A 288,358-nucleotide genomic window follows, 5' to 3' on the forward strand; every position below is an offset into this window, starting at 1 on the left:
CGCTGAATCAGAAACGTGGGATTTCTACATCCTTTATGACATCATCGTCGCTGTGCCCGTTGCTGATTGGTCGAGGCCTGGCGGCCTCGACCAATCACAGACGCGGGATGTCTACGTCCTTTATGACATCATCATTGCTGTGCCGGTCGCTGATTGGTCGAGGCCTGGCGGCCTCGACCAATCAGAGACGCGGGATTTCTACGTCGATGCTGTGCCCGTTGCTGATTGGTCGAGGCCTGGCAGCCTCGACCAATCAGAGACGCGGGATTTCCAGGACAGACAGACAGACAGACAGAAAGACAGACAGACGGAAAACCCCTTAGACAATTATATATATAGATTAGTAGTGATGGTCATCATGGGGTAACGTTCACGTCAGTCAATATTAACAATGACAATTCCTTGGGCCTCCAATTCTACCCGCCCCACCTTAATAGTGACCTCTTTATATCCCACTTGCGGCAGTGGCTGACCATTGCTAGCTATTATGGTGAAATCATCATCAGGGGCACAGGTGATGTCAGTGTCCTCCCAATAACGCCTATAAAAAATGTAGGGTATAGTTATCACCTGGGAAACGGTGTCCAGCAAAGCGTTCATGGGGATACCGTCGATCACGATGGGGAGAACAGGACGCCCCCTGACGTATTTGGCTCTCCAATTTTGCGGGCCTGGGCGTTCTACTCCTGGGGGTTGGCCCTTGGCCCCAGGGGTTGCTCGTTTAACTGACAGTACCTTGCAAGATGGCCCACCTGGTGGCAGCGGCGGCAGATAGGTTGTCCATCCTGATGAAAACGATCGTCGTCTCTGCCTCTGGTCGATGGAATCCTCCTTGGTCGATGCCAGGGGACATCCACCAGTCTGGAAGCCAGCTGGATCTTCTCCTTGGGGGACTCCTGCAGATTAAGGGCATAGTCCCGTAAGCTATCCTGCGGCCGCTGCTTGCACCCATAGAACGTCATTTTAATTTCAGTAGCGGTGCGGGTGTCAAAGGTTGGCAAATACTTGTTGCGCAGATTTCTTGTCCGCAGCGGGCCAGGACTTTACTTCCCTCAATGCCGCTCCAAAGAGTTGGCCGATTATCATATGAACCTTCTGAGGCTCTGTCAAGGGATAAAACTCGAGCAGGCTACAAATCCCTTCTTTAAAGTCAGTTAACGTATGAGCTTCTCCAAAGTATCGCGGGAGCCAGGCAGCCCCTGGTAGGTATGACATAGAGAAGGGCATTATGGCTGCTGTAGCGGCGGCAGTATCCGGCTGGTTGGTGGGAGCGATAAGCCCCGCGGCCTCTAACGGTGATACCGGGTTTGGGGCTGTGCTTACCGCGGAATCTGGACGTGCTCCCGAGTCTGCAGCTGTGGCCGCCGCCTCCGCTCCTCCGGAATCCGACATGGCCGTTCCTCCTCCCTTGCTAATCTGTCGGGGTTCTCCTTCCAGGGTCGGCGCCTCACCGCATCTTCCGCTCCGCGCGTTTTTCCAGCCGGCTCCACCCACGAAGCTATGGCTCCTCCCTTCGCGCTCCACATGGCGCGGCAATGGCGGATTTTTGGCAGCATATAGCAATACACAGTCTTTGCAATAAGTCACAGTTCAATCACAGTTCCAAGGCACACATGACCTGATTCCTCAGGCTTAAGTAGATCCTGTTCGTGACGCCAAGTTGGATCGCCCCCAGACGCAGGGCCACGGGTTACTCAGTACCGGTCCTCTGCTGGCTCAGTTCTGGGGATGTCACGGTGGCTGGACCTGGTCCGTGACCCTGCTAAGGGGCGTCCAATAAAGGGTGATGGTGCATAGTGTGTTGTATGGTAGACAGCCAACCTGTAATTAACTGTCCTGCCGCTGTTTGAACTAATGCGTGGAGACTGTTACTTCCTCGGTGCTCCGGCCACCGGCTATGCGCCTCAGTAGGATGTTGCCGTTCTCGGGGCACGACGCCTACTGGATCTCCTTTGTGCTGATCTCGTTTCTCACTGTTCCACAATATCCTTTGCTTCGTGTGTCTTTCTTAGGATACCGCCGCAAGGTAGTGCAGGCGCGGTTCCGTAACAATCTGTCCTTTCGCTAGGTACCTGCCAGATTTCCCAGTTCTGACAGGTCCTCCCTGGAGCTCTCCCAGGCTTCGTTCTGCCTAACTTCCTGTCCAACCCCTAGTTTTACCAATGTGAGGAGTGGCCCAATAAATAAAGCCTTTTACTCCCCCTAGTGGCCGGATTGTGAAGTGTAGTGTGTGCTTGGTGATACCTGGTCAGTAGAACTCCTTTTGTGCCATCAGACGTACCATCACTCCCCTTAGTGGCAGAGCGATGTTACTGCAACGACCAGATCTCTGGGGCACTGCATTAGTCTTAGGTCATTTGTAGAATGGAGAGCACATGTAGGGCGATAGACAGAGAGGAGATAGAAGATAGAAGGCGGTGCAGAACTGTGGAGAGCTTTGTGGGTGAGAGAGATGAGTTTATACTGGACCCTGTAGCAAATGGGTAGCCAGTGTAATGACTGGCACAAGATGGAGGCATCGGTGAAGCGGCTGGACAGAAATATGACTCTGGCTGCAGCATTCAAGATAGATTGGAGAGGAGAAAGTTTGGTAAGAGGGAGACCGATCAAAAGAGAGTTGCAGTAGTCCAGACGGGAATGAATAAGAGCGACAGTAAGAGTCTTAGCAGTTTCAACGGTGAGAAAAGGTGGGATTCTGGAGATTTTTTTAAGATGCAGGTGACAAGAACGAGTGAGCGATCGGATATACGGAGTAAAGGAAAGTTTGGTGTCGAATATGACCCCAAGACAGCGGGCATGCTGCTTGGGAGTTATGGTTGAACCCTCCAGGTTAATTTCGATGTTGGGTAGAGTGAGATTAGTAGAAGGGAGAAACACAAGAAGTTCCATATTGGAGAGATTTAGTTTTAGGTAGAGGGAGGACATGATTTTAGAGACAGCAGACAGACAATCCTTGGTATTTTGAATAAGGGTAGGCGTGATGTCGGGGGAAGAAGTGTATAATTGGGTGTCATCAGCATAGAGATGTTACTGGAACCCAAATCTGCTGATTATTTGTCCAATAGGGGCCGTGTGAAGAGAGAAGAGGAGGGGGCCTAGGACTGAGCCTTGCGGAACCCCGATAGTAAGGGGACGAGGAGAGGAAGAGGAGCCAGCAAAAGATACAGTGATGGAGCGGTCAGAGAGGTAGGAGGAGAACCAGGAGAGGGCTGTGTCCTTGAGGCCTATAGAGCGGAGCACAGTGAGGAGGAGCTGGTGATCCAGTGTCAAATGCGGCAGAGAGATCCAGGAAAATCAGCAGAGAGCAATGACCTTTGGATTTAGCTGTTATTAGATCATTAGAGACTTTAGTGAGGGCAGTTTCAGTGGAGTGTAAAGAGCGGAAACCAGATTGTAAGGGGTCAAGAAGAGAGTTATCCTAGATATAGCGGATTAGACGGGAGTGGACCAAGCGTTCCAGGAGTTAGAGATGAAGGAAAGGTTAGAGACAGGTCTGTAGTTAGCAATGCAGTTCTGGTCCAGGGATGGCTTTTTAAGTAAAGGGGTTATGATGGCATGTTTAAATGAGGAGGGCTCATGTTTAAATGAGCAGCTCATCCAGAGTGATCATGGGCCTCTTGGCTGCATCTCTAATCAGTCTTCTCCTTGTTTGAGATGAAAGTTTAGAGGGACGGCTGGGTCTTGGTAGATTTGCAGTGGTATAATTCTCCTTCCATTTCAATATGATCAGTTGCACAGTGCTCCTTGGAATGTTTAAATAATTTTGAATCCTAATCCGGCTTTAAACTTCTCCACCACGGTATCACGGACCTGCCTGTTGTGTTCCTCTTCATGATGCTCTCTGTTCTTCAAACAGAACCCTGAGACTATCACAGAGCAGGTGCATTTATACGGAGACTTGATTACACACAGGTGGATTATATTTATCATCATTAGGCATTTAGGACAACATTGGATCATTCAGAGATCCACAATGAACTTCTGGAGTGAGTTTGCTGCACTGAAAGTAAAGGGAACGAATAATATTGCACGACCCACTTTTCAGTTTTTGAATTTTCACAAAAATCTATAATAACCAATAAATTTCGTTCAACTTCACAATTGTGTTCCACTTGTTGATTCTTTACCAAAAATGTACATTTGGTATGTTTGAAGCATGGGAAAAGGTTGAAAAGTTCCAGGGGGGCGCATACTTTCACAAGGCACTGTATCTGTGCTTTTATGTCTCAAAGAGATCCCAGGTGCTGGGTGATACTGTTGCTTTTAGGAATGGGCTGCTATGGGGTGCCATTCTTTGGGCAGTTAGTGCTCTAGTGGCATGCAAAATTTAGTTTTTGCTTAAAGTGAAGACACTGTTTTTATTTGGAAGCCTGACATACTGTAGACAGGTGTGCCCTGTGTTGGACTTTACAAGCTGTCACTGTGTCTGTTGGCCTCAGTACCGGCTGAGCTCACATCCATTTGCAGATGGCACATGAGTCATCATCACTGCTAATTTGAGCTAAACCCCTTTCTGGAAAGTTTTCAGATGCTAGGGCAAACGCCTTTTTGTACATAAACACAGTCAAAATATCAAAGCTGTGTGATACTGTATTTGGATATTTTTCCTTGCATTGTTCGCAAAAATATACATTATGTAATAAAAAAAAACTTACTGCTGCATCACACTTTGAGTTTTCAGGAACTTTCAAAGTTTTGTTGGGTCATGGCATCTTGGGCATACAGTGGACACCTTTTAGAAAAAATGCACATGACAAAACAATTTTTGGACTTAATATATTTGACTGTAGATGATGATATACAAAAATGTATCATTATAATTTTATCCAGCATTTTTACCAATATCATGAAATCCTTTGGTAGAACTTTGTCATCCATCATCCATACTGTTAATTAGCAACATATTTGATGAGACGTTATCAGTGTACATGAAGTATAACACTTAAAGAAACGATGGTATAACACATCAACTTTTCTACTTTTTGGGACAAAGCACCCTTTCTCTGCTTGAGAAAGTTTCATCAAATATACTGCCAATTAGCAGTATGGACAATGAAGTTCTACCTAGCAACTGTGACGCTGAATCACTTCTCATGTCCAAGTTGTGAGTCAGAGTAGTCCAGGAGTCTGAGGTCAGAAGCCAGGAGGGCATGTCATACACAGAAGGAAGAGATAAAGGCATAGTCAGGTAATGTTCCAAGTTCAGAATACCAGGAGGATAGCAGATCAGATCAGAAAGGGTTAAACAGATGGATGGTGAGAACGAGGTCTAAGGTTAAGCAGCGAAAGATCTATAAACAGAACACAAGGCACAGAGAGACAAACCAAACCACACAGTAGCTGAATGTAAGTCTTGCAGAGGTCTGTGAGAAGTAGCTCAGTTACAGTAAGTAGCCTGGCAATCACCTAGGATAATGAACACCTGGAGACAGACAGTACCTCCTAGTCTGAGATTGGATGGTCAAGCTGTCAATCAACACACTGACAGCTCAGCACACCCATGCACCAGACTGGATAACAGAGCTGTCAAAGTACTGACAGCTCTAGCACATCCCTGTACCAAATTGGACAGCTGAGCTGTCAGTAAGTGCATCCCAGACACACTGAGGGGTGGAACTGTGACATTACCCCATCTCCTAGGGTGCCACCGGACCCCCTGGGTTCTCAGGAATTTTTAGATGGAAGGTACTGACTAACTGATCAGTCTTCACATCTCGAGCTGGGACCCAGGATCTCTCCTCTGGTCCATATCCCCTTCAGAGAATGCCTTACCGTGGTTTCCAGGTACACATGAATTGGCCAATTTATGCCCTAAACTTTCTCAATTTTTCATATTTTTAGTGCAATAATGCAATTCAATTTTCATATTTCATATTTGCATGCTATAGCGCTACAGAGTGCTGCCTTTTTTGTTTGTATGTATATGAGTTAGTAACTCTAGGTTCAGCACCTGTTCACACTTATTCTATGTTTGGATGTGATGGTCAGTTTTTTTAGATTTGTATTCATTAGCCTTCTGACTGAGCACTCCGCCTTTTAGCCACAGGTGTTTTAATTACAGCAGGACCACTACCCCTCCACAGAGAGATAGATTTTAGTCTAAGAGAGGACTCACATTAGGTTCCCATTCAGATGAAGACTTTATTCTAAGAGAGGAATGGCAGTGTTAAGTGCTGGAAAAGAGTAACGCCTTACCGTGGCTTCCAGGTACACACGAATTGGCCAATTTATACGCTAAGCTTTCTCAATTTTTCATATTTCTAATGCAGCTATGGAATTCAATTTTCATATTTCATATTTGCATGCTATGGCGCTACAGAGTACTGCCTTTTTTGTTTGTATGCATATGAGTTGGGGACTCTAGGTTCAGCACCTGCTCACACTTAGTCTATGTTTGGATGTGACCGTCAGTTTTTTAAAATTTGTATTCATTAGCGTTCTGACTGAGCACTCCTCCTTTAAGCCACAGATGTTATAATTACAGCAGGGCCACTACCCCTCCGCACAGAGATAGATTTTAGTGTGAAAGTCAGTTTTTTTAAATTTATAACCTAAACTGGTCTTTCTCTCCCGAAAATTTTTCAGGGAGGGCCATTACAGGTTCGGGAGAGACCAATTGTAACATCACAGCCCATTTCCAGTAGTGGAGGGCTATAGGGGGCCTTTATCAAATTAATTATCTACCCCTGCAACCTTGATCGTGAGAGCAGAGGCCCAGTTGGAGAAACGGAACCTCGATCATGTGAGTGGAGGCCCAGTTGGGGAAATGGAACCTCGATTGTGTGACAGGAGGCCCAGTTGGAGAAACAGAACCTTGATCGTGTGAGCGGAGGCCCAGTTGAAAAAAACGGAACCTTAATCATGTGAGCGGAGATGAAGATGAGTCTTCTTTCCAAGACTGAAAGCATGAAAAACTAAACACACGTGATGAATATATTCATCTGTCAAGAAGAGATCCCATTTTGAAATAAAAATATATTATTTTAATTGAAACATAATATTAAAATAATTTAAAACAGTGGGGAAAAAGAATGGGGAATGTGACCTCCAAAAAGGGAGGGAAAACTGCGCTTAGCCAATTATAAACCTGATAATAGGGGGAGGTAAATACTGAAAAATCAAAGAAAAACAGGGGGGGTGGGATTCTAAGTAAATGCTGGTAGGTGGCAGACAGTCAAGTGTCCTGGTTATATGTCAAGTAGTCCTTTGTGAGGCTCTGCTGGATGTACATCAACCAGATACATGCAATAACAAAAAGCACCTACTGTATGTATCAGCTATGTGTATAAACCCAACCCTTACTGAGAAATGGCAAAAGTGTATAGTTATGAAATGGAATGCATTATTACCTCCACAAAGATGATAGTACTAGTCAGGATGGCATGCGGTGTTTCCCTCATACCTGACAGACGCCGTTTCGCTTTTGCTTCTTCTGGGGGCGTGTCTATGAAGGGCAATTCAGATGTTTAAATATCCTGTAGCAGTGAGACGTGTGGCGGTGGTAGGTTCAAAAGGACTTGCCGCTCGTGCTCCGCCTCCCAAGCCAATCAATCTTTGAGGCCAATTCATTAAAGATTTTACTCCACAAAAGTGAATAAAATTGGCAACTTATTGCCTTTTTTTTATTTCCGTTGCTCCTCTTAGAATTTCAATTTTTATTAAGTAAGAGATATGAGTCTTTTTATTTATGCTAATTTTTATGTTCTATTAAGCTGGACTCCTCAGGGGCGTGTATTTAAGAATATCTGTATAATTACACTGTAAACCGTGCCCCTTTGGTAAAACCATAAATATTAGCACTAATAAAGAAGGCCCTTATCTCTAGAACTGTATGATGGATTTAAATACAACAAAAAACAGAATACTTAGGGGAGCAGCAGGAATAAAACGAGAGCAAAAACTGGACACTTTTACTCTTGACAGGTCCTCTTTACAAATCTGATGTTTAACCTTACTAGATGCCTCGTTTGAGTATGAACAACAAATTATATATATATATATATATATATACATACAGTAAATTTATACATTGTAGGATATATACAGTAGTGACTTTTTATGCCTTTTATACATAATAAACAAGTAAATAAAGTAAATGGCTGATCATTTATCATATTGCAGAACCATGTATAGCAGCTATAAAAAAAAATAAAAGGAAAAAGTGACTGACTTGGTGGGACGAGGTGTCCACGGTCAGCATATTAGGCCTGTGCGATTGGCTGACAGCCCAGAAAAAGCCTTTGTAATCAAAACATGATCTTGTACGCTATGCAACCAGTGCAGAGTTGCCGTCTGATACCTCCACCGCCTCAGCTCTGCTTGGAATAGACCCAGCTTCACCGCTGATGTCCAAAATGCAGTAAAGTGTGAGTGTTGCCTTTGTGTGGTCTTTGCGTTAGGATAGCAGCTTTTTGTCATGTATCACTGACCCTATATGAGCGTTGGATGTAACACATAGTACAGTATAGTCATTTTTGGTGCATCTTCATTAGTTCTTGCTTTTCTTTTATCCTGACCGTTAGTCTACTGTGCTTCTAGTATAGCTTTTTTCCCCATAGGCTTTAATCTCTTGAGTTGCCCTTTAAATCTAAGTCCGGAAATGCTAAGTATGAAGTTATGCTCCGCAGCACCGCATATGGCGTTACTATTCCTGAAGAGAGCATTACAGCAGAGGGGACACTCATCGCAGGGTGAAGAAGCAGCGTCGGCATGTAATGAGAGAGGCGTACAGTGCCTGACATTACATAATGTCTGCTCTTTTCATTTCATGGCACAATCATAGGTTACTGCACTAATGATCGAGCTCCTACAACCCAACTTATAACACAGTCACCGCCTCCTGTTCTCTCTTTATGTTCATCTGCTATAATAGATGTTCTATTCGTTTCATCCGTCTCATCGTACGTTGAATGGTATCATGGAATATGCCGAGGACAGACATATTGATAGATTACTTGTCAGCAATATTTCTGCTACTTTTTACTGCTTTAAGGAGCTGTCCGGTGACCGATAGACAGAGCGGGACACTTTTATACCTGATCTATGGAGCAACAGCGCACAAGATCGACCACCGCTCCATTCATTCCCTGTTGAGCGCTGTGCCATAGAAAATGAATGGAGTGGGAGTTGGGCATCTCACCTGCCATGCCATTTTGGAACTGGATTAAACGTTCTGCTTTGGGGATAAAAATTCCCAGATCACCTATCCTATGCATCGTTTATAATTTGCTTATAGCACCTTTAAAGTGGAACTGTCATTTACCATCAATATGTACATTTTTTTTACCTGGTGCAAATGCCGCTGTTTTCCTGAATTTGGTATTGATTACACTGGGGAACAATTTGAAAAAAATTTTCTGTTGAGTTAGGTTTTTGAGCTGATTTATACTAAAATTGGCATGCTGATTCCAAAAATGTAGTCAGTTTTCTAGCACGTCAAGTTTTTCCTCCACAACTTACCTGCCAGAGAAGCACAATTGCACTGATATCTGTAATAAGACTTGTTATCTGATTACAATTCGACTCATATAGAGCTACGTGGCAACTTGTAAGAGTAGTCACAACTGAGACAGTGTGGTGAGAGGTGTGTGCAGCTCCCAATACGTCAAAATTATCAATATCTTTACACAAAAAATTTATCATAGTAGGAATAAATAGGATTTGTGATAGCTTTTCTCTTTACATTGGGCGCTTAGATGTAATTTATATATCTTTTATGATTTTTTTCTTTGTTAGTTTTCTAAGCTTGTAACTTTCCATCTCAGTGTTTTATTTATATATGTACATATTTCCTTTGTTTCAGATCATGTCTGCTCCTTCTTCCTCTCCTTGTAAATGCCTATTTGTACTATTTAAAAAAAAAAACACTTTTTAGGTACAGTAGTTTACATATTTTTGAGAAGACAAAAATCCTATAGTTCAAAAACTTGATGTGATAGAGAAAAACTGAGATCATTTCTGGACTCAGCATCCAAAAATTAGTTAAGAACAGTTGTCTGACCTAACTCCTAAAAAATTGTGTTCCCCAGTGTTATTTTTCATTCCTGATATATGGCATCCTCTTCTCTGTATATAATCTGTTTAGTCCACTGGGTGTGGCTCTCAAGAAGACACCTACAAAGGAGTTGATGAACACATCCTCTTGTCAGGAAGAGGGGGTCATATTCAGGAGAGGAAAGGCACAGAAGCAAAAGAAAAGCAAGGACAGATTCAGGAGATCACATATTCAGATTTACTGGCTATATTGTGTTCTCAATATACGTAATAAAGGGTTCTTCCCAAAAAATGAAGTTATCCCTTATCCATTGGCAGGGCTGCAACCAGAAATTTCGGGGCCCCATACTGAAAATTTTTTTGGTCCTCCCTTTTCTATTTTCTATTGTTGCAGGGTACCATCCGGCAGATCTCGGCGGGCGCATGCCATTTTTTTCCACAGGAAGATGACGCCAGGCCGAGGGACAGATCAGAAGGGTACTGGGATGGCAGAGGTATCGGGTGGTTTCGGTGGGCATCATTTCTCTCTCCTCTGACATATACAGCTCTGGCAAAAATTAAGAGACCACCACATCAAAATCCTGTCATGGGCAGCTCATCTCCAGACCTGAACCCCATTGAAAGCCTCTGGAATGTAAACAAGAGGATGATGAATAGTCACAAGTCATCAAAGAACTGCTTAAATTTTTGTGCCAGAAGCAGTGTGAAAGACTGGTGGAAAGCATGCCAAGACGCATGAAAGCTGTGATTAAAAATCATGGTTATTCCACAAAATATTGATTTCTGAACTCTTCCTGAGTTAACCCCTTCGCGCCATGCGCCGTACTAGTACTGCGCTGCCGGCACTGCATAAGTGCCAGCCGCAGTACTAGTACGGCGCCGCCATTTTCCGGTCACCGCGCGGCATCGCGCGGTGATCGGGTTCCGGTGTCTGCTGTTCCTGACAGCAGACAATCCCTGCACGCAGCCCCGGGTGCCTGCACCGCCCCCCCGCATCAGCGATCGCTGTGATTGGCTGGTCAATTCTGACTAGCCAATCACAGCGATGTGACAATAAAGTTTCAAAAAAAAAAAAAAAAAAAGCATGTGACAGGCTGTGATTGATGCTGTGTGACGTCGCACCAATCACAGCCGTCACAGTAGGTGGGGTGATCGCCACGTCACCTCACCTGATTAACCCCTATGGCGCTGATTGGCTGAACAATAGCTTCTAGCCAATCAGCGCCAAAGGGGTTAATTTAAAATACCGATCACCGCCCTGCACGCCATCTTTCTCTCAGATTTGGCGTGCAGAGCGGTGGTCTAAGCCCCTCTGTGTCACCTTAGTGAAGGAATCCATTGGTGGCCAGTGCGATCCTCCCTGCGATCTCCTGCCTCCAGCTTGTGCTCCTGCTCCAGCTTGTGCTCCGTGCTGTGTGCTCTCTGCTGCCATCTGCCTGCTGTGTGACTCCTGTGATCACAGCAGCAGCAGCACCTCCCCCACCCCTTTCCCATCCCCCTATCCCTGTTCCAGTACCCCCTCCCTCCAATTGAAATTTTTTGCGCACTTTTTTTGCGCTTTTTTTCCTGTGCGCGGCGTCCCGCGCAGAGCATTCGTGCTCTTTCTGTGTCCGCAGCGCTCTGATCAGTATCGCTGCTGATCAGAGACTGCGCCACAGGACTTTTTTTTTTAGGTTAGTTAGTGTAGCGGACATTGCAGTCTAAGCGACGTCCGTTTTTTTTTTTTTTTTAGAAAAAAAATTGTAGTTAGTACAGTGTAGTTTTAGACGTAACAAGGTAGCGTAGCCGGCGTCAGTGTTTGGTGACATCCCTCCATCCCTGTTCAAGTACCCCCCTCCAATTCAATTTTTTGCGCACTTTTTGTGCTTTTTTTCCTGTGCGCGGCATCCCGCGCAGAGCATTCGTGCTCTTCCTGTGTCTGCAGCGCTCTGATCAGTATCGCTGCTGATCAGAGACTGCGCCACAGGACTTTTTTTTTTTAGTTAGTGTAGCGGACATTGCAGTCTAAGCGACATCCGTTTTTTTTTTTTTTTTTAGAAAAAAAATTGTAGTTAGTACAGTGTAGTTTTAGACGTAACAAGGTAGCGTAGCCGGCGTCAGTGTTTGGTGACGTCCCTCCATCCCTGTTCAAGTACCCCCCTCCAATTCAATTTTTTGCGCACTTTTTTGCGCTTTTTTTCCTGTGCGCGGCGTCCCGCGCAGAGCATTCGTGCTCTTCCTGTGTCCGCAGCTCTTTGATCAGTATCGCTGCTGATCAGAGACTGCGCTACAGGACTTTTTTTTTTTATTTAGTGTAGCGGACATTGCAGTCTAAGCAACGTCCGATTTTTTTTTTTCTTTTACAAAAATATAATAGTAGTTAGTACAGTGTAGTCTTAGACGTAGATTAGCTGGTGTCACAGCATTCGTGACGACCGGTCTTTTTTTTTTTTTAGAGAAAAAAAAAATTGTACAGAGTAGTTTAGTGGTAGCGTGTTAGTGTAGCCAGCGTCACAGCGTTAGTGACGACCGATCATCTTTTAGAAAAAAAAAAAATCGTACTGAGTTTTATAGGTAGGGAGGTAGCGTCTTGTGCATAAAAAAAATCTGCTATCGCCGGATAATCTCTAGTGCATTAGGGGAGCGTACGTCACACTGTTAGTGGCGTTCGCTTTTCTTTTGTAAAAAAAATATTTAGTTGCGTAGGGTAAATTTATACTTTTTTTTTTATACAAACTTATTTTTACACATTGATTTTTCTTTTCATCTTTTTTTCTTGTTTCTTCTACATTTTTTCTCACTACTTGTTTTTTCTCTCTGATTGGTTTTAATAAAGAGTACCCTATACACAAGCCCCACACATTACACGTGTAAAAGCACCACTTACACACACATACCCAGGGTTTGGGAAAAAAAAATGGCCCATTCGTCAACAAGGCGCTATTCACCAGAGGAGGCTTACGCCATCCTTGCGTCCGACACGGATTCAGCCAGTGAGGAAGATCCCACATTCCTCTATTCCTCCTCTTCCTCCTCCTCCTCCTCATCTGGTGAGGAAAGACCCCTAACAAGGCGCCGTAGGACCCAGGCAACTCCTGCAGCAATCGATCCCGTATGGATTGCACCCCCGGAAAATTTTCAGCCCGTCATTCCGGATTTCAGCAGCAGCTCAGGAATCCAGTTTGACACGACTGGCCTCACTGAAATTGACTTCTTCAAATTCTTTTTCAGTGATGAAATAATAAATATTATGGTGGCCCAGACGAACCTGTATGCCCAACAATTTTTTACCCAAAATCCCACGTCATCTTATGCCAGATGGACCCCCGTAAATGCAGCAGAGATGATGACATTTTGGGGAATTGTGCTGCATATGGGCCTAATCAAAAAGCCAAAGCTTCGGCAATACTGGAGTACTGACATTCTCTACAGTACACCGGTATTCCGCATGGCCATGAAAAGGACACGATTAGAAGCGATCCAAAAATTTTTGCATTTCAGTGATAATGCGCAGTGTCCTCCCCGAGACGATCCAAACTTTGATCGTCTATATAAAATTCGTCCAGTGGTTGAACACTTCAGCAGAAAATTTGCTGAGGCGTACACACCCCAGAGGGACATCGCTATTGATGAATCTCTCGTTCATTTCAAAGGGAGGCTAAAATTCCGACAGTACCTGCCCAGTAAGAGGTCCAGGTACGGAATAAAGCTGTACAAACTGTGCGAGAGTACCTCAGGGTACACCCACAGATTTAGGGTCTACGAGGGTAAGGACACCCAGATTAACCCCCCTGAATGCCCCCCCATCCTGGGGGTGAGTGGGAAAATTGTGTGGGAATTGCTGCACCCACTGCTGGATAAGGGTTATCACCTTTATATTGACAACTTTTACACCAGCATCCCACTCTTCAAGGCCCTCTCTGCCAGAGGTACAGCTGCATATGGCACCGTGCGAAAAAAATCAGCGAGGCCTCCCTAAGCCGCTAATTGGGCAAACGCTGAGAAAAGGGGAAAGCAGAGCCAAATGCAGCGACAACATGCTGGTGGTCAAGTATAAGGACAAAAGGGATGTCCTTATCCTGACCACCATACACCGTGACAACAGCACCCTTGTCACTGTTCGTGGGACCACAACACAAGTCCCAAAGCCAGATTGTATCCTGGATTACAATCGGTACATGGGGGGTGTGGATCTCTCAGATCAGGTCCTCCAACCATACAGTGCCATGCGAAAAGCTTACGCATGGTACAAAAAATTGGCCGTGCACATTGTACAGATGGCACTGTACAATGCTTTTGTGCTGTCCCGATCTGCAGGCAATACGGGGACCTTCCTTCAGTTTCAGGAGGTAGTCATCAAGGCCCTAATGTTTGGCACTCAGGGAGGTGAGGGTCCCAGTACTTCTGAATCTGATAGTGCCCGTATTGTCCAAGGTCAACATTTCCCAGGACAGGTTCCCCAAACAGCGAGGACAGGACGATCACAAAAACGGTGCAGAGTATGTTCCAAGAGGGGAATCCGAAAGGACACAATTTACCATTGTGAAACCTGCCCTGAGAAACCTGGCCTTTGCATTAAGGATTGCTTCAAAGCATACCACACGTCCACAAATTAATAAAAATTAGTTTATACCCTGTTGACACAACACACTGTGTAGTTTCCAACATGGGGTCACTTGTGGAGTGAGGCACTTGGAGGTTTACGGTGCTCACCACATATCTAAATAAATTCCTTGGTAGGTCCAGTTTTCAAAATGGTGTCACTTGTGGAGTGAGGCACTTGGAGGTTTACGGTGCTCACCACATATCTAAATAAATTCCTTGGTAGGTCCAGTTTTCAAAATGGGGTCACTTGTGGAGTGAGGCACTTGGAGGTTTACGGTGCTCACCCCATATCTAAATAAATTCCTTGGGAGGTCCAGTTTTCAAAATGGTGTCACTTGTGGAGTGAGGCACTTGGAGGTTTACGGTGCTCACCACATATCTAAATAAATTCCTTGGGAGGTCCAGTTTTCAAAATGGTGTCACTTGTGGAGTGAGGCACTTGGAGGTTTATGGTGCTCACCACATATCTAAATAAATTCCTTGGTAGGTCCAGTTTTCAAAATGGGGTCACTTGTGGAGTGAGGCACTTGGAGGTTTACGGTGCTCACCACATATCTAAATAAATTCCTTGGGAGGTCCAGTTTTCAAAATGGTGTCACTTGTGGAGTGAGGCACTTGGAGGTTTATGGTGCTCACCACATATCTAAATAAATTCCTTGGAAGGTCCAGTTTTCAAAATGGTGTCACTTGTGGAGTGAGGCACTTGGAGGTTTACAGTGCTCACCACATATCTAAATAAATTCCTTGGTAGGTCCAGTTTTCAAAATGGGGTCACTTGTGGAGTGAGGCACTTGGAGGTTTACGGTGCTCACCACATATCTAAATAAATTCCTTGGGAGGTCCAGTTTTCAAAATGGTGTCACTTGTGGAGTGAGGCACTTGGAGGTTTACGGTGCTCACCACATATCTAAATAAATTCCTTGGGAGGTCCAGTTTTCAAAATGGGGTCACTTGTGGAGGATTTCCACTGTTTAGGTACATTCAGGGGCTCTGCAAATGCAACGTGACGCCTGCAGACCAATCCATCTAAGTCTGCATTCCAAATGGTGCTCCTTCCCTTCCGAGCTCTGCCATGCGCACAAACAGTGGTTTTTCCCCACATATGGGGTATCGGCGTACTCGTGAAAAATTGCACAACATTTTTTTCTTTCTATTTTGTCCTATAACCCTTGGGAAAACAAAAAAACCTTGCTAAAGATCATTCTTGTGGAAAAAATGTGTTCTATTTTTTTTTACGACTCATCATTATAATTTTTGGTGAGGCACTTGGAGGTTCACGGTGCTCATCACATAGCTAGATAAGTTCCTTGAAGGGTCTAGTTTCCAAAATGGGGTCACTTGTGGCGGTTTTCCACTGTTTAGGCACATCAGGGGCTCTCCAAACGGGAAATGGTGTCCGATCTCAATTCCAGCCAATTTTGGTTTGTAAAAGTCAAAAGGCGCTCCTTCCCTTCCGAGCCCTGCCGTGTGCCCAAACAGTGGTTTTCCCCCACATATGGGGTATCAGTGTATTCAGGATGAATTGGTCAACAACTTTAGTGGTCCATTTTCTCCTTTTACACTTGTGAAGATAAAAAAATTGTTGTTAAAAGATAATTTTTGGGGAAAAAATGTGAATTTTTATTTTCACGCCTCTACGTTCTAAACTTCTGTGAAGCACCTGGGGGTTCAAAGTGCTCACCACATAGCTAGATAAGTTCCTTGAAGGGTCTAGTTTCCAAAATAGGGTCACTTGTGGCGGTTTTCCACTGTTTAGGCACATCAGGGGCTCTCCAAACGGGACATGGTGTCCGATCTCAATTCCAGCCAATTTTGGTTTGTAAAAGTCAAAAGGTGCTCCTTCCCTTCCGAGCCCTGCCGTGTGCCCAAACAGTGGTTTTCACCCACATATGGGGTATCAGTGTATTCAGGATAAATTGGTCAACAACTTTAGTGGTCCATTTTCTCCTTTTACACTTGTGAAGATAAAAAAATTGTTGTTAAAAATCATTTTTGGGGAAAAAATGTGAATTTTTATTTTCACGCCTCTACGTTCTAAACTTCTGTGAAGCACCTGGGGGTTCAAAGTGCTCACCACATAGCTAGATAAGTTCCTTGAAGGGTCTAGTTTCCAAAATGGGGTCACTTATGGCGGTTTTCCACTGTTTAGGCACATCAGGGGCTCTCCAAACGGGACATGGTGTCCGATCTCAATTCCAGCCAATTTTGGTTTGTAAAAGTCAAAAGGCGCTCCTTCCCTTCCAAGCCCTGCCGTGTGCCCAAACAGTGGTTTTCCCCCACATATGGGGTATCAGTGTATTCAGGATGAATTGGTCAACAACTTTAGTGGTCCATTTTCTCCTTTTACACTTGTGAAGATAAAAAAATTGTTGTTAAAATATAATTTTTGGGGAAAAAAATGTGAATTTTTGTTTTGACCATTTTTCTTTGTCAGAAAAAAAATACAAAATTTATTGCTTGGAAATTCGGAGACATATTGTCAGAAGTTTATAGAATAAAAGAACAATTTACATTTAACTCAGAAATATACCTATAAAGAGAAAATTCAGACAAACTGAACATTTTGCAGTGGTCTCTTAATTTTTGCCAGAGCTGTATATCATGTCAAAAGAGAGAGAAATGATTGAAACAGCAGGCACGCTTTTTTTCATGATTACTGTTGTTCATTGAATAATGGAGATCACATGACCGAACACTGGAAAATCCAGCCCTGATCATGTTCTTCGGGGTCTCAGCTATCCCCAGTGACCGAGACCCCAGAAATTTTCTGAATATGGGGTTTTTAATGAGTGTTGGTAGTCGCTAAGAGGTTAAACTTTGATTAACAGAATTGGCCATTTTCTGGTTATTGTTGACCCATGTGTTTGAGATTATAAGGCACTCACTAATACGGCATTTCTTGAATTTCCGAACTAAATATACTGGAAATAGAAATATAGGCGATGCTGAATTTCTGCACTAAGCGCCTTTTAATCATCTCACAAACACATTGGTTAGCAATAACCAGAAGGTGGTCAATGCCCTTCACATAAAAGCTTCATAACACATTCCCAATAAACATCTATTTTTCATAAGAGTAATTTAGTTAATTCTTTCGTTCAATTATGTAAAGTGAAAAATTATAGTGTCAGTAACAAATGGAAAACAAACAAAAAAACAAAGACAACATGTATAACCAATTAATACAATGGAAATAAGGTCATTTTGGGTGGTCGGAAAAACAGTATTGCACATGGAGCGCCCCCAGACACAGGGCCACGCGTTTCAGTACCGGGCCTCTCTGGTTCGGTTCTGAGGCAGTCACGGTGGCTAGACCCGGTCCGCGACCCTGCTAAGGGGCGTCCAATGAAAGTAGTGGAACAGTCTGTCAGGGGTTCGTGACGCCACCTGTGGTGTTCGGTCAGGATGACCGACGCTGCTGTGGGGTACGCTGGGGTGATGGAATGGCAGCTGGGTGGTATAACTTCCCACAGGTGAAGTATGTCCCCAGGGCTTCCCAGTAAGGGGGATGGTGATGGTGTGAGGTGCAGGCAATAACGAGGACACAAGGTTGCAGTCTCTACCTTTTTACTGAAGGCTTCAATATACTCAGTCCAGAGCACGTTCAACCGGGCTATCAGAGACCGGCCGGTCCGATGGGCACATCCAGAGTTTCCCTCACAGATGGAAATCGTTGCCTACCAATAGCGCCTGTGTGTTGTAGTCCTACCCTGCTGAGCATTCGGAATAGTCATCACAACTGCTGCTCTCGTTCGTTCGTTCTCTACAGCTTTCTCTCTCTCGTTCTTTGGTTCCAGATGTTGCTAGTTTCTAACGTCCCCCAGATATGTTTTGGCTAGGACGCCACCCGTTTGACGGGAAGGCTTGGAGGTCTTCCGGGACCCTAGAGACGCCCCTCTCCCAATGTTGCCCCTATGTCTTCGTAGGTGTAGAAGGTAGACAGCCAACCTATGATTATCTGTCCAGCGGAATTTGAAGTAAGGCCTGAAGTCAGTTACTCCTACGGTGATCTGGCCACCGACTACGTGCCTCAGTAAGATGTTGCCTTCCTCTCTCGGCACGACTCTTACAGGCTCTCCTTTGTGCTGATCTCGTTTACACTGTTCCACAATATTCTTCCCTTCTTGTTTCTCTCTTAGGATACCGCCGCAAGGTGTGCAGGCGCGGTTCCGTTACGTTCTGTTCTGTTCGCTAGGCACCTGCCAGGTTCCCACGCCTGACAGGGACGCCCCTGTGTCTTCTCCCTGCAACACCCCTGCCACGGGATGTTGCCTGGTTCCAACCCAGTCAGCTTCTGACTAACTTCCTCCCCAGCCCCTAGTTTTACCAGTGTGAGGAGTGGCCCAATAAATAAAGCCTTTTTCTCCCCCTAGTGGCCGGAGTGTGAAGTGTAATGTGTTCTGGTGATACCTGGTCAGGAGAAGTCTTTAGTGCCATCAGATGTACCGCTGCTCCCCTTAGTGGCAGAGCGCTATACTGCAACGACCAGGTCTCTGGGGCGCTGCACTCCCCCCCGGTTAAATCCAGTACTCCTGGACTGGGAAGAACAACAATATAATGCAGTGAAAGACATACAAAATTTTTGAATGCTAAGAATAAGTGAATAGAAAAGGTGCTTCCCTTTATGGGAGGTGAGGACGCTTAAACGTTGCAAACAATAACAAGATTAAATAGTTTTAAATAACATTTAGATTATAAATAACCTTTAGTACCCAGCCGGGTATTCTACTTAAGTGCAAATTTTGAACAAATAACTAACTCTTCCTTTAAGGGCGTATTCGCTGAACCCACTAAAGGCCTACCATAAAATACTATTACAACATCTCAACTTTCTTTCCGTTCCAACCTTACCAATGCAGGACCGCCTAGCTCCTTGGCTGAGCCTACTGCCATTGTGCCGACCATCTTTCTACGTTTCTCAGGAGGACTCTCTCTCTAACCCCTACGGGTTCATTTCAAACTTTCCTGTCCTCAATCTTTATTAACATTATTTAACTATCTAAATTCTTCAACATTATTAACGTTTCAACCTTTATCAAAGTAGTCATCAAACATTCCCTTTAAGAGGGACCCAAGTCTCTGGTGCAGATTCTCTTTCAGCAAGCAAGTTCACAGCAAGCAAGTCCTTCTGCATCATGTCTTCGCAAAGTCTTCTTTGGCTTATAAAACCAGTAGGGAGCACCTTTAAGAAGGTGCAAACTATTTACAAGGCAGTTCTGAATCATTCACCGTCCATCATCCGACAGTCTTTAAAATAATGATGAACGTTGGTTAACAACAGTAGAAAAGAAAACAATAGAAAACAATAGGGATCCCGGGTAAACAAAGGGATCCCTAGGAGTTAACCCTGGACGGGTTGACGGTAACAGCAGGAACACAATGAACTATGTACATATTTCGGATCTTCGAGGTTTAGTGCTGCGGAGGTTGGGGTCTTACCTCACAGACCACACTTTTCCGTTGGGCACGGGTGGAATCCGCAGTTGCTCATGGGGCCGAGCTCGCTTGGTGGTCCACCACAGGGACCCCTTCCTCTGGAGCTCCAGCTTCCACCTGTAGGGCCGCGCATAACAGGACACCTCTGGCCACCCAGCCGGCCTCTCTCCACCATCGGGTATATGTCACTGCGTCGCCTGGCCTCAGTTCACGGGTCTCCTCCCTCGTCCCATAGCGGGGCTCCACTTCACTCCGGTCGACACAGACCTGCAGGGGTTCTCCGATCTCCTGGATAACCCCCCTCTCCTGCCTGGGGTTGTAGAAGACTACCACTCCCCAGTGCGATGGCGGGACCTTCTCCTCTCCGGTGAGATCTATCACTTCTACAGGTCGTGGCTGTTTCCTCCAAGCCGCCACTAGACGTCGCTGGTGCTCCGTCACTGACAGGATTCTTAAGTCCCGCTCCTGCGGGGCACAGCTTCCTGGCCGGGTGCAAAGTCCTGGCGCAGCCGGAGTGGGCAGAGAAGGGGACACAGGGGACAGACGGATCTAGCCGCCGAGCCTCGGCGGCGGCCACCCAGCCATCGGGCATCCGCCCTCCAGGTTTTCCCTCAGGTGGCTTTGCAGCAGTCAAGTCCTGCAGCGGCGGTGACTCTGGGATTGCCGCGGGCTATACAGGCCTGTGCCTGGCTAGGTCGTCTCCATGCGGTGGCCTGGGAGTCGCCATCTTTATCCCCTTCTCCAGATCTTCTTCTCGGGCTCTCTTTCGGGGGCGGCTCCGTCCCCACTGTCCTCACCCTCCGTAGAGGATGAGAAGGCGGACCTCGGCGGCTGACGGGCCCGCCCTCAAGATACAGCAATGCTTAGACTGGGCGGCCATTATCGTTCCCGCTCTTCGGTTCTTCTACACCCACTTCCACGCCCTTCTTCTTCTCCTGCGCTCCTCGTGGCGCGACAATGGCGGCAGTTTTGGTGGGAATCTTGCGTCAATAGCAATGCACAGTCCTTGCAGTAAATCACAATTCCAACACGTCTCAATCACAGTTCCAAGGCACACATTACCCAATTCTTCAGGTTTAAGTACGATCCTGTTCGTGATGCCAAGTTGGAGCGCCCCCAGACACAGGGCCACGCGTTTCGGTACCGGGCCTCTCTGGTTGGGTTCTGAGGCAGTCACGGTGGCTAGACCCGGTCCGCGACCCTGCTAAGGGGTGTCCAATGAAAGTAGTGGAACAGTCTGTCAGGGGTTCGTGACGCCACCTGTGGTGTTCGGTCAGGATGACCGACGCTGCTGTGGGGTAGTTTCTAACGTCCCCCAGATATGTTTTGGCTAGGACGCCACCCGTTTGACGGGAAGGCTTGGAGGTCTTCCGGGACCCTAGAGATGCCCCTCTCCCAATGTTGCCCCCTATGTCTTCGTAGGTGTAGAAGGTAGACAGCCAACCTATGATTAACTGTCCAGCGGAATTTGAAGTAAGGCCTGAAGTCAGTTACTCCTACGGTGATCCGGCCACCGACTACGCGCCTCAGTAAGATGTTGCCTTCCTCTCTCGGCACGACTCTTACAGGCTCTCCTTTGTGCTGATCTCGTTTACACTGTTCCACAATATTCTTCCCTTCTTGTCTCTCTCTTAGGATACCGCCGCCGTTCTGTTCTGTTCGCTAGGCACCTGCCAGGTTCCCACGCCTGACAGGGACCCCCTGTGTCTTCTCCCTGCAACACCCCCTGCCACGGGATGTTGCCTGGTTTCAACCCAGTCAGCTTCTGACAAACTTCCTCCCCAGCCCCTAGTTTTACCAGTGAAAGGAGAGGCCCAATAAATAAAAGCTTTTTCTCCCCCTAGTGGCCGGAGTGTGAAGTGTAATGTGTTCTGGTGATACCTGGTCAGGAGAACTCTTTAGTGCCATCAGACGTACCGCTGCTCCCCTTAGTGGCAGAGCGCTATACTGCAACGACCAGGTCTCTGGGGCGCTGCACACACGATCTAAGGAAATGAACCATAAAAATAAAGACATACTGTATTTCCATAAATTTAAGAATAGCAAACAATAGTGCAAACTGTCCTCCGAACTGAGCTCTAATACTAGAGGGATATTCCCCTGTTACATGTCCCTAATGCTATGACTTTGGGTCAGTAAACCTGCAGTCAGGCTAGGGCGCTCATCCATGATACAGGGGACCATACCTGGCAATAATACAATAATGTAAAACTGTCTACATTGTAGAAGATGTGAAGTGCAAATTTACACGGAGATATATCTAGATTGTAGTATTTTGTTTCTATTCTCAGAACTGGTAAGAACTTTTACCCAAAATGTAACTAAAACCCTGAATGATGAAAAATAGTCAGAGAGTCCTTCAGCTCCTGAATGTGCATCATTTGTAAGTTTACCGGAAGAAATGACTTTATCAAGAGCTTTCAAAATGCTTTGCAGCTTTTGAGCAATGGGACGCACAGCCTCTATTCTTGTCACAATGTGACTATGGGATAGCTAATGTGCTGCTATACTGACCATCAGGCTTGGGGTCCCTAGCTATCCCTGTCTCCACAATTACCCCTGAGGATGGGGATGCCTTGGCCAGACAGAGAGGGCAAAACAGAAGCACAAACACTCAGCACTCTCCCGGGAAAATACACTAACAAATTAAAGTGTAAATCGAAAGTGGCAACAAAGTATTATAAAGATACGTAGGAAAAAAGGAGTTAACTAAACACAGCTCGCAATAACTGAGGGGATAACCACTAGTAGCCATGATGTGTCCACCTCTCCAGACCAGGATAGAGAAACTATATCTGGCATTACCTGAATAGCAGAGCCAGCTGAAAGAGGGAAAGAGTAGATATGACCGGTTCTCCCACAGCATGGGACCAAAGGCAATCAACCTCAAAATTTAACTCTTGCTAACCTGCCTAGGAGCTGCAGCTCTAAGAGTTGATGCCCCAGTCACTCTGGACTGATCATAGCTAGCAATGGAGTTACAAGGAGGAGTGTAAGAATCTGTGGAATTCACAGACCCTGACATATCATGACAGTTGGTGATGATTGAGAAAACCTCCTTGTGACAATACTTTAGCTCCACCAGGTGTCATTTAGACCATACAAAGACCTTCCAACTACATCAAGCTAGGTGCTCAATCTCTCAGCGCTGTTGTTAAACATAATGTATAGCTTATGCTTCCAAAATAGTCTTCAATTTAGGGCAGCATGCAGCAGCATGAACACCCATGAGGTTTAAAGTATAGGGAGCACAAGGACTAAGGAGAGCTCTTGGAAACTTCTCTTTGGTCCTTACACCTTACTCCTACCAGACATGTTTGCTCCATTAACATATCCCTGGCCTGTGCTGTCTTTGAGGTCAATGGCATGCTCCTTCAGTCTTGATATAATCATGTCTACAATTTGTTCTCCCATGTTAAGAATAAAAACTGAAGAATTTTCTTTGTTGTTCCCCTGAAAGCCATGTTCTGTGATTCTAAATGCAGTGTCACATCCAAAAGTCTTTCTAGAAGAATCACAAGCTTCTCTGCTTCCTTCTCTAAACTAGTTTGCTTCTCAAAGTCAACATCATGGCCACCTAGGGCCTTTTAGATTGTCCCCCAACTCCAGTAGTGCTTCCTGTGCTGGGCACTATGTTCATGCTCTGGTAACTTGAGGTGCAGACGATGCCATTTGGAAACCAAAGGATTAAAACAGTCTTTCCATCAAAGGATGCTCCCTGTCTTGATTCTCTGATCAGCAGAAAATGCTATGCACGTTACACAATACATTACCTTCCTACTTAGGCTCCATCTTAGCCAATCCCTTAAAAAATGTTCATACCCATTAGATGACTTAGCATATTGGAGAAAGTCACCAAAGAAACAGTCATCAACATCCTTAGGCAGAGATTGTACCATCTGCTACAATTCTTCATTAGAAAGCCCTGAAAGAATAATCTTCTGCTGTTCCTTATCCATGAGGACACCTGGCCACAGTGCTTGGTCTTTCCAATTGATTCCTTCTTCTTGTAATTTTAAATGAGCGCACTCCTCTGGAGAAAAAGACTCTGCACTCTGATCACAAGATGGTTCTTCATACATATGTTCTAAAATGGAACTTGAACATGAAGGCATTGGCTCTTCTTCCATCTCTATAAAAAGTGGGAGGGAACATTTTTTGAGAAGGACTCTTTGGTGACATGGTATTGGACCATGTTTCCGCAGATGATTTGGTTACCACACTAGTTGTCATAGCTGCATCCTCTTCTTTCATTACTGAAGAAATGCTTGAAGGGACTCACTGGATGAAGCAGTATGCTCAAGCATTTGATGAGAAGCTTGCATCTGAAGGGGTTCACAAGTGTCAACATCACCTCCCTTGGTGCTTTGTCGCTTTTGAAAGTACTAACATACTGTAGAACTTGTTTTTATGCCTTTGCTCTTCTTTATCACGTTCCTTTTTCTCCTTTTGTTTTTGAAGGCCAGATTTATAATGGTGCATATTTCTGGGACTAGGTGCACAATTTTTGCTTACAAGGTAATCTGTAAATGAGTATTACCCACAACTTGAAATGGCAACACTAAATCATACTGGCAGTGTATAGGGCAGCTAAAACAATATAAAGCATACAGGTAAGGCTAGTTTCACACATCAGTTTTTTGTTTTCAGGCTAAATCCGGCCAATTTGTAAAAAAAACGGATCCGGCGCAAATTGTGAAAAACTGATGCGCCGGATCCGTTATTTAGCTGGATCCGTCTTTCTTTAATGTGCATGGATTTTTTACTTCCTGTTTCGGAGAGAGCGAGAGAGAGAGAGAACCCAGAACGGAAAAACTGCATGATTTGTATGGGAAATGCTTTGAAAACCGGATCCGGGCGCCGGATTCATTGTTTCACACCTCCGTTTCATGTGTTTTTGGACGATTCCATCACTGTGCGGTTTTTTCCGCCGGACAAAAAAAGTTGCAGTGGACGTTTTCTCCATCCGCCGGAAACGACTATTTGGACGGATCCCGAAAAAAACGGATGAAACGTCTGGTCATCAGGCACAATCAGGCGCTAATACAACTCTATGGGAAAAAACGGATCCGGCGTAAAAAAAAAATGGATCCGTTTTTTCCAAAAATTGCCGGATTGTGCCTGAAACAAAAAGCCTGATATGTGAAAGTAGCCTAAGGCTGATTTCACACAAGCTCTCTTTTTACATCCGTGCGGTGAAGTAAAAAAAAGAGAAAGAACAGTCTAACAGACTCTGACACTTTTGTTCTTATCACCATTGATTCTAAGCTATTTCCATGGCAAAAAGTTATAGCTATTGAGATACTGTATATGTGCGGCCACTTCATTTATTTCAATGACAGTTCCATCTATTTCCGAAACTCCCAGTCAAATGAATCGAGCGGCTGCACGTATGTCTGACAAGGCGCTCCATTCATTTGAGGGGGTGTTTGGATTTATAGGGCCCCTGTTCTCGGGATCAGTGGGAGTTCTACTTCTAGGACCCCCCACTGATCACAAGGACAAAGTCCCTATAAATCTCATCACCCCCTAAAATGAGCCGAGCAGCTGATTGGGCATGCATGCAGCCACCTGATTGTAAGGAACAGTTCACACGGCAGAATTTCTAGAAGAATTTTGAAGCGGACAGGTCCTTTAACGGCATGGCTGTAGCTAAAACTCGCTCTTATCTGTCTCCCATAGCGATGAAAGGGAGGCATGAAAGAAGTCGCAGCCGTGGATATTCAGCAAAATGTCGGTGTGGCTGTGCGCACCAAATTTCTGCTTGAAAATCTGCCATGTGAAGTGTCCCTAATAATTATCCCATATGTTGTGTATAGGGGTTAAGTATTAGGATACTAAAATATCCCCTTTAAGACAGGCCACTGTACCTTATTGCAAGCAGTCAGGCAACAGTCAGTAGGGCTGAAGTTAGTAGTATTTAGTAGTTTGAAGGCAGGCAGTAGACAGTGACGACCTCCTACTTCACACTGCACTGTGTCCCATGCAGTCTGTCAGGATGTTTATACCATGGCTCGGCTGTGCAACCTCAGTGCAGGCTGCGAATCGTGTCTCACCCAGTCTGGCCCCCCTCTTTGCTTCTGCTCACTGGGCCCCATACACCAGTAATGTCATTAATACCCTGATGGTGGCTTAGTCCATTGGATGGTTAGTAACTCGCAGATTACTGGGGTGTCCAACCGTTGGGTCCCGCAGATTAACATTAGGGTGCTTTCACATTGCATTTAGGCATCTGGGTGTCCACCTTAAGTAGGCATAAATGCCGAAAATGATGCATGGCAGAGTGCACATTTGCTCTGTCAGCACCATTATAGTCTATGTTGTTTTGCGGGCGGTTCGGACGTAAGCCTCAATGGGGCCACTGAACAGGTGCCTAAACACAATGTGAAAGAACTCAGCCTGAACCAGCTGTTTTAGATGTTCCTCCATGTCTGTCATTTAAATGCAATGTTTCTTTAAAAATACTGTTTCTTTAAACATCTTTATGCCCGCATCCTCCACCATATGGGGGAGTTTAGCTCCCTGGTTAGACTGATAGAGACATTTTCAGGCTTCAAATGTCCAAATTTCTGGTGCTTTCTGATTTTTATTAGTAAGTTATTTTAAGTATAGGCAATAAACATGCAGGTTGTACTAATCATACTAACCAAAAGAAAAGTTTAACAAAATCCTGGTAATCTGAGCACTTTCTGAACAATATAACTTTCCTGTCTGTCTTACACACAAAACAGTAGCAACATATATATTGGGTAAACTATACCAGTCCACTGTACACTATAGAGTCATTATACTGTATTTTCTACTGCCCAGTACATATCCTCCCATACATGGATCCATTCACTGACTAGTGTGCACGTAGAACATTAGTATACCACGCAGGCTCCACGCTGTGCCCATTCTCTATTACATAGACACACAGATTAGGGCATGTGCTTATGTCACTTGACCATCTCTGACCCCGTTATGTGCACCATACTGAGTTGTCACCCCTTCATATATCACTGTCCCGTCCTATTTACGCATATACGCATGCGCCGGTATTTCCAGCGCTCCCTTCACTTGCCAGAACGTCATCCTGTCCTGCAACCCGATATGCGCACGCGCCAACTCTCTAAGCGCCTTTTCTTTCTGCTGGAACGCCAATCCGTCCTATTGCGCATGCGCCGGCGTCCACGGCGCTTCCGGTCACATGCCCCACTAGCGCACTACATCTGAGCGCTTGTCATGGAGGGGCTCATTCCCTACTACGCCGGCCACAGCTCAGGACACGGGAGTGTCAGCACCGGACTCACCTGGGAGCCCCGACGCCAGCACCCACCTAGACACGGCTGTGTCAGGATCCCCACACATTGCCAAAACGCCAGGCGCAACTCAGAGGGCCATATTGCACTTCGGAGCGCTTTCTTTTACTCCTGACACCACTGTGTCAGTTGTTTATGGACACGCCATTCCTTGGACGTATGTCTGATTTACCAGATAAGTATTCCCACAGTTTCTTTACTCTTTATCCATTATCTAATGCCGTATATCTCATATCAATTTACTCTCTGTTAGTGGCATACACATGGGCATCATACCCTAAGGAGCGCATATGAAATTAGCTTGCCCTTGGACCCCATATCATATTTCTTTTGCCTAACATTTCCACAGGTCAGGTGCCTTTCTTTTCTTTTAGTGATAATAGCACCTTACTATTATGACACACCCTCATTACTATACCTCCCAACAGGCTTCTGGCACACGACCTTGATAGCCATCTACTCCATTTGCTCCAAAGAGAAATCACTCAGCCCTAATTATATGAGCTCCTACGGAAATTACATGGTAGGTCTCTATTCCCATCTATATATTTCTCTATACCTCAACATATATCCAGTGAGCAGTTACACTTATTTCATTTTCCACCAGGACATAACCTGTCGTCAGTGCCACACTTGTAAAACCCTGAACTGAAACTTAACTCTGCGTACTAGGTGGGCCACTCTCTTTTGCCTTGTGTTTTCACTTAGAAATGAATGTGATCCATTTAGATGATCAGACTTTAGGGGCCACCTTCTGCCCTATGTATGGATCTCTAATACATCCTTGTTTTGAGCTGCATGCACTATTCTATGTACATCCATCCGCGCTAAAGATGGAATCCTTTTTTTGATCTTCTTGTTTTATATACAACCCTTGGTAATGATTCACCACAATTTAGCATACTTCGCTACTTAGTCTCACAGAGTCATTTCTCTGTACATGATTATCATCCATACCCTTTAGTTTTTATCTTGTATATAGTGTACAGAACATGTTTTCATTGTCTTTTGTATATATTATATTGTAAATAGTTGTATCTTTATGTTTTTTGCAGCGACGTTGTGACCAAGGCTATGTATTGGCCGAAACTTCAAAATTTACCAGTCGCTTGACCTCATAACCACTATAAACTTCCACTTGCAAGCATACCTTTCTCTTGTACGTGTGCAGTGATCTTTATATTCATTAGCTCCCTGGTTAGACTGATAGAGACATTTTCAGGCTTCAAATCTCCAAATTTCTGGTGCTTTCTGATTTTTATTAGTAAGTTATTTTAAGTATAGGCAATAAACATGCAGGTTGTACTAATCATACTAACCAAAAGAAAAGTTTAACAAAATCCTGGTAATCTGAGCACTTTCTGAACAATATAACTTTCCTGTCTGTCTTACACACAAAACAGTAGCAACTAGTACCCGGAATTTGTATGCAGCTTACGAACAATCACCCTGCTCTGTCCAGAGAACGACCACATTGTGTTTCACCAGACATCTCCCTAGGTATCAGTACAAATGCTTTTAATAATGAGACCTTAGCAAAAGTAGTGGACAATTTGGAATATCCTGAAAGAGAAGAAAACACGCTATTTAAGCGTAGTAAGTTTATGTCTAGTTGTAAAAGGTGAGTTGTATAAGGAAACTTGCTCACCTGATGTAGTTCTGTTGCCTGAGGCACAACTCTTTTTTTGGTTTGATAGACTGCAGCTATTCCCGGAGAGACAGGGGACACCACTTCCAGAAGTTTCCCACAGTGGAAGAATCAAAAATGGAGACCAGGATCAGTGCTGCCTTCAAGGGCTACGATTGAATCAAGGATGGTGTCTTTTTCATTCCTTCAATGAGCATTTATTTAAAAATAAAAGATTATTAAAACACTTGTTTACCCAACTCGTTTCGCTGCTTACAGCCTTCACCAGGTGTAGCTTTCCACAATGTAACAGTGAAAATCTAAGATGAAAGATACACGTTATCTAACATTTTTCCAGTCATTGTAACATAGTAACATAATTAGCAAGGCTGAAAAAAGACACTTGTCCTTCCAGTTCAGCCTATATTCCCTCAGAATAAATCCCCAGATCTACGTCCTTCTAAGGAACCTAATAACTGTAAGACACAATATTGTTACGCTCCAGGAAGACATCCAGGCCTCTCTTGAACCCCTCAACTGAGTTTGCCATCACCACCTCCTGAGGCAAGGAATTCCAAACTCTCACCACCCTAACAGTAAAGAATACTCTTCTTTATTGGTTAGAGGCATAGCTAGGGTTTTGGTTCAGGGGGGACAAAGCTTCTGAGTGGGCCCCTAACCAGGTAACCTTTATTACAACTCGATGACGCCCCCTAATAGTGGAGGAGAACCTCAGCAGATGACAGATGTTACTGAAAATAATCTCTATATAAAGACCAAGATTGATATTACCGCCATATGGTCAATGGTAGATACTGTCCTACAGAACATATAAGTTGCAGATAATGGCTTACTGCTGACGTTCTTTCTGATGGAATCGTTCATTTTTCCCGCCTTTTCCATCTGGCCCAGACCGACATGACAACTTCTTCCAGCCACGATTCGGTGCAGAGAATACAACAAAGACACATTTCACTTCTCATATTCCAGCCCCATCACCATCTATTTCCAACCTGCACAACCTCCTCATCCAGCTGATATCCCAATACTGAGCCGCTGCTGCCGTATGTGTCCCTATTACTGCACCTGATACCCCAATACTGAGCCGCTGCTGCCGTATGTGTCCCTATTACTGCACCTACTGTGTGGTTCAGTGTGCCCTCCAAATTCTAAAGCACCCCTCTATAATATAGTAATGCCAGGTGCAAGTGCCCTAGAAAACAGTGTCCATATTTTGCCCCCTAGAAAGTAATATTGCCATGTGTGCCCCTTTGATAGTTACAGTAACCTGAGTTCCCCTATAACAATAAGTGCCCACTTTACATTTAATAATGTCCCGAGTCTCCCCCTCTACAGCTCCCTTATGCACAGCATGATGCTCTCTTATACACAGTATACTGACCCCTCAGTAGCCTCCAAACTGTTTGATGGCTCCAACACTGTATGATGGCCCTTTCACTGTAATCTCCACACAGTATGATGGCCCCCTAACTGTAATCTCCACACTGTATGATGGCCCCCTAGATGGCCTCCATATAGTATAATGCACCAGATCATCCTCAATATAGTATAATGCACGAGATAGTTCTCAATATAGTATAATGCACTCCCCATAGGCCTACTCTATATTGTATAATGCACCCCCCATAGGCAGACTCTATAGCACAAGGCAGCACCCCATAGGCAGACCCTGTAGTATAAGGCAGCACCCCATAGGCAGACCCTCTAGTATAAAGCAGCACCCCTAGAGGCAGACCGTGTAGTATAAAGCAGCACCCCTATAGGCAGACCCTGTAGTATAAGGCAGCACCCCAATAGGCAGACCCTGTAGTATAAGACAGCACCCCCATAGGCAGACCCTGTAGTATAAGGCAGACCCCCCATAGGCAGACCCTGTAGTATAAGACAGACCACCCATAGGCAGACCCTGTAGTATAAGACAGACCCCCCATAGGCAGACCCTGTAGTATTAGGCATACCCCCCATAGGCAGACCCTGTAGTATAAGACAGACTCCCCCATAGGCAGACCCTGTAATTTAAGACAGACCCCCCATAGGCAGATTCTGTAGTATTAGGCAGACCCCCCCATAGGCAGATCCTGTAGTGTAAGGCAGACTCCCCCATAGGCAGACCATGTAGTATTAGGCAGCACCTCATAAAAAATAAATATTCACCTTTCTTTTTCCTGGTTCCTGCGCTGCTTTGAGCGCCCGCTCATCTCCTGACAGTGGGAGCCAGGCAGTGACATCATTGCGCCCACTGTCAGCGGCGATGATGTCTTACGCTGACAGGGGGATGATGGGGGAAGGAGCGCAGCGCTCCTTCCCTCATCTTTGCGGTTAGCTGTATCAGCTAAATGCGGTACAGCTGACCTTGTGATGACAGGCGGGGCCCCCGCCTGCTCAGGGTCCCCATAGCGGCTGGCGACAGAGCAGGGAGATTGATTCTCCCTGCTCTGTCGCAGAAGGTAACTGTATCGGCCGTGCACCGATACAGTTGCAGTAGAGTAGCTCTGGGTGGGCCCCCTCTGAGCACTGCTCCCGAGGCGCCCACACCCTCTGCCCCCCCAGTAGCTACACTACTGGTGATGGTGGAAAAACTTTCTCTCCTCCAGATGCAAAGAATGCCCCCTTGGTATAAACAGATCCTCAGAGAGATATTTCTATTGTTCCCTTATATACTTATACATGGTTATTAGATCGCCTCTCAGTCGTCTTTTCTGTATACTAAATAAACCTAATTTTGCTAATCTCTGTGTATTGTAGTTCCCCCATCCCCTTTATTAATTTTGTTGCCCTCCTTTGTACTCGCTCTAGTTCCATTATATCCTTCCTGAGCACCGGTGCCCAAAACTGTACACAGTACTCCATGTGCGGTCTAACCAGGGATTTGTACAGAGGCAGTATAATGTTCTCATCATGTGTATCCAGACCTCTTTTAATGCATCCCATGATCCTGTTTGCCTTGGCAGCTGCTGCTTGGCACTGACTGCTCCAGGTAAGTTTATCATTAACTAGGATCACCAAGTCCTTCTCCATGTCAGATTTACCCAGTGGTTTCCCGTTCAGTGTGTAATGGTGATATTGATTCCTTCTTCCCATGTGTATAACCTTACATTTATCATTGCTAAACCGCATCAGCCACCTCTCGGCCCAAGTTTCCTACTTATCCAGATACATCTGTAGCAAAATATTATCTTCTCTTGTATTGACGTTGTACATTGTCTTGTCTCATCTGGAAATATCGATATCTTGCTGTGTAAACATTCTACCAGATCTTTAATAACGAAGACCCCTGCGGTACCCCACAGGTCACAGTGACCCAGTTAGAGAATATACCATATATAACCACCCTCTGCTTTCTATCACTAAGTCAGTTACTTACCCATTTACACACATTTTCCTCCAGACCCAGCATTCTCATTTTGTGTACCAACCTCTTGTGTGGCACAGTATCAAACGCTTTGGAAAAATCGAGATATACCACGTCCAATGACTCACCGTGGTCCAGCCTATAGCTTACCTCTTCATAAAAACTGATTAGATTGGTTTGACAGGAGCGATTCCTCATAAACCCATGCTGATATGGAGTTAAACAGTTATTCTCATGGAGATAATCCAGAATAACATCCCTCAGAAACCCTTCACATTTTATATAAATAAATATAAATATATACCGTATGTACTATGCCATCAACTATTGCACACAAAGTTTTGTCAGTAAGTTGTATACACCTGCATGGATTACATATTGTGAATTGTGTACTCTTAACATAAAACTCCTTAGTGGTTTTGGAAAACCTCTGTTCCCAGACCAGAACCCAATCGAGATGGTTTGGGGTGATCTGGACGACAGATTGAAAGCAAAAGGGCCAACAAGTGCTAAGCATCTCTGGGAACTCCTTCAAAATTGTTGGAAGACCATTCCCGGTGACTACCTCTTGAAGCTCATCAAGAGAATGCCAAGAGTGTGCAAAGCAGTCATCAAAGCAAAAGGTGGCTACTTTGAAGAACCTAGAATATAAGACATATTTTCAGTTGTTTCACACTTTTTTGTTACGTATATAATTCCGCATGTGTTAATTCATAGTTTTGATGCCTTCAGTGTGAATCTACAATTTTCATAGTCATGAAAATACAGAAAAATCTTTAAATGAGAAGACGTGTCCAAACTTTTGGTCTGAACTGTATATCTATATGTGTGTAGTGACATATGTCTAGGGTTATATGTGTGACTAGTGATAATGTAACATCTGTCCTGAAGGCAAGTCGCACCTAGGTGTTAATAGGTACTTCCTTGGGACTAGTAGAAATTCTGTCTCCATATCTCACCAGGGGGTCTAGCTAGGGCCGAGAAGAAAAGCAACATTTGGCACCTTCTAGGTCTTGGAGGGGAGACGCTAATTGCGGCCAGAGGGAATCTATCCCTGAGAACCTTTTCACAAGAGAAAATAATATATTCATTAGTAGAGCGGCCGTGCCCAATCAAACAGACCGCAATTATGATATTAACCTGGGAGGCTGGTCTAGAAACCTGACCTCAGACGAAAGTTATAAATTTAGGCTGCAGACAGAGAATTGTGTTCACATGTGAGGGCAGCCTGAGAAGCTGATGTGTTCCACCAACTCCATTCACCCCTCCTCAGGGAGCAGAAAGCAAACTACCAGTTAGATGATTTCTGTAAGTTTTTCTCCTGTTTATTTTGACACTGTTTTGCATAAGTTGTATGTCTTATTATCATATCTTTATATTTTTTTCTTATTGTAAGCATTGAACTTTTTGCTATTAAAGTATAAAACTTTAACAAGTTGAACCTTGAATGTTCTAAAAGAATCCATAGCCTAAAGGTGTGTGAGCCTTATGAGTGATAGACATAATTTTATTAGTATTATTGTTAGTTCTGGGACTCATCGCCCGTGTATTCGATGAGTGTTGGCATCGCGTATGAGCGGGTGTGTGGCCTGGGTCAGTGTGTGATTTATGCTCCCATTACAGCATAGGACAGAGGTTGAATGCTGGACTGAGCGTAGGGAGATAGATTAACCCTTGCAGGCACAACCCCAAGTCACGTGTGAGAGCAGGTACGTGACGAATAAGTGACCCCACGGAGTAGGGATCCGTGACAGGGTTGTCCAGGTTTATGATACTTATGACCTAGGGCCTGACACCCTGTGGACAGTGCACCCAACCAAAACTATAAAGACATAGAGGTTAATTAGTTCTGCAGTCCATCTGCCATTAATTCACTCTCTTAATACTTTCTTATGTTAACATTTTTATAGTGTGAAATCAGAATATCTTTCAATGGAGGATGGACAGGAAAAGGTAAGTGACACATTGAAAAAACATTTCAGAACGTCCTTTTCCATTTGAATTATCGCTCCACCTTAGAGCTGCATATTTCATTAACTGTGTCATAACTTTAAGATATTCTCCAAGTCAGGAGCTGCAGGAATAAAGAATTTTAAAGACTGCAATTACTGTAACCAGAGCATGATATAAGGAAAAATTTAAACAATGTAGAATTTAAAAAAGAGATACAAAATAATTATGGTATATGTAAATGTAAGTACATAGGATCAATAGTCACCATTATATCTAGGATAAAACCCCTGTTCTGTACTAAAACTATGGGGCAAGAAGCTCTTCTAGTTTAAAGGTACGTCCAACAGACACCACAATTGCCCCCTCATCACCTCCTCCCTTGTTTGACTTTACACCCACCACGTAGCCCTCAACAAACTTTTCTCACCTGTGCTAGGATCCACCCTTACCCCTTAAAGGATTATTCCCATCGTCATAGGTAAGTGTCGTTGGATAGATCTTGTAAAAACAAGCACTTTTGCAATTTACTGCTTTTTAAAATTTACAAGTGTTCTTGAGATATTAAGACTTTTCCTCTAGTTACAGCTCGTTGCCTTGGAGACCGACCATCGCTGCTGTCTAGCTTGTAATCGCTGCACTGAAGCTGCGATTAGGAGGTAACAGTACGCTCCTGGGCTCTAGGCCAGGTCCAAAACAGTGCTTACAAGCTCAATAGAAAAAAAAGCTTGTAAGCACTGTGCATGTTGTTCTGTCTAACAGAAGTGGTCGGTTTCCATGGCAACAAGCCATAAACAAAGAAAACTGTTAATATCTGAAGATCGGCTGACAATTTTAATGATCAGTAAATTGCAGACCTGCTTGTGTTTACAAGCTCTATCTGACAATAACAATATGTGAAGAATGAAAATAATCCTTTAAAGAAATATTCCAGTGACTAAAAATGATCACCTATCTACTGTTCGGGGCCTTCTATTCCATTCAGTTACTGAGTTATCACTCCCCTAACCCCACATTCATGTAGCTATTCGGAGCCTCAATAAAAGTACAAAATAAGTTCAGACCCAAGACCAGACCCCCTAGGTATCAGAACATTCACCAGACCACTAAATTTTCAAACCCTAGAAGCACCCATCAACAATCAAAAACCTGATCCCGAAATTCACAGATACCAGGCTCCAGACCTGATCCCTAAATTATCAGAGGTCAGACCCCTAAACCTTATACAAATGAATTCCAGCATTGCTACACATGTTTAATTCTGACATATTTTGTAGACATTTGATCAATGCACCCTATGCACGCATCTTTCCAAAATTCTTATGAATTAGCGCAAAGTATAGCTGGATCTTATTCTACCCCATGGTCTAGACACAGAGTGGTGAAATAAGATAAACTCTGATACAAACCTCAAAATAGCAATATGTAGCCTTTCTGCTCAGCATCTCGTTAAGCGGAGTGCAAAGTCAAAGGCGGAGAGGAATCTACTTGCTATTGTTAGGCTCAACTAGTGAGGTGGATCCACTAAGCCTCAGGCTCGGGTCGGCACACAGACCCCGGGCATTGGTGCAGCAAGCAGGAAGGCACGTGTGAAGTGAGGACTTGGAACACTGGAGTGTTGTGAATTCTGTGGCAGAGCTCCCTCCTGTGGTCACAAGTGGTACTTCGGCTGGTTCTCTCTGTGAGCTTCCGTTGGTGGAGGAAAGTGGTACTGCGGCTTCTGAGTTTCCTTCCTCAGGTGATGTGGTGAAGTCGTTAGGTGCTTCTCTATTTAACTCCACCTAGTGCTTTGATCCTGGCTTCCAGTCAATGTTCTAGTATTGGACCTGTTTCCTCCTGGATCGTTCCTGTGGCCTGCTGCTCTGCATAGCTAAGTTCCTCTTTGCTATTTGTTTGCGGTTTTTTTCTGTCCAGCTTGTCAATTTGTTTTTTTTCTGCTTGCTGGAAGCTCTGGGACGCAGAGGGTGTACCTCCGTGCCGTTAGTCCGGTACGGAGGGTCTTTTTGCCCCCTTTGTGTGGTTTTTGTAGGGTTTTGTGTTGACCGCAAAGTTACCTTTCCTATCCTCGCTCTATTCAGAAAGTTGGGCCTCACTTTGCTAAATCTATTTCATCTCTACGTTTGTCTTTTCATCTTAACTCACAGTCATTATATGTGGGGGCTGCCTTTTCCTTTGGGGTATTTCTCTGAGGCAAGGTAGGCTTATTTTCTATCTTCAGGCTAGCTAGTTTCTCAGGCCGTGCCGAGTTGCATAGGCAGCGTTAGGCGCAATCCACGGCTGCCTTTAGTGTGGTTGGAGAGGATTAGGGATTGCGGTCAACAGAGTTCCCACGTCTCAGAGCTCGTTCTTGTTTTTTGGGTTATTGCCAGGTCACTGTATGTGCGCTGACCTCTATGTCCATTGTGGTACTGAATTACCAGCCACAACAGTACTGGAAGCCAAAGTACTAATGATTCTCAATAGAGGGAAAAAAGAAGTTCTGAGACCATTTTTTTTTCTCTGCACTGTGTTTAGCCTTTTTTTCCCCCTAGACATTTGGGTGGTTCAGGACACAGGTGTAGCAATGGACATTAAAGGTCTGTCTTCATGTGTGGATCAGCTCACGGCAAGAGTGCAAAGTATTCAAGACTTTGTGGTTCAGAATTCTATGTTAGAACCGAGAATCCCTATTCCTGATTTGTTTTTTGGAGATAGAACTAAATTTCTGAGTTTCAAAAATAATTGTAAACTATTTCTGGCTTTGAAACCTCGCTCCTCTGGTGACCCAGTTCAACAAGTTAGGATCGTTATTTCTTTTTTGCGTGGCGATCCTCAGGACTGGGCATTTCCCCTTGCGCCAGGGGATCCTGCATTAAGTAATATCGATGCATTTTTCCTGGCGCTCGGATTGCTGTACGATGAGCCTAATTCTGTGGATCAGGCAGAGAAGAATTTGCTGGCTCTGTGTCAGGGTCAGGATGAAATAGAGGTATATTGTCAGAAATTTAGAAAGTGGTCCGTGCTCACTCAGTGGAATGAAGGTGCGCTCGCAGCTATTTTCAGAAAAGGTCTCTCTGAAGCCCTTAAAGATGTCATGGTGGGATTTCCTATGCCTGCTGGTCTGAATGAGTCTATATCTTTGGCCATTCAGATCGGTCGACGCTTGCGCGAGCGTAAATCTGTGCACCATTTGGCGGTATTACCTGAGCTTAAACCTGAGCCTATGCAGTGCGATAGGACTTTGACCAGAGTTGAACGGCAAGAACACAGACGTCTGAATGGGCTGTGTTTCTACTGTGGTGATTCCACTCATGCTATCTCTGATTGTCCTAAGCGCACTAAGCGGTTCGCTAGGTCTGCCACCATTGGTACGGTACAGTCAAAATTTCTTCTGTCCATTACCTTGATCTGCTCTTTGTCATCGTATTCTGTCATGGCATTTGTGGACTCAGGCGCTGCTCTGAATTTGATGGACTTGGAGTATGCTAGGCGTTGTGGGTTTTTCTTGGAGTCCTTGCAGTGTCCTATTCCAATGAGAGGAATTGATGCTACGCCTTTGGCCAAGAATAAGCCTCAGTACTGGACCCAGCTGACCATGTGCATGGCTCCTGCACATCAGGAGGTTATTCGCTTTCTGGTGTAGCATAATCTGCATGATGTGGTCGTGTTGGGGTTGCCATGGCTACAAGTCCATAATCCAGTTTTAGATTGGAAATCCATGTCTGTGTCCAGCTGGGGTTGTCAGGGGGTACATGGTGATGTCCCATTTCTGTCTATTTCGTCATCCACCCCTTCTGAGGTTCCTGAGTTCTTGTCTGATTACCGGGATTTATTTGATGAGCCCAAGTCCGATACCCTACCTCCGCATAGGGATTGTGATTGTGCTATCGATTTGATTCCTGGTAGTAAATTCCCAAAAGGTCGACTGTTTAATTTATCTGTGCCTGAGCACGCCGCTATGCGGAGTTATGTGAAGGAGTCTTTGGAGAAGGGGCATATTCGCCCGTCATCGTCGCCATTGGGAGCAGGGTTCTTTTTTGTAGCCAAGAAGGATGGTTCACTGAGACCTTGTATAGATTACTGCCTTCTAAATAAGATCACGGTTAAATTTCAGTACCCCTTGCCATTGTTATCTGATTTGTTTGCTCGGATTAAGGGGGCTAGTTGGTTCACCAAGATAGATTTTCGTGGTGCGTATATTCTTGTGCGTATTAAGCGAGGCGATGAGTGGAAAACTGCATTTAATACGCCCGAGGGCCATTTTTAGTATCTAGTAATGCCATTTGGACTTGCCAATGCTCCATGAGGGTTTCAGTCCTTTGTGCATGACATCTTCCGAGAGTACCTGGATAAATTCCTGATTGTGTACTTAGATGACATTTTGATCTTCTCGGATGATTGGGAGTCTCATGTGAAGCAGGTCAGAACGGTGTTTCAGGTCCTGCGTGCTAATTCTTTGTTTGTGAAGGGATCAAAGTGTCTCTTTGGTGTTCAGAAGGTTTCATTTTTGGGGTTCATCTTTTCCCCTTCTAATATCGAGATGGATCCTGTTAAGGTCCAAGCCATCCATAATTGGACTCAGCCGACATCTCTGAAAAGTCTGCAAAAGTTCCTGGGCTTTGCTAATTTTTATCGTCACTTCATCTGCAATTTTTCTAGTATTGCTAAACCATTGACCGATTTGACCAATAAAGGTGCTGATTTGGTCAATTGGTCTTCTGCTGCTGTGGAAGCTTTTCAAGAGTTGAAGCGTCGTTTTTCTTCTGCCCCTGTGTTGTGTCAACCAGATGTTTCGCTTCCGTTCCAGGTCGAGGTTGATGCTTCTGAGATTGGAGCAGGGGCTGTTTTGTCGCAGAGAAGTTCTGATTGCTCGGTGATGAAACCATGCGCCTTCTTTTCCAGGAAGTTTTCGCCTGCTGAGCGAAATTATGATGTTGGCAATCGAGAGTTGCTGGCCATGAAGTGGGCATTCGAGGAGTGGCGTCATTGGCTTGAAGGAGCTAAGCATCGCGTGGTGGTCTTGACTGATCATAAGAACTTGACTTATCTCGAGTCCGCCAAGCGGTTGAATCCTAGACAAGCTCGTTAGTCGTTGTTTTTTGCCCGTTTTGACTTTGTGATTTCATACCTTCCGGGCTCTAAAAATGTGAAGGCGGATGCTCTGTCTAGGAGTTTTGTGCCCGACTCTCCGGGTGTATCTGAGCCGGCGGGTATCCTCAAAGAGGGAGTAATTGTGTCTGCCATCTCCCCTGATTTGCGGCGGGTGCTGCAAAAATTTCAGGCTAATAAACCTGATCGTTGCCCAGCGGAGAAACTGTTTGTCCCTGATAGGTGGACGAATAAAGTTATCTCTGAGGTTCATTGTTCGGTGTTGGCTGGTCATCCTGGAATCTTTGGTACCAGAGAGTTGGTGGCTAGGTCCTTTTGGTGGCCATCTCTGTCGCGGGATGTGCGTACTTTTGTGCAGTCCTGTGGGATTTGTGCTCGGGCTAAGCCCTGCTGTTCTCGTGCCAGTGGGTTGCTTTTGCCCTTGCCGGTCCCGAAGAGGCCTTGGACACATGTCCCTATGGATTTTATTTCGGATCTTCCCGTCTCTCAAAAGATGTCAGTCATTTGGGTGGTCTGTGATCGCTTCTCTAAGATGGTCCATTTGGTACCCTTGTCTAAATTGCCTTCCTCCTCTGATTTGGTGCCATTGTTTTTCCAGCATGTGGTTCGTTTGCATGGCATTCCGGAGAATATCGTTTCTGACAGAGGTTCCCAGTTTGTTTCGAGGTTTTGGCGAGCCTTTTGTGGTAGGATGGGCATTGACTTGTCTTTTTCCTCGGCTTTCCATCCTCAGACTAATGGCCAGACCGAACGAACCAATCAGACCTTGGAAACATATCTGAGATGCTTTGTTTCTGCTGATCAGGATGACTGGGTGTCCTTTTTGCCTTTGGCTGAGTTCGCCCTTAATAATCGGGCCAGCTCGGATACCTTGGTTTCACCGTTTTTCTGCAACTCTGGGTTCCATCCTCGTTTCTCTTCAGGGCAGGTTGAGTCTTCGGACTGTCCTGGTGTGGATACTGTGGTGGACAGGTTGCAGCAGATTTGGACTCATGTGGTGGACAATTTGACTTTGTCCCAGGAGAAGGCTCAACGTTTCGCTAATCGCAGACGCTGTGTGGGTCCCCGACTTCGGGTTGGGGACTTGGTTTGGTTATCTTCTCGTCATATTCCTATGAAGGTTTCCTCTCCTAAGTTTAAACCTCGTTTCATTGGTCCGTATAGGATTTCTGAGGTTCTTAATCCTGTGTCTTTTCGTCTGACCCTTCCAGATTCATTTTCCATACATAACGTATTCCATAGGTCATTGTTGCGGAGATACGTGGCACCTATGGTTCCATCTGTTGATCCTCCTGCCCCGGTTTTGGTGGAGGGGGAGTTGGAGTATATTGTGGAGAAGATTTTGGATTCTCGTGTTTCAAGGCGGAAACTCCAGTATCTGATTAAGTGGAAGGGTTATGCTCAGGAAGATAATTCCTGGGTCTTTGCCTCTGATGTCCATGCTCCCGATCTTGTTCGTGCCTTTCATATGGCTCATCCTGGTCGTCCTGGGAGCTCTGGTGAGGGTTCGGTGACCCCTCCTCAAGGGGGGGGTACTGTTGTGAATTCTGTGGCAGAGCTCCCTCCTGTGGTCACAAGTGGTACTTCGGCTGGTTCTCTCTGTGAGCTTCCGTTGGTGGAGGAAAGTGGTACTGCGGCTTCTGAGTTTCCTTCCTCAGGTGATGTGGTGAAGTCGTTAGGTGCTTCTCTATTTAACTCCACCTAGTGCTTTGATCCTGGCTTCCAGTCAATGTTCTAGTATTGGACCTGTTTCCTCCTGGATCGTTCCTGTGGCCTGCTGCTCTGCATAGCTAAGTTCCTCTTTGCTATTTGTTTGCGGTTTTTTTCTGTCCAGCTTGTCAATTTGTTTTTTTCTGCTTGCTGGAAGCTCTGGGACGCAGAGGGTGTACCTCCGTGCCGTTAGTTCGGTACGGAGGGTCTTTTTGCCCCCTTTGCGTGGTTTTTGTAGGGTTTTGTGTTGACCGCAAGGTTACCTTTCCTATCCTCTCTCTGTTCAGAAAGTTGGGCCTCACTTTGCTAAATCTATTTCATCTCTACGTTTGTCTTTTCATCTTAACTCACAGTCATTATATGTGGGGGCTGCCTTTTCCTTTGGGGTATTTCTCTGAGGCAAGGTAGGCTTATTTTCTATCTTCAGGCTAGCTAGTTTCTCAGGCCGTGCCGAGTTGCATAGGCAGCGTTAGGCGCAATCCACGGCTGCCTTTAGTGTGGTTGGAGAGGATTAGGGATTGCGGTCAACAGAGTTCCCACGTCTCAGAGCTCGTTCTTGTTTTTTGGGTTATTGCCAGGTCACTGTATGTGCGCTGACCTCTATGTCCATTGTGGTACTGAATTACCAGCCATAACACTGGAGACCACAAAAGAACAGGTGCGGAGTGGATGCAGGAAAGTCCAAAGCAACGAAGGCAGCAAGTATGCATATGCAGACAAAGAGCTGATGGAGGAGCACAGTGAACTAACAGAACCCAGGACTAGGAGTCTCAATCCCAAGACACAGGTGTATGTCTTAATGGGCCTTAAATATGTCTAGGGAGATGACAGAGGTGTATATAGGTGTTACAAATCCTGACAGTGAATATATTACACACTGTTAAGATTGGCCATACTGTTTCTGCACCCACCTCCTCCACTCACTATACTGTGTCTGCACCCATTCCCCCACACTGTTTCCTCATACATGCCCCTATCTGCCCCCCTTGCTCCTCATACTGTGACTTCAAATTTCTCCTGCTCCTTATATTGTGTCTACACCTGTCCCTTCCTTGCTCCCCAAAGTGTGTTCTCAAATCTTCCCCGTTACACGAAATCTTCCCCACCTCTGTTACACTAAATCCCCCCATCTCTCGCCCCCACACTAAATCTTTCCACACACTATATCCTCCCCGTTGCACTTAATCTTCGGTGTCTTTGGCTCCACTGGTCTGGAGCACTTACCACCAATGTTCTTTGAGCCTCTTCACACCACATTGCATAATCACACTGCTGACATTGCGTTGACCCAGAGGTCAGAGCTTCTTGGGAGATGACAGAGGTGTATATAGGTTTTGCAAATCCTGACAGTGAATATATTACATGCCTTTAGGATTGGCATGCTACAGGGCTTCATTTTATAATTAAAGGGCTTGTCCAGGTTTAAGATGAAAGTCTGCAGTCACTATAGGTCACTATAGATCACAGAGGTGTATATAGATTTTGAATATCCTGACAGTGAGTATATTACATGCCTATGTACAGTACTTGCAGGAGCTGGCACGCTGCACCTCAAGCTGATAGCAGGCTCAGATAATAGGCTGGCTCCCAGTTCAGGGAACGTCAAAATGCAGCCTCCGGGGTAGATTGCTTGGACCACCACATTAGGCGGCCCTACTGCACCCCCCTGCTGCGCAAATGTCTTGACAGAATTCCAGAGAAAATTAAAAAGACTATACATTTACAAGCAGACCTATGAAAAAAGCTATAATAGGGGTTGCAGGGGTTGCTAATTTGTATTGAAGGAATAAGAAAAAAAGAATATATTTTGAAAGTTATCTGGAAAGCTGTCCCTTCTTACAAAGAGAGGTGAGTATAGGGCCCTAAATTTTTGAACCCAAACCCCTGATAATTTATTGGTTTTGGGACTTGTTATTTAGAATTCTGGGCTGATAATTCTGTTTGGGGGTCTGATACATTTTCGGACCCCAGACCACAAAATTTTACCCCTGAGTGTGGGCCGTGTAGCTGCTATGGCAGTAATTACGCCCCTGCTCCTAGCAACCTTTGTGGACTTGGTATATGCAAGGAATTGGGAGGCCGTTATCAGAAATATACAGCTTTGACCTCTACTAAAGATATCATCATAAATGAATTCACTCATAATTCCCATAAATTGACATACCATAATGTAGTTCCTGAGGTTATTTAACAGTATAGGATATAATTGTACATTCTGTTCTCTATCCTATAGAGTGCCTCTGGAGTTTTATGCAAATTGCCTCTTCAAAGGGGAAGAAGACTTGAACTCTAGTGCCACCTATGGAAAGTAGCACTTTTAAAATTTTTAAAGTTCTCTTCCTTTAACTCTAGGGATTACAAAGGGAAAGAGCAATTTAAGATAGCAGTTTATATGTAAGTCAATTTCACTTAGCGTGACTCGGGTGCCTCTCTCATCCTATGGGTTGAATGCTGGCTGCCGGCTGAGGCCAGTGCTGAGTTCTTCCAACTTCCCTGCCTAACAAGTCGGTCTTCTCTCTTCAACTTCATCTTGGCTGGCTATCAAAAATAGAGGGGTCCCCACGCAGTTTTATTTAATTATCTAAATAAATTATTTAAAAAAAGCCCCCCCATTTTTGATAACGATCCAATCAAAGCCGACGACTGGGGGCTGGTACTCTCAGACTGGGAAGGGCATGGCCCTCCCCAGCTTAAAAATAGCAGTCTGCAGCTGTCGATTTTGCCTGCGCTGGTTAACAAAAATAGATGAGACCCCACATGTTTTTTTATTATTTATTTTTTTAATTTTGTTTTAATTTATTTTATTTATTTATTATTATTATTTTTTTTTTTTACACACTACGCCGGCCAATCACAGCTATGCCAATACTTAACATGGCTGTAATTGAGCCGGATGTGCCCACACAGTAAAGCTTGTTGATTGGCTGCGCTGCAGCCTTTCAACAAGCTTTGTTTGGGCTGCCGAACCCGAACAGTAACACAGACTTCCAGGAGAAGTCTGTGTTCGGGGGCCTTGTACGAATACTAGGTGTTTGGTATGAACCCCAAACCTTACCGTTCAGTTTCGCCCATCTCTAAACCTATCCTAAGTATAAAACATCAATATCACAGTAGTGAACAACCCCTTTAATTCTATATGTATGATACAATTGTGCAGTGCATTTATTTTTTACTATGTGTACATCAATATTATATGTTTTTTTAAAACAGGTTTTACCATATGAAGGAGAAGTCAGGGAAAAGGAGCAGAAAGATGCTGAGCTGGACAAAAAGATCAAAGCCTTAAAGAAAAAGAATGAAGCTCTTGTGCAAAGACATCGGGTAGACAAAACACTGCAGAAAAATTCTATGAACACATATGGGGTTCATTAGAAACTCTTGCAAAGTTTCTTTAATTTAAATAATTACTGGTAGGGTTGAGCGACCTGGACCTTTTTAGAGTCGAGTCGGGTTTCGCAAAACCCGACTATCTCAAAAGTCGAGTCGAGTGGAATCGGCCGATTATCGCGAAAAGTCGGGGATCGACCGAAACACGAAACCCAATGCAAGTCAATGGGGGAGCATAGTCGGCAGTGAGTAGAGGCCAGGAAAACATGTACAGAGCCCATGTTAATGGCAAAAACATCCATTCTTGTTACTGAAGCTTGTCAATCTTAATTTAGCTTATAATAATTGTAAGGCATTTGAAATTGGGGGTCATTTGGCTAAAGTTGTGGGGGTAGGGCTGGTTCAAGTAATTAGTGGGCTGTTATGACCTGGTGGTCAGGACAATAATGGACCTGGTGGTTAAGAGCACACGGAATGACCTGATAGTTACTGATAATAAGGACGAGCTCTGGGACGTGGGAACTCTGCTGACCGCAATCCCTAAACCTATCAAACACACTAGAAATAGCCGTGGATTGCGCCTAACGCTCCCTATGCAACTCGGCACAGCCTAAGAAACTAGCTAGCCCTGAAGATAGAAAAATAAAGCCTACCTTGCCTCAGAGAAATTCCCCAAAGGAAAAGGCAGCCCCCCACATATAATGACTGTGAGTAAAGATGAAAATACAAACACAGAGATGAAATAGATTTAGCAAAGTGAGGCCCGACTTACTGAACAGACTGAGGATAGGAAAGCATTAAGCTACTTACTGGTAGCAGCATTTTTCGGAGGCCCATGACAGCACTACGAGAGAGGGGATCCGCCCTTCAGGAACAGGAAACCTACAGATACAAAAGGGCGGCACCTCTCCCCCTGCATCAGTTGTATATTAGAGCCTGAGAGGACTACCGCGGTTAGTAGCACACAAACATACATTATATACAGTTTATGTACAAAAATAATCCATCATATTGAACTATATACCACACGTGAGATCTATCTATCTCATTATATACATTATAGGAAGTGCAACCCCCACGTGAATAGGGAGGGAACTAAGGGTGCTGTCATGGGCCTCCGAAAAATGCTGCTACCAGTAAGTAGCTTAATGCTTTATTCGGACTCCCATGACAGCACTACGAGAGAATTACAGAGATGTAAACTACCTTAGGGAGGGACTATAGCCTGTAGCACCCTTAACCCGAAGGTGAGATCAGAAGAGAACCCCAAGTCCAACCTATAGTGCTTGAAAAAGGTGGAAGGGGATGACCACGTAGCCGCCTTACATATCTGGTCGATGGAAACTCCAGATCTTTCAGCCCAGGATGTAGCCATGGCCCGGGTGGAATGTGCCCTCAGATTCTGCGGAACAGGACCTCCACCTGCAGTATAAGCCAGAGAGATAGCCTCCCTAATCCACTTCGCTAACGTGCACTTTGACACTCTAAGACCTTTCCTGGGACCTTGGAAGGATAGAAACAAAGCCTCCTCTCTCTTCCAAGCATCAGTGACTGAAATATATTCTAAGAGACATCTCCTAACATCTAACGTATGGAGTAACTGTTCTTTGGAATTAGAAGGATTAGGGAGAAATGATGGTAGAACTATCTCCTGAGATCTATGAAAATCTGAGACCACTTTAGGTAAATAAGCTGGATCTGGTCTGAGGACTACTCTGTCCTGTAGAAACTCTGTATAGGGGGACAGCCTAGAAAGAGCCTGTATGTCTCCTACCCTACGAGCAGATGTAATTGCCACCAAAAATGCTGTTTTGAGGGATAGTAATTTAAGTGAGGCTTAATGTAAAGGCTCAAACGGTTCTTTAGTCAAAGCAGAGAGGACTAGATTGAGATCCCAAGGCATTGACCTATTCCTGTGTATAGGTCTGGACCTACTAGCTGCTTTGATGAACCTTGATACCCAATAATTACCAGCAATGTTACAAGAAAATAGGGCCCCTAGGGCTGAGACTTGTACTTTTAGCGTACTCGTGGATAGATTTAGCTCTAGCCCTCTCTGCAGGAATTCTAGAATCTGGTTAATTGGTAAACCCTCTTCGATATTAAAATTTGAAGAGGCCAGAAACTTCCTCCAAGTTCTAGAGTAGATCTTAGTTGTTATGAGTTTTCTACTCTTCATAAGGGTATCAATGAGATTTGGAGAAAATCCTCTGTTTTTTAACAGTGACCTCTCAAAGACCATGCCGTCAAATGGAGACCCTTCACTTGTGGATGGTTGATCGGACCTTGATGAAGTAGGTCCGGGATGTCCGGCAGTACCCAGGGGTCTTCCACCGACATGGTCCTGAGCCAGGAGAACCAAGCTCTTCGGGGCCAGAACGGAGCGATCAGTATGATTCTCGCTTGATCCTCCCTTATCTTTCTGACCACCAGAGGCAACAGGTTTAGCGGGGGGAACGCATATGCCAATCGGAAATCCCATCTGATCAGGAAGGCATCCACTGCCAGCGGATATTCCCTGGGATTCAAGGAACAGAATATTTTCGTTTTTCTGTTGTCCTTGCTGGCAAATAAGTCCACCTCTGGATGACCCCACCTGCGGACAATTTGGTTGAAGATTTTTGAGTTCAGAGACCATTCTCCTTGTCTTAAGGTGTTTCGACTTAGAAAGTCCGCCCTTATATTTTCCTTCCCTTTTATATGCACTGCTGTTAAAGATAGAAAATGGTCTTCCGCTATCCGGAGCAGGCGGTCCGCTATTTCCATCAGGAACTCGGAGCGTGTTCCACCTTGGTGATTCACGTAGGCCACTGCCACCTGGTTGTCGGAGAGGATTTTGACATGGTGACCCTGTAGATACACGAGGAGTTCCTTAATTGAGAATTCAATTGCCATCAACTCCTTCTGATTGGAAGAGGCTGACATTTGGGGGTCCCATAGACCCTGGACTACCACGTCACCCATGTGTGCCCCCCACCCCGTGGGGCTGGCGTCTGTTGTGATTACCCGAGTCACCTGAGTCACCCAGGGAACTCCTGCTGACAGATTGTCTTCCTCTAGCCACCATCTAAGAGATGTAAGAACCCCTGGACTCAATGTCATCTGACCCTGCAAGGAACCCTGTAAGACCCTATCATAATGTAGTACGTCAAACTGTAAAGGCCTGGAGTGGAACTGGGCCCAACGGACGGCGGGGATACAGGAAGTTAGGGAACCTAACAAAGACATAGCCTGTCTAAGGGTCATGGATGGTTTATTAATTGCTTTTAACACCTGTTGTTGGATATGAAGCAATTTATCAGGCGGAAGACAGCATTGTTGGGACTCGGAATTTAACAGCAGCCCTAGGAACCTCTGGGTCTTTAGGGGTTGCAATCGGGATTTATCATAATTTATGATCCAGCCCAGATTTTCCAGTTTAAATATAGCTGTTTTAACCTGAGCCAGGCAATGGTCTACTGAGTTCCCCACTATTAGGAAATCATCCAGATAAGGAACAATGAGAATATCGGATTCACGTAAGTGCGCCATAACCTCCGCAACTACTTTAGTAAATACCCGGGGAGACGTTGAGAGGCCGAAGGGAAGGGCTCTAAATTGAAAATGGCGAACAATACCTCCCATAGACACCGCCACACGTAGAAACTTCTGGAAGTTTTCGTGGATAGGAACATGATAGTATGCATCCTTTAAGTCCACAACTACCATGAAGCAGTGTTTAAACAACATCTTTATTGCAGAACTGATTGACTCCATTTTAAACGTGTTATTAACCAGGTATTCATTAAGGGATTTAAGATTGATAATAGTCCTGAACGACTTGTCTGGTTTTTGAATCAAAAAAAGAGGAGAGTAGAATCCTCTTCCTCTCTCTGACTCCGGAACCTCAATCAGTACATTTTTACGGCATAAAGTCATGACCTCTGACTCTAAGGCCGTCTGCTCAATAGTGGAGGAACGCAAGGGGGTTAACATAAACTTATCACGAGGCCAATGAACAAATTCCAATTTTAGGCCTTCCGATACAATACCTCGGACCCAGACACTATTCGTGATGTTAGTCCAAGCGGAAGAGAAGGTTGACAATCTCCCTCCCACAGGGATTGCTAGTCATTGGTCTGGTTTCTTACGTTCTTTTGAGGAACGGCGAAACATGTAACCCGTACCTCTCCTGCGTCTATCCTCCCATCTAAAATTTTCTCTAGAGGGTGAGGATGCGCGCTTCCTTCCACGACCAAATCTCCTTCTGTTAAATGGACGCCGGTAAGAAGCTGATGACAAATTAGGAAATTTCTTCTTATCATCTCCAGCCTTTTCGAGCAGCTCATCCAAGGTTGGCCCAAAGAGATATTCCCCTTTACATGGGATAGCGCATAATTTGGATCTTGACTGGATATCCCCCGACCAACACTTCAACCATAAGGCTCTACGAGCCGCGTTGGAGAGTCCTGCTGCTCTGGCCGCCATTCTGACCGAGTCCACAGACGCGTCCGACAAGAAAGCCGCAGCATCCTGAATCACTGGAAGCGCACCTAGAATAGAATTCCTGGAGGCGCCTTCTTTAAGCTGGGATTCCAACTGTTCCAACCAGACCATTAGGGATCTGGCTGTACAAGTCGCAGCCACTGCTGGCCTCAAGGATCCGGCTGCCATCTCCCACGTACCCTTAAGGAAGATCTCCGCCTTCCTGTCAAGAGGGTCTTTAAGGGACCCCATGTCCTCGAAAGGTAAAGCTGCTTTCTTAGATGCCTTCGCCACCGCCGCATCTAATTTAGGGGCCTTGTCCCAGGTATCCACATCCGTATCTTCAAAGGGATACCTGCGCTTTAAAGCCGGTGGCAAAGAACCTTTCTTCTCCGGTTTTTTCCATTCCCGGAGAATCAGGTCTTGAATCTTATCAATCACTGGGAAGGATCTGCGTTTCTTGTGTTCCAAGCCGCTGAACATTAGCTCCTGACGGGAAAGCTGAGTCTTAGGCTCTTCTAGGCCCATCGTACCTCTGACCGACTTGACTAACTTATCCACCCGGTCCAGAGGCAGACAGAATCGGCCAGATTCCTCTTCTGATGACGAGGAAGAGAGATTTGAGCGATAAGAACCTTCCTCTTTATCTTCCTCTGACGAATCAGAGATCACCGAGGCTCTCTGTTTTGAACTTCCCGCCTGGGACATAGACCGCAGGGATTCCCTTACTTCTGTACGGATCATCTCACGCAGATTAGCCGTAGAAGCAGATTCTTCCGCTACCTAGGGGAGGACAATAAGGGAGATACCATCTATCTAGCCTGATGTCACTCAACCCTTCCACTCCTGTAAACCTCACCGTCTGTTGTATACAGGAGGCACACAATTTTTTAGGGTAGGAATCTGGTAAGGGAACTTCACATAGGGCACACTCCTTATGTTTCGACTTTGCACTTCTCTTCCCCTAGAATGACAAAGTATAAGGGGCCCGCGTCACTGAGTGAACATTCACGTAGATCACTTACCAGTGTACGTGAAAGAGAAAGGTACCGGAACACGAGGGGGCTCCTTGCCAGTCGAAGCTCTAGATCCTTGCCTGGACGAGCTTTTACGGCTGGACTGGTCACTTCTGATATCCTTTCCCACGGCTTCCTGCCGTACTTTATCCAGAAGTTGAGGCTGCTGCTCACCATCATCTGCCATGATGAAGCTGTGGCCAAAAGCAGGGTTCTATCGCCAACACCTGCTTATATCCCCCTGTATTCCGGTCAGCAGGCCATCTGGCGTGTCCCCATTGGTTCCTGATGATCAGGCTGCAGCTGGGAGGTTAGCGGTGGTAGTACAGAAGAACCGGCGACCGGACCATGGGCGCCGCCATCTTGGAAAGACCGCGCATGCGCAGTCAACCCGCAAACCGGAAGCGCCTGCCGGCTCCACCCCCGGCGCCCCAGCGTTCCGGAAACGCTCAGTGAGCGATGCAGGACGCCAGGAATGCCCAGCAGTGCTCCGGACGGCGCCCACCTCCGACGCCGCAACCACACCACCGCACCTCACTGCCGCCGTCTGCTCAGGGGGGGGAAATGAAACTTACCAACGCCGGCTTCCGGAGACAAGGAATCCTCCGGACCCTGCTCCCTGCTGCCAACGCCACTGACGTGCAGTCCAGCCTGGACCACCGTGGCGTCTCCAGGACTTTCCGCACCGGTCGAGGTAGGAGACCCCCCCGCTACCAGATTCGACCGGCCGGCCTGGGCTCCTTACGAGATGAAATCTGTAGGATCCTGTCCCTCCAGGAACAGGAAACCAACTGATGCAGGGGGAGAGGTGCCGCCCTTTTGTATCTGTAGGTTTCCTGTTCCTGAAGGGCGGATCCCCTCTCTCGTAGTGCTGTCATGGGAGTCCGAATAAAGGTTACTTTGCGGTCAGCAGAAAAACCTACAAAAGACCACGCAGAGGGCGCAAAAAGACCCTCCGCACCGACTCACGGTGCGGAGGCGCTCCCTCTGCGTCCCAGAGCTTCCAGCAAGCAAGACAACAAATTAAATAGCAAGCTGGACTGAAAAATAGCAAACCAAAGAAATACAAGCTGGAACTTAGCTTCTGATGGGAAGACAGGTCACAAGAACGATCCAGGAGTGAACAGACCAATACTGGAACATTGACAGGTGGCATGGAGCAAAGATCTAAGTGGAGTTAAATAGAGCAGCAGCTAACGAATTAACCTCGTCACCTGTGAAACTCAGAAACACCCACCAGAGGAAGTCCATGGACAGAACCAGCCGAAGTACCATTCATGACCACAGGAGGGAGCCCGACAACAGAATTCACAACAGTATCCCCCCCTTGAGGAGGGGTCACCGAACCCTCACCAGAGCCCCCAGGCCGACCAGGATGAGCCAAATGAAAGGCACGAACCAGATCGGCAGCATGAACATCAGAGGCAAAAACCCAGGAATTATCTTCCTGACCATAACCCTTCCAGTTGACCAGGTACTGGAGTTTCCGTCTCGAAACACGAGAATCCAAAATCTTCTCCACCACATACTCCAACCCCCCTCAGCTAACACTGGGGCAGGAGGATCAACGGATGGAACCACAGGCGCCACGTATCTCCGCAATAACGACCTATGGAACACATTATGGATGGCAAAAGAAGCAGGAAGGGCCAAACGAAATGACACAGGATTGATAACCTCAGAAATCTTATACGGACCAATGAAACGAGGCTTAAACGTAGGAGAGGAAACCTTCATAGGAACATAACGAGACGACAACCAAACCAAATCCCCAACACGAAGTCGGGGTCCCACACAGCGCCGGCGGTTAGCGAAACGTTGAGCCTTCTCCTGGGACAATGTCATATTGTCCACCACATGAGTCCAAATCTGCTGCAACCTATCCACCACAGTATCTACACCAGGACAGTCTGAAGACTCAACCTGAAGAGAAACGAGGATGGAAACCAGAATTGCAGAAAAACGGCGAAACCAAAGTAGAAGAGCTGGCCCGATTATTAAGGGCGAACTCAGCCAACGGCAAAAAGGACACCCAATCATCCTGATCAGCAGAAACAAAGCATCTCAGATATGTTTCCAAAGTTTGATTAGTTCGTTCGGTTTGGCCATTTGTCTGAGGATGGAAAGCCGAGGAAAAAGACAAATCAATGCCCATCCTAGCACAGAAGGATCGCCAAAACCTTAAAACAAACTGGGAACCTCTGTCAGAAACGATGTTCTCCGGGATACCATGTAAACGAACCACATGCTGGAAAAATAATGGCACCAAATCAGAGGAGGAAGGCAATTTAGACAAAGGTACCAAATGGACCATCTTAGAAAAGCGATCACAAACCACCCAAATGACCGACATCTTTTGAGAGACGGGGAGATCCGAAATAAAATCCATAGAAATATGCGTCCAGGGCCTCTTCGGGACCGGCAAGGGCAAAAGCAACCCACTGGCACGAGAACAGCAGGGCTTAGCCCGAGCACAAGTCCCACAGGACTGCACAAAAGAACGCACATCCAGCGACAAAGACGGCCACCAGAAGGATCTAGCCACCAAATCTCTGGTACCAAAGATTCCAGGATGCCCATCCAACACTGAACAATGAATCTCAGAGATAACTCTTAGTCCATCTATCAGGAACAAACAGTTTCTCCGCTGGGCAACGGTCAGGTCTATCAGCTTGAAATTTTTGCAGCACCCGCCGCAAATCAAGGGAGATGGCAGACAAAATTACCCCCTCTTTGAGAATACCCGCCGGCTCAGGAACACCCGGAGAGTCAGGCACAAAACTCCTTGACAGGGCATCAGCCTTCACATTCTTAGAGCCCGGAAGGTACGAAACCACAAAATCAAAACGGGAGAAAAATAATGACCATCGAGCCTGTCTCGGATTCAACCGTTTGGCAGACTCAAGATAAGTCAAATTCTTGTGATCTGTCAAGACCACCACGCGATGCTTGGCTCCTTCCAGCCAATGACGCCACTCCTCGAATGCCCACTTCATGGCCAACAATTCACGATTACCAACATCATAGTTACGCTCAGCAGGCGAAAACTTTCTAGAAAAGAAAGCACATGGCTTCATCACCGAGCCCTCAGAACTTCTTTGCGACAAAACAGCCCCTGCTCCAATCTCAGAAGCATCAACCTCAACCTGAAACGGAAGCGAAACATCTGGCTGGCACAACACAGGGGCAGAAGAAAAACGACGCTTCAACTCCTGAAAAGCCTCTACAGCCGCAGAAGACCAATTGACCACATCAGCACCCTTCTTGGTCTAATCAGTCAACGCTTTAGCAACACTAGAAAAATTAGCGATGAAGCGCCGATAAAAATTAGCAAAGCCCAGGAACTTTTGCAGGCTCTTCACAGATGTCGGCTGAGTCCAATCGTAAATGGCCTGGACTTTAACAGGGTCCATCTCGATAGTAGAAGGGGAAAAAATGAACCCCAAAAATGAAACCTTCTGAACTCCAAAGAGACACTTTGACCCCTTCACAAACAAGGAGTTTGCACGAAGGACCTGGAACACCATTCTGACCTGCTTCACATGAGACTCCCAATCATCCGAAAAGACCAAAATATCATCCAAATACACAATCAGGAATTTATCCAGGTACTCTCGGAAGATGTCATGCATAAAGGACTGAAATACTGATGGAGCATTGGAAAGCCCGAATGGCATAACCACGTACTCAAAATGGCCCTCGGGCGTATTAAATGCTGTTTTCCATTCATCGCCTTGTTTAATACGCACAAGATTATACGCCCCTCGAAGATCTATCTTGGTGAACCAACTAGCCCCTTTAATACGAGCAAACAAATCAGATAGCAACGGCAAAGGATACTGAAATTTGACTGTAATTTTACTAAGAAAGCGGTAATCAATACAAGGTCTCAAAGAACCATCCTTCTTGGCCACAAAAAAGAACCCTGCTCCTAACGGTGATGACGACGGGCGAATATGGCCTTTCTCCAAGGATTCCTTTATATAACTCCGCATAGCGGCGTGTTCTGGCACAGATAAATTGAACAATCGGCCCTTAGGAAACTTACTACCAGGAATCAAATTAATTGCACAATCGCAATCCCTATGAGGAGGTAGGGCACTGGCTTTGGGCTCATCAAATACATCCCGATAATCCGACAAAAACTCTGGAACTTCAGAAGGAGTGGAAGACGAAACACAAAAATGGAACATCACCATGTACCCCCTGGCAACCCCAGCTGGACACAGACATAGATTTCCAGTCCAATACTGGATTATGAACCTGTAGCCATGGCAACCCCAAAACGACCACATCATGCAGATTATGCAACACCAGAAAGCGGATATCCTCCTGATGTGCAGGAGCCATGCACATGGTCAATTGGGTCCAGTACTGAGGCTTATTCTTGGCCAAAGGCGTAGCATCAATTCCTCTCAATGGAATAGGATACTGCAAGGGCTCCAAGAAAAAACCACAGCGCCTAGCATACTCCAAGTCCATCAAATTCAGGGCAGCGCCTGAATCCACAAATGCCATAACAGAATAGGATAACAAAGAGCAAATCAGAGTAACGGACAATAGAAATTTAGACTGTACCGTACCAATGGTGGCAGACCTAGCGAACCGCTTAGTGCGCTTAGGACAATCGGAGATAGCATGAGTGGAATCACCACAGTAAAAACATAGCCCATTCCGACGTCTGTGTTCTTGCTGTTCAGCTCTGGTCAAAGTCCTACCACATTGCATAGGCTCAGGCCCATGCTCAGATAGTACCGCCAAATGGTGCACAGCTTTACGCTCACGCAAGCGTTGATCGATCTGAATGGCCAAGGACATAGACTCATTCAGACCAGCAGGCATGGGAAACCCCACCATGACATCCTTAAGGGCTTCAGAGAGACCCTTTCTGAAGATTGCTGCCAGGGCACATTCATTCCACTGAGTGAGCACAGACCACTTTCTAAACTTCTGACAATATATCTCCGCTTCATCCTGACCCTGACACAGAGCCAGCAAGATTTTCTCTGCCTGATCCACTGAATTAGGTTTGTCATAAAGCAATCCAAGCGCCAGGAAAAACGCATCAACATCACGCAATGCCGGATCTCCTGGCGCAAGGGAAAATGCCCAGTCTTGAGGGTCACCACGTAACAAAGAAATAATGATCTTTACTTGTTGAACAGGGTCACCTGAGGAGCGAGGTTTCAAGGCAAGAAACAATTTACAATTATTTTTGAAATTCAAGAACTTAGATCTATCACCAAAAAACAAATCAGGAATTGGAATCCTAGGCTCTAACATCGGATTCTGAACCACAAAATCTTGAATGTTTTGTACCCTTGTAGTGAGATTATCCATCCAAGAGGACAGACCTTGAATGTCCATGTTTACTCCAGTGTCCTGAACCACCCAGAGGTAAAGGGGAAAATAGAGACAAAACACACTGCAAAGAAAAAAAAATGGTCTCAGAACTTCTCTTATCCATCTATTGAGATGCATTAGTACTTTGGGCCACCTGTACTGTTACGACCTGGTGGTCAGGACAATAATGGACCTGGTGGTTAAGAGCACACGGAATGACCTGATAGTTACTGATAATAAGGACGAGCTCTGGGACGTGGGAACTCTGCTGACCGCAATCCCTAAACCTATCAAACACACTAGAAATAGCCGTGGATTGCGCCTAACGCTCCCTATGCAACTCGGCACAGCCTAAGAAACTAGCTAGCCCTGAAGATAGAAAAATAAAGCCTACCTTGCCTCAGAGAAATTCCCCAAAGGAAAAGGCAGCCCCCCACATATAATGACTGTGAGTAAAGATGAAAATACAAACACAGAGATGAAATAGATTTAGCAAAGTGAGGCCCGACTTACTGAACAGACCGAGGATAGGAAAGGTTACTTTGCGGTCAGCACAAAAACCTACAAAAGACCACGCAGAGGGCGCAAAAAGACCCTCCGCACCGACTCACAGTGCGGAGGCGCTCCCTCTGCGTCCCAGAGCTTCCAGCAAGCAAGACAACAAATTAAATAGCAAGCTGGACAGAAAAATAGCAAACCAAAGAAATACAAGCTGGAACTTAGCTTCTGATGGGAAGACAGGTCACAAGAACGATCCAGGAGTGAACAGACCAATACTGGAACATTGACAGGTGGCATGGAGCAAAGATCTAAGTGGAGTTAAATAGAGCAGCAGCTAACGAATTAACCTCGTCAGCTGTGAAACTCAGAAACACCCACCAGAGGAAGTCCATGGACAGAACCAGCCGAAGTGTTATGGCTGGTAATTCAGTACCACAATGGACATAGAAGTCAGAGCACATACAGTGATCTGACTATAACCCAAAAACATAGAACGAGCTCTGAGACGTGGGAACTCTGCTGACCGCAATCCTTAATCCTCTCCAACCACACTAGAGGCAGCCGTGGATTGCGCCTAACGCTCCCTATGCAACTCGGCACAGTCTGAGAAACTAGCTAGCCTGAAGATAGAAAATAAGCCTACCTTGCCTCAGAGAAATACCCCAAAGGAAAAGGCAGCCCCCCACATATAATGACTGTGAATTAAGATGAAAAGACAAACGTAGAGATGAAATAGATTTAGCAAAGTGAGGCCCGACTTTCTGAACAGAGCGAGGATAGGAAAGGTAACTTTGCGGTCAACACAAAACTTTACAAACAACCACGCAAAGGGGGCAAAAAGACCCTCCGTACCGACCAATGGCACGGAGGTACACCCTCTGCATCCCAGAGCTTCCAGCAAGCAAGAAAAACCAAATAAACAAGCTGGACAGAAAAAACAGCAAACAAAAATAACACAAGAGCAACTTAGCTACGCAGAGCAGCAGGCCACAGGAACGATCCAGGAGGAAGCAAGTCCAATACTAGAACATTGACTGGAGGCCAGGATCAAAGCACTAGGTGGAGTTAAATAGAGCAGCACCTAACGACTTCACCACATCACCTGAGGAAGGAAACTCAGAAGCCGCAGTACCACTCTCCTCCACCAACGGAAGCTCATAGAGAGAATCAGCCGAAGTACCACTTGTGACCACAGGAGGGAGCTCTGCCACAGAATTCACAACAGTACCCCCCCCTTGAGGAGGGGTCACCGAACCCTCACCAGAGCCCCCAGGACGACCAGGATGAGCCATATGAAAGGCGCGAACAAGATCGGGAGCATGGACATCAGAGGCAAAGACCCAGGAATTATCTTCCTGAGCATAACCCTTCCACTTAACCAGATACTGGAGTTTCCGCTTTGAAACACGAGAATCCAAAATCTTCTCCACAATATACTCCAACTCCCCCTCCACCAAAACCGGGGCAGGAGGATCAACAGATGGAACCATAGGTGCCACGTATCTCCGCAACAATGACCTATAGAATACGTTATGGATGGAAAAAGAATCTGGAAGGGTCAAACGAAAAGACACAGGATTAAGAACCTCAGAAATCCTATACGGACCAATGAAACGAGGTTTAAACTTAGGAGAGGAAACCTTCATAGGAATATGACGAGAAGACAACCAAACCAAATCCCCAACACGAAGTCGGGGACCCACACAGCGTCTGCGATTAGCGAAACGTTGAGCCTTCTCCTGGGACAAGGTCAAATTGTCCACTACATGAGTCCAAATCTGCTGCAACCTGTCCACCACCGTTTCCACACCAGGACAGTCCGAAGACTCAACCTGCCCTGAAGAGAAACGAGGATGGAACCCAGAGTTGCAGAAAAACGGCGAAACCAAGGTAGCCGAGCTGGCCCGATTATTAAGGGCGAACTCAGCCAAAGGCAAAAAGGACACCCAGTCATCCTGATCAGCAGAAACAAAGCATCTCAGATATGTTTCCAAGGTCTGATTGGTTCGTTCGGTCTGGCCATTAGTCTGAGGATGGAAAGCCGAGGAAAAAGACAAGTCAATGCCCATCCTAGCACAAAAGGCTCGCCAAAACCTCGAAACAAACTGGGAACCTCTGTCAGAAACGATATTCTCTGGAATGCCATGTAAACGAACCACATGCTGGAAGAACAATGGCACCAAATCAGAGGAGGAAGGAAATTTGGACAAGGGTACCAAATGGACCATCTTAGAGAAGCGATCACAAACCACCCAAATGACTGACATTTTTTGAGAGACGGGAAGATCTGAAATAAAATCCATAGAGATATGTGTCCAAGGCCTCTTCGGGATCGGCAAGGGCAAAAGCAACCCACTGGCACGAGAACAGCAGGGCTTAGCCCGAGCACAAATCCCACAGGACTGCACAAAAGAATGCACATCCCGCGACAGAGATGGCCACCAAAAGGATCTAGCCACTAACTCTCTGGTACCAAAGATTCCAGGATGACCAGCCAACACCGAACAATGAACCTCAGAGATAACTTTATTCGTCCACCTATCAGGGACAAACAGTTTCTCCGCTGGGCAACGATCAGGTTTATTAGCCTGAAATTTTTGCAGCACCCGCCGCAAATCAGGGGAGATGGCAGACACAATTACTCCCTCTTTGAGAATACCCGCTGGCTCAGATAAACCCGGAGAGTCGGGCACAAAACTCCTAGACAGGGCATCCGCCTTCACATTTTTAGAGCCCGGAAGGTACGAAACCACAAAGTCAAAACGGGCAAAAAACAGCGACCAACGAGCCTGTCTAGGATTCAACCGCTTGGCAGACTCGAGATAAGTCAAGTTCTTATGATCAGTCAAGACCACCACACGATGCTTAGCTCCTTCAAGCCAATGACACCACTCCTCGAATGCCCACTTCATGGCCAGCAACTCTCGATTGCCAACATCATAATTTCGCTCAGCAGGCGAAGACTTCCTGGAAAAGAAGGCGCATGGTTTCATCACCGAGCAATCAGAACTTCTCTGCGACAAAACAGCCCCTGCTCCAATCTCAGAAGCATCAACCTCGACCTGGAATGGAAGCGAAACATCTGGTTGACACAACACAGGGGCAGAAGAAAACCGACGCTTCAACTCTTGAAAAGCTTCCACAGCAGCAGAAGACCAATTGACCACATCAGCACCCTTCTTGGTCAAATCGGTCAATGGTTTAGCAATACTAGAAAAATTGCAGATGAAGCGACGATAAAAATTAGCAAAGCCCAGGAACTTTTGCAGACTTTTCAGAGATATCGGCTGAGTCCAATCATGGATGGCTTGGACCTTAACAGGGTCCATCTCGATAGTAGAAGGGGAAAAAATGAACCCCAAAAAGGAAACCTTCTGAACACCAAAGAGACACTTAGATCCCTTCACAAACAAAGAATTAGCACGCAGGACCTGAAACACCGTTCTGACCTGCTTCACATGAGATTCCCAATCATCCGAGAAGATCAAAATATCATCCAAGTATACAATCAGGAATTTATCCAGGTACTCTCGGAAGATGTCATGCATAAAGGACTGAAACACTGATGGAGCATTGGAAAGTCCGAATGGCATTACTAGATACTCAAAATGGCCCTCGGGCGTATTAAATGCAGTTTTCCATTCATCGCCTCTCTTAATACGCACAAGATTATACGCACCACGAAGATCTATCTTGGTGAACCAACTAGCCCCCTTAATCCGAGCAAACAAATCAGATAACAGCAGCAAGGGGTACTGAAATTTAACCGTGATCTTATTTAGAAGGCGGTAATCTATACAAGGTCTCAGCGAACCATCCTTCTTGGCCACAAAAAGAACCCTGCTCCTAATGGCGACGATGACGGGCGAATATGGCCTTTCTCCAAGGACTCCTTCACGTAACTCCGCATAGCGGTGTGCTCAGGCACAGATAAATTAAACAGTCGACCTTTTGGGAATTTACTACCAGGAATCAAATCGATAGCACAATCACAATCCCTATGCGGAGGTAGGGTATCGGACTTGGGCTCATCAAATACATCCCGGTAATCAGACAAGAACTCTGGAACCTCAGAAGGGGTGGATGATGAAATAGACAGAAATGGGACATCACCATGTACCCCCTGACAACCCCAGCTGGACACAGACATGGATTTCCAATCTAATACTGGATTATGGACTTGTAGCCATGGCAACCCCAACACGACCACATCATGCAGATTATGCAACACCAGAAAGCGAATAACCTCCTGATGTGCAGGAGCCAAGCACATGGTCAGCTGGGTCCAGTATTGAGGCTTATTCTTGGCCAAAGGCGTAGCATCAATTCCTCTCAAAGGAATAGGACACTGCAAGGGCTCCAAGAAAAACCCACAACGCCTAGCATACTCCAAGTCCATCAAATTCAGGGCAGCGCCTGAATCCACAAATGCCATGACAGAATAAGATGACAAAGAGCAGATCAAGGTAATGAACAAAAGAAATTTTGACTGTACCGTACCAATGGTGGCAGACCTAGCGAACCGCTTAGTGCGCTTAGGACAATCAGAGATAGCATGAGTGGAATCACCACAGTAGAAACACAGCCCATTCTGACGTCTGTGTTCTTGCCGTTCAACTCTGGTCAAAGTCCTATCGCACTGCATAGGCTCAGGTTTATGCTCAGATAATACCGCCAAATGGTGCACAGATTTACGCTCACGCAAGCGTCGACCGATCTGAATGGCCAAAGACATAGACTCATTCAGACCAGCAGGCATAGGAAATCCCACCATGACATCCTTAAGGGCTTCAGAGAGACCCTTTCTGAAAATAGCTGCGAGCGCACCTTCATTCCATTGAGTGAGTACGGACCACTTTCTAAATTTCTGACAATATACCTCTATCTCATCCTGACCCTGACACAGAGCCAGCAAATTTTTCTCTGCCTGATCCACTGAATTAGGTTCATCGTACAGCAATCCGAGCGCAAGAGAAAATGCCCAGTCCTGAGGGTCGCCACGTAAAAAAGAAATAATGATCCTAACTTGTTGAACTGGGTCACCAGAGGAGCGAGGTTTCAAAGCCAGAAATAGTTTACAATTATTTTTGAAACTCAGAAATTTAGTTCTATCTCCAAAAAACAAATCAGGAATAGGAATTCTTGGTTCTAACATAGAATTCTGAACCACAAAGTCTTGAATATTTTGTACTCTTGCCGTGAGCTGATCCACACATGAAGACAGACCTTTAATGTCCATCGCTACACCTGTGTCCTGAACCACCCAAATGTCTAGGGGAAAAAAAAGGCAAAACACAGTGCAGAGAAAAAAAAATGGTCTCAGAACTTCTTTTTTCCCTCTATTGGGAATCATTAGTACTTTTGGCCTCCAGTACTGTTATGGCTGGTAATTCAGTACCACAATGGACATAGAAGTCAGAGCACATACAGTGATCTGACAATAACCCAAAAACATAGAACGAGCTCTGAGACGTGGGAACTCTGCTGACCGCAATCCCTAATCCTCTCCAACCACACTAGAGGCAGCCGTGGATTGCGCCTAACGCTCCCTATGCAACTCGGCACAGCCTGAGAAACTAGCTAGCCTGAAGATAGAAAATAAGCCTACCTTGCCTCAGAGAAATACCCCAAAGGAAAAGGCAGCCCCCCACATATAATGACTGAGTTAAGATGAAAAGACAAACGTAGAGATGAAATAGATTTAGCAAAGTGAGGCCCGACTTTCTGAACAGAGTGAGGATAGGAAAGGTAACTTTGCGGTCAACACAAAACCCTACAAACAACCACGCAAAGGGGGCAAAAAGACCCTCCGTACCGACCAACGGCACGGAGGTACACCCTCTGCGTCCCAGAGCTTCCAGCGAGCAAGAAAAACCAAATAAACAAGCTGGACAGAAAAAACAGCAAACAAAAATAACACAAGAGCAACTTAGCTATGCAGAGCAGCAGGCCACAGGAACGATCCAGGAGGAAGCAAGTCCAATACTAGAACATTGACTGGAGGCCAGGATCAAAGCACTAGGTGGAGTTAAATAGAGCAGCACCTAACGACTTCACCACATCACCTGAGGAAGGAAACTCAGAAGCCGCAGTACCACTCTCCTCCACCAACGGAAGCTCATAGAGAGAATCAGCCGAAGTACCACTTGTGACCACAGGAGGGAGCTCTGCCACAGAATTCACAACACCGAAGTACCATTCATGACCACAGGAGGGAGCCCGACAACAGAATTCACAACAGTGGGCCCAGTAAATCTGGACCACGTCACGGCAGTGGAGCAGGGAGAGGTAAGTATTTCAACTTTGCCCACTCGTTGGCATTGGCACTGGCACAGGGCCCCTCAAAGTACAGCGGTGTGTTTGCACGGCGGGGGCGCCTCCCACCGGCAGCAACACTTTTGCGTACTATGAGGGGCCCTGTGCCAGTGACGTCGCCAACGAGTATTCCTCCCCCCACCTGATGAAGGAACCTGCACCTTCATCTGCACCTTCCTCTTTGTCCCCGTGTAAGGTGGTATGGTATGCGGGAAGGGGGACCTGACTTTCAGCAGGGTCACAATCTTGCAGTGTAGCGTGCATGGGGAATGTTGCATTATGGGTCAATGTACCAGCAGACTCATCTATCACTGGCTGGGCAATGGGCAGGATGAGGGGGAAACAGATATGGGCCCAAAGAATAAAGTGGGCTAAATGCAGTTCAAAATTGGTAACAGGACTAACCAGGGGGCATTGTTTTGTTCAGTGGAGGACAACTGGAATGAGAGGCTGACACAGAGAGTAGGCCCAAATCAGTAAGTATTCTAAATGCAGTTCAAAATTGGCAACAGTAGTAAACCGGCGGCACAGCTTTGTTCACTGTAGGAGAACAGCAAGGAGCGGCAGACACAGATAGAAGGCCTCAACCCAACTAGTAGGCCTAATGCAGTGTTGTTTTCAACAACTACTAAACGAGAGCCAGAAGATTGAAGCAATGGAGAGGAAACCTGGGGAACACCTTGGAGTGGAAGACACCGTCTCTACACCCCAGACCCAACTTGTAGGCCGAATGCAGTGTTGTTTTCAACAACTACTAAACGAGAGCCAGAAGATTGAAGCAATGGAGAGGAAACCTGGAGAACACCTTGGAGCGGAAGACACCGTCTCTACAACCCAGACCCAACTTGTAGGCCGAATGCAGTGTTGTTTTCAACAACTACTTAAGAAGAGCTTTAAGATTGAAGCAATGGAGAGGAAACCTGGTGAACACCTTGGAGCGGAAGACACCGTCTCTACAACCCAGACCCAACTTGTAGGCCGAATGCAGTGTTGTTTTCAACAACTACTAAACAAGAGCTTTAAGATTGAAGCAATGGAGAGGAAACCTGGAGAACACCTTGGAGTGGAAGACACCGTCTCTACAACCCAGACCCAACTTGTAGGCCGAATGCAGTGTTTTCAACAACTACTAAACGAGAGCTAGAAGCTCTAAGCTATGGAGAGGAAACCTGGGGAACACCTTGGAGCGGCAGACACCGTTAGTAGGCCCTACCGAAGTAGTAGTAGTAGCCCCAATGCAGTTTTCAAATTCCTATAGGCTGAAAACCAGACTATTGACGCTCAGCTTTTTTAAAAGGAGGACAGCTGTATTGAGTGGCGCAGACAGACACAGGTAGTAGGCCTTAAACACAACATTTGGCTCAATGCAGTTTAAAAAAGGTTACAGGGGTACACAGGCAGCATTGGTCTGTTCAGTGGAGGACAATTTCAATTATGGGCCACAGACAGAGTTTGTATGCCTACTATTAAAAAAAGGATGCTCTATGCAATTTAAAATAGGTTCCAGGGGTACACGGGCAGCAGTGGTCTGGTCAGTGGAGGACTAGTGGAAGGAGGGACCGCAGACAGGCGTAGTAGGCCTAACATAACAAAATTTGGCTGTAGGCACTTTTAAATTGGTTCCAGGGGTACACGGGCAGCAGTAGACAGGTCACTGGAGGACTAGTGGAAGGAGGGACCGCAGACAGGCGTAGTAGGCCTAACATAACAAAATTTGGCTGTAGGCACTTTTAAATTGGTTCCAGGGGTACACGGGCAGCAGTAGACAGGTCACTTGAGGACTAGTGGCAGGAGGGACCGCAGACAGGCGTAGTAGGCCTAACATAACAAAATTTGGCTGTAGGCACTTTTAAATTGGTTCCAGGGGTACACGGGCAGCAGTAGACAGGTCACTCGAGGACTAGTGGCAGGAGGGACCACAGACAGGCGTAGTAGGCCTAACATAACAAAATTTGGCTGTAGGCACTTGCAATTCTCTTGCAGGGGTACGCAGGCAGCATTGGTGTTGTCAGCGGAGGCCGATTGTAATGAGTGTCTGCCAGTTAGTACTCCAAAAAAGTAAATAGATGTTAATGTCTCGCATTACAACAAAACCAAAACACAAAAGGGTGGAATACTTAGGTACAGGGGTGGGCTCCTCTACTGAGTTTTAGACCTAGTAATTTGGCGCTAATTATTTACTGGTGTAAATATAGGACACTGCCCCTGACTATGTTAAGTACCATCATACATGTCAACACATTGGTATTGTCAGTGCCAGGCATTGAATGATGTCAGCGCATAGACTAAACATCGGTGGAACTGTGAGAGATAATTGTGCAAGTGGTAGAGCAATGTTTGAGCTGGGGGGGGGGGAACTCTCTTGTGGCCGGCGGTACAGGCCCATGGCCCCTCATGCTACAACAGTGTGTCTGACGTTGGGTGCGCACCACCACCGCCAGAGACACTTTATTGTACTATGAGGGACCCAGTGGCAGTGCCGTCGACCAAAAGCAGGCACACCCACCTCTTCAGACAAACGGCACTCTCACGGGTGCTTGTGCCAAGTGGCGAGCCCACGGCCTCATGGGGGGGATTTTGGCCATTTAGGGAGGTGTAAACGTGTCGTATGCTGGACAATCAGCTGCTGCAAATTACGCAATTGGAAAAGTCAGTCAGAGTAGTCCACAAGCAAGACCTTTTCATAGGAAAGCTAGGTGTCAGCCGGGCAAGGTGGGGCAAAAGAATTCGAAATCCAGTTGTGGTTTATTTTAATGAAGGTTAGATCATCCACATTTTGGGTAGCCAGACGAGTCCTTTTTTCGGTTAACCCCTTTACCCCCAAGGGTGGTTTGCACGTTAATGACCAGGCCAATTTTTACAATTCTGACCACTGTCCCTTTATGAGGTTATAACTCCGAAACGCTTCAACGGATCCTGGTGATTCTGACATTGTTTTCTCGTGACATATTGTACTTCATGATAGTGGTAAAATTTCTTTGATAGTACCTGCGTTTATTTGTGAAAAAAACGGAAATTTGGCGAAAATTTTGAAAATTTCGCAATTTTCAAACTTTGAATTTTTATGCAATTAAATCACAGAGATATGTCACACAAAATACTTAATAAGTAACATTTCCCACATGTCTCCTTTACATCAGCATAATTTTGGAACCAATTTTTTTTTTTGTTAGGGAGTTATAAGGGTTAAAAGTTGACCAGCAATTTCTCATTTTTACAACACCATTTTTTTTTAGGGACCACGTCTCATTTGAAGTCATTTTGAGGGGTCTATATGATAGAAAATGCCCAAGTGTGACACCATTCTAAAAACTGCACCCCTCAAGGTGCTCAAAACCACATTCAAGAAGTTTATTAACCCTTCAGGTGTTTAATAGGAATTTTTGGAATGTTTAAATAAAAATGAACATTTAACTTTTTTACACAAAAAATTTACTTCAGCTCCAATTTGTTTTATTTTACCAAGGGTAACAGGAGAAATTGGACCCAAAAAGTTGTTGTCCAATTTGTCCTGAGTACGCTGATACCCCATATGTGGCAGTAAACCACTGTTTGGGCGCATGGGAGAGCTCGGAAGGGAAGGAGCGCTATTTGACTTTTCAATGCAAACTTGACAGGAATTGAGATGGGACGCCATGTTGCGTTTGGAGAGCCACTGATGTGCCTAAACATTGAAACCCCCCACAAGTGACACCATTTTGGAAAGTAGACCCCCTAAGGAACTTATCTGGATGTGTGGTGAGCACTTTGACCCACCAAGTGCTTCACAGAAGTTTATAATGCAGAACCGTAAAAATAAAAAATCATATTTTTTCACAAAAATTATATTTTTGCCCCCAATTTTTTATTTTTCCAAGGGTAAGAGAAGAAATTGGACCTCAAAAGTTGTTGTCCAATTTGTCCTGAGTACGCTGATACCCCATATGTGGCAGTAAACCACTGTTTGGGCGCATGGGAGAGCTCGGAAGGGAAGGAGCGCAGTTTGACTTTTCAATGCAAAATTGACAGAAATTGAGATGGGACGCCATGTTGCGTTTGGAGAGCCACTGATGTGCCTAAACATTGAAACCCCCCACAAGTGACACCATTTTGGAAAGTAGACCCCCTAAGGAACTTATCTAGAGGTGTGGTGAGCACTTTGACCCACCAAGTGCTTCACAGAAGTTTATAATGCAGAACCGTAAAAATAAAAAATCATATTTTTTCACAAAAATTATATTTTTGCCCCCAATTTTTTATTTTTCCAAGGGTAAGAGAAGAAATTGGACCTCAAAAGTTGTTGTCCAATTTGTCCCGAGTACGCTGATACCCCATATGTGGCAGTAAACCACTGTTTGGGCGCATGGGAGAGCTCGGAAGGGAAGGAGCGCCGTTTGACTTTTCAATGCAAAATTGACAGGAATTGAGATGGGACGCCATGTTGCGTTTGGAGAGCCACTGATGTGCCTAAACATTGAAACCCCCCACAAGTGACACCATTTTGGAAAGTAGACCCCCTAAGGAACTTATCTGGATGTGTGGTGAGCACTTTGACCCACCAAGGGCTTCACAGAAGTTTATAATGCAGAGCCATAAAAATAAAACAAAATTTTTTTCCCACAAAAATTATTTTTTAGCCCCCAGTTTTGTATTTTCCCTAGGGTAAGAGGAGAAATTGGACCACAAAAGTTGTTGTCCAATTTGTCCTGAGTACGCTGATACCCCATATGTGGGGGGGAACCACCGTTTGGGCGCATGGGAGGGTTCGGAAGGGAAGGAGCGCCATTTGGAATGCAGACTTAGATGGAATGGTCTGCAGGCGTCACATTGCGTTTGCAGAGCCCCTAATGTACCTAAACAGTAGAAACCCCCCACAAGTGACACCATTTTGGAAAGTAGACCCCCTAAGGAACTCATCTTGATGTGTTGTGAGAGCTTTGAACCCCCAAGTATTTCACTACAGTTTATAACGCAGAGCCATGCAAATAAAAAATATTTTTTTTTCCACAAAAATTATATTTTAGCCCCCAGTTTTGTATTTTTCCAAGGTTAGCAGGAGAAATTGGACCCTAAATGTTGTTGTCCAATTTGTCCTGAGTACGCTGATACCCGATATGTGGGGGGGAACCACCGTTTGGGCGCATGGGAGGGCTCGGAAGGGAAGGAGCATCATTTGGAATGCAGACTTAGATGGATTGGTCTGCAGGCGTCACATTGCGTTTGCAGAGCCCCTAATGTACCTAAACAGTAGAAACCCCCCACAAGTGACCCCATATTGGAAACTAGACCCCTCAATGAACTTATCTAGATGTGTTGTGAGAACTTTGAACCCCCAAGTGTTTCACTACAGTTTATAACGCAGAGCCGTGAAAATAAAAAATCTTTTTGTTTTCCCACAAAAATTATTTTTTAGCCCCCAGTTTTGTATTTTCCCAAGGGTAACAGGAGAAATTGGTCCACAAAAGTTGTTGTCCAATTTGTCCTGAGTACGCTGATACCCCATATGTTGGGGTAAACCCCTGTTTGGGCACACAGGAGAGCTCGGAAGGGAAGGAGCACTGTTTTACTTTTTCAACGCAGAATTGGCTGGAATTGAGATCGGACGCCATGTCGTGTTTGGAGAGCCCCTGATGTGCCGAAACAGTGGAAACCCCCCAATTATAACTGAAACCCTAATCTAAACACACCCCTAACCCTAATTCCAACGGTAACCCTAACCACACCTCTAACCCTGACACACCCCTAACCCTAATCCCAACCCTATTCCCAACTGTAAATGTAATCTAAACCCTAACCCTAACTTTAGCCCCAACCCTAACTGTAGCCCCAACCCTAACCCTAACCCTAATCCTAGCCCTAGCCCTAGCCCTAACCCTAGCCCTAACCCTAGCCCTAACCCTAGCCCTAACCCTAGCCCTAACCCTAGCCCTAGCCCTAGCCCTAACCCTAGCCCTAACCCTAGCCCTAACCCTAACCCTAGCCCTAACCCTAGCCCTAACCCTAGCCCTAACCCTAGCCCTAGCCCTAACCCTAGCCCTAACCCTAATGGGAAAATGGAAATAAATACATTTTTTTTTATTTTTCCCTAACTAAGGGGGTGATGAAGGGGGGTTTGATTTACTTTTATAGCGAGTTTTTTAGCGGATTTTTATGATTGGCAGCCGTCACACACTGAAAGACCCTTTTTATTGCAAAAAATATTTTTTGCAATACCACATTTTGAGAGCTATAATTTTTCCATATTTTGGTCCACAGAGTCATGTGAGGTCTTGTTTTTTGCGGGACGAGTTGACGTTTTTATTGAAAACATTTTTGGGCACGTGACTTTTTTTATCGCTTTTTATTCCGATTTTTGTGAGGAAGAATGACCAAAAGCCAGCTATTCATGAATTTCTATTGGGGGAGGCGTTTATACCGTTCCGCGTTTGGTAAAATTGATAAATCAGTTTTATTCTTCGGGTCAGTACGATTACAGCGATACCTCATTTATATCATTTTTTTATGGTTTGGTGCTTTTATACGATAAAAACTATTTTACAGAAAAAATAATTATTTTTGCATCGCTTTATTCTCAGGACTATAACTTTTTTATTTTTTTGCTGATGATGCTGTATGGCGGCTCTTTTTTTGCGGGACAATATGACGCTTTCAGCGGTACCATGGTTATTTATATCTGTCCTTTTGATCGCGTGTTATTCCACTTTTTGTTCGGCGGTATGATAATAAAGCGTTGTTTTTTGCCTCGTTTTTTTTTTTTTTTTCTTACGGTGTTTACTGAAGGGGTTAACTAGTGGGCCAGTTTTATAGGTCGGGCCGTTACGGACGCGGCGATACTAAATATGTGTACTTTTATTGGTTTTTTTTTTTTATTTAGATGAAGAAATGTATTTATGGGAATAATATTTTTTTTTTTTTTTCATTATTTTGGAATATTTTTTTTTATTTTTTTTACACATTTGGAAATTTTTTTTTTTACTTTTTTACTTTGTCCCAGGGGGGGACATCACAGATCAGTGATCTGACAGTTTGCACAGCACTCTGTCAGATCACTGATCTGATAGGAGTGCAGGCTGCTTCACAGTGCCTGCTCTGAGCAGGCTCTGTGAAGCCACCTCCCTCCCTGCAGGACCCGGATCCGCGGCCATCTTGGATCCGGGGCTCGAGCAGGGAGGGAGGTGAGGAGACCCTCGCAGCAACGCGATCACATCGCGTTGCTGCGGGGGGCTCAGGGAAGCCCGCAGGGAGCCCCCTCCCTGCGCGGTGCTTCCCTGTACCGCCGGCACATCGCGATCATCTTTGATCGCGGTGTGCCAGGGGTTAATGTGCCGGGGGCGGTCCGTGACCGCTCCTGGCACATAGTGCCGGATGTCAGCTGCGATAAGCAGCTGACACCCGGCCGCGATCGGCCGCGCTCCCCCCGTGAGCGCGGCCGATCGGCTATGACGTACTATCCCGTCCAGGGTCAGATAAGCCCAGGGCACCTCGACGGGATAGTACGTCTAAGGTCACAGAGGGGTTAATATTGAACCTGCAGCACTGAATACTCTTTCTGATAGGACACTAGCTGCCGGGCAAGCAAGCTCCTGCAATGCATATTCTGCCAATTCTGGCCAGGTGTCTAATTTGGATGCCCAGTAATCAAATGGGAATGACGGTTGAGGGAGAACATCGATAAGGGATGAAAAATAGTTAGTAACCATACTGGACAAATGTTGTCTCCTGTCACTTTGAATTGATGCTGCAGTACCTGTCCTGTCTGCGGTCATAGCAAAATCACTCCACAACCTGGTCAGAAAACCCCTCTGTCCAACGCCACTTCTGATTTCTGCACCTCTAACACCTCTGGTCTGCTGGCCCCTGCAGCTCGTGTGAGAACGATCACAGGCGCTGTGTGCTGGGAATGCCTGAAGCAAACGGTCAACAAGAGTTGATTGTTTGGTTGCTAATATTAGTTCCAAGTTCTCATGTGGCATAATATTTTGCAATTTGCCTTTATAGCGAGGATCAAGGAGGCAGGCCAACCAATAATCGTCATCATTCATCATTTTAGTAATGCGTGTGTCCCTTTTGAGGATACGTAAGGCATAATCCGCCATGTGGGCCAAAGTTCCAGTTGTCAAATCTGCGGTTGTGTTGGGTTGAGGGGCTGTTTCAGGCAAATCTACGTCACTTGTGTCCCTCAAAAAACCAGAACCCGGCCTTGCCACGCCACCAATTTCCCGTGGCCCCGGAAAAGCTTCCTCATTAAAAAAATACTCATCCCCATCATCCTTCTCCTCCTGTTCGCCCGCTACCTCGTCTTGTACACTGCCCTGACCAGACAATGGCTGACTGTCATCAAGGCTTTCCTCTTCCTCTGCTGCAGACGCCTGCTCCTTTATGTGCATCAAACTTTGCATCAGCAGACGCATTAGGGGGATGCTCATGCTTATTATGGCATTGTCTGCACTAACCAGCCGTGTGCATTCCTCAAAACACTGAAGGACTTGACACATGTCTTGTATCTTCGACCACTGCACACCTGACAACTCCATGTCTGCCATCCTACTGCCTGCCCGTGTATGTGTATCCTCCCACAAATACATAACAGCACGCCTCTGTTCGCACAGTCTCTGAAGCATGTGCAGTGTTGAGTTCCACCTTGTTGCAACGTCTATGATTAGGCGATGCTGGGGAAGGTTCAAAGACCGCTGATAGGTCTGCATACGGCTGGAGTGTACGGGCGAACGGCGGATATGCGAGCAAAGTCCGCGCACTTTGAGTAGCAGGTCGGATAACCCCGGATAATTTTTCAGGAAGCACTGCACCACCAGGTTTAAGATTCCTTCCGTTATCACTCACTACCTTGCCTGCCTCAAGATCTACAGTGCCCAGCCACGACTGCGTTTCTTTCTGCAAGAACTCGGACAGAACTTCCGCGGTGTGTCTGTTGTCGCCCAAACACTTCATAGCCAATACAGCCTGCTGACGCTTGCCAGTAGCTGCCCCATAATGGGACAACTGGTGTGCAACTGTGGCAGCTGCGGATGGAGTGGTTGGGCGACTGCGGTCTGTGGACGAGCTCTCGCTTCTGCAGGAGGACGAGGAGGAGGAGGAGGGGGTGCGAACGGCTACAGCCAACTGTTTCCTAGACTGTGGGCTAGGCAGAACTGTCCCAAAATTGCTGTCCCCTGTGGACCCTGCATCCACCACATTCACCCAGTGTGCCGTGATGGACACGTAACGTCCCTGGCCATGCCTACTGGTCCATGCATCTGTTGTCAGGTGCACCTTTGTACTCACAGATTGCCTGAGTGCATGGACGATGCGCTCTTTAACATGCTGGTGGAGGGCTGGAATGGCTTTTCTCGAAAAGAAGTGTCGACTGGGTAGCTCGTAGCGTGGTACAGCGCAGTCCATCAGGGCTTTGAAAGCTTCGCTTTCAACTAACCGGTAGGGCATCATCTCTAACGAGATTAGTCTAGCTATGTGGGCGTTCAAACCCTGTGTACGCGGACGCGAGGCTAAGTACTTCCTTTTTCTAACCAGAGTCTCATGTAGGGTGAGCTGGACTGGAGAGCTGGAGATCGTGGAACTAGCGGGGGTGCCGGTGGACATGGCAGACTGAGAGACGGTTGGAGACGGTATTGTTGCCGCCGGTGCCCTAGATGCCGTGTTTCCTACTACGAAACTGGTGATTCCCTGACCCTGACTGCTTTGGCCTGGCAAAGAAACCTGCACAGATTCTGCAGGTGGTGCGGAAAATGGTGGCCTTACACTGACGGAAGGGATGTAGCGTTGCTGACTAGCTTCATTGGCCGAGGGTGCTACAACCTTAAGGGACGTTTGGTAGTTAGTCCAGGCTTGCAAATGCATGGTGGTTAAATGTCTATGCATGCAACTTGTATTTAGACGTTTCAGATTCTGACCTCTGCTTAAGATAGTTGAACATTTTTGACAGATGGCTTTGCGCTGATCAATTGGATGTTGTTTAAAAAAATGCCAGACTGCACTCTTTCTAGCATCGGATCCCTTTTCAGGCATTGCAGACTGAGCTTTAACCGGATGGCCATGCTGTCCTCCAACAGGTTTTGGCTTTGCCATGCGTTTTGTGCCATCTACGGGCCCGGCAGATGGAACCTGTTGCGATGTTGATGCCTGCTGCGGCCCCTCCTCCTCCGCTTCAGAACTACTGCCGCCTGCACCCTGTTCCCCCAATGGCTGCCAATCGGGGTCAACAACTGGGTCATCTATAACCTCCTCTTCTAGCTCGTGTGCAACTTCGTCTGTATCACCGTGTAAGTCGGTGGTATAGCGTTCGTGACGGGGCAACATAGTCTCATCAGGGTCTGATTCTGGATCAGTACCCTGCGAGGGCAATGTTGTGGTCTGAGTCAAAGGACCAGCATAGTAGTCTGGCTGTGGCTGTGCATCAGTGCACTCTATGTCAGATTCAACTTGTAATGGGCATGGCCTGTTAACTGTTTCACTTTCTAAGCCAGGGACGGTATGTGTAAAGAGCTCCATGGAGTAACCCGTTGTGTCGCCTGCTGCATCCTTCTCTGTTGCTGTTTTTGCTGAAGAGGACAAGGAAGCGACTTGTCCCTGACCGTGAACATCCACTAACGACGCACTGCTTTTACATTTACCAGTTTCAGAAGAGGAGGCAAAAGAGCTAGAGGCTGAGTCAGCAAGGTAAGCCAAAACTTGCTCTTGCTGCTCCAGCTTTAAAAGCGGTTTTGCTACTCCCAGAAAAGGGAGCGTTCGAGGCCTTGTGTAGCCAGACGACGAACCTGGCTCCACAGCTCGAGACTTAGGTGCTATATTGTTTTTCCCACAACCACCCGATGCTCCACTACCACTACCATCATTACCAGCTGGCAATGAACGCCTACGGCCACGACCTCTTCCACCAGACTTCCTCATTGTTTTAAAAACGTCACCAAACTAACGGTATTTGTTACTGTCAAACAACTCAACAAGGTGAACTCTAACTTCTGTATGATTTAGATATCAAACAAAAAGAGAGAAGCCAGCGCTGCTTGTGGTCAGAACGCAATTTGAAAAGCGCAAATGCGCATATTAAATTCTGACAGTAAATCAAAATGAGATATTTAGCAAACAATTGATCAATTCTTTGAGCCACCCGCCACGTCACGGCAATCTCTTGGGGCAGTCCTGCTCTACGATTTTTATATTCGCTGTGCAATTACGGCCTCCTTAATATGCTGGGAGAAAGACCACATTAGTCCCGCTGTAAGTTTTTTTATGTTTTACTCACTGTGCCATTACGGCCTCCTAAATGTGTTAAAAGCGGGACCATATTGAATGCAAACCGTACCTGTAGCTTTTCCGAATCACTCCCATGGCGCCAGAAAGGGTATGCGACAATAACGGTCGACCAGGTCCAAGCATGGACATGTCAGATCTGACCTCCACAATGCCTGACCAGCACCATGGCTTAAAGAGAGAGACAGGCCCAGGCACAGGTGCACTAATTAAAACACAGCCCGGGCAGGGCAGGGCTGCTGTAAGTGTGTACAGCAGCCTAGATCAATCACAATGAAAACAGAAAGAATGGCGTAAATGACCCAAGCGCGCACGGCAACAGTGATGGTCAGCCACAAACCAATACAAAACAAAAAGAGAGAAGCCAGCGCTGCTTGTGGTCAGAATGCAATTTGAAAAGCGCAAATGCGCATATTAAATTCTGACTGTATATCAAAATGAGATATTTAGCAAACAATTGATCAATTCTTTGAGCCACCCCGCCACGTCACGGCAATCTTTTGGGGCAGTCCTGCTCTACGATTTTTATATTCGCTGTGCCATTACGGCCTCCTTAATATGCTGGGAGAAAGACTACATTAGTCCCGCTGTAAGTTTTTTTATGTTTTACTCACTGTGCCATTACGGCCTCCTAAATGTGTTAAAAGCGGGACCATATTGAATGCAAACCGTACCTGTAGCTTTTCCGAATCACTCCCATGGCGCCAGAAAGGGTATGCGACAATAACGGTCGACCAGGTCCAAGCATGGACATGTCAGATCTGACCTCCACAATGCCTGACCAGCACCATGGCTTAAAGAGAGAGACAGGCCCAGGCACAGGTGCACTAATTAAAACACAGCCCGGGCAGGGCAGGGCTGCTGTAAGTGTGTACAGCAGCCTAGATCAATCACAATGAAAACAGAAAGAATGGCGTAAATGACCCAAGCGCGCACGGCAACAGTGGTGGTCAGCCACAAACCAATACAAAACAAAAAGAGAGAAGCCAGCGCTGCTTGTGGTCAGAACGCAATTTGAAAAGCGCAAATGTGCATATTAAATTCTGACTGTATATCAAAATGAGATATTTAGCAAACAATTGATCAATTCTTTGAGCCACCCCGCCACGTCACGGCAATCTCTTGGGGCAGTCGTGCGTAATGGCACAGCGAATATAAAAATCGTAGAGCAGGACTGCCCCAAGAGATTGCCGTGACGTGGCGGGGTGGCTCAAAGAATTGATCAATTGTTTGCTAAATATCTCAATTTGATATACAGTCAGAATTTAATATGCGCATTTGCGCTTTTCAAATTGCGTTCTGACCACAAGCAGCGCTGGCTTCTCTCTTTTTGTTATGATTTAGATATCCCTTTATAGGTGGGTGAGACCGCAAGGAAAATCAGGCACGATGTTACACACTGTTTTCTGTGGCACCAAATGAGAGAGATGCCACACACGCAGGACTGTCACTCAAGCACAAAGGCCAATATTAACCCCTTCACCCCAAAGCCTGTTTTCACCTAAGTGACAGGGCCAATTTTTACAATTCTGACCACTGTCACTTTATGAGGTCATAACTCTGAAACGCTTCAACGGATCCTGGTGATTCTGACACTGTTTTCTCGTGACATATTGTACTTCATGATAGTGGTAAAACTTCTTCGATATGACTTGCATTTATTTGTGAAAAAAACTAAAATTTGTCGGAAATTATGAAAATTTAGCAATTTTCAAACTCTTAGTTTTTATGCCCTTAAATTAGAGAGTTATATCACATAATATAGTTAATAAACAACATTTCCCACATGTCTGCTTTACATCAACATAATTTTTTTTTGTTAGGACGTTATAAGGGTTAAAAGTTGACCAGCAATTTCTCATTTTTGCAACAAAATTTGCAAAACCATTTTTTTACGGACCACCTCACACTTGAAGTGACTTTGAGGGGTCTATATGACAGAAAATGCCCAAAAGTGACACCATTCTAAAAACTGCACCCCTCAAGGTACTCAAAACCACATTCAAAAAGTTTATTAACCCTTCAGGTGCTTCACAGGAATTTTTTGAATGTTTAAAAAAATTGAACATTTAACTTTTTTTTCACAAAATGTTTACTTCAGGTCCAATTTGTTTCATTTTACCAAGGGTAACAGGAGAAATTGGACCACAAAAGTCGTTGTATAATTTGTCCTGAGTACGCCGATACCCCATATGTGGGGGTATACCACTGTTTGGGCACATGGCAGAGCTCGGAAGGGAAGGAGCGCCATTTGACTTTTCAATGCAAGATTTGCTGGAATTGAGATCGGAGCCCATGTCACGACTGGAGAGCCACTGATGTGCCTAAACAGTGGAAACCCCCACAAGTGACACCATTTTGGAAAGTAGACCCCCTAAGGAACTAATCTAGATGTGTGGTGAGCACTTTGAACCTCCAAGTGCTTCACAGAAGTTTATAATGTAGAGCCATAAAAAAAATTTTATATTAATTTTCACAAAAAATGATCTTTTTGCCCCCAATTTTTTGTTTTCCCAAGGGTAACAGGATAAATTGGACCCCAAAAGTTGTTGTGCAATTTGTCCTGAGTACGCCGATACTTCATATATGGGGATAAACCACTGTTTGAGCGCATGGCAGAGCTCGGAAGGGAAGGAGTGCCATTTGACTTTTCAATGCAAAATTGGCTGGAATTGAGATCGGACGCCATGTCGCATTTGGAGAGCCCCTGACGTGCCTTAACAGTGGAAACCCCCCACAAGTGACCCCATTTTGGAAAGAAGACCCTCTAAGGAACTTATCTAGATGTGTGGTGAGCACTTTTAACCCCCAATTGTTTCACTAAAGTTTAGAATGTAGCATTGTGAAAATTAAAAAATCATTTTTTCTTTCCACAAAATGATGTCTTAGCCCACAATTTTTTTTTCCCAACAGTAACAGGAGAAATTGGACCACAAATGTTATTGTCCAATTTGTCCTGAGTACGCTGATACCCCACATGTGGGGGGGAATCACCGTTTGAGTGCATGACAGAGCTCGGAAGGGAAGGAGCGCCGTTTGAAATGCAGACTTAGATGGAATGGACTGCAGGTGTCATGTTGCATTTGCAGAGCCCCTGATGTACCTAAACAGTAGAACCCCACCACAAGTGACCCCATATTGGAAACTAGACCCCCCAAGGAACTTATCTAGATGTGTTGTGAGAGCTTTGAACCAACAAGTGTTTCACTACAGTTTATAACGCAGAGCCGTGAAAATAAAAAATATTTTTTTCCACGAAAATGATATTTTAGCCCCCACGTTTTTATTTTCCCAAGGGTAACAGGACAAATTAGACCCCAAAAGTTGTTGTCCAACTTGTCCTGAGAACGCTGATACCCCATATGTTGGGGGGAACCACTGTTTGGGTGCACGGCAGAGCTCGGAAGGGAAGGAGCGCCATTTGAAATGCAGACTTAGATGGATTGGTCTGCAGGCGTCATGTTGCATTTGCAGAACCCCTGATGTACCTAAACAGTAGAAACCCCCCACAAGTGACCCCATATTGGAAACTAGACCCCCCAGGGAACTCATCTAGATGTGTTGTGAGAGCTTTGAACCAACAAGTGTTTCACTACAGTTTATAACGCAGAGCCGTGAAAATAAAAAATATTTTTTTCCCACGAAAATGATATTTTATCCCCTATGTTTTTATTTTCCCAAGGGTAACAGGACAAGTTGGACCCCAAAAGTTGTTGTCCAACTTGTCCTGAGAACGCTGATACCCCATATGTTGGGGGGAACCACTGTTTGGGCACACAGGAGAACTCGGAAAAGAAGGAGCACTGTTTTACTTTTTCAAAGCAGAATTGGCTGGAATTGAGATCGGACGCCATGTCGCGTTTGGAGAGCCCCTGATGTGCCTAAACAGTGGAAACCCCCAATTATAACTGAAACCCTAGCCCTAACCCTAGCCCTAGCCCTAACCCTAGCCCCAGAGGCGTAGCTAGAGCTTTTGCCGCCTGGGGCTGATCCCGAGTTTGGCGCCCCCCCCCCATCCCCCCCCCCCAGCTCAATACACACAAAGGTTACCAATAATGGTTTTCCTGTTTTGTAGAACTTAAACTGGGCCTAATGGTGTCACCCCCACATGCCACACCTGTGACTTAATACCACCACACCATGACCAGGCCACATAGTGACCGAATAATACTACATACAAGGGACAAATACCACCGCACCATTTCCAGACCACATATTACCACCACATAGTGACTGAATACTACAATACTGATCAGTAATAAAAAAAAAACCACAATACTATCACCATAAGTGCCAGTATTCACAGGAGATCTGTACTTAGTATGCAGTGTCTGTGTAGAGGTAATACAGAGATCACTGGTGACATTATACACAGGACCTCTATATAGTATACAGTGTATAGTGTCAGTGTATAGGTAACACTGACTCACCAGTGACGTCTCTAGGTGAAGTCCTTCATCTTTCATCCAGCACAGACCGCCATCATTCCTTCCAGCCAGGACTCGTTTCTGCAGGAAATAACACAGTTATCTCGAGCTCCGCTTGCAGAACACATTACTTAATTTTTCACAACTTCTACATTACACCACATGAAGAAAATAAGGTGATATAGTGTCACTCTGCACAGTAACAGGACCGCCCCCCCATTTAAAACAGTATACTCAAAAAATAAAATAAATACATCACTGCAGTAATAATATCCCTTAATTATCCCCTATGGTAATAATATTCCCCACCCTGGCCCCGTTTATCTCATTCCTGGCTCCAGCCATATGTTGTCGTATCCTGCCCTCATGAGTATCCATTCTACCCCATATGATCTCCCCATCCTGCCCCACCAGCCTCCATCGTATCCGTCCTGCCCCATGATCCAATCCTGCCCCGTGTCTCCAATCATGCCCCGTATCTACATTCTGCCCATGCCTCAAGTCCTGCCCCCAGTGTGTCCAGCATATTACCCCCATGTTGTCCAGCAATCTGCCCCAGTGTGTCCAGCATATTACCCCCATGTTGTCCAGCAATCTGCCCCAGTGTGTCCAGCATATTACCCCCAGTGTGTCCAGCAATCTGCCCCAGTATGTCCAGCATATTACCCCCAGTGTGTCCAGCAATCTGCCCTCAGTGTGTCCAGCAATCTGCCCCAGTGTCCAGCCTTTCCCCAGTGTGTCCAGCAGTCTGCCCCAGTGTGTCCAGCATATTACCCCCAGTGTCCAGCATTGCCCCAGTGTGTCCAGTATATTACCCCCAGTGTGTCCAGCAATCTGCCCCAGTGTCCAGCATTGCCCCAGTGTGTCCAGAAGTCTGCCCCAGGGTCTCCAGTATTGCCCCAGTGTGTCCAGCAATCTGCCCTAGGGTCTCCAGTATTGCCCCAGTGTGTCCAGCAATCTGCCCCATGGTCTCCTGTATTGCCCCAGTGTGTCCAGCATTCTGCCCCATGGTCTCCAGTATTGCCCCGGTGTGTCCAGCAATCTGCCCCATGGTCTCCAGTATTGCCCCAGTATGTCCAGAAATCTGCCCCAGGGTCTCCAGTATTGCCCCAGTGTGTCCAGCAATCTGCCCCAGGGTCTCCAGTATTGCCCCAGTGTGACCAGCAATCTGCCCCATAGTCTCCTGTATTGCCCCAGTGTGTCCAGCAATCTGCCCCAGGGTCTCCAGTATTGCCCCAGTGTGTCCAGCAATCTGCCCCATGGTCTCCAGTATTGCCCCAGTGTGTCCAGCAATCTGCCCCATGGTCTCCTGTATTGCCCCAGTGTGTCCAGCAATCTGCCCCATAGTCTCCTGTATTGCCCCAGTGTGTCCAGCAATCTGCCCCATGGTCTCCTGTATTGCCCCAGTGTGTCCAGCATTCTGCCCCATGGTCTCCAGTACTGCCCCAGTGTGTCCAGCAATCTGCCCCATGGTCTCCAGTATTGCCCCAGTGTGTCCAGCATTGCCCCAGCCCCAGACATAAAGAAAAAAAAAAAAAAGTAAAATCCTCACCTCTCCCGTTCCCAGCGCAGGTCCGGTGCAGTCAGCGTCTCTCCGGCTCTGCGACGCTCAGGACAGAGAGGCAGAGCGGCGCGCACAGTAGTGACGTCATCGCGCCCTCTGCTCTGCTTCCTACGCCACTGCCTAGCCCTAACCCTAGGCCTAACCCTAGCCCTAACCCTAACCCTAACATTTTATTATTTTTCCCTAACTAAGGGGGTGATGAAGGGGGGTTTGATTTACTTTTATAGCGTTTTTTTGGCGGATTTTTAGGGTTGGCAGCTGTCACACACTAAAAGACGCTTTTTATTGCAAAAAATAGTTTTTGCATCACCACATTTTGAGAGCTATAATTTATCCATATTTTGGCCCACAGAGTCATGTGAGATCTTGTTTTTTGTGGGACTTGTTGACGTTTTTATTGGTAACATTTTCGGGCAGATGACATTTTTTGATCGCTTTTTATTCCGATTTTTGGGAGGCGGAATGAACAAAAACCAGCAATTCCTGAATTTCTTTTAGGGGGGGGCGTTTATACCGTTCCACGTGTGGTAAAATGGATAAAGCAGTTTTATTCTTCAGGTCAGTACGATTACAGCAATACCTCATTTATGTAATTTTTTTTATGTTTTGGCGCTTTTACACAATAAAAACTATTTTATATAAAAAAATAATTGTTTTTGCATCGCATTATTCTGAGAGCTATAACTTTTTTATTTTTCTGCTGATGATGCTGTATGGTGGCTTTTTTTTTGCGGGACAAGATGACGTTTTCAGCGGTACCATGGTTATTTATATCCGTCATTTTGATCGCGTGTTATTCCACTTTTTGTTCGCCTGTATGATAATGAAGCAATGTTTTTTGCCTTGTTTTTTATTTTTTTTTTTGCGGTGTTCACTGAAGGGGTTCACTAGTGGGATAGTTTTATAGAGCGGGTCGTTATGGACGCGGCGATACCAAATATGTGTACATTTATTGTTTTTTTTTAATTTACAGAAATAAATGGATTTATTGAGAAATGTTTTTTTTTTTTTTATTTGGGGATTTTTTTTTAATTTTTTTTACACATTCTATTTTTTTTTTTTACTTTCTACCATTGTCCCAGGGTGGGACATCTTTGTATTAGATCAGATCGTTGATCTGACACTGTGCATAGCACACTGTCAGATCAACGATCTGACAGTCAGTTTAGCTGGCTTTCCAGCGCCTGCTCTCAGCAGGCGCCGGCTAGCCAGGTCATTTCATGACCCGGAAGGAGTCCGGCGGCCATCTTGGATCTGGGGACTCCTTCCGGGTCACCGGAGCAACGCGATCTCATTGCGTTGCTCCGGTGGGAGAGCGCAGGGAGCCCCCGTCCCTGCGCGATCCCCCTCTATGCCGCTGTCACTACTGACAGCGGCATCAGAGGGGTTAAATGCCCGCGATCGGTGATAGCGCCGATCGTGGGCATTGCTGCGGGGTGTCAGCTGTCATATACAGCTGACACCCGCACCCGATCACCGCGGCGCTCAGCGCGAGACCGCTCGCGGTGATCGGTGCGCCGTACTAGTACTGCTGCTGGCACAAATGCAGTGCCGGCAGCGCAGTACTAGTGCGGCGCGTGGCGCGAAGGGGTTAATCTCCCACTGGTTTTTTTTTTTTCAGGGAGAATTTAGATACCAAATTTTTTTAACAAAAAAACTAGGCTTTCTATGGCCCACTATTTAAGAGAGATGGCACACTCAGGACTGGCAGACAAGCAGAAAGTTAAATATTAATCTCCCACGTTTTTTTTTATTTTTTCTGGGAGAATTTAGATACCAAATTTTTTTAACAAAACAACTAGGCTTTCTAGGGCCCACTATTTAAGAGAGATGGCACACTCAGGACTGGCAGACAAGCAGAAAGGCCAATATTAATCTCCCACAGTTTTTTTTTTATTTTTTCAGGGAGAATTTAGCTACCAAATTTAAAAAAAAAACACTAGGCTTTCTATGGCCCACTATTTAAGACAGATGGCACACTCAGGACTGGCAGACAAGCAGAAAGGCCAATATTAATCTCCCACAGGTTTTTTTTTTTTCAGGGAGAATTTAGATACCAATTTAAAAAAAAAAAAAAACTAGGCTTTCTATGGCCCACTATTTAAGAGAGATGGCACAATCAGGACTGGCAGACAAGCAGAAAGGCCAATATTAATCTCCCACAGGTTTTTTTTTTTCACGGAGAATTTAGATACCAAATTGTTTTTTTTTAAAAACTAGGCTTTCTATGGCCCACTATTTAAGAGAGATGGCACAATCAGGACTGGCAGACAAGCAGAAAGGCCAATATTAATCTCCCACAGGTTTTTTTTTTTTTTTTCAGGGAGAATTTAGATACCAAATTTAAAAAAAAAAAAACTAGGCTTTCTATGGCCCACTATTTAAGAGAGATGGCACAATCAGGACTGGCAGACAAGCAGAAAGGCCAATATTAATCTCCCACAGGTTTTTTTTTTATTTTTTCAGGGAGAATTTAGATGCCAAATTTAAAAAAAAAACCTAGGCTTTCTATGGCCCACTATTTAAGAGAGATGGCACAATCAGGACTGGCAGACAAGCAGAAAGGCCAATATTAATCTCCCACAGGTTTTCTTTTTTTCAGGGAGAATTTAGATACCAATTTAAAAAAAAAAAACACTAGGCTTTCTATGGCCCACTATTTAAGACAGATGGCACACTCAGGACTGGCAGACAAGCAGAAAGGCCAATATTAATCTCCCACAGGTTTTTTTTTCAGGGAGAATTTAGATACCAAATTTAAAAAAAAAAAAAAAAAACTAGGCTTTCTATGGCCCACTATTTAAGAGAGATGGCACAATCAGGACTGGCAGACAAGCAGAAAGGCCAATATTAATCTCCCACAGGTTTGTTTTTATTTTTTCAGGGAGAATTTAGATACCAAATTAAAAAAAAAACTAGGCTTTCCATGGCCCACTATTTAAGAGAGATGGCACAATCAGGACTGGCAGACAAGCAGAAAGGCCAATATTAATCTCCCACAGGGTTTTTTTTTATTTTTTCAAGGAGAATTTAGATACCAAATTAAAAAACAAACAAACTAGGCTTTCTATGGCCCACTATCTAAGAGAGATGGCACAATCAGGACTGGCAGACAAGCAGAAAGGCCAATATTAATCTCCCACAGGGTTTTTTTTTATTTTTTCAAGGAGAATTTAGATACCAAATTTTTTTTTTTTTTTTAAACTAGGCTTTCTATGGCCCACTATTTAAGAGAGATGGCACAATCAGGACTGGCAGACAAGCAGAAAGGCCAATATTAATCTCCCACAGGTTTGTTTTTATGTTTTCAGGGAGAATTTAGATACCAAATTTAAAAAACAAACAAACTAGGCTTTCTAGGGCCCACTATTTAAGAGAGATGGCACAATCAGGACTGGCAGACAAGCAGAAAGGCCAATATTAATCTCCCACAGGTTTTTTTTAATTTTTTCAGGGAGAATTTAGATACCAAATTTAAAAGAAAACTAGGCTTTCTATGGCCCACTATTTAAGAGAGATGGCACAATCAGGACTGGCAAACAAGCAGAAAGGCCAATATTAATCTCCCACAGGTTTTTTTCTATTTTTTCAGGGAGAATTTAGATACCAAATTTTTTTTTTAAAAAAACTAGGCTTTCTATGGCCCACTATTTAAGAGAGATGGCACACTCAGGACTGGCAGACAAGCAGAAAGGCAAATATTAATCTCCCACGTTTTTTTAAATTTTTTCATGGAGAATTTTACCAAATTAAAAAATAAATAAATAAAAGGCTTTCTATGGCCCACTATTTAAGAGAGATGGCACGCACAGGACTGGCACTCTAGCAGAAATGCCAATCTTAATCTCCCACAACTTATTTTTTTAGGGAGAATTAAAAAAAAAAAAAAAAAAAAAAAAAAAAAGGGACTGTCCTACAATTACTATCTCCCTGCAGTAATCTCAGCCAGGTATGGCAGGCAGCAATAAGAAGTAGTGGACTGCTGCACAAATTACATCAAATGTGTGGACAAACAAAAAAGATAGCTGTGCAGAAAGGAAGGAACAGCAGGATTTGTGCTTTGAAAAAAGCAGTTGGTTTGCACAGCGGCGTACAAACAGCAATGCAGCTATCAGGGAGCCTTCTAGGGCAGCCCAATGAGCTACAGCGCTGAGAAAAAAAAATGTAGTTTCCACTGTCCCTGCAAACAAAAGGTGGTGTTGGACAGTGGAAATCGCTACAGCACAAGCGGTTTGGTGGTTAATGGACCCTGCCTAACGCTATCCCTGCTTCTGACGAAGCGGCAGCAACCTCTCCCTAGGCTCAGATCAGCAGCAGTAAGATGGCGGTCGGCGGGAACGCCCCTTTATAGCCCCTGTGACGCCGCAGACAGCAAGCCAATCACTGCAATGCCCTTCTCTAAGATGGTGGGGACCAGGACCTATGTCATCACGCTGCCCACACTCTGCGTCCACCTTCATTGGCTGAGAAATGGCGCTTTTCGCGTCATTGAAACGCGACTTTGGCGCGAAAATCGCGTACCGCATGGCCGACCCCACACAGGGATCGGGTCGGGTTTCGTGAAACCCGACTGTGCCAAAAGTCGGCGACTTTTGAAAATGAATGATCCGTTTCGCTCAACCCTAATTACTGGTAATTAGCAGAACGTTGTCCCTATTTTGGTTTGGTATGTTTATGGCCGCTGTCTTTCAAGTATGTTCAGGGGTTATACGACAGTGGGCACAGTCAGGATGGATGCCTAGGCATCTGTTTTACCAAAGAGACCTATTTTAAAAGTATACAGTGGGGCAAAAAAGTATTTAGTCAGTCAGCAATAGTGCAAGTTCCACCACTTAAAAAGATGAGAGGCGTCTGTAATTTACATCATAGGTAGACCACAACTATGGGAGACAAACTGAGAAAAAAAAATCCAGAAAATCACATTGTCTGTTTTTTTATAATTTTTTTTGCATATTATGGTGGAAAATAAGTATTTGGTCAGAAACAAACAATCAAGATTTCTGGCTCTCACAGACCTGTAACTTCTTCTTTAAGAGTCTCCTCTTTCCTCCACTCATTACCTGTAGTAATGGCACCTGTTTAAACTTGTTATCAGTATAAAAAGACACCTGTGCACACCCTCAAACAGTCTGACTCCAAACTCCACTATGGTGAAGACCAAAGAGCTGTCAAAGGACACCAGAAACAAAATTGTAGCCCTGCACCAGGCTGGGAAGACTGAATTTGCAATAGCCAACCAGCTTGGAGGGAAGAAATCAACAGTGGGAGCAATAGTTAGAAAATGGAAGACATACAAGACCACTGATAATCTCCCTCGATCTGGTGCTCCACGCAAAATCCCACCCCGTGGGGTCAGAATGATCACAAGAACGGTGAGCAAAAATCCCAGAACCACGCGGGGGGACCTAGTGAATGAACTGCAGAGAGCTGGGACCAATGTAACAAGGCCTACCATAAGTAACACACTACGCCACCATGGACTCAGATCCTGCAGTGCCAGACGTGTCCCACTGCTTAAGCCAGTACATGTCCGGGCCCGTCTGAAGTTTGCTAGAGAGCATTTGGATGATCCAGAGGAGTTTTGGGATAATGTCCTATGGTCTGATGAAACCAAACTGGAACTGTTTGGTAGAAACACAACTTGTCGTGTTTGGAGGAAAAAGAATACCGAGTTGCATCCATCAAACACCATACCTACTGTAAAGCATGGTGGTGGAAACATCATGTTTTACTGCTGTTTCTCTGCAAAGGGGCCAGGACGACTGATCCGGGTACATGAAAGACTGAATGGGGCCATGTATCGTGAGATTTTGAGTGCAAACCTCCTTCCATCAGCAAGGGCATTGAAGATGAAACGTGGCTGGGTCTTTCAACATGACAATGATCCAAAGCACACCACCAGGGCAACGATGGAGTGGCTTCGTAAGAAGCATTTCAAGGTCCTGGAGTGGCCTAGCCAGTCTCCAGATCTCAACCCTATAGAAAACCTTTGGAGGGAGTTGAAAGTCCGTGTTGCCAAGCGAAAAGCCAAAAGCATCACTGCTCTAGAGGAGATCTGCATGGAGGAAAGGGCCAACATACCAACAACAGTGTGTGGCAACCTTGTGAAGACTTACAGAAAACGTTTGACCTCTGTCATTGCCAACAAAGGATATATTACAAAGTATTGAGATGAAATTTTGTTTCTGACCAAATACTTATTTTCCACCATAATATGCAAATAAAATGTTAAAAAAACAGACAATGTGATTTTCTGGATTTTTTTTTCTCAGTTTGTCTCCCATAGTTGAGGTCTACCTATGATGTAAATTACAGACGCCTCTCATCTTTTTAAGTGGTGGAACTTGCACTATTGCTGACTGACTAAATACTTTTTTGCCCCACTGTATATATATTCGTAACATGAATGTGTAAATGTATGGCGGTAGACTTTCCTTAAAGGGGTTGTCCACTTTCCAACTTTCTGCTTTACCCTAAATACTACGTTGCATTTTCGATTTCTGCTTTATCCTTGACTTCACTTCTTTGATTCATGTTAGCCGCATTTTCTGTATAAAGGTGTTTGTTTCTGTAGGTTGTGATCAGTTTATCAGTTTTACAATTGGAGCATTATATGGGAGTGATAAATGAATATTTGCTAAGTATTTATTTAACTGAAAAAGCTACATTTACTTGTCACAGGAAATAGAGGAGGATCGGATACGCGCGGAGAAAGATGGCATGGCAGTCACATTTCGCAAACCTAAGCAAGACAGCCTCACCATTACAATCACAAAGACCCCCAACGTAAGGCGCATACTTCTCTATGTATGAATATAGCACATCTATCATTTTATTGGCATGACGGCAGACTTACCATGTGTTACACAGTGCGGCTTTCAGACCAGACAGATTGTCATGCTGCTAGGATGAAAGAAAAGCAATTCATTCCATTGCCATAGGCTACAGCACATGGTACAAGGGGAATCTCATCACATTCTCTGCTTAAGACCCCACCACGAAGAGCCCGGGCAGAGACAGGTCTCTGACTGATAGATGTCTGCCAGACGTGTTAGGGCTTTTTAACAAGTCCTGATATTTCCGGTACTGGAAAAATCAGTACCGGAGATACGCATGTTTAATACTTGTGATGTATGTGTGGCAACCGTGTGCCGCATCAGTATCACACATACCGGTGACTGGGAATCAGTGGCAATGCTCCCGCTGTTCCCCGGCGCTGGGTGCTGAAGACCGCTCTCATCATTCTCCCCTGCTTGGTCAGCGATCAGTGCTAGTAGGGAAGAATGCTGAGAGTTGTATTTAACTGATAACAGCGAGAACAGGCGGTGGCTGATGGGAGTATTCATCAGCCGCCGCCTGCACTGTAAATAAATTAATAAAAACACAAAAAATGACATGTGGTTCCCTTGTAAATACTGGACTTTGCATTTGCTCTTTGTTTATTTACCATATAATTATAGGATTAGTAAGGGATAAGTGCCTTATAGACGTCTCTCCATTATTAAGCTGTTGCTTGATGTCACTGGACAATACAAAGATGACATCAACCACACAAATATGGACCCCACTTGCCACCGCTACAGGGCAAGTGGGAAGAGTGGGCAAAGCACCAGAATTGGCAAATCTAATAGATGTGCCTTTCCTGGGTGGATGCAGGCTGCTATTTTTAGGCTAGAGGGGGGGGTCAATATCCATGGCCCCTTACCAGCTTGAGAATACCAGCCCCCAGCCTTCTGCTTTAACAAGGCAGGTTGTCAAAAATGAAGAGACCCCACGCCGTTTTTTATATTATTTATATAGATAATTAAAAAATACAGTATGGAGATCCTTCTATTCTTGATAACCAGCCTTCCTGAAGCTGACAGCTGAGGGTTGCACCCCCCCCAGCTGTCAGATTTGCCAGGCTGGTTATCGAAAATACAGGTGAACCCACATAATTTTTTTTATAAAATGTATTTATTTATAGCACACTAGATGGCAGCCCGATTCTAAAGAATCGGGAGTCTAGAATCCATATATACTTTATTTATTCAAATGTAAGAATAATACAATTAATAAATAATAGTAAGAAAGAACAAAAATAATAGGCAGTATATGGAGAAAGCACCAAACAAAAGTTCAAAATTGGTGTGAAAATGTCACTGAACCACTTCACAACTAAATATATATAGTTTTGGTAAATGGTATTATCATTTTTTTGACGAAATTCGGCAGGAGCTTGAAGAGCAACGTCACTGGGCCCGCCTCCACGCAGTAGAAACTTGCTGTGAGGTAAAAATTCAAAAATCACACCAAAATGGCGGGCGGAGTGTGTCACAGTACGGCACGTTTCTGATTGGTCGCTCGCAGCAGGCGGCAACCAATCAGACACTGGACACTGTTGACGTCACTTATCTCCGGACATTAGCTCCGGACATTAGCTCCGGACATTAGCTCCGGACAAAGCCACGGAAGTTGGCACAAATTGCAGGAAGTAGTATTCTAGGCAATTATATATTAGATGTGACGGCTGATGAATACTCCCATAAGCTGCTGCTGCTTGCGCTGTTATCAGCTGAATACAACTCTCATCATTCTCCCCTGCTCACGCTGATTGCAGACAGAGCAGGGGACAGTGATGAGAGCTGGGGAACAGTGCTACCAGTACCGCTGCTTCCCAGGCACTGGTACATATCACCAGAGGCGTAGCTAGGGTTTTGGTTCAGGGGGGGGGGGGCGAAGCTTCTGAGTGGGCCCCTAACCAGGTAGCCTTGATTACAACTCGGTGATGCGCCCTAATACTGGAGGAGAACCTCAGCGGATGACCGCGCTGTTACTGAAAATAATCTACTATATAATTGTCTAAGGGTCACTTCCGTCTTTCTGTCTGTCTGTCTTTCTGTCTGTCACGGAAATCCGAAGTCGCTGATTGGCCACGACTAATAAGCGACGGGCACAGTCCGGCCGTGAAATGGCCGCTCTCTACTCCCCAGCCGTCAGTGCCCGCTCCATACTCCCCTCCAGTCAGCGCTCACACAGGGTTAATGGCAGTGTTAATGGATCGCGTTATGCCGCGGTGTAACGCACTCCGTTAACGCTGCTATTAACCCTGTGTGACCAACTTTTTACTATTGATGCTACCTATGCAGCATCAATAGTAAAAAGATCTAATGTTAAAAATAATAAAAAAATAAAAAATCATTATATACTCACCTTCTGTCGGCCCCCGGATAGAGCCCAGGCCTTTCCCGCTCCTCGCGATGCTCTGGTCCATGCTACTTCACCATCTCTCGAGAACGGAATGCACTCTTCGGACCGGAGCATCGCGAGGAGCATCGATAAATGCCTGTGCTGGATCCCGGGGCCGACGAGTATATAACTATTTTTTTATTTTAATTCTTTTTTTAACAGGGATATGGTGCCCACATTGCTATATACTACATGGGCTGTGTTAGACACTGCATGGGCTGTGTTATATACTACATCTCTGTGCTATATACTATGTGGGCTGTGCTATATACTACGTGGCTGTGGTATATATTACGTGCCTGGGCAATATACTACATTGCTGTGCTCTATACTAAGTGGCCTGGGTTATATACTGCATGGGCAGTGCTATATACTATATCTCTGTGCTATATACTACGTGGCTGTGCAATATACTACGTGGCTGTGCAATATATTACGTGGCTGGGCAATATACTACGTGGGTGTGCAATATATTACGTGGCTGGGCAATATACTACGTGTCTGTGCTATATACTATGTGTCTGTGCTATATACTATGTGGCTGGGCAATATACTACTTGGCTGGGCAATATACTACATGGCTGGGCAATATACTATGTGGCTGTGTTATATTCTGCATGGGCAGTGTTATATACTACGTCTCTGTGCTATATACTACATGGCTGTGCAATATACTACGTGGCTGTGCAATATATTACGTGGCTGGGCAATATACTACGTGTCTGTGCTATATACTAAGTGTCTGCTATTTACTACGTGTCTGTGCTATATACTACATGGCTGGGCAATATACTACGTGGCTGGGCAATATTCTACGTGGCTGGGCAATATTCTACGTGGCTGGGCAATATACTACGTGTCTGTGCTATTTACTACTTGGGCTGTATTATATACTACATGGGCTCTGTTATATACTACATGGGCTGTGTTATACGCTACTTGGCTGTGCTATATTTCTCTGCTGTTTCTGTGAATCCTGAATTGTGGTATGTGTTAGGGGCCCACTGAGACTCTTTTGCCCGGGGCCCTCAAAAACCTGGAGCCGGCCCTGGCTTCACTGATTGGTCACGCCCGACCGTGAACAATCAGCGACAGTCACAGTCCGCCCGCGAATTGGCGCAGAATTTGAACCACGCTTCGCTAATTGGTCGCGGCCGGCCGAATCCTTTGCATAAATTGCATTATTCTGAAAACTTCATAAATAAACTACATACATTTTCTAGAATACCCGATGCGTTAGAATCGGGCCACCATCTAGTCTCTATATAAAGACCAATATGGATATTACCGCCATATGATCAGTGGTAGATACCAGCCCTACAGCACATATAAGAGATCACTGCACAGTTAAAGATAATGAATTAACGCTGACGTCCTTTCTGATGGAATCGTTCATTTTTCCCATCTTTTCCATCTGGCACAGACCGACATGACAACTTCTTCCAGCTACAACTCACCTGCAGAGATTACAGCAAAGACACATTTCACTTCTCATATTCCAGCCCCATCACCATCTATTCCCAACCTGCACAAACTAGTCATCCTGCTGATACCCCAATACTGAGCCGCTGCCGCCATATGTGTCCCTATTACTGCACCTGATACCCCAATACTGAGCCGCTGCTGCTGTATGTGTCCCTATTACTGCACCTAATACCCCAATACTGAGCCGCTGTTGCCATATGTGTCCCTATTACTGCACCTGATACCCCAATACTGAGCCGCTGCTGCCGTATGTGTCCCTATTACTACACCTGATACCCCAATACTGAGCCGCTGCTGCCGTATGTATCCTTATTACTGCACCTGATACCCCAATACTGAGCCGCTGCTGTCATATGTGTCCCTATTACTGCTCCTGATACCCCAATGCTGAGCCACTGCTGCCGTATGTGTCCCTATTACTGCACCTGATACCCCAATACTGAGCCGCTGCTGCTGTATGCATCCTTATTACTGCACCTGATACCCCAATACTGAGCCGCTGCTGCCATATGTGTCCCTATTACTGCCCCTGATACCCCAATACTGAGCCGCTGCTGCCGTATGTGACCCTATTACTGCACCTGATGCCCCAATGCTGAGCCACTGCTGCCGTATGTGTCCCTATTACTGCACCTGATACCCAAATACTGAGCCGCTGCTGCCATATGTGTCCCTATTACTGCCCCTGATATCCCAATACTGAGCCGCTGATGCCGTATGTGTCCCTATTACTGCACCTGATACCCCAATACTGAGCCGCTGCTGCCGTATGTGTCCCTATTACTGCCCCTGATACCCCAATACTGAGCCGCTGCTGCCGTATGTGACCCTATTACTGCACCTGATGCCCCAATGCTGAGCCACTGCTGCCGTATGTGTCCCTATTACTGCACCTGATACCCAAATACTGAGCCGCTGCTGCCATATGTGTCCCTATTACTGCCCCTGATACCCCAATACTGAGCCGCTGATGCCGTATGTGTCCCTATTACTGCACCTGATGCCCCAATACTGAGCCGCTGCTGCTGTGTGTCCCTATTACTGCACCTGCTGTGTGATTCTCTGTGCCCTCTAAATTCTAAAGCACCCCTCTATAATATAGTAATGCCGGGTGCAAGTGCCCTAGAAAACAGTACACATATTTTGCCTCCTAGAAAGTAATAATGCCCTGTGTGCCCCTTTAATAGTCACAGTAACCTGAGTTCCCCTATAACAATAAGTGCCCACTTTACATTTATTATTATTATTATTATTATTATTATTATTATTATTATTATTATTATTTATTTATATAGCACCATTGATTCCATGGTGCTGTACATGAGAAGGGGTTACATACAAGTTACAAATATCACATACAGTAAACAAACTAACAATGACGGACTGATACAGAGGGGCGAGGACCATTTAATAAAGTCCTGAGTCTCCCCTTGTACAGCATGATGCTCTTATACATTGTATAATGCCCCCTCACGGTATAGTACCAGCCACACAGTATACTGACTCCTTAGTAGCCTCCAAACACAGTAGCCAATTACAGTCCCTGTAATAAGGCAGCACCCCCATAGTCAGACCCTGTAATGAGGCAGCACCCCTATAGTCAGACCCTGTAATAAGGCAGCCCCCATAGTCAGACCCTGTAATAAGGCAGCACCCCCATAGGCAGACCCTGTAATAAAGCAGCACCCCCATAGGCAGACCCTGTAATAAGGCAGCAGCACCCATAAAAAAGAAATAAATACTCACCTCTCTACTTCCTGGTTCCTGCACTGCACCCGCTGATCTCCTGACAGCGGGCGCCGGGCAGTGACGTCATCGCACCCGCTGTCAGTGTCGGCGACGTCAGACGCCGACACTGACAGGGATGATGGAAGGAGGAGCGTAGCGCTCCTTCTCCCATCAATGCGATCAGCTGTATCAGCTTAATGCCGGTACAGCTGATCATCCAATAATGGTGGGGGGCCCACTGCTGGCACCGGGCCCCCCCCGGCCTGCTCAGAGGCCCCATAGCGGCAGAGCAGGGAGATCGATTCTCCCTGCTCTGCCACAGAATGTAACTGTATCGGCGCGCTGCAGTAGCTCCGGGTGGGCCCCCTCAGAGCATCAGGCCCGGGGAGCCCGCACCCTCTGCCCCCCGGTTAGCTACGCTACTGTGTATCACACTTACGATATCCCTATGTGTCATGCATGTGTCATCAGTGTGCAGGACATTTTGTGGCCCATGCTGCTGTAAAAAATGGACATGTCAGTGTATTTTGCCCATGGACACATGTTCCATGGAAATACACTGACAAGTGCACAGATCCATTCACTAGAATCGGTTTACATGTGTAAATGTCTCCAGTACTTGTGAAAACTGTCACCACAAGTCCCGGACACACTGATGTGTGAAGGAGGCCTTATGCTTAGGAAACTTCCTACAACTGACTTCTCCTAGGAATAAAAACTTTGCATTTGTCCCAGACCACAGTAATAATAGACCCTCAACCCTTGTGAGCTCATAGTTTGCTGGTGACACCTTGCTGACTGCTCACCCCTAGAATGCTATAGGTGACCCAATATAATGTATTTTCCCAGATTCATTGTCACTGCCTTTGTAGTCTCCAGGCCACCAACACTTCCACAATGGCATGCTGGTCAAGATACAAATTCTGCCTGCCTGCCTGCAAACAGACTGCAAAAGGAGTTGAATTTAGCAGCAGGACAACTGCCAAAAAAGTGTGTTTTTTGGGGGGATAATTGGCAGTAGGGTTACATGTCTAGAATTCATAATATTTTATTTCAATATTCTGATCTGTTTTGAAAAGAAAATGTTGAAAGTTTCACATTGGCCACTGGGGCTTTATTAGACTCTAAATTCCCGTTGTTTCAGGAAACAACATATGTACATAGCCACAATGAACAGACCCTAAAGGTCATTGTAAAGGGAAAGAGAGCTGTGATATTGCTTACTTTAACTGGTGGATCCTGTGTTATCAGCTGTGTATAGAGGTGTTATCAGTCATTGAAATCCTGCCTCTGCTGATAATGAGACTGCTGATAACTCTACCTAAAAGAAAAATAGCCTCAGTGGCCAATGTGAAACTGACAAGATTTCCAAGTTTTCTTTCTAATACAGATAGAAAAGAATGCTAAAACATAGACAATATTTAAGAAATAAAAAGACATTTAATGCAAAAACATTAATAAAACATAGGTCATTTTCTCATGACTCCTTTAGGGTAAGATATAGCAGGATGTTAACTTGAATGCTCACATGGCTAGTCTATTTCTGCTAATGTGTTATTTGGGCTAGTATGGTGAAAAAAAATACAAAATAAAAAAATTGGGCTAAATCTTCACTTATGACATACACTGTATCACAAAAGTGATACACAAATAAAAAAAATCACATTTTTGAAGGGGTTTGAAGCTCTAATGAATTCCATGTTCAAGAGAGCCAAGGCTGTGCTTGAAAATAATGGTGGCCTCACAAAATATTGACACTTTGGGCACAATTTGACCACAATTTTCACTTAGGGGTGTACTCATTTTTGTTGCCAGTGGTTTAGACACTAATGGCTGTGTTAGTTATTTAGAGGACACATCAAATTTACACTGTTATACAAGCTGTACACTGACTACTTTACATTGTATCAAAGTGTCAGATCTTCAGTGTTGTCCAATGAAAAGATAGAATAAAATATTTACAATAATGTGAAGTGTGTACTCACTTTTGTGATATACTGTATTTGTGCTACAGGAGAAAAGAATTGTAAGAAAAGGCCGGAGGAGCTCAAGCAGCGCTGAACAGAAATTCACTTTACTCATGGGGAATGAGATGAAGCTATCGGTCTCTGTGGACAGTAACGTAGAGGTCAGTGGTAACGACTGGAGGCAGCGGACACGAGGAAAGAGCGGGTGTAGCGCCAGTATTACATTATTTCCTCCTTTCACTGCTGTCATGGACATTAATGTGAAGACTATGCGAGACCTCAGCTGCCCTTACCCCATTCTGAAGTGACAAGTTCTACTTCTGATAATTTCTTATACAACCCCTTGCAGAAATTATGGAATCACCGGCCTTGGAGGATGTTAATTCAGTTGTTTAATTTTGTAGAAAAAAAGCAGATCACAGACATGGCACAAAACTAAAGTCATTTCAAATGACAACTTTCTGACTTTAAGAAACACTAAAAGAAATCAAGAACAAAAAATGTGGTAGTCAGTAATGGTTACTTTTTTTTAACCAAGCATAGGGAAAAATTATGGAATCACTCAATTTTGAGGAAAAAATTATGGAATCATGAAAAACAAACAAACAAAAAACCACTCCAACACATCACTAGTATTTTGTTGCACCACCTCTGGCTTTTATAACAGCTTGCAGTCTCTGAGGCATGGCCTTAATGAGTGTCACACAGTAGTCTTCATCAATCTGGCCCCAACTTTCTCTGATTGCTGTTGCCAGATCAGCTTTGCAGCTTGGAGCCTTGTCATGGACCATTTTCTTCAACTTCCACCAAAGATTTTCAATTGGATTGAGATCCGGACTATTTGCAGGCCATGACATTGACCTTAAGTGTCTTTTTTCAATTAATATTATCACAGTTTATGCTCTATGGCAGGATGCATTATCATCTTGAAAAAATATTTCATCATCCCCAAACAGCCTTTCAATTGATGGGATAAGAAAAGTGTCCAAAATATCAACATAAACTTGTGCATTTATTGAAGACTATTTGAAGAGCCCAGCGTTACCTGGGCATAGTAAATATCTGTGGTTAGTTATAGCACCTCACTTCTTTTATTTTCCCATCACGCCTCTCATTTTCCCAATCACATCTTTCATTTTCCCCCTCACATCTCTCATTTTCTCCCTCACACCTCTCATTTTCTCCCTCACTCCTCTCATTCCCCCCTAACACTTGTCATTTCAACCTCACATCTGTCATTTTCTGATCACTCCACTATTTTTCCTCACTCCTCTCATTTTGCACTCACACCTTTTCATTTTCACCTCACACCTCTCATTTTCACATCATCACCTCAGTATATACATGTTTGTCATCTCCCTTATACAGACCAAAAGTTTGGACACATCTTCTCATTTCAAGATTTTTCTGTATTTTCATGACTAGGAAAATTGTACATTCACACTGAAGGCTTCAAAACTATGAATTAACACATGTGGAATTATATACTTAACAAAAAAGTGTGAAACAACTGAAATTATGTCTTTTATTCTAGGTTCTTCAAAGTAGCCACCTTTTGCTTTGATGATTGCTTTGCACACTCTTGGCATTCTCTTGATGAGCTTCAAGAGGTAGTCACCGGGAATGGTCTTCCAACAATCTTGAAGGAGTTCCCAGAGAAGCTTAGCACTTGTTGGCCCTTTTGCCTTTACTCTGCGGTCCAGCTCACCCCAAACCATCTCGATTGGGTTCAGGTCTGGTGACTGTGGAGGCCAGGTCATCTCGTGTAGCACCCATCACTCTCCTTCTTGGTCAAATAGCCCTTACGCAGCCTGGAGGTGTGTTTGGGGTCTTTGTCCTGTTGAAAAATAAATGATGGTCCAACTAAACGCAAACCGGATGGAATAGCATGCCGCTGCAAAATGCTGTGGTAGCCATGCTGGTTCAGCATGCCTTATAAATCCCCAACAGTGTCACGAGCAAAGCACCCCCACACCATCACACCTCCTCCTCCATGTTTCACGGTGGGAACCAGGCATGTAGAGTCCATCCGTTCACCTTTTCTGTGTCGCACAAAGACACGGTGGTTGGAAAAAAAGATCTCAAATTTGGACTCATCAGACCAAAGCACAGATTTCCACTGGTCTAATGTCCATTCCTTGCTTTCTTTAGCCCAAACAAGTCTCTTCTGCTTGTTGCCTGTCCTTAGCAGTGGTTTCCTAGCAGCTAATTTACCATGAAGGCTTGCTGCACAAAGTCTCCTCTTAGCAGTTGTTGTGGCGATGTGTCTGCTGCTAGAACACTGTGTAGCATTGACCTGGTTTCTAATCTGAGCTGCTGTTAACCTGCGATTTCTGAGGCTGGTGACTTGGATAAACTTATCCTCAGAAGCAGAGGTGACTCTTGGTCTTCCTTTCCTGGGGTGGTCCTCATGTGAGCCAGTTTCTTTGTAGCGCTTGATGGTTTTTGCCACTGCACTTGGGGACACTTTCAAAGTTTTCCTAATTTTTCAGACTAACTGACCTTCATTTCTTAAAGTAATGATGGCCACTCGTTTTTCTTTACTTAGCTGCTTTTTTCTTGCCATAATACAAATTATAACAGTCTATTCAGTAGGACTATCAGCTGTGTATCCACCAGACTTCTGCACAACACAACTGATGGTCCCAACCCCATTTATAAGGCAAAAAATCCCACTTATTAAACCTGACAGGGCACACCCTTGAAGGGAAAACCATTCCCGGTGACTACCTCTTGAAGCTCATCAAGAGAATGCCAAGAGTGTGCAAAGCAGTCATCAAAGCAAAAGGTGGCTACTTTGAAGAACCTAGAATATAAGACATATTTTCAGTTGTTTCACACTTTTTTGTTAAGTATATTATTCCACATGTGTTAATTCATAGTTTTGATGCCTTCAGTGTGAATGTACAATTTTCATACTCATGAAAATACAGAAAAATCTTGAAATGAGAAGGTGTGTCCAAACTTTTGGTCTGTACTGTATATAGTATACATCTGTATGTCATCTCCTGTATATAGTATATACCTGTATGTCATCTCCCCTGTATATAGTATATACCTGCTGTGTGCCATCTCCCCTATATATAGTATATACCTGAATGTCATCTCCTTCTACATATAGTATATACCTGTATGTCATCTCCTCCTGTATATAGTATATACCTATGTGTCATCTCCCCTGTATATAGTATATATCTGTGTGTCATCTCCTCCTGTATATAGTATATACCTGCATGTCATCTTCTATATATAGCCTATACCTGTATGTCATCTCCTCCTGTATATAGTATATACCTGTAGGTCATCTGCTCCTGTATATAGTATATACCTGTGTGTCATCTCCTCCTGTATATAGTATATACCTGTATGTCATCTCCTCCTGTATATATATGTACCTGTATGTCATCTCCTCAAGTTGTGTGTGTTGAGTTGCGTGTGGCGACATGCATGTAGCGACTTTTGTGAGATGAGTTTTGTGTGGCAACATGCGTGTAGAAACTTTTTGTGTGTCGAGTTGCATGTGACAGGTTAGTGTAGCAAGTTGTGTGCAGCAAGTTTTGCGCATGGTGAGTTTTGCGCGTGGCGAGTTTTATGCGTGGTGCCTTTTGAGTATGTGCAAGTTTTGTGTGAGGCAACTTTTGCATGTGTTGCAACTTTTGTGCATGTGGCAATTTTTCCGCATGTGCAAGTTTTGCGTGTGGCGAGTTTTCCATGAGGTGAGTTTTGCACTTGTGGCGAGTTTTGCAAGAGCCTAGTTTTTGCATGTGGCGAGTTCTGCGCGTGGTGAGTTTTGAGCGGCGACTTTTGTGTTTCGACTTTTATGTGGCGAGGTTGGTGTATTTGTGGTGAAATGTGTGCTGAGGGTAATATGTGTTCAAGCACGTGGTAGTGTGTGGCGCATTTTGTGTGTGTGTTCATATCCCCGTGTGTGGTGAGTATCCCATGTCGGGGCCCCACCTTAGCAACTGTACGGTATATATTCTTTGGCGCCATCGCTCTCATTCTTTAAGTCCCCCTTGTTCACATCTGGCAGCTGTCAATTTGCCTCCTACACTTTTCCTTTCATTTTTTCCCATTATGTAGATAGGGGCAAAATTGTTTGGTGAATTGGAAAGCGCGGGGTTAAAATTTCACCTCACAACATAGCCTATGACGCTCTCGGGGTCCAGACGTGTGACTGTGCAAAATTTTGTGGCTGTAGCTGCGACGCCTCCAACACTTTTCCTTTCACTTTTTCCCCATTATGTAGATAGGTGCAAAATTGTTTGGTGAATTGGAAAGCACAGGGTTAAAATTTCACCTCACAACATAGCCTATGACGCTCTCAGGGTCCAGACGTGTGACTGTGCAAAATTTTGTGGCTGTAGCTGCGACGGTGCAGATGCCAATCCCGGACATACATACACACACACACACACACACATACACACACACATTCAGCTTTATATATTAGATGTAATGACAGCCATCTCCCCAGTGCCTTTACCTGACATGCAGCCCCATATCATCAATGACGGTGAAAATTTGCATGTTCTCTTCAGGCAGTCATCTTTATAAATCTCATTGGAACGGCACCAAACAAAAGTTCCAGCATTATCACCTTGCCCAATGCAGATTCATGATTCATCACTAATATGACTTTCATCCAGTCATCCACAGTCCACGATTGCTTTTCCTTAGCCCATTGTAACCTTGTTTTTATCTTTTTAGGTGTTAATGATGGCTTTCGTTTAGGTTTTCTGTATGTAAATCCCATTTCCTTTAGGTGGTTTCTTACAGTTCGGTCACAGACGTTGGCTCCAGTTTCCCCTCATTCATTCCTCATTTGTTTTGTTGTGCATTTCTTGTTTTGGAGACCTATTGCTTTAAGTTTCCGATCTTGATGCTTTGATGTCTTCCTTGCTCTACCAGTATGTTTGCCTTTAACACTAGGACTACTGGTATAGTCATTTTGACTACTTAATTGCAGTAGTTCTAGTCAGGGTTCACGAGTCCAGTAGTCCTAGTGTTAACAACCTTCCCATGTTGTTTGTATTTTGTTCTGATGTTAGACACAGCTGACTGTGAACAACCAACATCTTTTGCAACATTGCGTGATGATTTACCATCTTTTAAGAGTTTGATAATCCTCTCCTTTGTTTCAATTGACATCTCTCGTGTTGGAGCCATGATTCATGTCTGTCCACTTGGTGCAACAGCTCTCCAAGATGTGATCCCTCCTTTTTAGATGCAGACTAACGAGTAGATCTAATTTTATGCAGGTGTTAGTTTTGGTTAGGAAAATTTACAGGGTGATTCCATAATATTTTCCTCATAATTGATTGACTCCATAATTTTTTCCCTATGCTTGGTTAAAAAAGTAACCATTACTAACTACAACATTTTTTATTCTTGATTTCTTTTAGTGTTTCTTAAAGCCAGAAAGTTGCCATTTGAAATGACTTTAGTTTTGTGCCATGTCGGTGATCTGCTTTTTTTCTACAAACTTAAACAACTGAATGAACATCCTCCAAGGCCGGTAATTCCATAATTTTTGCCATGGGTTGTAATCTACATTCATCAACTGAATAAATTGTTCTTTACAAGGAAAGAGAACTACTGTACATTTCCAATGTGTGGAACCAAACTGCAGTACTAAATCTAACCAACTGACCTGAGGGTGCTATTTTTAGAGAAAAGATTTCATTTTTTTTAATGCTATACAGCCCTTTAAAGGGCCATTCTCAGCCTGTACTTTTATAGCAAATCCATAAATATGGTAAATCACAGAACAAACATAGAAGCGCTGTTTCAAGCGCGAAACGGCCGTCGTCTCCTCCTGCACACTCCTCTCACTGCCCTTTTCCCCCGAGCCGTGAAGATGTTTGTCTATATTTGAATAAAGGAACTTCTGACTACAGGATCGGTGAGTGCTGCCGCATTTGTTCTATGATTTACCATGATTTGATCTCTCATTTTCACGCGATCACCTCCGTTTACCTATTGGATTACCACTTACTGAAAGTCTCCATTCAGCGTCTCTTTGGATTCTGTAGCTGTGCAGCTCACTTTTTTCTTTTCTTTTTTTTCTTTTTGTTTCATATCCATAAATATATCGTAGATGTTACCTGCATCTATCACTGTTAGTGAAGAGGTGGTCAGAATGTCTATTCATTTGCATGGGATCTCCTCTCTGCCACTGAAAGCAGAGCGCTGCAGGAGCCCTGTTCTCCAGACAGACACAGATCCTTCAGATTTACCATAAGTACATGAAATGGAAAGTTAAAGAATTTTAACTTTAAAATGTTTTTTTAAGGCTCTTGTTGTTCAGAACCCACTGATAGGTAATAATAAATTCCACATTTTCAAAATTATAGAAGTTTTCTGCTTTAGAAAAACCCCTCTCCAGCGGCTGTAATTTATATACCCCCCAAAATAAAAGATTCACTACTCCCTCTCCCCGGGTCCAGCATTGAGTCTCTGCTCATGCTGTCTGTTATCATCTGCAGCACTGACATAATTGCAGCAAATCAGTGAGCTCAACGATCCGTGCCATCAACTCGGGCAAAAACACTGAGCTCACTTAGGCTAGTTTCACATTTGCGTTAGAATCCTCAGCGTTTAATCCGCATCCGCAAGTACAGGAAAAAACGCATATAAACACATACAAACTCTGCGTTTTTTAGACGCATGCGGGAACGCATGTGGTTAAAAAAAGCTGCGTTTGCATGCTTCTCAATGCGTTTTTTCCTGCGTTTGCGTTTTTGGTGCGCATGGTGACAAATTTTACAGGAGAAAAATCTAGATAACCAGACATCGCCAATGTGACTACAGAGGGCGTGTATTATGGGATATCTTTATATAGACCCTTGAACAGCTGAAATCTTCAGATTTTGCTCCTGTATCCTGTGTCATAATGGATCTTTGCATGGAGAGCTTTTATTTCAACCTGGATTTAAGCATCAAGCTGTTTCTTGCCTGTGCATTTGCTTGGGAGCAATACAGAAATCGAGAAAGACGGAGAAGGAGACGTTGTAGGTATCTTTGGAGACACCCCATTATCGAACTACGTGAGAGCCGTGGAGCATATCACACGCTGTATGGCGAGCTTAATGCCAACCTCGACAAATTCCCGGAATATACAAGGATGTCGCAAGACTCGTTCCGGGATTTGCTTGCTCGTGTCCAAGGAACCATACGGAGACAGGACACCCAGCTCCGTAGAGCGATTCCACCAGAGGAACGTCTGCTGGTTACATTAAGGTACGTAACAAATCTAAACCAATGGCAGTGCAAATTTTGGGTGTTCTGACATGTATTTTTTTGGTATTTTCCTTTATGTCTTTAGCATAACAACACCATAAATAGAATTGATTGTAATTTCTTTTTTCTTCCAGATTTCTGGCAACCGGAGAGAGTTTATCATCCCTTCACTTCCAATACCGGCTTGGAATATCCACCCTGTCCGGAATAGTTGCGGACATCTGCCGGGCTTTGTGGAATGTACTTCGGGATGAGTTTATACCCGTACCCACCATGGACATGTGGATTGGAATTGAGGAAAAATTCTGGAGTGTGTGTGATTTCCCCAACTGTTTGGGAGCGATTGATGGAAAGCACATCCGCATAATCAAACCAGCCAGAACAGGATCGGAGTACTTCAATTATAAAAAAGATTTTTCTGTTGTGCTCATGGCAATAGCCGATGCGGACTGTCGCTTCATCGCCGTGGACATTGGAGCTTTTGGCCATGGAAACGATTCCCAGACTATTAAGAACTCTGATATGGGCCGCCGTGTGTATGGCAAAAATTTTTTTACTTTCCACGGCCACGACCGCTCCCCAACACTCAAGGTCCACCAATGCCATTTGTTATGGTTGGTGATGAGGCCTTTCAGATGTGTGAAAACCTACTGAAGCCATATTCCAGTCGGGACTTGAACCACACTAAAAGGATTTTTAACTACAGACTGACCAGGGCCCGAAGAACAGCAGAGTATACCTTTGGGATTCTAGTATCAAAATGGCGCATTCTTGCATCAGCCATTAATCTAAAAATGGATACAGTCGTCGAGGTGGTCAAAGCCTGTGTGGTTCTGCACAATTACATAATGGCTAAGGAGCGGCCCAACATTGAACTGGATGAACCAGTTGCAAACCCACTGCCCGATTACCAGCATCACCCGCTGCGGTCAACAACTGAAGTTGGCCACATGTGGGACCAATTTGCTGCCTTTTTTGATTCGGATATTGGACGTGTGTCATGGCAGGACAATGTTGTGTAAATGTCCTGTTTTATCTGTACCAGTTATTTTCTTACATGTTACTAATGTTTCTCGTTAATAAATTTTATTTTTTGGTGTCTTAACCGTGTCTTATATGTATTTCCTCTACAAACCGAGGTTGTCCTCACACTAGCAGTATTTGGTCTGTATTTATTATCAGTATTTGTAATCCAAAACCAGGAGTGGGTGATAAAGGCTGAGGTGCTAGATATGTTAATATTATAATTTTCCTCTAATTGTTCCACTTGTTTTGTCTTACAAATACTGATATAAAATACTGACCGCATACTGCTAGTGTGACGGCAGCCATGTTGTTTTAGTGGTAAGGTTGTTGACGTCATTGCGTCCTGATTCTGTTCTGCTATGCAGTATCCATTGGACACAGACTGAAGTGACAATGGCTGTCATACATACAGATCTATGCTCATCAAGTCAGTTGTCAGAAATAATGAATTCATGATGCACATATAACAGCCTCATGAATTCACTATTTCTGACACATGTCCAGGTGAGCATAGATACGCCGTGTATGACCGCCATCGTCCCTTTACTTTGTGTGAAATAGATTATGTACACAGAAGAGAAAAAGGAGGTTATACAATGCACTTCTCTTCTCACCAGGTCAGGCGTCCTAACTAATGAGTTTTTGGACACCTGACCTGTTGAGTATAGTTTTGCATTGTATTGCCGCCATTTTCTCTTCAGTCTGCAACACTAGTCACAGACTAATGAAGGACTGAGATCCGAAACGCGCGTCGGGGTGCGCCTTTCCGAGACCTGGCTGACCCATTATTTACAGGTATACTAAATATTACGTACACTCCCTTCTCATTGTGCTATATTGGCCATATTGGCATTTGGCTCTTGCTGTGGCATTTGGGCTGAATTGAAGCCGGACTGTGGCAGCCTCCTCCTGTCTTCTGACAGCATTAACATCTCATGCAATACAACTGCACAAACGCCCAGTTAATCACATATGACCACTCTTGGCCCTTCCTGCATATTTTAGCTTAGTTGTACATTGCCACTAATTCTGTGTGTGGTAGGTTTATGCACTTTTTTGTGGCAGTTATAATTCAGATGGTCCTTGTATAATATTGCACATTGCACTTTTTTTGCACTATACACCTTATGGCATATTACAATATGCCATATTAATATACGGTATATATTTTTTCACATTAATTCCTTCCCCCTTTTTTTGCACCTTATATTGCAGTATTGCACGTAATTGTGATCAAGTAAAAATTCTTTGCACGCATTGATAGGTATATGTAAAATTTTGGGCCATATGGTTAATTATATTATATTTTAATATGCTAGATCAATATAAATTTTAGATATACAAAAAACTTTTATTTATTATTTTTTTGCACAATTATATCTTTGCACTTTATATTGTAGCCTTGCAGGTGCATCTGGTAAATGTGATTAAGTATTCTTTGTTATATTTTGCACATATTACAACACGTCCATGATAGGTATATGCAATTTCTGGGCCATATGATCTTAGCTATTGACATTATTTTTAGGGGTGTATGAACCTGTTACTCTATATTTATATACTTTTTGTGGGTCAGCCTATACCATTCTTTTATTTTGTTTTAATAATTAATAATATTGTCCTCTTGTGCGCACATGTTTTGATTTTTTATTATTGTTAATATTTGCCAAACTATATATAATAAAGACATCCTTATATTTATATCCCTGCCTGGTGGCTTTTTCTTGGATTGTTCCATATATCGGTTGTGGTTGTTCTCCTCTGGTACGTTGGTGTCTCTCACACTTCTTTCTCCACAGGACACTAGCCACTGACACTAGTATATATATTCTATCTTATATTGATACTATCATTTATTGGTATTCAGTGATTGGTATACCTGTGGTTGTTACTTAGTCACAGACTAAGCAGAATGAAGAGATTATGGAGAAAATACAAGTATAAATTTTTGGTCCACCTCATAGCTCTATACTAAAGACACACAAAGTGTTGTACTTGCTAACTATTGGAGCTATGATGTGGCCAAAAAATAAAGTGTGCGGCGCAGTGTTTTATTTGGCGCGCGGTGTGTGTTGCTGGCGGTGAAAGACACAATTAACCAAACATAATTGGGGGCAAAAAACTTGTATTTATTTTAGAACAACAAAAATATTTATTTAACTGCGCCTGCTTGGGGTAGAGTGATGGAAACGGGGGGTGTGAAGCTGTGAGGCCTGGCTAATCGTGGACAACGCAGGGGTGGCAGGAGAAGGGGCAATGAAACTTGTGGGGTCTGGTAGTTCGGGGATAGGGCTTGACACATGAGAGGCCTGAGACGCACTGGAAGGGTGAGACAAACCTAACATTACAGACACACTAGGAGGTGAGGGGGGAGGAATACTAAGTGTACGCTGTTTTTTATTTTTTCTCCCTTTCTGGGATCGCCGGGTTCTGGTAAGCCTCGGTGGGCTCATATGTCGTGGCATGGTCATGGTTGATAACCTGTCAGGGTCTGGCTGCACTGTGCCAGAGTCCATAGTGCTCGTAGAGCGTGCAGCCATGCCAGAATCCATAGTGCTCGTTGCAGCGTGCAGCCATGCCAGAGTCCATAGTGCTCGTAGAGCGTGCAGCCATGCCAGAGTCCATAGTGCTCATAGAGCGTGCAGCCATGCCAGAGTCCATAGTGCTCGTAGAGCGTGCAGCCATGCCAGAGTCCATAGTGCTCGTAGAGCGGAAGGCCATGCCAGAGTCCATAGCGTTTGTAGAGCAGAAGGCCATGCCTCGGTCCTGCTGCATCATGGTGGTGGTGGTATGGAAGGCCACACCAGGGTCCTGCTGCATCGTGGTGTCAGTGGAGGAGGTCCAAGCAGGAGCAGCAGTTGTCATGGTGGTGGCGGTGGGCTGTCCAACAGCACTCGGCATGGTGGTGGTGCTGTACTGGTGTCCGACAGTGCTAGGAATAGAGGTGGCCGTGCAGTGGTATGCAGCAGAGGTCGACATTGATGTTAATCGTGACAGTGAAGGCACAGGTGGATATGCCGCCACTGTCTGCTGAAAATACCGACTCTGCTGCATAGCCTGCACGTAAGCAGCATTGTAGGCCTGCATGACACTAAGCTGGAGATCAGGAGTAAGGTGTTCCAACATGCCCTTCTCAATTTGGTTAAAAAAAATGATGTGCTGGCCTCTTGCTTTTACTTGGTCAAGGCTTTTGGTGACCTCTTGGATACGTGTATTCATGTGGCTAAGGGAAATATCCATTCGGTCACCCAAAGCCTTGAGTCCTTCGTGAAAAACCGAGCTCAAGTGCAAAAACTCAGGCATGAGGGACCTGTCCGATGCCCTCTGCCGCTGCCGGGAGGAGCCCCCAAAAAAAGGGGCAGAGGCAGAAAACTGGGAAAGGGGAAGACCTGATGGACCAGCTTCCTGGTCTCCAGTTTGTGTGGCAGGCCCACTTGCTGCAGCGCTGCTGGATGGCTGGGATGGGTCCGTGGCTGTCTGATGAAGGACCGCTCCAGAACCTGGGCCAACAGTACTGCTCCATGTGCTGTGAAAAAAGGAAAAAAAAAATAATAACAAAAATTAACCAGACACCAACTCCTGTGGAATAGAAACATACAGATTATGGCAATACAACACAACTTAATGCACAGGAGAAATACTTACGTTCTCTGGGCAAGGACCGGTCTTAAAAATGCCAGAACACGATTGTATTTGTACTTTCGGATCCTTGCTCCTGAACCACTGGGAACACGGCTCTCTTGACGCAGGTCCTTGTTGAAGCGGTCCTTCATCGAACGCCAACCTGTTTTGACTTTGAGCACTGTTGAAAAAACAAAAAATTATGGTTAGACAATGTACTTTTGGCGGTGCTCACACAACTGTGTGTGATGAGAGAAACTCCTGAGAGTTTCTCTCATCATACAAAGTTGTGTGAGCACGGCCAAGGTCTCTGCTGCTTCACACTGCATTCTAATACTTACAAAATGCAGCTCGGACCCGAGTAGGGGCGTTGTCCCAGCCATCCCACATCGCTTTGGCCACCTCATTCCATAGGAGCCGGATCGTCACGTTGTCTTAGTGCTGTGGAACCCCGGTGTCCCACAACGGGACTCACTCCTGGACCAGGGCGATGAGGAGGTCATTTTCTATGAGATCTTCATCCCGTTCTGGAACCTAAAAATTAAATACAGACATTAATGTTGGATACATTAACATAAGGAAAAGAAAGAAAACAGAGGCTGAGAAATGGCATGAATAAGGAAAGTCAAGATACAAAAGGAGTCCAGAAGAAAATTGTAAAGAAAGAGAAAGGAAGATTAAAGAATACTAAAGCGAGGGTACAGTAAACAGTCAGCCTTGTATACGTACACGCTGCCGCCTTGCCACCCGACCGTGACTCCGCTGCTCCTGCCCAGCCTCTGCCGCAGTAGAAGAAGTGCTCTAAAAAAATGGGGGGAAAAATTGTCATATGTGTAGATGTGACAGTGAATACTTACCAATCTGAGGAGGGGAGTACTCACTTCACTGACATGTTTGTCTTCAGGAGGCCCAGGACGTTGCTCCTCATCAGAAGAAGATATTCTGATACATGCATGCAGAAAAAAATGGAAGAAATTAGGACATGTAGAGACAGAAAATAGAAAATAAAGACATTGGCTAGGATATACTCACATTGTTCTGAGTGTAGATTCCTTCCTGTGTCTGGTCTGCTGCGTCTGGAAAGCTTCTCTGTCTACTGCGTAGTGACCTGCAACTGCCCACTCCCTCCCTTTATCTCCTGGGGGGTGGCTTATTAGTGTCTAGACATGTTTTTCTCTGGTGCAACGCATGCGTTCACGAACGCAAGCAAACGCAAGCAACGCACGTGCTTGTGAACGCATGCATTCACATAGACAGCAATGCGTTTTTTTTGGCACATTCCTTACGGAATCGACCTTATACGTTACTAGGCGGCAAATTGAAGCCTCTAAAATTACTACATGTAGAGTTTACCACGCCAACCCGCAGACGACGAAACGACGCATGCGTCGTCAAACGCGGGCCAAAAGCAACCGATCGCAGACGCATGCGTCCCTAATGTTAAATATAGGAATACACAACGCATACGGATATTTGTGGAAGAAACGCTGTGGACACAACTGCAAATGTGAAACCGGCCTTACTGCTTACAGCACCGTAGAGAGTAGCAGACACCAGGAGCAGCGGCAAAGACTCAGACCAGGGGAGGGTGAGTAAAGCGTATGGGGTTAATAAACGGCAGCCGTTTAGACAGAGGTTTTACGAAACCTGGAGAACCAATAGCTAACATGATCAAAAATCCTCACACAATAAATATTAACCTTTATTAATAACAATTAATAACAATTAAAAGAGAACTCTGAACAATTCAGCTAGGGCAACATGATAGTAAGTGGGCGTGCCAAACTTGTGTACTTTGTATAGGGAGCCAACCTCTGTAGTCAGATAGGGCTCATGTAGTATATAAAAAAAGTACTGTATTTGGGCCTTTCTCTGCCTTCTACAGTCCTGTTTTTTGTGTGATGTAGTAGTAAATAAATATCCAAACTTCTCGGGCCACTATATACAGTGGGTATAGAAAGCATTCAGACCCCTTTCCATTTTTCACTCTTTGTTTCATTGCAGCCATTTGGTAAATTCAAAAAAGTTCATTTTTTTTCTCATTAATGTACATTCTGCACCCCATCTTGACGGAAAAAAACAGAAATGTAGTAATTTTTGCAAATTTATTAAAAAAGAAAAACTGAACTATCACATGGTTATAAGTATTCAGACCCTTTGCTCAGAATTGAGTAGAAGCACCCTTTTGAGCTAGTACAGCCATGAGTCTTCTTGGGAATGATGCAACAAGTTTTTCACACCTGGAATTGGGGATCCTCTGCTATTCTTCCCTGCAGATCCTCTCCAGTTCCATCAGGTTGGATGCTGAACGTTGGTGGACAGCCATTTCTGGTCTCTCCAGAGATGATCAATTGGGTTTAGGTCAGGGCTCTGCCTGGGCCAGGGAAGAATGGTCACAGAGTTGTTCTGAAGCCACCCCTTTGTTATTTTAGCTGTGTGCTTAGGGTCATTGTCTTGTTGGAAGGTGAACCTTCGGCCAAGACGCACTCTGGAAGAGGTTTTCATCCAGGATACCTCTGTACTTGGCTGCATTCATGTTTCCTTCAATGACAATCAGTCGTCCTGTCCCTGCAGCTAAAAAAACACCCCCATAGCATGATGCTGCCACCACCATGTTTCACTGTTGGGATTGTATCGGGCAGGTGATGAGCAGTGCCTGGTTTTCTCCACAGAAACCGCTTAGAATTATCACCAAAAAGGTCTATCTTCATCTTATCAGACCAGAGAATCTTATTTCTCATAGTCTGGGAGTCCTTCATGTGTTTTTTAGCAAACTCTATGCAGGCTTTCATATGTCTTGCACTGAGGAGAGGTTTCCGTCGGGACACTCTGCCAGAAAGGTCTGACTGGTGGAGGGCTGCAGTGATAGTTGACTTTGTGGAACTTTCTCCCATTTCCCTACTGCATCTCTGGAGACCAGCCACATTGATCTCGGGGTTCTTCTTTACCTCTCTCACCAATGCTCTTCTCCCGTGATTGCTCAGTTTGGCTGGGCAGCCAGGTCTAGGGAAACTTCTGGTGGTCCCAAACTTCTTCCATTTAAGGATTATGGAGGTAACTGTGCTCTTTGGAACCTTGAGCACTAGAAATTCTGTTGTAACCTTGGCCAGATCTGTGCCTTGCCAAAAGTCTGTCTCTGAGCTCCTTGGCCAGTTCCAGTTAACAACGGATACTGGAAGCCTGTGCTAGCATGTCTTCTGCGGTGTTGCTATCAGTGTATCAAGAGTGGAAGAAGATGGTTGCATTGACAATCCAACACAATGGGCAGGATTTTGAACACATTTTATAAGTGGTCATAAACTTGTAAATAACTCATGACCAAATACAGTTAAAACCAAGCACACCTTTAATTTTCTAGTGAAATTCTCAATAAGTTTGCTGTGTCACATGACCCTTTTCCCTTTGGAAAAAATAAAGTTGGATCCAAAATGGCCAACTTAAAAAGGCCGCCATGGTCACCGCCCATCTTGCAAAGTTTTCTCCTTCCCATACACTGATGTGCCACAATCAGGAAGTTGATATCACAAACCATTCACATTTTATTTAGCTCTATCCATATACATGGCTCACCCTGTATATATATATATATATATATATATATATATATATATACATATATATATGTATATATATATATATATATATATACATATATATATGTATATATATATATATATATATATATATATATATATACAGTTAGGTCCATGTATATTTGGACAGAGACAACATTTTTCTAATTTTGGTTATAGACATTACCACAATGAATTTTAAGCAAAACAATTCAGATGCAGTTGAAGTTCAGACTTTCAGCTTTCATTTGAGGGTATCCACATTAAAATTGGATGAAGGGTTTAGGAGTTTCAGCTCCTTAACATGTGCCACCCTGTTTTTAAAGGGACCAAAAGTAATTGGACAGATTCAATAATTTTAAATAAAATGTTCATTTTTAGTACTTCGTTGAAAACCCTTTGTGGGCAATGACTGCCTGAAGTCTTGGACTCATGGACATCACCAGACGCTGTGCTTCCTCCTTTTTGATGCTCTGCCAGGCCTTCAATGCTGTGGTTTTCAGTTGCTGTTTGTTTGTGGGCCTTTCTGTCTGAAGTTTAGTCTTTAACAAGTGAAATGCATGCTCAATTGGGTTAAGATCCAGTGACTGACTTGGCCATTCAAGAATATTCCACTTCTTTGCTTTAATAAACTCCTGGGTTGCTTTGACTTTATGTTTTGGGTCATGGTACATCTGTAGTATGAAACGACGACCAATCAGTTTGGCTGCATTTGGCTGGATCTGAGCACACAGTATGTCTCTGAATACCTCAGAATTCATTCGGCTGCTTCTGTCCTGTGTCACATCATCAATAAACACTAGTGACCCAGTGCCACTGGCAGCCATGCATGCCTAAGCCATCACACTGCCTCCGCCGTGTTTTACAGATGATGTGGTATGCTTTGTGATCATGAGGTGTACCACGCCTTCGCCATACTTTTCTCTTTCCATCATTCTGGTAGAGGTTGATCTTGGCTTCATCTGTCCAAAAATTGTTCTTCCAGAACTTTGCTGGCTTTTTTAGATGTTTTTTAGCAAAGTCTAGTCTAGCCTTTTTATTCTTGATGCTTATGAGTGGCTTGCCCCGTGCAGTGAACCCTCTGTATTTACTTTCATGCAGTCTTCTCTTTATGGTAGATTTGGATATTGATACGCCGACCTCCTGGAGAGTGTTGGTCACTTGGTTGGCTGTTGTGAAGGGGTTTCTCTTCACCATGGAGATTATTCTGCGATCATCCATCACTGTCACTGTTGTCTTCCGTGGGCACCCAGGTCTTTTTGCATTGATGAGTTCACCAGGCTTTCTTTCTTTCTCAGGATGTACCAAACTGTAGATTTTGCCACTCCTAATATTGTAGCAATTTCTCGGATGGGTTTTTTCTGTTTTCGCAGCTTTAGGATGGCTTGTTTCACCTGCATGGAGAGCTCCTTTGACCGCATGTTTACTTCACAGCAAAACCTTCCAAATGTAAGCACCACACCTCAAATCAACTCCAGGCCTTTTATCTGCTTAATTGAGAATGACGTAATGAAGGGATTGCCCACACCTGTCCATGAAATAGCCTTGGAGTCAATTGTCCAATTACTTTTGGTCCCTTTAAAAACAGGGTGGCACATGTTAAGGAGCTGAAACTCCTAAACCCTTCATCCAATTTTAATGTGGATACCCTCAAATGAAAGCTGAAAGTCTGAACTTCAACTGCATCTGAATTGTTTTGTTTAAAATTCATTGTGGTAATGTCTATAACCAAAATTAGAAAAATGTTGTCTCTGTCCAAGTATATATGGACCTAACTGTATATATATATATATATATATATATATATATATATATATATATATATATATATATATATTCCAGTTGTAAATCTTTATTCATTACATAGTGGAATGTGTTGAGAACAATAAAACATAAAAATTATCAACATAAATTACAACTAATATCCCACGGAGGTCTGTAGTTGGAATGATGCTCAAAATCAAAGTGGAAAGTGAAGTTACAGGCTGATCCAACTTCAGTGGAAATGCCTCAAGACAAGGAAATGATGCTCAGTATTGTGTGTGGCCTCCACGTGCCTGTATGACCTCCCTACAACGCCTGGGCATGCTCCTGATGAAACGGTGGATGGTTTCCTAAGGGATCTCCTCCCAGACCTGGACTAAAGCATCTGCCAACTCCTGGACAGTCTGTGGTGCAACGTGATGTTGGAGGATGGTGCGAGACATGATGTCCCAGATGTGTTCAATCAGATTCAGGTCTGGGGAACAGGCAGGTCAGTCCATAGCTTCAATACCTTCATCTTACAGGAACTGCTGACACACTCCAGCTACATGAGGTCTGGCATTGTCCTGCATTAGGAGGAACCCAGGGCCAACCGCACCAGCATATGGTCTCACAAGGGATCTGAGGATCTCATCTCGGTTCCCTAATGGCAATCAGGCTACCACTGGCGAGCACATGGAGGGCTGCGTGGCCCTCCAAAGAAATGCCACCCCATACCATTACTGACCCACTGCCAAACCGGTCATGCTGAAGGATGTTGCAGGCAGCAGATCGCTCTCCACGGCGTCTCCAGACTCTGTCACGTCTGTCACATGTGCTCAGTGCTCTGCTTTCATCTGTGAAAGCACAGGTTGCCAGTGGCGAATTTGCCAATCCTGGTGTTCTGTCACAAATGCCAAGTGTCCTGCACGATGTTAGGCTGTGAGCACAACCCCCATCTGTGGACGTCGGGCACTCAGACCATCCTCATGGAGTCAGTTTCTAACTGTTTGTGCAGACACATGCACATTTGTGGCCTGCTGGAGGTCATTTTGCAGAGGTCTGGCAGTGCTCCTCCTGTTCCTCCTTGCACAAACGCGAAGGTAGCGGTCCTGCTGCTGGGTTGTTGCCCTCCTACGGCCCCCTCCACGTCCCTGGTGTACTGACCTGTCTCCTGGTAGCACCTAAAGCCTCTGGACACTACGCTGACAAAAACAGCAAACCTTCTTGCCACAGCTCACATTGATGTGCCTTCCTGGATGAACTGTAATACCTGAGCCACTTGTGTGGGTTGTAGAATCCGTCTCATGCTACCATGAGTGTGAAAGCACAACCAACATTCAAAAGTGACCAAAACATCAGCCAGAAAGCATTGGTACTGAGATATGTTCTGTGGCCCCCACCTGCAGAACAACTCCTTTATTGAGGGTGTCTTGATAATTGCCAATAATTTCCATCTGTTGTGTATTCCATTTGCACAACAGCATGTGAAATTGATTGTCAAACAGTGCTGCTTCCTAAGTGGACAGTTTAATTTCACATAAGTTTGATTTACTTGGAGTTATATTCTGTTGTTTAAGTGTTCCCTTTATTTTTTTGAGCAGTGTATACTATATATATATATATATATATATATATATATATATATATATATATATATATATATATATCAAAAAATGCAAAGGAAATAGGTTTGCTTTAATTTTAGGCATTTTAGAGATCATTTCATCTTTAACTTGCTTAACTGTTTACAATAACAATGATTTTAACCAAACTTTTGCATGACACTGTCCATACATGTATATGTGAGAATATTTGATCATGTTAGATATTTGCTTTGTCCCTCACATTATTAGTAGTTTTGTTAGTCTGAAAACCAGAGAATCCCCTTAATTTTCAAGCTAAATTATTATAATTTGATGCTATATCCATAGTAATATACCCCATGTTGTCTGCAGGACATGAGGAACATTAGTAAAAAGATCGACCAAGATGTTTTATTTCTAACAAGAAAAACGTCCAAACTCTCTGTGGGGGCGGCTGACGACGTCTTTACCTTTGGCCAAGGTCCTCATATGCAGATTGCAATTTCCAGACAAAAGGTGAGTGCTATCTGCTGTACCCCTCACTGCACTGATCCACAGTTATTTTTTGCTGCTTCATTTATTCTGTATGGGGCTGCGGGTCAAAGCCAAATGCAGCGCTCAGCAGCCGCATAGGGAATAAATGGAGCGGTGGTCCAGCATACGCACTGCCGCTCTATTGTAACGGGGGATAAAAATGCCCTATTCTGCCGATCGGTGCAGGTGTCACCAGTCAGAACCCCACCCCACTCAACAATTTATCACCTATCCTGTGCACAATCCCTTTAAAGAATATACAAGTTAGTGATTGGCCATCTTTCCCCCATATATCACATTTTTGTGCACAGAACCAGAGTGGCCCCCAATAAACAAAGCCAAATCTTACTGTTGCCACTAATTCTATTAGGCCATATTCACACGATCAGTATTTGCTCAGTATTTTGCAACCCAAAACCAGGAGTGGAGCAATCAGAGGAAAAGTATAACAGAAACTCGTCACCACTTCTGTATTTATCACCCACTCCTGATTTTGGCTTACAGATACAGACGTGGATCCAAGAAGTATCGTTTCTCCTTGCGGAGAGTGACATGATAAGCATGTCGAGGTGAGGAGACTTAAAGCCGCAATGCTCCTCTGGGAAATATGCAAATTGTCTCTTCAGAGAGGAAGAGGACTAGCTACTTCCAATAGGTGGCACTAGAGTTCTAGTCCTCTTCCTCTCTGAAGAGACAATTAGAATATTTCCCAGAGGAGGATTGCGGCTTTAAGTCTCCTCACCTCGACATGCTTATCATGTTACTCTCCGCAAGGAGAAACGATACTTCTTGGATCCCGGTCAGACGCCTCTCACACTGCCAAACCAGATCTCCACTTTGCACTGATGAGGGGCAGTAGCCTGAAACACAGTGTCTGCAAATTGAGATTCTGGTTTGGCTATTATCTTAAGTCATGTGACAAGGCTCGTTAAAGGGTCAACATTGACTGTTAGGGTCGCTACTTCCAATAGGTGGCACTAGAGTTCTAGTCCTCTTCCTCTCTAAAGATACAATTTGCAAATACCGAACGTGTGAACATAGCCTTAGAGAAAATCTGGCCCTTTAACTTGTGCATTTTGAATAACATATTTACTGTTAGGGGCGAGGTATGTTTGTGGGTAGCAGTTTGTCCCGTCCTTACAGGAGAGACCCTCACCCCAGGTAAGGCTATCCTACAATTTACCACTCACAGCACGCCTGACAATAATACCCTCACCAGGTTAACAGAACCTAGACTTCCCCGTTTAGAGATTCAGCATTTTTGGTAGCAGAGCCATAGTGCTCCCATTTACAGAAGTAGAGGGTGAGTTTTTGCTGCCCTATCTCAGAGCAGCATGAATCCAACAATGTAATAACAAAAGACTGGCACATCCAAGCTAGTGTGAATAGATGTTTCAAAGAGAGATTTTTTTTCAATATGTTCCTATCCAACTGGCCGGGTTTCTTTATGAAAAGGTCAACGATAAATGCAGAATTTCTTGAGAGTAGTTAATAAATGCACTTCCATGTGAGCCGTGAAGATGGTCATCTAGATAAAGACATTCCTACGAGATGCTGTTAGTGCAGACGTGCAGAGCGCAATGCAGACAAGAATCTGATTAGAGATGATGATCTGCTGTAGACCATGATTTATGGTAGGTATTCACCGATTCACATGGAGAGGCATGAAGAGGTTCTGCAGCAGTACAAGTGCATGTAAAAAAGAATAAATTACTAAAGTGAAGCTGTAAGTAACATTATAGTCCAGTATGGGGCAACAATACCCATATATCCCATCCATTTGTCTCTTCATCCATGCAAATACATATATCGGGTGTATGGGTGCACTTGCACTTCTCCCTGCTTGCTCCACCCTTGACAGTGCAGACAGAGTCTCTGCTGCGTGACGTCACTTCTGCTCCAGGCTGAAATCTTGCGCATGCGCTGCTCTTTTGGTCAGCAGAGCAGCTTATACAGCACCATGGAATTAAGAGAGGAAGAGAACTCAATTTTTAGCACAGCCTATTGGATGAAGCAGTTGGATCGCCCCCAGACACAGGGCCACGCGTTTCTGGTTCGGTTCTGAGGCTGTCACGGTGGCTAGACCCGGTCCGTGACCCTGCTAAGCCCCTTAAAGGTCCAATAAAGGTGATACAGTTTGTCAGGAGTTCGTGACGCCACCTTTGGTGTTTGGTCAGGGAGACCGACGCTGCTGTGGGGTCCACTGGGGTGATGGAACGGCAGCTAGATGGTATACCTTCCCACAGGTGAAGTGTGTCCCCAGAGCTTCCCAGTAAGGTAGATGGTGATGTTGTGAGTTGCAGGCAATAACGAGGACACAAGGTTGCAGTCTCTTTACCTCTTTACTGAAGACTTCAGGATCCTCAATCCAGAGCACGTTTAACAGGGCTATCAGAGACCGGCCGGTCTGATGGGCACTTCCAGAGTTTCCCTCGCAGATGGAAATCGTTGCCCACCACTAGCGCCTGTGTGTTGTAGTCCTACCCTGCTGAGCATTCGGATTAGTCCTCACAGCTGCTGTTCTCGTTCGTTCGTTCTCTACAGTTCTCTCTCTCTCTTTAGTTCCAGACGTTACTAGTTTCTCGTCCCCCAGGTATATTTTGGCTAGGACGCACCCGTATGACGGGAAGGCTTGGAGGTCTTCCGGGACCCTAGAGACGCCCCTCTCCCAATGTTGCCCCCTATGTCTTCTTAGGAAATTTAAGGTAGACAGCCAACCTATAATTAACTGTCCTGCGGAGTTTGAAGTAAGGCCTGAAGTCAGTTACTCCCGCGGTGTTCCGGCCACCGCCTACACGCCTCAGTAGGATGTTGCCTCGGTCTCACGGCACAACTCCTACTGGTACTCCTTTTTGCTTGATCTCGTTTACACTGTTCCACAATATCCTTCCTTTCTTATCTCTTTCTTAGGATACCACCGCAAGGTAGTGCAGGCGTGGTCCCGTAACGTTCTGTTCGCTAGGCACCTGCCAGGTTCCCACGCCTGACAGGGACCCCCCTGTGTCTTCTCCCTGCAACACCCCCTGCCACGGGATGTTGCCTGAATCCAACCCAGTCAGCTTCTGACTAACTTCCTCCCCAGCCCCTAGTTTTACCAGTGTGAGGAGTGGCCCAATAAATAAAGCCTTTTTCTCCCCCTAGTGGCCGGAGTGTGAAGTGTAATGTGTTCTGGTGATACCTGGTCAGGAGAATTCCTTCAGTGCCATCAGACGTACTATCACTCCCCTTAGTGGCAGATTGTCATACTGCAACGACCAGATCTCTGGGGCGCTGCACTCCCCCCCCCCGTTAAATCCAGTACTCCTGGACTGGGAAGAAGAACAACTATATAATACAGCAAGAGACATACAAAATTTTTGAAATGCAAAACAAGTAAATAGACCAATGCTTCCCTTTATGCGAGGTGAGGACACTTGAACGTTACAAACAAAATTACATATTTTTAAATAACATGTTGACTATAAATAAATCTCACTACCCAGCCGGGTATTCTACCAAGTGCAAACTTTGAACAATAATTTAACCTTTTCCATCAAGGGCGTATAAGCTGAACCCACTAAAGGCCTACTATAACATACTAAATAACTCAACTTTTCTTTCCGTTCTAACTTCCCCAATGCAGGACCGCCTAGCTCCTTGGCTGGGCCTACTGTCATTGTACCGACCATCTTTCTACAGTTCTCAGGAGGACTCTCTCTCTATCCCCTACGGGTTCACTTTCAAGCTTTCCTGTCCTCAGTCTCTATCAACATTATCAAACTTTCTAAATTTCAACATTATTAACGTTTCAACTTTTATGAAAGCAATCATGTAAACATTCCCTTTAAGAGGGACCCAAGTCTCTAGGAGATAGTGCAGATTTTCTCTCTGTCTGCAAGTCCACTGAAAGCAAGACCTTTTGCGTCATGTCCAGAAGCATTATCTTCGCAAACTCTTCTTCCGCTTGTAAAACCAGTAGGGAGCACCTTTAAGAAGGTGCAAACTATATACAAAAACAGTTTTGAATCATTCACTGTTCATGATCCGGCAGTCTTTGGAAACAATGATGAACAAACAAAAAGAAGAGGGATCCCGGGTAAACAAAGGGATCCCTAGGAGTTAACCCTGGACGGGTTTAAAGCAGCAAACAGGAAACAGTTAACTATGTACAATTGCGGGCTTCCGAAGTTTATTTCCTCGGCGTTAGATTGCAAGGCATCCGTTGGTAGCGAACACTTCCCGGCCTGGAAAGATCTGTGTTCGACCTCTCATCCGATGCAGTGTCAATGTCACTAATCAGTTTTTCAGGTATCGTCTGGGTTCGAATGTCAATTTTGGTAGTAGGTTCAGTAGCGGCAATAATGCCCACTGTGGTAGTAGTATTAGGATTTGTCAGTTCAGAGTTAGTCTTAGTCATGGCAGCAGGTGGCGCTGCTACGGAGCTTATCAGTAGGTCTTCTGTCACTGGGGCAGGGTCGTTCTTCATACCTGCTTGAGATGCGGTCCCTCCGGTGCCGGCCTGCTCCATGTCCGCTGGGATCTGGAACGCTGACTGCGGGGCCTTGCGCTGTGGCGTCGTCATCTCTGTTTGCAGTATCTCGCTTTTCGGCACGGCCTTGCTTTCTGGCTTTGGAGCGCTGGAACTTCTTTCTTGCTCCGGACCAGACGAGGCTGCTGACAGACGTCTGGTGAGGCCCCCGGTGACGATCTCCTTCCACCCGGCCTCAGTGCTCAGCTGCGTCCGCCGGAGTCGATCGCTGAGCTCGTCCACTCCAGCCTGCAGGAAGTCGGGGCCAACAAGTAACGCCTGGCTGCTGTATCTCTCTGGGTAGCTGGGGGAGTCCTCGGCTCCGACCCCACGCTCCGGTCCCCGGCGGCTTGTCATGGCGTCCTCCACGTGGGTCACTTCTTCTCCCTCCTTGTCCTTTTCCCGCTCTCTCCTTCGTGGGTGGTTTCATTTTCTTTGTCTCCGCCCTCCACTGAGGATCAGGAGGCGGATCTCGGCTGCTGACGGACACGTCCTCAAAGTACAGAAATATTTAGACTGGGCGGCCATTACTTTTCGCGCTCTTCAGCTTGCTCACGCCCACTTCCACACCCTTCTTCTTCTCCTGCGCTCCTCGTGGCACGGCAATGGCAGCGGATTTGGCGGGAATCTTGCGGCATATAGCAATACACAGTCTTTGCAATAAATCACAGTTCATACACGTTTCAATCACAGTTCCAAGGCACACATGACCTGCTTCTCAGGCTTAAGTAGGATACTGTTCGGGGACGCCAAGTTGGATCGCCCCCAGACACAGGGCCACGCGTTTCGGTACTGGGCTTCTCTGGTTCGGTTCTGAGGCTGTCACGGTGGCTAGACCGGGTCCGCGACCCTGCTAAGGGATGTCCAATAAAGGTGGTACAGTTTGTCAGGAGTTCGTGACGCCACCTGTGGTGTTCGGTCAGGGTGACCGATGCTGCTGTGGGGTCCACTGGGGTGATGGAACGGCAGCTAGATGGTATACCTTCTCACAGGTGAAGTGTGTCCCCAGGGCTTCCCAGTAAGGTAGATGGTGATGGTGTGAGGTGCAGGCAATAACGAGGACACAAGATTGCAGTCTCTTTACCTCTTTACTGAAGACTTCAGGATCCTCAATCCAGAGCACGTTTAACAGGGCTATCAGAGACCGGCCGGTCTGATGGGCACTTCCAGAGTTTCCCTCGCAGATGGAAATCGTTGCCCACCACTAGCGCCTGTGTGTTGTAGTCCTACCCTGCTGAGCATTCGGAATAGTCCTCACAACTGCTGTTCTCGTTCGTTCGTTCTCTACAGCTCTCTCTCTCTCTTTAGTTCCAGATGTTACTAGTTTCTCGTCCCCCAGGTATATTTTGGCTAGGACGCACACGTATGACGGGAAGGCTTGGACGTCTTCCAGGACCCTAGAGACGCCCCTCTCCCAATGTTGCCCCCTATGTCTTCTTAGGAAATTTAAGGTAGACAGCCAACCTATAATTAAGTGTCCTGCGGAGTTTGAAGTAAGGCCTGAAGTCAGTTACTCCCGCGGTGTTCCGGCCACCGGCTACACGCCTCAGTAGGATGTTGCCTCGGTCTCACGGCACGACTCCTGCTGGTACTCCTTTTTGCTTGATCTCGTTTACACTGTTCCACAATAACCTTCCTTTCTTATCTCTTTCTTAGAATACCGCCGCAAGGTAGTGCAGGCGCGGTTCCGTAACGTTCTGTTCTGTTCGCTAGGCACCTGCCAGGTTCCCACGCCTGACAGGGACCCCCCTGTGTCTTCTCCCTGCAACACCCCCTGCCACGGGATGTTGCCTGAATCCAACCCAGTCAGCTTCTGACTAACTTCCTCCCCAGCCCCTAGTTTTACCAGTGTGAGGAGTGGCCCAATAAATAAAGCCTTTTTCTCCCCCTAGTGGCTGGAGTGTGAAGTGTAATGTGTTCTGGTGATACCTGGTCAGGAGAATTCCTTCAGTGCCATCAGACGTACCATCACTCCCCTTAGTGGCAGAGTGTCATACTGCAACGACCAGATCTCTGGGGCGCTGCACTATCCTAAAAGTCAATAGCAACCCTTTAATGAGCCTTGCCACACGAGTTAGAATAAGAAGCCCAAACTTGATGGAATGAATTGTATAAAGGATGTCAATCAAGCCCCTACTTCCTGATAGAACAGGGAATAAGTGAGATGAGTCGCCTGCCAGGGCCGTGGGGTACCCGGTTCCAGGTCCGGAGTTCACAGGGGGATGTCACGGTGGCAACCCGGTCCGTGGCCCTGGGCGCCCATGTAAAAGGGGAATTGAGTAAAGTTTATGTTCATGATGCCACCTGTGGTATTCGGTCAGTGGGGACCAACGCTACTTTAAGGGATCCTGCTTCCCCCCCCCCCCCCCCGTTAAATCCTGTACTCCCGGACTGGGAAAAGAAGAACAATACAAATTAGCAAAAAGGCATACAAATTTTTAAATGCTGTAAACAAATAGAACAAGTTAATAGTGTAAACTGGAGCTTCCCTTTATGGGAGGAATTGATGCTTGAACGTTACTGGAACATATATACATAGTACGAGTACTTTCCGAAAATAGAAAACAGTGTGATAACTAACTATGAAAGGCAATTACCCTCAACGGGTGTACTAACTCTTAAGGCTTCAAAGTGCAAAACAAACGTTATCTTTATTTTCTTCAAAGTGCAGAACTTTTCTTTCAAACGGCGACTACCCCTACGCGTATACTTCATCGGGTCCGCTTAATACAAAAGTGCAACATTAGACATCAATACTTTCTGCACATACACTATCTGGCTTATAAAATACAGTTCTAACTAACTTTTCTGACACTATCAAATACTATCATTTCATTAAAGTGCAACACATCAACATTCCCTTTAAGGGTGCAAATATTTTTCAAGTCATTGGTATTTTTCTCACTTTCTCCAACTAGAGTAAACATTACTGCTACCCTAAAGTGCAACACATTTAACTTTCTATACTGAGGTAGCATATTTAAAGGTGCAACTAAAATTCAAATTAATATTAAAGTCCATTAATAACTTTATACAGCAGCAACGTTGCGAGGGACCCGTCATGAACTCCCAACGTAGGCTTGGGTGGGCTCCAAGGCGTGTATCCAGACCCGGAATCCTGCCACTCCAAATGGGTTTTTCTTCAGGTCTCTGTAAAACAAGACAACTTTCACAGCAATATTAGAAACAGTCTCTTTAAAGCTTCTTTGTAAAACCAGTAGGAAGCACCTAAATAGGTGCCAACTATATACAATGGAAAGTTTTTGATCATGCGCAGTTCATGATTCGACAGTTCTTAGAAACAGTTAAAATTCTTAGTGCAAAAACCTTGGTCAGGTAAAACGGACTTTTAAACAGTCGACTTATTCACAGTCGTGTTCAAAGTTGCAAGCAAAACTGTTTATCTCCTTTGCCTGGGTAGCTCTGGATGGTGGCTAGTGGCTACTGTTTCCTGACTGGGAAAAGCTTTCTGAAAATGTCTCAACAGGTAACGCAAATGGTTTTAGTTCAGTGGTCTGATGGCTCTGCATATCTCTTTCTCATACTTTGCTTGCTGGGCCAGGCGTTGCTGTTTCTCCATACCAGAGTCATGGTCCCAGGGAACGTTGTAATGGCCCCAACCAGGTCAGAGGTCTGATAGTGCTGGGAGCAGGCCTACTAGTGACTCGTCAGCCTGCAGCGTGGCACAGTCACTGGCCATGGTAAGGTCAGTCACTGGAGCGGGGTTAGTAGCTGGGGCAGGAGCAGTCGCTGGAGCGGGGTCGGTCACCAGGGCAGGGTCGTTCTTCATACTTGCTTCAGATGCGCGCCCTCCGGTGCCGGTCTGCTCTTCTGCTGAAGCTGCAGTCACTGGTCGCTGGACAGGCCACGGTGTTGTTGTCTTCTTCAATGGCATCTCACTTTCCGGCTCTGCTGGGGTCAAAGGTGCGGGCTGAAGGTCTTTCATCGGCGGCGCCATCTTTTTCAGCAGTGCCGCTCTTTCTGGATCCGGAGGGCCGGATCTTCCTTCTCACTCCGGACCAGATGATGCTACCAACGGACGTCCGGTAAGGCTCGCGATGAAGGCCTCCTTCCACTCGGCCACGGTGCTCAGCTACGTCCGCAGGAGTTAGACGCTGAGCTCTTCCACCTCCGCTTGCAGGAACTCTAGGACTTTGGTAGACTGCTTGCCGCGGCTTCCATCTTGGTGGCTGGGGGAGTCCTCGGCTTCCACCCCACGCTTCGGGTCCCGGCTGCTCTCCATGTTGTCCTCTACGTTCCTTGCTGCGTCCTCGCCTGGTTCCCGCTCTCTCCTGTGGGGGCGGAGCTTCTTTTTCCTCTTTCTCCCGCCATTCAGGATCAGGAGGACTGTTAGTTCCCGCCCACGATGGAGCACCCTTCTTTTCCAGCGTTTCTCGTGGTGCTACAATGGCGGCAGTTTTGGCAGCAATTCACAATTAACAGTCTCTCAGCACAACACAGTCTTTTAGGTGCACATGACCCAATTCTCAGGGTTGGTCCATCCTGTTCGTGACGCCAAGATGAGTCGCTTGCCAGGGCTGTGGGGTACCCGGTACCGGGTCCGGTGTTCACAGAGGGATGTCACGTTGGCTACAACCCGGTCCATGGTCCTGGGCACCCATGTAAAAGGGGAATTGAATAAAGTTTATGTTCGTGATGCAACCTGTGGTATTCGGTCAGTGGGGACCGACGCTGCTTTAAGGGGTCCTCTGGGGTGATGTTATGGCAGCTAGATGGTATAACTTACCACAGGGGAAGTTTATCCCCAAGGCTCCTGGTGTGTAGATGGTGAATGGTGCAGTAAAGAACGAAGACATAGGTTTGCAGTCTCTTTACCTCGTTTACTGAAGACTTCAGGCAGCCATAGTCCAGGGTACCAGATCACAGGGCAGGCAGGGTCCAGCCGGCTTGGAAGCAAATCCAGAGTCCCCTTTACCAGGTGGAGTTAAAAGCCTTCCTCTAGCACGGTGGTGTTGTAGTCCCTTAAGGTACCGTCACACTAGACGATATCGCTAGCGATCCGTGACGTTGCAGCGTCCTGGCTAGCGATATCGTCCAGTGTGACAGGCAGCAGCGATCAGGCCCCTGCTGTGATATCGCTGGTCGGGGAAGAAAGTCCAGAACTTTGTTTCGTCGCTGGATCTCCCGCTGACATCACTGAATCGGCGTGTGTGACGCCGATTCAGCGATGTCTTCGCTGGTAACCAGGGTAAACATCGGGTTACTAAGCGCAGGGCCGCGCTTAGTAACCCGATGTTTACCCTGGTTACCATCGTTACCATCGCGGCTTTCCGGCCGTTGTGCTCACAGCCAGTGCAGGAGGAGTGCAGAGAAGCACAGCGCCGGGGACAGACAGCGGTAGGTAAGTATGTAGTGGTTGTTTTTTTTACTTTAACGATGGTAACCAGGGTAAACATCAGGTTACTAAGCGCGGCCCTGCGCTTAGTAACCCAATGTTTACCCTGGTTACCGGCATCGTTGGTCGCTGGAGAGCTGTCTGTGTGACAGCTCTCCAGCGACCAAACAGCGACGCTGCAGCGATCCGGATCGTTGTCGGTATCGCTGCAGCGTCGCTTAGTGTGATGGTACCTTTACTGCCTATGGCTTCAGATAAGGTCCTCACAGTTCTTATCTCTGTCCCCCATATAGGATAGGACAATACCTATATGACAGGTAACTCGAGCCTTTTTCCAGGGACTCTATCACGCCCCGGGCTATCACGCCCCGGTGTTACTGTGTTTCCAGAGGTGTGTGGCGGACAGGTAACTTGCAGTTCAGCCGGTCTCTGCTGTAAGTCGTAGAGTCCCTTACAACCTCGATGTTCCGGCTACCAGTTATCTGCTCTTCAGAGGGAGGCAGCCTGCTGGCAACTGGTCTCCCCTGATATCACTCTCCTGTGCTTTGCGCTTCTGCACGCTCACTGAACGATGTTCTGTCTTTCTGTATGTCTCTTTCTTTAGGAGCTGTAGTGACTCTGGCTACACAGCTCATTCAGTTCTTCTGACACTTCATTTCTGTCTGCTCTCTCCTCTGTCCTCTGACAGAATCTCCCTAACTTCCCTCCAAACCACAATATATATGCATATGCAGGAGAGTCACCTAGGAATAGGATCAAAAGCTCCCCCTTGTGGCCTGTAGTGTGAACATGTTGTGTGCATTGTGATTACCTGATGAGAGTTATCCTTCATCGATTCCAGGCGTAACATCACTCTCCCCGTGAGGAAAGCAATGTTACTGTGACGACCATAACCCTGGGGCGCCACAGAAATCTCCGGCAGTCAATAATCTGTGGCCACTGGATGTGAACCATGAAAACCGCCTCCGAACTCCCTGCATCTGTGGATCTTCCTTTGAGTAGCTAGCCTTTTGCAACATCACATGTCCATCACGCGGCCATGATGACATCACTTTAGGCTGGCTAATAAAAAGAAGAGTTGAAGATCCTGGGGGTAGGAGGTGATTCTCAGGCCTCCCGTGCAGAAACCACAGTTTATAGATGTGGCTGATGAACCAGGTCCTGCAAAAACAATTTGCACCAACTCTGGGTGACAACTAATGTTATTATTAATAATAAATCTAGGATCTGGCTTTATTCGCTTTTATAGAGGAGCTGATATATAGACCAGAACTTGCTCCCATTACATTTATTTGCATGATTTATTTCCTCGGAATGAATGTTATATCGCAGTGTGAACGTCGGAGCTGAACTGTTTCCTTTTATGGTTTGGAGCGATGGACAAAAAGAATGCTATGTCAGTTGGCAGGAGCTTTCTACAATAACATGGAACAAGAAGCTTTACAGGATTAGCAGCACACCGAATTGCAAGCCTGGCATAAATATTCCAAATACAATGAAAACCGTGAATGCTGGAAGTTACACTCTTCTGAAAGACACAATGCTGGAAGATACTCACTTGTGAAGAGGAAGTTTGCAGATCCCAAACTAGGCTTCAATATCTTAACACTTCCAAATGTCACCTGATATAGGTTTTCATTTTCTTGTCTGTCCCTGTATGTGGGACATGTCATCAAATTGTTCTCGTATCATTAAAGTCTGCTCCACATTTGCTAAGTTTAGAATACATTTTAGCCTGCATTCACAACACATCTATGGTTTCAGGCTGTGTTCACACAATAAATGTGGTCTTAGGCAGTGTTCACATCACACCTGTGGTTTTAGGCTGTGTAGATGTACAGTGGCACGGGGAGGTAGTTGTGGGTGAGGGAGTGACTACCAACGTCTTGGCACACTACATGGAACACACGGTCCTGGCTGGGTGTGTGGACTTTGGTAGCGTGGAATGTGTGTTTGTGCAGGCTGTATACTGCCGCTGTTCTCCAGACCATAACACAACTGGATGAACAGGTCTTCTTAAACATTAATTCTGAACGTAACAGTCCCAACATTTCCTCAGTTACACCTTCACTCAGAAGATAGCGGACACATAATTTCCAATATGTTTCAGTTTCATGACACATCACCAGACACAGTTTCAATTCCCGCTAGGTTGTTCCTGATGTTACTAGTCCTATGAATTCCAGCACAACCTAGACCAACACAACAGTACAGGTTTTGATGATCACCTTCCCTACAAGCGGTTGCACATCTAGTCTCCTTAACGGTCCCATCATGGTCAGAGTAATGTCTTGTGCTCCCAAAATGCTTGGGGACAACCCGCTTGGGAAGTTGACTACACTCACCCGCAAGTGAAGATAATCCAGTACCTTGATGATTTAGGGGCCTGGCCTAACGTCTTTTCTTCAGCTTCTTCAGATTAGGGCCACATATTCGAGGCTCAGTCTCCATCCCTCCATCCCTCTCAGTGTTCTCATCTGATACTTAAATCACAGCTTGAGTATCATGCTATCTATAGACTGGCGTGCTTTTTCTCCTGCCACAAGTCACCCAATGCGTATGGCCTCATCAGTCTGCGGACTAGATGTCTGTCCTCATCACATGCAAGATGTACTACTACTCCAACTCCAACTAAAATTAAAATGAAAGAGATTAAAATATATGATATGCTCATAAAAGACAGATCTCTCAAAATATAAAATTACTTAAATGTTATAACAAGAGAAGGAGATCAAAGTGCCAGAACTGTGATTTTTATCCTCCTGAAAATAAAAATGATTTTTAAAAAATTGAAACATTGTACACCATATTTGTATCAATAAAACCATCATCTCGTCATGCAAAAAAAAAATCCTTCACTAAGCGGAAAAATAAAACTGTCACAGATCTCAGAAAGTGGAGACACAAACCTCCCAATTGTTTTTTTAACGACTTTGCCGTACGCTCACATGAACTCACCAAACAAATCCAAGTTCTACAGATATGGAGTGTTACGTACTAGCACCTACCTGCCACTCAATAAAACTCCAAAAATTCAGAAGACAAGATATGCTAACAAACCCACCACCCCGTCATCCCTGTGTACTTTTATCTAATCCAGATTTTTGGATTGAGTACCTGTCCTGCTTCAAGTTCTGGTAACCTCTTTAAGAAAAATTTAAAAATTGAGGGGGAGAACATTGCTTTGTATAATCAAACAACTGATACATAACGTTCATTTCTATTTGAGATCTGCTGCTACTTTAACAGAACCTATCGCTTACTCAAAAAATTGGGTCAAATACCTTGTAAAAATCCCTGATTTGCCCTTGATTCTGCTGCTCTTTTCCATTTTGTGCTGCATCACTCCATTTCAGAGATCTTCACATTTGTTTCTTGTGGAGCGCAGTATGTGAAATCTCTACTTGTAGCGCAACTGAGCGTTTCTTCAGTCTTCTCTGTTGTCCAACTGCTTTCACCTCTCCCAGACGCTGCCAATTACAGCTCGACATCACAGTCACAGTCTGCTAAAGTGCTAGATGAGCTGCCAAGCTGTGTTTGGTGAGGAAGTGGTGAAAGCTTGCGCTCCCAGAAAATTCGAATACAAATGATCACCCCCCAAAAAAAGATATACAGTCAGCAAGGAAAATGTTGCTAAAAATAATTTTTTATTGATTAAGTATTAAAAAACGGGGGACACACAAACAAAGAGAGACTGGTGCAACAATAAAATCGGTAAATAAAAAACGACATGTGTCAAGAATAAAACAAGGGGAGGCACGGTAATATAAATATGGTATAAGTATGGTATAAAATACAGAGATATAATCTGCCCCATATATTTTATTTGATCAATACAAAATAGTTTTTGGCAACATTTGACTTACTGACTATATAGCGCAGGCTGGAGCGAGCCCCCAAACGGGTGGCTACGTGGAAGCCGTCATGACAGAGGGTTTGGAGCCAGGTTAGGTGAGGTGGGGGTTAATTCTATAAGGGGGAGGGTTTTCCAGTCTGAGAAGGGAGCTATGGTGGTGGTGGTGGGGTGGAGCCTCTGGGGTATCTTTGGTGCTCTCGAGCCAGTGGGGTAACGGCTGAGAGTAAACTATGGTTGTTTTCTGTCCACTAGTTATTTTATGGCTAACACCAAATTTTTTTAGCTTCAAGGACCCCTTCCCAGCTTATTTTACTGTTATATGTTTCTTTGTTTATAATAAAGGCCGCTGTGGCCATTTATATCCAATTCAGGAGTCATGTCGTTAATTTGGGTTGGGGAGAGGGTCAGAGACCCATGGGAGGATGCTCATTACCTGGGTATCGACAATACCAATGTCATGTTTTTTTTTGGTGATCATTTGAATTTGATTTGCCAATTTGTCTTTTGGCCATAATCACTTTGACACATGCACATATCTTTATTATTCCTCATATACAGTTATTTCTACATGAATAACCTCATATTTATGTGCATGAATATTCTGCCAACTCCTTGTTGCATATTTCTTCCCAGAAAATTCTGAAGAAACGCGCAATTGCACACAAGAGGAGATTTCACATACTGCGCTCCAAAAGCAACAAATATGAATATCTCTGTAATGGAATCTGCAGCAGAAAACAAAAGGCAGAATCAGGGGCATGAAGGGAGTTTTACAAGGCATTTAACTCATTTTTTTGAGCAAGTAAAAGGTCCGCTTTAAAATCCATTCTTCTTCTAGGAGTCTGCCATGCCAAAAGTAGAAAGAAAGAAAGAGAAATCCAGGAAAAAATGCAAAATGGAACAAGACAAAGAGGTAGGTAATACAAACAAAGCTACAGTTAGGGCCAGACATATTTGGACAGTGACACAAGTTTTGTTATTTTAGCTGTTTACAAAAACATGTTCAGAAATACAATTATATATATAATATGGGCTGAAAGTGCACACTCCCAGCTGCAATATGATAGTTTCCACATCCAAATCGGAGAAAGGGTTTAGGAATCATAGCTCTGTAATGCATAGCGTCCTCTTTTTAAAGGGACCAAAAGTAATTGGACAATGGACTCTAAGGGCTGCAATTAACTCTGAAGGCGTCTCCCTCGTTAACCTGTAATCAATGAAGTAGTTAAAAGGTCAGGGGTGGATTCCAGGTGTGTGGTTTTGCATTTGGAAGCTGTTGCTGTGAGCAGACAACATGCGGTCAAAGGAACTCTCAATTGAGGTGAAGCAGAACATCCTGAGGCTGAAAAAAAAGAAAAAAATCCATCAGAGAGATAGCAGACATGCTTGGAGTAGCAAAATCAACAGTTGGGTACATTCTGAGAAAAAAGGAATTGACTGGTGAGCTTGGGAACTCAAAAAGGCCTGGGCGTCCACGGATGACAACAGTGGTGGATGATCGCAGCATACTTAATTTGGTGAAGAAGAACCCGTTCACAACATCAACTGAAGTCCAGAACACTCTCAGTGAAGTAGGTGTATCTGTCTCTAAGTCAACAGTAAAGAGAAAACTCCATGACAGTAAATACAAAGGGTTCACATCTAGATGCAAACCATTCATCAATAACAAAAATAGACAGGCCAGAGTTAAATTTGCAGAAAAACACCTCAAGAAGCCAGCTCAGTTCTGGAAAAGTATTCTATGGACAGATGAGACAAAGATCAACCTGTACCAGAATGATGGGAAGAAAAAAGTTTGGAGAAGAAAGGGAACGGCACATGATCCAGGGCACACCACATCCTCTGTAAAACATGGTGGAGGCAACGTGATGGCATGGGCATGCATGGCTTTCAATGGCACTGGGTCACTTGTGTTTATTGATGACATAAGAGCAGACAAGAGTAGCCGGATGAATTCTGAAGTGTACCGGGATATACTTTCAGCCCAGATTCAGCCAAATGCTGCAAAGTTGATTGGACGGCGCTTCATAGTACAGATGGACAATGACCCCAAGCATACAGCCAAAGCTACCCAGGAGTTCATGAGTGCCAAAAAGTGGAACATTCTGCAATGGCCAAGTCAATCTCCAGATCTAAACCCAATTGAGCATGCATTTCACTTGCTCAAATCCAGACTTAAGACGGAAAGACCCACAAACAAGCAAGACCTGAAGGCTGCGGCTGTAAAGGCCTGGCAAAGCATTAAGAAGGAGGAAACCCAGCGTTTGGTGATGTCCATGGGTTCCAGACTCAAGGCAGTGATTGCCTCCAAAGGATTTGCAACAAAATATTGAAAATAAAAATATTTTGTTTGGGTTATGTTTATTTGTCCAATTACTTTTGACCTTCTAAAATGTGGAGTGTTTATAAAGAAATGTGTACAATTCCTACATTTTCTATCAGATATTTTTGTTCAACCCTTCAAATTAAACGTTACAATCTGCACTTGAATTCTGTTGTAGAGGTTTCATTTCAAATCCAATGTGGTGGCATGCAGAGCCCAACTCGCGAAAATTGTGTCACTGTCTAAATATTTCTGGCCCTAACTGTATTTTCTGTCACCCTTGACAAACTTGTTGTCACCACAAGGTCTGTACAGGGCAAAGTTCAGCATAATTTCTGCCATTTCATAGCATATTTAGGATATATACCTAATAAGAAAATATCCTTATGAACAGTTATGGACAATAAAATCCAAATGACCTGACATTAGTTGTCCCGATAACTTTCCCCCATCGCCAATGCATTGTTGCTCTTATAAGACTATTCCCATCTTCATAGACAGATATTGTCAGTGCCTACAAGCTACACAGCAGCAGTGGTCGGTCTCCTGGGCAACAAGCTGTAAATGGAAGAAAAGTGTTATTTTCTCAAGAACGTCTGCAAATTTTCATACACAGTTAACTGGAAAAGTGCTTGATTTTACACGCTCTATCTAAAATACCATATATGAAGATGGGAAAACAATCTTAAAATGATGCTGGAGATGGAGAGAATGAGGTTGGGCAGTAGTGAGTTATATTAAAAAAAAACACATTGTACTCTTGTTTTCCTATTACTAATTAGTTCTGCTATATGTGAGCTATCTATAGCAGTCCCATAGGCAAAGAATGGAGCGATGGTGTGGATGGTTGACCACCGCTCCATTCAGGGGGCCTGTTCTCGGATTGGTAGAGGTCCCAGTGGCCATAAACTACATTAGCTAAGCCGTACTGCTCCTACGCACACATATCTTCACTCTCATCATTTGAATCTTTTACCATTGCTAAAGTTTTGCAATTTTAATGTTTTTCTTTTTGCAAGCCGGGTGAAAAATATGAGAGGAGTTTCTCTGACCATCCCATGACAATGTCAGCGATGGAGCACGGTGAGTACTTACAATGGAAGAAGGAGCGCCAGGAAGTCGACACTGAGCGACTCGCCCGACAAAAGAATTCCAAAGGAGAGTGGCGGCGTACCTGGGATAAAGGGAAAACCAACGAAATGTAAGTTACTGCAGTCATATAAAAATGATAAACGATGTGTGAAGCCGGAAAAGGATGGAGCTGGTCCAAACAAATGTAATCACATACAGTACATGTCACATTCATAACCCATTCTTGAGGAAAAAAGGAAAAGAAGAAAAAATAATTAGGAGAATAAAAATCCATCCATTCAATATCTATTATTATCTATACATCATCTATCATCTACGGTATTTATCTATTTATCGATTTATGTGTCTATCTTCTATCTATCTATTATCTATTTATCTATTTTCTATCTATCCATCTATCCATCCATCCATCTATCTCTTGCATATGTATATGCAGCACCCCAGGGTCCTGGTCGTTGCAGTAATATCACTCTCCTCTAGGGGGGAGTGATGTTACGTTTGAAGGCAATAAAGGAGATCTCTTTACCAAGTATCACAAACATGCAACACACTTCACACTCCAGTCCACCAGGGGGAGCTATGCTCCTATTTATTAGGGCACTCTTCACAATTAGGTAAAACTGGTGGTCTGGATAGAAAGTTAGACAGAAGCTGGCTGGGCTTCACCCAGTGAGCTGCTATTTGAGCTCCGCTCAGGTAGTTGGTCCCTGACAGGGGTGGGATCCTGTCAGAGGCCTAGACAGAAGGCCACGGAGCTGCGCCTGCGCGACGTGTGGCAGCTCCCAAGAAAGAGACACAAACAGAGAACTGTATTGTAGAGGGTAAGAAACAAAGTCATAGCAAAAGGAGAGGAAACCAGAAGGAGTTCTGCCCTGCACAGGCTGCCTCCTTCTGAGGCGCAGGATCTGGTAGCCGGAACACCGAGAGAGCAACAGTCCATTATGCCTTGCTCCAGAGACCGGCAGGACAGCTAATTTCAAGTTACTGATCCGCCCTATACCCAGGAGGCACGGTGGCAACTTGTGGGGGCCTGGGCGTGCTAGAGTCCCTGTAAAAAGCCTCAGGCCATCAGTCATACGGGTTTTTCTTATCCTTTCCATCAGGGAGGCAGAGAAAGAGACATAACATCTAGAACATCTACAACAGTTGTGAGGACCTTATGAGAGGCTCATCAGTAAGGTACTACAACACCCAGGTGCTAGAGGAAGGTTACTGATTTCCACCTGGATAAGGGGACTCTGGATTTGCCTCCAAACTGGCCGGACTCTGCCTGCCCTGTGATCTGGTGCTCTGGACTGTGGATGCTGAAGCCTTCAGTAAAAAGGTAAAGAGACTGCACTCTTGTGTCCTCATTCTTCACTGCGCCTCACACCATCCACCATCTTCACACTGTGAAGCTCTGGGGATACACTTCACCGGTGTGAAGGTATACCATCTAGCTGCCATAACAGTACCCCAGCGGACTCCTAAGCAGCGTCGGTCACCCTGACCGAATATCACAGGTGGCGTCACGAACATTTCCCCTTTAAGGACCTTTCCCCCCTTTTAATACGGACGTCCCTAGTGTAACGGACCGGGTCAGCCACCGTGACATCCCCCTTGAGAACCGAAGGACCTGGTACCGAGTACCCCACTGCCCTGACGGGGCGATCCATATATATACTACTAGCTCTTTATACATCTATCACAAATATCTATCGCTCTTCTCTCCATCTTTTGCTATCCATTAAAGAAGTGACCAGAATAAAATCCCTAAATAGTACCAGATTTGCATATTTGAAAACATGAATTAGCTTGGCCACTCGATTATACAATTACAAACCAGGAGAAAAAGGAATCCTGAAAAGTTCAATAAAATTACAATCTTTTATTTAAATAACTTGAAAACAAACAAGGAGGTTTAAAATTTTGTCACTGGTGAAAAACAGTGGTGACGGGGTGCTACACAGTAATATCTCTTAATTTGATATAGTTGTATGCATGGGCCATTTACTCTAATAGGAATTATTTACCATACATTAATTTTTACAATCTTACATTCAAATGGTATATCTCAAAATTTTACATCAGCCAAAAATAGTGCATTAGCTTTTTCAGACTTCCAGTGGCAAGTTAATATAAACAGTATATATATATATATATATATATATACTGTATATATATATATATATATATATATATATATATATATATATATGCAGCGCCCCAGAGACCTGGTCGTTGTAGTATGGCCCCAAGGCGAGTAGCGGTACGTCCGATGGCACTAAAGAGTTCTCCTGACCAGGTATCACCAGAACACATTACACTTCACACTCCGGCCACTAGGGGGAGAAAAAGGCTTTATTTATTGGGCCACTCCTCACACTGGTAAAACTAGGGGCTGGGGAGGAAGTTAGTCAGAAGCTGACTGGGTTGGAACCAGGCAACATCCCGTGGCAGGGGGTGTTACAAGGAGAAGACACAGGGGGGTCCCTGTCAGGCGTGGGAACCTGGCAGGTGCCTAGCGAACAGAACGTAACGGAACCGCGCCTGCACACCTTGCGGCGGTATCCTAAGAGAGAGACAAGAGGGGAAGAATATTGTGGAACAGTGTAAACGAGATCAGCACAAAGGAGAGCCAGTAAGAGTCGTGCCGAGAGAGGAAGGCAACATCTTACTGAGGCGCGTAGTCGGTAGCCGGATCACCGTAGGAGTAACTGACTTCAGGCCTTACTTCAAATTCCGCTGGACAGTTGATTATAGGTTGGCTGTCTACCTTTTACACCTACGAAGACATAGGGGGCAACATTGGGAGAGGGGCGTCTCTAGGGTCCCGGAAGACCTCCAAGCCTTCCCGTCAAACGGGTGGCGTCCTAGCCATAACATATCTGGGGGACGTTAGAAACTAGCAACATCTGGAACCAAAGAACGAGAGAGAGAGAGAAAGCTGTAGAGAACGAACGAAGGAGAACAGCAGTTGTGAGGACTATTCCGAATGTTCAGCAGGGTAGGACTACAACACACAGGCGCTATTGGTAGGCAACGATTTCCATCTGCGAGGGAAACTCTGGATGTGCCCATCGGACCGGCTGGTCTCTGATAACCTGGTTGAACGTGCTCTGGACTGAGTGTATTGAAGCCTTCAGTAAAAAGGTAAAGAGACTGCAACCCTGTGTCCTCGTTATTGCCTGCACCTCACACCATCACCATCCACCTTACTAGGAAGCCCTGGGGATTTACTTCACCTGTGGGAAGGTATACCATCCAGCTGCTATTCCATCACCCCAGCGGACCCCACAGCAGCGTTGGTCACCCTGACCGAACACCACAGGTGGCGTCACGAACCCCTGACAGACTGTACTACCACTTTAATTGGACGCCCCTTAGCAGGGTCACGACCGGGTCCAGCCACCGTGACAACCGCATAACTGAGCAGAAAGGACTGGTACCAAGTGACTAGTGGCCCTGTGTCTGGGGGCGCTCCAACTTGGCGTCACGAACAGGATCGTACTAAAGCCTGAGAAGCAGGTCATGTGTGCCTTGGGACTGTGACTGAAACGTGTTGGACTGTGATTTATTGCAAGGACTGTGTGTTGCTATCTGCCGCAAGCTTCCCGCCAAAACTGCCGCCATTATAGCGCCACGAGGAGCGTAAAGGAGAAAGAAGGGCGTGGAAGTGGGTGTGAAAGAACTGAAGAGCGCAAAAGATAATGGCCGCCCAGTCTAAGTACTGTTGTATCCTGAGGGCGGGCCCGTCAGCCGCTGAGGTCCGCCTTCTCATCCTCTATGGAGGGTGGGGACAGTGGGGACGGAGCTGCCCCCGAAAGAGAGCCCGACAAGAAGATCTGGAGAAGGGGACAAAGATGGCGACTCCCAGGCCACCGCATGGAGACGACCCGGCCAGGCACAGGCCTGTATCGCCCACAGCGATCCCAGAGTCATCGCCGTTGCAAGACGTGACTGCTGTAAAGCCGCCTGAGGGAAAACCTGGAGGGTGGATGCCTGGTGGCTGGGTGGCCACCGCCGAGGCTCGGCGGCTGGCACGTTACCTGGAAGCCCGTGCCCAAGTGAGTTCCCGGTTGGGCCACCCGATGGAGATCCGTTTGTCCCCTGTGTCCGCTCCTCTGCCCACTCCGGCTGCGTCAAGACTTTGCAACCGGCCAGGGAGTTGCGCCCCGCAAGACCGGGACTTAAGAATCCTGCCGGTGACGGAACACCAGCGACGCCTAGTGGCGGCTTGGAGGAAACAGCCACGACCTGCGGACGTGATAGACCTCACTGGAGAAGAGAAGGTTCCGCCATCGCACTGGGGAGTGGTGGTCTTCTACAACCCCAGGCAGGAGAGGGGGGTTATCCAGGAGATCGGAGAACCCCTGCAGGTCTATGTCGACCGGAGCGAGGTGGAGCCCCGCTACGGGACAAGTGAGGAGACCCGTGATCTGAGGCCAGGTGATGCTGTAACCTATACCCGGTGGCGGAGGGAGGCCGGCTGGGTGGCCAGGGGTGTCCAGCGATGTGCAGCCCTACAGGTTGAAGCTGGAGCTCCTGATGAAGGGGTCCCTGTTGCGGACCACCAAGAGAGCCAGGCCCCCCGTGTGACTGTGGATCCCACCCGTGCTCAACGGAGAGGAGTGGTCTGTGAGGTGAGACCACAACCTTCCCAGAACTAAACCTCGAAAACCTGAACAATGTAAATAGTTCACTGTTTCCTGCTGCTACCTTAAACCCGACCAGGGTTAACTCCTAGGGGTCCCTTTGTTTACCCGGGATCCCTATTGTTTCTCCTGTTTTGCTACTGTTGCACAAGTTCATCATTGTTTAAAGACTGCCGAATCATGGACGGTGAATGATTCACAAACTGGCTTTGTAAATAGTTGCATCTTCTTAAAGGTGCTCCCTACTGGTTTTATAAGCCAAAGAAGACTTTGCGAAGACATGATGCAGAAGGACTTGCTTGCTGTGAACTTGCTCGCTGAGAGAGAGTCTGCACCAGAGACTTGGGTCCCTCTTAAAGGGAATGTTTGATGATAACTTTGATAAAGGTTGAAACGTTAATAATGTTGAAGAATTTAGATAGTTTAATAATGTTAATAAAGAATGAGGACAGGAAAGCTTAAAGTGAACCCGTAGGGGTTAGCGAGAGAGTCCTCCTGAGAACTGTAGGAAGATGGTCGGCACAATGACAGTAGGCCCAGCCAAGGAGCTAGGCGGTCCTGCATTGGTGAAGTGAGAACGGAAAAGAAAGTTGAGTTGTTGTAGTACTTGATAGTAGGCCTTTAGTGGGTTCAGCTTATACGCCCTTAAAGGAAGAGTTAGTTATTTGTTCCAAAAATTTGCACTTAGTAGCATACCCGGCTGGGTACTGAGAGTTATTTATAGTCATAATGTTATTTAAAAATATTTAACTGTTATTTTTGTTTGAAACGTTCAAGTGTCCTTACCTCCCATAAAAGGAAGCACCTTTTCTATTTATTTGTTCTTAGCATCCCAAAATTGTGTATGTCTTTCACTGCATTATATTGTTGTTCTTCTTCCCAGTCCAGGAGTACTGGATTTAACCGGGGGGGAGTGCAGCGCCCCAGAGACCTGGTCGTTGCAGTATGGCCCCAAGGCGAGTAGCGGTACGTCCGATGGCACTAAAGAGTTCTCCTGACCAGGTATCACCAGAACACATTACACTTCACACTCCGGCCACTAGGGTGAGAAAAAGGCTTTATTTATTGGGCCACTCCTCACACTGGTAAAACTAGGGGCTGGGGAGGAAGTTAGTCAGAAGCTGACTGGGTTGGAACCAGGCAACATCCCGTGGCAGGGGGTGTTGCAGGGAGAAGACACAGGGGGGTCCCTGTCAGGCGTGGGAACCTGGCAGGTGCCTAGCGAACAGAACAGAACGTAACGGAACCGCGCCTGCACACCTTGTGGCGGTATCCTAAGAGAGAGACAAGAGGGGAAGAATATTGTGGAACAGTGTAAACGAGATCAGCACAAAGGAGAGCCAGTAAGAGTCGTGCCGAGAGAGGAAGGCAACATCTTACTGAGGCGCGTAGTTGGTGGCCGGATCACCGTAGGAGTAACTGACTTCAGGCCTTACTTCAAATTCCGCTGGACAGTTGATTAAAGGTTGGCTGTCTACCTTTTACACCTACGAAGACATAGGGGGCAACATTGGGAGAGGGGCGTCTCTAGGGTCCCGGAAGACCTCCAAGCCTTCCCGTCAAACAGGTGGCGTCCTAGCCATAACATATCTGGGGGACGTTAGAAACTAGCAACATCTGGAACCAAAGAACGAGAGAGAGAGAGAAAGCTGGAGAGAACGAACAAAGGAGAACAGCAGTTGTGAGGACTATTCCGAATGTTCAGCAGGGTAGGACTACAACACACAGGCGCTATTGGTAGGCAACGATTTCCATCTGCGAGGGAAACTCTGGATGTGCCCATCGGACCGGCCGGTCTCTGATAGCCTGGTTGAACGTGTTCTGGACTGAGTGTATTGAAGCCTTCAGTAAAAAGGTAAAGAGACTGCAACCCTGTGTCCTCGTTATTGCCTGCACCTCACACCATCACCATCCACCTTACTGGGAAGCCTGTTATGACCTGGTGGTTAGGAGCACCCGGAATGACCTGATTGTTAAACCTCATACAGGATGAGCTCTTGGATGTGGGAGCTCTGCTGACCGCAAGCCCTAATCCTATCACACACACTAGAAATAGCCGTGGAGCGCTCCTGACCAGACCTAGGCGCCTCGTCACAGCCTAAGAACTATCTAGCCCTAGAGATAGAAAATAAAGCCTACCTTGCCTCAGAGAAATTCCCCAAAGGTAAAGGAAGCCCCCCACATATATTGACTGTGAATAAAGATGAAAGTCACAAACGCAGAAATGAAACAGGTTTCAGCAAAGGGAGGCCAGACTTACTAAATAGACAGAGGATAGGAAAGGTAACTTTGCGATCAGCACAAAAATCTACAAAAGACCACGCAGAGTGTGCAAAAAGGACCTCCGCACCGACTCACGGTGCGGAGGGGCCACTCTGCATCCCAGAGCTTCCAGCTAGCAAGACAAAATCATGATAACCAGCTGGACAAGAAAACAGTGAACAAATAATGACTATCAGGAACTTAGCTTCTGCAGGAGAAGGCAGGTCACCAGAGAGATCCAGGAGCGAACTGAACCAATGCAAAAACATTGACAGCTGGCATGGAGTAACGATCTGAGAGGAGTTAAACAGAGCAGCCAACCAAAGGATAAATTACGTCACCTGTGTAAGGAACCTCAGAAGCAGCAGCTTCACTCATAGCCACCAGAGGGAGCCCATAGACAGAACTCGCCGAAGTACCATTCACGACCACAGGAGGGAGTTCGACAACAGAATTCACAACAGAAGCCCTGGGGATTTACTTCACCTGTGGGAAGGTATACCATCCAGCTGCTATTCCATCACCCCAGCGGACCCCACAGCAGCGTCGGTCACCCTGACCGAACACCACAGGTGGCGTCACGAACCCCTGACAGACTGCACTACCACTTTCATTGGACGCCCCTTAGCAGGGTCACGACCGGGTCCAGCCACCGTGACAACCGCATAACTGAGCAGAAATGACCGGTACCGAGTGACTAGTGGCCCTGTGTCTGGGGGCGCTCCAACTATATATATATATATATATATATATATAAATATATATAATTTTATAGTGCCTGAACAGGCAAACACTGAATGGATAAGGTGCCTGTGTGAGGGAGAGCCAGGGCTCTAGTTGTGGCTGAGGTTAGAGGTTAGAGGCCTTTATGCACATGCAAAGAACGTACTTCTATGAGGGTTCTTGCCTCTCTGTTAGGCCTCTTTCACACTTCAGTTATTTGGCGTCAGTCTAAAACCGCCATTTTCCTCAAATAACGGATCCGTCATTTTTTTTTACGGATCCGTTATTTTCCCATAGACTTGCATTAGTGACGGATTGTGACGGATGGTCGTCCGTTCCATCCGCCATGCGACGGATCCGTCGACATTTGGCGGACGTTTTCTGAAAATAGACGGACATTGGAACGTTTTTTGTCAACGCCGAAATGGCGGATCGCGACAAATCCGTCGCGTCCGCCATTCCATAGAATGGGCGCCTATGGGCGACGGATCCGCCGCAACCGTTTTTTCGGCGGATCCGTCGCCCCAATCCGTTTTTTCAATTGCGCATGCTCCAAAAAGTAGATACTTCTCCCAGACAACCCCCAAGTAACGGATCCGTCAAAAAAACGGATCCGTTAGAACCGTTTTCGCAACAATTGTGACGGATCCGTCAATCCGTCACTATGTCGGTAGTGACTGACGCCAAAAGACTGAAGTGTGAAAGAGGCCTAATCCGTCTCTTCTGAGCTGCTGCAGACCCTATTCGTACGATTGCACATAAATTGAGACACAGTCTTGTTTTAACTTCAAGCACAAAACTTTACTTGCTTTTGTTCGCAGCACATCCTTCTCAGTTACATCTACAGCATCGGGTTCCATACAGTTCACATCCTCCACTTTCCCTGCTTCTCCTCTTACGGCCTTCAGTACATGCCCGGGTCGTACCGCAGCGTTCTCCCTGTCCTAACTCACTGCGCTTTGGAGTTCCCTCAGCCATTTTGCCCTGAATATGAGGGCATCAGCCCATGCGTCACGTTGCCACAATATGGAGCCACCTGCGTCCCCGTACTGTCCTGGCCCTGGCGTATCACACGATCCCTGTCCAGCCCTTACACCTGAACGGGCAAACACTGAATGGATAAGGTGTCTGAATGGGCAAACACTTGGCAAAGGAGATTTAATGTAGATAAATGTAAAGTAATGCACCTAGGATGGAGTAATCCTATTGCTGAATATGCATTAAAGGGAACCTGTCACCCCCCTCAGGCGTTTGTAACTAAAAGAGCCATCTTGTGCAGCACAAATGCTGCATTCTGACAAGGTGGCTCTTTTAGTTATGATGCCTGCACACGCTGAAATAAACATTTATAAAATGTGCCCCCTCATACCGTGAAACCGTCCGGGAGGCGGGACTTTCCTTCCTTATCAGACGCAGCACAGCCGTCACTCCGGAGCCTGTGCGCTCCGGGTGCCGCCTCCTCTTGCAGCATTATCGTCCCCGGCGCCTGCGCTGTAAGTACGAAGGGCAGTGCAACTGCGCATGCCTGAAAAAAAACATAATGCGCTGGCGCCAGGGATGCTAATGAAGTAAGAGGAGGCGGCGCTCGGCGCGCACAGAGTCGGAGTGATGGCTGTGCTGCGTCTGATTAGGAGGGAAAGACCCGCCTCCGGGATGGTTTCACGGTATGAGGGGGCACATTTTATAAACGTTTATTTCAGCGTGTGCAGGCATCATAACTAAAAGAGCCACCTTGTCAGAATGCAGCATTTGTGCTGCACAAGGTGGCTCTTTTAGTTACAAACGCCTGAGGGGGGTGACAGGTTCCCTTTAAATGGGATTATACTCAGGGCTACAGAACAGGAGAAGGACTTGGGTATACTCTTTACATGTAAGCTGAGAAGCAGTACTCAATGTCAAGCAGCAGCTGCGAAAGAAAACAAGATTTTATTTAGGGTGTATAAAAGATTTTAGTTGCATCCAGTAATTTAATTGAACGATATAAAGAGCAGTATCGCACCTATGCTAATCAAAACTGACACATGAGAGAAGGTACTTACCCATATTAATATCCAGGAACACACTGCACCACTTCCCCAACGTGCGTTTCGCGTCACTCGCTTCCTCAGTGAATGAGTGCAAGCTGCTATTACTGCATAATATACAAACAAGAGAATACAGCAGCCTGTGTGAGGGCCGATTCACGGGAGCCCACCATACCGCAGTAATGCAGTTCAGATTGCATATATTATGCGTTTGCCTATTTCTAAGCGCTAAGGCTACTTTCACACTTGCGTTTTTAGCAATCCATCGCAATCCGTTGTTTTGGGCAAAAAAACGGATCCTGCAAATGTGCCCGCAGGATGCGTTTTTTTCCCATAGACATGTATTAGCGACGGATGGCCACACGTCGCGTCCGTCGTGCAACGGATCTGTCGTGTTTTGGCGGACCATCACAAAAAAACGTTCAAGGGAACGTTTTTTCGTACGTCGCATCCGCCATTTTCTACTGCGCATGCCGAAACTCCGCCCCCTCCTCCCCAGACTTCAGAATGGGCAGCGGATGCGTTGAAAAACTGCATCCGCTGCCCACGTCGTGCACAAATCAGTATCTCAATTCGCAGACATGGTTATCGGGCTGTTGGCCCTCGTCAGTGCGAAGCATGAGAACAGATCTGATGTAGTTTGTTTTGACACCCCTGATTTACAGGGAGGAAGAGAAGAGGGACATGCCTGACATTTCTGTATACTACCTTGTCTCTATTCATTTCTTAGGTTTGCCGTTGATACATGCTGTGCCAACACCGTTCCAAGCTTGCTAAGTGGCAGGAAAGGTGAGCATCGTAACAGATAAAGTATTTATTTGATAGCTAAATTAACATGCCTCAGCTGTCTTTTTAGTCAACACGTTCATATCATGAAGTTGTTATAATATGGCTACTGAGACGCTAGTCATTACTCACGGACAAGCCACTAGAGTGGGTAATCATAAGGTCCCAGGTCAGAAGCCAAGAGGGTACATCATAGACAGAGGGGTGAGACAAAACACTAGTGAGATCACGATCCAGTTGTCAAAAGCCAGGAGGGTACGTCATAGACAGAGGGGTGAGACAAAAGAATAGTCAGGTCAGGTTCCAGGGGTCAGAATACGATGAAGATAGTAGATAAAGCAAAAAGGGTCAAAGCAAATGGATGGTCAGAGTGCGGTCCTAGGTCAGACAGCAGTAGATCAGAGCACAGAACAACAAGGAAACATACACCAGTGATAAAGAAGCTAGAATTGGCACTAGTCAGGGGCAGAGAGCTGGCTAAATAGCCAGGTAATACCTCAGCAAGAGACACATTGATGAAGCTCAGGCAACACCCAAACTCCGATTGGACGGCTAAACTGTCAATCAAGACACTGATAGCTCAGGATGCCCTTCCTCTTGATTGGACAGCAGACAGTTATTTACTGCATCCAGACACACAGCAAGGTGGAATTGTGACAGCTCCATTACTTCATGTTTTTGGGTATGCACTGAACATGTCCATAGAGCCCTATGCACCCAGCGTATGCCGACTGGGTATCCTGTGGCATCCAAAAACATATGCCACATAATATATTTATACCATAGATAGATAGGGCTGGTCATGCCAATGATGCAAAACGGGGCTCAAAAGATTAATTAGCTACTTCCATCTCCAAAGCAGGAGGAATTTTGCATTATGATGTGTATATGGGTCTTTGAACAAAGGACCCATGTACTTTTCTTGCACAGGAGCCCCTGTGTATTGTAAGAAAACAGGAGGTAAGGTTCTGGATGGCAGATATGTGTCAATGAGGTGGTTGGCCTCGGTAATGTAAAGTTTGGCCCAGTAACACTAGGTTATTAAGAATTTTAATTTGACTTGATTTGGAGTCTGGGATTTAGGTGCAACCAAATAAGCCTGGGTGGGAATGGTTGTTCCCATAATCCAACTCTGAGAGCTGAAACCCTACAATTGTTGCTTGAATGCAGACATGAAGTCCCAAAGAGGACATGCGATTACAGTTTAAAGTCCGAATGTCCTGGATAAAGGCAGCTAGCTACAGCATTGCAAACATGATCTGAAAGCATGGAGCAGCTTATTAAGCAAATTGTTTATGGCCAATCTGCAGTTGCAACAACAGCAGTAGGCCCAACAGGAAACCAACAAACTTCTGATCCAGCAGTTTCAACAGCAGCAGCAGCAGCAGCAGATGGCTCTCTTGGCAGAAACTATCTGGGTCAGGGAGATGGCATCTCCCACCAGTCAAAGTGACGGTACCTATATGAGACAAACAGTATTGGAAGCCTTGCAGAAAATTACTTTGAAGGACAATGTTTAAGTTTCCTGACTGTCTTTGAGAGGGTGGCAGACATGGAGAAACTGCCCCAAGAGCAATGGGCAGAGGTACTAGCTCTATACCATACTGTGGATCCACAAAAATAATACTACCACCTTGCCAAGTAATCTGGCATTTTCACCTTCCAGGTCTGCGCCGTTCCCATGGTGTGAGCACTCACTCTTTCCTGGGCTCCCGTGCTGTTGTTGTGACATGTGACCAATCAGTGCTGGTGTTGCTGCCTCCGCCTTCATAAGAATTCAACATGAAGAGAAAGTCAGAGATCAGCTGCAGCCTGGACTTTCTCTCCATGTTCATGCAGCGCCCCAGGGTCCTGGTTGTTGCAGTAATATCATTCTCCTCTAGGGGGGAGTGATGTTACATTTGGAGGCAATAAAGGAGATCTCTTTACCAGGTACCACAAACATACAACACATTTCATACTCCAGTCCACTAGGAGGAGCTATCCTATTTATTAGGGCACTCTTCACAATTAGGTAAAACTGGTGGTCTGGATAGGAAGTCAGGCAGATGCTGACTGGGCTTTGCTCAGGCAGTTGCTGGCTGAGCTTTGGCTCAGATAGTTGGTGGGGATAGGGGTGGGATCCTGTCAGAGGCCTAGACAGAAGGACACGGAGCTGCGCCTGCCCCACGTGTGGCAGTTCCTAAGAAAGGACACAAACAGAGAACTGTATTGTAGAAAGCGAGAAGAAGTCATAGCAAAAGGAGTGGAAACCAGAAGGAGTTCTGCCCTGCATAGGCTGCCTCCTTCTGAGGCGCAGGATCCAGTAGCCGGAACACCGAGGGAGCAACAGTCCTTTATGCCTTGCTCCAGAGACCGGCAGGACAGCTAACTGCAAGTTACTGATCCGCCCTATAGGGCATGGTGGCACCCCTCAGAGGCCGGGGCATGCTAGAGTCCCTGTAAAAGCCGCAAGCCACCAGTCATATGGGTTGTCCTATACATCTGGGGGACAGAAAGAGACATAACATCTAGAACATCTACAACAGTTGTGAGGACCTTACGAGAGGCTCAGTAATAAGGTACTATAACACCCAGGCGCTAGAGGAGGGCTACTGATTTCCACCTAGAAAAGGGGACTCTGGATTTGCCTCCAAACCGGCCGGACTCTGCCTGCCCTGTGATCTGTGCTCTGGACTGTGGATGCTGAAGTCTTCAGTAAAAAGGTAAAGAGACTGCAACCTTGTGTCCTAGTTCTTCACTGCGCCTTACACCGTTCACCATCCACCATCTACACACTGAGAAGCCCTGGGGACATACTTCACCTGTGGGAAGGTATACCATCTAGCTGCCATAACATCACCCCAGCGGACTCCTTAAAGCAGCGTCGGTCACCCTGACTGAATACCACAGGTGGAGTCACAAACATAAACTCTATCCCTTTAAAGACCTTCCCCTTTTACAATGGACGTCCCGAGGGCCATGGACCGGGTCAGCCACCGTGACATCCCCCTTGAGAGCCGAAGGGCCCGGTACCGAGTTCCCCTAGCCCTTGGGGGCGATCCATTCAAGTTTGATTTGTCCAAAGGTGGGGACAATGACACCAGCGCTCATTGGGCGCTGAGTTGCGTGTCACTACACCGAACTAGAGCCCCGGGGAGAGCGACTGCAGACACCGCGGGAATGGCGTCGGCACAGGAGGTGAGTAAAAGCTTTTTTATTTTATCTAGAACAAGCTTGGGGTATGAGAAGGGGAAGCCTCGGAATCGGGTACTTGTGCTAGTGCCCACAGTGGAGAGCAAATTCTATACCACGTGGCAGGGTCTCTATGAGGTGGGAAAAAAGGTGGAAGAGGTCAATTATAAAATATACCAACCAGGCAATAGAAACCATTTCTCGATATATCATGGCACCCTACTAAAACCCTGGAAGTATAGGGACTTTTTCGAAATCCCTTGCTGGTTGGCCCAACCAGAAGCCAACATTGTGTTTGCCACCAGGAAGTAATCTCAGAGGAGGCGATACAGAACTGGTCACTTCCCCTCACTAAAAAGCAGGTCAGAACATTCCTGGAAATTGTAGGCTATTACAGGAGGTTTGTCCCTAATTTTGCCTTAAAGCAGCGCCTTTAAATGTGATATCCTTGAAGTAGTAACCTACAAGAAAATATATAACCAAAGAGATTTTTTGGAATCTCATAAATAACCTTTATTAATTGCAAAATAAAACATTACAAGGGGAAAATACTGCAAAAATTTTTTTAAAAAATGTATGTAAACAAATGGTGAGAGGAATAGATGTTAAGAGTGTAGATAGACATTGCATTATTCATATATCGTATTGTGCCATAAAAGCACACAAGGAATAAATATTTTTCTGTTAAGCATTGTACGATGTATCTGTGCACTATACCTGTTATGTAATGTCCCAAAGAGATGTAGCAGAAATTACTGAGTAAAGTGCACCATAAACATACATTTATACAGTATATGTGCATATATAGATAGATATAAATATATACATACTGTATACAGTCATGACTAAAAGTATTGTCACCCTTGAAAGTCTTTCAGAAAATGAAGTATTTCTCCCAGAAAATTATTGCGAATACACGTTTTGTTATACACATGTTTATTTCCTTTGTGTGTTTTAGAATAATGCAAAATAAGACTTTACACGTGCTGCGCCGATTCTTTGGAATGCACTACCTAGGTTAATACGATTAATCCCCAATCCCCACAGTTTTAAGCGTACCCTAAAAACTCACTTGTTCAGACTGGCCTACCGCCTCAATGCATTAACCTAACGATCCCTGTGTGGCCTATTTTATATAAAAAAATAAAATAAAAAAAAATAAAACAGGTTCCTCGCATCATGTTCTCTATCACTTTATGCAGTTAATATCCCTCTGTGTCTGTACTGCTACATACTTAGGCAGTTAACTGGTTCATGCAGCTTTACATGAACACCCGAGCCTTACACTATGGCCGGTCCGAATAACTAAAGCAATTGTTACCACCAGCACCACCCTATATCTCCTCTCTGGTCTCGGTCTACCACCCTACCCGTGCCCTCCGCTCCGCTAGTGACCTCAGGTTAGCATCCTCAATAATCAGAACCTCCCACTCCCGTCTCCAAGACTTTACACGTGCTGCGCCGATTCTTTGGAATGCACTACCTAGGTTAATGCGATTAATCCCCAATCCCCACAGTTTTAAGCGTGCCCTAAAAACTCATTTGTTCAGACTGGCCTACCGCCTCAATGCATTAATGTAAGGATCCCTGTGTGGCCTATTTAAAAAAAAAAAAAAAAAAAAAAAATTGTTCTCATTCACTTTATGCAGTTAATAGCCCTCTGTGTCTGTACTGCTACATATTTAGGCAGTTAACTGGTTCATGCAGCTTTACATGAACACCCGATCCTTACACTATAGCCGGTCCGAATAACTAAAGCAATTGTTACCATCCACCTCTCGTGTCTCCCCTTTTCCTCATAGTTTGTAAGCTTGCGAGCAGCAGGGCCCTCATTCCTCCTGGTATCTGTTTTGAACTGTATTCCTGTTATGCTGTAATGTCTATTGTCTGTGCAAGTCCCCTCTATAATTTGTAAAGCGCTGCGGAATATGTTGGCGCTATATAAATAAAAATTATTATTATTATTATTATCCACCTCTCGTGTCTCCCCTTTTCCTCATAGTTTGTAAGCTTGCGAGCAGGGCCCTCATTCCTCCTGGTATCTGTTTTGAACTGTATTTCTGTTATGCTGTAATGTCTGTTGTCTGTACAAGTCCCCTCTATAATTTGTAAAGCGCTGCGGAATATGTTGGCGCTATATAAATAAAAATTATTATTATTATATTATAAAAAAATGCGTGTAACCTGCGCTGTCTATTATATATACAAAAATCAAACAATCACAGTGCGAAATTACCTGTCAGGTGAAGAACATTGATCGAATTTGGAGTGTATATATATACTCAAACAGGTGCAATAAGCAGCTATAGGGGAAAAAGGAACAAGAAAAAGAAGATCAATAAATAATTCCTGTTTAAAAATATATAGTGAGGATACCGCAATACTATATACTAATCTTATCAAAATGGTAAAAAATATATATATAAAAAATATATATATATATATATATTATGATAAAGTAATACGCTCCTGTAGTTTGAGCGCTGTTAGTAAAACACCTGTAGCTGACTGAAGATAGAATCAGTATAGTGGCAGACAAGTGCTCGTATGTAGTTCAATACAAAAGTAGCAGCTACACGTGTAGACCCAGTGCAGTACCTGTAATATAGATAGCTGTCCGAAAGATCTCCGTAGTTGCTGCAAATGGATGCTGCTGAATGCTCAGCTTGTGGACACGAGAATGGTAATCTTCCGAGCGGCTTATGCAGGCGCTGTCCCGGCCGGTGACAGACGCTTGCGCGGCCGCGGCTTGAAAGTCCTGGTGAGATGCTTCGCTGGACCTGCAGTGACGTTCGGGTCACGTGTTCTTGAGTCACGTGGTGCCCCTGGAGACACTACGGATCGCAGTGGGAGCCAAAAACCAACGCGTTTCGGAATGACCTGATGAAGGAATCCGCGTCATTCCGAAACGCGTTGGTTTTTGGCTCCCACTGCGATCCGTAGTGTCTCCAGGGGCACCACGTGACTCAAGAACACGTGACCCGAACGTCACTGCAGGTCCTGCGAAGCATCTCACCAGGACTTTCAAGCCGCGGCCGCGCAAGCGTCTGTCACCGGCCGGGACAGCGCCTGCATAAGCCGCTCGGAAGATTACCATTCTCGTGTCCACAAGCTGAGCATTCAGCAGCATCCATTTGCAGCAACTACGGAGATCTTTCGGACAGCTATCTATATTACAGGTACTGCACTGGGTCTACACGTGTAGCTGCTACGTTTGTATTGAACTACATACGAGCACTTGTCTGCCACTATACTGATTCTATCTTCAGTCAGCTACAGGTGTTTTACTAACAGCGCTCAAACTACAGGAGCGTATTATTTTATCATAATATATACAGTGGGGCAAAAAAGTATTTAGTCAGTCAGCAATAGTGCAAGTTCCACCACTTAAAAAGATGAGAGGCGTCTGTAATTTACATCATAGGTAGACCTCAACTATGGGAGACAAACTGAGAAAAAAAAATCCAGAAAATCACATTGTCTGTTTTTTTAACATTTTATTTGCATATTATGGTGGAAAATAAGTATTTGGTCAGAAACAAAATTTAATCTCAATACTTTGTAATATATCCTTTGTTGGCAATGACAGAGGTCAAACGTTTTCTGTAAGTCTTCACAAGGTTGCCACACACTGTTGTTGGTATATTGGCCCATTCCTCCATGCAGATCTCCTCTAGAGCAGTGATGTTTTTGGCTTTTCGCTTGGCAACACGGACTTTCAACTCCCTCCAAAGGTTTTCTATAGGGTTGAGATCTGGAGACTGGCTAGGCCACTCCAGGAGCTTGAAATGCTTCTTACGAAGCCACTCCTTTGTTGCCCTGACGGTGTGCTTTGGATAATTGTCATGTTGAAAGACCCAGCCACGTTTCATCTTCAATGCCCTTGCTGATGGAAGGAGGTTTGCACTCAAAATCTCACGATACATGGCCCCATTCATTCTTTCATGTACCCGGATCAGTCGTCCTGGCCCCTTTGCAGAGAAACAGCCCCAAAGCATGATGTTTCCACCACCATGCTTTACAGTAGGTATGGTGTTTGATGGATGCAACTCAGTATTCTTTTTCCTCCAAACACGACAAGTTGTGTTTCTACCAAACAGTTCCAGTTTGGTTTCATCAGACCATAGGACATTCTCCCAAAACTCCTCTGGATCATCCAAATGCTCTCTAACAAACTTCAGACGGGCCCGGACATGTACTGGCTTAAGCAGTGGGACACGTCTGGCACTGCAGGATCTGAGTCCATGGTGGCGTAGTGTGTTACTTATGGTAGGCCTTGTTACATTGGTCCCAGCTCTCTGCAGTTCATTCACTAGGTCCCCCCGCGTGGTTCTGGGATTTTTGCTCACCGTTCTTGTGATCATTCTGACCCCACGGGGTGGGATTTTGCGTGGAGCCCCAGATCGAGGGAGATTATCAGTGGTCTTGTATGTCTTCCATTTTCTAACTATTGCTCCCACTGTTGATTTCTTCACTCCAAGCTGGTTGGCTATTGCAGATTCAGTCTTCCCAGCCTGGTGCAGGGCTACAATTTTGTTTCTGGTGTCCTTTGACAGCTTTTTGGTCTTCACCGTAGTGGAGTTTGGAGTGTGACTGTTTGAGGTTGTGGACAGGTGTCTTTTTATACTGATAACAAGTTTAAACAGGTGCCATTACTACAGGTAATGAGTGGAGGAAAGAGGAGACTCTTAAAGAAGAAGTTACAGGTCTGTGAGAGCCAGAAATCTTGATTGTTTGTTTCTGACCAAATACTTATTTTCCACCATAATATGCAAATAAAATGTTAAAAAAACAGACAATGTGATTTTCTGGATTTTTTTTCTCAGTTTGTCTCCCATAGTTGAGGTCTACCTATGATGTAAATTACAGACGCCTCTCATCTTTTTAAGTGATGGAACTTGCACTATTGCTGACTGACTAAATACTTTTTTGCCCCACTGTATATATATATATATATATTTTTTTTTTTTTATATATATATTTTTTACCATTTTGATAAGATTAGTATATAGTATTGCGGTATCCTCACTATATATTTTTAAACAGGAATTATTTATTGATCTTCTTTTTCTTGTTCCTTTTTCCCCTATAGTTGCTTATTGCACCTGTTTGAGTATATATATACACTCCAAATTCGATCAATGTTCTTCACCTGACAGGTAATTTCGCACTGTGATTGTTTGATTTTTGTATATATAATAGACAGCGCAGGTTACACGCATTTTTTTATATATTTTATTCATTTTTCTGTGTGTGGTACAGAATATTACCTGCTGCATCTCACTTCCATCTGCACTAGCGCCGCTATTTTTACTTATTTTGCTTATTATTATATTATAAAATAAATTGGCCGGACAAAATTGTTGGTTTCTTTCCAAAATTGTGGCAAAGTATCAAGCAAGTAATCAAGCAAGTAATGCTCATTCAAACTCACTCATGGCAAGTAACAGGTGTGGGCAATACAAAAATCACTCCCGAAACCAGATGAAAAAGGCAGAAGTTGACTCAGTCTTTCATTGTGGGTCTGTGTGCCACACTAAGCATGAAGAACAGGAAGAGGAGAAGAGAACTGTCTGAAGACTTCAGTACCAAAATTGTTGAAAAATATCAACAATCTCAAGGTCACAAGTCCATCTACGGAGATTTTGATGTTCCTTTGTCCACGGCGTGCAACATAATAAATGTAGTCCCTGGTGTCAGAAAGCTGGGTTTGGCTCCTAGGTCATGGGTCTTCTTGCAGGATAATTACCCCAAACACACTTCAAGAAGCAACCAAAAATGGATGGAAACAAAGCGTTGAAGAGTTCTAGAGTGGCCAACAATGAGTCCAGATCTATATCCCATTGAACACCTGTGGAGAGATCTTCAAATTGATGTTGGGAGAAGGTGCCTTCATATATGAAAGACCTGGAGCAGTTTGCCAATCAAGAGTGGTCCAAAATTCCAGTTGAGAGGTGTAGGAGGCCTGTTGATGGTTATTGGAAGCAATTGATTGCAGTAATTTATTCCAAAGGGTGTGCAACCAAATATTAAGTTGAGGGTGCCAACAATTGTCTGTCCCATGTTGGGGGTTTTGTTTGAAATTATGTCCAATTTGCCTTTTTTCCTAATTTTTTTTGTCTTGTTCCAATACACACAAAGGAGATAAACCTGTGTATAGCAAAACATGTGTAATGGCAATAATTTGCTAGGAGAAATACTGCATTTTCTGAAACTATTTCAAGGATGCCAACACTTTTGGCCATGACTGTATAAGATTGTCTTAGGGTTCTTTCAATATCACCTAACAAATATCTAGCACTTATGGTCATTCCTTTCCCTAGAGAATGTGGTACCTTTGTTGCAAAATGTTAATAAAATTTGTAAGTTACATTGATTTTTCAAGCTTTGGTGGCATCTGTACTGAAGAGAACCTTGTGGCTCTCCTTATAAAGATCAATATGTGAGGGCACTCAGTAAGTTTTGTAAAAATAGGCAAAACTTTGTGTTTCACTTTTTAGGAGAGGAAAACCCAGAAAGTTCAAATGCTTTTATCGAGATGGCATATGTCAAACAGTAAAGGCAGTGCTAAGATGTTCAGATGTGGTCATCAAAGGGTTGACTGAATACAATTTATAAAGAGATCAATCATCTGCAATAAAAGAGGGTCTGACAGGGAGAGAGGTTGGATAATGACACTACCCTGTGCATGATTTGAGGGTGTCAGATTCTAAAAAACCATACAGATCTCTTAATTTAAGGGGAGTGTGGCAAGTCAGTATCGGTAAATGCGTAGTACTAAATGGTGTTATGGACCTAGTGCAGAAGAAAAATTATGTGAGCCAAGGTGCTGATGGTTTGGTAGGTTGGATCTCCCAATAATCTATTCTGAGGAAGTAAGAATTTTAGATAACTTACGACAAAATAGAAAAACATATATTTTTTTTTCCTGTAGACAAAAAAGTACTTAATCTGAGAAAATTTACTGTATGATGAAAGGACTGAACTGTTGTTTTTTTGCCTTTTAGGAGAGTGGGGAAGAAAGATGCAAAGTGTGATTGAAAATAAAGGTGATCATCTTGACTGATAGCAGTGATGTCCTTGGATATAAAATTGTGTAAAAATCTAAACATCCCAATTTTCCTTTTCCAAACTATATTGAAACAGCTATACAAAAATGTAAATGTGTGAAAATCCTCCCCACATATTTTACACAAAAGGTGGACTGGCAAACGATTGTCGGTCAGAAGAATGGTCATTTGTTGGCACTAAAAAAATATCAAACTGTATGAGGAGCAGGCTTGGACTGGCCCATGGGAGAACAGGAGAATCCTCCGGTGGGCCACCACCCTCTAATATGAGCAGTTCTTGGCACTATATACATGAATCATTGTGTACAGACAAAGGCGGCATCTTATTCATTAACAATCTACCCAGATCATTGTTATTGAAATCTGTGACTGAGGATAATGTCACATTTGCATGGAGCTGAAAAGTGAGTCCTGGAGTTGGTTACTGGTGGGCCCTTTCACTCCAGTCCAACATTGATCAGGAGTGTTGGCTTTTTCAGCCCATAATACATCCAGTACTTACTGTGTATCTGATCGGTTTTAATAGTACATTTTCCTTGGTTGGTTATTGGTCAAAACAAATAATCTTTTGTTTCGCCGAGGTTAGTCTGTGATCGTTCATTATGGCTGAAAATGTCCGTAACAGGGCAAATTTTAAAGCATGTGAATATGGAGCCTTAGACCTTGTTAGCACATGTGCCACACTACTTCAGTAATAATTGTGTCTTTCCTTCTGTCCCGTCAAAAGGGAATATGTTCAGATTGCTCTACTGTTTAGCATGCAACCTCTCATGTAGATTATTTTATGAGAACTGATGAGTATCTTAATTTGGGACAATTCCTCTAAATTATATACTTGAAGATCAAACAATGGCTAGATGATTATCAGATATATTTTATATCAGTGGCTTGATCTGTATTTATCTAAGTTGCATCAATTCTCCTAGGTGATGAAAAAGAGATCCGTAATGAAAAGACCCTCACATTGATGAATACCATGAGCAGCAGAGCAAAGGGAAAAGACCGTCTTACTGGGAGAGCCCAAAGGTAGGCTCTATACAATATATACTGGGAAGAAATGACAGCTCACACATCCTACCCTCCCTGCGCAATGGCTACTGCACATGACATAGAGCATGCCAAGAGCATAATCTCAGAATGATCTAGAAAGTTGAAACAGAGCTTGCCTGTTCATCACCCAGTTTTAAACCTCCTTCACAGCTGTTTCTGTTTCATCAGTTAAAGGGAACTTGTCAGCTGATACATGCTTCAAAAACCTTGGAGAGCATGTATGAGCTCATGGCCGTGTGATCATAGCCATGTATGTTTTATTCTGAAACATGCTTTTAATCACCACCGGGGACTGAGCCGTGTGACTAGTCGGGCAGGTGGGTCCCTGGCGACTTCCCCCTGCCCGCTGATAGTAACTGACAAGTCGATGCCTATGTGAGTTTTTGGCAGAGGCTTGTCAGTCCGTGCCAGCGGGTGGGGGGAAGCCGCCAGGGACCCACTTGTCTAATTAGTCACCTCATTCCCCAACACTGATTAAAAGTATATTTTTCTCTTAAATGCTGCAGCATTTCAGAGTGAAAGATATGTGGCTGTGATCTCACATCCAGTAGCTGATACATGCTGTCTATGATTTGGTAGGAATGTATCAGCTGGCAAGTTCCCTTCATTGACAGTATTTCAAGCTATAGCAGGGCTGGCCAGTTAATTTTCCCGAGTGGCCACATGAGAGACCATAATTGTCATGGAGGGCGAACCAATAGGTCAAAATTATTTCTTCTCAATATTAACATATTAATTAGAATTATTTTATATCAACATTAATTGTATCACTTAAAGGGACACTGTCACCTGAATTTGGAGGGAACAATCTTCAGCCATGGAGGCGGGGTTTTGGGGTTTTTGATTCACCTTTTCCTTACCCGCTGGCTGCATGCTGGCTGCAATATTGGATTGAAGTTCATTCTCTGTCCTCCGTAGTACATGCCTGCACAAGGCAATCTTGCCTTGCACAGGTGTGTACTTCGGGGGACACAGCATGAACTTCAATCCAATATTGCAGCCAGCATGCAGCCAGCGGGTAACGAAAGGGTGAATCAAACACCCGAAAACCCCGCCTCCATGGCTGAAGATTGTTCCCTCCAAATTCAGGTGACAGTGTCCCTTTAATATTAAGCAGAATTAAGTATGTTAACACCTCCCTATATACAGCATAAGCCCACACACAGCCCCCTATATGCGATTTGAGCCCACACACAGCCCTCTACATACAGTATGAGCCCCACATAGCACTCTATATACAATATGAGTCTCCAGATAGTCCCCTATATACAAAATTATGTTATAGATAACCTCTCTATGTATAATATGAGACATCACACAGCTCGCTGTATTCAGTGTGAGCTCCCACATAGGCTCCTATGTACAGTATGAGCTCCACGTAGCCTCCTATATACAGTATGAGCCCCATAGAGCCTTCTGTATACAGTATGATCCCGCACATAGCTCCCAATATACTGTAAGAGCCACAACATAGCCTCCTATATACAGTGTGAGCCCCCACATAGCTCCTCTATATACAATGTGAGCTCCCACATAGCCTTTCTATAAAGTATAAGCACCCATATAGCCTCCTATACACAGTATGAGTTCCCACATAACCTCTCTAAATACATTATGAGCATGCACAGAGCCCCCTATATGCTGTAAGAGTACCCACACAGCCGCCTATATGCTGGAAGAGCCCACAAATAGCCCCTTACATCCAGTATGAGCCCCTATATAGTCCCTCTATATGCAATATGAGCCCCCACATATCTCCTTGTTTGCAGTGTGAACCCCCACATAGCCTCCTATATACAGTATGAGCCTCCATATAGCCTCCTATATACAGTATGAGCCCCCATATAGACGCTCTATATGCAATATGAGCCCCCACATAGCCTCCAATATAAGCATGAACCCTCACATAGCCTCCTATTTACAGTATGAGCCCCATATAGCCTCCTATATACAGTATGAGCCTGCACATAGCCTCCTATATACAGTATGAGCCCCATATAGCCTCCTATATACAGTATGAGCCTGCATATAGCCTCCTATATACAGTATGATCCTCCACATAGCCTCTCTACATACAGTATGAGCCCCCACATAGCCCCAATATACAGTGTGAGCCCACATAGCGTCCAATATACAGTATGAGCCCCCATATAGCCTCAAATATACAGTACTAGATTGTGGCCCGATTCTAACACATCGGGTATTCTAGAATATGCATGTCCCCGTAGTATATGGACAATGATGATTCCACAATTCGCGGCAGACTGTGCCCATCGCTGATTGGTCGAGGCAACCTTTATGACATCATCGTCGCCATGGCAACCATTATGACATCTACGTCGATACTGTGCCCGTCGCTGAATCAGAAACGTGGGATTTCTACGTCCTTTATGACATCATCGTCGCTGTGCTCGTCGCTGATTGGTCGAGGCCTGGCGGCCTCGACCAATCAGAGACGCGGGATTTCTACGTCGATGCTGTGCCCGTCGCTGATTGGTCGAGGCCTGGTGGCCTCGACCAATCAGAGAGGCGGGATTTCCAGGACAGACAGACAGACAGACAGAAAGACAGACAGACGGAAAAACCCTTAGACAATTATATATATAGACTAGACTGTGGCCCGATTCTAACGCATCGGGTATTCTAGAATATGCATGTCTCCGTAGTATATGGACAATGATGATTCCAGAATTCGCGGCAGACTGTGCCCGTCGCTGATTGGTCGAGGCAACCTTTATGACATCATCGTCGCCATGGCAACCATTATGACATCATCGTCGCTGTGCCCGTCTCTGATTGGTCGAGGCCTGGTGGCCTCGACCAATCAGAGACGCGGGATGTCTACGTCCTTTATGACATCATCGTCGCTGTGCCCATCGCTGATTGGTCGAGGCCTGGCGGCCTCGACCAATCAGAGGCGCGGGATTTCTACGTCGATACTGTGCCCGTCGCTGATTGGTCGAGGCCAATCAGAGACGTGGGATTTCCAGGACAGACAGACAGACAGACAGAAAGACAGACAGACAGACAGACAGACAGATGGAAAAACCCTTAGACAATTATATATATAGATGAGCCCCCACATAGCCTCTCTATGTAAAGTGCGAGTCCCCACATAGCATCCTATATACAATATAAGTCTGCACATAGCCTCCTATATACAGTATGAGCCCCCACATAGCCTCTCTGTATACAGTATGAGCCCCACACATAGCTTCCAAAATACATTATGAGCCTGCACATAGCATCCTATATGCAGTATGAGACAATATAGCCTCTCAATATACAGTATGTGCCCCCCACATAGCCTCCAATATACATTATGAGCCCAACATAGCCTCCAATATACAGTATGAGCCCCATATAGCCTCTTTATATACAGTATGAGCTCCCATATAGCCTCCTATATACAGTAGGAGCCTGCACATAGCCTCCTATATACAGTATGAGCCCCCATATAGCCTCTCTATATACAGTATGAGCCCGCACATAGCCTCCAATATACAGTATGAGCTCCCACATAGCCTCTCTATATAAAGTATGAGGCCCCACATAGCCTCCTATATACAACTAGACTGTGGCCCGATTCTAACGCATCGGGTATTCTAGAATATGCATGTCTCCGTAGTATATGGACAATGATGATTCCAGAATTCGCGGCAGACTGTGCCCGTCGCTGATTGGTCGAGGCAACCTTTATGACATCATCGTCGCCATGGCAACCATTATGACATCATCGTCGCTGTGCCCGTCTCTGATTGGTCGAGGCCTGGCGGCCTCGACCAATCAGAGGCGCGGGATTTCCAGGACAGACAGACAGACAGAAAGACAGACAGACAGAAAGACAGACAGACGGAAAAACCCTTAGACAATTATATATATAGATATGAGTCTGCACATAGCCTCCTATATACAGTATGAACCCCATATAGCCTCCTACATACAGTATCAGCCCCCACATAGCCTCTATGTATGCAGTATGAGCCCCACACATAGCTTCCAATATACAGTATGAGCCTGCACATAGCCTCCTATATACAGTATGAGCCCAATATAGCCTCTCTATATACAGTATGAGCCCCCACATAGCCTCCAATATACAGTATGAGCCCCCACATAGCCTCTCTATATAAAGTATGAGGCCCCTCCTATATACAATATGAGTCTGCACATAGCCTCCTATATACAGTATGAACCGCATATAGCCTCCTACATACAGTATGAGCCCCCACATAGCCTCTATGTATGCAGTATGAGCCCCACACATAGCTTCCAATATACAGTATGAGCCTGCACAATAGCCTCCTATATACAGTACTAGATTGTGGCCCGATTCTAACGCATCGGGTATTCTAGACTATGCATGTCCCTGTAGTATATGGACAATATGGACTGATTGGTCGAGGCAACCTTTATGACATCATCGTCGCCATGGCAAACATTATGACATCTACGTCGATACTGTGCCCGTCGCTGAATCAGAAACGTGGGATTTCTATGTCCTTTATTACATCATCGTCGCTGTGCCCGTTGCTGATTGGTCGAGGTCTTGCGGCCTTGCGGACGCGGGATGTCTACGTCCTTTATGACATCATCGTCGCTGTGACCGTCTCTAATTGGTCAAGGCCGCCAGATGATTTCTGGCGGCCTCGACCAATCAGAGACTCGGGATTTCCAGGACAGACAGACAGACAGACGGAAAAACCCTTAGGCAATTATATATATAGATGAGCCCAATATAGCCTCTCTATATACAGTATGAGCCCCCCACATAGCCTCCTATATACAGTATGAGCCCCCATATAGCCTTTCTAGATACAGTATGAGCTGCCACATAGCCTCCAATACACAGTCTCTGATATACAGTATGAGGCCCCACATAGCCTTCTAAATACAGTATGATCCCTTCCACCACCAACGTATTCACCACTGTCTGCATTCTGAGGATGTGGATAGCGGTGACAGTGGGCGATGGCGGATGGACAGCAGGCGAGGGCATGGTGAGGCCTGTAGTCCAGTGTTTCAACTCTTCAGCTGTTTCGGTCTGCATGCCGGATTGGAACAGCCAATGGATCAGATGTGGCCTGCGGGCCACTGTTTGCCCAGCTCTGACCCAGAGTATGTGTGTGCACAGGACTGTTTTGTTTAACTGTTTGTGTGGTTAAATAGTTTGTTTGCTATTGATATGAAGCCAACTTCTGAGTTGGAATGTGCAGAAATTTTACGCCTCTCTAGTGGTGTTCTGAAGATATTTCAATTAATTTTTTTTAAATATAATTTTATATTTATGTTTTTTTGCGATTATGTAGAGAATGGTAGGTCTTAATACGCCAAAACCTGAATGCTTTTGTATTCCATTTTTGTCAAACTCCTAAAAAAATAATCAAAAAACACATTAAAAAATTAAACATTTTTCATATCCTCCTCCACTCTCTCATTTCACTGCCATGTGCCGCCCTTAACGCCTATGCTGACATTAACTTCTGGCCTCTGATTGGCCGGCGGCGTTTATTCTAGTGCATTGAGCCAGCAGGTCTCTGCACTGCAATACGTAATACACTGATGTTCTAGGACACACAACCAGCTGAAATAAGCTGTGTCGTCAGTGGCCCCCATCCTTCACGGGCCCTGATCATTACACCCCTGTGAAGAGGTGCAATTAACTGCTTAGTCATACCAAGGGTGCACTGAGCAACTAACAGATTTCCTTGAATTCTGTTTGGCATGCAATTGAATCCGATTTTTGAAAATGACCATCAGCAATGTGAAAACATTAACATTTTTGCATGCAGACTACAGGTTGTCAAGTGGCTTTAAGAAAGTAACATGTTAATTCTAAAACTGACATTTATTTCAGCATAGAACTGTACAATTCAATTACATTTAGAATAACGTGCAGTTCTCTGTGCTCTCTTGCCAGATAATTAGCAATATGTTTTGTGCCGCTCACAGCCTGGTGGAGCTAACAATAGAAGTCTTTGGATCTCAGTGGGACATTTGTGCGTTCCTCAGGGTGTAAATGCTAGGAACATAACAAACAAGTGGCATTCAGCGCTCTTCTATTGAATGAGCAATTTTCTAAACTTGGCGCTTATCATCACTTAAATCTTTCTTTTCTTGAGCTCAGTGAATGCTCAAAAATTTGATGTCCTACTGAAATAAAGGTGATAGTTTTCTTTCACATGGGCTAAAAATAAAGCCTATATTTTTTTTTTAGCCAGACATGCTGCAGCTTGTGGAATAATCATTCTAAAAATCTCTGAAAACACAAATTTTATAAAGCCAGTTTGCAAAAATAAGATTTTTACATGGCCCACAGCCTCTCTAATTCTTGTTAAATACATACAGCTTAATACACTTTTTCATGAATGCCAATCTATAACCATGGTATTGAAAGGCTCTACTGAATTCCGATCTGCCTATGCAGAGCGCAGCAGTTGAGATGAATTTTTCATTGGCTACTGTGTTCTGCATAGATTACAACATTCTTGATATGATGAAATGAGCTTTGTTATCTCATTTGGCCACCCATAAACAGCTGAATAGATAATGACAAACTCATCTAGACTGCTGCACTCTGCATAGGCAGATCGGAATTTAGTAAACCCTTTAAATCTATGACCATAAGGAAAGAGGCAGTAGATGTAGGAGCTTGCCATTAGGATTACCTTGTGTTGGAAGATGCAGAGTTGGCGGTAGGGGCTAGGTACTAGCCAGAGACCACAGCACCTATGACAGTCAAGAGAAAACAATTCCATCTGAGACAGATTGTGGAATCAATTGCTTTGTTCTGCCTATTAATGTGCAGAAAGTTAATTCACAATGTAGTACCAGTTGTCACCATTAGAGGTCATTAGGTACACATTTATCCTGCTCCTGTATTCAGGAGCATTTCACTTTAAGCCCTGTGTTCTGACTAGAACCGCCCCCTGGTTTCCCAGGCAAGAGTAGCCATTTTCCTCCCGACCTTTGAGTTTTACACACATGTCCCTGGCTCTCTCTTCCTGCAGATCATTGCTCTTGATAAGTGGATTGCGGTGAGGCACAAATGTACTTACATGTGTGTGTTATGTAAGAATCTGTATATGCAGCCACCGTGCAATGTACTGTGTAGTTAGGTATATTGTGCAATGTATCCTGCACTTTATTATAATGATTTGCACTGCTTACAGATAGATTGCATTTCTGTATAGTGCAGAACAGTGTTGCAGGATGTATTTACCTTAGATAGATATTATAACTGCATTCCTGTGTTGTAATGTTACTGTGCAGCCTCTGTAATGGGAGGTACTGATATAATCATGCTTTTGTCTGTGTTATCTGCCAGTACTGATACACTGTTTATTCCCTTTGTAGTTTTTATCCATTATCATCCATTGTTCGTCAACTCAATAAATATAGACTTAAGAATCCATACAGTCTGTTTACTGGGAAGTGGATGAGGGTTAGCCGTATGCTGAAATCCACACAGCACCATGCGTGGAGGAAGGCAGAACATGCTTACTATCCCTTAGGTCCAACATTTGGATGATCTCTAGATTGATCTATGCAATGGAAAAGTTCAAGAATAACACTACTAATGGTGGAATTATTTCCTTGTAGATGGTATAGCATAGAACATGAAGACATTTCCTATTTGCCAAAGGAAGCTCCTTTACAGGTAAGTCACAATGTGATTGGGTTCTTTAGATGCATAATGATTTTGGAGAATGAAAGTTGAAGGTAAATTTTAAAAAATTCACAGATTTTTCTTTGACAAGAGGCCCAAGCAGTATTCCCAAAACCAGTGACTCTCAGGCTTCTCTAGTGTTTTCGCAAAAGCAAATACTACTAGAATTTGGCACCAAATCCATATACATTCTCTGTCAGAACTATGGAAATATAGTAATTGTTTCACTGCAGTCACACGTAAAAAGCAGAGCTTACAGCCCAGATGCCCGTCCGTACACGTTACAAAGATGTTGGCCAAACGAGCTGGCAGCTATCTCTGCTGACTCCATTGTTCACCACTCCGAGTTCTCAATTCGTCTTCAGAATAAGCGGCTTTGGGACATCTTATTTCCTTGGAGAAGAAAAGAATGATTTCAAACTGACCAATTGTAATCCACTTTTGCCCTGACATCACTTGATGAACCCAGTTCTGACTTTTATTGCAGCCTTGGTGTCTCTATTGCTTCCTGAGTCACATAACTTCAGGAAGTCTCGTGAGGCCTCGGAAGCGACAGAGTTGTCCAGCAGAGCTCTTAGCTCATCTCAACCTTACATTGATTGGAAATTAGCAAAAAATATTTTCATTTGTTGATGACATACAGAATCTGGAATAGAAGACCTCTGTATTTAATCAATGGACTCTATAGACGTTATCGGTGCAAGATTATGGCACCATGGTATGGCCACATGAATGAGGCCTTACGGTAAAATCCGTTCTTTCTTACAGGGTAAATATTGGTAACAGCTCCATTTTCCAGATCTCTATTGGAATTATTAACGCGAGTCTTCAATTTTGGAAAACCCCCGCTCACCGGCTTAAATAATATGCAAACCGAGCATTACTCATCCTTCCCTGGGTCCAGTGTTGAGTCTTTGAGTCTCCGCAACTGGTCCTGTTGTGTATTATTGCCCGATGCAGCCAATCAGTAAGCTCAAATGCTCTGCTCAAATAGATGGCATGAGCCAATCAGAAGCTCTGAGTTCAACGATTGGCTGCAGTTATTTTTTACGTGACGTGAGCACCGTAGGCAATAACAGCTACATGGAGCAGCTGCTAAGGCTTGCTGGACCTGGTAATGGTGAGTAAAGCGTACTAAAAAAAAACCTGCGCCTGGGGATAGGGGTTTTTTAAAACCCTTCAACCGAGCTAAAGTGTATGTTATCTTTTTACATTATCCTTTTATTTCCTTTTATTTTTTTTTCTCTCTGTGTTCCACAGAAAAGTCTCCATGATGAAATTACCGTTAAACATTCAGAAGAGAATTTCAAAGAAGATGGATTTTTGAACACGAAAAAACTAAAAGTTCCCATCCAAAATACTTTATTGGGAAATGAAGAAAAAATAGTTTTTGCTAATGAGAAATTACTGCTGGAAAGTAAACAGGATGTTCCATTTCATGGGAAGAAATTGGAAGTAACAAGCAATGATCTAATCTCAGAGGGTCGAGAAATGCTAGAATATCTGTCTGTGCTGGGCAGCGACAGCGATCCTGGTGAGAACTCTGCAAGAACGTGAACAAAGAAGCTCACCATCTCAGTGATAAAAGATGCACGGTGCTCTTTTTGAGGGGTCGTCAGCTTAGAAAAATAAAAATGTTTATATACAGTAGAAGAAATGTCTGAAAAACTCATAATGTGTTCATCAACATCCACTGAGGGATAAAGGTCTGGCCAGAGATGATTACCAACTTGTCACAGGAAAAATAAAAAATGGCTTCTTTCAGTATCACAAAATTACAATCCAAGCTTTCCATTTTCAGCATAAACAAAGAAGATCCGCAGCTCTCCAAAATTGATCCAAAAAAATAAAAGTTTATATCCTTGTACTGTTTATTCTTTCATTACATTTTGGAGTTTGGATGTTCATTGGACGAGCACATAATACGGTTTAGCGCCCATACATTGTCCTGCTGTGTTATGAAAAATTACTTTTTTATTATACAATCCAGATTTAATTTTAAAGGTAGTTTTAATGATATCTAAAAAAAATTACTTTGACACACGAATGACGAATAGGCCGTCAGCTTGTAGGAAAACCTGCTTAGTAGAATTCCTAATGAATATTCAGCTTATCTGCCTCAGTATATAAACATTCACACATTCAGTATTTGGTCAGTATTTTACATCAGTACTTGTAAGTAGTGTTGAGCATTCCAATACTGCAAATATCGGGTATCGGCTTTCAGTATATCGGATACTGGAATCGGAAGTTCCCATAGTGCAATGAGCCAGTTTGATTTAATTCAGCCAATGAGGAATCCTAAGAAGTGTGGGCATATCCTGTCATGCATGTTAGGCATGTAAGTAAGGGCATGGCTGTGATTGGCTGCTGAAATGATGTCATGATGCACTATAAAAGCCGCTGCCGCCATTTTGGGTTCACTCTGCTGTGAATTCAGTTAGGGACAGGACGCTGTGTTCTGACTGAAGGATAGTTTGAGACAGTGATTTGCTTCATTGTGCTTTACCCAGGCTAATTTAGCAACCGCTGTGTGAGAACCTTGTTTTTGCCTTGCAGCGCTGTTCACTGTTGTCTGCAAGGTGAGTGCAGCTCACTCTGTAGTCTGCTGGTTGTAGTCAGCTCAGAGTGCGTCATTGCCTCATACTGTTCCATTGTCCATTTTTCAATTAGTGAAGCCTGCTGCACATTTTTTCTGATTTATCCTATTAGTGGGTATCCATCCGTCTCCTGCTAGATTGTGGAAAAACACTATATAGGAGTGCATAGAGGAGCTTTTTTTGGCCTTGCAGTGCTGTTCATGGCTGTCTGCAAGGTCTCTGTGTGAGTGCAGCTCACGCTGTAGCCTGTTCTGCCGCCACAGCTGGTTGTAGTTAGCTCAGCGTGCGTCACTGCCTCATACTGTTCCATTGTCCTTTATTCAATTAGTGCTGCCTGCTGCACATTTTTTCTGATTTATCCTATTAGTGGATTTCCATCCGTATCCTGCTAGATTGTGGAAAAACACTATATAGGAGTACATAGAGGAGCTTTTTTTGGCCTTGCAGCGCAGTTCACGGCTGTCTGCAAGGTCTCTGTGTGAGTGCAGCTCATGCTGTAGTCTGTTCTGCAGCTACAGCTGGTTGTAGTAGGCTCAGCGTGCGTCACTGCCTCATACTGTTCCATTGTCCTTTTTTCAATTAGAGCTGCCTGCTGCACATTTTTCCAGATTTATTCTATTAGTGGGCTTCCATCTGTATCCTGCTAGATTGTGGAAAAACACTATATAGGAGTACATAGAGGAGCCTTTCTGCAGCCTTGTGCCCTGCAGCCCCAGCCACATTAGTATTAGCCTATTTTTTAGAACCTCATCTATTGCATTGTAGGTTACCTTCCTGCATTGTAATCGCTACAAAAAGTTGGTGATACTATCGGTTTTACATCTTTGGGCACATCCAGTGTCTTTTTGTGAAAAAAAACAAAAAGTTAATAAAGTTCACCAAACACTCCACTTTACAGTTGTGTAGGCCACATCAGCTCATATTAAAGTCTAGTCCACTCTTTATAAAATTAGTGTTTCTTATACCTGTTAGCAGCTGTTCAGGAATAAGCACACTAAGCCCGTAGTACTTTTCTGCCTATCTTTATCAGTCTACCAAGATGAAGAAGGCAGGGAGTAAGGCACGTAGTCATGGGCGTGGAGTTTCTGCAGGGAGAGGACGTGGGGATTCTGCTGCGGGCACCGGTGACTCATCCCCCAGTTTTAGCAGGGAAAAGTCCTTCATGCGCAGCTTTGTAGGAGCTCGCCGTACCCCACTGCTGCGGGACGAACAAATTGAAGCCGTTGTCGGATGGATGGCAGCTAACGCATCGACTTCAATTAGTGCCACATCCTCTCAGGCACAGTGCACTGAAGAGCACCCATCTGTCTCTTCACCAGCTGCCAAATTGCCCAGGCAGTCAGAGAGCACAGGACAGGAGCTATCTCTACTTCTGTTCTCTGAATCTCTTGGCTTGGAAAGAGGGGGCCAGCCAAGCAGCATTCAAGAAACTGAAGAAGAGGCAGTATGCAGTGATGCACAACTGCTTTGTCTGAATCCGAAGAGGCGGGTGGGCCAGTGCCTACGTAGTACGCATCTGATGATGAGACTCAGGTGCCACTTTCTGGTGCATACTGTGCTGCCGAGACTACCCAGGAGAAGCAGCTGTTGGAAGAGGGTAGTGTAGATAATGAGGTCCATGACTCATCATGGCGTGAGGTACAGGAAGGTGGTGGGAGCAGCTCTGAGGAAGAGATTCCCCGAAGAGCCCAAAAAGGAGGGAGAGGGAGGGTGAAGACTGCGTTGCTTGTAGCCTCCACTTCGGCACCCATTAGGAGCATGCCTCTTCCAAAAGCCAAAAGGGGCACTCCCAAGACTTGCAGTGCCTGGTCCTTTTTGACACAGTTGCAGATGACATTTGCTTTGTCAAATGCAAGCTGTGTAATCAGAAAGTCAAAAGAGGGAAAAGTGTCAGCAACCTCAATACCACTAATAGGTGGAAACATGTGCAGACCAAGCACGTGGTGGAGTTACAAAAACACACTGAAAACCTAGGCCAACCTACAGCGGCACCTACCACCTCTTCAGCTCGTGTTGTAGCCTCTTCCTCCAGCTTACACACAGCTGGTTTGGCTTCCTCACAGGATCTCCATGAAAGAACCTCTGGCACTGTTGTACAGAGACCCAGTGTAATTCCACCCACAGCACCATGTTCCCTGTCATCCTCACACTTCCAGGCCAGTCTACAGCCATCGGTAGCACAGGCATGGGAGAATAGGTGGCAATTCTCGGCAAACCACTCTCGAGCACAGGCTCTGAATGCTTGCATTGCAAAACTACTGTCCCCTGAAATGCTGTCATTCAGGCTGGTGGAGACTGACAACTTCCGTAACTTGATGGCATTGGCAGTCCCACAATACAACGTGCCCAGCCGCTTTTATTTCAGCAGGCAAGTAGTCCCTGCCCTGCAAAAGCATGTGACGGGAAACAAACATGCGCTACTAAACGCCGTCAGTAGCAAGGTCCCCCTGACCACCGATTCGTGGACCAGTCACCATGGACAGGGACGATACCTTTCCCTCACTGCCCATTGGGTAAATGTTGTGGAGTCGGGTACAGATCTTGAGGGTGGCGCTGTACGTGTTCTGCCTACTTCAAGGATTGCAGGAATCCAGTCTGCACACATTGACTCCTCCTCATACTCCAGATCCTCTGAATCACCGCTGCAGGAGCCATCACAGTCTACCTCCACATGGACCCGTGAACGCTTACCTGTTACGACCAATATGAGCACAGCCGTGGCCAAACGTCAACAGGCCATATTGAAATTAATTTCTTTGGGGAATCGAGGCCACACAGCGCAGGAGCTCTGGAATGCCATCAAGCAGGAGAGCGATGTGTGGTTTGTGCCAGTGACTCTCCAGCCAGGCATGGTAGTGTGTGACAATGGCCAAAATCTGGTGGCAGCTCTGGGCCTAGGCAACCTCACTCACATCCCATGTCTGGCACATGTGCTCAACTTGTTCGTGCAGAGTTTTTTGAGGGACTATCCGGATCTTGATGCACTGCTGGAGGGTTGTGTGAGCAGCAGCCAGCAGTAATGGAGCACGGGCTGCATCAGGTGCAAAAAAGTCGCACTGCGCGCCGTTCAGACTTAACAACTGAGTGGGCCGCTATGAAGGACATCTGCCAGATTATGCGTGCGTTCGATGATTCCACGCGGATGGCGAGTGCAGATGATGCACTAGTCATCATGACTATCCCCCTTATCTGCCTGCTTCAAAATACACTGCAAGCGCTAAGGGATGAGGTTGTGGAAGAGGTGGAGGATGAGGAGTCACAAATGCCATCTGCTTCTGGACAGTCTGCACAATGTGGTTCCTCACAAAGGCCTAGGCAGGGGACACTTTGTGAGGAGGATGAGGAGGAGTCAATGGAGGAGGAAGACATCTGTCCAGAGGAGGGAGGTACACAATGCTCTAGTAGTCAGTATGTAGAGCGAGGGTGGGGTGATGCAGAGCAGGCAGAGATCACGCCTCAAGCAGGGGACAGCGTTTCTTGGCCAGTTGGCAGGCTGCAGCACATGGTTGATTTCATGCTGCAGTGCCTGAGAAACGACCGCCGCATCACCCACATTCTCAACACGGCTGATTATTGGGTGTACACCCTCCTAGATCCTCGCTACCGGAACAACTTACAAAGCCTCATAACACTGTTGAACCGGGAGTGTAAAATGTGGGAGTACCAAGACACACTGGTGCATTCCATCATCTTCTCCAGTCCAACCGAGAGCAGTGCTGCTAGTGCTTTACAAAGCAGCTCAGTGCGTCGAGGCAGTGGAGGAAGCTCTGCACAAAGAGGGAGCCGAAGCAGTGCCTCAGCACAAGGTAAGACCAGTTTGGCCCAAATGTGGCAAAGGTTTGTGTGCCCGCCACAAATGTCTACACCATCACAGATGGCTCCGGTCAGCAGAAGGCAACGTTTCTGTCAGATGGTGACAGACTACATGTCTTGCCCTCTCAGTGTACTCCCAGACGGCTCTTCCCCCTTCAAGTTTTGGGTCTCTAAGCTGGATACATGGCCAGAGCTTAGCCAGTATGCATTGGAGGCTTGCCCTGCTGCTAGTGTATTATTGGAACGCGTCTTTAGTGCCGCAGGTGGTGTACTAACAGACCGTCTCATGCGGCTATCCTCCGATAACGTAGACCGGCTTACTTTTCTGAAAATGAACAACGCCTGGATCTCGCAGGAATTTGCCACTCCTTTTCCAGATTAAATAATTGGTTGGCAACAGTATCCAGGTCTCCTGTTGTGTTCAAGTTTCTACCACCTGAACTGTAATCCCTGTGCTCCAGCACCGCCAGTTGCTGCTCAGAAGGGCCATCAGCACCGTCAACACATGACCCAGTGTTATTGGGTTTCAGTAACGTCAGCTGATCCCCAGCTGTGTATCCGGCAATTTCTCCTGCTCCGTCCACACTCACACTACAACAGATATTAAACTTGCTCCAATTAGGCCTCAGCCTACACTCTGCTTTTCCTGGATTCCCTGGGCTCCAACACTGCCAGTTGCTGCTCAGAAGTGCCGTCTGCACAGTCAACACTTGCTGCCGTGTTATTGGGTTTCAGTAATGTCAGCTGATCCCCTGCTGTAAATACGGCAATTTCTCCTGCTCCCTCCACATTCACATTACAACAGATATTAAACTTGCTCCAATTAGGCCTCAGCTTACACTCTGCTTCTACTGGATTCCCTGGGCACCAACACCGCCAGTTGCTGCTCAGAAGTGCCGTCTGCACAGTCAACAGTTGCTCCTCTGTTATTGGGGTTCAGTAACGCCAGCTGCTCCCCTGCTGTGTATCCGGCAATTTCTCCTGCTCCCTCCACAATCACATTACATCAGATATTAAAATCGCTCCAATTAGGCCTCTGCCTACACCCTGATTGACCCTGGGCTCCAACACCGCCAGTTGCTGCTCGAAAGTGCCGTCTGCACAGAGAAAAACACTAGCTCCTGTGGTAGTGGGGTTCAGTAACGTCAGCTGCTTCCCTGCTGTGTGTCCGGCAATGTCTCCTCCACCCTCCACATTCACATTACATCAGATTTTAAACTTGCTCCAATTAGGCCTCGGCCTACACCCTGATTGACCCTGGGCTCCAACACCGCCAGTTGCTGCTCGGAAGTGCCGTCTGCACAGTCAACACTTGCTACCATATTATTGGGTTTCAGTAATGTCAGCTGATCCCCAGCTGTGTATCCAGCAATTGCTCCTGCTCCATCCAGACTCACACTACAACAGATATTAAACTGCCTAAAATTAGGCCTCAGCCTACATGCTGCTTCTCCTGGATTCCCTGGGCTCCAATGCCACCAGTTGCTGCTCGGAAGTGCCGTCTGCACAGTCAACACTTGCTCCTCTGTTATTGGGGTTCAGTAACGCCAGCTGCTCCCCTGCTGTGTGTGCGGCAATTTCTCCTGCTCCCTCCACACTTAGATTACAACAGATATTAAACTTGCTCCAATTAGGCCTCAGCCTACACTCTGCTTCTCCTGGATTCCCTGGGCTCCAACACCGCCAGCTGCTGCTCAGAAGTGCCGTCTGCACAGTCAACACTTGCTGCCGTGTTATTGGGGTTCAGTAATGTCAGCTGATCCCCTGCTGTGTATCCGGCAATTTCTCATGCTCCCTCCACATTCACATTACAACAGATATTAAACTTGCTCCAATTAGGCCTCAGCCCAAGCGCTGCTTCTCCTGGATTCCCTGGGCTACAACACTGCCAGTTGCTGCTCGGAAGTGCCGTCTGCACAGTCAACAGTTGCTCCTCTGTTATTGGGGTTCAGCAATGCCAGCTGCTCCTCTGCGGTGTGTGCGGCAATTTCTCCACTCTTTTTCTAGCATTAAACCTGGGCTCCAACACCGCCAGTTGCTGCTCGGAAGTGCCGTCTGCAGAGTCAACAGTTGCTCCTCTGTTATAGGGGTTCAGTAACACCAGCTGCTCCCCTGCGGTGTGTGCGGCAATTTCTCCACTCTGTTTCTAGCATTGAACCTGGGCTCCAACACCACCAGTTGCTGCTCGGAAGTGCCGTCTGCACAGTCAACAGTTGCTCCTCTGTTATAGGGGTTCAGTAACACCAGCTGCTCCCCTGCGGTGTGTGCGGCAATTTCTCCACTCTGTTTCTAGCATTGAACCTGGGCTCTAACACCGCCAGTTGCTGCTCGGAAGTGCCGTCTGCACAGTCCACAGTTGCTCCTCTGTTATTGGGGTCCAGTAACGCCAACTGCTCCCCTGCTGTGTGTGTGGCAATTTCTCCTGCTCCCTCCACACTAAGAGTACAACAGATATTAAACTTGTTCCAATTAGGCCTCGGCCCACACTCTGCTTCTAGCATTGACCCTGGGCTCCAACACCGCCAGTTGCTGCTCAGAAGTGCCATCTGCACAGTCAACAGTTGCTCCGCTGTTATTGGGGTTCAGTAATGCCAGCTGCTCCCCTGCGGTGTGTGCGGCAATTTCTCTACTCTGTTTCTAGCATTGAACCTGGGCTCCAACACCGCCAGTTGCTGCTCGGAAGTGCCGTCTGCACAGTAAACAGTTGCTTCTCTGTTATTGGGGTTCAGTAACGCCAGCTGCTCCCCTGCTGTGTGTGCGGCAATTTCTCCCGCTCCCTCCACACTAAGACTACAACAGATATTAAACTTGCTCCAATTAGGCCTCGGCCTACACTCTGCTTCTAGCATTGACCCTGGGCTCCAACACCGCCAGTTGCTGCTCGGAAGTGACGTCTGCACAGTCAACACTTGCTGCCGTGTTATTGGGGTTCAGTAATGTTAGCTGATCCCCAGCTGTGTATCCGGCAATTGCTCCTGCTCTGTCCACACTCACACTACAACAGATATTAAACTGCCTCAAACTAGGCCTCAGCCTACACGCTGCTTCTCCTGGATTCCCTGGGCTCCAATACTGCCAGTTGCTGCTCGGAAGTGCCGTCTGCACAGTCAACAGTTGCTCCTCTGTTATTGGGGTTCAGTAACGCCAGCTGCTCCCCTGCGGTGTGCGCGGCAATTTCTCCACTCTGTTTCTAGCATTGAACCTGGGCTCCAACACCGCCAGTTGCTGCTTGGAAGTGCCGTCTGCACAGTCAACAGTTGCTTCTCTGTTATACGGGTTCAGTAACGCCAGCTGCTCGCCTGCGGTGTGTGCGGCAATTTCTCCACTGTTTCTAGCATTGAACCTGGGCTCCAATACCGCCAGTTGCTGCTCGGAAGTGACGTCTGCACAGTCAACAGTTGCTCCTCTGTTATTGGGGTTCAGAAATGCCAGCTGCTCCCCTGCTGTGTGTGCGGCAATTTCTCCTGCTCCCTCCACACAAAGACTACAACAGATATTAAACTTGCTTCAATTAAGCCTCGGCCTACACTCTGCTTCTAGCATTGACCTTGGGCTCCAACACTGCTAGTTACTGCTCCGAAGTGCCGTCTGCACAGTCAACACTTGTTGCCGTGTTATTGGGGTTCAGTAACGTCAGCTGATCCCCTGCTGTGTATCCGGCAATTTCTCCTGCTCCCTCCACACTCACACTACTACAGATATTAAAGAGAAGGAAAAACAGGAGGAGAGTTGCGTATTGAGGGTTAAAAACAAATACTTTATTATAAACCTGTCAAGTTACATAAATACAATACAAAAATATTAAAAAAGGAAAAGGATGATGTGCACGATCACAGGTACCATCAGCCCCCCATTAATACAAAAAGTCTCTGAGTGACAGAAGGCATAAGGTGCACATATATAATAGCCAAGTGGTCTATATAAACGTTATATATTTTCTAAAGCAGCGCTTACCAAAAAAGTCAACAGGATAAGTGGGGTAGACGGTGGATGGTACCAGGTTGTATCCAAGAGCACCCCAACACACGTTTCGCCTCTTAGTGTACAACTTTTTCCCCTTGAAGAACTTTCCCCTTGGGATTACTCTGTTTCTCCTGTAATCCCTGGGCTCCAACACCGCCAGTTGCTGTTCAGAAGTGTCTTTGGCATGGGTACTCCCTCCTGCCCAGCCTGGTTCCAGCATGCCAGCTGTTTCCAGGTAGTGTCTTGGTCACTTTGCCTCCAATGCATTGTCCTGTCGGGTTGCGGTCGGGTTAGCCAACTCTATGGTGCCTGCAGTTTAGGTGCTGCCTATGTGGGCTGCGGGAACTGGCAATCAAGGCTGGTTCCGTAGTGCCAATAGGACAAGCTCCCCCTGTAGGACTGTGGGTTTTCACTAACTCCGGCCGGCCCGCGGCCTAGCAATTTTTTTTTCATGTAGACCTTCTGCTGCCTATCTGAGTTCCAGCACCATTAGCTGGTTCTTTGGAAGACAATCTTGAATAGGTCCCCCTGGTTCCAGTACCATCAGCTGGTTCCAGGCAGAGCCTTTGGCATAGGTGCCTCCTTCTCGGTATCCGAGTTCCACCAAAGTCTGGTGGTCCTTGGTAGTGCTTTCTGGCATGGGTACCTCCTGCTTAGTAACCGGGTTCCAGTACTGTCAGCTGGTCCTCAGTAGTTCCATTGGCTCTTGTACCTTCTGCTACCCATCCGGGTTCCAGTACCGTCAGCTGGTTCTCGGCAGTGTCTTTTGCTCTTGTACCTTCTGCTACCCATCCTGGTTCCAGTACCATCAGCTGGTTCCAGGCAGAGCCTTTGGCTTAGGTACCTCCTTTTCGGTATCCGAGTTCCACCAACGTCTGGTGGTCCTTGGTAGTGCTTTCTGGCATGGGTACCTCCTGCTTAGTAACCGGGTTCCAGTACTGTCAGCTGGTCCTCAGTAGTTCCATTGGCTCTTGTACCTTCTGCTACCCATCCGGGTTCCAGTACCATCAGCTGGTTATCGGCAGTGTCTTTGGCTCTTGCACCTTCTGCTCCCCATCCTGGTTCCAGTACCGTCAGCTGGTTCCAGGCAGAGCCTTTGGCTTAGGTGCCTCCTTCTCGGCATCCGAGTTCCACCAACGTCTGGCGGTCCTTGGTAGTGCTTTCTGGCACGGGTACCTCCTGCTTAGTAACTGGGTTCCAGTACTGTCAGCTGGTCCTTGGTAGTTCCATTGGCTCTTGTACCTTCGGGTAGCCCTCCGGGTTCCAGTACAGTCAGCTGGTTCTCGGCAGTTCCTCAGCCTTCTTGTACCTTCTGCTACATTTCCAAGTCAAGCTTCTGGAAATGGTTTTTGCTAATCACTCTGGATCTCCCTGACGATGACCCTGAAGACCACCCCGAAGAAGACGACGACCCCGGAGACGACGACCCTGGAGACGACGACCCTGAAGACCACCCCAAATAAGACGAAGACCTTGGAGACGATGACCCTGGAGACGACTACCCTGAAGACCACCCCGAAGAAGACGACGACCTTGGAGACGACGACCCTGGAGACGACGACCCTGGAGACCACCCCGAAGACCAAGAAGCAGAAGAACAAGAAGCTGCAGAACAAAAAAACAGAAGAACATTAAGCATAAGACTAAAAATCAGAGCAAAAGATATTATCTAAATTATAAACAGAAGAAACTAAGCAGTGTATGGGGGTGAGTCCATTCCTCCTCTTGGTGCCCCTGGAAAAAACCTGCTGCTGCAGGCCAAACTGAACGCGGACAAATCCTGTTGTAAATCTTTTGTGACAGGCAGAACGGAAGGTGTAATCTTCAAACTTTTATAGATAACAACTACAGGAATGCCTGTCACAAATAAGAATATGATGAAGAAGAAGAAGAAGATGAAGAAGTAGAATATGAAGAAGAATAGTAGTTGAATAAAAAGAATATGAAGAATGTAAAAAAAAAAGAATAATAGGAAGAAGGTGAAGAAGAAGATAAATAAGGTGAAGAAGAAGTTGATGAAAAAGATGCTGCTGCTGAGGATGATGAAGAAGAAAGTGTGGGAGAAGTAAAAAAAAGGTGAAGAGCATGGAAGTAGTGAAACATAAATATCTGACAAAATATAAAAAAATCTTAACATAGTCAATATCTTTGTAACTCCGAACGTCTTAAAAAAATAATAATTCCTGCTATTCCATTTGATTGGGCTAAACCTCTATGCCTTTAATGTCTCCTCCACCTCCCCCAATACATCCTACATTATTAGTTGTTTTCCTTCATGTAGAATTAACCTACAAGGAAAGAAAGGGTGTATTTTAATTCCGATATTTTTGTCCCATTGACTTGCATTGGTATTGGGTATCGGTATCGGTCATATCCGATATTTTTTGGATATCGGCCGATCCAATCCGATACCGATATTTCCTAATATTTGAAGGTATCGCTCAACACTACTTGTAAGACAAAACCAGGAGTGGGTGATCAATACAGAAGTGGTGACGTGTTTCTATAAGGCTGGAGTCACACTCGCGAGTTTTACGGACGTATGAGCGCATAAAATATGTCCGTAAAACTCGCCTAACAAACGTCCCAATTATTCTCTATGCCCCTGCTCCTATCTGCCGTATTTTACTGATCAGTATTATACGGCTTTCTACGGCCATAGAAAATCGCAGCATGCTGCGTTTGTCACCGTATTGCGCAAAAAAAAACGCCAATGAAAGTCTATGGAAGCCCCAAAAATACGGATTACACACGGACCAGCAGTGTGACTTGCGAGACATACGCAGCGGTGTTAGAGAGAAAAGCCGGCAATTCAGTGCGGTGTACAGTAAAATCACACTGACAGCTTACAATAGAATAGGTAGAATAAATGTGTACACATAGAATAGGTATATATATATATATATATATATATATATATATATATATATATGTCAGTGAGACACATATATGTATATATTATTATTTCATACAGCGCTAGATAGCTTTAAAGCCGGTAATTCAATTACCGGCTTTTGCTATCTCCTTCCTAAACCTGACATGATATGAGACATGGTTTACATACAGTAAACCATGTCATATTCCCATTTTTTTTGCATATTCCACACTACTAATGTTAGTAGTTTGTATATGCAAAATTTGGCCGTTCTAGCTATTAAATTAAAGGGTTAAATGGCGGAAAAAATTGGCGTGGGCTCCCGCGCAATTTTCTCCGCCAGAGTAGTAAAGCCAGTGACTGAGGGCAGATATTAATAGCCTGGAGAGGGTCCACGGTTATTGGCCCCCCCCCTGGCACACACACACATTAATAAAAATTATTTTAATGAAATAAAAACAAAGGTTGTTGTAATAATTTATTCGACGCTCAATCCATCTGAAGACCCTCGCTCTGTAACAAAGTAAAAATAATAAACCAACAATATACATACCTTCCGAAGATCTGTAACGTCCCACGATGTAAATCCATCTGAAGGGGTTAAAATATTTTGCAGCCAGGAGTTCTGCTAATGCAGCTACTCCTGGCTGCAAAACCCCGGGGAATGAAGGTAATGTAGGTTAATGACCTATATTTACCTTCATTTGCGGTGAGGCGCCCTCTGAAGACAACCAGCAGAGGCCGCCCTCATATGAACTCGAGCCTGGGAGCTTTCTAGGAAAGTTCCCACACTCCAGGAACAGCCAGCAGAGGGCGCCTCACCGCAAATGAAGGTAAATATAGGTCATTGACCTACTTTACCTTCATTCCCCGGGGTTTTGCAGGCAGGAGCAGCGCTGCATTAGCAGAGCTCCTGGCTGCAAATTTTTTTAACCCCTTCAGATGGATTTACATCATGGGACCTTACAGATCTTCGGAAGGTATGTATATTGTTGGTTTATTATTTTTACTTTGTTACAGAGCGAGGGTCTTCAGAAGGATTGAGCGAAGAATAAATTATTACAACAACCTTTGTTTTTATTTCATTAAAATAATTTTTATTAATGTGTGTGTGTTTTTTTTAACCCTTTACTAGTATTGGATTAATGGATAGGTGTCATAATTGACGCCTCTCCATTATTAATTTGGCTTAATGTCACCTTACAATAGCAAGGTGGCATTAACCCTTCATTACCCCATATCCCACCGCTAGACGGGAGTGGGAAGAGAGTGGCCAAGTGCCAGAATAGGCGCATCTTCCAGATGTGCCTTTTCTGGGGTGGCTGGGGGCAGGTGTTTTTAGCCAGGGGGGGGGGGCAATAACCATGGACCCTCTCCAGGCTATTAATATCTGCCCTCAGTCACTGGCTTTACTACTCTGGCGGAGGAAATTGCGCGGGAGCCCACGCCAATTTTTTCCGCCATTTAACCCTTTTAATAGCTAGAACGGCCAAATTTTGCATATACACACTACTAACATGTAGTAGTGTGGAATATGCAAAAAAAATATGGGAATATGACATGGTTTACTGTATGTAAACCATGTCTCATATCATGTCGGGTTAAGGAAGGAGATAGCAAAAGCCGGTAATTGAATTACCGGCTTTAACCCCTTCATGACCGGGGGATTTTTCGTTTTTCCGTGTTCGTTTTTCGCTCCCCTCCTTCCCAGAGCCATAACTTTTTTATTTTTCTGTCAATTTGGCCATGTGAGGGCTTATTTTTTGCGGGACGAGTTGTACTTTTGAACGACATCATTGGTTTTAGCATGTCGTGTACTAGAAAACGGGAAAAAAATTCCAAGTGCGGTGAAATTGCAAAAAAAGTGCAATCCCACATTGGTTTTTTGTTTGGCTTTTTTGCTAGGTTCACTAAATGCTAAAAATGACCTGCCATTATGATTCTCCAGGTCATTACGAGTTCATAGACACCAAACATGACTAGGTTATTTTTTATCTAAGTGGTGAAAAAAAATTCCAAACTTTGCTAAAAAAAAAAAAAAAAAAAAATTGCGCCATTTTCTGATACTCGTAGCGTCTTCATTTTTCATCATCTGGGGTCGGTTGAGGGCTTATTTTTTGCATGCCGAGATGACGTTTTTAATGATAGCATTTCGGTGCAGATACGTTCTTTTGATCGCCCGTTATTGCATTTTAATGCAATGTCGCGGCGACCAAAAAAACGTAATTCTGGCGTTTCGAATTTTTTTCCCGCTACGCTGTTTAGCGATCAGGTTAATACTTTCTTTAATTGATAGATCGGGCGATTCTGAGCGCGGCGATACCAAATATGCGTAGATTTGATATTTTTTTTATTGATTTATTTTGATTGGGGCGAAAGGGGGGTGATTTAAACTTTTATGTTTTTTTTATTTTTTTCACATTTTTTTTAAACTTTTTTTTTTAACTTTTGCCATGCTTCAATAGCCTCCATGAGAGGCTAGAAGCAGGCACAACGCGATCGGCTCTGCTACATAGCAGCGATCTGCTGATCGCTGCTATGTAGCAGAATTGCACGTGTGCTGTGAGCGCCGACCACAGGGTGGCGCTCACAGCGACGGGCAATCAGTAACCATAGAGGTCTCAAGGACCTCTATGGTTACCATTCACAAGCATCGCCGACCCCCGATCATGTGACGGGGGTCGGCGATGACGTCATTTCCGGCCGCCCGGCCGGAAGCGGTAATTAAATGCCGCTGTCTGCGTTTGACAGCGGCATTTAACTAGTTAATAGGTGCGGGCAGATCGCGATTCTGCCCGCGCCTATTACGGGCACATGTCAGCTGTTCAAAACAGCTGACATGTCCCGGCTTTGGTGCGGGCTCACCGCGGAGCCCTGCATCAAAGCAGGGGAGCCGGCATCGGACGGTATCGTACGTCCGATGCCGGTAAGGGGTTAAAGCTATCTAGCGCTGTATGAGGTAATGATATATATATACATATATGTGTCTACTGACATTATATATATATATATATATATATATATATATAGACAGTATATATGTTTTATTTATTTTTTTACACATGGATCCCTTGTATAGCCGTATGTCGGTTTTGCAAGCCTGCGAGAAAAACACGCAGTACGGATGCCATACGGATTATACGCTGACACACCCTGCCTACGGAGGAGCTACGGACCACTATTTTGGGGACTTTTCAGCGTATTACGGCCGTAATATACGGACCGTATTGTCTTACGCTGAGTGTGACTCCAGCCTTATACTTTTCCTCTGTTCCACTCCTGGTTTTGGCTTACAAATACTGATGTAAAATACTGACCAAATACTGATCGTGTGAACGTGACTTAATAGTCTCAGCTTTCTCACCAATTGTGTAGTTGCTTGTGCATTATTGGATTATATATATGTGTATATATACAGTGGAGAAAATAATTATTTGATACACTGCCGATTTTCAAGTTTTCCCACCTACAAAGAACGGAGTGGTCTGTACTTTTTTTTTTTATCATAGATACACTTCACCTGTGAGAGACAGAATCTAGAAATAAAGTCCAGAAAATCACATTGTATGATTTTTACATAATTAATTTTCATTTTATTGGATGAAATAAGTATTTGATACAATAGAAACTAGAGCTTAATATTTGGTCCAGAAACCTTTGTAATTACAAAGGTCAGACGATTCCTGTAGTTCTTGACCAAGTTTGCACACACTGAAGCAGGGATTTTGGCTGACTCCTCCATACAGATCTTCACCAGATCTTTCAGGTTTTGGGGCTCCCTGGCTTTCTAGGTAATTTCCCACGATCTATGAACAGCCAGCAGAGGGCGCCTCACCGCAAATAAAGCTAAATATAGATCATTGATCTATTTTTAGCCTCATTCCCTGGGATTTTGCAGCGAGGAGCAGCCTGCATTAGCACAGCTCCTTGCTGCAAAATGTTTTAACCCCTTCAGAAGGATTTACATCGTTGGACGTTACAGATCTGCGGAGGGTAAGTATATTGTTGGTTTATTATGTTTTTTTACTCACAGAACGAGGGTCTTCAGTGACTGGATTGGGCGTTGAATAAAATACTGCAACAACCATTGTTTTTATTTCATTAAAATAATTTTAAAAAATGTGTTTGTGTTTTATTTAACCCTTTACTAGTATTGGATTAATAATGGATAGGTGTCATAATTGACGCCTCTCCATTATTAATTAGGCTTAATGTCACCTTACAATAGCAAGGTGGCATTAACCCTTCATTACCCCATATCCCACCGCTACACGGGAATGGGAAGAGAGTGGCCAAGTGCCAGAATAGGCGCATCTTCCAGATGTGCCTTTTCTGGGGTGGCTGGGGGCAGATATTTTTAGCCAGGGGGGGGCCAATAACCATGGACCCTCTCCAGGCTATTAATATCTGCCCTCAGTCACTGGCTTTACTACTCTGGCGGAGAAAATTGCGCGGGAGCCCACGCCAATTTTTTCCGCCATTTAACCCTTTATTTTAAGAGCTAGAACGGCCAAATTTTGCAGATACACACTACTGACATTAGTAGTGTGGAATCTGCAAAAAAAATGGAGAGAAGACATGGTTTACTGTATGTAAACCATGTCTCAAATCATGTCGGGTTTTAGGAAGGAGAAGGAAAAAGCCGGTAATTGAATTACCGGCTTTCAAGCTGTCTAGCGCTGGAATAAATATTAATATATATACATATATGTGTCTCACTGACATATATATATATATATATACCTATTCTATGTGTACACATTTATTCTACCTATTCTACTGTAAGCTGTCAGTGTGATTTTACTGTACACCGCACTGAATTACCGGCTTTTCTCTCTAACAGCGCTGCGTATTTCTCGCAAGTCACACTGCTTGTCCGTGTGTAATCCGTATTTTTCACGCTTCCATAGACTTTCATTGGCGTATTTCTTGCGCAGTACGGTGACAAACGCAGCATGCTGCGATTTTGTACGGCCGTAGAAAGCCGTATAATACTGATCAGTAAAATACGGCAAATAGGAGCAGGGGCATAGAGAATAATTGTGCCGTATTTTTTGCGAGTTTTACGGACGTAGATTCTGCGCTCTTACGTCCGTAAAACTCGCATGTGTGACGGCGGCCCAAAGATGTTTTGTTGAGTTCAGGTCTGGAAACTGGCTAGGCAACTACAGGATCATGAAATGCTTCTTACGGAGCCACTCCTTAGTGGCAGTGTATTTGAGGTCATTGTCATACTGGAAGACCCAGCCACATCCCATCTTCAAGGCTATTACGGAGGTAAGGAGGTTGGTGGACAAAATCTTGAGATATATGGCACCATCCATCCGCACTTCAATATGGTGCAGCTGTCCTGTCCCCTTTGCAGAAAAGCACTCCCAAATTATGATGTTTCCCCCACCATACTTCACGGTTGAGACGATATTCTTGGGGTTGTACACATCCTTCTTCTTCCTCCAAACACATGAGTGGAGTTGATACCAAAAAGTTCTGTTTTTGTCTCATCTGACCACATGACCTTCTCCCATGCCTCCTCTGGATCATCCAGATGGTCATTGGCGAACTTCAAACAGGCCTGGACATGTTCTGTGTGAGCGGGGGACCTTGCGTTCCCTGCAGGATTTTAATCCATGACGGCGTAGTGTATTATTAACGATAATGTTTGAGATTGTGGTCCCAGCTCTCTTCAAGCCATTGACCAGGTCCTCCCTTGTAATTCTGGGCTGATTCCTCACCTTTCTCAGAATCATCCTTACCCCTCGAGGCGAGATCTTTTGTTTGGAGCCCCAGACCAAGGAAGATTGACAGTCATCTTGTGTTTCTTCCATTTTCTAATAATTGTGCCAACACCTTCTCACCAAGCTGCTTGCCTATTGTCCTGTAGTCCACCCCAGCCTTGTGCAGGTCTACAATTTTGTCCCTGGTGTCTTTAGACAGCTCTTTGGTCTTGGCCATGGTCGAGAGGTTGGAGTGTGATTGAGTGTGTGGACAGGTATCTTTTATACAGGTAACAAGTAGGGTTGAGCGACCTTGACTTTTTTAGAGTCGAGTCGGGTTTCGCGAAACCCGACTATCTCAAAAGTCGAGTCGAGTGGAATCAGCCGATTATCGCGAAAAGTCGGGGATCGACCGAAACACGAAACCCAATGCAAGTCAATGGGGGAGCATAGTCGGCAGTGAGTGGAGGCCAGGAAAACACCTACAGTGCCCATTTTAATGGCAAAAAACATACATTCTTGTTACTGAAGCTTGTCAATCTAAATTTACCTTATAATAATAGTAAGGCATTGGAAATTGGGGGTCATTTGGCTAAAGTTGTGGTAGGGCTGGTTCAAGTATTTAGTGGGCCCAGGAAATCTGGACCACGTCACGGCAGTGGAGCAGGGAAAGGTAAGTGTTTCAACTTTGCAAGTGCTGTGATCCTGAGCAAGCAGGGGGGGCCCACTCGTTGGCATTGGCACTGGCACAGGGCCCCTCAAAGTACAGCGGTGTGTTTGCACGGCGGGGGCACCTCCCACCGGCAGCAACACTTTTGCATACTATGAGGGGCCCTGTGCCAGTGACGTCGCCAACGAGTATTCCTCCCCCCACCTGATGATGGAACCTGCACCTTCATCTGCACCTTCCTCATTGTCCCCGTGTAAGGTGGTATGGTATGCGGGAAGGGGAACCTGACTTTCAGCAGGGTCACAATCTTGCAGTGTAGCGTGCACGGGGAATGTTGAGTTATGGGTCAATGTACCAGCAGACTCATCTATCACTGGCTGGGCAATGGGCAGGATGAGGGGGAAACAGATATGGGCCCAAAGAATAAAGTGGGCTAAATGCAGTTCAAAATTGGTAACAGGACTAACCAGGGGGCATTGCTTTGTTCAGTGGAGGACAACTGGAATGAGAGGCTGACACAGAGAGTAGGCCCAAATCAGTAAGTAGTCTAAATGCAGTTCAAAATTGGCAACAGTAGTAAACAGGCGGCACAGCTTTGTTCACTGGAGGAGAACAGCAAGGAGCGGCAGACACCGATAGAAGGCCCCAACCCAACTAGTAGGCCCACTGCATTTTTAAAATTCCGATAGGCTGAAAACCAGATAATTGTAGGTCATTTTTTGTAAAGAGGACAGCTGTATTGAGTGGCGCAGCCAGACACTACAAGTAGGCCTTAAACCACAAAGTTGGCTCGACGCAGGTTTAAAAAAGGTTACATGGGTACACGGTCTGCATTGGTGTGCTCAGTGGAGGACAATTGGAAGGAGGGACCGCAGAAAGACTTTGTAGGCGTAAAATTACAAAATAGGCTCTATGCAGCTTCGATTATGTGGCAACCTGGAGAACACCTTGGAGCGGCAGACACCGTCTCTACGACCCAGACCCAACTTGTAGGCCTAATGTAGTGTTGTTTCAACAACTACTAAACGAGAGCTAGAAGCTCAAAGCTATGGAGAGGAAACCTGGGGAACACCTTGGAGCGGAAGACACCGTCTCTACAACCCAGACCCAACTTGTAGGCCTAATGCAGTGTTGTTTTCAACAACTACTAAACGAGAGCTAGAAGCTCTAAGCTATGGAGAGGAAACCTGGGGAACACCTTGGAGTGGAAGACACCGCCTCTACAACCCAGACCCAACTTGTAGGCCTAATGCAGTGTTGTTTTCAACAACTACTAAACGAGAGCTAGAAGCTCGAAGCTATGGAGAGGAAACCTGGGGAACACCTTGGAGTGGAAGACACCGTCTCTACAACCCAGACCCAACTTGTAGGCCTAATGCAGTGTTGTTTTCAACAACTACTAAACGAGAGCTAGAAGCTCGAAGCTATGGAGAGGAAACCTGGGGAACACCTTGGAGTGGAAGACACCGTCTCTACAACCCAGACCCAACTTGTAGGCCTAATGCAGTGTTGTTTTCAACAACTACTAAACGAGAGCTAGAAGATCAAAGCTATGGAGAGGCAACCTGGGGAACACCTTGGAGCGGCAGACACCATTAGTAGGCCCTACCGAAGTAGTAGTAGTAGCCCCAATGCAGTTTTCAAAATCCTATAGGCTGAAAACCAGACTATTGACGCTCAGCTTTTTTAAAAGGATGACAGCTGTATTGAGTGGCGCAGACAGACACAGGTAGTAGGCCTTAAACACACAATTTGGCTCAATGCAGTTTAAAAAAGGTTACAGGGGTACACAGGCAGCATTCGTCTCTTCAGTGGAGGACAATTTCAATTATTATTATTATTATTATTATTTATTGTTATAGCGCCATTTATTCCATGGCGCTTTACATGTGAGGAGGGGTATACATAATAAAAACAAGTACAATAATCTTAAACAATACAAGTCATAACTGGTACAGGAGGAATGAGGACCCTGCCCGCGAAGGCTCACAATCTACAAGGGATGGGTGAGAATACAGTAGGTAAGGGTAGAGCTGGTCATGCATCGGTTTGGTCGATCGGTGGTTATTATGGACCGCAGACAGAGTTTGTACACCTACTATTAAAAAAAGGATGCTCTATGCAATTTAAAATAGGTTCCAGGGGTACACGGGCAGCAGTGGTCTGGTCAGTGGAGGACTAGTGGAAGGAGGGACCGCAGACAGGCTTAGTAGGCCTAACATAACAAAATTAGGCTCTAGGCACTTTAAAATAGGTTCCAGGGGTACACGGGCAGCTGTGGTCTGGTCAGTGGAGGACTAGTGGAAGGAGGGAACGCAGACAGGCATAGTAGGTCTAACATAACAAAATTAGGCTGTAGGCACTTTAAAATAGGTTCCAGGGGTACACGGGCAGCAGTGGTCTGGTCAGTGGAGGACTAGTGGAAGTAGGGACCGCAGACAGGCATAGTAGGCCTAACATAACAAAATTAGGCTGTAGGCACTTTAAAATAGGTTCCAGGGGTACACGGGCAGCAGTGGTCTGGTCAGTGGAGGACTATTGTAAGGAGGGACCGCAGACAGGCATAGTAGGCCTAACATAACAAAATTAGGCTGTAGGCACTTTAAAATAGGTTCCAGGGGTACACGGGCAGCAGTGGTCTGGTCAGTGGAGGACTAGTGGAAGGAGGGACCGCAGACAGGCATAGTAGGCCTAACATATCAAAATTAGGCTGTAGGCACTTTAAAATAGGTTCCAGGGGTACACGGGCAGCAGTGGTCTGGTCAGTGGAGGACTATTGGAAGGAGGAACCGCAGACAGGCATAGTAGGCCTAACATAACAAAATTAGGCTGTAGGCACTTTAAAATAGGTTCCAGGGGTACACGGGCAGCAGTGGTCTGGTCAGTGGAGGACTATTGGAAGGAGGGACCGCAGACAGGCTTAGTAGGCCTAACATAAAAAAATTAGGCTGTAGGCACTTTAAAACAGGTTCCAGGGGTACACGGGCAGCAGTGGTCTGGTCAGTGGAGGACAAGTGGAAGGAGGGACCGCAGACAGGCATAGTAGGCCTAACATATCAGAATTACGCTGTAGGCACTTTAAAATAGGTTCCAGGGGTACACGGGCAGCAGTGGTCTGGTCAGTGGAGGACTATTGGAAGGAGGGACCGCAGACAGGCTTAGTAAGCCTAACATAACAAAATTAGGCTGTAGGCACTTTAAAATAGGTTCCAGGGGTACACGGGCAGCAGTGGTCTGGTCAGTGGAGGACTAGTGGAAGGAGGGACCGCAGACAGGCTTAGTAGGCCTAACATAACAAAAGTGGGCTGTAGACACTTGGAATTCTCTTGCAGGGGTACACAGGCAGCATTGGTGTTGTCAGCGGAGGCCAATTGTAATGAGTGTCTGACAGTTAGTACTCACAAAAAATAAATAGATGTTAATGTCTCGCAATACAACAAAACCAAAACACAAAAGGGTGGAATAATAAGGTACAGGGGTGGGCTCCTCTGCTGAGTTTCAGACCTAGTAATTTGGCGCTAAGTATTTACTGGTGTAAAAATAGGACACTGCCCCTGACTATTTTAAGTACCATCATACATGTCAACACATTGGTATTGTCAGTGCCAGGCATTGAAGGATGTCAGCGCATAGACTAAACATTGGTGGAACTGTGAGAGATAATTTTGCAAGTGGTAGAGCACTGTTTGAGCTGGGGGGGAGAAATCTCTTGTGGCCGGCAGTACAGGCCCAGGGCCCCTCATGTTACAATGGTGTGTCTGACGTTGGGTGCGCACCACCACCGCCAGAGACACTTTATTGTACTATGAGGGACCCAGTGGCAGTGCCGTCGACCAAAAGCGTGCACACCCACCTCTTCAGACAAACGGCAAGTGACGAGACCACGGCCCCGTGGGGGGAGTTTGGCCATTTAGGGAGGTGTAAACATGTCGTATGCTGCACAAACAGCTGCTGCAAATTACGAGATTGGAAAAGTCAGTCAGAGCAGTCCACAAGCAAGACCTTTTCATAGGAAAGCTAGGTGTCAGCCGGGCAAGGTGGGGCAAAAGATTTCGAAATCCAGTTGTGGTTCATTTTAATGAAGGTTAGATCATCAACATTTTGGGTAGCCAGACGAGTCCTTTTTTCGGTTAATATTGAACCTGCAGCACTGAATACTCTTTCTAATAGGACACTATCTGCTGGGCAAGCAAGTCCCTGCAATGCATATTCTGCCAATTCTGGCCAGGTGTCTAATTTGGATGCCCAGTAATCAAATGGGAATGACGGTTGAGGGAGAACGTCGATAAGGGATGAAAAATAGTTAGTAACCATACTGGACAAATGTTGTCTCCTGTCACTTTGAATTGATGCTGCAGTACCTGTCCTGTCTGCGGTCATAGCAAAATCACTCCACAACCTGGTCAGAAAAACCCTCTGTCCAACGCCACTTCTGATTTGTGCACCTCTAACACCTCTGGCCTGCTGCCCCCTGCAGCTCGTGTGATAACGATCACCGGTGCTGTGTGCTGGGAATGCCTGAATCAAACGGTCAACAAGAGTTGATTGTTTGGTTGCTAATATTTGTTCCAGGTTTTCATGTGGCATAATATTTTGCAATTTGCCTTTATAGCGAGGATCAAGGAGGCAGGCCAACCAGTAATCGTCATCGGCCATCATTTTACAAATACGTGTGTCCCTTTTGAGGATATGTAAGGCATAATCCGCCATGTGGGCCAAAGTTCCAGTTGTCAAATCTGTGGTTGTGCTGGGTTGAGGGGCAGTTTCAGGCACATCTAAGTCACTTGTCTCCCTAAAAAAACCTGACCCCGGCCTTGCAACGCCACCAGTTGCTATTGGCCCCGGAGAAGCTTCCTCATTACAAAAATAATCATCCCCATCATCCTCCTCATCCTCCTCGTCCTCCTGTTCACCCGCCACCTCGTCCTGTACACTGCCCTGACCAGACAATGGCTGACTGTCATCAAGGCTTTCCTCTTCCTCTGCTGCAGACGCCTGCTCCTTTATGTGCGTCAAACTTTGCATCAGCAGATGCATTAGGGGGATGCTCATGCTTAGTATGGCGTTGTCTGCACTAACCAGTCATGTGCATTCCTCAAAACACTGAAGGACTTGACACATGTCTTGTATCTTCGACCACTGCACACCTGACAACTCTATGTCTGCCATCCTACTGCCTGCCCGTGTATGTGTATCCTCCCACAAATACATAACAGCACGCCTCTGTTCGCACAGTCTCTGAAGCATGTGCAGTGTTGAGTTCCACCTTGTTGCAACGTCGATGATTAGGCAATGTTGGGGAAGGTTCAAAGACCGCTGATAGGTCTGCATACGGGCGAACGGCGGATATGCGAGCAAAGTCCGCGCACTTTGAGGAGCAGGTCGGATAACCCCGGATAACTTTTCAGGAAGCACTGCACCACCAGGTTTAAGGTGTGAGCCAGGCAAGGAATGTGTTTCAGTTGGGAAAGGGAGATGGCAGCCATGAAATTCCTTCCGTTATCACTCACTACCTTGCCTGCCTCAAGATCTACAGTGCCCAGCCACGACTGCGTTTCTTTCTGCAAGAACTCGGACAGAACTTCCGCGGTGTGTCTGTTGTCGCCCAAACACTTCATAGCCAATACAGCCTACTGATGCTTGGCAGTAGCTGCCCCATAATGGGACACCTGGTGTGCAACAGTGGCAGCTGCGGATGGAGTGGTTGTGCGACTGTGGTCTGTGGACGAGCTCTCGCTTCTGCAGGAGGACGAGGAGGAGGAGGGGGTGCGAACGGCTACAGCCAACTGTTTCCTAGACCGTGGGCTAGGCAGAACTGTCCCAAAATTGCTGTCCCCTGTGGACCCTGCATCCACCACATTCACCCAGTGTGCCGTGATGGACACGTAACGTCCCTGGCCATGCCTACTGGTCCATGCATCTGTTGTCAGGTGCACCTTTGTACTCACAGACTGCCTGAGTGCATGGACGATGCGCTCTTTAACATGCTGGTGGAGGGCTGGGATGGCTTTTCTCGAAAAGAAGTGTCGACTGGGTAGCTCGTAGCGTGGTACAGTGTAGTCCATCAGGGCTTTGAAAGCTTCGCTTTCAACTAACCGGTAGGGCATCATCTCTAACGAGATTAGTCTAGCTATGTGGGCGTTCAAACCCTGTGTACGCGGATGCGAGGCTAAGTACTTCCTTTTTCTAACGAGAGTCTCATGTAGGGTGAGCTGGACTGGAGAGCTGGAGATCGTGGAACTAGCGGGGGTGCCGGTGGACATGGCAGACTGAGAGACGGTTGGAGACGGTATTGTTGCCGCCGGTGCCCTAGATACAGTGTTTCCTACTACGAAACTGGTGATTCCCTGACTCTGACTGCTTTGGCCTGGCAACGAAACCTGCACAGATACTGCAGGTGGTGCGGAAAATGGTGGCCTTACAGTGACGGAAGGGATGTTGCGTTGCTGACTAGCTTCATTGGCCGAGGGTGCTACAACCTTAAGGGACGTTTGGTAGTTAGTCCAGGCTTGCAAATGCATGGTGGTTAAATGTCTATGCATGCAACTTGTATTTAGACTTTTCAGATTCTGACCTCTGCTTAAGGTAGTTGAACATTTTTGACAGATGACTTTGCGCTGATCAATTGGATGTTGTTTAAAACAATGCCAGACTGCACTCTTCCTAGCATCGGATACCTTTTCAGGCATTGCAGACTGAGCTTTAACCGGATGGCCATGCTGTCCTCCAACAGGTTTTGGCTTTGCCACGCGTTTTGGGCCAGATACGGGCCCGGCAGATGGAACCTGTTGCGATGTTGATGCCTGCTGCGGCCCCTCCTCCTCCGCTTCAGAACTACTGCCGCCTGCACCCTGTTCCCCCAATGGCTGCCAATCGGGGTCAACAACTGGGTCATCTATAACCTCCTCTTCTATCTCGTGTGCAACTTCGTCTGTGTCACCGTGTAAGTCGGTGGTATAGCGTTCGTGACGGGGCACCATAGTCTCATCAGGGTCTGATTCTGGATCAGTACGCTGCGAGGGCAATGTTGTGGTCTGAGTCAAAGGAACAGCATAGTAATCTGGCTGTGGCTGTGCATCAGTGCACTCCATGTCCGATTCAACTTGTAATGGGCATGGCCTGTTAACTGTTTCACTTTCTAACCCAGGGACGGTATATGTAAAGAGCTCCATGGAGTAACCCGTTGTGTCGCCCGACGCATCCTTCTCTGTTGTTGTTTTTGCTGAAGAGGACAAGGAAGCGACTTGTCCCTGTCCCTGACCGTGAACATCCACTAACTACGCGCTGCTTTTACATTTACCAGTTTCAGAAGAGGAGGCAAAAGAGCTAGAGGCTGAGTAAGCAAGGTAAGCCAAAACTTGCTCTTGCTGCTCCGGCTTTAAAAGCGGTTTTCCTACTCCCAGAAAAGGGAGCGTTCGAGGCCTTGTGTAGCCAGACGACGAACCTGGCTCCACAGCTCGAGACTTAGGTGCTATATTGTTTTTCCCACGACCACCTGATGCTCCACCACCACTACCATCATTACCAGCTGGCAATGAACGCCCACGGCCACGACCTCTTCCACCAGACTTCCTCATTGTTTTAAAAACGTAACCAAAGTAACGGTATTTGTTACTGTAAAACAACTTACAAGGTGAACTCAAACTTCTGTAGGATTTAGATATCCCTTTATAGGTGGGTGAGACTGCAAGGAAAATCAGGCACAATGTTACACACTCGGTTTTCTGTGGCACCAAATGAGAGAAATGCCACACACGCAGGACTGTCACTCAAGCACAAATGCCAATATTATTCTCCCACTGTATTTTTTTTTTTTCAGGGAGAATTTAAAAACCGAAAAAAAAAAAAAACAGACACTAGGCTTTCTGTGGCCCACTATTTGAGAGAGATGGCACACAGGACTGGCACACAAGCACAAAGGCCAATATTAATCTCCCACTGTTTATTTTTTTTTTTCAGGGAGAATGTTATGTCTGCTAATGACAGGTGTTATGAAGGCAATCCAGAAACACAGTGTGCTTAGCGATCAGAGCGCACACAGTGATCTGACAAATACCCAAAAATACAAGAACGAGCTCTGAGACGTGGAAACTCTGTAGACTGCACACCTGATCCTATCCTAAACACAACTAAAAGCGGCTGTGGATTGCGCCTAACAACTACCTAGGCAACTCGGCACAGCCTAAGAAACTAGCTAGCCTGAAGATAGAAAAATAGGCCTGACTTGCCCCAGAGAAATTCCCCAAAGGAAAAGGCAGCCCCCCACATATAATGACTGTGAGTAAGATGAAAAGACAAAACGTAGGGATGAAATAGATTCAGCAAAGTGGGGCCCGATATTCTAGGACAGAGCGAGGACAGTAAAGCGAACTTTGCAGTCTACAAAAAACCCTAAAGCAAAACCACGCAAAGGGGGCAAAAAAACCCCACCGTGCCGAACTAACGGCACGGCGGTACACCCTTGCGTCTCAGAGCTTCCAGCAAAACAAAAGACAAGCTGGACAGAAAAAAAGCAACAAAAAAGCAAAAAGCACTTAGCTATACAGAGCAGCAGGTCACAGGAACAATCAGGAGAAGCTCAGATCCAACACTGAAACATTGACAAGGAGCAAGGATAGCAGCATCAGGCGGAGTTAAGTAATGAAGCAGTTAACGAGCTCACCAGAACACCTGAGGGAGGAAGCTCAGAAGCTGCAGTACCACTTGTGACCACAGGAGTGAATTCAGCCACAGAATTCACAACAGTACCCCCCCCTTGAGGAGGGGTCACCGAACCCTCACCAGAGCCCCCAGGCCGACCAGGATGAGCCGCATGAAAGGCACGAACAAGATCGGAAGCATGAACATCAGAGGCAAAAACCCAGGAATTATCTTCCTGAGCATAACCCTTCCATTTAACCAGATACTGGAGTTTCCGTCTAGAAACACGAGAATCCAAAATCTTCTCCACAATATACTCCAATTCCCCCTCCACCAAAACCGGGGCAGGAGGCTCAACAGATGGAACCATAGGTGCCACGTATCTCCGCAACAACGACCTATGGAATACATTATGTATGGAAAAGGAGTCTGGGAGGGTCAAACGAAAAGACACAGGATTGAGAACCTCAGAAATCCTATACGGACCAATAAAACGAGGTTTAAATTTAGGAGAGGAAACCTTCATAGGAATATGATGAGAAGATAACCAAACCAGATCCCCAACACGAAGTCGGGGACCCACACGGCGTCTACGATTAGCGAAAAGTTGAGCTTTCTCCTGGGACAAGATCAAATTGTCCACTACCTGAGTCCAGATCTGCTGCAACCTATCCACCACAGAATCCACACCAGGACAATCCGAAGACTCAACCTGTCCTGAAGAGAAACGAGGATGGAACCCAGAATTGCAAAAAAATGGAGAAACCAAGGTAGCCGAGCTGGCCCGATTATTAAGGGCGAACTCAGCCAACGGCAAAAAGGACACCCAATCATCCTGGTCTGCAGAAACAAAACATCTCAGATATGTTTCCAAGGTCTGATTGGTTCGTTCAGTCTGGCCATTAGTCTGAGGATGGAAAGCCGAGGAAAAGGATAGGTCAATGCCCATCCTACCACAAAAGGCTCGCCAAAACCTTGAAACAAACTGGGAACCTCTGTCAGAAACAATATTCTCAGGAATGCCATGCAACCGAACCACATGCTGAAAGAACAAAGGTACCAAATCAGAGGAGGAAGGCAATTTAGCCAAGGGCACCAGATGGACCATTTTAGAAAAGCGATCACAGACCACCCAAATGACTGACATCTTTTGAGAAACGGGAAGGTACGAAATCACAAAGTCGAAGCGGGCAAAAAATAACGACCAACGGGCCTGTCTAGGATTCAAGCGCTTAGCAGACTCAAGATAAGTCAAGTTCTTATGATCAGTCAATACCACCACGCGATGCTTAGCTCCTTCAAGCCAATGACGCCACTCCTCGAATGCCCACTTCATGGCCAGCAACTCTCGATTGCCCACATCATAATTACGCTCAGCGGGCGAAAACTTCCTGGAAAAGAAAGCACATGGTTTCATCACTAAGCAATCAGAACCTCTCTGTGACAAAACCGCCCCTGCTCCAATCTCAGAAGCATCAACCTCGGCCTAGAACGGAAGAGAAACATCTGGCTGACACAACACAGGGGCAGAACAAAAACGACGCTTCAACTCCTGAAAAGCTTCCACAGCAGCAGAAGACCAATTAACCAAATCAGCACCCTTCTTGGTCAAATCGGTCAATGGTTTGGCAATGCTAGAAAAATTACAGATGAAGCGACGATAAAAATTAGCAAAGCCCAGGAACTTTTGCAGACTTTTCAGAGATATCGGCTGAATCCAATCCTGGATGGCTTGGACCTTAACTGGATCCATCTCGATAGTAGAAGGGGTAAAGATGAACCCCAAAAATGAAACTTTCTGCACACCGAAGAGACACTTTGATCCCTTCACAAACAAAGAGTTAGCACGCAGGACCTGAAAAACCATTCTGACCTGCTTCACATGAGACTCCCAATCATCTGAGAAGATCAAAATGTCATCCAAGTAAACAATCAGGAATTTATCCAGATACTCACGGAAGATGTCATGCATAAAAGACTGAAACACAGATGGAGCATTGGCAAGTCCGAACAGCATCACTAGATACTCAAAATGACCCTCGGGCGTATTGAATGCAGTTTTCCATTCATCTCCTTGCCTGATTCTCACCAGATTATACGCACCACGAAGATCTATCTTAGTGAACCAACTAGCCCCCTTAATCCGAGCAAACAAGTCAGATAACAATGGCAAGGGATACTGAAATTTAACAGTGATCTTATTAAGAAGGCGGTAATCAATACACGGTCTCAGCGAACCATCCTTCTTGGCTACAAAGAAGAACCCTGCTCCCAGTGGTGATGACGATGGGCGAATATGTCCCTTCTCCAGGGATTCCTTCACATAACTGCGCATAGCGGCGTGTTCGGGCACGGATAAATTAAATAATCGACCTTTAGGGAATTTACTACCAGGAATCAAATTGATAGCACAATCACAATCCCTATGCGGAGGTAGAGCATCGGACTTGGGCTCTTCAAATACATCCTGATAATCAGACAAGAACTCTGGGACCTCAGAAGGGGTGGATGACGAAATCGACAAAAATGGAACATCACCATGTACCCCCTGACAACCCCAGCTGGATACCGACATGGAATTCCAATCCAATACTGGATTATGGGTTTGTAGCCATGGCAACCCCAACACGACCACATCATGCAGATTATGCAACACCAGAAAGCGAATAACTTCCTGATGTGCAGGAGCCATGCACATGGTCAGCTGGGCCCAGTATTGAGGTTTATTCTTGGCCAAAGGTGTAGCATCAATTCCTCTCAATGGAATAGGACACCGCAAAGGCTCCAAGAAAAACCCACAACGTTTAGCATAATCCAAATCCATCAGATTCAGGGCAGCGCCCGAATCCACAAACGCCATGACAGAAAACGACGACAAAGAGCATATCAAGGTAATGGACAGAAGGAATTTGGACTGTACAGTACCAATGACGGCAGACCTAGCGGACCGCTTAGTGCGCTTAGGACAATCAGAAATAGCATGAGTGGAATCACCACAGTAGAAACACAGACCATTCAGACGTCTGTATTCCTGCCGTTCAACTCTAGTCATAGTCCTATCGCACTGCATAGGCTCAGGTTTAACCTCAGGCAGTACCGCCAAATGGTGCACAGATTTACGCTCGCGCAAGCGTCGACCGATCTGAATGGCCAAAGACAAAGACTCATTCAAACCAGCAGGCATAGGAAATCCCACCATGACATCCTTAAGAGCCTCAGAGAGACCCTTTCTGAACAAAGCTGCCAGCGCAGATTCATTCCACTGAGTGAGTACTGACCATTTCCTAAATTTCTGACAATATACTTCTATATCATCCTGACCCTGGCACAAAGCCAGCAAATTTTTCTCAGCCTGATCCACTGAATTAGGCTCATCGTACAGCAATCCGAGCGCCAGGAAAAACGCATCGACACTACTCAATGCAGGGTCTCCTGGCGCAAGAGAAAATGCCCAGTCTTGAGGGTCGCCGCACAAAAAAGAAATAATAATCAAAACCTGTTGAATAGGATTACCAGAAGAATGAGGTTTCAAGGCCAGAAATAGCTTACAATTATTTTTGAAACTTAGAAACTTAGTTCTATCTCCAAAAAACAAATCAGGAATAGGAATTCTTGGTTCTAACATAGATTTCTGATCAATAGTATCTTGAATTTTTTGTACATTTATAACGAGATTATCCATTGAAGAGCACAGACCCTGAATATCCATGTCCACACCTGTGTCCAGAATCACCCAAATGTCTAGGGGAAAAAAAAAAGTGAACACAGAGCAGGAAAAAAAAAAAAAATGATGTCAGAACTTTTTCTTTCCCTCTATTGAGAATCATTAGTTGGGCTCCTTGTACTGTTATGTCTGCAAATGACAGGTGTTATGAAGGCAATCCAGAAACACAGTGTGCTTAGCGATCAGAGCGCACACAGTGATCTGACAAATACCCAAAAATACAAGAACGAGCTCTGAGACGTGGAAACTCTGTAGACTGCACACCTGATCCTATCCTAAACACAACTAAAAGCGGCTGTGGATTGCGCCTAACAACTACCTAGGCAACTCGGCACAGCCTAAGAAACTAGCTAGCCTGAAGATAGAAAAATAGGCCTGACTTGCCCCAGAGAAATTCCCCAAAGGAAAAGGCAGCCCCCCACATATAATGACTGTGAGTAAGATGAAAAGACAAAACGTAGGGATGAAATAGATTCAGCAAAGTGGGGCCCGATATTCTAGGACAGAGCGAGGACAGTAAAGCGAACTTTGCAGTCTACAAAAAACCCTAAAGCAAAACCACGCAAAGGGGGCAAAAAAACCCCACCGTGCCGAACTAACGGCACGGCGGTACACCCTTTGCGTCTCAGAGCTTCCAGCAAAACAAAAGACAAGCTGGACAGAAAAAAAGCAACAAAAAAGCAAAAAGCACTTAGCTATACAGAGCAGCAGGTCACAGGAACAATCAGGAGAAGCTCAGATCCAACACTGAAACATTGACAAGGAGCAAGGATAGCAGCATCAGGCGGAGTTAAGTAATGAAGCAGTTAACGAGCTCACCAGAACACCTGAGGGAGGAAGCTCAGAAGCTGCAGTACCACTTGTGACCACAGGAGTGAATTCAGCCACAGAATTCACAACAGGAGAATTTAAAAACCCAAAACAGACACTAGGCTTTCTGTGGCCCACTATTTGAGAGATGGCACACAGGACTGGCACACAAGCACAAAGGCCAATATTAATCTCCCACTGTTTTCTTTTTTTCAGGGAGAATTTAAAAACCAAAAAAAAAAAAAAAAAAAAAAAAAACAGACACTAGGCTTTCTGTGGCCCACTATTTGAGAGAGATGGCACACAGGACTGGCACACAAGCACAAAGGCCAATATTAATCTCCCACTGTTTATTTTTTTTTCAGGGAGAATTTAAAAACCCAAAACAGACACTAGGCTTTCTGTGGCCCACTATTTGAGAGAGATGGCACACAGGACTGGCACACAAGCACAAAGGCCAATATTAATCTCCCACTGTTTTCTTTTTTTCAGGGAGAATTTAAAAACCAAAAAAAAACAAAACAAAAAAAAAACCAGACACTAGGCTTTCTGTGGCCCACTATTTGAGAGAGATGGCACACAGGACTGGCACACAAGCACAAAGGCCAATATTAATCTCCCACTGTTTATTTTTTTTTCAGGGAGAATTTAAAAACCCAAAACAGACACTAGGCTTTCTGTGGCCCACTATTTGAGAGAGATCGCACACAGGACTGGCACACAAGCACAAAGGCCAATATTAATCTCCCACTGTTTATTTTTTTTTTTCAGGGAGAATTTAAAAACCCAAAACAGACACTAGGCTTTCTGTGGCCCACTATTTGAGAGATGGCACACAGGACTGGCACACAAGCACAAAGGCCAATATTAATCTCCCAATGTTTTTTTTTTTTTTCAGGGAGAATTCAAAAACCCAAAACAGACACTAGGCTTTCTGTGGCCCACTATTTGAGAGAGATGGCACACAGGACTGGCACACAAGCACAAAGGCCAATATTAATCTCCCACTGTTTATTTTTTTTTTTCAGGGAGAATTTAAAAACCAAAAACAGACACTAGGCTTTCTGTGGCCCACTATTTGAGAGAGATGGCACACAGGACTGGCACACAAGCACAAAGGCCAATATTAATCTCCCACTGTTTTTTTTTTCAGGGAGAATTTAAAAACCCAAAACAGACACTAGGCTTTCTGTGGCCCACTATTTAAGAGAGATGGCACACAGGACTGGCACACAAGCACAAAGGCCAATATTAATCTCCCACTGTTTTCTTTTTTTCAGGGAGAATTTAAAAACCAAAAAACAAACAAACAAACAAAAACAGACACTAGGCTTTCTGTGGCCCACTATTTGAGAGAGATGGCACACAGGACTGGCACACAAGCACAAAGGCCAATATTAAGCTCCCAATGTTTATTTATTTTTTTCAGGGAGAATTTAAAAACCCAAAACAGACACTAGGCTTTCTGTGGCCCACTATTTGAGAGAGATGGCACACAGGACTGGCACACAAGCACAAAGGCCAATATTAATCTCCCACTGTTTATTTATTTTTTTCAGGGAGAATTTAAAAACCAAAAACAGACACTAGGCTTTCTGTGGCCCACTATTTGAGAGAGATGGCACACAGGACTGGCACACAAGCACAAAGGCCAATATTAATCTCCCACTGTTTATTTTTTTTTTCAGGGAGAATTTAAAAACCAAAAACAGACACAAGGCTTTCTGTGGCCCACTATTTGAGAGAGATGGCACACAGGACTGGCACACAAGCACAAAGACCAATATTAATCTCCCACTGTTTATTTTTTTTTCAGGGAGAATTCAAAAACCCAAAACAGACACTAGGCTTTCTGTGGCCCACTATTTGAGAGAGATGGCACACAGGACTGGCACACAAGCACAAAGGCCAATATTAATCTCCCACTGTTTACTTTTTTTTTCAGGGAGAATTTAAAAACCAAAAAAAAAAAAAACCAGACACTAGGCTTTCTGTGGCCCACTATTTGAGAGAGCTGGCACACAGGACTTGCACGCAAGCACAAAGGCCAATATTAATCTCCCACTGTTTTTTTTTTTCAGGGAGAATTTAAAAACCAAAAACAGACACTAGGCTTTCTGTGGCCCACTATTTGAGAGAGATGGCACACAGGACTGGCACACAAGCACAAAGGCCAATATTAATCTCCCACTGTTTATTTATTTTTTTCAGGGAGAATTTAAAAACCAAAAACAGACACTAGGCTTTCTGTGGCCCACTATTTGAGAGATGGCACACAGGACTGGCACACAAGCACAAAGGCCAATATTAATCTCCCACTGTTTATTTTTTTTTTTCAGGGAGAATTTAAAAACCAAAAACAGACACTAGGATTTCTGTGGCCCACTATTTGAGAGAGATGGCACACAGGACTGGCACACAAGCACAAAGGCCAATATTAATCTCCCACTGTTTATTTTTTTCAGGGAGAATTTAAAAACCAAAACAAAAAAAACAAAAAACAGACACTAGGCTTTCTATGGCCCACTATTTGAGAGAGATGGCACACAGGACTGGCACACAAGCACAAAGGCCAATATTAATCTCCCACTGTTTATTTATTTTTTTTCAGGGAGAATTTAAAAACCCAAAACAGACACTAGGCTTTCTGTGGCCCACTATTTGAGAGAGATGGCACACAGGACTGGCACACAAGCACAAAGGCCAATATTAATCTCCCACTGTTTTTTTTTTTTTCAGGGAGAATTTAAAAACCCAAAACAGACACTAGGCTTTCTGTGGCCCACTATTTGAGAGAGATGGAACACAGGACTGGCACACAAGCACAAAGGCCAATATTAATCGCCCACTGTTTATTTTTTTTTTTCAGGGAGAATTTAAAAACCAAAAACAGACACTAGACTTTCCGTGGCCCACTATTTGAGAGAGATGGCACACAGGACTGGCACACAAGCAGAAATGCCAATCTTAATCTCCCACTCCTTTTTTTTGTTAGGGAGAATTGCCAAGAAATCAGGGCCAGTATTACACACTAGGCTTTCTGTGCCCCAAAATTGGAGAGAGATGGCACACACAGGACTGGCACTCTAGCAGAAATGCCAATCTTAATATCCCACTCCTTTTTTTTTATGGAGAATTAAAAAAAAAAAAAAAAAGGATTATAGACACTAGGCTTTCTGTGCCCCACAATTGGAGAGAGATGGCACACACGACTGGCACTCAAGCACAAATGCCAAGATTAATCTCCCACTATTGATTTTTTTTCAGGGAGAATTAAAAAAAAACAAAAAAAACAGGGACTGTCCTACAATTACTATCTCCCTGCAGTAATCTCAGCCAGGTATGGCAGGCAGCAATAACAAGGAGTGGACTGCTGCACAAATTAAATCAAAAGTGTGGACAAACAAAAAAGATAGCTGTGCAGAAAGGAAGGAACAACAGGATTTGTGCTTTGAAAAAAGCAGTTGGTTTGCACAGCGGCGTACACACAGCAATGCAGCTATCAGGGAGCCTTCTAGGGCAGCCCAATGAGCTATAGCGCTGAGGAAAAATCAGATCAGCAGCAGTAAGATGGCGGTCGGCGGGAACGCCCCTGTGACGCCGCAGACAGCAAGCCAATCACTGCAATGCCCTTCTGTAAGATGGTGGGGACCAGGACCTATGTCATCACGCTGCCCACACTCTGCGTCCACCTTCATTGGCTGAGAAATGGCGCTTTTCGCGTCATTGAAACGCGACTTTGGCGCGAAAGTCGCGTACCACATGGCCAACCCCACACAGGGATCGGGTCGGGTTTCATGAAACCCGACTGTGCCAAAAGTCGGCGACTTTTGAAAATGACCGATCCGTTTCGCTCAACCCTAGTAACAAGTTCAAACAGGCGCAATTAATACAGGTAATGAGTGCAGAGTAGGAGGGCTTCTTAAAGAAAAACAAACAGGTCTGTGAGAGACAGAATTCTTGCTGGTTGGTAGGTGATCAAATACATATTTCATGCAATAAAATGCAATATAATTATGTAAAAATCATACAATGTGGTTTTGTGGAATATTTTAAGATTCTGTCTCTCACAGGTGAAGTGTGCTTATGATAATAATTACAGATCTCATCATTCTTTGTAGGTAGGAAAACTTGCAAAATTGGCAATGTATAAAGTATAGTGATGAGCGAGTGTACTTGTTGCTCGCTCGGGTGACCTCCGAGGATTTATGACTGCTCGGAGATTTAGCTTTCATCACGGCAGCTGAATGATTTTACAGCTATTAGCCTGCTTGATTACATGTGGGGATTCCCTAGCAACCAGGCAACCCCCACATGTACTCAGCCTGGCTAGTAGCTGTAAATCATTCAGCTGCCGGGATGAAAACTAAATCTCCGAGCACTAAAAAATACTCGAAGGTCACCCGAGCGAGCTCGGGAAAACCCGAGCAACGAGTACACTCGCTCATCACTAATCAAATACTTATATTCTCCAATATATATATATATATATATATATATATATATATATATATATATACACACACACACACACACACACACAGCTCTAAATAAGGCCAGATGAACATTGGTGGAAAATTGTTGTTTTGGGTTCAGCATCCCACATTAGAAATGATTGGCAATTTCTCATGCATTTTGGCATTCAAAGACTATGTCCCCAATTCATCAAATGGTTGTCAACAGCTTTTTGCCTTTTCATACCAGCTCTGCCAAATTTTTGAACACTGGGTGGAACTTACCGAGAGAGGGCACGGTTAACAAATTCATCATAATTTTCTCCATAAAAGTACATTTCTTACTGGTGCATGGCAGCTGAAAGATACTGTATGTAAGGGTCTGCATCTGTTACGGCCCTAAACACTGGTGACATAGGTCATCTGGGCATGTGTGGTGGTGTTTACTTTAACTGTTCTTTTCTTAGGCTGCACCCTATTAAATGATACAGGAGCCCCAAATATACAGTATTGATAAAGATGGATTCAGTTAAGTAAATAAACTGTGCTTTGTTGGCCAACTTGGTGTAACATATAGTATATACGAGTGGTAGCAGGTATGTAACGTGAAGCAGGGCGGTAGCCGTGAATGAGTTACTCGTCTCTTACGCCCTGGCACATTACATGAAGTTTGGGGTCCTGGCTGTGTCTGTGGATTTGTGCTGTGGGGGCACTACACCCTAGCAAGCTGCATGATGCCAATAGCTTGGGTTGACCAGGACCAGATGTTCAATGAGGGAGACCACCAGTCAAAATTAAACTTTTTACTGCACGATAACTTGTGTAAGAGGAAGCAGTGATACCCCTGGAAATCCCTTGTGTGATGTCACATTAGTGAGGAAAGACTGCCATCTGCAGGCCGGGCAAAACCAAGTGGAACCAATTTGTACCAGAATTATTGCAAGGGGAGCAAGTTCTTGTGCTGGACCTGGTCAGGTGACTCACACGACAGAGTTCCTGGATATAAAAGCCCTGCGCACCAAACCACAGGGAGATTTGGTGCCAAGAAGGAGAGAGGAGCAGACGTGGACCAGGGATGATGCAGAGACCAGCGTGACAGGCCTCAGCAGAAAACCTATGCCACTAAGGTGTCAGTCATCGCCTTACAAGGTCCAGATGACTCATTAAACAAATGATGTCCAATGACAATATTGTAGGCACTTCATAAATGCAAATAGATATAACAAATCCAAACCCTGAGAATGAAGGTTCAAATAAAGAAGAGATCCATAATATTAAAATATTTTACTTTTAGTCAATCTATATATATAATCGTCTAAGTGATACTTCCATCTGTTTGTCTCTCTGTCTGTTTGTCTGTCTGTCACGGAAATCCCGCGTCACTGTTTGGTCACGGCCGCCAGGCGGGCACAGTCCGGCTGCGAATTCGCCCCTTCCTACTCTCTGTCAGTGGCCCCTCCAGTCAGCGCTCACACAGGGTTAATGGCTGCGTTACACAGCGTTATGCCGTGGTGTAACGCAGTCTGTTAACGCTGCTATTAACCCTGTGTGACCAACTTTTTACTATTAAAGCTGCCTATGCAGCATCAATAGTAAAAAGATCTAATGTTAAAAAAAAAAATCATTATATACTTACCCTCCGGCGCCTTTCCCGCTTATCGCGACGCTCCGGGCCATGCATTGTGGTCTCGCGAGATGATGAATTAGCTGTCTCGCGAGACCGCTAAGTCATCTGGGTAATTTCGCAATGCATCGCTAGGAACGGAAGCTGGTGGCCCCATTGCACGCATAGGGACAGCTTCGCTGGACGCCGGAGGGTGAGTATATAACTATTTTTTATTTTCATTCTTTTTTTAACAGGGATATGGTGCCCACAGGGCTATATAGTACTTGGGCTGTGTTATATACTGTGGGGCTGCTATATACTGCGTGGGCAGTGTTATATACTACGTGGGCAATTTTATATACTACGTGGGCAATCTTAAAAACTACGTGGGCTGTGTTATATACTGCGTGGATGATATATATTACGTGGGCTGTGTTATATACTACGTGGCAGTGTTATATACTATGTGGGCAGTGTTATATACTACGTGGCAGTGTTATATACTACGTGGGCAGTGTTATATACTAAGTGGCAGTGTTATATACTACATGGGCTGTGTTATTTACTATGTGGCAGTGTTATATACTACATGGGCAGTGTTATATACTATGTGGGCTGTATTATATACTACGTGGCAGTGTTATATACTACATGGCAGTGTTACACACTATGTGCGCAGTGTTATATACTGCGTGGGCTGTGTTACATACTACGTGGGCTGTGTTATATACTACGTGGATGTGTTATATACTACATGGCTGTGCTATATACTACGTGGCTGTCTGCGTTACGTGGCCTCTGCTATATGCTATGTGGCTGCTATATATAGTACATACATACATACATACATACATATTCTAGAATATCCGATGCGTTAGAATCGGGCCACCATCTAGTCATAAATATAAAAATTTGGCTATAAAAATGGAAAGCAGAGATGCCCAGAAAGGGATTCTGAATGTAGGTGATAAGGTAAGATCAGGATGATACAAAGTATTTCAGTAATACTGTGACTTTAAATGTTCCTGTATCATTGCTATAAAGTAGATAATAGAAGTACAGCAATAATATTGCACGCCCCTACTTTTCAGTTTTTGAATTTCCACAAAAATTTTAAATAACCAATAAATTTCGTTCAACTTCACAATTGTGTTCCACTTGTTGTTGATTCTTCACCAAAAATTTACATTTGGTGTCTTTATCTTTGTAGCATCATATGCGGGAAAAGGTTGAAAAGTTCCAGGGAGCCGAATACTTTCGCAAGGTACTGTCTGTCAGCAATACCCATACTATTACCTGGAAAGTCCGATCTTTCTGCACTAACATTTAAAGGACTTACACGTTGCCCCAACCCCACGTCACCTTAACCTTTAGCTATACCTTTCTGGGCACCCAGCTCTGTCCCCACGGACGCTGAGCTCTCTTTCATCTCTGTTCCACTTCCCAGAGCATCAAAGATGTTTCTGCGTCTCTTAGGATCTAAATGGCCACATCTTTACTCAGTTGCAAACTTACTACTTCAGCTTTCTTCCTCCTACACAAACTCAGAATGCGACTTGATTCTCAATGTAGCACCAGCCATTTGCTGAGAACTAGAAACTTCACAATTTGGTTTCTAAGGCCATGTTCACACAGTGCGTTTTTTACCGCGGAACCGCGGCGGTTTTGCCGCTGCGGTTCCGCAGCTGTTTTCCATGCAGGGTACAGTACACTGTACCCTATGGAAAACAGGACACACTGTGCACATGGTCCGGAAATTGTAAAAAAAAAGACGCGCTGAATAGCTCCCGGAAAAAAGAAGGAGCATGTCAATTCTTTTTCCGGAGCCGCAGCGGTTCTGCACCCATAGACCTCCATTGTGAGGTCCAAACCGCAGTAAAACCCGCAGATCAAAAATATATCTGCGGGTTTTACTGCGGTTTGATGTGCAGAACCGCTGCAGCAGGAAGTGCGGGGGAGCGGGCGGAAGTGCGTGGGCGGAGTGTGGCTGCCCCCCCCCGTGCTCCGATCTCGCCCCCCCGTGCTCCGATGCCCCCCCCAGTGCTCCGATGCCCCCCCCCAGTGCTCTGATGCCCCCCCCCGTGCCCTAATCTCCCCCCCTTATACTCACCCGGCGTCCCGGTGTCCGTCCGGCCGTCTTCTCCCTGGGCGCCGCCATCTTGCAAAATGGCGGGCGCATGCGCAGTGCGCCCGCCGAATCTGCCGGCCGGCAGATTCGTTCCAAAGTGCATTTTGATCACTGAGATATAACCTATCTCAGTGATCAAAATAAAAAAATAGTAAATGACACCCCCCCCCCCCTTTGTCACCCCCATAGGTAGGGACAATAAAAAAAATAAAGAATTTTTTTTTTTTTTTTTTCACTAAGGTTAGAATAGGGGTAGGGTTAGGGGTAGGGTTAGGGTTAGGGGTAGGGTTAGGGGTAGGGTTAGGGTTAGGGGTAGGGTTAGGGGTAGGGTTAGGGGTAGGGGTAGGGTTAGGGGTAGGGTTAGGGGTAGGGTTAGGGTTAGGGGTAGGGTTAGGGGTAGGGTTAGGGTTAGGGTTAGGGTTAGGGGTAGGGTTAGGGGTAGGGTTAGGGGTAGGGGTAGGGTTAGGGGTAGGGGTAGGGTTAGGGTTAGGGGTAGGGTTAGGGGTAGGGTTAGGGTTAGGGTTAGGGTTAGGGTTAGGGTTAGGGGTAGGGTTAGGGGTAGGGTTCGGGGTAGGGGTAGGGTTAGGGTATTTTCAGCCATTTTAACCCTAAAAAAATTCCTAGAAAACACACAGACTCTGGCTAGAAAACTGCATAAAAAAAACGCATCAAAAAACGCATCAAAAAACGCATCAAAAACGGACCAAAAAAGGACCAAAAAAAGGACCTGCGTTTTCTGCCAAGAGCTGCAGTTTTTTAAAAAACAGTCAGGAAAAAAAAAGGATGGAAATCCTGAACGTGTGAACATACCCTAAAACTCCTCCAGCTTTAGGGTCTGGCCAACTATTAGCTCTCTCTTCTTTGGTGGCTTTAGATTACCGTACATTAATGCAAAATTTCAGTCACTGATCAAAAAGGAGAGCTCCAATGAAGTCAGACTGCAAACAGAAAGATCTAAAAGAGCATACAGTCCTCTATACAGCAGTTTGATAATCCACTACTCTGGAAGAGAATTAAAATCCAGAATAATTGTAAAATTCTACTTAAGACTTCTCTACTTTTAAATATTTAATGCAGAAAAGTGTGTTTGCTGCCTCTAATTCACCTAGAAGTGACCACAGTAATTACTGTTTCTCAAATGTAGCCCATACTCATGTGTCTGCTGCTTTATCTGCTGGGTGAGGTAGTAGTTCCCAAGCTGCGCTTATGCAATCCTTGGAAAAAATACATACCAGTATGTGGCCTGTGTGCTAAGGAACTGTCAGGGCCACAATTCCCATAACAGATTAGGGCAGTCTACAGAGGACTCTGATGCTTCTCAGATGTGGCCGGACGTGTTGTGCCATTGTTTCTAGCAACAGTATTTCTATGGAGGGTTAATCATGTGCGTAAATCTGTCTTTTTATGAGGCTCTTCCAGCCTACGTACTTCTTTGCGATTGTTGGATAGACCACTGTGATATTTTATAAACCAGGTTATGCTCCTAGGCTAAATAACTAGTTAGAAAGTTTACTCAACAGAAAGGAACAAGTCTACCAATTATATGTGTAGGAGGGTAGAGTGGTTAGAAAGCCACACACAGCTCATTTAACCTTCTCAGGTGTTAACAGTTAAGCTGCTGGATAGGAAAACATCCGATGCAGAAACACTGGAAGTATTTCAATTAAGGAGTGCACATGCCAATCACTCTGCAAATGCTGAAAAATCTCCATGGCACAACATTAATGTTTGGTGGTAAGAACCATCCGACTTATTTTATACAAATATCAACCACCATCATATCTAAGGGGAACATGGGCCAAGGGTCAGACCACATTGCCACTTGGCCCTCATGTTCAAAGCCGGTTCCTTGGCTTGAATCTCATCTGAAACCAGTTTCAATGCTTAATATAGTGTGAACTAGAACATCTCTCCAAAGCTGGGTTTTGGGGTACTACTTCCATGTCCCCCCACAGGCAGCATGGGGCACGCAGATACCCCCTAATAAGACCACTGATTAAATCTCTAGAATTCTACCTTGCATAGAAAATTGAAAAGTAAAATCCTAACCTAAATCCAAAAATTGTAATCTTAAAAGGTGGATTTTAGATGAGACGATCCCCTGCATGTAAATGCAATCTAGAGAGAACACCAAAAAAACAGGCAAACATGCTTACCTGTCTAGGCCTCAAATCAATTGCACTATCATGGTGCAGCGGGCCCAAGTAAAGATGGCGAATAAAGGTGCGATAATACCAAATGAGACAGCCAGCCTACAATCAGGGATTGGCCGTTTGGCCCACCAGTGCCGACAGATAATCGGCAGCAGTGTTCACACAGATGGCTTTGTAATTTGTGGCCTCTTTTTGTACAGGACGCAGTACAGCTAGCACTGGGCAACCCGCCACAGGGCGATTATTAATAGGCTGTGATGCTTTGCATTCTCTGTGTGAACACTACCGCATGCAGATTATCTGTCTGCACTGGTGGGCCAAACGGCCAATCCCTGATTGTAGGCTGGCTGTCTCATTTGGTATTAACGCACCTGTGTAGTCGCCATCTTTACTTGGGCCGGCTGCACCATGATAGTACATTTGATTTGAGGCCTACACAGGTAAGCATCTTTGCCTGTTTTTTTGGTGTTTTCTCTAGAATAGTGAAGGTTTTTTCCTCCTTTTGTGATTTTCATGTAAAGGGAATCTGTCAGCAGATTTTTGCGATCTAATCTGATCGGTGGTGAAATCATCTCCTCTGGACAGAGAGCCGTGGTTCCCACGCTGTTAAAAGACAGCGTGAGCACTCAGCTGTGATCGGAGATATAAAGTATACCTCCGGTCACTGGTGTCAGCTAATGGGACTACTGCTCCCATCATCCGACACCTGCTGTCGCTAATAACAGCGAGAGCAGGAGTGGCTGATGGGTGTATTCATTAGCTGACTCCTGCACTGAAAACAAATAATTAAAATAAAACCTGATGTGGGTTCCCCTGTATTTTTGATAACCAACCAGGCAAAACTCACACCTAGGGGCTGAGCTGTCAGCTTCAGCAAGGTTGTTTATCAAGAACAGGTCCCCGCGCCATATTTTTTAATTATTTAAATAAATAATTTAAAAAATGACATGGGGTCCCCCTCATTTTTGACAACCAGCCTTGCTAAAGCAGACAGGTGGGAGATGGTATTCTCAGGCTGGTAAGGGGCCATGAATATTGACCCCCCCAGTTTAAAAATAGCAGCTCGTAGCAGCCCAGAAAAGGCACATCTATTAGATGCACCAATTCTGACGCTTTGCCTGACTCTGCCCACTTGCCCTGTAGCGGTAGCAAGTGGAGTTCATATTTGTGGGATTGATGTCACCTTTGTATTGTCCAGTGACATCAAGCCCACAGTTTAGTAATGGAGAGGTGTCTATAAGACACCTATTGTTATGTCCCATGAATGAGACATTTCACAGACTGTCCTGTACAGTTTACATGCTGTATTGCAGTCTCTCATATTGTTTATTGTTGCCATGTGTTCCTCTGTTTTGCATAGCTTAAATCCTCCCTTTCCATGAAGTTTGTCCCTTCTGTCTCCCTGTCTCCCTCTGCTGGGTGTTATGTCACTTCCTTCTTCTCCTCCCTGTGTCTCAGTCTCCATCTTGGCTTCATTAGAGGCACATGTGCTTTCAGCTTGTCTGAAGAAAGTCTTTTTTTACCTGCTGCTGTTTGTATGCATTCAACAAGAATTCTTAAAGAAATCAATGTCTCTTCTGGATTCTTCATAACATGTGTGCCTGCAGCTGAGTTAAAGGGCCACTGTCACCCCCTCCAGCCGTTATAAACTAAAAGAGCCACCTTGTGCAGCAGTAATGCTGCATTTTAACAAAGTGGTTCTTTTAGTTTTGTGTTCATGTATTACTAAAATAAAGCGCTTTGAAACTTTTCAAAAATACCTGTCTTTGTACATGAAGGCGGGTCTGAAGCCTCCTCTGTGAAGCGCCCAACTGCCGTCACTCATCTCTTCTGGGGCAATGGTCACCGCCCCCTGCGCGCAATTCTTCTTAAATCCGGCGCCTGTGCTGTGCGTGCCTGCCTGGGGCAGGCGCAGTGTTCATTGGCCGTCATAGCTCAGATGCCGGGTTCCTGACTGCGCCTGTGCGGGCAGTGCGGCCACCCTGTTACTGAATCCCCGCCCCGCAGTGTGTTATGCATTATGCACAGTGCGGGGCTGGGATTCCTGGGCATGCGACTTGATGCAGGCAATTGACATACAGTCCTATGCCCTCCGGTTCTGCTAAGTGTCCTAGAGTCCCACTATAGCCTCGGGCTCACAGGTACCTGGTTCTGCGCTCTGGTCCCCAGGGTGTCCTTCTGCTGTTCCCCTGCTGAGCCTCTTCCTCCTCTGTGCTTCTTCCCTCTAAGCTCCTCCACAATTCAACTTTTTCAGTAGTCCTCTTTCCAGGGGTTGCAGCTCCCTCATGGCTGCTCGGTCCCCACGTCTGCTCCAGACGTCCTTCTTCTCACTCCTGGAGACCAACTGTCTCCCTCCACTGTCTCCCTCAGACTGGCTAAGACTGACTGGCTCCTCCTCCAGACCAGGATACATAAAGTGTAAGGTAGCTCCCCTGAATCCTGAGCTCACCCTCCTGGCATAGATTCAGATGTGCTACAAGTGAGTGCCTTACCTGATAGAAAGAAGCTCCCTTGCCTCCAAGCGTGACATCACCCTCCCTGAAGGGAAGGAACATCAGGGCCGCCATCAGGGCATTACTGCCACATCGGGACCCGTCTCTTCTGCTGATCGGGCCCCAGCGGCAGAATTTACTGAACCCTGCGTTGTTGTTTTTTACATTTATTGAAAGCGGCAAGCCGGCAGGATGGAGGCAAGTGTCCATCCTGCCGGGGGCAGAATAGAGACGGGGCAGAATGGAGACAGGGGGCATGGTGAAAGATATTGAGGTATGATTGGAGACACAGGGTAGGATTGGAGACACGGGTCAGAATGGAGATGGGGCAAGAATGGAAACAGGGCAAGAATAGAGACACGAGGCAAGAATGGAGACAAGGGGCAGAATGGAGACACAGGGGGCAAGAATGGAAACGGGAAGAATGGAGGCACGGGGGGAGAATGGAGACATGGGGCAAGAATGAAGACACATGGGCAAGAATGGAGACACATGGGCAAGAATGGAGACACGGGGCAAGAATGGAGACACAGTGGAAGAATTGAGACACAGGGGGAAGAATGGAGACACGGGGCAAGAATGAAGACGGGAGACAGAATGGAGACACAGGGGGCAAGAATAGAGACACAGAGGAAGAATGAAGACACGGGGAAGAATAGAAACACGAGGCAAGAATAGAGCCAGAGTGGAAGAATGGAGACACAGGGGGCAAGAATGGAGACACAGTGGAAGAATGGAGATACAAGGGCAAGAATGGAGACATGGGAAGAATGGAGACTGTTATAATCCGGTGACCTTGGAGCAGCATGAAAACTTTCACTGGAGTAGGTGGGAACTTATACTGACCGCAAACCCTGATCTTAACATCGCAACTAGAAGTAGCCGTGGGGCGTGCCTAACAAAACCTAGACACCTCGACACAGCCGGAGGACTAAATACCCCTATAGATGGAAATAGTAATTTCTACCTTGCCTCAGAGCAGAACCCCAAAGGATAGGCAGCCCCCCACAAATAATGACTGTGAGTAGTAGAGGAAAAGACACATGCAGGCAGGAAACAGGATTTAGCAAATGAGGCACACACTAGCTAAATAGGAAAGGATAGGACAGGATACTAAGCGGTCAGTATAAAAAATCCTTCCAAAGATATCCACAGCAGAAAATACAAAAACTCCACCATCTAACTAAAGATGTGGAGCGTATATCTGCATCTCCAGAGAATCCAACAAGACTGAGAAAATACTGACACGGTCTAAGCTGGACAAGACAAAAACAAATGAATAGCACAGGATATAAGCACACTGCATGTGTGCCACAGAAACAAAAACCAGACACTTATCTTTGCTGAATTGGCAGCTAAGCATGAGAAGCCAGAAAGTGATTCAACACTTCAGAAGAAACATTGACAACTGGGAAGGACTAATGAATCCTGCACACCTAAATATCCCAGTCAGAACTGCAATCAGCAGATACACCTGGCCAGGACTGCGACTCAGAGACAACTGCATTCCCACCTACAACCACTGGAGGGAACCCAAGAGCAGAATTCACAACAGGAGACATGGCAAGAATGGAGACACAGTGGAAGAATGGAGACGTGGAGCAAGAATGGAGACACGGGTGGATGAATGGAGACAGGGGGCAAGGATGGACACACAGGGGGAAGAATGGAGACACAGGGGGCAAGAATGGAGACACGGGGAAGAATGGAGATACGGGGCAAGAATGGAGACACAGGGGAAGAATGGAGAAAGGGAGCAAGAATGGAGACATGGGGGAAGAATGGAGACAGGGGGCAAGGATGGAGACATGGGGAAGAATGGAGACACGGGGCAAGAATGGAGACACGGGAAGAATGGAGACATGGGGCAAGAATGGAGACACGGGTAAGAATGGAGACACGGGGGAAGAATGGAGGCACAGGGGGCAAGAATGGAAACACAGGGGAAGAATGGAGACATGGAGCAAGAATGGAGACACGGGGGACAGAATGGAGACACAGGAGCAGAATAAAAGATATGGGGGCAAGAATGGAGACACAGTGGAAGAATGGAGATACAAGGGCAGGAATGGAGACATGGGAAGAATGGAGACATGGCAAGAATGGAGACACAGTGGAAGAATGGAGACGCGGAGCAAGAATGGAGACACGGGGGAAGAATGGAGACAGGGGGCAAGGATCGACACACAGGGGGCAAGGATGGACACACGGGGGAAGAATGGAGACACAGGGGGCAAGAATGGAGACACAGGGGAAGAATGGAGATACGGGGCAAGAATGGAGACACAGGGGAAGAATGGAGACAGGGAGCAAGAATGGAGACATGGGGGAAAAATGGAGACACGGGGCAAGAATGGAGACACGGGTAAGAATGGAGACACGGGGTAAGAATGGAGGCACAGGGGGCAAGAATGGAAACACAGGGGAAGAATGGAGACATGGAGCAAGAATGGAGACACGGGGGACAGAATGGAGACACAGGGGCAGAATAAAAGATATGGGGGCAGAATTGGAGACATGATGGCAGGATGAAGGATGGGGCAGGATTGGAGACACAGGGGGCATGATTAAAGACAGATCGGGCAGGATGGAGACAGATGGGACAGGATCATGGGGCAGGTAGGAGACAGATGGTGCAGGTTCATAGGGCAGGACAATGGGACAGATGGGGCAGAATAATGGGACAGTTGTGGCTGGATCATGGGACAGATGGGGCAGGATGGGGACATCACATGGGGCAGAATGGATACTCATGAGGGCAGGATGGGAGAACACATGGCTGGAGCCAGGAATGAGACAAATGGGGGCCAGGATGGGGAATATTATTATCATAGGGGCTAATTAATGGATATTATTACTGCAGTGATGTATTTATTTTATTTTTTGAGGATACTGTTTTAAATGGGGGGGGGGGGTTCTGTTACTGTGCAGAGTGAAACTATGTTGCCTTTTTTCTGCATTTGGTGTAGTGTAAAAGTTGGGGGAAAAAAATAAGTAATGTGTTCTGCAAGCGGTGCTCTAGCTAACTGTGTTATTTCCTGCAGAAACGAGCCAGTATGGAGCCCTGAAATTTCTAGTGGCAGCCTCGGGCAACATCACTGCAACAACCGGGGTGTTGCACTTACAGTACAAGACATTGTAACCAGGAGTAGTGGCAGCAGTTAGAGCAATCCAGTGCAGCTTGTTAGTCATAGGCACAGTATATATATATATATATATATATACATATATATATATATATCTACTATATAAAGCTGAATGTGTGTATGTGTGTGTGTATGTGTGTATGTATGTTTGGGATTGGCATCTGCACCGTCGCAGCTACAGCCACAAAATTTTGCACAGTCACACGTCTGGACCCCGAGAGCGTCATAGGCTATATTGTGAGGCGAAATTTTAACCCCGCGCGTTCCAATTCACCAAACAATTTTGCCCCTATCTACATAATGGGGTAAAAAGTGAAAGGAAAAGTGTTGGAAGCGTCGCAGCTACAGCTGCAAAATTTTGCACAGTCACACGTCTGGACCCTGAGAGCGTCATAGGCTATGTTGTGAGGTGAAATTTTAACCCCGCGCGTTCCAATTCACCAAACAATTTTGCCCCTATCTACATAATGGGGAAAAAAGTGAAAGGAAAAGTGTTGGAAGCGTCACAGCTACAGCAACAAAATTTTGCACAGTCACACGTCTGGACCCTGAGAGCATCATAGGCTACGTTGTGAGGTGAAATTTTAACCCCGCGCTTTCCAATTCACCAAACAATTTTGCCCCTATCTACATAATGGGGAAAAAAGTGAAAGGAAAAGTGTTGGAGGCGTCGCAGCTACAGAAACAAAATTTTGCACAGTCACACGTCTGGACCCTGTGAGCGTCATAGGCTACGTTGTGAGGTGAAATTTTAACCCCGCGCTTTCCAATTCACCAAACTATTTTTCCCCTATCTACATAATGGGGAAAAGTGTTGGAGGCAAATTGACAGCTGCCAGATGTGAACAAGGGGGACTTAAAGAATGAGAGCGATGGCGCCAAAGAGTATATACCGATCAGTTGCTAAGGTGGGGCCCCGACATGAGATACTCACCACACATGGGGATATGAACACACACACAAAATGCGCCACACACTACCACGTGCTTGAACACATATACCACCCTCAGCACACATTTCACCACATATACACCAACCTCGCCACATAAAAGTCGAAACACAAAAGTCGCCGCTCAAAACTCACCACGCGCAAAACTCGCCACATGCAAAAACTAGGCTCACGCAAAACTCGCCACAAGTGCAAAACTCACCTCATGGAAAACTCGCCACACGCAAAACTTGCACACGCGGAAAAATTGCCACATGCACAAAATTTGCAACACATGCAAAAGTTGCCTCACACAAAACTTGCACATACTCAAAAGGCACCAGACATAAAACTCACCACGCGCAAAACTCGCCATGCGCAAAACTTGCTGCACACAACTTGCTACACTAACCTGTCACATGCAACTCGACACACAAAAAGTTCCTACACGCATGTTGCCACACAAAACTCATCTCACAAAAGTCGCTACATGCATGTCACCACACACAACTCAACACACACAACTTGACAGACGAAACTCGCCCTAAAACACACACAAGTCTGGTATTAGCCTTCAAAAATAAAAATCTGATTAATAAGCAGACAAACTACAAGAGCAACAAATGTACCATATAGGAAATACAGCAGCTGTCAGTCACATGACCTGTCTATTATGTGTATGTGTGAGCTAATATATACTGCCAGGGGGAGGGCTTCCTGTTGGCTGGGGATTTATCAGGCTGCCAATTTATCTTACAAATACTGAGGTAAAAATACTGAGCAAATAACGTGTTAACGAGGTCTAATACAGGAGATCACACAGGTATATACTGTATACAGGGGAGATGACACACAGATATATACTATATACAGGAGAGATGACACACAGGTATATACTATATAGAGGAGGAGATGACATACAGGTACATACTATATACAGGAGGAGATGACATACAGGTATATACTATATACAGGAGGAGATGACACACAGGTATATACTATATACAGGAGCAGATTACCTACAGGTATATACTATATACAGGAGGAGATGACATACAGGTATATGCTATATATAGAAGATGACATGCAGGTATATACTATATACAGGAGGAGATGACACACAGACATATACTATATACAGGGGAGATGACACAGGTATATACTATATACAGGAGGAGATGACATACAGGTATATACTATATATAGAAGGAGATGACATATAGGTATATACTATATATAGGAGGAGATGACATACAGGTATATACTATATATAGGAGGAGATGACATACAGGTATATACTATATATAGGAGGAGATGACATACAGGTATATACTATATACAGGGGAGATGACACACAGCAGGTATATACTATATACAGGGGAGATGACATACAGGTATATACTATATACAGGAGATGACATACAGGTGTATACTATATATAAGGGAAATGACAAACATGTATATACTGAGGTGAAAATGAGAGGTGTGAGGTGAAAATGAAAAGGTGTGAGTGCAAAATGAGAGGAGTGAGGGAAAATAGTGTAGTGATCGGAAAATGACAGATGTGAGGTCGAAATGACAAGTGTTAGGCGGGAATGAGAGGAGTGAGGGAGAAAATGAGAGGTGTGAGGGAGAAAATGAGAGATGTGAGGGGGAAAATTAAAGATGTGATTGGGAAAATGAGAGGCGTGATGGGAAAATAAGAGAAGTGACGTGCTATAAATAACCACAGATATTTACTATGCCCAGTCAACGCCGGGCTCTTCAGCTAGTATATATATATATATATATATATATATATATATGAGTCAAAAAAGGATACTATATCCGAAACGTTGCCATGCCATTCGGGCAATAAAGTCCACATTTTTTTCATTTTTGTAGTGCTGTTTTCCTTTTTTTGTCTTTTATATTTTGAGCCGCCATGAACAGTGGCTTGGGAAGCTTTGCACTTTGTCTAAGGTAGTATTTTGATGCTGTTCCGTTTTTTTTCACTATATATATATATATATATATATATATATATATATACTAGATTGTGGCCCGATTCTAACGCATCGGGTACTCTAGAATATGCATGTCCCCGTAGTATATGGATAATTATGATTCCAGAATTCACGGCAGACTGTGCCCGTCGCTGATTGGTCGAGGCAACCTTTATGACATCATCGTCGCCACGGCAACCATTATGACATCTACGTCGATACTGTGCCCGTTGCTGATTGGTCGAGGCGAATTCGCGGCAGACTGTGCCCGTCGCTGATTGGTCGAGGCAACCTTTATGACATCATCGTCGCCATGCTGTGCCCGTCGGCCTCGACCAATCAGAGACGCGGGATTTCCAGGACAGACGGAAAAACCCTTAGGCAATTATATATATAGATATATATATGTATCTTTTATATACTACAGCAGTTATGGAGTGGAGCTAGCAGGTACTGTTGCTGTCTGAGTCCATTCAGAGTTCGCAGAGCTGGGCTACATTGTAATTTGCAGGATCTGTGAGGCAACAGTTTGGGCAGCGAAAGGTGGTGAAATCTTTGCCTGCATTGTAAGCAGAGCTGCTGGGACACATCTACAGCCCCAACTGTACACTGGCATCGTCATGTGGGGCCATTATACTGTATGCAGCATCATGTGGGGCCATTAAACAGTACGCAGCATATTATAATACAGTATGGAGCACTACAGTATTGAGCATCATTAATAACAGAACTAGGCAACATGTCAACAGGGAAATTCAAGCACTAAATAGCGCTAGAAGACCCCACAACAAAAAAAGCAAACTGACTCCATATAGTCCATAAAGAAATAGGAGTAGAATCGGAGCAAAAGAATAATGCAAAATATAATTTATTAATAAACAGCAATGGTGCATAGATACATATTAAACGGTACAAAAGGATGATTAAAAAAAGGGAAAGTGAGTCACCCCCGGTAAGTACCCTGCCACGAACAAATGTCCCATAGACAGATAGTATAACGGTAATAGCTATATGTATTAACCAGGTTGCTCCTGTGGGTAACTAGTATACCCCCCACAGGATAAAATACTAGCAACAATGCAGCGCTTACCAAATAGAATGCAATGCAGGGAGGCAGGGTGTACCGGGCTGGGAGCAGAAAGGTCCCCCCTTTTTTTAATCATCTTTTTGTACCGTTTAATATGTATCTATGCACCATTGCTGTTTATTAATAAATTATATTTTGCATTACTCTTTTGCTCCGATTCTACTCCTGTTTCTTTACAGTATTGAGCATCATGTGTGACGATTGTGCAGTATGGAGCACTGTGTGGCCATTATACAGTATTGAGCATCATGTGGGGCCATTATACAGTATGGAGCATCATGTGGGGCCATTATACAGTATTGAGCACTGTATGGAGCATCATGTGTAGCCATTATACAGTATTGAGCATCATGTGGGGCCATTATACAGTATGGAGCATCATGTGGGGCCATTATACAGTATTGAGCATCATGTGTGGCCATTATACAGTATGGAGCACTGTGTGGCCATATTTTTTCTGTTTATAATTATTATGAAACAGTGTGATCAGCAGTGCTAAATGGGTGTGGTTGGTGCGTTGATTTGGGCGTGACTAGTTGTGAAATGGGTGTGGTCAGAGGCGTGGCCTAAAATTTGTCTGTAGATGAACAGTGGACTCCCAGAGTCAGTCACTGGTGGGCCCTTGCCACCCTAGTCTGACACTGTTGTCATCATTTTTATCCCAGTATGAAACATTCCTTTAATCTAGTTTCAATCTGTTCTCATACTTGCCAGATAATCAGATATCGACTCTGAGCGGCTCGTGCCGAACCACTGAGCTCGGTGATCAGTTGCAGCGCTGTAAATGGGACATCAGTACTGCAGATAATAACAGGAACTGGGAGCAGCGGTGGAGACTCAGCTCAGGACCTTGGCAGGGTAAGTATAGCCCCTTTATTTTCTTTTTCAAACAAACAGCAGCCATAACTAGTAAAACCATTTAATAAATCATTTATTTATCAATTACCATGTATTGAATAGGTTTTATTGTTTTTCCCGTGGTCTTAATTAATCATGAAGATTGATAAAAATTATTGAAAAAAAAGAGTAGAAAATTGAATATTTTGCAGACCAGCTCTGACTTCATGGTTTGGCATGGGGTCGTTGCTATAGCATCCTTTTGCTACCTCATCCTAATATCAACCGATTGCCGTTTTAAGAAGTGCAGGTCCACCCCTCCCCGTCTGCTTCTTTCTTGTGCGTTGCTGAAGTAAGCAGCATCATTCTTCTCAGGAGTGACGGGAACCTGCACAGAGAGACTGATGATGGATTGTATCATCCTCATGGAAGCGCACAATAATCCATGTGTTATGACGCCAGGTACCGGTCGCCCTATCTGACATACTTCAAGGAACATTCTGCAATACGTTTGAGCCTGGTTTGGTTATGATGAAATGCCGTGGCACCACAACACATCGAGGCTATGACCTGGAACCAAGGTGCAAGGAATAATTAATATCCGTCCTTGAGATTTTAGGAATTGTGTAGACCTTCTGGTAAAAGGCGGCACGGTGGAGCACAGAGCAAAAAATCGGGCAGTCATGAAGGACAAAGACTTCATTGCCAATGTCGAGAGAGGGAAGCCTGCTACGTACACCGGAGACAAGAAGGCAAAAATGGCTGCCAAAACTAATAAAAAATGGGTGAGACTGGCAACAGTTTTTGCCTATGTGTTATCTGTCTCCCTGGCTGCTATCATCCTCGCTGTCTACTATAGTTTGATATGGAAGCCGGTAAGAACAAGTGGTGACGTTCAAAACCCTGAAGAACCCAACACTTCAGTTTCCGGTAACACGACCGGTGCTCCCAATGTCAACAGCAGTGATGGCGATGGTCTTAAGGCCAAGGCGGACTCGGCAAAACGTTTTGCATTTTTGGAAGAAGCAGACCAGCAAGAGATGGATAAAAGAAACAACGATGATGGTATCTCAACACCTACAACACATGATTTTACAGGTAAGGGAACCAAAACACAGCCAACTGTAAATCCCATGCACAGAAATGAAGAGTCAGAGACTTTATCAACAAGCACAAATGCAGGAACAATGGCCTTAAAACAAACCATGGAAGATGTGATACCAGGGGAGATGACTTCTGAGCATACCCCAAGCCAGGCCCCTCTAATGACACAATCTATAGGCAAGTCATATTCTCAGATGACCAAAGACATTACAGGAATTTCCCATGAGATCACAACAGCACAGTACAGCTCAGATACTGTGGACCAGAAAGATGTGAGTGGGAACACGGGATTCCTAAGGCATGAAACCACCGAAGCTGAAAGAAGCCATGGGTCCACAGGCTACACAGATAGTACTCCACATACATCCGCACCGGCAAACCTATAGGAGTCAGGGATAAAACCTCCTCAGGGAGCAGAAAATGTCTTTCTTATGTAATGGACGATGACCTGTGCATTTCACATATCAGCACCTGACTCAATGACTACCTTTCCTCTGTTACAGCCAAATATTCTGTGATGAGAAATTGTTTCATAGACTGTCATTTTTTCTTCCTTTTGTTTAGTTGTTTTTAATTGACTCTGGAATTGACGAGCAGCATTTCGAAAATTGTGAACTTTCTATAGACTCAATTATGAAGTAATCCGAATTTATTTTTATGACATAAAACAGGGGAGGGAGCTTGCTTCTGTAGAGATAACTATTTATGTAATGATACAACTCACAAGAGTGGAGCTCAGGTATGTTCATGTATCGCCTGTAATTATATCCTGTACGTACATCTGTCATGTTAATAATCAAGGTACGGTGCACACCTTAAAGGGAGGCCATCATCAGACAATGACCCATTGTTTAAATCAGAATTTTGTGTTACATACAGTATACATTTTTCAAATGTTGGCAATGAGAATATGTAATATATATATATATATATATATATATATATACATATATATATATATATATATATAATCAATGTAACACAATCTGAATTAGAAAAAAAATAAATAATTCTTGCCGTTTTCATCAGCCATTGGGGCCCTTTTAGACTCCTACTTCCTATTGTTTCAGGAAACAACACCTGCACAGATCTACAGATGTCAGATCCATATCAACCCTATCTTTTGTATTGAAGTGCAAAGGTTATTGTGAAGGTAGGGAGAGCAAGGTCAGCTGTGACATCAGTTATTGTGATGGGTGGATTCTGCTTATCATGTCAGTGTAATCTTTCCTCTGATGATAAAGAGCCTACTGAAAACAGTCTCTAAAGTAGACCCAGTGGCCATTGTAAAAACTGCAAGATTATCTATCTATCTATCTATCTATCTATCTATCTATCTATCTATCTATCCATAAATATTGATAGATATTTATAAATATCTGTATAAATATCTTGATCTCTCTCTCTATATATATACATATATATATATATATATATATATATATATATATATATACATGAAGAGCAAAATCCTTATTTAAACATAAGGTCATTTTTGATGATAGCTTTCCTGTAAAGAGAAACTGTTAATTAAGGGCTATTGCTATAAATGGCACATTCACGATATTAAATATTGTTGATTATTTGCTTTTCTATTTTTTTATTGCACCACCTTTTTTTCTGAGTCAAACATATTTTTAAAGAACTTGAAAGGCCATATGCATCAAGTATGTTTGTCAATCACTCTGTATTTGTGTATTATTTGCTGGTATACCCCTTATTATATGCCTTGTTAGTTATTAGGGAGAAGTTCCCCCTCTACAATAATTATTGAATCCGTCTTTATACTTTAGACGATAGCCAGGAGCCATTAAATTGTAATGTGTCACCCAAATAATATAAGACGGCTTACATATTGGTCTTCTGGAATTCGGCTTTCTTCAATCTGAATAGGATAGAAGTGAAAAGTTCCCTGATTTAGTAGATAAATGCATGTATTACTGCATGCGTGAATGTTGTTAATGGTAATTATACGTACATATTGTTTAAAGGGTTAACTACTATTAAAGGGGATTAACGGTTTCAGAAACCTCCTGTCTCCAGGTACAGTTTCTTTTAAAAAACAAACTGTTTTACTCACCCTCCCAAGGTCAGAGTCTAAGTTTCCACCACTGCTTCCGATGTCCGTTGCTGTCTGCAGCATTGATGACACATCGTCAACACTGCAGTCTGCAGCCAATCACTTAGCTCAGTGGATCATGCTGTCAACTTAGGTAGATGCTGCTGAGCTCAGTGATTGGCTGCAGCGCTGTTGATGTCACATCAGCACTGCAGACAATAAAGGATACCTGGAGGACTAGCAGATACTCAGTACTGGGCCCCGGGAGGGTGAATAAAGGACTTTAAAAAAAACAAACTGCGCCTGGGGAGCAAAAAAGCCCTTTAATAATATCTTTGGAGATCTGAAATGTGGACAGATTATGTCGGGGAAAAACAGGATTGATCAGTCTGAAATCCCTGGATCCTTTTTTGTCCCTAGAGACAAGCTTCTGACAGCGGTGTCCTGCAGTACACACTCCATTTTGCCATTTTTTACTTAAATTTTTTACTTAAATGCATGTATTTGGGTCTCAAAATCATTTTTGTTGTTGAGTTTTATTAAAAATATTGTCTTCTACAGCCTCTATGTTACACTGTCTATTGCTGGCTCCAGAATAAGTCAGTGAGCTCCTTTTACTGACATGGAATTTGTAATTCTTTTTGACCTGTCTTTTTCTGAGCTCATGTTAGCTGATTCACATCAAAGAGCCCGTAAAAGCAAAATGGTGCAACATTTTTAATGAAACCCAACTGCAAAAATAATTTTTAGCCCCAAAGACCTGCGTTTAATTAAAAAAGGTCCCCAAAAGAAGTTTCCTGAGTGTTTATGCCCAATTTATGTACAGCATTGACCTGTTTTCAATGTCATATTTAAGTGACATCAGAAAATTTTATAAATGGACAATCCCTTGAAGAAAGTGGAAATAGGCTCAATTACAGGTCTATCACTTTCTAGTAACTCGATGATGCCTAACACCATTAATATGTAGGCGTGGCATGAGAAGTGGCAAACCTGAGAGCTAAAAAAGGATAAAAATGATATTGCTGTAATATAGATCCTAAAATAATTTAATTACTTCTATCCTAGCTCTGCTCTCTGCAATCCATTGACAAGGGCCGCAGGGAAATAGCGTCTCTCCCATTACAGCACTAAAGCCTGGGATACTGCTGTAAAGCGTGCTGTAAAACAAGACTTTCCTGTTGTGAAGTCACCGGGAGGGCAGTCCAGTATATACCCCCACCTCTGCCCACATGCATAACTACATGTACGTGTAGTATATTTTAAACTCATTCTTATTGACTGAATAAAAACACAAATGAAGTGATTGTGTCATCTTCATTTTTACCACTGAGTCAGGTGAAGCAGTGAGGTCACATATATGCTGCATCTTCCTGTATTGTCATTATAACGTTGGCCCATGCAAGTTAATGTAATATCCTGCAAACACGGTTTAACCCATAAATAGCTCTAATATTTGGTCAGTAATCTCTGGCTAGTGGACGGGAGACCTGAGTGCCGCCTTCTACCGCCTGGAATCTGTGGCTCTTCTGTTGATTAATCAACCTGGCATAATGTCACATGTGCATCGAGCCAGACCAGCTAATCAAAAGTTTTACAAAAGTACTGAGCAAGATAGAGGAGTTAAAGACACTCTGAAAATGGTGGGGGATTTATAATGACGACGAATTTAGTACACGTGAAAATAAGAAACTTTGTAATATATCTTATTAGAGAAATTCTCTTCTTTCTCCTCTTGGACTGAACTTTCACTCTCAAAGATCTCAATTCAAGGGTAAAATCTGTTTGTTCCCAATACTGAGATAGGAGATGACAGTTGGTGCTCATAATGTTCTATGGAGAGCTGTAACTGTCGTTTCAGGAGAACTTGCTGTAGAATGTCTGTGTCTTCCTCTGGCTCCTCCTCCTCCATAGAATATTAAAAGCACCAACTGCCATCTCCTATCTAAGTAATGGGAAAAACTGTCTTCAATGAAGACATATTTTTCAGATATTACCCATGAGTGAAAGATGAATCCAGGAGGAGAAAGGACATTTCTGTAACAACATATATTCCGAAGTTGCATATTTTGTTGTGTACTATTGATATATGAAATAAAAATTACAACAACAGTTACACTATCCATGCAATTATGGCTATAAATCATTTGTGCAGTTGGGTTTTGTGAAGATCCGAGATTGTGGGTTGTACTAATCACCCCTGCAGGTTAACAATTCAATTAGTTTTATTTGTTCCATCCATGGTCTTAAATCAACTCCAGGTAGATGGCCACAATGAAATGCCTCCAGTACACAAGATCCCAAACCAGAACTGGTAGCTCTACTGCCCCCATACCAGGGAATACTCACTGTCTCACAACTTTTGGTTGGCACACAGCTTTTGTATCTCCCACCAGTATAGTCTGCAATCACAGCCTATGCTTCTTCAGATGATGGATGCCATGACCGTAGCACATGTATCCAGCTCCAACCAGCAACAACCCCCCTAGATTCCCTCCTCAGTGTCCAAAATACCCCAAGCCACCTCCCGGAATTGAGCTCAGCACTTGGGAAACACATACCCCCAAAGCTAACTGTGTATTGGTGAAGGTATTTTTCTGATGCCAAGCCCATCACATGGGACTGCATGTGAGACCCCCTGTGGTGACGGGTCCACTAGGTCTACTATCCCCATTCACACAATGGGACTAATGGTTGGGAGAACAATGGCTTGAGGCCCCTGAGTCACTAACAAGAGTAATGGAATGATTGCATTACCTGATTACCAATCTTGAGTCTGGCCTTATGTATGCACAAGATCCAGCCGACATGTCTTCTTCTGCTCACTGTCGCTGAATCACTGAATGGAAACATTGATTCCTGAGGCTGAATACTTTCCAGGAGAGATTTGTGACCTTAAATTGATGAGCAAGCAAATCTCTAATAAACCACAACAATAAGATCAATGTAACCGGTGCTCCATGTTGGAAAAAGTCTGCATCCCTTAGAGCCATGGACTCCGCTCTACATGCAGTAGTCTTTAGTCCAAGGCCAGCTCCTCACAGGTTTTGTTCAAAATGCTGCACTTTTGCTGGCCACTATGTTGCAGTGCCTATCGCTGGTCACAGAATGAGCTGAGAATCTATCAGAGAGCTTATTCTGATAGTGTGACAGAAGCGTTTATACAGTTTTATCTGTCTTTTTCCCAACTCCTCTCAGCTGATTTATGACCACTGACTACATCAGAGTTGAACGAAGAGCCTGTAAATTCCAAGAGGTGCAACATTTTTAATGAAACCCAATTGCAAAAAAAATATTTGTAACCCTAAATACATATGATTACGTAAAAATAAAAATCGACAACCCCTTTAAGGAACATGGTGCTTTAAGTTTAGCTAAGGCCTTCTCATCGTGCTGATGGGTGGGGACGATGAGTTGTGAAGAGCCTCTCTAGCACAGTGACCCACAGTTGTAACTAGGCTGTCTGTACCTGAAGTTAAAAAGATTCTTCCAGAGAAAAGGTCATTAATGATAGGAGCGGATTTGGGCTAATTGTAGGGAATGATCCCATTCTGTATGTATTTAAAACATTTGGTAATGTACTTAAGGGAAAGCATAAAACTTCATCTGTTCAGTTAACAGCAGATCAGCCCCAGATGCCATCATTTTATTTTACCCGTGAATGTTAATTAAGCCGAAAGGGAAAAAAAATAGAACACACGATATCTCCGATTTACATAGAGTACAATATGACCGAGTAGATAATGAACAACAGGGTAGCTCCACAGAGTAATGAAGTCCACTCCTCCAGGGATGACTAATTAAAAATATCTCTGTCTGTTCCCTGCAGTCAGAGACTTTAAATTAAATCTTTGCACAAAATTAATAACTGTGGAAAAAAAATTATGTCTCCAAACTCTAAAATGTGCAAAAAAACGCATAAGTGATAATTCTCCCCAAATAAAAGTCTTTAAAAAATTTTGACTATTGTGAATGTTTTTCTTTTTTATTTTATGACCTTCCTTTCTACCAAATCAGAAACTAGTGGTCCACAATTCTCTAGGCTTCTTGTTCCCTCCAGTTCTTCCATTGAGCTATTTTTGTTCTTTATAACACAAAAGGTATAAATTTAAGTAAGGGGTCCCTTATCACCCCCCCAAAAATACTGGTGTGTCTTCTAACATCTTCACACTCCTATATTTGGAAACTGTGATTGTTCAACCCCTTTTTCCATCTCTTGCTGGAATTGGCACAATGGCATTGAACCTTTCTTCACCTCCAAATCCCTGGATGCAACGGTGTTAAAAAGCAATCATATAAAAAGCATTAAATATAGACAAAAATAAACATAATCAGTTTTTTTTTTTTTTTAATTAAATAGGACCTCTCACCAGGTCACAAATTTTATTCCCACTGACTGCCACGCTGTGATCGTACAAAAGTCGTGGAGGAGGGGCACTATACTGTCCCTTAACCTAGGGAGGCCCTAATTCACCTCTAACCCTGGGATTACCCCTGAAGGTGGAGATGCCTGGGTCATGTGCCTCTCTGTTCTCCTAAGAAATCCTACGCAACCTCCATCCTGCCCAGGAAGGAAAAGGGCAGGAGTTAAAAGTGGACACCGGCTAGACTGACAAGGGAAACCAAGGAACAATCAAACGAGACACAAAGGATAAAATAGAAAGGGAAAATGGGTTCACAGTAAAGAGGCAAAAAAGCAATACGAAAGAATACCAGAAGGTGAGTGTAAAGGTATTCACAACAATCCACATGCAACAATCACTAGAGCGACTCTCCAGAACGCCTTCTCCAATGCAGCCAGAGCAGAATGAAGATTCTATTGCTTGCATGGAGGGAAGCCAGACACAGGTTCATATAAGGGAAGGGTGTGGTTCCAGTAAGTAGCACAGCCAATAGTCCATGTTGAACTATAAACCCTTTGCATGCCACAAGAAGCCCGTTAATTCATGAAGATATAGATTTAAAGAGGACCTATGCTCAGCTAAGCGCTGTGATCTTCTAATCTCAGATGTACCACAGGTCCCAGCAGAATGCAGCACATTCATGACACTGCTCCCTTGAGTATTTTGGGTTTTTTTTCAATCTGCCATTAGTTTCCAGAGATATAGGATTTTTTTTATTTTTTTTCTTTGCTTTGATCCTCAGGGGGTGTCTTTAGGCTACTCTGCATTATTACCCTCTGAGCCACACCCCCTCAGTAAAGATCTGAAACATTTTCACTAAATAAAAAGGTTGATATTCCTGTAACTGTGTGGTGGATTTAAAAATACAGCATACTTAGAGGAACACCAGGAATAAAATAAAAGGAAAAACTGGCCACGTTTGACCGAGTGACAGGTCTTCTTTAAACAGCTGCCAATTCTGATGAGATGCTCATTGACTGTTTCTCTACTTGGCTGAGCATGCATGTTTATTTCAGTAGGGAGAGTGGAGAAAGTGCCAGACACCTACAGTATGTGTTAAGACTCGTGATGAGCGAATATACTCATTACTCGAGATTTCTCGAGCACGCTCGGGGGTCCTCCGAGTATTTTTTAGTGCTCGGAGATTTCGTTTTTATTGCCGCAGCTGAATGATTTACATCTGTTAGCCAGCATAAGTACATGTGGGGGTTGCCTGGTTGCTAGGGAATCCCCACATGTACTAATGCTGGCTAACAGATGTAAATCATTCAGCTGCGGCAATAAAAACTAAATCTCTGAGCACTAAAAAATACTTGGAGGACCCCCGAGCGTGCTCGAGAAATCTCAAGTAATGAGTATATTCGCTCATCACTAGTTAAGACAAGTCCAAGGCAGTGAATCCCACTCCCCTTTGTCCCTGAAGTTCAGTCTGTAAGTTTGTGACCGAGGGTTCCTCATCTGCTCCGGTGACTCTCTTCAAGCCCTGTTGGTGATGTATTTCATGGTAATGCTCATTTATGGGCTAAAAGAAAGCACATTATGTGACCCTCATAGGTCATCCTCATAGGCCCCACCACTAAAACAAGTCACTGCTTTGCTTGCAATGAATAGGTCACTTATGCCTCTAGTCCACCGACACTTCCTGATGGACATGTTGCTCCATGCTCTGGCTGACTGATGCAACATAGATGAAAAAACCTGAGCCTAACCCCCACATTGGTCAATTGGAGGTCTTACAGGTAACTCAGTCAGACTATCCTTTGCCCATTTGGAGCCAAACCACTCCCTTTTATGAGGTCTCCTATGTCCTTCCTATCAGTGCTTTGGTGCTGTATTCTTGTATTACAACACATATTCCCATGTCGGTGCTGGGCTTTTTTCAGGCCTACGCTACACTTACAGCATACAGCCAATAAACAGGTCATGATGGTGCTGCTGTGTATCATGGACCACCATACCATGAAAATAGTGATAATAGTTGCACAGTATATTACTTCAAACTATAATTTAGTATATACTGTATGATATACTGGAAAAATACATGCGAGCCTACTCCGCCTACCCCTTGTGTCATCCCAGCTTACTGCACATTGCAATACAATGGAGAGAGTCATAAGCTCTCCAACCCCATTTGTCTGCAGATAAAAAAATGAATAAACCAATTATTTTGTTGTCATTTGTATGGTCATCTTACAGCAGCTGACAAATCACACAATTACACCCAACATTACACGCAACACATCTTTATTCAATTTCATGGGAATATTGGCACAAGGGTGCGGTGTGTGGTAGCCAGGCAGTTCTTCATGGGGCATCCAGAGAAAGGTTTAGAACTAGCAACTCCTTCAACAAATTAACGCTAACCCCTGTACAGGGATTCAGACTTATACAGGAGCACCTGGGTTGGGTCCACAGTGTAGCTGCTGGCCGGTAAACACAGCTAGCAAAATGTTTAGTCAAATGCAAGCCCAAAGTAAGGAGAGAAATCAGACCAAAGTATAAACCAAGAAATTTTGTCAAGTAGAGGGGACGGCAAGGGTTACAGATTTGTGCATGTGCTTGCATCCTCAATGCACTAGTAGTTCAGTGAGTGGTTTATCATCTTCCTATAGTGTTACCCAGCACTGTCTAACTACAGGAGCAGAGGTGGTAGGAGCATGTTCAGACACGGATCGTACACATATGGTCTACAATTTTATTTGCACTGGTAGATTTCTGCTCATTTCCAGCGCTGATCGACTATAATTAAAATTATTGATCACCATCTTGATGGTCACTAATGGTGATCATGTAATAGTGATTTGCCTCATCCTGGATAATCAGATTGTGGATTTCCATTAGATGAGCTAGTGTATATAAAAGTGTTACTTGCATTTATGGAGCTCTTGGTTAATCTGAAACTCTTCTGCAAAAAAAAAAAAGAATTGTGTAACCTTCCATGAAAAATATAATTTCATCTACAAAGACAGCTGTGCATAGTGAGAACCAAGGTTCACCAAATCCCGAGAGAAGACGAGCTAATTGTATTAGATATTTCCTGCTTGCATATACATTTTCGATCGGTCTACAGATATTATTTACGAATGTTCCTATTGCCAGGCTGCCATCGGTTGGTCTATGTGGTCAATGTAATAATCAGTATATTGCCCTCCTCTAGTGTACAATAATTTAAGAACTTTTTATCTAAATTCTGTAATGGGTTGTATCTGGTCGCTTTTCTGTTTCCAGTCCATTCTTATCTTGCTTGTCATCATGAACTCCTTCAGGCAACAAGGATGGTGAATTATCAGCAGTCATCTGCAAAACATGAACTATTAAACCCCCAACTGACCCCATATAAGCCTATTTATTACAGTGGCACTATGTGTGTATCGGTACAGCCATGCGTATTACATAATCCACTGTACAAGGGAAGGTACTGCTGATTTGCTGTCAGCTTAGAAGTGAAGCAGTTAACTGTATTGGAAGAGAAAGAGTAGTCATCTGATATAATATAATTTACAGAGTGGGCCCTGGGGAGGAAGACAGTTTTCAAGTCACTGCGTCCAATCCCTTAATTATGGGAAGAGCAGAGGCAGTAGATTTGTTTGTGCAGAGTCGTAGTGACACAACAAAGCAGCTGCTGCAACGATTGGCCCTGTTGTGTCACTCCCAATAGAAATGCATTTGCCTTCTTTTCCTGCTGTCTGTATGGGGAAACATTTCCTGTTCTCAAAAAATAAATATATTTATTATAATAACAGGAGGGCTATTTTTATGAAATATTTTATAACATTTTTGGATGTTGACGGCAGCGGGTTCCAGAGGGTCCTTTTAAGTGTAGGGGACAGCGAGGGGTTACAGATTTGTGCATGGGATTTCTATGCACTAGTAGTTGAGTGAGTGGCTTGATATCTTCTCATAACGTTTTCTGCTAGAATCAGTTGCCCCATAACAGAGTTTTTTTATATGTCACCCACAGTGGCAGCATAAAAATGTCTGTTGCAGTGGCATGATAATAATGGGTAGAAGTGCCCCATAACGCCATCAGTAACAGTGCCAAGGTGGATAATTTTTGGACGGAGCCCTATATTCACAGTGTCCAACCATACAAAGCCACCGCACTAGACCACCAAAACCTTTATCCAGTGCCAGAGGCTACAAACAGGGCAACCACAACCATGGTTGTGCCAACACTCATGAACTAATAAAATGTATAGTAGTAAAAAAATTAATTAAATAGATATAGAAATAGATATTAAATAGAGTTTTACCTTTCACAGGGTCTACTCCTTGTATCCCAGCCTACATGGAGTTGATTCCCAGTGCCACCTTTTTGTTGGTTGCTGCCACGGCCAGAAGTGATGGAGTACTACCCATTCAGTCAGCTGACTGCTGAAGTCACTGACTGGCTGTAGGGTCGCGTGACTGATGGATGGTTCGTTATCCACCATCAGTAATGCCATCCCATCCCAACCCTGCATGGAATGGATGGGATATCATGAACACCATCAGAGTGAAGGTGCTGGATCATTCTGACTTCATTAGTGAAAATATGCAAATTGCCTCTTCAGAGAGGAAGAGTACTAGAACTCTAATGCCACCTATTGGAAGTAGCCTAATTTCCCAGAGGAGCATGCATGGCGTGTAAGACTCCTCACTCTGACATGCCAGGCCTGGTTTGTCCCTCTTCACAAGGAGAAATATTACCCCTTAGTCTCAGTCTTAAGCCTCTGACCTAACTAAATTATAGTTTGCGCTGATGAGGGGCAGCATCCTGAAACACAGTGTCTGAAAATTGAGGTCCTGATTTGGCTTTTATCCTAAGTCATACGCAAGGCCCGTTAAAGGGTCGATATTGACTTTTAGGATCGCTACTTCCGATAGGTGGCGCTCTAGAGTTTTACTCCTCTTCCTCCCTGAAGAGACAATTTGCATATTTAATTTCCCAGAGGAACATGCATGGCGTATAATTCCCCTTACTCTGAAATGTTACACCTTAGATATTAGTGAAAAATAACACTATTTTTCCTTTATTTTATTACAATTCCTACCTTTTAGCCACTTTTGGAAATAGTTGTGGAAAACTCCTTAAATGCATCTTATTTTGGATGTAGTGTGAGAAGACTGAGCTCAGGGAATTGTCTGATAATTAATTGAGAACTGAAATAATCCCTGGAACCTCAAAAATAATGCATGAGATTGCACTCTAATATGGAATCAAACAACGCCACCCAAAAATGGAAGGCTAATACGTGTAGATAAATCCAAAAACATAAATCTTTATTATTTGATATTCAAAAAGTCCATATAAAAAATGGAACAGACCATTCTACAGGGAATATCCTGATCGCCTGCTCAAGTAACAGTTGTGTGTATAGAACAAATACCAATAAACCTGCCAATATATGCATGAGGTCACGATAAAATCATACAGCAATTATAGCAACAACAACCATAAATAGACGTAAAGTGGCAATCACATAATAAGGTGCATTAGGGCAGCAGCAAATAAATGACTATCAAGTACATACAGTTGTGCTCAAAAGTTTCCATTCCCTGGCAGAATTTTTGCTTTCTTGGCCTTTTTTAAGAGAGTATGAATGATAACACCAAAACTTTTTCTCCACTCATGGTTCATGGTTGGGTGAAGCCATTTATTGTCAAACTACTGTGTTTTCTCTTTTTAAATCATAATGACAACCCAAAACATCCAAATGACCCTGATCAAAAGTTCACATAATCTTATGATTTTGGTCTGATAACATGCACAGAATGACACAAATGGGTCTGGCTGGCTACTAAAGGTAACATCCTCACCTGTAACCTGTTTGCTTGTAATCAGTGTGTGCGCATAAAAGCTGGGTGAGTTTCTGGGATCCAGACAGACTCTTGCATCTTTCATCCAGCCACTGATGTTTCTGGATTGTGAGTCATGGGGAAAGCAAAAAGATTTGTCAACGGATCTATGGGAAAAGGTAGTTGAACTGTATAAAACAGGAAAGGGATGCAAAAAGATATCCAAGGAATTGATAATGCCAGTCAGCAGCGTTCAAACTGTGATTAACAAATGGTAAATCAGGGGCTCTGTAAAAACAAAATCACGGTCAAGTAGACCAACAAAAATGTCATCCACAAGTACCAGGAAAATTGTTCGGGATGCAAAGAAAAACCCACAAATAACATCAGCTGAAATACAGGACTCTCTGAAAACTAGCGGTGTGGCTGTTTCCAGATGCACAATATGGAGGCACTTAAAGAAAAATGTAAGTAAAAGCGTAGAGAGATAGAGAAGAACCATAATAGTCTGAAAAATACAAATTTACATCTGTACAGAAATAATAGCAACCGAGTATAACACATATATTGTCTCCTGTGGTTACAGGCCATGTAATATCATCTACAGCAAGGTCATTTATCATCTGAATGCATCATTCTCAAAGGCGAACCAACAGACGCATCTGTATTTATTACATTCAGCTCATCAAGACATGGCAAGTATGAACACATCAATGCAAAGCTATAGAAACATGCACATCTATAGGTCTAGAGTGGTTAGTCAGGAAATCGTAAGGGGTTGTCCACAGCATTTTATTTATGTAAAAACAGGCTCACAGTGGTCATAACTCAAATAAAAAACATAGTAACCCACTACTCCTCTCTGAACGGGGATCCATAGACTGGATGAAGAAGATAGGGATCGTCGTGAGACCTCCATTTGGATTGTTTATTTTTTTTAAATGAGGGAAAGAGAGAAATTGTTGGTGAGATTGTTTTTCAAATGAAGTTTTTTTTCTGTCTGTTTTTTTTTTCTGTGTGCTTTCTTCTGTTTTTACTTACTGGGTTAGTAATGTGGGTGTCTGATAGACTCCTCTCCATAGCTAACCCATGGGCTTGATGACAGCGGACATTACACAACTGACATCAACCCCACAATCCCATTAACCCAATTGTGACTGCACCAGGGCAATCAAGAAAGCCAAGGCTAAGTGCCAGACATCCATTAGATGCGCCATTTCTGGGGTGACTGAGGACTGGCCTTATTAGGCTGAGAAGGGGCCAATATCCATTGCCCTTACAAGCCTATCAATATCCGCTCCCAGCTGTCTGCTTTGCCTTAACTGGTTATTAAAAATAGGGGGGACTATTTATTTATTAGTATTTTTATTTATTTATTAGTAATAAATACACATTAAAAAACAGGTGTGGCGTCCACCCTATTTTTATAACCAGCTAAGCTATAGCAGACAGCTGGGCACGGTTATTCTCAGGCTGGGAAGGTCCAGGGTTATTGGGCCCTTCCCAGCCTAAAAATAACAGCCTGCAGCTGCCCCAGAATAGATACATCAATTAGATGTGCCAATTTTGGCGCGTTGCCCTATTATTATAGGGTGAATTTGCCTGTGCTGTAGATCACTGAATCCAGTACCGATAGAAGGGAGGAAGAGGTATGTATTGTGGAAGGAGTGCAGGGAGCAGGCTCGGGATTCCAGTGCCACAACTGATGCTGATGGGAGGGGGTAAGTATTACAATGAAGACAGGAGGTAGGGATTTCTTACAGCACCACATGCCCCGGAGCCTGGAAGAAATCATTAGCATAAGGAAAGAATATAAGATTTCTCAACAACAAGATCATTAATATGAGGCATACAGGTAGGACTACTGTAACATTTCTATCATCTATATGCCCATATTAATAGGTTATATACATCCAGGGGGTGACAGATTCCCTTTAAAGACAAGTAAAAACAAAGCTTTCTCTCTGCTGATTGACTTAGCATTGCCAAGAAAATTAACTTTTGTGTTCTTTGAGCATATTAGGATGGCAAGTGCCCAGAGGGAGGTCCCAACCAAGGTAAAAGTTCTGGATCCACCTCAACGCTTCACCACTGATTTTTATTGAGGGGTTTCATTGCCAAACACCTTGGCATTGCATATAACTGGTGCAATGGGGACAAATGAAAGAGCACTTACCTAGCTTGGGACCACCACCCACTTGGCACATACTTTTCAGATAGAATAAAAGTTCATTTTCTGAGCAATACAAAGTTGATCAGTGGTTTAAAACATCTTTAACTGCATTAGAATTGGTATAGTATGGAAAAATCTGTTAATAGACTATTTAAATCAAGGGGAATTTTTATTATAAAAACGAAGACACTGGCGCTCCTAACCAAAATTAGATGTTTGGAAAAAAGAGGTGGTCCTTTGTGTAGAATGCTGCTGGTGAATGCCACAGGTTCTGTGTGCACCTGTTAAAATGAATGGTGGGTTACTAATGGAAATAATATTCACCTGCGCTGTCTACAATAAAGTAAGAATGTGGAGATAAATATGAGTTCAAAAACACTTACAATTTGTTATCATTGAAAAAAGTATGGGTGAACTCCGGATCCTGTATGGTGCCCGTTGCAGGTGGCGTTTAAGTTATTAGTGCCAATATGGGTGCCGTGCTACTTGCAGATACTCAGATGTTTGGGAATGTTGGTTCCCGTATCGTCTTACCGTTCCCCCTGAGAGATAAATTTACATCTTTTTAAATTATGAATTCACTAGTCCAAATAAAGCCTGGAACTGTGGGTTTAGGTGTACTCACTCTTCATGGGCGGTCAGAGAGCTGGTAGAAGGTGCTTAGAGCAGAGTTTATGTCCTGTGCAATTCAATTTTGGAGAATCGTCTCCCTGATAGAGTGAATGTGCCGATATAATATACAGGTCAACATGCACACATGATTATAGTGCCGTATAGTTAATACTTACTGATTCCCCGTGCTGCAGGGTTTGGAAATCGTGCAGATCACGAGCAGATCACCACTGTGATTTGTGAGGTAGACTGCGAGTGAAGCTGTGGCGAGAGCCGTAGGACCGCGAAAAACCTTGCGTGCCCCGCCCGGAAGCAACGCTAAGGTAGCGGTCAAAGAGGGTGAGAGGAGCTGGGGGTGACGTCACCGAGCTACGTAGGACAGGTGTGCTGTGGACAGCCAACCAACGGGTTTCAAGGGCCCTCTTTGTCAGGGTAATGACTGCCTACGCCCAGACCTGACCTTGTATAATGATATGCCGTTCCCACCCTCCTGTTCTAATGCAGCCTTGGCGGCTCAATTCAATTAGTCGACTAATTCGGGTTACTAGAGTGATCAATTATGGCCAGGTTAATTAGCTGCTATTAACCACCTCATATGGTCAGTACATTGCATTTTATAGGTTAATTAGGCCGTAATTGAGTTTTCCTGAACTGACAGAAAGTATGAGTCTAAGAAAATAGCTCTTGTGAAAATTGCATGATTACTATTTTTTTATAAAGATCATGAAGTGAAGTAAAAAAAATGCCCTTAAAAAAAATACATGTAACACAAAACACGATTTAAACAGTAGGTTATGCTCTGCTGATAGCCTGCCTTTAAAGAGGCCCTGTTATTTGCCATAAATATGTATGGCTTCCTCTATCCTGCATGTAAATCTAGTCTTGTTACCAAGAGGGAATGGTCCTCAAGACAACACCCATGAAGAATAGTTTAAGGCCACGCCCACTTGTCTAAATGACCAGATTTATATACAGGGAAGAGGGGGCTATATCTCAGAAACAGGGAGGGGCAGGAACAAATGAAAAACAACGCCGGATTCAGGAGAACAGTGGTATCTACACTGGGTAAACATAAAATAAAGGTACACATTTATGGCAAGTGACCGGTAATGATTCACTTATGCAGGATATTACATAAAACAAAGCTTCTTAATGTCCAGGGGATTTTTAATTGTCGCCTTCATAGAGGGTCTACATTTTGGATAACTCCTTTGTCCTGCATTATCTCTTAATCTCAATGTTCCCATGTAAAAATATCAAAGATGCAGACAAAATACTTCTGACATTTCATTAATTTATTATATAGGTACATAAGGGTCCAACTTTTACATATCTGCAGAATATATATATTTTACACTTTATATACACCTGTGTACAAGTTAGACTGTTTACATACCTGAGCTCTACGACCTGTAGAAAATCAATTACAAAAGTCATTTAGGAATTCTGTCTTCATCGGTTACCATTCTAGATTGGTAGAAAATAAAAATAAAAAATTGTTTCCTATCCTATGTCACGTAGCAAAGCAAGGCTGGCACCGTCCGGCAATAGCAAGCAAGCAAGCTCTGATTACGTGCACTGCCATGGGGGAGGGGGGAGCCAGCCCCTCCAGCGCTTACAGGGTTAAGATGAAGGCTTGCGTAGATTGAACGAAGCACAGTGGCATCTTCATGGACACCCAAGACTATTCTTACAAACTGGATATGCTGCATAACACATAAGTGATCATTGATTCATTCTAGAATTAGCTAGAAACGTATCTATAGGGTGACGTTGGGGGTCGTCTGAGATATCTCAGCATCCATGCAATACATAAGGGGATTGATTGGTCTACTGCAAGTAGGGGCCAAAAGTGGGGTCGTTAAGCCGAAAAAGGGAAAAGATTTGGTTTCTCCTTAATCCTTCCTCTCCTCTTGAGGATGCGATCATGATATATGGACCTGGCCTTGCTCACTTTATGAAATTTTTCAGAATTTTTATTTTTTTTTTGCCACCAGAATTATGGTGAAAAAAAAAGAGGTCAAATTTTGGATGAAATGCAAAGAAAGAAAAAATCTTTTGCAACTTTACGTTGAAATCTGTAGCCAAATCTCCTTGTAGTACTTGATGATTTGGGGGCCGATTTGCGGCTGATTGAAAGGGGTTAAATTATTTAACCTCTTTCAATCAGCCACAAATTGGCCCCCAATCCACAGCATAAGCTGAAGTTAAATCCACAAAGCACCCTAATTTATGCAGGAGATTTTCTGTACGGTGTGGATGAATTTTTAAAAAGTTATCATCCAGTGGACTTTCCGTCCACATTGCTGATTATCCGACAAGTGGAACATATCCCAAAAAAAGAAAAATACTGCATGCAAAATTATATTAAAACTTCAGAGTGTGTCCAGTAAATTTCTTTAAAAAAAAAGGGACGTGATGCTCGACTACATGTAAACAGATCACTGGAGTTCGTTCAATCTGAATTAATAAAATATTTTTGGATAACTGCATTTTACACATTGGAGACTTCCCCCATTAGACTTAGAACATAAAAGAATATAAAGTTCTACTCGTGTCTACCCCCAAAATGACAATTAGACATAAGAAATTGTGACAGTAATAAAATAGGCAAATTCTATATTTGATATCTCGTTCTTTACCAGAAAGAAATGAAAAATCTTAAAAAGATAAGTATCAGCTTCCGAGCCTGTCCACAGAATGCTTGACCATCTCCTCTCATTGTCATCCAGTGAGGCAAGAGGTAATGCAGAGAAGAAGAAGAATGAGGCTTTACATGCAAAGGCAAACAAAGGGCTGATCTATTCTCATCATTGGCTAAAAATGGTCCAAAGACACGTTATTGTAATCCCTCATTGCCAGATGGGACTTCTTCATGGCACAGCAGGGTTAATATCCCCATATACCCATGCATACATAGACATTAGAAATCTTTGGTTATCTCCTATGATGGTCTCCATTCCTGTTTTTCTTAGAAGATTGTGCATGGAAATCACCGTTTTGTAACACCACCGTGTCCAAGGCAAACTCCTGAGTTCCATCCATGGTGAAGGTATCTGTTGCCTCTCCAGAATCCTTGACTTGCCTTTCGGAATTTCCAGATGTCTTCTTCTTATTTGTGTTCCTTGACAGTTGATTTTCGTGATCTTCCTTGATGCGAAATCTTGCTTCGCGAGCTCTTCTTACATTTCCCAGCCCTTGCGCCGTCTCTGGAGCTTGACTTGTGCTGTCAATTTCAGAGACCTGAGGCCTGCTAGACGTGGTTTCATTGAGAGGAAGTGTAGGGGTCACCAGACTGTGGTTGCTATTGCTGCTGTTCCCACTACTGGATCTCACCGGCATCCAAATTAAGCTGTAGTAAATAGCCAAAATTATGGCTGCCATTGATACCGAGAGTACGTATGCAAAGACAGTTGCGAGTCTCACCCATTTTTGGTTGGTCTTGGCTGCCATTCTTGCTTTTTTATCTCCGGTGTATGTTGCAGGTTTACCCCTTTCTGTGTTGGGCATGAAGTCTTTGTCCTTCATAGCTCCCCTGGCTTTAACTCTATGCTCCACTGACCGATCCGTGTTGAAGCGTTGTGTATATATCCTTACGACAGTCAACGTATAGAAATCAGCAGCCAAACCTGGCAATGGGCTCCGTGTTCATGACTTTTCTCCCCAGTAGAGTCATTTCCCTGCAGACTGTCTGCATTGCATCACCACTTCTCGCTCCTCATTCAGCCTCTCCATCATCGGCCTTGGATGCTCCTTAAGACTGGGACGAATCCAGCTAATTCTCTCCTTTCTCGCTGCTCGAACAAATTATTTTGAGCCGATTACCATGGTTTTATCACCCCGTCTGCTTCTCCTTTGGTAATCAAGCCCCTGCTTTCAGTGAGAAGATGTGAGCAGCCCTCGAGAAATCAAATGACAGCTTAGAAAAGGGAGGAGAGAAGTTGAGTGTTCTTAAAAGGGAAACACACATACGGGCGTGCTGCTCGGATGGGAGGTTGAAGATCGTCGTCATGGTAACAATGAAAACTTGCCAAATCAAGGATAGACGTCCTCAGCTTGCCAACCGCTGTATACACTGGATAAAAGTCCAAAGCAAAAAAAAAAAAGATAACAAAGGGTAGAAAGAAATATACATTTTTAATAAAATGTATAATTGCAAATACGGAAAGATTTGTATGTGATAAATGCAATTAAAGGGACCTGCCATGTTGATAACGATCTCTAATCTGTTGCAGGATGCTGTAGAGCAGGAGGAGTTGAGCAGATTGTTCTGCATTTTAGTGAGAGAAGTGTCAATAAAACTTGTATTTTATTAATTGAAATCCATGGTATTTGTCTGCATGAGTCCAGTGGGCGGTCCTACTCAGTTATTGATCTTCTTGCATGAATGACTGCATGCAGAGATAGCCGCCGATCCTTGAGTAGGACCGCCCACTGGACTCATGCATACAAGCATCGGGGATTACAATTAATGAAATACAAAGCAGTTAGATAACTGGAATTGGATCGAGTGATTGGGGATAGATCATCAATATCAGATCAGAGTGGTCTGGTACTAGGCACCCCCACTGATTGTCATTACTTCCCATCACACCGTGCCTTCAGGGGGTTGTAGCTCAGCTCCTATTGAAGTGAATAGGAGCTGAGATGCAACACCAAAAAATGGCCACTACTTAGTGAATGGACAGATGCTGTTTGTCTCTGTTCACTGTTTACAGCCTTCTACTGCTGAAGCGTCAACTAGCTAATTGGTATCGGGTGCCGATCCAATAATGATGCCCTATTCCAAAAGAGGCATCGGAATATTCTACCTAGAAAACCATTTTAAGCTTACAATAAAGCCGAGCATAGCAGCCTTACATATGAATCAATGGGGTAGTCGTCACTGTGCGTTGACCCTTGTAAGGTGTAGCCAGGGCGTGCCCATCTTGCCTGCAACCTACCATATGTAGATAAATGCTGGGCTAAAATACTAGAACACATCCCCATTACTCCTACAAGAGCTTTTATGACCCCACATTCTCAATTCATAGTTATTAATATGGAGATGGTCCCATATTTGCAGCTTTAACATCTCACACTTTTTTGGAAAGGTTTTCTACAAGATTTTGGAGGTGTTTGTGAATGTTTGAGTCCCTCATCCAGAAGAGCATTTGTGAGGTAAGATACTTGTGTTGGAGAAGAGGCCAGGCTCAAAATTTCTGATCTAATTCATCCCAAAGGTGTTGGAGGTCTGGGCTCTGTGTGGCCAGTCATTTTCTCCTGTAGGAAGATGGACTGGGCCGGTAATACCGCTCTCGTGTTGGTTCCAGAAGTATCTGGGCTGTCACCATTGTTGCTGGGGGGGAAGTGTGGCACCCCAGGAGTTCGGGTACCACAGTAGTGCTGCCTGCCTCTCGGGGAGGGTAGTGCTATGCCTGGAAACAAGAGAGATCTCTTTGGAAGATAAATCACACACATAACACCTTCTGAATCCAGGCCAGGAGGGGGAGCTCAAAACCCTGTTTTAGTGCAGCTTCCCCAAACAAAGATCCTGGTTTGGAAGAGGAGCTAGTTTAGTCATGATCAGACAGTCTGGAGAGCAGACAGGAAAGGAGCAGAGGAGAGATTTCAGGGCTCAAAGAGGTTGCAAGTGGGCCTCCGAGGAGCCAAAAGCGCAGAAATCGGGTACCAGGAGACCGAGGCTAGAGTGGAACTGAAGGACACTTAGCAGAACCGGAGGGCACAGATTACACGTGTACTGCCCAAGTTAAGCCTGTGGTACAGCAGCACCCTGGAGCCTGGAGTCGATGTGCAGAGACCCCAGAAGGAACAGCTCAAGCTGCCTACCATACAGGTACCTTTCCCAGAACAGGGGAAAGAACCAGGACCTTGTTAGGACATTATAGACAGCAAGGGACTATAGCAAGCGCACAGTGGAAGGCTCCCAACCTGACTTGCCAAGGGGATTCCGCTTGTTTCCGGGCTGCCTGGACTCCTAATGTACCTGTTGCCGATACCCTGGACTGTGGGCTGCCAACTACAGTAAACCAGGTAAAGACTCTACAACTTGTTTCCTTTACTCATTGACCGGCAAACCCCATCATCACCATACACTCTAGGACCCCTGGGGACCCCACTTCACCTGTGGGAAGCGTTACCATCATTGCTGCAACAACATCCACCATAGGATCCCTTTAAAGCAGCGTCAGTCCCCCTATTGACCGAACACCACAGGTGGCATCATGACAGACTTATTCACAATTCCCTTTAAAGACCGTTCTTCTTTTACAGTGAGTCCCAGGGCCACGGACTGGGTCGCAGCCACCATGACATCCCCTTTAATAGCTGACCGGACCCGATACCGAGTACCCTGCCCAGGTGGGCGACTCATCTTTTTGGTGTCACGAACATGATTTTGTGCCCTGGCATCGCCAGGTACTGTGTGCCAGAGACTGTGACAGTTTGTTTGAAAACCGCCATTGCCATGCCGCATGGAGTGTGAGGGGGAGGAGACGTACCGTCATGGGCGGTGCTGGCCGAAAAGAGCACGAAGGAGAAACGGGTGCCGCGCTAGGAGGAACGCCGGAAGTGAAGACGCCGTGCAGCAGAGCCGGAAGTGAGGACGCCGCAAAGTGATGGACGGAGGACCGGGAATCGCTTCAGACTGCGCACTGGAGGAACCACTACAGACTCCGGAGGAGAGACGCCGGCTTCGACCAGGTTAGCGAGGGGGAAAAGCCATGTCTGACCCGGGAGGAGGATTGGCGGCGAACTCAGCCGCAAGCCCCATTGTACCCCCAGGCCCCACAGTGGATGCACCCGCAGGCCCAGTGATGCCCCCAGGCCCCGCGGTGGACAGAGCCGCAGGCCCCATACCGCTACCAGGTCCTGCCATGCCCGCAGCTCCAATAAGCTGGCTGGACCCCGCCGCAGCTACGGCGCCCATCATGCCGCTGTCCACCATGCCATATATTCCTGGAGCAGCTTGGCTTCAACAGTATTTCGGAGAGTCCCATACATTAAGTGACTTTAAGGAAAGGCTCTGCAGCCTATATTAAGTCTATCCCCTGACTGAGCATCAAAAAGTTAACATCTTAACTGGTCAACTGATTGGCATGGCCCTAAAAGGTAAATCCTGGCCAGATATGGAAAAAAGGACTGTGCAGCAGATCTTTGCTAAACTCAATATCACCTTTCACACCTGCACTACTGCAGAGATTAAAATGAAGTTCTTCGGGTGTAAGCAAAGAATAGAGTATAGCATATGGGACTATGCCCTTAATCTGCAAGTGGCACTACGGGCCATAAAACAGGTTGATCCTAACAGCGTGCAGGATGGAGATAAACTCTTAAAGGAGCAGTTCATTGAGGGACTCCTGTCCAGCACCCACATGACCCAGCTATGCATCCTGGCCTTGCAAAACCCTGACCTGGACTTTGCACAATTTCAAGACAGGGCCATCAGGGTGCTGCACGAACCTCAGCCCAGCCACACAGTGCCCCCTAGGCATCCAGCCTTCTTGTACCACCAGGAGGTGGCATCATATCTTCAGGTCCCGGTTGAGGCCGACGCACAGATCCTGGATGATGATCCCTCCAGAGGACTACGCCTCCTGGTGCAGGAGCTGACTAAAAGCGTAGCTGCACTAGCCCGGACCGTGCAGTCTCTACAGGAATCCCCAAAGGAGAAGACCAAGCTGGCTTCTAGACCGTTCCCCTTTTACAGTGAATCCCAGGGCCACGGACCGGGTCGCAGCCACCGTGACATCCCCTTTAATAGCCGACCGGACCCGGTACCGGGTACCCTGCCCGGATGGTTGACTTAAAAAGCTTTCTGACCCGGACAGACCTTTGCACTCTACTGTAGGGGGGCGTGTCAGCGATAAAAGGGACGGTGCGCGGGAAAGCGAGGGACTTGGAGGGAAGACAGAGAGCGCAGCAGGAGAAGGTTGATTCACTTTCCGTGGGGTGATGCGATTATCCAGGCCCATGCTGCAGCTCCCCAGCCCATGCGCACACTGACTGTGAGGAACGTATATCTGAGTGCCCGCTTACCCTTGACTGCCACTAGTGTGCGGCACCCCAGGAGTTCGGGTACCACAGTGGTATTGCCTTCCTCTTGGGGAGAGTGATACCATGCCTGGAAACGCGGAGGATCCCTTTGGCAGGTAACCTGTACATTTAACATGTTCTGACTCCAGGCCAGAAGGGGGCGCTCAAAACCCTATATAGGGTATTGGTATGGAGGAGGAGTTAGTTAGTCTGGAGCAGACAAGGAACAGTGAAGGAGCACAGGAAGACTAAGGAGCTGGAAGGGAGCCATGACTGGGCTCCTTCCAGGCTGAAGCGCAGAAACCGGTCATCGGGAGCCCGAGGCTGTGTAGAACTACATGTCCCACGGCAGAAACGGAGGGTAAGAAATTGAAAGTGACTTTCCCACATTACACCTGAGGTACAGCATACAAAGCCCAGAGTCACCATGGATAGAGACCCCAATGAAACGGTTCGCATTGCCTACCATGCAGGAACTGTCCTAGGACAGAGAGTAAGAGAAGACCTTGTCAGGAAGCCCCAGGCAGCAAGGGCCTATTATTCAGCACATAGTGGAAGGCTCCCAATCTGACCTGACAAAGGGAATCCCAATTGTTTTCAGGCTGCCTGGACTCCATCGATACCTGTTGCTGATACCCTGGACTGAGGCTGTGTACCATCAGTAAACCAGGTAAAGAGACTGCAACCCTGTGTCCTCTGTTTATTTCCGGTACCACACCATCTCTGCCAAATGCATCAGGAGCCCTGGGGACCCAGCTTCACCTGTGGGAGGCGATACCATCTTTGCTGCATTACTATCACCCCCAGAGGACCCTTTTAAGCAGCGTTGGTCACCCCCAACTAAGTACCACAGGTGGCGTCACAAACTTTTCCTATTTTACAAACTTTATTCAAACCCCTTTAAAGACAGTCCCTTTTACTTGGGCGCCCAGGGCCACGGACTGGGTCGCCGCCACCGTCACACATCCCCTTTAAATACTGACCTGGTACCAAGTACCCCTAGGCCCTGGCGGGTGTTTCAAGTGCGTGGCCTAAGGCTTACCACGTGAATCATACAGAGCTGGGTAGCTTCACCAGCCACTGAACTGAGTCACACTCCGGCGGTACCACAGACTATTTCTCAGCACGTATGTCGCCCCGGTAATGCAGGACCTCGCCTAGGTTCCAAAGACATACTGATAGGGAATCTAGATTGTGAGCCCCATCTGGGACAGTGATGATAATGTGTGCAAACTGTAAAGCGCTGCGGAATATGTTAGCGCTATATAAAAATAAAGATTATTATTATTATTATTAGGAGAGCCGGGATACGTTGCTTCCATCAGGAGACAGTGCATGAGCTTTCTTCAGGATCAGGCCAGAGACTTCACGCGCCACTGGTGGCGTTACCGTGGGATTTCAAGCTTCCACAGCCCAGAAAACATCAGACTGATGAATTTACCTGTTCCATAAACATTTGTTCTTACCCTGATACAATATTAAGTTTTATTCCCCTCATAACCCTTTCTCTCCCTGCTTGGAGTATCCCCTGTAATAAACCCGTGAACTCTTCCTCTGCCTCCTGCTCGTCCCTGCAATTCTACACTCCCACCAACTGTGTTTTTATGGACCTTGTACACTTGGAATAATTATGGAGAACAGAAAAAGGCCCTCCTCAAGCTGATCTCACAAAGTTGGAAGCATAGACAATAAGCAAGTAAAAGCCCAGAATGGAAGAGGAAATGCCAGGCTTTCATAGAGCTCTTGTGCAGATGTTCCACCAAGATAAAACATCTCACACCCTACCCCTAAATGAACACAGGCAGTACTCGCTCCAGTCCAGACCATTGCTTAAAGATATGTTTTATCTGCCTGGGCTGATCTTTTCTAGTCCACATTAACTCAGGCAAAAAAAAGTCACATGTGGCTGCTGGTTGACATCATGCACTTAAGTTCCTGTAGCTGTATGTAGTTCCACTATGATAGGCAACTATCAGGCAGCAGTCTGACATAGTCTTAATCTTCCCATCCGAGAAGCACCAGTCACTGTATGGCCAGATCAAGGCCTGCGCAGGTTGTGTTCAGTGAAGAACGTACAAGTGTGGAGAAGAGAGGGAGGTTTAAGGAAGACCGGAGATTACATGTGGGAAGACATTGTAAGATTAGTTCAGAGATGTATAAGGCTGGGTTCCCATTGCGTTATGGGACCGCGTTAAACGGACAGCGTTGCACGGCGAAATTAACGCCGTGCAACGCGGCCGTTAACGCGCCCATTCACGCTAATGGGAACGCGCTTCACTAGCGCGTGCCATGTTCGGCACGCGCTAGCAACGCGCCGGTGATTCCTGGCGCGCCGCGGACGCTGCTTGCAGCGTCCGAGGCGCGCCCGCGGTCCGTTCCCCGCTCTCGCAGATCGGGGATCTGCGAGAGCGGGGACGTTACCGCGACCCCGACCGCAGCCCCATAAAAAACATTGCGTTAGCACAATCCGCTAGCGCTAGCGCTAAACGGATTGCACTAACGCAATGTGACCCTAGCCTAAGGGAAACAGATTATAGATGGCTTTGCAGGTCAGTGTTAGTAGTTTGAAGTGGATACGTTGAGGAATTGGGAGCCAATGAAGGGATTTGCAGAGGAGAGATACAGACAAGTAGAGAGGAGAGAGGACAGCAGAGTTAAGGATAGACTGGAGAGGTGTGAGATTTTTAGCTGGAAGGCCAAGAGGGGGATCTTGCAGTAGTCGAGGTGGGAGATGATGAGGACAAGCACTATCATTTTAGTAGATTGAGGGTTGAGGAAATCACAGGTTCTGGAGATATTTTTAAGTTAGAAGCAGCAGGAGGTGTCAAGACCTTGGATGTGTGGTTTGGAGGACAAGGCAGATTAAGGGTTGCTCCTAGGCAGCGAACTTCAGGTACAGGGGGAAACATGATGTAATATTTTGCCACAGGTAGATCTGGTAGGGAAAGTAGGTGAGATGGAGGAAAGATGATGAATTCAGTTTTGTCTATTTAGAGTTTTAGGAATGGAGAAAAGAAGAAGGAGGATATGGCTAATAGATACTCTAGGATTTTGGACAGCAGAGGGGTGATGTTGTGAATTCCGCTCTTGGGCTCCCTCCGGTGGTTGTAAGTGGCACCTTTGTGAGTTCTGCTCTTGGGCTCCCTCTTGTGGTTTCTAGTGGTATGGCTGCTCCTTGGAGTTAGCTGTGATCAGCTGCCTCCACTTATCGTCTCTTCTGCTCGGCTATTTAGGTCTGGCTCTTTCTTCAGCCAGTGCCACTTGTAAATGGTTCCTGGTTGGATTCACATCTCTTTGGAGTTCCCTGTTATCCTGACCAGTTCAGCTAAGCCAAGTTTTTGCTTGCTCTTTTCTGTCCATAGATTGTGGACTTATCCATTCTGTGCTTTCTATGTTTGTCCAGCTTATCAGTGTGAATTAATTCTGTCTTGCTGGAAGCTCTGGGAGGCAGATTTGCCCTCCACACCTTTAGTCAGGTGTGGAGATTTTTTGTAAACTCTGCGTGGATTTTTGTAGTGTTTTATACTGACCGCACAGTATTCCATCCTGTCCTATCTATTTAGCTAGACTGGCCTCCTGTGCTCATCCTGGTTTCATTCTGTGTATGTCTTTTCCCTCTCCACTCACAGTCATTATTTGTGGGGGGCTAATCTATCCTTTGGGGATTTTCTCTGAGGCAAGATAGTTTTCCTGCTTCTTTCTTTAGGGGTAGTTAGCTCTTAGGCTGTGACGAGATGCCTAGGGAGAGTTAGGAGCATTCCACGGCTACTTCTAGTGTTGTGTTGAGCTTAGGGACTGCGGTCAGTACAGTTACCACTTCCTTCAGAGCTTGTTCCATGTTGCTCCTAGACCACCGTATCATAACAATACAAGTGGCCAAAAATGAATTAAATGCATCTCAAAAGAAGGAAAAGAAAGTTCTGAACCATTTTTTTTTCTGTGCTCTGGTTTGTCGTTTTTTTCCTCTTGATATCTGGGTGGTTCAGGATATATGCTTTGGCATGAATGTTCAGGGTTTGTTTTCTCGTGTGGATCAACTTGCTGCAAGAGTACAGAGTATCCAGGACTATGTTGTCCAGACTCCGGCTTTAGAGCCTAGAATTCCTACTCCTGATTTGTTTTTTGGGGACAGATCCAAGTTTTTGAACTTTAAAAATAACTGCAAATTGTTTTTTGCTTTGAAACCCCGTTGATCCCATTCAGCAAGTAATCCCATTCAGCAAGTAAAAATCATCATATCCTTGCTGCGTGGTGACCCTCAAGACTGGGCTTTCCTACGCCTGCCGGTTTGAGCGAATCTATGTCTCTAGCCATTCAGATTGATCGGCGTCTGCGCGAGCGCAAAGCTGTGCACAATATGGCAGTATCCTCTGAGCAAAGTCCTCAACCTATGCAATGTGATAGGATTTTGACTAGAATAGAACGGCAGGAATTCAGACGTCAGAATAGGCTGTGTTTTTACTGTGGTGATTCGGCTCATGTTATCTCTGATTGCCCTAAGCGTACTAATAGAGTCGCTAGGTCTGTTACCATTAGTACTATACAGCCTAAATTTCTCTTATCTGTGACCCTGATTTGCTCATTGTCGTCCTTTTCTGTCATGGCATTTGTGGATTCAGGCGCTGCCCTGAACTTAATGGACGTAGAATTCGCCAGGCGCTGTGGTTTTTCCTTGCAGCCTTTGCAGAGCCCTATTCCTTTGAGGGGCCTTGATGCTACACCCTTGGCCAAGGATAAACCTCAGTACTGGACACAGATGACTATGTACATGGCTCCTGCACATCAGCAAGATTGCTGTTTTCTGGTGTTGCATAACCTGCATGATGTTGTTGTACTGGGATTTCCATGGTTACAGGAACATAATCCGGTGCTCGATTGGAAAACTATGTCAGTGACTAGTTGGGGTTGTCGAGGAGTACATAGTGACGTTCCTTTGATGTCAATTTCCTCTTCCCCCTCTTCTGAGGTCCCTGAGTTTTTGTCGGATTTCCAGGATGTATTTGATGAGCCCAAGTCCAGTTCCCTTCCTCCACATAGGGACTGTGATTGTGCTATTGACTTGATTCCTGGTTTTAAGTTCCCTAAGGGCCGACTTTTCAATCTGTCTGTGCCAGAGCATGCCGCCATGCGGAGCTATGTTAAGGAATCTTTGGGGAAAGGGCATATTCGGCCCTCTTCGTCACCATTGGGAGCGGGTTTCTTTTTTGTTGCTAAAAAGGATAGCTCCTTGAGACCCTGTATTGATTATCGTCTTCTTAATAAGATCACGGTCAAATTCCAATACCCCTTGCCTTTGCTTACTGATTTGTTTGCTCAGATTAAGGGGGCTAGTTGGTTTACTAAGATTGACCTCCGAGGGGCATATAATCTTGTTCGTATTAAACAGGGTGACGAATGGAAAACTGCATTTAATACGCCCGAAGGCCATTTTAAATACCTTGTGATGCCATTTGGGCTCTCTAATGCTCCATCTGTGTTCCAGTCTTTCACGCATGTTATTTTCCGCAATTATCTTGATAAATTCATGGTCGTATATTTGGAAGATATTTCGATTTTTTCCGATGATTGGGAGTCTCATGTAAAGCAGGTCAGGATGGTGTTCCAGATCCTTCGTGATAATGCTTTATTTGTGAAGGGGTCTAAGTGCCTATTCGGAGTTCAGAAAGTCTCTTTTTTGGGTTTTATTTTTTCTCCCTCGTCTATAGAAATGGATCCTGTTAAGGTCCAAGCTATTCATGACTGGATCCAACCCACATCTGTGAAGGGTCTTCAAAAATTTTTGGGCTTTGCTAATTTCTATCGCCGTTTCATTGCCAACTTTTCCAGTGTGGTTAAGCCCCTTACTGATTTGACGAAGAAAGGCGCTGATGTGACGAATTGGTCCTCTGAGGCTGTTGAGGCCTTTCAGGAGCTTAAACGCCGATTTACTTCTGCCCCTGTGTTGCGTCAACCGGATGTTTCTCTTCCTTTTCAGGTTGAGGTCGACGCTTCTGAGATTGGGGCAGGGGCCGTTTTGTCTCAGAGGGAGTCTGATGGTTCTTTGATGAAACCGTGTGCTTTTTTTTCCAGAAAGTTTTCACCTGCGGAACGCAATTATGATGTCGGCAATCGGGAGTTGTTGGCTATGAAGTGGGCGTTTGAGGAGTGGCGACATTGGCTTGAGGGAGCTAAACACCGTGTTGTGGTCCTGACCGATCATAAGAATCTGATTTACCTCGAGTCGGCCAAGCGGCTGAATCCTAGACAGGCTCGATGGTCCCTGTTTTTCTCCCGTTTTGATTTTGTGGTCTCGTATCTTCCGGGATCTAAGAATGTTAAGGCTGATGCCCTCTCTAGGAATTTTTCGCCTGATTCTCCTGGAGTCATTGAGCCGGTTGGCATTCTTAAGGAGGGGGTGATTCTTTCTGCTATCTCCCCTGATTTGCGGCGGGTGCTTCAGGAATTTCAGGCTGATAGGCCTGACCGCTGTCCAGTGGGGAAGCTGTTTGTTCCTGATAGATGGACAAGTAAGGTAATTTCTGAGGTTCATTGTTCAGTGTTGGCTGGTCATCCTGGGATTTTTGGTACCAGAGATTTGGTTGCTAGGTCCTTTTGGTGGCCTTCCTTGTCGCGCGATGTGCGTGCTTTTGTGCAGTCCTGTGGGACTTGCGCCCGGGCCAAGCCTTGCTGTTCCCGCGCTAGTGGGTTGCTTTTGCCTTTGCCGGTCCCTGAGAGGCCCTGGACGCATATTTCCATGGATTTTATTTCGGATCTTCCTGTTTCCCAGAAGATGTCTGTTATCTGGGTTGTTTGTGACCGGCTCTCTAAAATGGTCCATCTGGTACCTTTGCCTAAGTTGCCTTCCTCCTCAGATCTGGTTCCATTATTTTTTCAGCACGTGGTTCGTTTGCATGGCATTCTGGAGAATATTGTGTCTGACAGAGGTTCTCAGTTTGTCTCTAGATTTTGGCGGGCCTTTTGTGCTAGGATGGGCATTGATTTGTCTTTTTCTTTGGCGTTTCATCCTCAGACTAATGGCCAAACTGAGCGAACTAATCAGACCTTGGAGACCTATTTGAGATGCTTTGTGTCTGCTGATCAGGATGATTGGGTGTCTTTCTTGCCGTTGGCCGAGTTTGCCTTTAATAATCGGGCTAATTCGGCTACTTTGGTTTCCCCTTTCTTTTGTAATTTTGTTTTTCATCCTCGTTTTTCTTCTGGGCAGGTTGAGCCTTCTGATTGTCCTGGTGTTAATTCTGTGGTGGACAGGCTGCAGCAGATTTGGACTCATGTGGTGGACAATTTGACGTTGTCTCAGGAAAGGGCTCAACGTTTTGCTAACCGCCGTCGGTGTGTTGGTCCCCGGCTTCGTGTGGGGGATTTGGTTTGGTTGTCTTCTCGTCATGTTCTTATGAAGGTTTCTTCTCCTACGTTTAAGCCTCGGTTTATTGGTCCTTATAAAATTTCTGAAATTATTAATCCGGTGTCTTTTTGTTTGGCTCTTCCTGCCTCTTTTGCCATTCATAATGTTTTCCATAGATCTTTGTTGCGGAGATATGTGGTGCCCGTTGTTTCCTCGGTTGACCCTCGTGCCCCGGTGTTGGTTGAGGGAGAGTTGGAATATGAGGTTGAGAAGATTTTGGATTCTCGTTTTTCGAGGCGGAGGCTTCAGTATCTTGTCAAGTGGAAGGGTTATGGCCAGGAGGATAATTCTTGGGTTGTTGCCTCCGATGTCCATGCCACCGATTTGGTTCGTGCTTTTCACTTGGCTCATCCTGATCGGCCTGGGGGCTCTGGTGAGGGTTCAGTGACCCCTCCTCAAGGGGGGGGGGGGGTACTGTTGTGAATTCTGCTCTTTGGCTCCCTCCGGTGGTTGTAAGTGGCAGTTTTGTGAGTTCTGCTCTTGGGCTCCCTCTTGTCGTTTCTAGTGGTATGGCTGCTCCTTGGAGTTAGCTGTGATCAGCTGCCTCCACTTATCGTCTCTTCTGCTCGGCTATTTAGGTCTGGCTCTTTCTTCAGCCAGTGCCACTTGTAAATAGTTCCTGGTTGGATTCACATCTCTTTGGAGTTCCCTGTTATCCTGACCAGTTCAGCTAAGCTAAGTTTTTGCTTGCTCTTTTCTGTCCATAGATTGTGGACTTATCCATTCTGTGCTTTCTATGTTTGTCCAGCTTATCAGTGTGAATTAATTCTGTCTTGCTGGAAGCTTTGGGAGGCAGATTTGCCCTCCACACCTTTAGTCAGGTGTGGAGATTTTTTGTAAACTCTGCGTGGATTTTTGTAGTGTTTTATACTGACCGCACAGTATTCCATCCTGTCCTATCTATTTAGCTAGACTGGCCTCCTGTGCTCATCCTGGATTCATTCTGTGTATGTCTTTTCCCTCTCCACTCACAGTCATTATTTGTGGGGGGCTAATCTATCCTTTGGGGATTTTCTCTGAGGCAAGATAGTTTTCCTGCTTCTTTCTTTAGGGGTAGTTAGCTCTTAGGCTGTGACGAGATGCCTAGGGAGAGTTAGGAGCATTCCACGGCTACTTCTAGTGTTGTGTTGAGCTTAGGGACTGCGGTCAGTACAGTTACCACTTCCTTCAGAGCTCGTTCCATGTTGCTCCTAGACCACCGTATCATAACAGGGTGACCCCTGGGCCAGAGAGGTAGATCTGAGAGTCATCAGCATATAGATGGTATTTGAATCCATGGAACTTTATCAGTGTCCCAGGCCAAAAATATACATGAAGAAGAGTAGGGGTCCTAAGACAGAGCCTTGAGGGACTCCGACAGAGAGAGGAGTGGATTAAGAGGTGTCGGAGGAAGAGATGCTAAATGTGCAGTTAGGGAGGTATGATGAGATCCAGAAGAGGGCAAGGTCTGTGATACCCAGGGGTGCTGCTATCATGGGGCAAATTGAGCCCTTTGCTTCAGGTGGCAGTCGTCACTGAAAGACAGGGGGCGGCAGAGCCGCGGTCAGAAAACCTGGTACTTAAGTGAAAACACCGTGTGCACAGTCACTATATGGTGCATAGACTAGGTTCCCAGACCATCAAAATAAATAAAAAAGAAGTCTAGCACTCATCTTCAGCAAACGTGGAATAGATTTATTTGTAGCACTTGAAACGTTTCAGTCCAAAGGGACTTTCATCAGTCACGTGCTAATGATAGCCAGTAGGGCTATGTTCATGGGAAAAGAAACAGTACCCAATCAATGTACAAAGACGCCTCCACTCTATAGGGCACAAAGGATAGGAGTAATATAACTTAGGCAGAGTGCTAGTATGGTGGGGCAATGACCACCTATAAAGTAAAACACCTGCAGTCTGAGGATGATGGTAACAGGAGAAAGAGAGGCACGACCTCCTGACACGGAATCCTATAAAGTGGCGGCGTCTTTGTACATTGATTGGGTACTGTTTCTTTTCCCATGAACATAGCCCTACTGGCTATCATTAGCACGTGACTGATGAACAAGGCCGCCATCAGGGCATTACAGCTGTGACTGGCGTATGGGGCCCGGTGAGCAGAGGGGGCCCGCATCGGGCCCCCTCTTACCTGCTCACCGGGCCCCTACCGGCAGCCGCAGGCTGAAATGGGCCCTTAGCGGCGGCCGGCGCTGCAGCTGTTTAACGCTATTAACGTGCGGGCCCGCACGTCAATAGTTATCAGCCGCCAGCCACAGCGTGCAGGTCGCCGGCGTCTGACGTCATTGTCAGTCGCCGGCGAGTGCACGCTGCAGCTGCATGGAGAGAGCAGGTGCGCGGCAGGTAAGCAGAACTTTTTTTTTTTTTATTATTGAGAGCGGCGATCCGGGGGGGGGGGGGGGGGGGGTTCAGGGCACTAAAGCTGGACACAGGGGGGGGCAGAAAGCTGGACACGGGGGGGGGGGGCAGAAAGCTGGACACGGGGGGGGGGCAGAAAGCTGGACACAGGGGGGGGCAGAAAGCTGGACACAGGGGGGGCAGAAAGCTGGACACGGGGGGGCAGAAAGCTGGACACAGGGGGGGCAGAAAGCTGGACACAGGGGGGGGCAGAAAGCTGGACACAGGGGGGGGCAGAAAGCTGGACACAGGGGGGGCAGAAAGCTGGACACAGGGGGGGCAGAAAGCTGGACACAGGGGGGGCAGAAAGCTGGACACAGGGGGGGCAGAAAGCTGGACACGGGGGGCAGAAAGCTGGACACAGGGGGGGCAGAAAGCTGGACACAGAGGGGGCAGAAAGCTGGACACAGGGGGGCAGAAAGCTGGACAAAGGGGGGGGCAGAAAGCTGGACACAGGGGGGACAGAAAGCTGGACACAGGGGGGGGGCAGAAAGCTGGACACGGGGGGGCAGAAAGCTGGACACAGGGGGGGGCAGAAAGCTGGACACAGGGGGGGCAGAAAGCTGGACACAGAGGGGGCAGAAAGCTGGACACAGGTGGGGGCAGAAAGCTGGACACAGGGGGGGGGGCAGAAATCTGGACACAGGGGGGGCAGAAAGCTGGACACGGGGGGGCAGAAAGCTGGACACGGGGGGGGGGCAGAAAGCTGGACACGGGGGGGCAGAAAGCTGGACACGGGGGGCAGAAAGCTGGACACAGGGGAGGCAGAGTGCTGGACACAGATGGGGCAGAATGCTGGACACAGATGAGGCAGAGTGCTGGACACAGATGGGGCTGAGTGCTGGACACAGATGGGGCAGAGTGCTGGACACAGATGGGGCAGAGTGCTGGACACAGATGGGGCAGGATTGAACACAGATGGGGCAGAGTGCTGGACACAGATGGGGCAGGATTGGAAACAGATGGGGCAGAGTGCTGGACACAGATGGGGCAGGATTGGACACAGGTGGGGCAGGATTGGACACAGATGGGGCAGGATTGGAAACAGATGGGGCAGAGTGCTGGACACAGATGGGGCAGAGTGCTGGACACAGATGGGGCAGGATTGAACACAGATGGGGCAGAGTGCTGGACACAGATGGGGCAGGATTGGAAACAGATGGGGCAGAGTGCTGGACACAGATGGGGCAGGATTGGACACAGATGGGGCAGAGTGCTGGACACAGATGGGGCAGAGTGCTGGACACAGATGGGGCAGAGTGCTGGACACAGATGGGGCAAAGTGCTGGACACAGATGGGGCAGGATTGGACACAGATGGGGCAGAGTGCTGGACACAGATGGGGCAGGATTGGACACAGATGGGGCAGAGTGCTGGACACAGATGGGGCAGAATGCTGGACACAGATGGGGCAGAGTGCTGGACACAGATGGGGCAGAGTGCTGGACACAGATGGGGCAGAGTGCTGGACACAGATGGGGCAGAGTGCTGGACACAGATGGGGCAGAGTGCTGGACACAGATGGGGCAGAGTGCTGGACACAGTTGGGGCAGAGTGCTGGACACAGATGGGGCAGAGTGCTGGACACAGATGGGGCAGAGTGCTGGACACAGTTGGGGCAGAGTGCTGGACACAGATGGGGCAGAGTGCTGGACACAGATGAGGCAGGATTGGAAACAGATGGGGCAGAGTGCTGGACACAGATGGGGCAGAGTGCTGGACAGAGATGGGGCAGAGTGCTGGACAGAGATGGGGCAGAGTGCTGGACAGAGATGGGGCAGAGTGCTGGACATAGATGAGGCAGGATTGGAAACAGATGGGGCAGAGTGCTAGACACAGATGGGGCAGGATTGGACACAGATGGGGCAGAGTGCTGGACACAGATGGGGCAGGATTGGACACAGATGGGGCAGAGTGCTGGACACAGATGGGGCAGATTGCTGGACACAGATGGGGCAGAGTGCTGGACACAGATGGGGCAGAATTGGACACAGATGGGGCAGAGTGCTGGACACAGATGGGGCAGGATTGGAAACAGATGGGGCAGAGTGCTGGACACAGATGGGGCAGGATTGGACACAGATGGGGCAGAGTGCTGGACACAGATGGGGCAGAGTGCTGGACACAGATGGGGCAGAGTGCTGGACACAGATGGGGCAGAATTGGACACAGATGGGGCAGAGTGCTGGACACAGATGGGGCAGGATTGGAAACAGATGGGGCAGAGTGCTGGACACAGATGGGGCAGGATTGGACACAGATGGGGCAGAGTGCTGGACACAGATGGGGCAGAGTGCTGGACACAGATGGGGCAGAGTGCTGAACACAGATGGGGCAGAGTGCTGGACACAGATGGGGCAGAGTGCTGGACACAGATGGGGCAGAGTGCTGGACACAGATGTGGCAGGATTGGAAACAGATGGGGCAGAATGGAGACAGATGGGGCAAGATTGGAGACAGATGGGGCAGGATGGGGAGATCATATGGGGCAGAATGGATACTCATGAGGGCAGGATGGGAGAACATATGGCTGGAGCCTGGAATGAGACACACGGGGGCTAGGATGGCGAATATTACCATAGGGGCTAATTAAGGGATATTATTATTGCAGTGATGTATTTATTTTATTTTTTGAGTATACTGTTTTAAATGGGGGGCGGTCCTGTTACTGTGTAGAGTGATACTATGTTGCGTTCTTCATGTTGTGTAATGTAGAAGTTGGGAAAATTAAGTAATGTGTTCTACAAGCGGAACTCGAGATAACTGTTTTTTTTCCTTCAGAGACAAGTCCTGGCTGGATGAAGTGATGGCGGTCTGTGCTGGATGAAAGATGAAGGACTTCACCTAGCGACGTCACTGGCGAGTCAGTGTTACCTATACACTGACACTATACACTGTATACTATATACAGAGGTCCTGTGTACAATGTCACTAGTGATCACTGTATTACCTATACATTATATACAGAGCTCCTGTGTGTAATGTCACTGGTGATCACTGTATTACCTGTACACAGACACTGCTTACTAATTACAGATCTCCTGTGCATAATGGCACTGATGCTGATAGTATTGTGGGGTTTTTTTTTAATTACTGATCAGTATTGTAGTATTCAGTCATTGGTGGTAATATGCGGTCTGGTCATGGTGTAGCGGTATTTGTTCTTTGTATGTGATATTATTCAATCACTGTGGTGGTAATATGTCATCTGGTCATAGTGCTGTGGTACTTGTTATTATTATTATCATTATTTATTGTTATAGCGCCATTTATTCCATGGCGCTTTCCTGGTATGTAGTATTATAGGTCATTTTAAAAATTGAAAAATAAATAAATATGCAATACCTAAATTGTATTGCATATTTTAACAAATATTTAATAGGTTACAGCAGAGTAGGGCCCGGCCAAAGTGTCTACCGTGTTATGGTGGTATAAAATCTTTTGGCCAAAACAAAAGCTGCTGGCTATATGTGCGATCTGTTAATGTGTGATAGGTGAGAAGTGGAGATTTTCCAAGAGAGAGCAGTGGGACTGTGGACAGTTCGAGGGGTGGAGCCTGGAGGCGGGGCTGGGGTGGAGCCTGGGCGGAGTTTCAAGGGGGCCCCGAAAATTTTGCCAGTATGGGGCCCCAAAATTTCTAGTGGCAGCCCTGCTGATGAAAGTCCCTTTGGACTGAAACGTTTCAAGTGCTACAAATAAATCTATTCCACATTTGCTGAAGATGAGTGCTAGACTTCTTTTTTATTTAGAAAACCTGGTACTGACTCTCCATAATCCCTGACATTTGCTGTCACTAGTGTGGTGCGTGCGCCCCTGCTCACAACCCACGGTGTGCAATATCAGCTGGTCATCCCTGCACCCACAGAGCAGCACATCACATATTGGCTGCTCTGTGGAAGCAGGACCTGTGATGAGGTCACAGGAGGGGAGGAGTCAGAGGTCACATGATCGGGACCTCCATGGATTGCAGACTCTGCTGTGCTGGTTGCCATGGTAAGTGTGTGTATGAGGTGTATGGAGCGGAGCCATGTGTGTATGAGGTGTATGGAGCGGAGCCGTGTGTGTTTGAAGTGTATGGAGCGGAGCCGTGTGTGTATGAGGCGTATGGAAAAGAGCTGAATGTGTACGAGGTGTATGGAGCAGAGCTGAATGTGTACGAGGTGTATGGGGCGGAGCCGTGTGTGTATGAAGTGTATGGAGTGGAGCCGTGTGTGTATGAGGTGTATGGAGCGGAGCTGAATGTGTACGAGGTGTATGGAGCGGAGCCGTGTGTACGAGGTGTATGGAGCGGAGCCATGTGTGTACGAGGTGTATGGAGCGGAGCTGAATGTGTATGAGGTGTATGGAGCAGAGCCGTGTGTGTATGAAGTGTATGGAGCGGAGCTGTGTGTGTATGAAGTGTATGGAGCGGAGCTGAATGTGTACGAGGTGTATGTAGCGCAGCCGTGTGTGTACCAGGTGTATGGAGCGGAGCCGTGTGTGTATGAGGTGTATGGAGCGGAGCTGAATGTGTACGGAGCGGAGCCGTGTGTGTATGAGGTGTATGGAGCCAAGCTGAATGTGTATGAGGTGTACGGAGCGGAGTCTTGTGTGTATGAGGTGTACGGAGCAGAGTCTTGTGTGTATGAGGTGTACGGAGCAGAGCTGGGTGTGTATGAAGTGTACGGAGCAGAGCTGGGTGTGTATGAGGTGTATGGAGCAGAGCTGGGTGTATATGAGGTGTACGGAGCGGAGCCGGATGTGTATGAGGTGTACGGAGCGGAGCTGCATGTGTATGAGGTGTACAGAGCGGAGCCGTGTGTATGAGGTGTATGGAGCGGAGCCAGGTGTGTATGAGGTGTATAGAGCAGAGCCGGGTGTGTGCGAGGTGTATAAAGTGGAGCTGAATGTGTACGAGGTGTATGGAGCGGAGCCGTGTGTGTATGAGGTGTATGGAGCGGAACTGAATGTGTATGAGGTGTATGGAGTGGAGCTGAATGTGTATGAGGTGTATGGAGCGGAGCTGAATGTGTACGAGGTGTATGGAGCGGAAGCCGTGTGTGTATGAGGTGTATGGAGCGGAGCTGAATGTGTACGAGGAGCAGAGCCGTGTGTGTATGAAGTGTATGGAGCAGAGCTGAATGTGTTCGAGGTGTATGCAGCGGAGCCGTGTGTGTACGAGGTGTTTGGAGCCGAGCCGTGTGTGTATGAGGTGTATGGAGCGGAGCTGAATATGTACGAGGTGTATGGAGCGGAGCCGTGTGTGTATGAGGTGTATGGAGCGGAGCTGTATGTGTACGAGGTGTACGGAGCGGAGCCGTGTGTGTATGAGGTGTATGGAGCAGAGCTGAATGCGTATGAGGTGTACGGAGCGGAGTCTTGTGTGTATGAGGTATACGGAGCAGAGCCGGGTGTGTATGAGGTGTACGGAGCAGAGCTGGGTGTATATGAGGTGTACGGAGTGGAGCCGGGTGTGTATGAGGTGTGCGGAGCCAGGTGTGTATGAGGTGTACGGAGCGGAGCTGCATGTGTATGAGGTGTACAGAGCGGAGCCAGGTGTGTATGAGGTGTATGGAGCGGAGCAAGGTGTGTATGAGGTGTATGGAGCAGAGCTGGGTGTGTGCGAGGTGTATGGAGCGGAGCCGCGTGAGTACGGAGTGTAGCCGTGTGTGCAAGATGTATGGAGCACAGCCGCATGTGTAGGAGTAACTAAGTGTGGCCATTATACTGTATGGAGCAATATATGGGGCTCATTATACTGTATGGAGCAATATATGGGGCATGTTATTCTGTATGGGGCGCTGTGTGGTGCCCACAATACTATATTGAGCAATATATGGGGCTCATTATACTGTATGGAGCAATATATGGGGCGCATTATTCTGTAAGGAGCGCTGTGGTGCCCACAATACTGAATGGAGGACTCTACTGTCTGATTTATGTCCTATTGTAGAATGTACAATAATTATCACTCATGTAATGTATGGGGGACTGTATATGAGATGGGAGCCCTATAAGGGGGCTGTACTGTATATGTGTTTGGGGGGCGCCGTTTTGAAGTTCGCCTCAGGCAGCAGTGTGGCTAGATTCACCCCTGGTGATACCGAGGGAAGAAAGGATCTGTAATAGGATCTTACAACACTCTTACAGCAGAGAAGATGACAAGTATGTCCCTTTGTCATTGTTCGAGGCAAAGTGTAAAAATATCATAAGAAAGATCTCTGTACTGTCCCATTGTATATATTTACATAGTATTAAGATCGCACCTAAGCCTTAATTTTTACAAACTGTATAACGTCATTTTTAATAACATGTCCTCATATTGCAGTCCTTAATAACCTTGGCCGCTCTTCTCAGCAAATTGCAAATTTTCAACCAAACCTCCAGCTTATCTAAATCCATCTGTAATATTACCGTATAAATCGAGTATAAGCTGAGATTTTCAGCCAAAAAAAATGGGCTTTAAGTGCCCCTCTCAGCTTATACTCGAGTCATGGTCGGCGGGTGAGGGGCAGCGACGCCTGTCAAATACTCACCTGCTCTCGGCGCTCCTGACGCAGTCCCTGCATGTCCCACGGTCTCCAGGTGCGGCAGCTTCTTCCCCTGTTCAGAGGTCACTGGTACCACTCATTAAAGTTATGAATATGGACTCCACTCCCATAGGGGTGGAGCCGCATACTCATTACTGTAATGAGTGGTACCATGTGACCGCTCACTACAGGAAGAAGCTACCGCGCCCGGAGGCAATGGGACATGCAGGGACCATGTCAGGAGCGCCGGAAGCAGGTATTTCATATTCACCTGTCTGGGTTCCACCGACGCTCCGTCTTCCGCGTCCTCTGCACTGACTGTTCAGGTCAGAGGGCGCGATGACGTATAAGTGTGCGCCCTCTGCCTGAACAGTCAGTGCGGAGAGACGGGACGCTGAGGAGCAGCGGGCAGTGAGAGGTGAGTATGTCATTTTTTTTAGTGCAGCAGCAGCATTATATGTGGCACAATGTTATATGGAGCATCTATGGGGCCATAATGAACTGCATGGAGCATTATATGGGGCATCTATGGGGCCATAATAAACTGCATGGAGCATTATATGGGGCATCTATGGGGCCATAAAGAACTGCATGGAGCATTATATGGGGCAGTTATGGGGCCATAAAGAACTGCATGGAGCATTATATGGGGCATCTATGGGGCCATAAAGAACTGCATGGAGCATTATATGGGGCATCTATGGGGCCATAAAGAACTGCACAGAGCATTATATGGAGCATCTATGGGGCCATAATGAACTGCATGGAGCATTATATGGAGCATCTATGGGGCCATAATAAACTGCATGGAGAATTATATGGAGCATCTATGGGGCCATAAAGAACTGCATGGAGCATTATATGGAGCATCTATGGGGCCATAATGAACTGTATGGAGCATTATATGGAGCATCTATGGGGCCATAATGAACTGCATGGAGCATTATATGGGGCATCTATGGAGCCATAAAGAACTGCATGGAGCATTATATGGGGCATCTATGGGGCCATAAAGAACTGCATGGAGCATTATATGGGGCATCTATGGGGCCATAAAGAACTGCATAGAGCATTATATGGAGCATCTATGGGGCCATAATGAACTGTGTGGAGCATTATATGGAGCATCTATGGGGCCATAATGAACTGCATGGAACATTATATGGAGCATCTATGGGGCCATAATGAACTGCATGGAGAATTATATGGAGCATCTATGGGGCCATAAAGAACTGCATGGAGCATTATATGGAGCATCTATGGGGCCATAATGAACTGTATGGAGCATTATATGGAGCATCTATGGGGCCATAATGAACTGCATGGAGCATTATATGGGGCATCTATTGAGCCATAAAGAACTGCATGGAGCATTATATGGGGCATCTATCGGGCCATAAAGAATTATTGGATTAAAAAGTGGGAGAGTTTGTACAACGCAAAAAGGGTAATCAGACAAAGAAAATAACCAAACAAGTGTAACCACAAGCAAAAGTCCACATGCATATGAGGTAAGTACCTGATCAACAAGTGGTTGGTTCTTCTGTATGCCCTCTGCAAGGTCATTAATAAATATGTTAAAAAGAAGAGGTCCCATTACCGACTCCTGTGGTAATCTACTGTCAGTTGAGACCCAATAAGAAGGTGTTCCATTAATAACTACCGTTTCTGTCACCGAAATAGCTGTTAACCCAATTACACATATTTAACCCTTAGTTCCATTATTATTTCATGCATCAACCTTTTATGTGGCGCCATATCAAATACCTTTGATAAGTCCAGTTAACGTGTTTGATTATAGGCTGAATCGATTGGATTTCTGTCTTTTTGCAGTCTTAGAAAGTACTTATCAGCAATGTGGGGCTGCACTTTTTAGATAATAAAATAGCGGGCAGCCCCAGACTAGTAACTTTATTAAATACTATCTGAAGAGCCTGGCGTTGCCTGGGCATAGTAAATATCTGTGGTTAGTTATAGCACCTCACTTCTCTCATTTTCCCCCTCACATCTCTCATTTTCTCCCTTATACCTCTCATTTCCCCCCTCACTCCTCTTATTTCCTCCCTCACTCCTCTCATTCCCCCCTAACACTTGTCATTTCGACCTCACATCTGTCATTTTCTCATCACTCCACTATTTTCCCTCACTCCTCTCATTTTGCACTCACACCTTTTCATTTTCACCTCACACCCCTCATTTTCACCTCACACCTCTCATTTTCCCCTCAGTATATACATGTTTGTCATCTCCCTTATATATAGTATATACTTGTGTCATCTCCCCTGTATATAGTATATATGTGTGTGTCATCCCCCCTGTATATAGTATATACCTGTGTGTCATCTCCTCCTGTATATAATATATACCTGTGTGTCATCTCCTCCTGTATATAGTATATACCTGTGTGTTATCTCCCCTGTATATAGTATATATGTGTGTGTCATCTCCTCCTGTATATAGTAAATACCTGTGTGTCATCTCCTCCTGTATACAGTATATACCTGTGTGTCATCTCTCCTGTACAGGCTCGGACTGGGGCACCGGGACACCGGAGAATCCTCCGGTGGGCCCCGCCCGCCCCCAGCCCCTGCCTCCTTCATTTGTTCCTGCCCTGCATGCGGCGGTGCACAGTTTATTATTATAGCCGGCGGTCGGCGCACATGCTGTACTGAAAAATGTGAAGTGCTGTGCAAGCAGCCGCGCGGCAGCTGCTCGCTCCTTCACATCTGAAATGATCACACACACTCATCTCGCACTGGCCTGCGATGGCGACGCCGAGTCTGTGCTCAGAGGCTCTTGATAAGAGCGGCCCGTGCGCAGCGTGGTGCGAGTGCCGACCTCACTGACTTCAGCCAGCACACAGCACAGTCCGAGGAAACAGCTGACTGTGTGACTCAGAGTCAGAGAGGAGAAGACAGGGAGGGACACACGCACCCGCACGACGCACTGTCTGCACTGAGTCTGCACTGTTCATCATCACCGACCTGTTTATTGTTACTTTGCCCGCCCTCGACTCCGCCTCTTCATCAATAAAACTCTGTGGTCTGACTGGAGTCTGGACTAAGGGTGTATTCTAATGCTGATTGGCTGACAGATGCAGGCAGGAGCAGCCAATCAGCATTAGTTTTCTTTGTGTGACCTCACAGGTCACAGCACACCTCAATGAGCTGTGCTGTGATTGGTCGTCTGTCCTCCTGCCCAAGCAGCACACCACAGGTCAGGCACACAGGCGCGCGCACTGTCTGCAATACTATGATTGGAGGCTGCCTGGAGCTGAGGGACGTCACATTTTTTTGGATGATCGCAGCCAGTCAGTAAGGTGTAAGTAAAATATGCCTGCAGGCAGCCTGCAGCATAGTTTGAGACACTGAGACAGTTATGGGAGGCCCCCCTGCAATCTGAAGGTGACACAACAAGGTGGGGGTCCCCCATAGAAAATTTCTAATTTCCTGTGGTCCCCTCCCCCTTCCCCACTGTCTCCTAATTTACTGTGGATCACCTCTCCCACCATTTCACCTCTGGGGAAGGGGGCCCTCATGAAATTAGATGAAACAGTGGGGAAGGGCCCGGGGGCCCTCAGGAAATTAGGTGATGCTGTGGAGAAAGGGGCACACAGAAAATTAGGTGACACAGTGGGGAAGGCGCCCTCAGATATTTGACCCCTTCACAACATCCGCCTTACATGTATGGCGCATGTTAAATGCCATGCCACTGTCAATCTCTGACAGCCGCATTAAACATGTGGCGCCGACATGTGTGTGCATCAGGCCGGCGTCACACTCACTCAGCGTATGAAAATATGGTCCGTTTTTTACGGCCGTAATACGCAGAAATGTTCCCAAAACAGTGATCCGTATTTCATCCGTAGGCAGGGTGTGAGAGCGTATTTTGCGCATGGCATCCTCTGTATGTAATCCGTATGGCATCCGTACTGTGAGTTTTTTCACAGGCTTGCAAAACCGACATTCAATGGATCAATAGGCTCAAATGTTCGTAAAAACATATATACAGTAATTATATACAGCGCTAGCAAGCAGAAAAGCCAGTACTTCAATTGCCGGCTTTTCCAATCTCCTTCTCAAACCCGACAGGATATGAGACATGGTTACATACAGTAAACCATCTCATATCCCTTTTTTTTTTTTGCATATTCCACACTACTGTTACTAGTGTGTATGTGCAAAATTTGGGCGCTGTAGCTTGCAAAATAAAGGGTTAAATGGCGGAAAAAATTGGCGTGGGCTCCCGCGCAATTTTCTCCGCCAGAGTGGTAAATCCAGTGACTGAGGGCAGATATTAATAGCCTAGAGAGGGTCCACAGTTATAGGACCCCCCCTGGCTACAAACATCTGCCCCCAGCCACCCCAGAAAAGGCACATCTGGAAGATGCGCCTATTCTGGCACTTGGCCACTCTCTTCCCATTCCCGTGTAGCGGTGGGATATGGGGTAATGAAGGGTTAATGCCACCTTGCTATTGTAAGGTGACATTAAGCCAGATTAATAATGGAGAGGCGTCAGTTATGACACCTATCCATTATTAGTCCAATAGTGCTAAATGGTTAATAAAACACACACACGTTATTCCAAAGTATTTTAATGAAATAAAGACACAGGGTATTGTAATATTTTATTAGACTCTTAATCCACCTGAAGACCCTCGTTCTGTGACAAAGGAAAAATAAAAAATCAACAATATCTCATACTTTCCGTCGTCCAGTCACGTCCCACGATGTAAATCCATCTGAATGGGTTAAATCATTTTACACCCAGGAACTCTGCTAATGCAGCTGTGCTCGTGGATGTAAAAACCCGGGGAATGAAGCCAGGGAATGCAGGGGAATGACCTGTGGTTACTAGGGTTGAGCGAAACGGGTCGGCCATTTTCAGAAGTCGCCGACTTTTGGCAAAGTCGGGTTTCATGAAACCCGACCCCTGTGTGGGGTCGGCCATGAGGTGGGCGATCTTCTGAATCTGGTATCGGAATTCCGATACCGAGTTCCGATATGTTTGCAATATCGGAAATCGGTATCGGAATCCATATTTAAGTGTAAAATAAAGAATTAAAATAAAAAATATTGCTATACTTACCCTCTGACGCGCCCTGGTACTAACCGACAGCCTTCCTTCCTTAGAATCAGTGCGTGAATGACCTTAGATGACGTCGCGGCTTGTGATTGGTCGCGCAACCGCCCATGTGACCGCTCACGCGACCAATCACAAGCCGCGACGTCATCTAAGGTCCTTCACGCGCTGATTCTAAGGAAGGAAGGCTGCCGGTTAGTACCAGGGCGCGTCAGAGGGTAAGTATAGCAATATTTTTTATTTTAATTCTTTATTTTACACTTAAATATGGATCCCAGGGCCTGAAGGAGAGTTTCCTCTCCTTCAGACCCTGGGAACCATTGGAAACCCAATGCACTGCATTGGGTTTCGTGTTTCTGCCGACCCTGACCCCGACTTTTTTATAGGATCGGCCGATTTCACTCGACCGTCGGGTTTCGTGAAACCCGACCCGATCCTATAAAAGTAAAAGTCGCTCAACCCTAGTAGTTACCTTCAGTCTTTGTGATGCGCCCCCTGCTGGATGTCCTCATGTTACCATTGTAAAAGTTAAAATAAAAAAAAACAGTGCATACTCACATTCTGATGTCTGTCACGTCCCCCGCCGGCGTCCACAGGGTTAAAACTGCTTTCGGCAAGAGAGCTGCTTAATGCACGCGCTGCTGCCGAGAGCTTCCCTCTGACTGTGTCAGCGCCGTCAGTAACAGCGGTGACGTCACCGCTGTGCTCTGCTTTACGGCCGGAAGGAGATAGCACAATGTCTTCAAAAGAAATCCAGATTTAAAAGACAACCCAGAAGAAGCTGTTGCAAAAAAGAAAAAGTATAAGTCTGGTGCATGGAGAGATGGCCAGAATTTTGACTACCTCACCACTTACATCACTGTGTGACAGGGCCACGTGCTCAAATTTGATGCAAGTTCCATTTGTGGGACTTCTACTTTAAGGAAATGTACCTTGAAAGTATTTTTTGTTGTCAAAGTATTGGAGTGTTTCTTTAGTTTGTTATTTATACATTAAGTTAAATTGGTTATTTATTGGTTAATAAACACTTCGTTTGATATTACATCATTTTGCAACATAATTGGTATTATTTCTACATAACTGCAAGGTGGGCCCCAAGAATGATTTTTCTCTGGTGGGCCCAAGGTACTCCAGTCCGACGCTGCTCCTGTATATAGTATATATGTGTGTCATCTCCCCTGTATATAGTATATACCTGTGTGTCATCTCCTCCTGTATATAGTATATAAAAAAACACCATAAGAGGAAAGACCTCCACTATTCTAAACAAACATTTTTTTGCCATCTTAACTTGGGTCCGCTGCACACTGGTTAGTGCAATTGTTGGAGGCCTTGAACAGGTAAGCATCTTTGCCGGTATACTGGTGTTTTTTTGTTTTTTTGTATATAGTATATACCTGTGTGTCATCTCCCCTGTATATAGTAGATATGTGTGTGTCATCTCCCCTGTATATAGTATATACCTGTGTGTCATCTCCTCCTGTATATAGTATATATCTGTGGGTCATCTCCTCCTGTATATAGTATATACCTGTGTGTCATCTCTCCTGTATATAGTATATATGTGTGTGTCATCTCCCCCTGTATATAGTATATACCTGTGTGTCATCTCCTGTATATAGTATATATGTGTGTCATCTCCCCTGTATATAGTATATACCTGTGTGTCATCTCCTGTATATAGTATATATCTGTGTGTCATCTCCTCCAGTATATAGTATATATGTGTGTGTCATCTCCCCTGTATATAGTATATACCTGTGTGTCATCTCCTCCTGTATATAGTATATACCTGTGTGTCATCTCCTCCTGTATATAGTATATACCTGTGTGTCATCTCTCCTGTATATAGTATATATGTGTGTGTCATCTCCCCCTGTATATAGTATATACCTGTGTGTCATCTCCCCTGTATATAGTATGTACCTGTATGTCATCTCCCCTGTATATAGTATATACCAGTGTGTCATCTTCTCCTGTATATAGTATATATCTGTGTGTCATCTCCCCTGTATATAGTATATATGTGTGTGTGTCATCTCCTCCTGTATATAGTATATACCTGTGTGTCATCTCCTCCTGTATATAGTATATACCTGTGTGTCATCTCACCTGTATATAGTATATACCTGTGTCATCTCCCCTGTATATAGTATATATGTGTGTGTCATCTCCCCTGTATATAGTATATACCTGCGTGTCATCTCACCTGTATATAGTATATATGTGTGTGTCATCTCCTCCTGTATATAGTATATATCTGTGTGTCATCTCCTCCTGTATATACTATATACCTCTGTGTCATCTCCCCTGTATATAGTATATATGTGTGTTTCATCTCCTCCTGTATATAGTATATACCTGCGTGTCATCTCACCTGTATATAGTATATATGTGTGTGTCATCTCCTCCTGTGTATAATATATATATGTGTGTCATCTCCTCCTGTATATAGTATATACCTCTGTGTCATCTCCCCTGTATATAGTATATATGTGTGTGTCATCTCCTCCTGTATATAGTATATACCTGTTTGTCATCTCTCCTGTATATAGTATATACCTGTGTGTCATCTCCCCTGTATATAGTATATACCAGTGTGTCATCTTCTCCTGTATATAGTATATACCTGTGTGTCACCTCCCCTGTATATAGTATATATGTGTGTGTCATCTCCTCCCGTATATAATATATACCTGTGTGTCATCTCCTCCTGTATATAGTATATACCTGTGTGTCATCTCACCTGTATATAGTATATATGTGTGTGTCATCTCCTCCTGTATATAGTATATATCTGTGTGTCATCTCCTCCTGCATATAGTATATACCTCTGTGTCATCTCCCCTGTATATAGTATATACGTGTGTCATCTCCTCCTGTATATAGTATATACCTGCATGTCATCTCACCTGTATATAGTATATATGTGTGTGTCATCTCCTCCTGTATATAATATATATCTGTGTGTCATCTCCTCCTGTATATAGTATATACCTCTGTGTCATCTCCCCTGTATATAGTATATATGTGTGTGTCATCTCCTCCTGTATATAGTATATACCTGTGTGTCATCTCTCCTGTATATAGTATATACCTGTGTGTCATCTCCTCCTGTATATAGTATATACCTGCATGTCATCTCTCCTGTATATAGTATATATGTGTGTGTCATCTCCTCCTGTATATAGTATATATCTGCGTGTCATCTCCTCCTGTATATAGTATATACCTGTGTGTCATCTCCTCCTGTATATAGTATATACCTGTGTGTCATCTCTCCTGTATATAGTATATACCTGTGTGTCATCTCCCCTGTATATAGTACATATGTGTGTGTCATCTCCCCTGTTTATAGTATATACCTGTGTGTCATCTCCTCCTGTATATAGTATATACCTGTGTGTCATCTCTCCTGTGTATAGTATATACCTGTGTGTCATCTCCCCACTATATGACAAAAGAAGAAAAAAGACACTGCTACAAAATTGCACACCACCCAATGCATATACAGTGGGGCAAAAAAGTATTTAGTCAGTCAGCAATAGTGCAAGTTCCACCACTTAAAAAGATGAGAGGCGTCTGTAATTTACATCATAGGTAGACCTCAACTATGGGAGACAAACTGAGAAAAAAAAATCCAGAAAATCACATAGTCTGTTTTTTTAACATTTTATTTGCATATTATGGTGGAAAATAAGTATTTGGTCAGAAACAAAATTTCATCTCAATACTTTGTAATATATCCTTTGTTGGCAATGACAGAGGTCAAACGTTTTCTGTAAGTCTTCACAAGGTTGCCACACACTGTTGTTGGTATGTTGGCCCATTCCTCCATTTGATCTCCTCTAGAGCAGTGATGTTTTTGGCTTTCGCTTGGCAACACGGACTTTCAACTCCCTCCAAAGGTTTTCTATAGGGTTGAGATCTGGAGACTGGCTAGGCCACTCCAGGACCTTGAAATGCTTCTTACGAAGCCACTCCTTCGTTGCCCTGGCAGTGTGCTTTGGATCATTGTCATGTTGAAAGACCCAGCCACGTTTCATCTTCAATGCCCTTGCTGATGGAAGGAGGTTTGCACTCAAAATCTCACGATACATGGCCCCATTCATTCTTTCATGTACCCGGATCAGTCGTCCTGGCCCCTTTGCAGAGAAACAGCCCCAAAGCATGATGTTTCCACCACCATGCTTTACAGTAGGTATGGTGTTTGATGGATGCAACTCAGTATTCTTTTTCCTCCAAACACGACAAGTTGTGTTTCTACCAAACAGTTCCAGTTTGGTTTCATCAGACCATAGGACATTCTCCCAAAACTCCTCTGGATCATCCAAATGCTCTCTAGCAAACTTCAGACGGGCCCGGACATGTACTGGCTTAAGCAGTGGGACACGTCTGGCACTGCAGGATCTGAGTCCATGGTGGCGTAGTGTGTTACTTATGGTAGGCCTTGTTACATTGGTCCCAGCTCTCTGCAGTTCATTCACTAGGTCCCCCCGCGTGGTTCTGGGATTTTTGCTCACCGTTCTTGTGATCATTCTGACCCCACGGGGTGGGATTTTGTGTGGAGCCCCAGATCGAGGGAGATTATCAGTGGTCTTGTATGTCTTCCATTTTCTAATTATTGCTCCCACTGTTGATTTTTTCACTCCAAGCTGGTTGGCTATTGCAGATTCAGTCTTCCCAGCCTGGTGCAGGGCTACAATTTTGTTTCTGGTGTCCTTTGACAGCTGTCTGGTATTCACCATAGTGGAGTTTGGAGTCAGACTGTTTGAGGGTGTGCACAGGTGTCTTTTTATACTGATAACAAGTTTAAACAGGTGCCATTACTACAGGTAATGAGTGGAGGAAAGAGGAGACTCTTAAAGAAGAAGTTACAGGTCTGTGAGAGCCAGAAATCTTGATTGTTTGTTTTTGACCAAATACTTATTTTCCACCATAATATGCAAATAAAATGTTAAAAAACAGACAATGTGATTTTCTGGATTTTTTTTTCTCAGTTTGTCTCCCATAGTTGAGGTCTACCTATGATGTAAATTACAGACGCCTCTCATCTTTTTAAGTGGTGGAACTTGCACTATTGCTGACTGACTAAATACTTTTTTGCCCCACTGTATATACAAAACGAAAACACTTTATTGGCATAACAATAAAAACAATTAAAATCACTACCCCACTATGGGCCCCTGGATACATAATATAACAACATGTATGAACAAATATAACGCCTGTCAGTTTATCAATAGAATGCAAACAAGTATAAAATAATACCGTCCTGCCTAATGGCTCATGGGGTATCTAAAGGCATATACAGTTAGGGCCAGAAATATTTGGACAGTGACACAATTTTCGCGAGTTGGGCTCTGCATGCCACCACATTGGATTTGAAATGAAACCTCTACAACAGAATTCAAGTGCAGATTGTAACGTTTAATTTGAAGGGTTGAACAAAAATATCTGATAGAAAATGTAGGAATTGTACACATTTCTTTACAAACACTCCACATTTTAGGAGGTCAAAAGTAATTGGACAAATAAACATAACCCAAACAAAATATTTTTATTTTCAATATTTTGTTGCAAATCCTTTGGAGGCAATCACTGCTTTAAGTCTGGAACCCATGGACATCACCAAACGCTGGGTTTCCTCCTTCTTAATGCTTTGCCAGGCCTTTACAGCCGCAGCCTTCAGGTCTTGCTTGTTTGTGGGTCTTTCCGTCTTAAGTCTGGATTTGAGCAAGTGAAATGCATGCTCAATTGGGTTTAGATCTGGAGATTGACTTGGCCATTGCAGAATGTTCCACTTTTTGGCACTCATGAACTCCTGGGTAGCTTTGGCTGTATGCTTGGGGTCATTGTCCATCTGTACTATGAAGCGCCGTCCAATCAACTTTGCAGCATTTGGCTGAATCTGGGCTGAAAGTATATCCCGGTACACTTCAGAATTCATCCGGCTACTCTTGTCTGCTCTTATGTCATCAATAAACACAAGTGACCCAGTGCCATTGAAAGCCATGCATGCCCATGCCATCACGTTGCCTCCACCATGTTTTACAGAGGATGTGGTGTGCCTTGGATCATGTGCCGTTCCCTTTCTTCTCCAAACTTTTTTCTTCCCATCATTCTGGTACAGGTTGATCTTTGTCTCATCTGTCCATAAAATACTTTTCCAGAACTGAGCTGGCTTCTTGAGGTGTTTTTCTGCAAATTTAACTCTGGCCTGTCTATTTTTGGTATTGATGAATGGTTTGCATCTAGATGTGAACCCTTTGTATTTACTGTCATGGAGTCTTCTCTTTACTGTTGACTTAGAGACAGATACACCTACTTCACTGAGAGTGTTCTGGACTTCAGTTGATGTTGTGAACGGGTTCTTCTTCACCAAATTAAGTATGCGGCGATCATCCACCACTGTTGTCATCCGTGGACGCCTGTTATGAAAGGCAATTCAGAATCACAATGGACATGGAGGTCAGAGCACATACAGTGAACTGACAATAACCCAAAATAATAGAACGAGCTCTGAGACGTGGGAACTCTGCAGACCGCAAACCATAAGCCTATCAAACCACACTAAAGGTAGCCGTGGAGCGCTCCTGACCAGAACCTAGGCGCCTCGTCACAGCCTGAGAAACTAGCTAATCCTGAAGATAGAAAAATAAGCCTACCTTGCCTCAGAGAAATTCCCCAATGGAAAAGGCAGCCCCCCACATATAATGACTGTGAGTAAGATGAAAACACAAACATAGAGATGAAACAGATTTAGCAAAGTGAGGCCCGACTAGCTGAACAGAACGAGGATAGGGAAGATAACTTTGCGGTCAGCACAAAAACCTATAAAAAACCATGCAGAGGGGACAAAAAGACCCTCCGCACCGACTAACGGTACGGAGGTGGTCCCTCTGCATCTCAGAGCTTCCAGCAGGCGAGAAAAACCAATAAAGCAAGCTGGACAGAAAAATAGCAACAAAATAACATAAGCAAAACTTAGCTTTGCAGAGCAGCAGGCCACAGGAATGATCCAGGGAAAAAACAAGTCCCACACTGAAACATTGACAGGAAGCATAGATCAAAGCATCAGGTGGAGTTAAGTAGAGAAGAAGCTAACGAGCTCACCAGATCACCTGAGGGAGGAAACTCAGAAGCTGCAGTACCACTTTCCTCCACAAACGGAAGATCCCAGAGAGAATCAGCCGAAGTACCACTTGTGACCAAAGGAGTGAACTCTGCCACAGAATTCACAACAGACGCCCAGGCCTTTTTGAGTTCCCAAGCTCACCAGTCAATTCCTTTTTTCTCAGAATGTACCCAACTGTTGATTTTGCTACTCCAAGCATGTCTGCTATCTCTCTGATGGATTTTTTCTTTTTTTTCAGCCTCAGGATGTTCTGCTTCACCTCAATTGAGAGTTCCTTTGACCGCATGTTGTCTGCTCACAGCAACAGCTTCCAAATGCAAAACCACACACCTGGAATCCACCCCTGACCTTTTAACTACTTCATTGATTACAGGTTAACGAGGGAGACACCTTCAGAGTTAATTGCAGCCCTTAGAGTCCATTGTCCAATTACTTTTGGTCCCTTGAAAAAGAGGACACTATGCATTACAGAGCTATGATTCCTAAACCCTTTCTCCGATTTGGATGTGGAAACTATCATATTGCAGCTGGGAGTGTGCACTTTCAGCCCATATTATATATATATAATTGTATTTCTGAACATGTTTTTGTAAACAGCTAAAATAACAAAACTTGTGTCACTGTCCAAATATTTCTGGCCCTAACTGTATATAACAAAATGACATATCTAAACCCAAGAAGAGAAGGGTAGGCTAAATAGCCACAAGGTGCCTATATAGTGGCAGCAAGGGAATCCCCATACCTCCATACAGAGTAATAAAGCCCAGTAAGCTGTGGTATAATACAAACCAACCTATAGAAAGACAGGCTGGGATATCCAGGAGACCTAGTGGACCATAGCCCCACGCGTATCGCCTCCAAAATGAGGCGCTTTAGAGCCGCTAAACGCGCGTCGGGGCGTTTTTCTCTTCCGGCGGGACCCCCCTCCTGTGCCCTCCACTGGTAAGCCTATCTATGATACCTATAACGCTATTATGCATTACATACTATCATCAGCATAGCCTGTTTCTTGGCTATTGTACTGGCCTAGATACATTTAGGCTTGCCTGCCACCCTATTTTCTATGTGGGGCTTTTTTCTATTCCCCCTCTGTTATGGTTTATGTATGAACATATGGGGGTAACGGGGGGTAGTCCTCCTTTCTGTGCTTGACTGGGTTATGCCCATTAATGGAATGTATTACTATTTTAACATTTTTGTACTAATAAAGACACTTGTTTAAATTAATCTATACTGTATGCTCCTTTTTCCTCTGGCTCATATAGTGTAGCAAGTTATGTGCAGCAAGTTTTGCGCATGGCGAGTTTTGTGCGTGGCAAGCTTTATGTGTGGTGTGTTTTGAGTATGTGCAAATTTTGTGTGAGGCAACTTTTGCATGTGTTGCAACTTTTGTGCATGTGGCAATTTTTCCGCGTGTGCAAGTTTTGCGTGGGGCGAGTTTTCCATGAGGTGAGTTTTGCACATGTGGCGAGTTTTGCGTGAGCCTAGGTTTGCATGTGGCGAGTTTTGCGCGTGGCGAGTTTTGAGCGGCGACTTTTGTGTTTCGACTTTTATGTGGCGAAGTTGGTGTATGTGTGGTGAAATGTGTGCTGAGGGTAATATGTGTTCAAGCACGTGGTAGTGTGTGTGTGTTCATATCCCCGTGTGTGGTGAGTATCCCATGTCGAGGCCCCACCTTAGCAACTGTACGGTATATACTCTTTGGCGCCATTGCTCTCATTCTTTAAGTCCCCCTTGTTCACATCTGGCAGCTGTCAATTTGCCTCCAACACTTTTCCTTTCACTTTTTCCCCATTATGTAGATAGGGGCAAAATTGTTTGGTGAATTGGAACGCGCGGGGTTAAAATTTCGCCTCACAACATAGGCTATGACACCCACCCACACACACACACACACACACACACACACACACAGAGTCAGTTTTATATATTAGGTAAGTTAGTGTCAAAACAACTCATAAATGCTCTTACTATCCCCCGAAAAGAGCTCGACTTTCTGCAAAAGTCAGGCTGAACTTCCAGGTTGTGCGATCTCACCATGCAAAGTGGGATACTGCAACTCGCAATATCTCACTCTTTGCACTAACCACTTGTACTTTTGTAATGACCAGAGGTCCGAATAAGATCCAGTGAGTCACAAACCAAGACCAAGGCAGAAATCTCCAACGGTATTTACTCAAAGGCAAATTAATCAAGGTAATATGGAGAATATTAAGGCAGATGCACCCCAAAGATACACTAATTCAGCAGCAGCTGAAATCACTGTGCCACTCAAAGGTCTCCTGAGAACTGTGTACTACAACAGACTAGTAAGAAATTTACCTAACAGGCAACTAAAAACAGGAACAAGTGTAAATTGAATGTAGTGTTATTAAGGGAGCCCCTGGAATGGCACATTGAGTATAACTTACACAACTCTAATATAAGATACACCTCTAAAGTAACAATTTAACACTCTGAGCAGAGATACCCAGGTATCTATAACTATGGTACCGTATCCTGAGATGGATTTCCTCTCAGGCAGGAATCCGCAGAGGCTGTAGCCAGTTCATATCTTCAGCGCCAATAAGTTACAGCAAGCTCCTCTTGTCTTGTCGGCCGATGCCGAGCCCAAACGCCGGGGACTTAGTTAGTGGTCTCACGATGTAGTCTCTGCTTCTGTAGCTCCTAGGAATGGTTCCACGACAATCCGTCCGTCTCTGTATCAGCAGTCTGTCCAGACTTGTTCCTCCACTCAATGCACAGGGAATCCACAGACTTCCAAATTCATACTGGGTTCTTAGCAAAGTCTCCGTCTTTTCTTAGATAAAGGGTTAGCTCCTCTCCAGGAAACGTTAGCAACACAAGTCTCTCACAGAGTTAAACAAAAGGTTAGCTCTTCTCCAGGGGAACGTTAGCAACAAAAAGTCTCTCAAAAGCTTCTTTTCCTCCAAAAACACTTGCAGTAAATCCACACAGTTTCTTTTTAAGATCTCACAGCAGCTTCTCCTTTTCTTCCCGCCTTTTCTCTCTCAGCTCTCACTTCCTACTTTCACTTTACACTCGAGACACTAGACCCCACCCCGCAGCACACATTGTCTCTGGGAGGTCTGTCCTCTGCTGCAACAGGCAAAAACCACAGGGTCCTAGTGCCCTCTCAGTGGGACTACAGTTCACCCTCTTACATGCCACCCCACTAGAGGTTGGCGTCCTCGACATACCTTCCCACTCAAATTCATCTTGAGCATATCGCTGAGGCGGTATTCCTGCCGTAGATCGTGTAGTTCTCCTGAGTCCTACATCAACAGGTGCGACCTTAGAGGGAGCTAGAGTCTCTTCCGTGGTCGTGTTAGTGGGCGTAAGTGGAGTTGTCTCCTCCTGCGGCTCGATGTCCTGTGATACAGCGTCAGGACCAAGCAGTTGACCTGATGCACTCTCCTCAACAACATCCTCCATGTCCCCAACATTCTCATCACCCGAGGCCAGATCGGTCACAGGGGGCAAATAAGCAGGCGCAGGAGTAAGCACACCATCAAACTCAAGATCATTCAGAGCTTCCGCCCCTTGGAACATGGCCTCTGGCTCTAGGGGGGTAGGCGCCGAATCTTCAAACCAGCACCGTTGTAACATGTTACGATGCAAATTACGGGTTGGCCCCCCTGTCCCCACCGGTTCGACCTCGTACACTGGAATCTCAGGGTTCACCTGTTTTTTTATCAGATACGGTATCGCCTCCCATCGGTCACTCAGCTTTCCTGACCGTCGTTTTGTCCTCACCAACACTCTGTCCCCCGGAGGGAACAGCTCTGTTTGTACAGGTCGCGTGTCCTTATGGACCACCTGTCGAAGGCGGTCGCCCACCACCTGATGCACCACCCTCAACCGCCGCCGATGCTCTCGTACCCACTCGGATGCAGTCCGAAGGGGGGCGGAGGAGGGATCTGGCATGTTCAAATCCTCAATGTCTCGGCCAGGTCTACCAAACATCAACATGTGTGGTGAGTAACCAGTAGTACTGTGCACCCTGTTATTGTAAGCCCACATCAATTCGGGGAGATACTCAGGCCAGCATGTCTGTTGCTGACTCTCTAAGGACCTCAACATTTGCAACAGGGTCAGATTAAAACGCTCACACGCCCCGTTACCCTGAGGGTGGTAAGGCGTTGTTCTCGACTGCTCGATACCATAGAGCTGGTGCAACTCTTTCATCAGCGTCCCCTGAAAGCAGGCCCCTTGATCTGAATGTATTCTCTGCGGACACCCGAACACTTGGAAGAAATGTCGGCACACTGCCTCAGCCGCCGACTTGGCCGTCTGATCTCTTGTCGGCACCGCTACAGCATACTTGGTAAAGTGATCTGTCATCACCAGGCAATAGGAGTACCCTGACGTAGAGTACCCTATCAACACGTAGTCAATCATGAGTAGCTCCAGTGGAGCTGAAGTCTTAATAGACTGTGTGGGAGCCCGCTGCTCAGGGCTTTTGTTGAGCCCACAAATTCGGCACTGCCGACACGCGTCGGTCACCATCCCTCCCAACTCAGGGCAGTAGAGGACTCGCTGCAACCACTGAAGTGTCTTTTCACTTCCAAAATGGGCCCCCTTCTCATGCGCCTCACGAGCGACCACTGGCCCCATCCCCACAGGAATTATCAGTTGGTACCGATGCTGCAGCTCCGATGGCAGGTACACCTTACGATACAAAAGACCTTGCTCCACACACAATTTATCCCATTGTCGAAGGAGTTTCATTCCTTCCATGGACAACTGAGCCTTGTCCTCTGCACTGGGCCAGGCCTTGTTTTGTACCCAACGGCGCACAAGTGCAATGTCCGGACACTCATCCTGGACTCTTGTCCAATCTGAGGGTGTTTTACCCAGGACACAGGGCATCCCGGTGGCCACCCCACTTGAGTGTACCACACTTTGGAAGATAGGTATCTGCCCCAAAGCTGGAGTTTCAGTATCCTCAAGTTGTTCGTCAACATCTTCCCCGGATAACCCAAGGGGCACCCTTGACAATGCATCTGCATTGCCGTTCTCTCGACCAGAGCGAAATTTAATGCGGTAATTGAACTTGGCCAGTCTGGCGACCCACCGCTGCTCCAACGCCCCCAGTTTTGCATTCTCTAAGTGAGCTAGCGGGTTGTTATCTGTCATGACTAGCACCTCAGCCCCTGTTAGATACTCGGCGAAGCGTTCTGTCATTGCCCACACCAGGGCCAGCAATTCCAGCCGGAATGAGCTGTAGTTAGCCGGATTTCGCTCGGAGTCTCTTAAAGATCTGCTGCCATAAGAAATCACTCGTTCTCGGCCGTCCTGCACCTGTGCTAGTACTGCCCCCAACCCATGAAGACTACCATCGGTATACAACAAAAAAGGGGTGTCAAACCGGGCGTAGGCCAGCAATGGGGCACTCGTTAGGGCGGTTTTCACTCCATCAAATGCCTTTTTCTGTAGGGGCCCCCATGGAATGGGACGATTTCGAGGACCCAGCACTGTCCCTCTCAAAAGTTCATTCAAGGGACTCACCACTTGTGAGAATTTAGGCACAAACCGCCGATAGTATCCTGCTAGGCCCAGGAAGGCCCGCACTTCTCGCAGGTCACAAGGAGGTGGCCACTCTTGTACCGCCTTAATCTTACTGGCTAAAGGTAGTACCCCGTCCGGGGTCACCAGATGCCCCAAATATTCAATCTGGTTTCGTAACAGTTGACATTTTTTTGGCTTTATTTTCAGGCCGTAGCTCTTGAGCCGCCGGAGAACTTGACGCAGCTTCTCCAGATGATCTTCAAATGAGGTTCCGAACACCACAATGTCGTCTAGATATATCAGGACTGATTCAAAATTTAGATCGCCCAAGCAATGTTCCATCAGGCGTTGGACGGTTCCTGGGGCGGTAGCGAGGCCAAAGGGCATCCGGTTGAACTCAAAGAGCCCCATTGGCAAGACAAACGCCGTCTTGGCCCGATCTTTTTCAGCCATTGGGACCTGCCAGTACCCGCTTGCCAAATCCAACGTTGAGAAATACTTGGCCCGACCCAGGGCCGACAGGGATTCTTCAATACAGGGTAAAGGATATGCGTCCCGTACGGTGTGGGCATTCAATTTCCGATAGTCCACACAAAATCGGAGTGTCCCATCCTTCTTGCGGACCAAGACTACAGGGGCCGCCCAGGGACTCCGGCTCTCTCGGATCACTTGGTTGTCCAGCATACTGGCCACCATGCTCTTCACCTCTTGATAGAGCGCCGGAGGAATTTGACGATATCTTTCTCTAATGGGTGGAGTATCCCCCGTTGGAATCTCATGCTCAATTGTCTGGGTACACCCAAAGTCCTCTCCATGTCGGGAAAATGTCTCTTGATGTTCCCACAAAACACTCTCCAACTGCTCCAACTGCACGGGGGTCAGCTTCTCCCGATCCACTCCCATCTGCTCCATGATCACATGAACATTCCATTCCTCCGTAGGAGGTTCAGTCCGGCCTACCTCGACCGCGAATGTCCAGGATGACTGTTGGTCTGGTCGCAATTCGAACCCTGCATTTTCCGGCACCTTCTCTGCCGGCACGAACAGTTCAGCCAGTATGGTCCCAGCGGGAATTGCAACAGCTTCATCTAAAACATTGATGCATCGGACCGGCACTCGTCCATTCTTCACAATCGCCAAAGACCGGGCCACATGTACCTTGGCAAATGAGGAACCCTCTCGGGCGGGCTCAAGTAGCACTTCAAGCCCATTCAATCTCTGTGCAGCTCCCACAGGCAGCATTAAGAGTTCCTCTTGTCTGGGTCCCAGCAGGATCGGGGCCCTCGAAGTCACTTGGACCCGGCCCACCCGGCCACCTGGGACCGCACTTTTCAGCAAGTCGCAACTCAGCACTAGACGGTGTAGAATTCTCTGTGTGGGTCGGTGTCTTGTCGCACGGGCCCAGTATCGGGGTCCTTCACTGGCATACATCTGGTGATTCAAATCTCGCAGCACGTTCATTCCGAGCGTCACTTCCATCCCTCTTCTAGGGGGGTGATCCACCAGTACTACCCCTTTCTGCCCCAGCTCTTGACCAAACATTTTTAGTTGCATCCACACGATCCCTTTGACTGACAATTGACCATTATTTGCGGCGGTCAGTCGTATCACTCGGCCATCCTCTGGAATCACTAGTCGACTGAAGTATCTCTCATATACTTCTAGAGGCATTATAGTACATTCGGATCCCGTGTCAACCAAGCACCTCATCTTCCGCCCTTCAAACTCTGCTTCTATCACTGGACTACATGCAAACAAATCTTGTTCATTCCGTCGAGGGCTTTGTGTGGGTGGGGCCGCTGCTGCTTGCCCTCTCATGGCAGCGGCCGGAAGTTTAAAGCCGGCGACGGGGTTTCTGGGGCTGTAAGCGCCCGGCAGTAACGCGAGATGTGTCCCTGGCGGCCACACTTCCAGCAGGTAATTGTTCCTCGTGGGCGAGGGCTTGACTCATTCTGATAGGACGACCTGGCCATTTGCAGGGTCACCGTTCCAGGGGGTGGGGCAGGAGGTTCCCGTGAGGTGGTAGAGGCGGGATCAACTGTCAGTTGAGACAATTTCAGCTTCAACTCCTTCACCTCAGCACGCAAAGCTTGTACCACGCTTACAAGCCCCTCTCCCCCCGACCCTGATGACACACCTTCCTCCAGCTGGGCACTGTTCATTGACCCCTCGGGAACATAGGCTGATTTCTCTTCCCTTTCCACTGCAGCTCGGTAAATCTGCCAGAAAGATAACTCTGGTGCAACCCGGGCCATTTCCAACAGCTTGTCCCGGAGAAGTCTATGGGCTAAACCGGTGATGAATTGGTCCCGGAGCAAGCGGTCTACCTCCCGGAACGCCCCCATGGCCCCCGGGTCTAGTCGCTGCATCTCATTCAACATCTCTTGTAAAATATTAGAGTACTGCATCAGGGACTCACACTCTCTCTGGGGACGATTAAAGAATAGGGACCGAAGCTGGGCCACACGCGCTCGGCCCCCCAAATTCCCCTCTAACAGTTCCAAAATCTTTTCTAATGTATCCCTCTCTGATTCTGGGCGCACCATCACCATACGCCTAATATCACCCTCCAGTGCATTTAATGCCAGCTCAGCGCGTAACGCGGGGGTCAAATTACACATGCGCAGAATACTCCGGATTCTCTCAGCCCAATCTTGCAACGCCATATTGCGCCCATCGTATTTCGGCATGTGCTGAAGTAAAGCTCCTACAGGCACATACCCTCCCGGAGTCGCAGCGGCTACCAGGGGAACCCCAACCCCCGAGGAGGATGCGGATACAGCGGGGCCATTTCCACCCTCGCCCTCGTCCATGACAAACACTGGATCCTGCCGACTACGCCAAAAATGTAATGACCAGAGGTCCGAATAAGATCCAGTGAGTCACAAATCAAGACCAAGGCAGAAATCTCCAACGGTATTTACTCAAAGGCAAATTAATCAAGGTAATATGGAGAATATTAAGGCAGATGCACCCCAAAGATACACTAATTCAGCAGCAGCTGAAATCACTGTGCCACTCAAAGGTCTCCTGAGAACTGTGTACTACAACAGACTAGTAAGAAATTTACCTAACAGGCAACTAAAAACAGGAACAAGTGTAAATTGAATGTAGTGTTATTAAGGGAGCCCCTGGAATGGCACATTGAGTATAACTTACACAACTCTAATATAAGATACACCTCTAAAGTAACAATTTAACACTCTGAGCAGAGATACCCGGGTATCTATAACTATGGTACCGTATCCTGAGATGGATTTCCTCTCAGGCAGGAATCCGCAGAGGCTGTAGCCAGTTCATATCTTCAGCGCCAATAAGTTACAGCAAGCTCCTCTTGTCTTGTCGGCCGATGCCGAGCCCAAACGCCGGGGACTTAGTTAGTGGTCTCACGATGTAGTCTCTGCTTCTGTAGCTCCTAGGAATGGTTCCACGACAATCCGTCCGTCTCTGTATCAGCAGTCTGTCCAGACTTGTTCCTCCACTCAATGCACAGGGAATCCACAGACTTCCAAATTCGTACTGGGTTCTTAGCAAAGTCTCCGTCTTTTCTTAGATAAAGGGTTAGCTCCTCTCCAGGAAACGTTAGCAACACAAGTCTCTCACAGAGTTAAACAAAAGGTTAGCTCTTCTCCAGGGGAACGTTAGCAACAAAAAGTCTCTCAAAAGCTTCATTTCCTCCAAAAACACTTGCAGTAAATCCACACAGTTTCTTTTTAAGATCTCACAGCAGCTTCTCCTTTTCTTCCCGCCTTTTCTCTCTCAGCTCTCACTTCCTACTTTCACTTTACACTCGAGACACTAGACCCCACCCCGCAGCACACATTGTCTCTGGGAGGTCTGTCCTCTGCTGCAACAGGCAAAAACCACAGGGTCCTAGTGCCCTCTCAGTGGGACTACAGTTCACCCTCTTACACTTTACTAAGCTGCTGCCAAACGATACCCACTCTAATGATGTTACCGATCGGTAACAGCTCAGTAAAGTAAATATTTTTACAAAATGTTAGAGGCTTACATTATCTCTCCTTGTAAATGTATCCACATTCGTTGTCATTAGACTCAATTCACATATACATTCGGATATTCCATTTGCCTGTTCCATTTTAGGACAAGACAAACAGAATGAGTGATCCGCTGCACCCTTTAGGCCAACAGAAGCAGAGGGGCCACAATGATTACTATGGGTTCTGTATTGGTAATCTTTTTTGGAAAGGAAGAAAAAGTTCTGCTTGCAGAACTTTTTTTTTTCCTCTCTAAAATCTGTCACCAAATGGAAACCATAATTATCCTCTTATCCTCTGCTTCTATCTGCATAATGATCCGATGGATAACTTCTTCTGTCGTTTCCTAAAGCCCAACAAATGGAGTGTCCTACTTCATAATGGGCTGTAGAGGGCAGTGCAACATGTCAAATATATACCATGGCCTTTATCTAGAAGAGTCATCACAGTAATTATACATTATGTTATTTAACAAAACCGACAAAAATCTTAATTAGCAAAACATCCTAGCAGTAACTGTGGAATATACAATTTAACCTAACTAGAAATAATACAGACTAAAGGGTTTTTGGGGGATTGATCATTGATGACCTGCCCATAGCCTATCGATGACTGATTCATGGAGGTCTGATCAGAAAGTCCTGCAGAATGAGCACCATGATCAATATAATGTTCATCCACAAGCAGAATACTGTCACATTATAACTTAAAGGGAGCATGTCGTACATGTAGCCCGATCTGTGGACAGCTCAGTATAGAGAAGGAGAAGCCAAGCAGGATGATATATTAGGGTGTGGGAAAGGATTCAGTGTAACTTGCATTATATGTAATGAATCCTCAATGTATTGAAACCTGCAATGCCCACAGCTTCTGGTCCCAACGTTTCCTTCACCACCAGCAGAATGAATACACCAGCGCCCAGTGAGTGGTGCAGGCATCGCAGGAACAGGTGCTAGAGGAGATGTGACACACATGCTACTTTATAAGGCTATGTGCACATGATGCGGAGTTGCTGATCCGCAGCGGATTTTTACGCCCAGAAACGCTGCAGATGGGCACCGTGATGTCCAGTACAATGTTAGTTAATGGGAAAAAAAAAGCTGTGCAGATGGTGCGGAAAAATCAGTGCGGAATTGCTGCGGATTTCAAAGAAGTGCATGTCACTTCTTTTGTGCGGATCTGCAGCGTTTCTGCACCCCTCCATGCTAAAAATCCGCAGAAAATCCACAGCAATTCTGCATAAAAACCGCACAAAATCCGCATAAAAACCACAGCAAATCCGCGACTGCGGATTCTGCCAGGAGATGTGGATTTTGTGCAGAAAATTCTGCACGTCTTTTCCTACGTGTGCACACAGCCTAAGACTTTCTAGCCACTTTATGTTGCCAGACAGCTATTTAAGGAGGATTGCAACTTGACATGAATATGCATTTTTTTGTCTGGCATATACACCACTCTTCTCCTGAATCCGGCATTGCTTTTCTTTCACTCCTGCTTCTCTCCGTTCCCGAGATATGCCCCTTTATTGCTTTCTAGTCATTTCAACAAAGTGGGTGTGGCCACTAAGGCTACGTTCACATTTGCGTCCTGCCGGGCTGCGCCGGGCGCAGCCGCGGCGACGCATGCGCCATGCGCCCCTATATTTAACATGGGGGCGCATGGACATGCGTTTGCATGCGTTTTGCAATGCATGCGGGGTTTTTTGCCGCAAGCGTTAGGGCGCAGAGGACGCAGCAAGATGCATTTTTTTTGCGTCCAAAATTCGGCAAAAAAGGACGCATGCGTCGCAAAACGATGCGTTTTAGCATGCGTTTTGGTGCGTTTTTGTTTGCATTGTGCGTTGCGTCGCCGACGATGTGAACGTAGCCTAAGAAGACTGCACTTATATGCAGGGAAGATGGGACCATCTCTCAGGAACAGAGAGGCGCAGGAACAAAAGAAAAACAATGCCGGATTCAGGAGAACAGCAGCTTTTATGTCAGGTTTAAAAAATATATATTTACTAGATGGTGGCCCGATTCTAACGCATCGGGTATTCTAGAATATGTATGTAGTTTATTTATGAAGTTTTCAGAATAATGCAATTAATACACAGGATTCGGCCGGCCGCGACCAATTAGCGAAGCGTGGTTCAAATTCCGCGCCAATTCGCAAGCGGACTGCGCCTGTCGCTGATTGTTCGCGGCCGGGCATGACCAATCAGTGAAGCCAGGGCCGGCTCCAGGTTTTTGAGGGCCCCGGGCGAAAGAGTCTCAATGGGCCCCCCTCTTTAACACATACCACGATTCATGATGCACAGATACAGCAGAGAAATATAGCACAGCCAACTAGCGTACAGCCCACGTAGTATATAACACAGCCCACGTAGTATATAACACAGCCACGTAGTATATAGCACAGCCCACGTAGTATATAGCACAGCCATGTAGTATATAGCACAGCCACGGAGTATCTAACACAGCCCACGTGATATATAGCACAGCCGCGTAGTATCTAACACAGCCCACGTAGTATATAGCACAGCTACGTAGTATATAGCACAGCCACATAGTATATAACACAGCCCACGTAGTATATAGCACAGCCACGTAATGTATAGCAAGGCCACGTAGTATATAGCACAGCCCATGTAGTAAATAGCAGACACGTAGTATATTGCCCAGCCATGTAGTATAATGCAGTATATAACCCAGGCCACGTAGTACAGAGCACAGCAATGTAGTATATTGCCCAGCCACGTAATATATAGCACAGCCCTCATAGTATATAGCACAGAGATGTAGTATATAGCACAGCCCACGCAGTATATAACACAGCCCACGTTTTATATAGCAATGTGGGCCCCATATCCCTGTTAAAAAAAGAATTAAAATAAAAAATAGTTATATACTCACCTTCCGTCGGCCCCCCGGATCCAGCCCAGGTGTTTACCGATGCTCCTCGCAACGCTCCGGACCCAAGAGTGCATTGTGGTCTCGCGAGATGATGACATAGCGGTCTCGCGAGACCGCTACGTCATCATCTCGCGAGACCGCAATGCATGGACCGGTCACCGAAGCGTCGCAAGGAGCGGGAAAGGCGACGGAAGGTGAGAATATAATTTTTTTTTTATTATTAGTAGTATTTTTAACATTAGATCTTTTTACTATTGAGGCTGCATAGGCAGCATCTGTAGTAAAAAGTTGGTCACACAGGGTTAATAGCAGCGTTAACGGAGTGCATTACACCGCTGCATAATGCGGTCCATTAATGCTGCCATTAACCCTGTGTGAGCGCTGACTGGAGGGGAGTATGGAGCGGGCACTGATGGCAGGGGAGTAGGGAGCGGCTATTTTGCCGCCGGACTGTGCCCGTCACTGATTGATCGTGGCCGTTTTGCCGCGACCAATCAGCGACTTGGGATTTCCGAGACAGACAGACAGAAAGACAGACAGAAAGACGGAAGTGACCCTTAGACAATTATATAGTAGATGGTAAGTGACAGGTCCTCTTTAACCCCTTAGTGACAGAGCCAATTTGGTACTTAATGACCAGGCCAATTTTTGCAATTCTGACCACTGTCACTTTATGAGGTTATAACTCTGGAACGCTTCAACGGATCCCGCTGATTCTGAGAATGTTTTTTCGTGACATATTGTACTTCATGTTAGTGGTAACATTTCTTCGATATTACTTGTGATTATTTATGAAAAAAACGGAAATATGGCGAAAATTTTTAAAATTTTGCAATTTTCAAACTTTGTATTTTTATGCCCTTAAATCAGAGAGATATGTCATGAAAAATAGTTAATAAATAACATTTCCCACACGTCTACTTTACATCAGCACAATTTTGGAAACAAAATATTTTTTTGTTAGGGAGTTATAAGGGTTAAAAGTTGACCAGCAATTTCTCATTTTTACAACACCATTTTTTTTTAGGGACCACATCACATTTGAAGTCATTTTGAGGGGTCTATATGATAGAAAATAATGAAGTGTGACACCATTCTAAAAACTACACCCCTCAAGGTTCTCAAAACCACATTCAAGAAGTTTATTAACCCTTTACGTGCTTCACAGGAACTGAAACAATGTGGAAGGAAAAAATGAACATTTAACTTTTTTTTGCAAACATCTTAATTCAGAACCATTTTTTTTATTTTCACAAGTGTAAAAACAGAAATGTAACCATAAATTTTGTTATGCAATTTCTCCTGAATACGCCAATACCCCATATGTGGGGGTAAACCATTGTTAGGGCGCACCGCAGAACTTAGAAGTGAAGGAGCGCCGTTTGACTTTTTCAATGCAGAATTGGCTGGAATTGAGATCGGACACCATGTCACATTTAGAGAGCCCCTGATGTACCTAAACAGTGGAAACTCCCCACAAGTGACACCATTTTGGAAACTAGACCCCTTAAGGAACTTATCTAGATGTGTGGTGAGCACTTTGAACCCCCAAGTGCTTCACAGAAGTTTATAACGTAGAGCCGTGAAAATAAAAAATCGCTTTTGTTTACACAAAAATGATCTTTTCGCCCATAAATTCTTATTTTGACAAGGGTAACAGGAGAAATTAGACCACAAAACTTGTTGTGCGAGTTCTCCTGAATACGTCGATACCCAATATGTGAGGGTAAACCACTGTTTGGGCGCACCGCAGAGCTTGGAAGTGAAGGAGCGCCGTTTTGCTTTTTCAATGTTGAATTGGCTGGAATTGAGATTGGACGCCATGTCGCGTTTGGAGAGCCCCTGATGTGCCTAAACAGTGGAAACCCCCCACAAGTGACACCATTTTGGAAACTAGACCCCTTAAGGAACTTATCTAGATGTGTGGCGAGCACTTTGAACCCCCATGTGCTTCACAGAAGTTTATAACGTAGAGCCGTGAAAAAAAAAATTGCATTTTTTCTACAAAAATGATCTTTTTGCCCACAAATTTTTATTTTCACAAGGGTAACAGGAGAAATTAGACCACTAAAGTTGTTGTGCAATTTCTCCTGAGTACGTCGATACCCAATATGTGGGGGTAAACCACTGTTTGGGCGCACCGCAGAGCTTGGAAGAGAAAGAGTGCCGTTTTACTTTTTCAATGTAGAATTGGCTGGAATTGAGATCGGACGCCATGTCGCGTTTGGAGAGCCCCTGCTGTGCCTAAACAGTAGAAATCCCCCACAAGTGACCCCATTTTGGAAACTAGACCCCCCATGGAACTTATCTAGATGTGTGGTGAGAACCTTGAATGCCCAAGTGCTTCACAGAAGTTTATAATGCAGAGCCGTGAAAATAAAAAATATTTTTTTTTCCACAAAAAAGATTTTTTAGCCACCAAATTTTTATTTTCACAAGGGTAACAAGAGAAATTGGACCCCAAAAGTTGTTGTCCAATTTGTCCTGAGTATGCTGGTACCCCATATGTGGGGGTAAACCACTGTTTGGGCGCACGGCAGAGCTCGGAAGGAAGGAGCGCCGTTTTGGAATGCAGACTTTGATAGAATGGTCTGCGGGTATTATGTTGCGTTTGCAGAGCCCCTGATGTACCTAACCAGTAGAAACCCTCCACAAGTGACCCAATTTTGGAAACTAGACCCCCCAAGGAACTTATCTAGATGTGTGGTGAGAACTTTGAATGCCCAAGTGCTTCACAGAAGTTTAGAATGCAGAGTCGTGAAAATAAAAAATATTTTTTTTTCCACAAAAAAGATATTGTAGCCCCCAAGTTTTTATTTTCACAAGGGTAACAGGAGAAATTGGACTGCAATAGTTGTTGTCCAATTTATCCCGAGTACGCTGATGCGCCATATGTGGGGGTAAACCACTGTTTGGGCGCACGGCAGAGCTCGGAAGGGAAGGAGCGCCTTTTTGGAATGCAGACTTTGATAGAATGGTCTGTGGGCATTATGTTGCGATTGCAGAGCCCCTGATGTACCTAAACTGTAGTAACCCCCCACAAGTGACCCCATTTTGGAAACTAGACCCCCCAAGGAACTTATCTAGATGTGTGGTGAGAACTTTGAATGCCCAAGTGCCTCACAGAAGTTTAGAATGCAGAGTCGTGAAAATAAAAAATATTTTTTTTTCCACAAAAAAGATATTGTAGCCCCCAAGTTTTTATTTTCACAAGGGTAACAGGAGAAATTGGACTGCAATAGTTGTTGTCCAATTTATCCCGAGTACGCTGATGCCCCATATGTGGGGGTAAACCACTGTTTGGGCGCACGGCAGAGCTCGGAAGGGAAGGAGCGCCTTTTTGGAATGCAGACTTTGATAGAATGGTCTGTGGGCATTATGTTGCGATTGCAGAGCCCCTGATGTACCTAAACTGTAGTAACCCCCCACAAGTGACCCCATTTTGGAAACTAGACCCCCCAAGGAACTTATCTAGATGTGTGGTGAGAACTTTGAATGCCCAAGTGCTTCACAGAAGTTTAGAATGCAGAGTCGTGAAAATAAAAAATATTTTTTTTTTCACAAAAAAGATTTTGTAGCCCCCAAGTTTTTATTTTCACAAGGGTAACAAGAGAAATTGGACCCCAGAAGTTGTTGTCCAATTTATCCCGAGTACGCTGATGCCCCATATGTGGGGGTAACCCACTGTTTGGGCGCACGGCAGAGCTCAGAAGGGAGGGAGCACCATTTGACTTTTTGAGCGCAAAATTGGCTGTCGTGTTTGGAGACCCCCTGATGTACCTAAACAGTGGAAACCCCCCAATTCTAGCTCCAACCCTAACCCCAACACACCCCTAACCCTAATCCCAACCTCATCCATAATCCTAATCACTAACCCTAACCATAATCACAACCCTTACCCCAAAACAACCCTAATGTCAACCCTAACCATAACCCTAATCAAAACCCTAAATCCAACACACCCCTAATCCTAATCTCAACCCTAACCTCAAACCTAACCCTAATCCCAATACACCCCTAATCACAACCCTAACCTTAACCCTAATCCCAAACCTAACCCTAATCCCAAGCGTAACCCTAATGCCAACCCTAACCCTAATACCAACCCTAATCCAAACCCTAACCCTAATCCCAGCTCTAACCCTAACTTTAGCCCCAACCCTAGCCCTAACTTTAGCCCCAACCCTAACCCTAGCCCTAGGGCTACTTTCACACTTGCGTCGTTTGGCATTCCGTCGCAATCCGTCGTTTTGGACAAGAAACGGATCCTGCAAATGTGCCCGCAGGATGCGTTTTTTGCCCATAGACTTCTATTACCGACGGATCGTGACGGATGGCCACACGTCGCGTCCGTCGTGCACTGGATCAGTTGTGTTTTGGCGGAGCGTCGGCACAAAAAAACGTTCAATGAAACGTTTTTTTGTACGTCGCATCCGCCATTTCTGACCGCGCATGCGTGGCCGTAACTCCGCCCCCTCCTCCCCAGGACATAGATTGGGCAGCGGATGTGTTGAAAAACTACAGCTGCTGCCCACGTTGTGCACAATTTTCACAACGTGCGTCGGTATGTCGGGCCGACGCATTGCGACGGCCCCGTACCGACGTAAGTGTGAAAGAAGCCTAACCCTAAGTTTAGCCCTAACCCTAAATTTAGCCCCAACCCTAACCCTAAATTTAGCCCCAACCCTAGCCCTACCCCTAACCCTACCCCTAACCCTACCCCTAACCCTAACCCTAACCCTACCCCTACCCCTAACCCTACCCCTAACCCTACCCCTACCCCTAACCCTACCCCTAACCCTACCCCTAACCCTAACCCTACCCCTACCCCTAACCCTACCCTAACCCTACCCCTAACCCTAACCCTACCCCTAACCCTACCCCTAACCCTACCCCTAACCCTAACCCTACCCCTAACCCTAATTTTAGCCCCAACTGCTGTTCTCCTGCCGGCCGGCAAATGGAGACAGATGGCGGGCGCACTGGGCATGCGTCCGCCATGTTCTGCTGCCGGCGGCCAGGAGGAGCAGCAAGAGGATCCAGGGACCTAGGTGAGTATGCTAGGGTCCCCGAATCCCCCTATTTCTCTGTCCTCTGATGTGCGATCACATCAGAGGACAGAGAATTACACTTTACTTTTTTTTTTTTTTTTTCGCGGTCGCCGGTAAACAGTTAATTACCGGCGATCGCAAAACAGGGGTCGGTAGTACCGACCCCGATCATGCTCTTTGGGGTCTCGGCTACCCCCGGCAGCCGAGACCCCAAAGATTCTCCCGGTGCCGGCCGGCGGGCGCACTGCGCATGCGCCCGCCATTTTGAAGATGGCGGCGCCCACCGGGAGACACGAGGAGCATCGGGGGAGCTAGGTGAGTATTGGGGGGCCACCTGGGACCCCTTTTCTCTGTCCTCCGATGTGCGATCACATCGGGGGACAGAGAAATTAAAAAGATCTTTTTTTTTTGCGATCGCCGGTAAACGGTTAATTACCGGCGATCGCAAATGCGGGGTGGGTTAAAAACCCCTCGAATCATGTTCTCTGGGGTCTCGGCTACCCTCGGCAGCCGAGACCCCGGAGAAAATCGGCCTCTGGGGGGCGCTATGGACTTTTTCCACAGCGCCGTTAATTAACGGCGCTGTGGTTTAAGTACCCTTAGCGGCCGCCGTTAAAAGGCGTATCGGCGGTCGCTAAGGGGTTTTAATCTCTATAAACAGGTCTGGCAATTGCTGGGTGTGACTGGTGACATTGAACTTGATTTTATATTTAGTTTGGTTAATTGGTTGATTTAATAGATAAAGGGGTAATAACTTTATTATATTGGACAAGATATGCCTGAACTGCATTTTTCCTACAAAACATAAAATAATAGTATATACAGTTAGGGCCAGAAATATTTGGACAGTGACACAAGTTTTGTTATTTTAGCTGTTTACAAAAACATGTTCAGAAATACAATTATATATATAATATGGGCTGAATGCTGCAAAGTTGATTGGACGGCGCTTCATTGGGCTGAAAGGTGGCAGATGAGGTTTAACAATGATAAATGTAAGGTTATACACATGGGAAGAGGGAATCAATATCACCATTACACACTGAACGGGAAACCACTGGGTAAATCTGACAGGGAGAAGGACTTGGGGATCCTAGTTAATGATAAACTTACCTGTAGCAGCCAGTGCCAGGCAGCAGCTGCCAAGGCAAACAGGATCATGGGGTGCATTAAAAGAGGTCTGGATACACATGATGAGAGCATTATACTGCCTCTGTACAAATCCCTAGTTAGACCGCACATGGAGTACTGTGTCCAGTTTTGGGCACCGGTGCTCAGGAAGGATATAATGGAACTAGAGAGAGTACAAAGGAGGGCAACAAAATTAATAAAGGGGATGGGAGAACTACAATACCCAGATAGATTAGCGAAATTAGGATTATTTAGTCTAGAAAAAAGACGACTGAGGGGCGATCTAATAACCATGTATAAGTATATAAGGGGACAATACAAATATCTCGCTGAGGATCTGTTTATACCAAGGAAGGTGACGGGCACAAGGGGGCATTCTTTGCGTCTGGAGGAGAGAAGGTTTTTCCACCAACATAGAAGAGGATTCTTTACTGTTAGGGCAGTGAGAATCTGGAATTGCTTGCCTGAGGAGGTGGTGATGGCGAACTCAGTCGAGGGGTTCAAGAGATGCCTGGATGTCTTCCTGGAGCAGAACAATATTGTATCATACAATTATTAGGTTCTGTAGAAGGACGTAGATCTGGGTATTTATTATGATGGAATATAGGCTGAACTGGATGGACAAATGTCTTTTTTCGGCCTTACTAACTATGTTACTATGTTACTATGTTCATAGTACAGATGGACAATGACCCCAAGCATACAGCCAAAGCTACCCAGGAGTTCATGAGTGCCAAAAAGTGGAACATTCTGCAATGGCCAAGTCAATCTCCAGATCTAAACCCAATTGAGCATGCATTTCACTTGCTCAAATCCAGACTTAAGACGGAAAGACCCACAAACAAGCAAGACCTGAAGGCTGCAGCTGTAAAGGCCTGGCAAAGCATTAAGAAGGAGGAAACCCAGCGTTTGGTGATGTCCATGGGTTCCAGACTTAAGGCAGTGATTGCCTCCAAAGGATTTGCAACAAAATATTGAAAATAAAAATATTTTGTTTGGGTTATGTTTATTTGTCCAATTACTTTTGACCTCCTAAAATGTGGAGTGTTTGTAAAGAAATGTGTACAATTCCTACATTTTCTATCAGATATTTTTGTTCAACCCTTCAAATTAAACGTTACAATCTGCACTTGAATTCTGTTGTAGAGGTTTCATTTCAAATCCAATGTGGTGGCATGCAGAGCCCAACTCGCGAAAATTGTGTCACTGTCCAAATATTTCTGGCCCTAACTGTACTTGAATTATGTTTATCTAAGACTGTAGATTGATAATATTAACAAAATTAAATTATGTCAAAATAAACAGTAAGAAACTGGGAAGGGAAATAGAACTGTATGTGACGCGCCCACAGGGCAGTGGGGTACTTGGTACCGGGTCCTGAGTTCACAGGGGGATGTAACGGTGGCTGCGACTCGGTCCGTGGCCCTGGGCATCAACGTTAAAAGGGAAAGGTCTTTAAAGGGAATAAAGTTTATGTTCCTGACGCCACCTGTGATATTCAGTCAGTGGGGACCGACGCTGCTTTAAGGGGTCCTCTGGGGTGATGTTATGGCAGCTCGATGGTATACTGTTATGGCTGGCAATCAGGCAACACAGCGTGCGGTAATCAGCGCACATACAGAGATCTGGCAATAACCAAAAACAATAGGACGAGCTCTGAGACGTGGAATCTCTGTAGACTGCAGTACCTGATCTATCCTCACACAACTATAAGCAGCAGTGGATTGCGCCTATCACTACCTATGCAACTCGGCACTGCCTGAGGAGCTGACTAGCCTGAAGATAGAAATACAAGCCTGACTTACCTCAGAGAAATACCCCAAAGGAATAGGCAGCCCCCCACATATAATGACTGTTAGCAAGATGAAAAGACAAACGTAGGAATGAAATAGATTCAGCAAAGTGAGGCCCGATATTCTAGACAGAGCGAGGATAGCAAAGAGAACTATGCAGTCTACAAAAAACCCTAAAACGAAAACCACGCAAAGGGGCAAAAAGACCCACCGTGCCGAACTAACAGCACGGCGGTGCACCCCTTTGCTTCTCAGAGCTTCCAGCAAAAGTTAATAGCAAGCTGGACAGAAAAAACAGAAAACAAACTAGAAGCATTTATCTAGCAGAGCAGCAGGCCCAAGGAAAGATGCAGTAGCTCAGATCCAACACTGGAACATTGACAAGGAGCAAGGAAGACAGACTCAGGTGGAGCTAAATAGCAAGGCAGCCAACGAGCTCACCAAAACACCTGAGGGAGGAAGCCCAGAGACTGCAATACCACTTGTGACCACAGAAGTGAACTCAGCCACAGAATTCACAACAGTACCCCCCCCTTGAGGAGGGGTCACCGAACCCTCACCAGAACCCCCAGGCCGACCAGGATGAGCCACATGAAAGGCACGAACAAGATCTGGGGCATGGACATCAGAGGCAAAAACCCAGGAATTATCTTCCTGAGCATAACCCTTCCATTTGACCAGATACTGCAGTTTCCGTCTAGAGACACGAGAATCCAAAATCTTCTCCACAATATACTCCAATTCCCCCTCCACCAAAACAGGGGCAGGAGGCTCCACAGATGGAACCATAGGTGCCACGTATCTCCTCAACAACGACCTATGGAATACATTATGTATGGAAAAGGAGTCTGGGAGGGTCAGACGAAAAGACACCGGATTGAGAATCTCAGAAATCCTATACGGACCAATAAAACGAGGTTTAAATTTAGGAGAGGAAACCTTCATAGGAATATGACGAGAAGATAACCAAACCAGATCCCCAACACGAAGTCGGGGTCCCACACGGCGTCTGCGATTAGCGAAAAGCTGAGCCTTCTCCTGGGACAAGGTCAAATTGTCCACTACCTGAGTCCAGATCTGCTGCAACCTGTCCACCACAGAATCCACACCAGGACAGTCCGAAGACTCAACCTGTCCTGAAGAGAAACGAGGATGGAACCCAGAATTGCAGAAAAATGGAGAGACCAAGGTAGCCGAGCTGGCCCGATTATTAAGGGCGAACTCAGCCAACGGCAAAAATGACACCCAATCATCCTGGTCAGCGGAAACAAAACATCTCAGATATGTTTCCAAGGTCTGATTGGTTCGTTCGGTCTGGCCATTAGTCTGAGGATGGAAGGCCGAGGAGAAAGATAGGTCAATGCCCATCCTACCACAAAAGGCTCGCCAGAACCTCGAGACAAACTGGGAACCTCTGTCAGAAACAATATTCTCAGGAATGCCATGTAAACGAACCACATGCTGGAAGAACAAAGGCACCAAATCAGAGGAGGAAGGCAATTTAACCAAGGGCACCAGATGGACCATTTTAGAAAAGCGATCACAGACCACCCAAATGACCGACATTTTTTGAGAAACGGGAAGGTCAGAAATGAAATCCATCGAAATATGTGTCCAAGGCCTCTTCGGGACCGGCAAGGGCAAAAGCAACCCACTGGCACGTGAACAGCAGGGCTTAGCCCTAGCACAAATTCCACAGGACTGCACAAAAGCACGCACATCCCGTGACAGAGACGGCCACCAGAAGGATCTAGCAACCAACTCCCTGGTACCAAAGATTCCTGGATGACCGGCCAGCACCGAACAATGAAGTTCAGAGATAACTTTACTAGTCCACCTATCAGGGACGAACAGTTTCTCGGCCGGACAACGATCAGGTTTATTAGCCTGAAATTTCTGCAACACTCTCCGCAAATCAGGGGAGATGGCAGACACAATGACTCCTTCCTTGAGGATACTCGCCGGCTCAGATAACCCCGGAGAGTCGGGCACAAAACTCCTAGACAGAGCATCCGCCTTCACATTTTTAGAGCCCGGAAGGTATGAAATCACAAAATCAAAACGAGCAAAAAATAACGACCAACGGGCCTGTCTAGGATTCAAGCGCTTGGCAGACTCAAGATAAGTAAGGTTCTTATGATCAGT

General features: G+C 45.3%; 1 protein-coding gene across 3 annotated transcripts; it reads left to right on the forward strand.

The window, feature by feature from the left end:
* Nucleotides 1–8,242: 8,242 nt before the first annotated feature.
* On the forward strand, nucleotides 8,243–161,394 carry CCDC9B (coiled-coil domain containing 9B). Of its 3 annotated transcripts, XM_069729513.1 has the most exons (13): nucleotides 8,268–8,366; nucleotides 34,225–34,267; nucleotides 44,273–44,383; nucleotides 85,948–86,052; nucleotides 93,722–93,835; nucleotides 112,837–112,980; nucleotides 127,556–127,630; nucleotides 130,060–130,241; nucleotides 140,506–140,564; nucleotides 150,743–150,784; nucleotides 151,732–151,831; nucleotides 159,458–159,515; nucleotides 160,785–161,394. In XM_069729513.1, the coding sequence occupies exons 2-13, from the start codon at nucleotides 34,247–34,249 to the stop codon at nucleotides 161,079–161,081; spliced, it is 1,308 nt and encodes a 435-aa protein (XP_069585614.1). In that variant the 5' UTR covers nucleotides 8,268–8,366; nucleotides 34,225–34,246; the 3' UTR covers nucleotides 161,082–161,394. The 3 variants fall into 3 exon arrangements, with proteins under 3 accessions (XP_069585624.1, XP_069585614.1, XP_069585633.1); XM_069729523.1 differs by lacking the exon at nucleotides 85,948–86,052 and having other exon boundaries at nucleotides 8,243–8,366; XM_069729532.1 differs by lacking the exons at nucleotides 44,273–44,383; nucleotides 85,948–86,052.
* The last annotated feature ends 126,964 nt before the right edge of the window (nucleotides 161,395–288,358 follow it).

Source organism: Ranitomeya imitator, chromosome 1, assembly GCF_032444005.1.
Source record: "Ranitomeya imitator isolate aRanImi1 chromosome 1, aRanImi1.pri, whole genome shotgun sequence".
NCBI classification, from domain to species: Eukaryota; Metazoa; Chordata; class Amphibia; order Anura; family Dendrobatidae; genus Ranitomeya; species Ranitomeya imitator.

Excerpts from the sequence above, each read along its gene's own strand:
- CCDC9B (XM_069729513.1), top strand. The coding sequence starts at position 34,247 with ATGGAGGATGGACAGGAAAAG. Across the intron at positions 130,242-140,505 it reads AAAGGGAAAACCAACGAAAT|GTTTGCCGTTGATACATGCT; the intron begins GTAAGTTACTGC and ends TTCATTTCTTAG. Across the intron at positions 159,516-160,784 it reads CAAAGGAAGCTCCTTTACAG|AAAAGTCTCCATGATGAAAT; the intron begins GTAAGTCACAAT and ends TGTGTTCCACAG.